We start from the raw sequence: 238,340 nt of genomic DNA, 5'->3' as shown, positions 1-238,340 counted from the left end.
GAGGGCCCCTCCAAGCCCCCCGGTGCCTGTGGCCTCCATGTGGCCTCAGCTGCCCGCACGGCTTACATCATTAAACGTTTTGGAAGGAGCCGTGTGGCTTGTTCTGGGGGCCTGGTGCTGGGAAGGGGCCATGAGACGGGCTGGGGATTTCGACCTCCATCTGGGAGGTGCTGTACCCCACTGCCCCTCATCCCCCGAGGATTCGCGTGGTCAGGCCCTCCCAGCACCACCCTGGACCCTCAGCTGCCCACTTGGTGGGTCCTGGGTTTCCTCCAGCTGTGGCGCCCCCTCCCACCCTGCAGATGGGGGAGGAGGCGTCTGTGGGGCTCCTGGCTCCTGGGGGTGGGGGGTGCTGTGATCTGAGGGCAGCAGGGGACACCTGGCCGGCCTGGCACATCACCATGCAGATGGCCTCCGTGCCCACATTGTCTCCAGTGCCCGCCTGGAAGGTTGCCCATGCTCCCTCTGCGGCCACGGCGGGAGGAGGTCGGATGCCCTGCTGCAGACCTGTGGCGGGAGGACACGGGGGCGGCGGGGGGAGGCACCCACTGATTTCCCCTCCATCACCACACGGCCTTGGACACGCCGCACCTGGGCCCCAGACTCGGTTTCCCTGTGGCTAAGAGGGGACATGCCCTCTCCACGTCTGCAAGGAACCTTGGGGAGCCTGTGCACAGCTGGTGTCCCCAGGACGGCTGCCTGCCCGGTGCGTGGCTCACAGCAAAGGGCGCGCTCTCGTCCAGGCTGAGGTCACGTACGTGTCTCGTGCAAGCACCATCTGACCCTAAATCATGGGCAGCCACGGCCAGAGAGAAGATGCCGGCCACGCCTGGCGTTTGTGGGCATCCTCTGTGTGCTGGCCGCGCTGCACCTGAGACTGCAGGTGGAGAAGGAGAAACCGTAGCCTGGTCCCACTCGGGCAGGGGGAACACGAGATGGGCAGCTGGCGTAGCAGACAGCCTGGGGGTCCTCAGACAGAATCGCCGTACCCCCCAGCACTTCCACTTCTGGGTACTCACCCCCAAAAAATGGAAGTCGGGGTTCAAAAAGGTATTTGCACCCCCGTGTGCACTGCAGCGGGATTTATAATCACCAAAAGGTGGAAGCAAACCCAGTGTCCGTGGATGAAGGATACACGGCGTGGTCCGTCCCCACGTGGGAACACGCTCCAGCCTCCGGAAGGAAGGGGCCTTGACGCCTGCCACGACGTGGAGAGCCCTGGGGACACCGGGCTCAGCGACAGGAGCCGGACCCAGAAGGACACATCCCGCAGGACCCCACTCCCAGGAGGTCCCCAGAGGAGTCCTGTCCACACACAGTGATGACCCAGGTCTTTCTTCACTGCCTCTGACAGTGGAGCGGACGGGATGCAGAAGAGGCGGGTGCTCAGCTGCCTCCCAGAACCAGCGCAGCGATGTCTGCCGCCTGAGTGTCCCCAAGCCAGACGGGTCCCCAATTCTGAGGAGTCCTGCTGTCAGAGGGACGTCACCGCAGGGTGGGATGAGACCCGGGTGGTCCCTGAGGACTCGGCCAGGACCAGGGCACGTGGCCGGGCTCCCTGGTGCAAGGGGCCGCTGGCAGGACGGTGGCCTCAGGTGGGGAGGGGCTGGCGATCGGGGACCCTCCCCGTCCTGGGACGCCTGGCCAGGTGGCTGGATGTTGTGGCCTCGGCAGCCAGAACCCAGCCATGACTCACCCCAAACAGTGATCCCTGCTGTTGTCTGGCAGTTGGCATTTTTATTCATCGGATGGAGTTTTGTCCCTGCCTCTCCAATGCTGGCTTCCAACAGGAGACAGTTGTGTGTGTGACAAACCCACCGAGTGGACGTTCACTCATTAGCCCTGGAACGTTCTGTGCCAGAGCGGCTGCCCTGGGCCTGGAGGCATCTTGGGACCGCCTTGGTTTTCTCCGCTGCACCCCTGTGGGGCGGACAGGAGGAGGGAAGTCCGTGCAGGGCACTGCTAGGCTTGCCTCAGCCAGTGGTCACCGAGGACCTGCTGCATACCAGGGCCACAGGAAGAAGCCCGGTCACCCAGGGCGAGACGGCACAGAGAACACAAGAGAAGGCTTTGGGAATGGTAGATGGCAGGAGCTGCAGAAGCTTCTGGAGCAGCGGACAGTGCCCTTGTCTGAGCTCCAGCAACGAGCAATTATAGAGTGCCTACTGTGTGCAAGCATTGGAGACAGCATTAACGAGCCAGACGCACTCTTGCCCTCCCACAGTTGAGTCGGGGAGGGTGGCCACCAAGTGAGAAAGCAGAAGAGCCAACAAAAATTTGATGGCATGTGATAATGTAGGCAGGGGGAGGGTGGGGAGGAAGTTCTGGGGGACAAGCAGGAAGTGTTTCTCAGAGCAGGGGCATTTGGTCCCGGGTCCTGGAGGGTGAGGAGGAGTTCTCCACTCCAAGTTACCTGCGAGCAATGGGAAGGCAGATCTACCCTACAGGTTCCCATCAGACACGATCCACCTGTTTCCCCAGGGTGCACCCGTTAGAGCACACTCAGATGGGTTGGTTTAGGTAGACCTGGAGGTGGGCGGTACTGCTGTGTGACCAAGGAGGCAAGCTGACGCCTCCTGGGCCTCAGTTTCCCTGACAGCAATGGGCCATGTTCTCAGGCTGGAGGGGGCATGGAGGGTGCTGGAGTGGAACAGGGATGAATGTGGGGACCGATTTTGACACAAAATCTCTTCCCGGTGCTAAGCCTCGGTTTTCTCGTCCGTAGAATGGGCAGATAACTCACCTGGCAGGGAGCTGGGAAGAGCAGTGGTCCGGTGCCGCACCCCAAACCCACGCCCGCGCGGTGTGGCCATATGAGCCTCAGTTTCCTGCCCTGGGGAGTGGGTCCCACTCCTCCCTAGTGGGTTGCTGACATCGGGGGGCCGGGAGGGTCGAGGTCGCCGCAGGTCGCCGGGGCGTGCCGGGAGGGAGGCGCCGCGGGGCGGGACAGCGAGCTGCTGGGCCGGGCGGAGATCCGCCTCCTGCGCGCTGGCACCCGCGGCTCCGCCCCGCCGCGCCGCCGGCAACTTTGGGATGGAGTTTGTGCGGGCGCCGTGGCTCTGCCTGGCGCTGGCGCTGGCGCTGGGGCCGGGCCCCGCCGGGGGCCACCCGCAGCCGTGCGGCGTCCTGGCTCGCCTGGGGGGCTCGGTGCGCCTGGGCGTTCTCCTGCCCCGCGCGCCCGCCGCCCGCGCCCGCGTTCGCGCCGCCCTGGCCCGGGCCGCCCTGGCGCCGCGGCTGCCGCACAACCTGAGCCTGGAGCTGGTGGCCGCCGCGCCCCCTGCCCGCGACCCCGCCTCGCTGGCCCGCGGCCTGTGCCAGGCACTGGAGGCCCCGGGCGTGGCGGCCGTGCTGGCCTTCCCGGAGGCGCGGCCCGAGCTGCTGCAGCTGCACTTCCTGGCGGCCGCCACCGAGACCCCCGTGCTCAGCGTGCTGCGGCGGGAGGCGCGCGCGCCCCTCGGGGCCCCGGTACGCGGGGATGCCCGGGGTCCGGGTGAGGGAGGCCCCGGGACGCCCCGGGGCGCGGGGGCTGGGGGTCCGACGCCAGAGTCGCGGGGGCGCACGGGACCCGGACTTCTGGATCGCGGATACAGGAGCCCCCCCACCCCTGCCCCCGCTCGGGGGTTGCCCAGGACTCCAGCCGAAAGGAGTCCCCGGGGCGGCTCGCGGGACCTGGACCCCTGGACCCCGGACGCCCCCAGAGCGAGGGAACCCAGGACCGGCGGCGGGACCCCGTGAGATGCTTCTGGGCCCGGGGTGGTGAAACCCACACGAGGCCCCCTCCCGGGCGCGCCACTCCCGCGCAGACCCCTTTCCTGGGCCTCGGTGATGGAATCTGGCCACCGTCTATTTAGGGCCGGGGGAGCCATCCCCATGTGGAGCAGGGCCCCTTCCCCGGTCCCAGGGCGTCTCCCAGTTCCCACCAAGCAGGGCCCCAGGCCGTCCCTGCTTCAGCTCTGGGGGGTGCAGTTCGGGGGTCTGCTGCTTGAGGATCTTCCCAGCCTCCTCCGGGCGGGCTGTCACTCAAACCCCTCCATCCCCCCCACGCTCCGCATCTTTGGAGTTTATTCTCTCCTTGATTCCACCCCCGGGGCCTGGATTTGGGCCCGAATAAGTAGAAAATGGCATAAGGAGGAGAAAAGGGTGACTGACAGGGCTCTGGGTGTCCCGTGGCGTCCCCGGGAAAGACCCCCTTCCCAGGCCTGCAGGGAGGGGCCCACTGTAGGGATATGGGTCTGGTAGGGGCCTCCCGCCCTCCGACTCCACCTCGAAGCCCCCTCCAGGGCTTCCTTCTCCTCAGGGAGGGGAGACGCGGACCCTAGAGGAGGCCTGGGGTCTCGCTAACCCCGTTGTCCCTGTGTCAAGGCCCGTGCCCCGCCCCTTGCCTCCACCTTGTGGGAAAAGATGCAGGACCCAAACCCAGGACTGTGGCGCCCTCTGCTGCCGCCTCCAGGAACTGAGCCCCTGCAGGTGTAACTGTCCGTCTTGTGGGAGGGATTAAGCAGCAGCCCCAGCCCTCTGCACCCTGTCCCTACCTGTGCAACACCTTAGAGGTCTGGCAGTCTGCCTCGTCCTTCACAGGCTAGAAGCAAATCCAGCAGAACTTTCCGGGTGCCACTGGGCACAGAGGGGCCCCTCAAAACCCTGGCTTGCCAGGGAAGTCTGAATAGAGGAGGGGCGATGGAGCTGGGTTTTGAAGGATGTATAGGAGTTGGCTGGCATAGAGAAAGGGATTCTAGCTGGGCATTGCAAAAAGCCTCAAAGCGGGGCACTACCAGGGTGGCTGGAGCCAGGAGAGGAGGCCCTGAATGTCAGGCCAAGGAGGCTGGGCTTTGTGCTGATCGCAGTGGGGAGACAAAGAGGGTTTAGAGCAGGGGTGGGCTGGAGGAGGCAGGCATGCCATCCAGTTTTGAAGGCGACGTCTATTTATTGACCACCTACTGATGGGGGTGGGAAGGGTATGGTGGGTCACAGGTCTCCAGCCCTAACTGTGACCCCACCACCCCGCCAGAACCCGTTCCACCTGCAGCTGGACTGGGCCAGCCCCCTGGAGACGCTGCTTGACGTGTTGGTCGCTGTGGTGCGGGCACACGCCAGGGAGGACGTCAGCCTGGTGCTCTGCCGCGTGCGGGACCCTGCTGGCCTGGTGGCCCTCTGGACAGCCCGGGCTGGCAGGGCCCCAAAGCTGGTGCTGGACCTGAGTCGGCCAGACGCGGACGACGCGGGGCTGCAGGCACGCCTGGCCCCCCTGGGGGCCCCCCCTGGGGGCTCGGCCCCAGCCCCAGCGGCTGTGCTCCTGGGCTGTGGCCCAGCCCGTGCGCGGCAGGTGCTGCAGGCCGTGCCCCCCGGGCCCCACTGGCTGCTGGGCACGCCCCTGTCCGCTGACATGCTGCCCACGGAGGGCCTGCCCCTGGGGCTCCTGGCCCTGGGCGAGGTGGGCCGACCCCCGCTGGAGGCCACCGTTCAGGACGCTGTGGAGCTGGTGGTGCGAGCCCTGGGTAGCGCTGCCCAGGCGGAGCCGGAGCGTGCCCTCCTGCTCACCACGGCCAGCTGCAACGACCCGCAACCAGCTGGGCCTGAGTCCTCGGGCCGCTTCTTGGCACGGTAAGTGAGGGTCCAGGTGTGTGCGGAGGGGGGTGCCCGGGCCCCACATCTGGTCGCCTCTGCCTGTGAGTCATGAAAGCACCATTATTGGACACTTGATGTATACCAGGCGTTGCCCCCTCACCAGGAAGCGGGTTCGTCTCCGGCGGAAGCAGAGCCAGAGGAGGGGGCTCGGGTGAGGGGCTCAGGGTGCTCTGAGGGAGACAGGAGGGCAGGGGAAGGAGACAGGGGAGGCGGGCAAGGGCAAGCTCCCACCGGACCCCACGGGAGCCCTGCAGGGCGAACGGCATCCCAGCGCCTGGCGGCTTCACCGGGCGTTTCAAGATGGAAGTTGTTGGCTTTGGGCCAGAGGCTTCGTCACTGCCTTCCTGGCGTGGGTGCCCGGCTGGCCAAGGATCTGGTGGGGGGGAACACCACGGCATCCACTGTGGTGCCCAGCCGTGTGCTAGAGGCGAGCCCAGTGGGGGCTGAGCTTGGCTGGCGGGCTCCTGCCCCCCACCCCCCACTCCTGGCTGCCTGGCACTGGCCCCCCGCTCCCCCTGCTCCCCGTCCACCCCCCAGGTTCCTGGCCAACACGTCCTTCCAGGGCCGCACCGGGCCCGTGTGGGTGACCGGCTCCTCCCAGGTGCACATCTCCCGGTACCTGCGAGTGTGGAGCTTGCGCCGGGACCCGCGGGGTGCCCCGGCCTGGGCCACCATGGGCAGCTGGCGGGCCGGACGGCTGGAATCAGAGCTGGGAGGTGCGGCCGCACAGCCCCCGCCCTCCCCGGGAGCCAAAACCCGGCCCCGGCTGCGCGTGGTGACGCTGGTGGAGCATCCGTTCGTGTTTGCCCGGGAGCCGGATGAGGACGGACAGTGCCCCGCGGGGCAGCTGTGCCTGGCCCCCGGCACCAATGACTCGGCCACCCTGGACGCGCTGTTCGCCGCACTGGCCAACGGCTCAGCGCCACGCGCCCTCCGCAAGTGCTGCTACGGCTACTGCATTGACCTGCTGGAGCGCCTGGCGGAGGACACGCCCTTCGACTTCGAGCTGTACATCGTGGGCGACGGCAAGTACGGCGCCCTGCGGGGCGGCCGCTGGACCGGCCTGGTGGGTGACCTGCTGGCCGGCAGGGCCCACATGGCCGTCACCAGCTTCAGCATCAACTCGGCACGCTCCCAGGTGGTGGACTTCAGCAGCCCCTTCTTCTCCACCAGCCTGGGCATCATGGTGCGGGCCCGGGACACGGCCTCGCCCATCGGCGCCTTCACGTGGCCGCTGCACTGGTCCATGTGGCTGGGCGTCTTTGCCGCCCTGCACCTCACCGCGCTCTTCCTCACGCTGTATGAGTGGCGCAGCCCCTACGGTCTCACGCCCCGTGGCCGGAACCGGGCCACCGTGTTCTCCTACTCTTCGGCCCTCAACCTCTGCTATGCCATCCTCTTCGGACGCACCGTCTCCAGCAAGACGCCCAAGTGCCCCACGGGGCGCCTCCTCATGAACCTGTGGGCCATCTTCTGCCTGCTAGTGCTGTCCAGCTACACCGCCAACCTGGCCGCCGTCATGGTCGGGGACAAGACTTTCCTGGAGCTGTCAGGAATCCATGACCCCAAGGTGGGCAGCTGTGGGGCCTGGAGGTCAAAGCTGGGAGGTCGCCCACTCACCCAGTTCCCCTCCCAAGATGCAGCGGCGTGCGGCCGCCTGCTCCTGAAAACATTTATTGAGTGCTTGGTGTGTGCCGGGCATCGGGGGCCCAGCTGGGACAAAACAGGCGAAGATCTCCATACTGCAGGGGGAGGTGTCAAGAATCAAGATAAGCGATCTGGACGGTGTGTGAGTTGGCCGTCAGGTGTCAGGGAGAAGATAGGGCGGAGTGGCGACACAGGGAGTGCTGGGGCGGACATCTTCTCAGAAGGGGGCAAGGAACTCCTCTGGGAGGGGGGTGACATTCAAGGGACTTTTATGTAGATGTCAAGGAGGAATGTTGGGAGAGCAGGCACAGCAGGTCCAAAGGCCCCGGGGCAGGAGCAGAGTGGGAGGAGGTGGCACGGGGCACATCCTGCAGGGTGTCAGAAGGCAGTTCCTTCTGAGACAGAACTCCCCTGGAGCTCCGGAGGGCTGTGAGCAGAGCAGAGGTGTGCCACTGGATCCCTTGTCATCTCACCATAAATACTCTGGAAGCTTTCGCACACATCAGGGTCCCTTTTTCCCAGTTGCCCCCCCCCCCGCCCCGCCCATGGTTTGTTTGAATCTGGGTCCTAAACACGCACACACTGCAGATAGATTTCCTCTTCACTTACTGTGTCCTGGAAATTTGACTGCTGGAGAAGTTTTTGTCCAGTAGCAGCTCCCACTGTTTGGATCTGGCTGGCTGTGTCCTGGGAGGGTGCTTAGCCTGTCCTGCCGCACCCTAGGCCCCGTATCGTTTGTAAATTGGTAATAAAACCTAGCGCCGGTGCGGTCTGATGCACTAGCCGCTCACCACATGTGGCTGCTTTCAACGTTACATTAAGTGTAAGTGCTCAACAGCCACTTGGGAACAGCACAAGCAGAGTGTCTCCTCATCAGAAGGTTCCAGACGGCACAGCTCTAGAAGCTCCAATCCAGGTCTGGCTTTTTGGGAGTGCTGTACCACACCAGCAGGCATGGGTCAGTGTAACCACTCCCTCATCCTGGGAGGCCAGGGCAGAGGGGCCTGGCCCAGGAGGGCTGAGCAGCGGGCGGGTTCCCGGAGACACCAGGAGAGAAGAGGAAGTACCGGGCCGACTCGACTGGGGCAGGAAGGCCCGGGAGGCCAGGTGTAGGGGCCCGCTTCGGAGGGACTCCCGCAATACCGCAGGGGAGCCGTGGAGGAGATCGGGGGTTCAGGGCCAGGTCTGCGTGGAGACGGACATGTGGGCCTTTAGAACAGCGGCTCTCACCAGGTAATCCCGCCCCGGGGACGGTGGGCCCTGTCGCGTGACGCCTCGACTGGGGAGCTCCTGGCGCCGAGTGGGTGGGGCAGCGGTGGGGCTGAACCCGCACAGCGCCCAGAAGGGCCGCCAGGCGATCCGGCCCCATTCGGGCCGGCTGCGGGAGAAGCTGGGTGAGAGCCGGGGGGCGGGGGCGGCGGGCAGCCCCGGGAGGCTGCGCCCCGCAGGGCGCGCGGGGGAGCTGCAGGGCCGAGCGCCCCGGGCTAACGAGCGGCGCCCCCGCAGCTGCACCACCCGGCCCAGGGCTTCCGCGTAGGCACCGTGTGGGAGAGCAGCGCCGAGGCCTACATCAAGAAGAGCTTCCCCGCTATGTACGCGCACATGCGGCGCCACAGCGCGCCCAGCACGCCGCACGGCGTGGCCATGCTCACGTGAGGCCCGGCCGGGGAGAGGGGCGGGGCCGGGGGGCCGGGCGCCCGGGGGCGGGCGCGGCCCCTCACCCCGCTGCCCGACCCCGCAGGAGCGACCCCCCCAAGCTCAACGCCTTCATCATGGATAAGTCGCTCCTAGACTACGAGGTCTCCATCGACGCCGACTGTAAACTGCTGACCGTGGGCAAGCCCTTCGCCATGGAGGGTGAGGGGCCTCTGGGGCCGGCGGCCCTGGGGGGCTCCTCTGGGGCGGCGTCCAGCCTGGCCCCAATCCCATCCCTGGCCCCCCCCCCCCCCAGGCTACGGCATCGGACTCCCTCAGAACTCGCCCCTCACCTCCAACCTGTCCGAGTTCATCAGCCGCTACAAGTCCTCCGGTTTCATCGACGTGCTGCACGACAGGTGGTACAGGATGGTGCCTTGTGGGAAGCGCGTCCTCGCCGTTACAGAGGTGGGGGAGGGCCCAGGTCCCGGGTGGGGGCTGGGCATGGGGGGCCCTGAGCCTACAGGGGCCTCAAGGGAGGTGGTCAGCCCCCTGCTCATTGCCCAGATGTGTGCACTCCTCCTCCTCCTGGGAAACCCCAGCTCACGTTCCCTGGGAAACCTGGCTCCCAACGTGGAAGGCCAGCCTCCCAATCCAGCTCCGCCGCCCCAGGCTCCTCTCTGGGCCAGTCTGGGTCGCACCCCCAGCCAGGGCTCCCCACGGGTCTGGCCCTGCCCGTGAAGGGTTTGTGCCCACGTGTCACCCCCAGACCCTGCAGGTGGGCGTCTCCCACTTCTCGGGACTCTTTGTGCTGCTCTGCCTGGGGCTCGGCAGCGCTCTGCTCAGCTCCCTGGGCGAGCACGTCTTCTACCACGTGGCGCTCCCGCGCATCCGCAGGGGCAGCAAGCTGCAGTACTGGCTGCACACGAGCCAGGTGAGGGGCCGGTGCCCAGCGGGTGGGCCCGGGCAGCCTCCCGTGACCCCGACAAAGCCTCTGTCTGGGCTTACAGAGAATCCACCGCGCCCTCAACACAGAGCCGCCGGAAGGACAGGAGGAGCCAGAGCCGAGGTAAAGGTGTTCCCCCCCACCCCGCCCCCCACTCCCACCCTGCGGCTCTGACACCAGACCTCCCGCGCAGGACAGGGCAGTTCCACACCGCCATGATCTGACCCCAGAGGCAGAGTGGCTGTGAGGACACTGACCCAGCCCCCTTCCACCTCACGTCCCCAGGGCTCTTGAGCCACAGCAGGACACAGGGGCGGCCTCTGCGGGCGCAGTGAGCGGGACACGGGTGCGCGGGGCCACGGCGAGGGAGCACCGCGTGCGCTTCCTACCGGAGCCCACAGAGGCGGCTGGAGCGCCTGACGCGGAGGTGGTGGGGCTGCCAGAGCGCCCAGTCTGGCTCTGTCCCAGGGGCCGCCTGCCCGCCGTGCCACCCTCCGGCCCTGCAGGTCCCGGCGAGCTGGAGCAGCTGGAGCAACGCATCCAGAGTGCGCGGGAGCAGCTGCGCCAGGCCCTGGTGCGGCGAGGAGAGCTCCTGGCCCGGCTGGGGGATTGCCCCTGCTCCGAAGCACCTGCCGCCGCCCGGTGACCCATCCCAGGGGATGCGGCGCCTGCCCCGCTCCAGGGGCCCCACCCTGCCCGCCTGCACTCAGCCCAGGGCGGCCCCCACCCCTGGGCCCCTGCCCCAGCCTGCACCGAAGCCCGGGAGGAGGTGGCACCGAGGCCCCTCCGTGCCTGCGCACACAGACGCTGACCCGCCGCTGTCAACAGTTTATTCTATATACAAACACAATTTTGTACACTGCAATTAAATAGAATGGAATGAGCGCTCTTCTGCGTTCCTCACCGAGTGATTTAGTTTGGCCACCAGCCCTGCCCCACTCCCACCCCAGCAGGGCTGGACCCCCACACCCGGCCACTGCCTTCCATGTTGGCGCCTGTATACCTCATCTCCGAGCCCGAGGCATGAACTCTGCCCTCCCGGGACCCCGGCCCTGGTACACACACCTGGGGTCAGAGGCCGTGGAAAAGGCACTGAGCATGATGGAGCACCAGCTGAGCAGGCCGGGACAGCGAGGGCGGCCCCCACCTGCATTCACCTTATTAGAGACCTGTCCAGCTCTGCTACTGAGGGACAGCTCACTCCACACAGTTCACCAGCCCTTTCCAGAACCTTCCATGGAGCCCCCACACACCCCCCCCTTTGGCCTGCCTCTATTCACTGGCTGGGGGGCCCACCACTAACGTAGCAGGGACAGGCCTCCGGCAGGCCCCACACAGGAAGAGAAGCCCCACTCTGGGCAAACCTGATGGACCATGACACCACCCAAGACAGGCTGGGCGGTCCCAAGAACCACCAGGACAGCCTACCCGACACCCGAGGGCTCCAGCCTGGTCATACCCAGTGGGCCTACATGGCCAGGGATGGGGCGGTCAGCTGCCCAAGGCTCAGGAACCGACCTCCGGGGGAGGGTCCACTGGGGCTGTGGGTGTGGGGCTGGGCCCACTCACCCCGGCAGCTGGGGGCGCTGTGTCACGCGCCAGGGAGTTGATGGAAGGGGCACTGTCCTGGGGAGCTCGGGGGAGCCCTCCACCAGGGCTCAGCGGACCAGCAGGCCGCCGTTCCAGGAGCGAGGCACTGAGGCCAGACAGGAAGGAGGCGTCTGTGATCATGGCGGCTGTCTCTGCCATCCAGCCCAGGTCACTGCTGGCCGCTGCGGCCACCGAGGCTGCTGCGGCCACCAGAGAGCTGGGTGCCTCAGCCACGGGCCCAGGGCCCCCACTAGTGCCCGGCAAACTGGGGCCCAGGGCGGGGGGCTGGCCAGCAGGGTCAGGGGTGGCGGCTGGGGCGCCCCCATTGTTGTTCAGGTCATCCGGAAGCGCCGTGGGGGCCCCGGGGCCCAGCGGTGGGGTCTGTAGCAGCATCTCCTGGATTCGGATCTGCTGCAGAATGGCGGGTAGCTCATAGTGGTGGAAGAAGTAGATCATGGAATGCTGGGGGGGGGGGCGGGGGAGGGCTGAGTCAGGCCAGCAGCCAGAGCCAGGACCCCGGCCTCCACGGAACCCTGCACAGGCTGGACGCCCCTCCGGGGAGCGAGGCGAGACCCTCACCTGGATGAAGAGCCAGGAGGTGACCAGGGCCAGGCTGCTGTACTGGCCGTTGAAGCGGTAGTGGTAGGCGTAGAAGGCGAAGTGGTACAGATAGAAGAACCTGCAGGGAGCACAGTGAGGCGCCACCCGCGGACCCCACCCCGCCCCCCGTGGACCCGGGGTGCTCACCGCAGCCAGTGCCTCTTGCTGGTGTTCGTGTGGCAGCAAATAGCATCGTACTGGTCGGCCAGCCAGACGATGAGGATGATGTAGAAGGCCGTGGTGGTGTCGTTGAAAAACTCAGACATGATGGCCTCCATCCCTGTGGGGAGGCCGGGCAGTTGGGCCGGGCGGGCAGGTGGGCAGGGAGGTAGGAGGGAGGGAGGGAGGGAGAAGTCCTCACCTACGAGGGCCAGGATGACAGTGAGCAGCGGCGCCGCAGGGAAGGCGATGGCCATGTTCATCTCCAGCATCTGCAGCAGGTCCACTGCGGGCAGAGAGTGGCAGGCGGGCAGACCAGGTGAGGTGCCCGGCGTCTGGGTGGGGTGGGCAGGGGGCAGTGGGGGTCTGGGGCGGAGCCCACCCCTCCCACCCGGCCGGCCAGCAGGCAGACTCACCAATGAAGACAAAAATCTGGTGGTGGGAGTATCTGAGCAGCATGGAAACGCTGAGGGTCTGCAAACGAGGGCCGGGGAGATGGCTCAGGGAGGGGCTGCCCCGGTGCCCACCCCGCCCCGCCCCGCCAGCCCACCCCCGCGGCACTCACGAAGATGACCATGATGACGAAGGCGGCCAGGTAGGACGTGCGGGCCATCCACATGCTCACGAAACGGTAGTGCTCTCCGGACACCACGTTGCGAAGGAAGCCTGCTCAGAGGTAGGGGGGGAGGCCATGAGCACCTGCCCAGCCACTGCTCCACACCCCGCCCCCACCTGGTGCCGGGGCCCGCCGAACCCTTGTTCTCCTCGTTCTCGGCCAGGCCCTTGACACTGGACATGAGAATGTCGTCGTAGCCCAGGAACTCGGCCAGCAGCAGGCGGCTGAAGCGGTCCCCAAAGCACTGGTCTCGTGAAGGGTCTGCGGGCAGGCAGACAACGGAGTGTCTGGCCAGGGCCCCCACCCGAGCAATGCTGTGACCCCGATGCCCCAGGATGCCGCGGAGGGAGGAAGCTTCTTGCGGCTGGAGAGTGGACACGGCCCCAGGACCTCGGACCCAAGTGCTTCCGGGCCGCCCCCAGGCACCCTCCCGGGAGCCCCTAGAGCCGGACAGCCCCACTGCCTGGCTCCTCGCTCTGGGGCCACTCACCCAGGGTGACCACCATGACGGGGATGCTGAGCCGCTGTCGTGTGGCCTGTGACAGCCGTAGAAAGCCATACTCCAGGGAGTACTCCACGACGTACTCGTCCTGCGGCCACACTGTGGGGACGAGCCCTGTGAGCCTCGGAGCCCCGCTCTAGGCCTCTTCCCTGAGAGGGCTGGGTGACCCCTCCTGGCAGGCACCACCCACGCCCCCAGGACCCCTGCCTGCCTCCTGCCGCTCACAGAGGAGGCTCCCAGAGAAGGGAGAAGGTTTTATTTTGTAAGAAATCTCTCTGCCCAAGGCGCCTGGTGGCTTAATCGGCTAAGTGTCTGGCTCCGACTTGGGTCACAATCTCGGGGTCCTGGGACTGAGCCCCACGCTCAGTGGGGAGTCTGCTTGTCTTTCTCCCTCTGCCTCTCCTACTTGTGCGCGTGTTCGTTCTCACTCGCTCTCTCAAATAAGTAAAGAAAGAAATAAAAACCTAGAAAGGAAAGAAAGGAGAGAGGAAGGAAAGAAATCTCCACACCCAACACAGGTCTCGGATTCACGACCCCGACATCAAGAGTCGCCCGCTCCCCTGACTGAGCCGGCCAGGGGCCCACGGTGTGTACCTTTCGTGGGTGTCTCTGGGAAGGGGAGCTCCTGGCTGTCATTCGGGGCCTCAGCAGCCCCCGGTGGCTTCAACACCTTGGGCTCAATGTCCAGCTCGAACTGCGGAGTGCCGAGAAGGAGGGCATCAGCAGCCTGGCCCAGAGGCCCAGCTCCTCTGCTGACTGCAAGGACATGCACCCCACCCCTGGCTGCTGTGACCACCCCCCCCAGCCTCCGCTGGGATGCCCTCCCCCTCCGGGGCTGGAAGGCCTCTGACCTGTAACCTCCCAAAGACCCCCACCCCAACACCACACTCCCCTAAGTGGCCATCTCTAGGCAAGGGTCTGCATCCTGAAGCCAGGACTGCCTGGCCAGGTCTGCACCAACCACAGGACCCCAGGCTCTCACTACTTCAGCAGGTCCTTCCCGTGCAGCTGTGGGCCCCCCACACCCACCTGACCTCTGCCAGTGCCGGCATCCACCCGCACGTCTCCGGTGACAGGGCATTCCCCACCCCACGGGCAGCGGTTCCATCTAGGACAGCTAGGACCAGCTTCAAGCTCTTGGCCCAATGCCACCAGAGGCCTCCTCCTCAGCGGTCTCTGCCCTTGGTGCCCCCAGACATGGGCCAATCCTTTTCCACTAGGGCTGGGAAATGGCCCGAGGCCCTGAGTCTTCCAGCACAGTCCCCGCCCCCCAGGGCCCCACCAGCAGGAGCAGGCCAGGGGGAGCCAGCGGCCCGCGACAGATGAAGCACCGGCTCACCAGGCACCCCCACGCACAGCACGCCTGGCCCGCTCACCCTGATGGACGCATTCCCGAACATGTCCACAGTCAGCTTCTCCTCCTCTTCCTCCTCCGGCTCTGGGCTGCCTGGCTCCATAGCCAGGCCAGGGAAGCTGCCGCGGCGGCCGCCATCACAGAACTGCAGGAAGACGGGCGCGCGGCTCGAGTTGTGCTGGACCTCCACGCGCAGGATGCCCTCCCGCGGCCACTTGTCCCGCACGTGCTCCAGGCAGTTGATGGGCGAGCGCGAGAAGGCGATGTGGATGTAGGCCAGGACGAAGAGCACGAAGAGCGCCTGCGGGCAGGAGACGGTCAGTGGAGAAGCCCGGGTCCACGGCAAGTCCCGGGACAGCCCTGAGGAAGAGGGGGATGCCCTCTCGGCCACGTGCAGGACCCTCACCGGGGCACGGGTCAGACTGGGCTCAGGCCTGCCCAGCAGCCTCACGCTCTGCCTTGTCCTCCGAGCACCCCTGACCTCACCGGCTACAAACAGCCTCCCGTGCCCGGCCTGGCGCCCTCTGCACCCCTCCTGGGCTGGCAGGGCCAGCGTGCTGCGCCTCTTGGAGGCATGTCCCCTCCATCTGTAAAATGAGCTCCTGCCCCCAGGGGGCACTGGGCGTGCTCCTGGCATGGATGGGTGGGGCTGGGGGGTGCTGCTCAGCCCCCACTGTGCCCGGGGCGCCCCCCCCCCAACAGAGTGACCTGGCCCCTGGTCACCATTGCAGGAAGGAAGGCTGGTGTCAGGTGAGACTTTGCCCTACAACACCCCACCAACAGCACCTTTTGACTGCCTTGAAGTAGGAGCATCAAAAGGGCCACCCCCTCCCCCGGAAGCCCACGTCTCTGTCTGATGGTTGCATTTTTGTTTGTTTGTTTGTTTTTTAAGACTTAATTCGTTTATTTGACAAAGAGACAGCTAGAGAGGGAACACAAGCAGGGGGAGTGGAAGCGGGAAAAGCAGGCTTCCCGCTGAGCAGAGAGCCCGATGCGGGGGCTTGACCCCAGGACCCTGGGATCATGACCTGAACCGAAGGCAGACGTTTAACAACTGAGCCACCCAGGCGCCCCAAGATGGTTGTGTTACTCATGGGGCCTTTGGCCAAGTGTCAGTCCCCCAGACTGGATGCTGCGTCTTGGGCAACACGCCCACCTATCACCCACGGCCCCAACCCTTGGGAAGAGGGCCCAGCTGGCCCGATGTGACGCCCATCACTGTTCTGGGAAAAGTGGGTGTTCAGGGGCTGCCTTTCCTCAGATGGGCCAGTGCAGCCTTCAACACGCCTGCAACCCATGGCCGCACGGCCAGTGGCAGGAACGCCAGGAGCCGCACACGGGCTGCCAGCACCAGCCGTGGACCGCCTGCCTTGCAGACTGGGCAGCAGAGTGTGCACTCCCATCCTGGCCCGGCCACAGGGCCTGGGACCAGAGGGGGACGCAGCAGCTCCATGTCTGAGCATGCTGCCGCAATCCGGGGCCCAGCCCCGCCTGAAGCCGGGAGCCCACCCCGCCCCTGCAGATGTGTTGCTCCAAAGCCTCCTCTCTTGGGCCAGCATCAACTGTACTTCCTTTGCCTGCAGCCATAAGCGCCCCTGCCGGACAGCGATGAGGGTGCCGCTCAGGTCAGTCACGGACGACAGACGCTGAAGCTGCAAGCAGAGCTGGAACCCCTGCCTGGGGTGGCAGTGTGGACGGCCGGCTGAGGCCCCGCGTGCCCGCAGAGCCTCCCACAGACCGGCCCACCCAGTGCCCCTCAGGACCCCAGCCCCTCTCCCCAAGACTGCCAAGCCGGAGATGGGAGGGCTGGGACCCAAAGCAGCCGCAGGATGAGACCAGACGGCTATGCCCTGTGCTAAGCTCCTGGCCACATCTGCCAGGCCCAGGCGCCAAGCCCACTGCCCGCCCTGGACCAAAAGGACTGGCTGCCTGATGTACCAAGATCTCACACAAAGGGCTGAACATGCAGCGTGGCCCGGCGCCAGGGGCTGTCCAGGCTCTTCTCCCGGGGACACACGTGTCTGCCACCACCCCAGTTTGCAGATGAGAAAACCTAACCAGAGGCCACAGGGCCCGGAGAGGTAGTGCTGGCAATTAAACCCAGAGGACACGCTGGACAGGGGAAGCTGGATCCCAAGGGAGGGAAGCCACCTGTCCTGCCAAGGAAGAGCACATGAAACGAGGGGGGCCGGTGGCACCAATATGTGTGACCCCAGAGTGGCCCAAGTCCCCAGGGTCACCCTGCTGCCCTCTCCGGGACTCCTCGAGGGGGTCCCCCACCAGCATCTTCCTCCTGCCCTAAGGCCTCAGGTCTGTCGCCCTTGACGAAGCGGGGAGCTCCCTATCCTACCTGACAAGGCCTGCCCTAATCTGGGCCTCAGCTTCCCCGTTAGGAACAAGGGGGCAGACACAGCTTTGGTGCCTCCAAAGACCTATCACGCCCACATCTGCCCAGGCAAGACAGTAGCTGGCCCTGCAGGAGGTCCCCCAGCCCCCCAGTCTCTGCCACTCCACGTGACCCCACACACCCAGCCCCACTGGCCTTGCTGACCGGCCAGTGCCTTTGCAGCCGCATTTCTGGCTGCCTCTGCTGAGGCCTGAGGCTGCCTGACCTCACACGGACCTTGCCTCACCTAGCCACTGTCTCACCCCATGCCCCACTCTCCCCCTCCCTCCTGTTCTGCCCTCTCAGTGCTGTGTCCAGAACCAGGCAGGAGGTGGCAAGGACAATGTGTTCAGGGACCCGTTCACAGCAAGGACCCTGGGGCACTCCACACACCTATCACACATCACAGTGACCCCGAGGGTCACCTCCATTCATGGGGGGGTGGCAAAGGCAATGAATATCAGAGCCCCCCCCGTCACCCTGCAGGCATTGCTCCGTGGCTGCCCAAGGTTCAGAGTCCAACTGGACAGGCTGGGGCACCTAGTGCCCGCTGCTCCAGGACTCGGGAGGTCCTGGTCTGGCTTCGATGCCAGGAAAACCAGCAGAGGCGGAAGCCCAGGGCTGCCGGAACATGGGCCCCAGCCACTCACTGCCTCTTGCCCCCCACAGGCCGGCCCAGTGGGGGGTCGGGGGGGGGCTGGGCTGCCTCACAGCCGTGAGCTTAGCAGAACAGGGACCACAGGAAGAGACAGCCGGGGCGCCTGGGTGGCTCAGTTGGTTAAGCGGCTGCCTTCGGCTCAGGTCATGATCCCAGAGTCCTGGGATCGAGCCCCGCGTTCAGGCTCCCTGCTCAGCGGGGAGCCTGCTTCTCCCTCTCCCTCTGCCTGCCTCTCTGCCTACCTGTGCTCTCTCTCTCTGTCAAATAAATAAATAAATAAAATCTTTAAAAAAAAAAAAAAAAAAAGAGAGAGAGAGAGACAGCCAGGAGCAAGTCCACAAAGGGACTCCATCTCTGCAGTGAGAGCACCGGAAGCTGGGCAGGCAGGAAGCAAAGACAAGCAGCCTTCTGGAACCTGCAGCAGCCTCACAGATCAGCCGGGCCCAGGCCTCACTGTGCAGATGAGCGAAACAAGACACCAGGGGTTGGGCAGATTCACGAGGTACACGAGGTCTCCAGGCGTCAGCCCACGGTCACTCAGCCCAGCACCCTGGTCCAGAGAGGAGAGCTCAGGAGTCTGAGAGCCTCCCAGGACACTTGACGACCTACGCCAGGCTCATCTGTGTGCCAGGCTGGCCCAAACACACCATCTGCTCCCAAGTCAGGAAGTGGCGGGTCAGAACTGAGGCGACCAGGACCTGCTCTCAGCAGAGGCTGACCCCCCTCTCACCATCTGAGGAAGGCAGTGCTTCCTCTACCCAGGAAATCATGCCCACACACGGACTTCTGTCCACACACCCAGGAGCCCAATAAAGGAAGCCCAATTCAGGAATCCCCCACAGGGAACCCGTGATGCTCTGGGGGGCTGTGGGGAGGGAGGAGCAGGAAGGCTCGCTCTGCGCAGCATCAGGCAGTCCTGCAGACAAGGGACCAGTGCGTTTCCCGTAGCCTGTGGCAGGCCAGAACCGACAACCAAGTCCGCACTCCTTCCACCAAACCCCAAAGTGCCTCCGGCTCCTGACCAACCTGCTCTGGCCAGCAGCCCCGGCGCCTCGAATGCCAGCATCAACCCCCTCTCTGCAGACGAGGCGCCCAAAGCTCACTTGGTGATCTTAGCATCTCCAGCCCTAGCGTGGGAGCACTCTGATGGGAAGCAAAAGGCCATCTGCCCGACCTGGACCACCACTCTGCTCAGGAACCCAGAACCTTCCCCAAGAGCTGCAGCGATCGTCGGAGACCCCTTCTTAGAAGAACCTAGGCCAGGGCCAGTCCTCCCTGAGCTGTGGTCTGGGCTGACACTTCTGTGCCACCCGTGGGTTCGCACAAGGCCCCTTGCCAGGGCAGCAGAGCAGGCTCTAACTTCGACACTAACCCTGGCGAGGTGTCCTCAGCCAGGTCACATTCCCCTGAGGGGCTAAGTGGAGGGGGCGGGTGGGAGATCCTAAGGGCGGGGAGAGCCCCAAGAAAAGAAAGGAGCAGGTAAAGACAGAAACGGGGAGTGGCTGCCAGCGCAGTAAAGTGGGCATGGGGTGTGTCCTGGGCAGGGGAGAGCGGAGAGGGGAGTCTGGAATTCCCGGGATTTGGGGGAGCCCAGGACTGGGGGTGGGTCTGGGCCAGGACTGAGGACCCCAGGCAGCACGGCCCGGGGTCGCGGGGCTGGGAGGAGACCCCTGGCAGGTCTGAGCCGGGCTCCCGGGCTCCAGCCTCCAGAGGTGAGGGACCCGGGAGAGGCGGAGGCCAGGGGCGCAGCCTGGGGACGGCTGCGAGTGAGCTTCTGGAGTCGGGACCAGGAGCCACCAACGGCAAGATTGAGGGACCTGGAGGAGGGGGGTTCGCCGCCCCGGCGGGGGCGGGGTCACAGGTCGCAGGCCTGGGAGGAGGGTCCGGCCGCTGGGGTCAAGGGTCAGGAGTCAGGGGTCGGGGCCTCGGTCACCTTGAGCAGCACGAAGAACTCGAAGAGACGGCGGAAGGCCGGTGGGAACAGCCGCGAATAGGTGACAGCCATCTTGAAGAAGAGCGCGTGGAAGAGCCGGTCGCGCACGTTAATGAGAGGGTTGGGATTGAGGTTGGGGGTGCGAGGCCCGCGCGCGGGGACCGGGCCGCCGCCGCCGCCGCCGTTGGGCCCGGGTCCGGGCCCGGGGGCCCCGGGCGCCGCGTGCTCCGACATGCCGCCCACCGTCGCGCCCTAGCGGCCCGCGGTTCCCCGGGGGCGCCTCCCGGCCGCCATCGGCCGTTCTCGCCGCGGCCGCGCTGCTCACCGACGCCCGGCCGCCGCCGCCGCCGCCGCCGCCGCCGCCATCTTCCGCCTCCGCGGCCTGCTGACGCCAGCGAGTCGCCGCGGCGGCAAGAGCGGCTCCCCTGCGCTCGCGGGGAACGCTGGGATGGCGGCGGCCAGCCCAAAGCGGCCCCGCCCTCTCCCCAGGCTAGGGGCGAGGCTGCGTCCCGTCCGGGGCTCTTTTGCATATCATCCCCCACAAGCCTTCGCGGTTGCGAAGCCGCACTTGCGATTAAATTAGTCAACATCTAGGGTCTTAGTGTGATTAGAGACACTCAAGGCAAGCGTGACGGTAGGAGATAGTCATTGACACGGAGCCTTAGGAAAAGCATGGAGAGTGCGGTTGCACCAGCGCGGCCTAACTGTAAAGTGATTTTAGTTTTGAACTTTAAATAGCCCTGTACGGAGCCTCCACGTCGTGCTCGCTTCGGCAGCACATATACTAAAATTGGAACGATACAGAGAAGATTAGCATGGCCCCTGCGCAAGGATGACACGCAAATTCGTGAAGCGTTCCATATTTTGCTTCAGAGCCCCGCTCAACGCGACGGTGGGTGGCCGCCAACGCCCAGAGAGCGCCTCCTGCCTGCGCGCGGGGAAAGGACGGTGTGAGGGCTGTGCCGCGCTCCGCGCTTCGCTCTCGCCCTCCCGGCAAGGGCGGGGTGTTCCCTCCGTGAACTGGGCCGCTCGGGAGGCTCACCTGCCGTCGCCCTCCTCCCGACCTGCGGACTCGGGGCTGGGCGCGGCTCCGGTGAGCGTCTGCCACCTGCCACCCGCGCAAGCCTCGTCCGCGAGGGGACGAGAGCGTGGACAATGCGGGACCCCGAACGGGGCGGACCTGGTCCCTGGACCGTCCCGGCGGCTCAGGCAGGCGTTCTTGGACCCGCAGGCCTGCGGTCCTCCTGACTGCGGCTGGGCTCAGACGTGGGCCTGCCCACTCCCCCGCCCTCCCGCCGGGCAGCGCGCGGCCCAGCACACTCCACGTGCTCCCTCCCTCTGTCATCCTCCAAAGGCGGCTCAACCGCCAAAGAAATAACGGGTGAACATTCACTGAGTGCCTGCCGTATGCCCGGTGCTTCCAGGCCACGCTCCCTGCGGCAACGGGAAGTGTGGAAGGACAGGCGGAGGGGGAGGCTGGAAGCACGGAATGAGGGCGCCTGAGCGGCTGCCCTGGCCAAAGACAGCGGACACCAGGCCTGCTGCAAGTGGGGAAGGCGGCTCCGGGTGCCCCGGGGCCTGAGCCCGCACAGAGCTCAAGGACCCGCAGGGAGACTGATGTGTGGTCTGGGTCCTGAGGGCGAGCATCCCACTTGTGAGGCGGGCCGACCGGGCCTCCGCGAAAGTCCAGGGTATGGGGGAGGTGGTCAGAGAGCGAGGAGACCTTTCAGCTGTGAGCAGGGAGCTGAGAGAACCTTCCACATCCACCCGCCAGGTTTTGTGATCCTGGGAGCCGCACACCCAGAAGATGGCCGCGCAGATGGTGTCCCACTCCACCGCGACCAGGAGGGAGGCTGAGATCATTCTCTTCCTGTTTCACAGAGTGCCCTGCACATAGAGCTGGGCCTGGCATGGAGCTCAATATATGCACACTCTTGAAATTATTGGATTACTCCCAAATCACTTGTTACCTGCAAAGGGAGGAAAAAATCGTCTTTCCCAACAGAGAGGCAGGCAGACGTCCCTCCGACCTGGAGGGTAAACCCAGCCTAAACCCAGCCTCGCTTCGGGTGGGGGGGGTGGCATTGCGAGGCGCTCATCTGTCCAGCGAGGTCCAAGGCCTCCAGCATGTGAAATGTAGCCATTTATTTTTATGTGTATAATTTACACTGAAATGGCCCCCTGTGGCTGCCGCGCTGTCTAGAGCTCCCTGCCGTGTGGCAGAAACTCAGGGCCGCCAAAGCAAGCGCACGACTGCTGACCTCCTTGGAAAGCCACCCTCACGAAGAAAGAAAAATGGCCAAGGAGAGTTGGAAGTCTCAGCCCAAAGCGATAGAGTAGGACCAAATGCCACACCACACCCACGCTTCTGGGGACCGTCGGGGAAGTGAGAAGCTGGGCTGGGTGTCCCAGGGTGCTGTAGGCACGGCTGCTAGGCGTCTGAGGTGTGCTGGTGGCCAGGGGGCGGGAAGCCGGTCTGGGGCGGGTTGAGAGTTAATTGGGGGGTTCAGGGAGGCTCACGAGAAGCTGGCCCTCCAAGCTTGGAGGCCCCCCTCCAACAGGGGGGAGGGCAGAGAAGGAGCCAGGCGGACGGAGCATCAGCAGAGGGCACAGCCAGGGCAAAGGCCCTGAGACGGGACTGGGGCTCGGTGAGAAGGCCAGTGTGGTGGGGAGTTCACCCAGCAGTGGGAGGGGTCCTGGAGGACATCTCAGGGGAGGGGCCTCGGAGAGCAGGGCCGATTTTGAGCAAGGGAGGCTCCTGACCTGATTTCACAGGTTCCCCACTCCCTCCTCTGAGATGCTGTTGTTACTGTTACTGTTTTGTTGTTGTCTGCATTGGGCTTGTTCTGCCTGCAGGTGTCCTGAGATGATTGTTTGCCACCAGGACCCCAGGCCCAGCCCCCAACCCAGTACCTGAGGCTGAGGCTCTGGGGGGCCCTGTAACCCCAGGTCCTCCAACTGTGGCCTCCTGCCCCACAGGCATCACCGAGGTCCCACCCCAGAGTACCTGGAGGACCGACGCCCCCTTCCCCCTGAGGCCGGCATCATTCCACATCCCCTGCAGTCTCCTCAGGGGTCAGTCCTGGGGGAATGAGTGAGTCCCTGGGGGTTATGGGCAGAGGGCGGCTGCAGGGGTCCCAGACTTCCTTGCCAGGTTCCCAACGAGGCCAGAATTCCTAAGATACTGACGTGTGTTGACTGGACAACCCTTATCTTAGATAACCCTGTGGTACTGCAAGTGCTTGACAAATTAACCCGTTTCATGCTGACAGCAAACCCAAGGGCTGCAAGGAGCTTTCCAGATGGGGAGAGGAGGCCTGGAGACGCCAAGTGTCTTTGCTGCATGAAATCACACAGCCCAGTGGGGAGTTGGGATTTGAAGCCAGGCTGCAAGTGGGGGCACCGAGGCCAAAGGATTATACAGAATTGTGTAATCCCATAAATCTGAGGTCCTCAGGCGAAGTTTCGAAAATTATAATGTCCTAAGCTTCCAGGCTCCAGGATTCTGAGTTTGGGGATGTCTGAGTCTGGATTTCTTGGGTTCTGGGAGGTTGAGTGTCTAGAACCCAGGTGGGCAAACTATTTTCTGTAAAAGGCCAAAAGCCCGTATTCTCAGCCTGGCAGCCCAGAGAGAGCTCCGCTCAGGACGGGGTTGCATGAAGGCAGCTGTAAATGAACGAGCACAGCGGGGTGGCAGTAAAACTGTGTCTCGAAGCTGACACTTTAATATTGTAGGATTTCCACATGCTGCAGAAGAGGATTCTTTTCAACCACTTAAAAATGTACCCCCCCAAAATTGTTAGCTCAAGAGCCATCCCCCCAAAAACCAAACCGAACCAAACCTGGAATCTGGACTTGGCCCAGGGTCCAGAACAGCGTCGGCCAAGAGAAACATGAGCCTGACCACACATGTGATTTTAAGTTTCAAGCCATGTTGAAAGAACTAAAAGAGAACAGTTTTAGTAATGTGTATGAAAAGTTAACAAGGTACCAATTTATACCTTCTTCTGCATGAGGTCTTCCAAATCGGGGGGGCGCGCTCCCCACGCCCCGCACACCTCAGTCCCCACGCTCGTGTCTCTGGAAATATTCATCCATAGCTAGATTGTGTAAAACTTACACTGAACAGGAAAACACACATCCCCAAGTTGTTCCAAATGTGCTCAGATGTTTTGCAAAATCTGAATTTAATTTTAAGCCAGGATTAATTAAAATCTATGAAGGGAAGCCTGGGCCTCCTCCGGCGCCCCAACCACACTTGGAGGGCTCGACTGGGCGGGGGTGGTGAGGCTGCAGAGCTGCCGGCTGGCCCCCCCTTGTCCCTGACGGACAGCACACTAGGAGGTTTGGGGGTCCCGCGCCTCAGAACACCGGCAGCCACTGCCCCTGCGAACATGCTTGCCTGAGTGGGCACGGGCAGGTGTCACGTCCAACTTCTCTATCCCAGGGCCTCCCAGTGCAGATGGTGTCCCTAGAGTCATTGGCGGCTCCTTGGCCAAGCGCCAGAGGCTGGGCATGGCAAGGAGAACCATGGGCATGTTGCTGGCAGCCACTGACCACCATAGGCTAGGGTGGGGGCCAGGGGACAGGCTTGAGCACCCTTCCCGATGCCATTCTCCACCGCGCCGTGGGTCCCACTGACTCCCATACCCCAGCAGGACCCACAAGGCGTCTACCTGACCCCCCTGCCCCTGCTCCAGGATCCTACCACCCTCACAGCTCCCCACCTAGATACCAACAAACTGCACTCTCCCCACCCTCAGAGCCGCACTGTCTCATTGTTGACTCCCCGCTGTGTGCCGGTTCCCCCTTTTTACAGACAAGGAAACTGAGACCCAAGGGACTCACCCAAGACCACCGGCTAGGACTTGAACCCTGGAGAAAGGATCTTCGGATAGGTGGAATGGGAGAATGAGAGGTGGAGAGGTAACAGATATCCAGGGGTTGGGGAACCAGGGAGGTGTGCTTTCCCATGGAAAGGGCAGGGGTGAGTCATCTCTGAGCCCTCACTGAGCCCAATGAGCTGCTTGTCAAATGTGTCAAACTCCTACTCATGCTTTAAAACCCCATCTCCCATGTCCCCTCTTACATGCAGCTTTCCTTGACACCTCTCCTGGAGCCCCCACTCCCCCTCCAGTTTCTGCCGCCCCTCTTTCAGACTCTTCTTTCTGTCCCATACTTGCTCACATGGGGCAGGGGTAGGAGTCTGTGCCCAGCTCTGTCTTTCCAGTAACGGGCAGGGACGGACCTAAGGTCTCCTGCGAGCCAGCATCTCCTAGCAAGGGAATAGCCCAGAAGCCATGTCAGGGAGCATTTGAGCAATGAGTAGTTGTGTCAGCGGATGAATGAATGAATTACTGAACAAGTAAATTCATTTATTCTGTCATTGATTGATTGGTTGATGTATCTGTACAAGCACACACCACGTGTTGAGCACCAAGTGTGTGCCTGGCCTGGAGAACTCAACAGCCTCAGCTCTACCCCCCAGGACATCTCCTGACCTCAAGTCTCTGTTCTACTCCCTCCGCATTGCCTATCATTACTCAGTGGGAAATTCAAAGCCCCTTCTCATTCCAACCCCCCTTCCCCAACCTATCTGATTGACCTCTACATGCTTTCAACCACTGACGGTCTCTTCAGGGTTTTGCACCTTTTGCTCTGCCGGGAACACCATCCCTTTTGGGCTGGCAAACTCCTACTCATCCATCAAAGCCCCAGCTCCAAAGGCCCCTCCTTTGAGGAGCCTGCCCTAGTTCCCTTGTCCACCACCCAGCTGTGGGAGTTCCCAGGAAGCGGGTAGAGCGGGAGGCGCCTCTGTGCGACAGAGAGCAGTCCTCATTCGTGCCCCAGGGGGATGAGAGTCCCGCCCCAAATAAGCGGGCCGAAGGGTGCGGAAAGGGTGACAGGGCCGCCGAGGGTCTCCCAGCAGGGAGAGGACAGGACGGCCTTGTGCGGGCGGTCTCCGCACCTCCGCGGCCCGGCCGTTCCGCGGGGCCGACGGTGGCTGCCCCGCCGGCGCGGGGCTCGGGGGCGGCGAGGGGGCTCCGGAAGTGAGGGCCGCAGGAATCCGGCGCGTCCCGGCCTTATAAGGACACGAGCGCCGGGGGCCAATCAGCGGCGGGGGCGTGGCGGCCAGGCCCGCGCGTCCCCCGCCGGCGCGCCCGTCGCGGCCCGTCGCGTCCCGGCCCGGCCCGTCTCGCCGCCCCGCCAGCCATGAGCTCCACGCAGTTCAACAAGGGGCCCTCGTACGGGCTGTCGGCCGAGGTCAAGAACCGGGTGAGTGAGGGGCGCGCCCCCCGAGCCCGCCGGCCGAGGCCGTCGCACGCCGCGCCGTGCGCAGGGCCGGGACCCCCGCGCGGCTCCCCCAGCGCGTGGCGGGCGGTGGGCCCTGAGACCCGGGAGGAGAATGGCCCTCCTGCCCCTAAGGTCCGCTGTGCCGCGGGCATCGTCGCCGAGGCTCCCTCAACCCCGGGGGGGCGGTGAGTTCTGTGGCCCCGCACCGCCCCCCAACACCTGGGGGCGGTTGGGCCTAACCCCTTCCTCCAGCCCTCCCCCATCGGAACCCCGCCCCCCCCCCCACTCTCAGCCCCACAGCCCGGGCCCCTCCAGCGCCGCGAGGACTTGAGAATGCCCAGAGGGTGTGCGGGGACCCCAGCCGCCCCTCCTCGCTCCCTGGCCACATAAGCTTCAGGAGGGGAAAGGAGTGGGGCCCTTCCTGCCCTGTTTTGAAAGGGTGTGGCCCCCCCCACAGGAATTTCCCCACCTCTAACACCTGGGCTGGGGAGCGTCACCAAGGGGGAAGTTAGCGCGGAGGGGGCTGCCCAGCTGCTCCCTGGTAACTTCTCTTTGTCCCCATCTGACAAAGTTAAAGCGATAGCAAAGGGGGTCTACAGGATGCCTGGGGCCCCCTGAATGTAATCCTAAAAGGTGTGAGGTTTGTAACTTAGAAACACGGGATGGGGCCTGGGGGAGACACTTTGAGAAAGCACTTGTTGATCTGGCTCAGAGAGGGGCAGATGCTTGTGGAGGGTCACACAGCAGGGTCCATCCTAGGGAAGGGGGAGCAGGGGGTGCTCCCAGACCCAGGGAGTTGTCTTAGGCCCGTCACTCAAGGCCGTTCCAGCCGGAGGGCAGTTTGTCATCCCTGCCCACCCTCTCTTGGGGCACCTGGGAATGTAGCCCCACAGCCAGCAGCCCCCGGGAGCCTGCCTGGGCATGTGGAAGGCAGAGCCCTGCCAGCCCCACACGGGCACCTGCCCCACAGGCACCCGGGGATCGCGGATCCGAGGGAGACTGCATGGCCTCTGTGAGCTCCCAGGAGCCTCCCTCCAGCTCCTTAGACAGAAGGAGGCTGAGGCTTGGGGAACTAAGGCTCCAGAACCTTCCTTAAACATGCTCTTTTCCACTCCAGCAATAAAGGCATGGGGGGAACGTTCACACGCTGACACCGATGTAGGTGCTCCCGGGCTGCCCTGCTCAACGCCAAAGACGTTGAAGAGCCCCGTGGGTTTGTACGTGGGGCCCAGAGAGGTCACACCAGCTGCCCAGAATCACACAGCTTGCGAGCGGCAGAGTCAGGACTCGAACCGAGACCCGCTGCCTCCAGCGCCTGGTGGCCACTGGCCCTGGTGGGCAGCCCCCTGCATCTCCCCTGGGGCGGCAGGAAGTGGGTGGCACCCTGGCCAGTGTGCAGGCAGCTTCCGCAGACGGACTGGGATGGGGCCTGCTGAGACCTGCTCTGTCTGGGATGAGGTCAGAAGGCTCCCTGTGACCAGCCCTCAGTCTGCAGGCCTGGAGAATGGGCAGGGCGGTGGCTAGCTTGTCACGGTCACTCGGGCCGCACCAGGATTGGAAACCGGCTTCCTGTGCCTTGAAACCCACGCCCTGCCCACTTGACCAGCTACTCAAGAGGACGTTAAGACCTCTGGAGACCGCTGCCTGGCCCCGTGTGCCTCAGTTTGCCGCAGGCTGGTTGGCATGAAGGCAGGCTGTTGTCCACCGTGTCCCTGAGCAGTCACTGGATTTCCGGCCGGCTGGGGGGTCTAGACCTCTGGGAACAGCTGGTCCCGATTTAGCAGGGATGCAGCAGCTGCATTCCTGGCAGTTTGCGGTGAGGAGGAATGTGCTGAAGGCCGGCTGGGCAGCAGGGGTGGGGGGTGCAGGCGGCTGCTGCAGGCGGGGCTGGCCAGGCGCCTCTGCCCAGGACCCCGGCCCCCAGGAGCCATCAGGGACCCGGCCCAGCTGGGCAGGTATGCCAGGTGTCTGGACGAGCCGGCCTGCCTCAAGCTCAGCTTGTCATTCTTCAGGGCAGGGCTGCAGGGCTGCGGGGCTGTGGGAACCAGGAGATGGAGACGGAGGCGGGGTGGGGGGTGGGGGGGGCTGGGGGGCAGGGGAGGATCAAGTTTGCAGGCCAGCCTCCCTGCCTTTGTCTCTACTGCACTCAGGTCAGCCCAGTCCTGATCCCGGGGCCGGGGGTGGGGGTGGGGGTGTTTATGTGTAGGAACCAAGAGGTGGGGCCTGCTTCAGGAGGCCCTTGTGCAAACAATTCCAGACATAGATAGGGAAACTGAGGCACAGGGAGAGAACTGTGTCCATGGTCATAGGGAGCTGGGAGCAGAGCTGAGAGTAGGAATTGGGTCTACAGAGGGTGGCTGTGGGGTCCCGGTCCCCTGGTGAGGGCAGAAGGACAGGAAGGGAAAGTGTCCAGGGCAAGGATCGATGTGGGTCTAGAGCAAAAAGCCCACTGAACTGGACAGTCTGCAGCTGAACGGGGACTGGACTCAGCTTCTTACCTCCCCTCCCCAGGAGCCGCCCTGGGGCTGACCGTGTCTGCTCACACCACACACTGGCCTGGGACTGCCTGACTTACTGGGGCTTCCCTGGGCCCCTGGCTTTCTTTGCCTTTGGTGCCCTGAGATGCTGCCATTGGGAACAGGGTGTGTGTACGTGTTTGTGGGTAATGGTGTGCCCTGATGGGGGACCATGAGCATTTTTATCCCACTATCCTGGGACTGTGGAGACAGCACTGAGCTGGGCGGCAAAGTTCGAGGGGTGGATCATAAGCAAGGAGGCATATTGTATAAAGATAAAAGCTAGAAGGAAAATAAGGCAGGGTGGGGGAGACAGGGGTATGAGGAGAGCTTCACAGCCGGGGTAGTCAGGAAAGCCCTCTCCAAGGACATGACCTTCAAGCTGGACTGGTGAGTGGATTGATGGGAGGGACCCAGCCATGTGAACATCTGAGTCAGAAGTGACAGCTTGTGCAAAGGCCCTGTGGCAGTAACTGGTATGGTCAGTTCAGGGAACAGAGAAAGGTTTGGTGGTTCCTCGGTATGTTAAACATGTAGTTACCACGTGACCCAGTGATTCCACTCCTAGATATGTACCCACAAGAAGTGAAAACTTGTACATGGGTAATCATAGCAGTATTATTCACAAGAGCCGAAAGGTAGAAACAACCCAAATGTCCATCCATGGATGAACAGATAAACACAATGTGTCCATCCACACACGGGAACGTCCCTCTGCCTCGAACAGGGGTGAGGTGTCGATGTGTGCGGCCCCGGGGACGGACCCCAAGCCCACGACGCTCAGGGAGGGAACCAGACACAGAAGGCCACGTGGGGTGTGAGTCCACGTGGGTGACACGTCCGGAACAGTCTCATCCACAGATGGGGAGGGGGTTAGAGGTGACAGGGCCTGGGGAGAGGGACGGGGAGTGACGGCTGATGGGAACAGGGTTTCTTTTGGGGTGATGGAATGTTCTGGAACTAGAATGAGGTGATAGTTGCACAACATTGTGAGTGTATTAAAAACCACTGAACTGTTCACTTTAAAATGGTAAAAATGATAAACGTCATGTGCATCTCACAACCATTTAAAAACAGCAGAGAAGGGCGCCTGGGTGGCTCAGATGGTTAAGCGTCTGCCTTCGGCTCGGGTCATGATCCCAGGGTCCTGGGATCGAGCCCTGCATCGGGCTCCCTGCTCCGCGGGAGCCTGCTTCTCCCTCTGCTTCTCTCTCTCTCTCTCTCTCCCTCTCTCTCTCTTTCTCTCTCTCCCTCTGTCTCTCGTGAATAAATAAATAAAAACAGCAGAGAAGAGGCAATTTCTCTGGTGCAGGGAGCGCACGGGGCTGGGCGGCCGCGGGGGCAGGTCCCTCGCGGGTTGGCGCCGCCGCAAGTCGCCCAGAGCCGGAGTGTGGCTGGCCGGGGGTGTCTGCGCCTGTGAATGCCCGTGCTGCTGATGGCGAAGGGGAGGGCTGTCCGTGGGGGTCTCCGCTTGCCTTGGAGCTGCCGCGGGCGGCCGCCCTGGGCTCACCCCCTCCCCGTGCCTCTGCCCCTCCAGCTCCTGTCCAAGTACGACCCCCAGAAGGAGGCAGAGCTCCGCAGCTGGATCGAGGGACTCACAGGCCTCTCCATCGGGCCCGACTTCCAGAAGGGTCTGAAAGACGGAGTTATCCTGTGCACGTGAGTGCGTGTGCTGGCCGCGGCTGGGTGCCCTGCCCGCCCCGCGGTCACGCTCCACCTACTGCAGGAAGCCTGTCCACTCTCCCCGCGACGGGTCTCGGGTCTTGTCTTTTGTTTCCTTGTGTTACTGAGAACGAACATCCTTACCTTCCGTCCTCCCTGCAGCGGGAGCGCCTCTGCGCTTCCCCGCGGACTGGGAGTTCCCGGATTCACCCCCACCAGCCGTGGCGCTGACACCGGCCCCCGTCACTCCTGGGCTTCTGCTTCCTTGCCGCTGAAGCATGCATCCCAGGAGGGGAAACTGAGGCCTAGGAGAGGCAGCGAGGCTGCTTGGGGAGGCATGGGTGTGGCCAGGACTGGAAGTGGTGTCTCGGGTCTCTGAGGTTCCCCTACAGTAACGCAGGTTCCCCGTGTGTCCCCCCCAGACTCATGAATAAGCTGCAGCCAGGCTCCGTCCCCAAGATCAACCGCTCCATGCAGAACTGGCACCAGGTGAGGGGCTGGGGGCAGCACGAGGAGGGGGCGCCGGGACCTCCTCCACCCGGCAGGTGGGCAGGCCAGGGTCGCCTCACGGTCCGTCCCCTGCCTCCCTCCGCCCAGCTGGAAAACCTGTCCACCTTCATCAAGGCCATGGTCAGCTACGGCATGAACCCTGTGGACCTGTTCGAGGCCAACGACCTGTTTGAGAGCGGGAACATGACGCAGGTGCAGGTGTCTCTTCTCGCCCTGGCCGGGAAGGTGAGGCCCAGAGAGAGGCAGCGACCTGCCCGGGGCCCCGCCCTGAGGTCCATGTGGACTAACAGATGCCCCGGATTCCCTCCTGCCCCTTGGGGTTCAGTGGCGACAGGCAGCCTCCCTGACACCAGCGCCCCGTGCCAGAGTGGGGCTGTTTGTCAGAATCCGCGAGCCTCAGCAGACACACCAACATCCCCCAGAGACCTGAGTAGACACTAGGGTTCGATCTTCAGTCCCTTCCTTATAGATGATAAGTAAGTTCTAAATTGTGAGAAGCAGCCTGAAGAAGGGGGAATCGGGCCATGTGTGGGGTCTAGTGACCGGGCAGGGTTGGAACGGCATTTCAAGAGGAGGGAACTGCGTGTGGAATGGCATTTCAGGAGCACCCTGGGGCCTCCACGTGGGGAATGGAGGCAGGGAGACCGGCGAGGGGCGAGGGGCAGGGGCAGGTGTCGGGCAAGCAGGTGGGTTGCTGGAGGGTTGGGGTGATGGAAGGAGGCAGAGGGTGGCTGGTGAGGACGCCTCCCAGAATTCCTGTCCTGAGCTGTGCCCTGGGGTGAGACGGCTGGGTGCCAGGTGGGTCGGGGGCGGCTGGAGCCCGATCCCCAGGGTGGCACGGGTCTGGGCCTGTTTCAGGGCCCCGGCTGCCCCTCTGTGATACTCCCAGCACCCCTCCCCTCCAGGCCAAGACAAAGGGGCTGCAGAGTGGCGTGGACATTGGCGTCAAATACTCAGAAAAGCAGGAACGCAACTTTGATGACGCCACCATGAAGGCGGGCCAGTGCGTCATTGGGCTCCAGGTGGGCGCCCACGGCCTCCAGCCCCGTGCCCGCCATGGTGGGGTGGGGGCTGCCGGTGGGACCCAGGCCCTGTCCAGCTCCGTGCCCCCTCAAGTTCGGGGCTGGATCTAGAGGCCTGGGCCCGGGGGGGGACAGCTGACCTCTCCTGCCCGCCGCCCTGCAGATGGGCACCAACAAATGTGCCAGTCAGTCGGGCATGACGGCGTATGGCACAAGAAGGCATCTGTACGACCCCAAGAACCATATCCTGCCCCCCATGGACCACTCCACCATCAGCCTCCAGATGGGCACCAACAAGTGTGCCAGCCAGGTGGGGCCCCCGCTCCGGCCGCCCAGTCCCCGCCCACCTCTCCACCCCGCCAAACCCCGTGGCCGCCTCCTTGTCCCCATGGCTGCCTCCCACGGAGAATCCCACCCGGGATTTCTCTCCGCTTCTCGGCCTGTGCCTTCTCTGCTCTGCTCAGCTTGCTGTGTGTCCCCAGGGAAGTTGCTGCTGGGCTCTGGGCCTCAGTCTCCCTCAGAGGATTGCCCAGGGGCCCGTTCAACCCCGGTGTCTTTAGATCCTGTGATTCTCACTTTTCCTGCACATTGCACGTGTCTGTAGGGTGGTCTTGGAACTCTCGGGTTCTTGCGGGGGGGTTCAGCCCCAACCTGGGGAGCTTCCTGGCTGGCAGGGAGAGCTGGACCCAGACGCCCCTGGTTCCCAGGGAGGGGGTCACTGGCCGTGGGGATCAACTCAGCAGAGAGGCAGAACAGAGAGGGCGTCCAAGCGGGGTGGAGAAGGACCCCATCGGAGCTGCTGCTGAGGGCAGAGACAGCTGGGGATGGTGGGGGAATTGGGGGCGGGGGCTCCTGGGGCCTCCCTCCCCGCATCTTCTTCCAGCCCTGAAGCGCTCTCCTCCCTGTCCAGGTGGGCATGACGGCTCCGGGGACCCGGCGGCACATCTACGACACCAAGCTGGGGACCGACAAGTGTGACAACTCTTCCATGTCCCTGCAGATGGGTTACACGCAGGGCGCCAACCAGAGCGGCCAGGTCTTTGGCTTAGGCCGGCAGATCTATGACCCCAAGTACTGCCCCCAAGGCCCCGTGGCCGATGGGGCTTCTGCGGCTGCAGGTGACTGCCCAGGCCCCGGGGAGGCCCCGGAGTACACCCCCTACCGCCACCAGGAGGAGGCCGACTACTGAGGTGCCCGTGCAGGGTGTCTCCCCACATCGCTCCTTGTGGTTTTGGGGTTCTTCTGTTTTCGGCTTGTTTTTCTCCTTGTCTGAGCGCTACCAGCTGAGGGCTTGTGGGGAAGGGGTGAAGCACATGCAGATCTGCACGGTGTGGGGGCTCACGCGGGCCACCGGTTTCCCAGCAGGCTTTGGGCTGAGCTGTAGTGGTTTGGGGGAAGAAACTGGGGCAGGGAGGGGACCAACCCTGAATGGTTTCCGGTTGCCTCTCCTTCTCTTCCCTTTTCTCTGCTGATCAGTTTGTGGTTTCTGTACCCACGGAAGTTTCAAGCAGTTTTAATGAAAGAAGACTTTTTTTTTTTTTTTTTGCAAGGCAGTGGGGGGATGGTGGAAGGGGGTGCTGGGAAGGAAGGAGGCCCCCTGGGAGAGGGCCAGGTCATAGTCCGAAATATTTGAGGTCTTGTGAGGAACTGGATTTCTCTGGCCCTCTTGGACTCACCTGTGGCTCGCCCCGGGGGCTAGTGGAGAAACTGAGGTAGGACAACAGAGTTCTGAGTGGTTGAGGCAGAGCCACCCCCCCACCTTCCTGTACTTGTCCCCATTCCTCTGCCAAGTACTGCACAGGGACCCCCACCCAGAGGTCCTCCCCCGGGACTGGCCCCCATCCAGGAGCCCTGGGACCAAGAGATAATGTGAAATGTTGACTGTGGACCAAAGGCAATAAAAACCTCTTTTTAAGGAAGAAACTGCTGGTGGAGTTGGGAGTCCGCTCGGGGGAAGGGTTTGGCTTGGGTCCCAGTGGGGGGCCCTGGGGCCCTGGGGTGGGGCGGCAGGCCATTCTCCAGCAGGTCCTCAGGGCTGCCTTGGAGGAGCTGAGGCCCAGGGCCGGCAGGTGAGTGCAGGGTAAATGCAGTGTGGGGTGAAGAAGGAACTTGAAGAAGGTCAGGACCTGAGCGGGGGAGAGGCTGTACCTCCCTGCTGGCTGGACAGGGTCTCGCAGCCCCACAGACCGCTCTGGTGTCCCGTCGCCCGGCCTCCGCTTGCGCCGTTCGCTCAGCCTGGGGTTCCCTGCCTGGCAAACGCGGCTCGTCCCCAAAGCCTCACCCCTCCCCGCTCGTCTCACCCTCCCGCTGCCTTCAGGGCTGCAGCTCCATACACTTGTATCCTCTGCACCAGGAGCTCGGGAAATCTATTCAACCTTCTGGAACGGGACCCCGAGGTATCCTCAAAATGGTGTGACGTTATGACCCAGGACTCTAATCTTAGAACGTTGGGGGCCCCCTCCCCCTCCTGCCATCGCCTGGCCCACTGTAGGACCAAAGGAATATTTGTGGGATGAACAAATGATGACCAATCGATCCCCCACTTTGCGGATGGACAAATGGGAGTCCCAGGGTCATGGATCGAGTCTGGCTAGGCTCCGGGTCCCCCAGGGAAGAGTGGGGAGAAAGGGACCTCCTTCGACACGGAGCTGCGGCACTGCAGGCGGGTGTGCAATGTGGGGAGACAGCCTGGTCGGCGTGTCCGGAGGTCGGCCCATGTGGGGTGTGCCGACCGCCCAGCGCCGCACGGTGACGCAGCAAGAGGAGAGCGGTCCCTTTAAGAAACCCGGCTCCGCACGGCCTCCTCCCACGGCGCGCGTGGCTAGCGCAGGCCCGGCCTGCGGGTGGCGGGGACCGCAGCCAATAGTAGTGGGCGGAGGCGGGGCCGGGCGCGGCCGCGGGCCTCCGAGGTGCAGGCGGTCAACTTCAGGGAGCTTAGGGCCAGCAGCGGGAGCTTCCTCTTAAAGGGGCCGTGACCCCGGGCCGCGGTCGGGCGGAGGGAAGGCGGCAAGAGGTGGGGGCTGGAAAGGTGAGAGGGTCCCGGAGAGAGAGAGGCCGGCCTCCGAGACTCGAGGATGCCGGGCTCCCAGACTCGAGGATGCCGGGGTTGCGGGGGCGGGTGGGAGAGAGGCAGGTTCCCCTGGAACGAGGGGGTGAGGGCGGAGTGCAGACCCTCGCTCACCTTCGCTCCCCGCCCCTAGTGTGAGGGCGGCAGGATGGACCACTAATTCTCGAGGAGGAGGCTGGGCAGTAGACTCCCCTGAGAGGGGATGGCCAACATGCACTTGCAGCGCCTCTGCCCGTTAGAGTTCCTACTAGCCCTGTGCCCCAGCTCCCACCTGAGGGAAAGCAGAGCCTGCCGTGGGGGGTCGGGGGTCCTGGGTCCTGGTTCCAGCCTCGTACGTGGCCTGTGGCACCTCCCTGCCCCAGTTCCTCTTCGGTACAATAATGAAGTAGGCCAGAGCTGGACAGTTTCTAGCCAAGGGACGGCATCAGAAATGGCTGGTTCCAGGAGCCCGCATCGCTGCCTCTTCTCCTTACTCGTCCTCGGGATCCTGTGGGTGTTCTCAGCGATAAACATGAGGGGCGGGTAGAGCGGGGGGGTCTTCTCAAAGATAAACATGAGGGGCGGGTAGAGCGGGCGCCTGCCTCCAGCCGGGTGACTCGGCTTGCCTTTCTGGGGGGCCGGGTAGGCCCTGCTTCCAGCCAGGCGTGCAAAATGCTCAGCACGGTAAACCCTTGGCCTTTACCCCTGGGGAAGAGCCAGGGGTGGGGCGTTCCTTCCCAGGGCCCGGGAGGAGGCTGGGGGCCGGGACCTGGAGACCCCCACGGGAGCTCAGGGTGGAGCCTGGTGACTAACAGAGTTGAGCCGAGGCTCCTCCCCCTGAAGAATTAGCGGATAGCCTTTTGGACCCCCGCCCTGCAGGGAGGGACAGCCCAGGCAACCAATCAGGTGCGAGGACGGCTTCGGGCCCGGCTCCCGTTGGCTCACTCCGCCCCCAGGCACAGAAGAGACCCTCTAACGAGTGCCTGCTCTTTGGCTCCAAGCAGAGCTTCCAGGAGCCCTGCACCATGGGATAGAAGAATGAGGTTCAGAAAGGGTCAGGATTCGCCCACAGCCACACAGCGCGTCCTCAGCCTGACGCTCGGTCGTGTGCTCTGTCCATCCCCACCATGGCCTTCTGGACGCAGCTGATGCTGCTGCTTTGGAAGAATTTCCTGTATCGCAGGAGACAGCCGGTAATGCCAGGACTGAGGGGCCCGGGGGTGGGGGGAGTGGCCCCGGTGCCCCCCACTGTCCCCCAGCCCCCGCCTCTTCTGCCCCGCCCTCAGATGCAGCTCTTGGTGGAGTTGCTGTGGCCTCTCTTTCTCTTCTTCATCCTGGTGGCCGTCCGCCACTCCCACCCCCCACTTGAGCACCATGAATGTAAGCCCCCCAGGGACGAGGCTTGTTTTGTGTGTGGGGGGTAGGCAATGGGCCACCCTATCCACAGGGGCCCCAGTGAGCATCAGAGAGCACAGACCGGGCACCCAATAAAAGTCTGAGAGAGCGTGCTGTCGGGGAGGGTGTGAACAGGGTGGGGATTCAGGCGAGGCTCCCCACACCCAGCGTCCCCACAGGCCACTTCCCCAACAAGCCGCTGCCCTCGGCCGGCACCGTTCCTTGGCTCCAGGGTCTCATCTGCAACCTGAACAACACCTGCTTCCCGCAGTCCACGCCCGGGGAGCAGCCCGGCGTCCTCAGCAACTTCAAGGACTCCCTGTGAGCCAGCAGCAGTGGGTGCGGGGGCCCCGGGCACGGGGGTGTCTGCCGAGCCCCCGCCTCCTGCTCTCTCTGTCCCCAGGGTCTCCCGGCTCCTGGCAGATGCCCGCGCTGTCCTGGGGGGCCCCAGTGCCCACAGAACGCTGGCCAGCCTGGGAAAGCTGATGCCAGTGCTGAGAGCCGCAGGCGGACCAGGTGAGGAGGCCAGGGCCCTTCGGCTGGCGGGGGTGCGCTCTGAGCCTCAATCTGCCAGGCTGTGTAATGGGTACAGGGTAGGGCTGTCTCAGGCTAGGCTTTGCCTAAGCTTGTGCTTCTGTGTGTTCTTCTCCCAGCCCGGCCTCAGCCAAGCGACCGACTGCAGGACCTACTACCCCTGACCATGGAGCTACTGGGGACACTGCTTGGAGAGGTGAGATGGGGTGGGGACCGGGCTGACTCTGGGAAGCTGCTCTCAGGAAGTCCCGGTACTTCCCCATCCTGGGGCAGGGGCCTCTGATGCCAGCTTCCAGGCCTTTGCCTGGGCTGTCCCTGGCGCCTGGAGTGACGTTCCTCGTCCTGTTAGTGCCCAGACAGGCCGTGTCTAGCATGTGTCCAGCCCATGAGACCTTGAATGAGTCCACGTGCCTTGCTGCCTCTACTTCCCCGTTTGTAAAACGGAGTCTATAATAGTATGGCCCTGCACGGAGTAGAGCCTGGCAAAGTGCTCGACCCCTAGTGAGAACTCCGTCAAGGTCATTTTCACCCCTGCGTCTTTCTTACCCCAGGGATCCCTGGGGTCTGTGCCAGACCACGTCCAGGAGTCCGTGAGCAGCTTTGTGGAGGCAGCAGAGGACCTGGCCCAGGAGGTAAGCGGCCCGCTCATCGTCCACCCCAGCCAGCCAACTGAAAGGGTAGGCTGCCTGGATGGCCGGTGACAGGGCAGCCCAGGCACTTCCGTTGGTAGGTTTTTGGGGGGCTTGGGCAGAAGGAGAGAGGGAGAAGGTGCTCCTGGCAGGGTGCCTAGCCCTGGTTAGGCTTGCTGCTGGCAGGGAGGGCTACCAGCATCCCCTGGTGACCTCTCTCCAGCTCCTGGCACTGCCCAGCCTGGTGGAGCTGCGGGCACTGCTGCGGAGACCCCAAGGAGCAGGTGGGCCCCTGGAGGCCGTCACAGAGGCCCTCTGCAGTGCCCAGGGGCCTAGCATCCCAGAGGGGCTCTCCCTCAACTGGTACGAGGCCAGCCACCTGAAGGAGTTGGCGGGGCAAGAGCCGGCAGCAGCCCTACCCGACGAGGGCCTGAGTGAGTGACTGACCTCTGTTCCCAGTCTGGGAAGTGGGGCACTGGGAGTGGGGGCAGGGCCTCACGGTGCCCCCACCCCAGGCCCTGCCTGTGCTGAGCTCGTGGGGTCACTGGAAACCCACCCGCTGTCCCGCCTGCTCTGGAGGCGTCTGAAGCCGCTGGTCCTGGGGAAACTGCTGTTTACACCCAACACTGCCTTCACCAGGCAGCTCATGGCCCAGGTAAGGGCAGGAGTGGTCCTGGGCCCCTCCCTCAGCCCAGCGAGCGTGGGCCAGGCCAGAGGGAGGGCCCTGCCCCGGGAGGGTGTGGGAGCAGGGTTTTGAAGAAGTCTGCCAGGTGGCAGGTAGAGGGACAGCGTGTGCCAGGGGTCAGAGGCACAGTGGGGCCAAGCGGGAGAAGGTGAGGTTGGGGAGGAGGGGGGCATCGTGAAAGGGCTGGCCTCGCATTTGTCTTGGTGCCCCCCTCCCACAGGTGAACCGGACCTTCCAGGAGCTGGCTCTGTTGAAGGATATCCAGGAGGTGTGGGGTGCCCTGGGACCCCAGCTCTTCAACTTCCTGAATGACAGTACGAACGTGGCGATGCTGCAGGTGGGGCCAGGACCGAGGCTGGCGGAGTCGCCCACGGTCTCCCTGCCGACGTGTGGGCAGAGCACAGGGCGGGGCCTCCTGGGCAAGGGTGTGGAGGCGGGTGGTGGAGTCCAGGGCGAGGACGGGCCCCAGGGATGAGGAGAGGAGTGATGCGGCCCGGAGTGCCCCATGCACGCCCCCTGCTCCCCCACCCCTCCCCAGAGGCTCCTGCAAGCTCAGGACGGAGGCAGGAGGCGGCCGGGATCCAGAGGCCACGCCCAGGCCAAGGCCCTGCTCGCCTTTCTGGATCCCCGCGGGGGCACCTACAGCTGGCAGGAGGCCCATGCTGACGTGGGCCACCTGGTGGGCATGCTGGGCAGTGTGATGGAGGTGAGGGCCATCCGCTTGGGAGCTCTGTCAGCCGGGTGGGCAGGGCCCGTGGTGATCGAAGGGCAGAGGGGAGCCCGGGGAGGGGGGCCGAACTGGGGCGGTGCCCCATCCTAGGGAAAGCCTGAGGACGGACGGGACACAGCCTGCGCCCTGCGGAAATCTGCTGGGGGAGCTGGGCTCCGCCCTGGGGCTCCGAGGGAGAAGCACTGCCCGGCCCGAGGTTCAGGGGAGGACCCGGGCACCTAGGACCCACGCCCAGGCCCTTCCCCAGTGTGTGAACCTGGACAAGCTGGAGGCGGCACCTTCAGAGGCCGCCCTGGTGGCACGGGCGCTGGAGTTGCTCGCAGAGCGCCGCTTCTGGGCCGGCATCGTCTTGCTGGGGCCCGAGGATCCTCTGGACCCTGCGCAGCTCGGAGGCCCGGGCCACGTGCGTGTCAAGATCCGCATGGACATCGATACTGTCACGAAAACCAATAAGATCAGGGACAGGTGGGGGCGCGGCCAAGTGTGGGGCGGGGCTGGGGGGGGCCATCCCGCCAATGGGAGACCGTGATACGCGGAGCCCGGGCCTCCTTAGACCAATCCGGGTCTACGGCGGATGGGGCCTAGGTGGTGTGAGGTGCGTGGCCCCGGGGTTCTCCCAGCAGCCGACCGCCCTGCCATCTGCAGGTTCTGGGACCCCGGCCCGGCCGCTGACCCCTTGACGGACCTGCGCTATGTGTGGGGTGGCTTCGTGTACCTGCAGGACCTGCTGGAGCGCGCGGCCGTGCGCGTGCTCAGCGGCACCGAGCCCCGGGCCCGCCTCTATCTGCAGCAGATGCCCTACCCCTGCTATGTGGATGATGCGTGAGCGCCAGCTCCCCACCCACTCCCCAAGGCGACAGATCTCAGGCTGGGAGCGGGACTCGGGCTCCCTTGGGAACATGCATGCCCTCCAGGCTGCGAGCCGCTGGTTTAGAAGGACCACTCCCTGTGACCCGGAGGGGGAGGGTCTGAGGTCCCTGGGCGCAGGGAGAACGGGGGGCCTGTGCTGACACCTGGGACCCTAAGGCTGGAACAGGGATCTGGAGGTGCCAGGTGTCCTGCCAGTTGGGGGCGGTGCAGGGTCTCTGGCCTCCACCTCAGCTGCCCCCCTGCCTCAGGTTCCTGCGCGTCCTGAGCCGGTCGCTGCCGCTCTTCCTGACGCTGGCCTGGATCTACTCGGTGGCGCTGACGGTGAAGGCGGTGGTGCGGGAAAAGGAAACGAGGCTGCGCTGCACAATGCAGGCCATGGGGCTCAGCAGCACGGTGCTATGGCTTGGTTGGTTCCTCAGCTGCCTTGGGCCCTTCCTTCTCAGCTCAGCGCTGCTGGTGCTGGTGCTCAAGGTGGGCACACCTCAGCCTTCCCGGCTAAAGAGTGGGAGCGCGTGCGCAGGCCGCAGGCCAGGGGTGTCTGGCGGAGGGGCGTGACCCTAGGCAAATCCAGGAACCTGACCGGAGCTGTATTTGCCCCATGCAGCTCGGGGACATCCTCCCTTATAGCCACCCGGCCGTGGTCTTCCTGTTCTTGGCGGCTTTCGCCATGGCCACCGTGGTCCAGAGCTTCCTCCTGAGCACCTTCTTCTCCCGAGCCAACCTGGCAGCCGCCTGTGGAGGCCTCGCCTACTTTGTGCTCTATCTGCCCTACGTGCTGTGTGTGGCCTGGCGGGACCAGCTGCCTGCCGGCGTTCTCGTGGCTGCGGTGAGACCCGGGCTGGGCCGAGGGCAGGGCACGCTCAGCTGCGCTCACTCACTCACGCACCTGCCCCCACCGCAGAGCCTCCTGTCTCCTGTGGCCTTTGGGTTCGGCTGCGAGAGCCTGGCGCTGCTGGAGGAGCAGGGCGAAGGCGCACAGTGGCACAACATAGGCACCGGGCCTGTGGCGGACGTCTTCAGCTTGGCCCAGGTCTCCGGCCTTCTGCTCCTTGATGCTGTGCTCTATGGCCTTGCCACCGGATACCTGGAGGCGGTCGGCCCAGGTGGGCCCTAAGGGGGGGGTAGGGACTTCTCGGCACACCTGCAGAAGGGAGGCTGGGCCGGGGCTCATGGTGGGGTGGGGTGGAGCTTCAGGGCCATTTGGTACCTGGAGACCGTCGCAGGTTGGGGGGAGGGCTTCCTGGCATCCAGGCACAGGTGGCTGCATCGGAGGGATGGCCTGAGGCAGGCCGATGGGGTCTCCTGCCTGGATGCCCTGATCCCAGGCGTATGGCCAGAAGCTGGCACGCTCCAGGGCAATGGGCTCAAGAGGTAACTGAGCACGGCTCCCCCCCCCAGGCCAGTACGGGATCCCCAAACCGTGGAACTTTCCCTTTCGGAGGAGCTATTGGTTTGGACCTCGTTCGCCCGAGGGTTCCTTCCCACCTCCCGCCCTGAAGGACCCGGAGGGTGAGGCACAAGGAGACCTGACAGCTGCTTCCCTGTCTGTGTCCCCCAAGTCCTCCCCAGACCCAAGTTCCTGCAGATCCCAATCCTCTGGGGATCTCCATCTCCCCAGGCTCCCCGGGGCGCCCCTAATCCCTAGAGGCCCCAGGCTAATAGGTCGCTGACTCCACAGACCAGCCTTCCTGGCCTCCCGGGTCCCCCAGAGTCCCCCAGGCCCCCTGCACCCCCGACCCCCGCGCCGAAGGGCTCCCACGGTTGAGCCTGCCCTCCTTCTGCAGCGCTGATGGAAGAGGTACCCCCGGGCCTGATTCCGGGGGTCTCCATACGGGGCCTGGAGAAGCGCTTTCCCGGCACCCCACAGCCGGCCCTGCGCGGGCTCAGCCTGGACTTCTACCAGGGCCAGATCACCGCCTTGCTGGGCCACAGCGGAGCTGGCAAAACGACCATGCTGTGAGCCGCTCCCACTCCCCTGCCCCCCGGGCCTCAGTTTGCACATCTGCTCAATGGGAGAGGCATCGGGGTCTCTACAGCGGGGGCGGGGCCCCTCGTTCATTCTGGGTACACAATAGGCAGATAACCATGTTCTCTGAGCCTCAGTTTCCCTCCTCTGTAAAGTAGGGACATAATACCCCTTTGGTCTGGGTGGATAGTAGGTGCCTTTTAAGTGCTTTTGCCCTTCTCTGTGTGTCTCCGCTTCCTCCTCTGAAGGGCAGCTGCCCTGAGACCCCCTCATCCCCAGGTCCATACTGAGTGGCCTCTTTCCACCCACCCGGGGCTCCGCCTGCATCCTGGGCCATGACGTGCAGTCCAGCATGGAAGCCATCCGGCCCCACCTGGGTGTCTGCCCACAGTACAATGTGCTGTTTGACATGTGGGTCTTGGAGGGCCTGGGGTGCGGTGGCGGGGAGGCTGGGTGCTCTTGGGGCTCTGCCTGCCACAGTGGCCACTGTGCTCGCCCGTGCCTGCAGGCTGAGCGTGGACGAGCACATCTGGTTCTACGGACGGCTGAAGGGTCTCAGTGCAGCTGCTGTGCGCCCTGAGCAGGCCCGTCTCCTGCAGGACGTGGGGCTCGTCCCCAAGCGGGGTGCGCAGACACGCCACCTCTCTGGTGAGCCTGGCCTCGGGAGGAGCCTCCGGGTCGGTAGAGATGAGGCTGGGAGGGGGGCTGAGACGTTATCCTGAGGGCGGAGTGAGGCCAGAGGAGACACCAGGTTTGGGGGACCCAGAGGGTGGGGAAAGGGGCCCGGAGGAGGCCAACAGCCCCTGCCCAAGAAGGCGGGGGTCATGCTGGGACGCCCACCCCTGTCTCTGCCCAGGTGGGATGCAGAGGAAGCTTTCAGTAGCCATCGCCTTTGTGGGTGGCTCCCGGGTCGTCATCCTAGACGAGCCCACAGCCAGTGTGGACCCTGCTTCCCGTCGCAGTATTTGGGAGCTGCTGCTAAAATACCAGGAAGGTAAGAGTTGGGGGAGGCACAAGGTTCCCCTAGATTCTGTTTTAGGGGCCAGAAGAAGTTTCTGATGAGGAAGTGCTTGGAATAGGGTTTTGAGGGATGGATAGGAGTTTTTTTTTTAAAAGATTTTTCTTTTTTTTTAAGATTTTATTTATTTATTTGAGAGAGAGAATGAGAAGAGAGAGAAAGCACGCGTGCGCATGAGAGGGGGGAGGGTCAGAGGGAGAAGCAGACTCCCCAGCGAGCAGGGAGCCCGATGTGGGACTCGATCCTGGGACTCCAGGATCATGACCTGAGCCAAAGGCAGTCGCTTAACCAACTGAGCCACCCAGGCGCCCCTAAAGATTCTTATTTATTTGTCAGAGAGAGAGAGAGAGAGAGAAAGAGAGCACAAGTAGGGGGAGGGGCAGAGGGAGAGAGAGAAGCAGGCTCCTCACCGAGCAGGGAGCCCGATGCGGGACTCAATCCCAGGACCCCGGGATCGTGGCCTGAGCTGCAGGCAGACGCCCAACAACTGAGCCACCCAGGCGCCCCGGGATGGATAGGAGTTTGATGCACAGGGCAGGCAACTCCTGGCAGAGGCCACAGCTTGCACGAAGACCTCGCATCCCTACAGTAAATGTGGCCTGGTTTCCCGTTGCCCAGGTCGCACACTGATCCTCTCCACCCACCACCTGGATGAGGCAGAGCTGCTGGGAGACCGCGTGGCTGTGGTGGCCGGAGGCCGCTTGTGCTGCTGCGGCTCGCCGCTCTTCCTGCGCCGCCACCTCGGCTCCGGCTACTACCTGACGCTGGCGGAGGCTGACCCGTCCCTGGCCGCCAGCAACAAGGTGAGGGCTGGAGCTGACCTCCGACCCCCGACCGCCACCATGACCCCGGCTGTGGCAGCTGGTGCCCCTCTGCCCGCAGGGGACCGCTGACTCGGAGGACTGCGTGGACGCCAGGCGGAGGGGGGAGCCAGGCAGCCAGGGCGGCACAACTGGTGAGACCTGGCGGGGCGCGCCCCAGGGAAGGGCCAGGGCAATGGGCTCCATGACGCCTAACGGGACCCTTGACCTCTGACCCTGAGTTGAACCCGAATCCCGGCCCCTGCCTTTAACCCAGCCTGGGCTGAGCTCACACACAGCCCTACCACTGACCCCTGACCGCACGTGGACCTCCGGCCTGACCTCAGGTCACACCTTGCCCTCCGGTGCCTCACCCTAACCTCCCCTGCCTGCAGAGACGGGCTCCTCGGGGGGCCGGCCACACCCCTTCCCCAAGGAGACCGGGCTGCCCACTGTGCCCGCGCCCTTGACATGCCCCACCCCCGTCCACCCAGGTGCTGCCGAGCTGCTGTCCCTCGTGCAGCGGCTGGTGCCTGGGGCGCGGCTGGTGGAGGGCCTGCCGCGCGAGCTGGTACTGGTGCTGCCCTACGGGGGCGCCGCGGACGGCAGCTTTGCCAGGCTTTTCCGTGAGCTGGACCAGCGGCTGGGGGAGCTGGGGCTGGCCAGCTATGGGATCTCCGACACCAGCCTTGAAGAGGTAGGGCTGCTGGGGGAGGGCTGCCTGGAGGAGGTGTCCTTGGAAGGATGAGGAAAGGCCTGCTTAGGGACGGCAGCACACCCCAGGGAGGCGGAGGGGCACCTGCAGGGGACCAGAGGCTGGGAGCTTCTTGGGGAGGCCTGGGGACCCACAGTGTCTTAGGGCTGGGTGGCTCTCTGCTGGGGTTCCCAGGCTGAGCCCCTGCTCTGTGTCCCCAGATCTTCCTGAAGGTGGTAGAGGATTGTGCTGTGGACACAGACCCAGAGGATGCGACCGCAGGTCCCTGTCTTTGACCTCTAACCCTGGTCCAGAGTGGGACTTGACTTTAGGCCAAGTGCCCATCCTTGGTGGAGTCTGGCAGCCTTGACCTCCACCCCTGATTTCTGAGCCCCTCTGTCTGTGACCCTTGACCTTGACTCAGACCCTAGGCTGATCGGTAGCCGTCGAAGCTGACCCCAACCCCTCTGGCCCCACAGATGGTAGCCACAAGCAGCACCCGGGCTCAGGCAGCGCTCGCCCAGATGTGACCACACGGCTCAAGATCCTGCCCGAGGAGTCTGTCCTGGAGAACGGGGAGCTTGGTGAGCTGTCCAGCCCTGAGCCCCTGGCCCTTCCCAGGCCGCCACCACAGGAGCACTGACCCTTCCATCCCCCACAGCTCTGTCCGCCCCAGAAACGCAGGCCCTGCAGGGCTCTGGGCCGGACGCTGCAGGCCGGGTGCAGGGCTGGGTGCTGACCTGCCAGCAGCTCCGGGCCCTGCTTCTCAAGCGCTTTCTGCTTGCCCGCCGTAGCCGCCGTGGCCTATTTGCACAGGTGAGGAGGGCTGGGCACCGGAGAGTGCGTGGGAGACCTTGGGTGCCTGTCCTCTGCTCTGGTCGCCCGCTCAGTGGCCTAATTTGACTGGTTAGCCCCAGAAGTCTCCCCCGACCTGAACACCTCTATCAGAGGACTGGGGAGCCATGGATGGTTCTAGAGCAGGAGGAAGGAAGGACACTGGCAAGCCTGGAAGGGAGAGCAGGGAGGGCAGCTGATGGGCCTGTCCTTCAGATCGTGCTGCCTGCCCTCTTCGTGGGCCTGGCGCTGGTGTTCAGTCTCATCGTGCCTCCTTTCGGATACTACCCGGCTCTGCAGCTCAGTCCCAGCATGTACGGTGCTCAGGTGTCCTTCTTTAGGTGGGTATGGACGAGAGGGGGCTGGAGGCCGACGGGCCTGGGGCGTAGACCTGACTCTGAGCTGCACCCCACACAGTGAGGACGCCCCAGGAAACTCAGAGCGTGCCCGCCTGCTGGAGATGCTGCTGGAGGAGGCAGGACTGGAGGCCTACCCGCAGAACAGCTCCACCAGGTGGGGGCCCACCGGCTGACCCTCGTGTCTCTCAGGCCTCAGGTGGTCTGTGTGGGCCCTGGCCGGTTGGCCTTGGGGAGGGTTTGGAGCATCCCTGTGCCCGCTTGGGAGCTGGAGCGTCCACGTCCCTGGGCCTGTGGAAAGCTCAGTGCCCACAGCCCTGCCCCTGGCCCTGCCCCTGCAGGACGCCTGAGTGCACGCTGCCCGCCGACTGCCGGTTTTGGGTGCCCGAGGTGCCTGTGGGCGTCACTGAGGTCTTGGCCAGCGGCAACTGGACCCCGGAGTCCCCGTCCCTGGCCTGCCGGTGCAGCCAGCCCGGTGCCCGGCGCCTGCTGCCGGACTGCCCCGCTGCGGCTGGCGGCCCCCCACCGCCCCAGGCACTGGCCGGCTCTGGGGAAGTGGTGCAGAACCTGACGGGCCGGAACCTGTCCGACTTCCTGGTGAAGACCTACCCGCGCCTGGTCCAGCAGGGGTGAGCCGCCGCCTGGACTCGGTTTGCCCGGCCGTTGCTTGGGCCCCTGGATGAGGAGGTCGGGGCTGGGGTCCTCCCCTCACTTCACCTGGCTCCCTGGCTCCCCAGCATCGCTCCCTGGCTCTGTCCTGCTCCCATCCCCTCACCCCCGTCTCTGCCTTTCTGTCTGTCTCTCCTGCAGCCTGAAGACCAAGAAGTGGGTGAACGAGGTCAGGTGAGGAGGGTCCCATTCCCGCGCCCTCTGCCTGCCCGCTCAGGGGCTTGCCCGCCCCACCCTCCCGGGCCTTCACCTGCTGCCCCCTGACCCCACCGCCTCACAGGTATGGGGGCTTCTCCTTGGGGGGCCGAGACCCAGGCCTGCCCTCAGGGCAGGAGGTGAGCCGCTCGGTGGAGGAGCTGCGGGTGCTGCTGAGCCCGCCAGCCGGCGGGGCCCTCGACCGCATCCTGAACAACCTCACAGCGTGGGCTCACAGCCTAGACACGGAGGACAGCCTCAAGGTGGGACCCGGGGGCAGCGGGCAGCTGGTGGGAGGGGCAGGTCCAACGCCAGCGCCCTGACCGCTCGGTCCTGACCCCTCCAGATCTGGTTCAACAACAAGGGCTGGCACGCCATGGTGGCCTTTGTCAACAGAGCCAACAACGCACTCCTCCGCGCCCGGCTGCCCCCGGGCCCTGCCCGCCGTGCCCACAGCATCACCACGCTCAACCACCCCCTGAACCTCACCAAGGAGCAGCTGTCTGAGGCCGCACTGTGAGTGCCGCGTCCTGCCTCTGCGTGCCCTCCCTGCCTCGGCTGCCCTGTCAGTTTGGGCAGAGGGAGCTAGAACGGCACTCTGCCACACTCCTGCTGTGCGTATAGGCCTGGGGAACGGGACACCATCAGGCCCAGCAGGGTCCAGGCTCCCCCAGCAGCCCATGCACCGCAGCCCTAACTGGCTCCGCTCATCTCCCTAACCAGCCGTGGACCTTTGTCCCGTCAGGAGTGGGCAGAGTTCTCTGAACAGCTCCTGCACCCTTGCCCACAGGATGGCCTCCTCGGTGGATGTGCTTGTCTCCATCTGTGTGGTCTTTGCCATGTCCTTCGTCCCAGCCAGCTTCACCCTTGTTCTCATTGAGGAGCGCGTCACCCGGACCAAACACCTGCAGTTTATGGGGGGCCTGCCTCCCACTCTTTACTGGCTCGGCCACTTTCTCTGGGACATGGTGCGGGCAATGCTTAGAGGGGTGGGGGTCCGGCCACCTCTCACCACTGCCCCTTTCTGGCCCCTTCTGGTCAGGCCCTCGTCCAGGATGACCTGGGGGAAGTCTTGGGGATTGTGGGAGATTCCGCGTCCTGCTACCTGAAACACAGGGAGGTTGGGAGGGGGCACAGGGATGAGGGTGGCAGTTCCCACCCTTGCAAACTGATGGCGGTAATTACCATCTCCAATGCAGTGTAACTACTTGGTGTCAGCGTGCATCGTGGTGCTCATCTTTCTGGCCTTCCAGCAGAGGGCGTACGTGGCGCCTGCCAACCTGCCTGCCCTCCTGCTGCTCCTACTACTCTATGGGTGAGGCCTCCCCAGCCCCTCCAGGGCTGTTCTTACTGACTGCCCTACCTCAACACCTAATACTGTTGAGGGACATGGGACTCTGAACCAACTCCCAAGGAGAGAACGTGGAGGTCTGAGCTGATCCCAGGGGTAATCTAATTTAATGATGTGCCGAGGTGGCCTTAAAAGCCCATCTTCTCTGGGGACGCCTGGCCAGCTCAGTCGGCAGAGTGTGCGATTCTTGATCTTGGGGTTGCGAGTTCGAGCCCCATGTTGGGGGTAGAGTTTACTTTAAAAAAAAAAAATGCTCCTCTTGTCTTGACTTACATTAAGAGGTCCATAGCAGGGATGATGGGAGGGGAGATCTGTATTCCTCTTAGGGCTATTCAGCCTGCTGTCAGGTGGTCACCCCTTGACTCCTGTTGCCCCTCAGCTGGTCGATCACGCCGCTTATGTACCCAGCCTCCTTCTTCTTCTCCGTGCCCAGCACGGCCTACGTGGTGCTCACCTGCATCAACCTCTTTATTGGCATCAATGGCAGCATGGCCACCTTCATGCTCGAGCTCTTCTCTGATCAGGTGGGGCCCTGCATGTCTGGGCCTCAGGCTGGGACTGGGTTGGGGCGTCAGCCTTAGCCCCTGATCCACCTACCTCTTCCCGTCCCTGAGCAGAAGCTGCAGGAAGTGAGCCGGATCCTGAAGCAGGTCTTCCTTATCTTCCCCCACTTCTGCCTGGGCCGGGGGCTCATCGACATGGTGCGGAACCAGGCCATGGCTGACGCCTTTGAGCGCTTGGGTGAGAACTAGGTGGGGAAGTGCCAGCCAAGTCCGTTACACAGGGTAGGGACAAACAGCAGCCCCCAGGAAGAGAACTAGAGATCTAAGGTGGCCCCAAGTTTGGGTCAAGTTAGAAGTACAGCAAAGCAGCCATAAAAGCTAATTCTGTCTTGGGTCATATCACAAAAGGTCTAAGGCCCTAAATAAGGGAGATGGGGATATCACTGTTTTCTATACCAATTAGAGCTCAGTTGAGTGGCCCATCCAGTTCTTGTTCCTTTTCCTTAAGAACTCAAGGTGACCTGGATGGGGAGGGGTCCACACCCCCCATGACCTAATTCCTCCTTCCTGTCACCACAGGAGATGGGCAGTTCCAGTCACCCCTGCGCTGGGAGGTGGTTGGCAAGAACCTCTTGGCCATGGTGGTACAGGGGCCGCTCTTCTTCCTCTTCACGCTGCTGCTGCAGCACGGCAACCGCCTCCTGCCGCAGTCAGTGGGGACTGGGTAAGTGGGGGGAAGGGCTGGCTCTGGCTTTGGGCTCACTGACCTCTCTGTCCTCAGACCCCAGCTGAGGTCGCTGCACCCCTTGGGGGAGGAGGATGAGGATGTGGCCCGGGAGCGGGAACGGGTGGTCCAAGGGGCCACCCAGGGGGACGTGTTGGTGCTGAGAGACCTGACCAAGGTGGGTGCAGAGTGCTGGGTTGGGGGGCTCCCCCTGGCCCACCCACCTTTCTCAGGGACCTGAACTCCCCCCAGGTGTACTATGGGCAGAAGACACCAGCTGTCGACCGCCTGTGCCTGGGGATCCCCCCGGGTGAGGTGAGAGCCCAAGGCAGAGTTCCCCATGCAGGGGCAGTGAGAGGCTGCCCCACTGTGTGCACACTGTCCTTTACTGAACACCTACTATGTGCATGATGCCCTTTATTGAACAGCTACCTTGTGCCCGCTGCCTTTTATTGAGCAACTACTGGCCGCCAACATTTGAGTTCCTGTTTTGTGCCAGCAAACTCTCAGGAAGCACCTACTGCATGCTTCTATTTATGGAGCCCTACTGTCTGCAGGAAGATATTAGTAAGCCCCTACCAAGACCAAGCAAATTATTATCGAACACCCAGGGGGCACCCACGCATGTGCCAATAACCTTAATCAGGCACCTACTATGTGTCAACATTTGAGAACCAGTTGTCGAGCCCCCTGTGTGTATATGCATTTACCAGAGGAGTACTGAACGTCACCTTAGTGATGATCGACTTTTTGTCAAGCATCAACAGCCCTTATTGAGCCCCTGTTGTATATGTACCTGTATCAAGCACTTGCTCACAGCCAATATCTATGAGGCATGTGCCCTGTACCAGTTCGCATTCAAGCAACTACTGTGTGCAGACGGATGTGCTGAGTGTCGCGTCTCGGCCACCTGCCAGGGCCAGCACACCTGCAGACAGTGGTTCTCAAGCACCTCCTGCGCGCTCGCCAACCTCTCCAACTTGGGCTGACTGCACCCAGCCTCAGCACTCCGTGGATGCCTCTGTTAGGCACCCACTGAGTGTCGTGAAACTGAGAAATCTCATGCCTCACTATTTATGGAGCACTTGTATATGAGCTTTACGAGATACCTACTGGGTGCTGGAATTGATTCAACACGTCCCACATGCCAACAACGATTCCCTGCTAAGTGGCAGGTTTATGCCTATCTGCACACCCCCTGCATCGGTCCTAGGGGTCCTCCTCGCTCACAGCCCTCCTGCAGACACTGGGAAACCCACCCCAAGAATTAGCGGCCCCGGGACAGGGATCTGAGACCTTGCTGAGTGCCGTCTATGGGGCACCCGCAGTGTTTCGGGCTGCTGGGAGTGAACGGAGCAGGGAAAACGTCCACATTTCGCATGCTGACGGGGGACGTGCTGCCCAGCGGTGGTGAGGCTGTGCTGGCAGGCCACAGGTGAGGGGGCTCGGGCGGGGGTGGGGCGGTCCCAAGCCCCCGTTCGTCCCCACCCCCTGCTCTCCTGTGCAGGGACTGTGCTTCACCAGCATGGTCCGGTCCGGCTGGCCCTGAGCCCCTGTGCCCCCACAAACCGCATGTCCACCAGGCCCTGAAACACCCCCTACCCCCTGTCTCTTACCATAGTGGTCCAGGGTGGGTGGGCCCTGAGGTCCCTGTTTGCCTCCCCCCAGCATGGCCAGGGCCTAGTCAATCCCCTGAGCCCCCTGTCCCCCACCCCCAGCGTGGCCCAGGAACCGTCCGCTGCGCCCCGCCACGTGGGCTACTGCCCACAGTCGGATGCTGTCTTCGAGCTGCTGACCGGCCGCGAGCATCTGGAGCTGTTCGCGCGACTGCGCGGTGTTCCCGAGGCTCAGGTTGCCCAGGTGACCCCCCAACCCCAGGATCGCAGCCCCGCCCTGCCTCTGCTTGGCCAGGCCCTGAGTCCAGGTCCCCCCCCTCGTCACCTGTACCGCGCCTGCCGTTCCCCAGCTCCTACACTCCGTGGATGCAGCGCAGGCTGTGCCCGCCCCTTTCCTACCCCACCTGCACTACCGCGGTGGCGACCCCGCCCACTCTGGCCTTGACCCCACCTCCCGCTGAGGGCTTCCGGCTACTCTGCCCGGGGTCGGGCCGGTCCCTCATTCATCCTGGCTCTGCCCTCTTTATTTACCTTCCCCCATCGTGGCCCCAGTGCCTCCCACGGTCACCCTGCCCCCTCAGTCTGCCCCCACCCTCACTGCCCCCCACGCTCACTGCCGCCCCAGCCTGCCCCCAACGCTCACTGCCTCCCTCAGTCTGCCCCCACCCTCACTGCCCCCCACGCTCACTGCCCCCTCCCGTTCACTGGTCCCCCAGTCTAGCCCCCCCCCACGCTCACTCTGCCCCCCTCCCGTTCACTGCCCCTTCCCCGAGACCACCCCCATCTGGCCCCGCCCCTCTCTCACTCCGTCCGCCCCACAGACAGCGAGCTTGGGCCTGGCGCGCCTGGGGCTCCCGCAGTACGCAGACCAACCTGCGGGTACCTACAGTGGAGGCAACAAGAGGAAGCTGGCGACAGCGGTGGCGCTGGTGGGGGACCCGGCTGTGGTCTTTTTGGTGCGTGGGGGCGGGGCCGGGGCGGGGTCCGGGGGGAGGGCTGGGGCTTGGCTTATGGCATCTCCCCCTTGCACCCCGCAAGGACGAGCCGACCACTGGCATGGACCCCAGCTCCCGGCGCTTTCTCTGGAACAGCCTCCTGGCCGTCGTGCGGGAGGGCCGCTCCGTGGTGCTTACGTCACACAGGTGGGTCCCGCTCCGGATGCTCAAGGATGAGGGTCAAGGTGGTGCAGGCTCTGGGGAGGGAGGCGGACCCGGCCCCAGCGAAAGGCTGTCAGAGCACAGGGACACAGGAGATGGAGTGGCCCTGACCTTGGGGGGGGGGCGGACACGCCGACGATGGTGACACCCGACCCTTGGACACCCCAGACCCCAGAATGGTCTGGGCTCCGTGGGAGTGTCCGGGCTTGGCGGGTGAGGGTCCCCGGCCTGGGGAGTGCAGGAGTTGATGGCGCTGGGCTCCTGACAGCATGGAGGAGTGTGAGGCTCTCTGCACGCGCCTGGCCATCATGGTGAACGGGCGGTTCCGCTGTCTGGGCAGCCCGCAGCACCTCAAGAGCAGGTGAGTGGGGCGCGAGCAGGCAGGTGAGGGCGGGGCTGTAGGCGGGGCCAGAAGAGCCACCAGACACAGGGCCACGCGAAGCCAACTTGGCTCTAACCTGAGGGGAGGCGAGGACCATGGACTGTGGAGGAGACATGAAGTAGGGAGTGGGGCAACCAGCAGGGGTACGTGGCTGATGGGTGACGGTGGCTCTCTGGGGCCGGAGATGGACCTGGGGGCGGGGCCTCGTGTGGGCGGGGCCTGGAGAGGCGGAGTTAGGGAAGGGGTGAGCCTATAAATGGGCGAGGCCGCGCGAGGCCGCGCAAGTCCGCGGGTCAGAAGGGGCCAGGTGTTGGAGGCAGGGCCCGAAACGAGCAGGAGGGTGGTGTGGACGGGTGGCAGGGCAGGGCGGGCCTCGAGCGTGTCCAGCAGCCCCGGACCCGCCCATCCCAGATTTGGAGCCGGCCACACGCTGACCCTGCGGGTGCCCGCCGCGCGGGCCGAGTTGGCGCTTGCCTTCGTGGGGGCGGCGTTCCCAGGGGCCGAGCTGCGCGAGGCGCACGGCAGCCGCCTGCGCTTCCAGTTGCCGCCGGGAGGGCGCTGCGCCCTGTCCCGCGTCTTCGGAGAGCTGGCGGCCCACGGGGCGGAGCACGGCGTGGAGGACTTCTCCGTGAGCCAGACCACGTTAGAGGAGGTGACCGCGGCGCCTGGGTGGAGCTGAGGATGACGTGGGGCTGAGGGCCAGGCGCTGGGGCTGACCTCCCCTCCGGCCACCCACCCCTAGGTATTCTTGTACTTCTCCAAGGACCAGGGGAAGGAGATGGACGAAGAGCAGGAGGCCGGAGTCGGGGCAGGCCCTGCGCCATGCCCACAGCACCCCAAAGTCATCACCGGGTTCCTGGAGGACCCCAGCATGGCCGAGACGGTCCTCTGAGCTGCCCTCATCGGAGGGGTCGGTGGGAAATGCTGGGAGGGCGGGGGGACCCAGGCTCTCCGAGGATCCATTGCCCTGGAGGAAATAATAAAGAGAACTCCTGGCGTGAAACCGTGTCCGTGCGTGCATGCCCAAACACGGCTCTCCTCCCCCGCCTCCCTGAGTGTGTGCACGTGAGAGTCTGGCCAGACCCCCAGCTCACTGAGGGCCTCTGTGCTGGGCTGGGCACTGGGGCGTCTCACATGCACTTGGGGACTTCCTAAGAGCCTGGACACCCACGTGGGTCTGGCGGCTCAGGGCGGTACCTATGAGTGCCTGGTCATGAAGTGGGCATGAGGTTAAGGCTTGGGAATGTTCTGGGCGGCTTGAAGGAGCCCAGGGCGGGTGGCACAGACCCCAGGCCTCCTGACCAGGCCAGAAGCCTGGCCCCAGAGCAATGAGTGGTGGGCAAAGGATCCTCAAGGGACTTCTCAGCTGGGTCTGTGGCTGGACCTGGGCCTGGAGAGCTGGCTGGCTTTGGCACCCAGGGCTGTGGTCTGCGGGCCCTGTGCCCTGGAGATCCGCCCCTCCCAGCAGAGGTCAGTGGGGGGCAGTGTTAGGGAGGGTAGAGGGGTCAGGGTTTGGGGACGGAGGGGGGACTCCAGAAGTAACGAGAAGCATCTGGGAGAGGGGGCTCTGACGAAGAGAGGAGGTGGTTGTGGGAGCAGGGGAGGAGGCAGGGGTCCCCATGCACCATGGAGGCCCCAGCTCTTGCTGGTGAGTGGTGGCCGAAGGCATGACTCCCACCGTGCCTCCCAGTCCTGCCGCCTGGCGTGCCTGGGGGTCCATGTGCATGTCCCTGGACCGTGGGCACAGGGCCGGGGGGGCGGTGGCCTGCCGTGCCCTGTGCCACCAGCTTGCCAGAGGACGGGGGACAGGGTGGGAGGCTGGATAGCAGGTGTCCATGCCCAGGGTCTGAGAAAGCAGCTCTGGCTTGTCCGTTTCATGGGTGAGCTTCCTGACGTCTGCACACCTGTCCGGGTCCCTGCATGTCATCCTGCCCTCGGCGGCATCCGGGTGCATCCGACTGAGGGTCTGCACCCCTGCCGTCTGCCGCCGTGTGCCCCCGCCATGTGCCGGGGAGGCAGGGCCCGCGCACGTGCAGAGCTCCTGAGAGCCGAGCTGGGGGTGGGACCTGGGACCCCACCTTCAAGCCCGCTGTGTGGAGGGGCAGGCTGAGGCCCGGGAGGGTGGGGGGCAGGTCTGTGTCACCAGTCACCGGCACTGCCTCCCTCCGGAGGCCTTTTCCTGTGGGGGGGGAGGGCCCGCCAATGAGGGCCGGGCCCGTCACGTGGGCCTGACAGCTGGGGAGGGGGTGGCCAGCGACAATGTGGGCCTGAGGCAGCCACTATTGAGCGCTGCAGGCTTGAGACCCCCAGCCTGACAGACCCCAGCCCGCCTATCTCAGGCCCCTGGCCCCAGGCCGCACCATGTTCTCCAGGAAGAAGCGGGAGCTCATGAAAACCCCTTCTATCTCGAAGAAGAACCGGGCGGGAAGCCCCAGCCCACAGCCCTTGGGGGTGAGTGAGCCTCTGTGGGGAGTGAGAGCGGGCGGGGACCTTGGAGAAACACCCAGGCGGCAGGGGCCCAAGGGTGTGCAGTGTGCTGGGGGCCCAGGACCCAGCGGCTCCATGCTGGGCCGGCGGCGGGGGGCTCACACGAGCTACAGCCCCTACCGGGCTGGACGGCATGGGCCACGCAGGACAGTCTGGGACCCTGGCGTTCGGCTCATGGTAGGAGCCCTTTGGGCTGACCACCGCATCCCTCCTCGTCGACCAGGGCTGGCTTGTGGGGCCGAGGGAGGGGTCGGGAGGGTGCCAGGGCGGGGGCGGCATTGGGTCTGGGACCACAGGGTGGTGGTCAGGGAGTCTGGGGGCAGCGGTGCCATGGGAGGTGAGAGCTATAGCTCGGCTAGGGAGCCCAAGGTTTATAGGGCAGCAGGGCACGAAACAAGACCCTTGGGTGTAGGGCTGGGGGCATCTCTGGGGTCTGGAGGGCTACAAGGTTTGGGGCCATCTATAAGGCCTGGGGGTGTCTGTGGAACTTGGGGGTCTACAGGACTCTTAGGGGCCCGGGAATCGACAGAAGTGTCTTCACCAGGGAGTAGAGGTGTCTGCAGCAGCCGGGAGGGGGCTACAAGGGCTGAGGACCCCCTCCGGCCCTCCCTACTCCACCAGGAAGTGGGGTGCCCCTCCCCCGCGCCCTCACAGGCCCCACCCCTGGCTGTGGTTTGGGCAGAGACCGTTGTTTGTGAAAGCGCTGGGGAAGAGGATGTTGGGTAACAGGTGTGGGCGGGGCAGGGCACCAAATCTCGGCCCTCTGACCTCTGGCCTTTGATCCCTGTGGGGTCAGGCCAAGGACCTTCCAGAGCCCCCACTTCGTTTCTGGGGAAACTGAGGCCATGCCTGGGCTGGAACACCATGATCAGCTTGCCCCCCACCCTCCCAGGAGCTGCCCAGGAAAGATGGGGCTGATGCTGTGTCCCTTGGACCCAGCCTGGAGCCACCAAGTGCAGCCTCAAATGCCAAGGCCACGGGCACCCTCAAACGGCCCACCAGCCTGAGCCGCCATGCCAGCGCTGCTGGCTTCCCGCTGTCCGGCGCCAGTTCCTGGACGCTGGGCCGGGGCCATCGCAGCCCGCTGACCACAGCCAGCCCTGCCGAGCTCCCCATCGAGGGGCCCTGCCCCGACACTGTGGAGGACATCTCCCAGCTGCTGACTGACGTGGGCCGCTTCGCCAAGGCGCTTGAGAAGCTCAAGGAGTGTGTCCTGAGCGACGGTGAGAAGCGGCAGGACCACTGAGGCCTGGGTGGCAGGCAGGGCCGGATGCAGAGATGTCAGAGCCTGCAGGCTCAAGGCAGGGTGGAGGGAGGGAAGCCGGCAGGCTCAGGAGGCGATGAATGGCAGCCAGGGTCCTGAGGGATGAGTAGGAGTTCGGAGGCCAGGAGCAGAGAAAGGCACTGAGGCGGAGGGAACATCACGTATACAGGCTCAGAAACATAAAATGGAGATGCATTTGGGGGAACAAGTTTTGGGGCACCACTGGTGCAGGAAGGCATTGAGAACAGCGGGCTGAGGGAGCCCAGCTGTTCTCCTGAGGGCCACGGGTAGCCATAGAGAATGCTAGAGCAGAGGCAGGGCACGCTGGAGCCACGGGGCCTGGCTGGAGAGGGATCCAGGAGGGACAAGGGGCAGGACCAGCATGTGAGCCGCCGGCGTGAGTGGCCTGTTTGGGATGGCAGTTCCGTTTTCTCCTCCATGTGGCGCTGACAGCCCAGCTTCCTGCCGAGTTATTTTCATCTGCTTCCTGTTTGTCCCTGGCACCTCGTGCGCAGCCTGCGGCCGCTGCCCACTCCCCAAAAACCACAGTGCCAGAACCATGCCTGGCGCTCTGACCTGCCCCCCCCCCCCAGGCGCCTGCACTACAGATCAGGAAACTGAGGCCCCTCGTGGGGCCCTGACCCCCGGCTCTCTTGGCCAAGGAGGGGCCTGAGCTGGGGTTTGACCTCAGCCTCCCAGCAGCCTCTCCAGAGGCCTGGCCCCTGCTGGGCGGGAGGTGGGAGCCCCCCAGGGTTATCTGGTCCGGGCGGGGGGCCAGAGCGGCTTCCTGGGGAAACTGTCTAATCTCAGTTCCTTTCCGATCCCTGCACTTCCTTGGAGGCCAGGCCTGGGCGGGGCTGAGCCCGAGGGCGTCCTGTGGGAGGCTGGGACAGGGCAGGGCACTCTTGTACCCACTTTGGGCCACCTGGAAGAGAGGATGTGGGTTGAGTCCGGCGCTTCCTCTGCTGGGCCTCCTCCCCTGAGCCTCAGGTGTCTCATATGTGAAATGGGGCCGTCATGGGGCCTGTGGGATAGCAGACTGTAGCTAGCGTTCTCAGCACTGTGACGGGCGCGAGAACAGCGAGCCCCAAGGTGGGGGACGGTGCAGGGCCCGGCTGGGAGCACCTGGGCTGCGCGGGGCGGGGGGCGCAGAAGGAAGGTCCCGGGGAGGGGCGTGGCCCAGCCTTCCCTGGATTGTGCCGGAGCCTGAGGTGCTGGGGCCGAGCTCTCACCGGTGGGGACCTTCAGCGGGGGTCCTCAGGCTGAGAAAGGACAGCGTCGTCTATCGGGCACGGGGTCCGAGGGCAGGCAGGTGTCAAGGCTGTCCTCCCAGCTGGCCGCCCCCTGCCCCCCGCCCCAGGTCCCTCTCTGCTGTCGACAGAACCTTGAGCAGCCCTGAGAGGTCGTGGCAGGAAAGGGGCCTGTGGGGCTGCATGGAGGGGGAGGGTGCCAGGGCTGTAACTTGAAGGGCAAGCGGGAGTTTGCTCTGGAAGGACATGAAGAGTGTCCTGAGCAGAAGGGACTGCCTAAACCACGGTCTGGCCTTCGTGGACCTGGCCAGCCGCCCGGAGAGGCCTGTGCCTCCCCTGGGGTCCCGCCTCTGCCTCAGTCTCCCCACTGGGGTCAGGAGCTCTGGGGGGGAGGCAAGCAGTCTTTCCCTGGGGCCGGGGGCTTCCTCCCTGCTCACACCGCTCTGCCCGGCAGACCTCCTCGAGGCCCGCCGGCCGCTGGCCCACGAGTACCTGGGGGAGGCCCTTCGTATGATGCGTCAGATCATCTCCAAGTACCCGCTGCTGAACACCGTGGAGTCACTCACTGCTGCTGGCACCCTCATTGCCAAGATCAGAGGTCAGCCGGCCCCGGGCACGGCAGTCAGGGCCCCGGGGGCCCCGGGAGGGCTTCCTGGAGGAAGGGACGTCTGAAGCATGTTTTCAAGGGTGCCTAGCAATTTGACAGGCCCAACTGCTCTCGAGCTGCTCCTGGGTTAAGGGCTCCCTTCAGTTAGTTGTGGGCAGGGGTGGTGGCGTCCCGGCGTGGGCCAAGCCCCCTGGTCCTTGTCTCTGCCCACCAGGCTTCCATTATGAGTGCAACAAAGAGTCTGACAAGCAGGAGTTTGAGAAGGCCCTGGAGACCATCGCTCTCTCCTTCAGTAACACGTGAGCGCCGCGGGGCCTGCAGAGTGGGGCTGGGGGTGCGGGGCCCGCGTGTCTCTTGATGCTGACCCTTCCCTGCCTTGCAGCGTGTCCGAGTTCCTCATGGGGGAGGTGGACAGCAGCACTCTCCTGTCAGTGCCCCCTGGGGACCCCAGCCAGGTGAGCAGGGGGCCCGGATGCTGCATGGGGCCAGGCTGGCAGGGGGGCACTCCTGTCTCCTCCACCCAGGATCGGGGTCAGGGTGGGGGGCCCTCCTGTCTCCTCTGTCCGGGGTCAGGGTGGGGGGCCCTCCTGTCTCCTCCGTCCAGGGTCGGGGTCGGGAGTGGCATTCCTGTCTCCTCCGTCCAGGATCAGGGTCAGGGTGGGGGGCCCTCCTGTCTCCTCCGTCCAGGGTCGGGGTCGGGAGTGGCATTCCTGTCTCCTCCGTCCAGGGTGGGGGGGAGGCGTGGCTGTCTCCTGCATGGGGGCATCGAACAGAGCCCAGCACAGGGGCAGACGCACCTGTGTCTCTCCTGAGCAGACCATGGAGAACCTGTACGGACCGGGCAGTGAGGGCGCCGCCCCCAGCGCGGACGACTGTGACGCGGGTGAGCATCCTCTGAGCGGCACATGGGCAGGCGCTCGCGTGGGGGGCCGAGGGTGGGAGGGAGGGCTGGGGGCGCCGGGCTGGGCTAAGCGGGTGCTCTGCAGGCGGCCTGCCCCCCGAGGAGGTGGACATGCTGCTGCAGCGCTGTGAGGGGGGCGTGGACGCCGCGCTGCAGTACGCCAAGAACATGGCCAAGTACATGAAGGACCTCATCGGCTACCTGGAGAAGCGGACTTCGCTGGGTAAGAGCGGCCGGGCAGGCTCTGGTGGGGGCCAGCCCCCACGGCCCTGCACTCACACCGCTCCCCGACCCCCGCAGAGATGGACTTTGCCAAAGGCGTGCAGAAGATCGTGCACAACTGCAGACAGAGCTTCATGCAGGAGGTGGGGTCCCTGGGCCTGGGGGTGCGTGTCAGCCCCGCCCGGCGGGGCCAGAGGGCCGGGCTCTCCCACCTGCACCGGGGATGCTGACAGCCGCGGAGGGAGCCGGGGAGGCTGTGTAGCCCCCACCCCCGTGACCGCCGCTCTCCCCCCACAGCCCCACATGCCCCTGCTGTCCATCTACTCCCTGGCCCTGGAGCAGGACCTGGAGTTTGGCCACGGCATGGTGCAGGGGGTGAGCACACTGCAGACCCAGACCCTCATGCAGGTACGCCGGCGGGCAGGCGGGCAGGCGGGCGGGCGGCGGTGGACTGTGGCTGTACCAGGGCCTCCGCCTGCTCACAGCCTGTCCCCCCCCAGCCCCTGAACCTGAGGCGGCTGGAGCATGAGAAGCGCAGGAAGGAGATTAAGGAGTCATGGCACCGCGCCCAGAGGAAGCTGGTACGCCGGTGGGGGCGGGGGGGCGCAGGAGGAACCGCATGGGGCTGGCTGCGGTGCCTCTGCCTCAGATGGACGCCAGGCCCGCCAGCCCCAGCTGTGCAGGCAGGAGTGGGGAGACGGGGCGTGGCCCGCGGTCCAGGGCGCGTGGGGTTGGCGGGAGACAGGCTCTCCCGGGTCTGGAGGGTGCGTTTCTCTTTGCCACATTCCGTTTGAGACTTTCCCAAAGCTACTAGATCTTTGCTGTCTAGCTCTGCTGACAGGGCCTGTGGCTTCCAGGCCCAGCGCAGCCGGCAAACGCACCTCCCCCTGTGCCCCCGCAAGGGTTCGCTCCTCCGCTCCCGGCCTTCTACACCCCCTTCCACGAGCCGCGTGCTCGTCCTGGTCTGTCGGCCGCTTGGCTCGTTGCACTAGACCCCACTGGTGGACATTCTGGTCATTGCTGGGCTGTTGGTGTTTGTGACTGCTTGGGCCCATCTGTCAGACGTGCGCCCCGAGCCGGCGGGCTGGGGGAGGGTGTGGGCCTGCGAGCTGATCCCGAGCTGTAGCTGCTTTCGTCCTCCGAACCCTCACTTCCTGTCCTTGGCTCACTTTGGATTGGACGAGGGCCTATTTCTTATTGATTTGCCAGAGCTCTTGACATATTAGAGAACTCAGCCCTGGCTGATGTGAGCTACAGACCCCCGCCGCCCCAGCACCTGGTTTATTGTTTTGACTTCTGATTTCACCTGCGGCCTGTTTTTCCGGGCAGAAGCCTGTGAGCGTCAGCTGTTGTCTTTTCTCACATGGTTCCTGGGTCCTGTGTCACGCGTTCGAGGCTGTGTTTAAATATTCTGCAGGGCTTCTCCTGGTATTTGTACGAGCTCATTTACGTGTAAGCCTCTGATGGTGTAGGCTGCGAGGTGTGGCCCCCACAATACCCGCTTGGTTTCTGACCTAGCGCTCTTCCTGCCAACCCTGAGGGTGCCTGGCTTCCTGCCGGGGCGGCCTCACTGTTCTCCTGCGCACGAGGGGAAGTGAGAGACGGAAGCGTGGCTGCCCCTCTGGCGGGGGCGGGTGGGGCCCTCGGCGGGTCACCGAGCTCGCGTCCCTGCCTCGGGGCTGTAAGGGTCCTCCCAGGGTCCCACTGTGGGAGTCTCTCCTGTTCTCCGGCCGTCAGCTCTGGGGCAGGGCCCCGGTCGCGCTGTGGGCTGTGGGCTGTGGGCACGTGTGGGCGGCGGAGGGGCCTGACTCAGCCTCTGGCTGGGGGCCGGGGGGGGACGCCAGGGGACCGGGCCCAGCTGGACGATGGCTCTGGACCGGCGTCCTCACCCCCATGCCTGCAGCAAGAGGCGGAGTCCAACCTGCGCAAGGCCAAGCAGGGCTACTCGCAGCGCTGTGAGGACCACAGCAAGGCTCGCTTCCTGGCGGCCAAGGCCGAGGAGGAGCAGGCGGTCACTGGGCCCGGGGCCGCCGCCTCCAAGACCCTGGACAAGCGGCGGCGCCTGGAGGAGGAGGCTAAGAACAAGGTGAGCGCGGCCGGGGAGGGGCCGTGGAGGGCAGATCCCGACACCCGGCAGAGGTGCGTCCTGCAGGTGGGCCTCCCTCCCCTCTCTGCGGCCCGGGCTCCCGCGGCGGGCCTGGCGGCGTCCGAGGCCTGTACCGGCTGAGGGTTCTGTGTGCCCCCCGGCCCCCGTCTAGGCAGAGGAAGCCATGGCCACCTACCGGACGTGTGTGGCCGACGCCAAGACGCAGAAGCAGGAACTGGAGGACACCAAGGTGACGGTGCTGCGGCAGATCCAGGAGGTCATCCGGCAGAGCGACCAGACCATCAAGTCGGTGCGTGCCCGGAGTCCCTGCGCTCCGGCGGGGCGGGGTCAGCTGCGCGTCTGGTGTGGCTCACGCGCGCACGCCCGCCCCGCCTGTAGGCCACCATCTCCTACTACCAGATGTTGCACATGCAGACGGCCTCGCTGCCTGTGCACTTCCAGATGCTTTGCGAAAGCAGCAAACTGTATGACCCGGGGCAGCAGTACGCGTCGTACGTAAGCCAGCTGCAGAGGGACGAGGAGCCCGACGTACGCTACGACTTTGAGCCCCATGTCTCCACCAACGCCTGGTACGGCCCCCTGCGCGTGCCCGGGGCGCGGGGCCTCCCCCGCCGTGGGGCTGGCCATGCCGATGCTTCCGTGACCCCCGCCCTGTCCCTCCAGGTCCCCGGTCATGCGCCCCCGGAAGGGAAGCCTCGTCAGTGACGCCACGGGGGTAGAGGCCACCGGCAGCCCTGAGGAGGAAGGTGGGCCCAGCGATGGCGCACTTGCCAAGGAGCGCAGGGGTGAGTGCGGGGCGGGGGTGCAGGGGTGCAGGGTGGGCGTGGCCTCCCCTGGCCCCTCCGCCCCCATGGGACATGCCTCCTTCTGCAGGTGGGCGTGGACACCAGGTGCACAAGTCGTGGCCAACAACCATGTCAGACTCGGACGGCAGCCTGGACCCCAGCCCTGGCTCAGGTGAAGGCACCTGTCAGCCCGGTGGCTGGCGGCTGGGGGGGGCACTCATCGTGCGGCCAGGGCCATGGAGGGTGTACCCGCTGTGAGCCAGCTCTGGGGAGGGTCCGGCTGACCCGTGGTCTGGGCCTGTGGGCTTGGTGTCTGACAGCCGCCTCCTGCTCAGGGGACTTTAAGAAGTTGGAGCGGATGTCGTCCAGCGGCACCATGTCGTCCAGCGAGGAGCTGGCGGACCAGGAGGGCAGCGCAGGGGCGTCAGCCTTCGAGCAGGGTGAGGGGCCCCTGAGCGGGACATCCAGGGGAGGGGTTCTGGACTCGGCCAGTGGGCCTGGCCCTGACCTGCCTTGCTGAGGCTGACCGCCTGCCCCACCCCCCAGCTGACCTCAATGGCATGGCCCCCGAGCTGCCAGTGCCCATGCCCAGTGGGCCCTTCCGCAACGTGGGGCTGTCCAAGGCTGCCCGCACACACCGGCTGAGGAAACTGCGCACACCGGCCAAGTGCAGGGAGTGTAACAGCTATGTCTACTTCCAGGGTGCCGAGTGTGAGGAGGTGAGTGGGGCTCCGACGGCCGGGCACGCGTGCTCAGCAAGCTCCCTTCAGCTGGGAGCCAGGGGGAGCATGTGGAGACCCCAAGGGCCCTGGAGGGAGAGACAGCGGGCAGAGGTCAGCACTGGTGCCAAGGCCTGGAGCGGGGGCCGGCCGGGCGGTCAGAGGACCCAGGCCCGGGTGGCAGGCAGGGGTGCGGCACCCATGGAGAGGGGAGGGTCAGGAGGGCTTCAGAGAGGAGGTGGCGGGGGCTGGGGGCTGGGGGCTGACTCGCTCGGCACCCGCCCGCCCACACAGTGCTGCCTGGCCTGCCACAAGAAGTGTCTGGAGACACTGGCCATCCAGTGCGGCCACAAGAAACTCCAGGGCCGCCTGCAGCTCTTCGGCCAGGACTTCTCCCAGGCGGCCCAGAGCACGACCGACGGCGTGCCCTTCATCATCAAGAAGTGCGTCTGCGAGATCGAGCAGCGGGCGCTGCACACCAAGGTGCCTGCCCCGGGGGCGGCAGTGGGGGCTCCGTCCTGGGGGTGGGCGTGGGCCCAGACTGACGGCGGCCCCCACAGGGCATCTACCGCGTCAACGGGGTGAAGACACGCGTGGAGAAGTTGTGCCAGGCGTTTGAGAATGGCAAGGAGCTGGTGGAACTGTCACAGGCCTCACCCCACGACATCAGCAACGTCCTCAAACTCTACCTGCGGCAGGTGGGGCGGGGGGCCGGGGCTGAAAGCACACCAGCCAGGGCAGGGGTGGGGATGCCGGGCCGGGGCCACGGACCCCACCGACCTGTCACCCCGCAGCTGCCCGAACCTATCCTCTCCTTCCGCCTCTACCACGAGCTCGTGGGTCTGGCCAAGGACAACCTGAAGGCGGAGGCAGAGGCCAAGGCGGCGTCGCGGGGTCGGGCAGATGTGGTCGAGAGCGAGGCCGCGGCCACCGCCATGGCGGGCCGGCTGCGGGAGCTCCTGCAGGCCCTGCCTCCCGAGAACCGGGCCACACTGCAGTACTTGCTACGGCACCTGCGCAGGTGAGGGCCCAGGTGGGCAGGGGCCCGGGTGAGGGCCAGCCGGGTAGGGGCCCAGGTGGGCAGGGGCCCGGGGGGCGTCTGCTCATGCCTGCTCCTGAGTCCACGTGACCCCCAGGATCGTGGAGGTCGAGCAGGACAACAAGATGACTCCGGGGAACCTGGGCATTGTGTTTGGACCCACGCTGCTGCGGCCAAAGCCCACCGAGGCCACCGTGTCCCTGTCCTCCCTGGTCGACTACCCCCACCAGGCCCGCGTCGTGGAGACCCTCATTGCCCACTACGGCCTGATCTTCAAGGAGGAGCCCGAGGAGGTGCCTGGGGGCCAGGTGAGGGTGGTGGCGGGGCCCAGGGCTGCCCACTCTGAGCAGGGGGGCCGGGACCAAGAGCCCTGGTTTCAGCAGGGTGGTCAGGAGGGGCCTCGGAGGCATTTTTAAGCAAAGAACCGATGCGGGGGGCTCAACTCTGGGAGAGATTCACTGCTGGTGCAAAGGCCCCGTGGCCGCACCTCCTCCACCTGCCTCTGGAGCCCAGCCCTGTCTGGCTCCATCTCTGCGCCGCCTCCAGCACGTCCTCAGGCTTGGGCTTGCGTGCTGCCCCGCCGGGTCCACCTGCCACTTACCTGGCTGCTGGGCCACCGGTTCTCACTTCCACAAGCTCTGCGTGCTTGGTTTCCCAGCACCTCACTCTCGTGCTCCGGTCCCCGTGGAGGGTCTGTCATCCCTCTCCAGGGGCCTGTGGGTGTGCAGGGGCGGCAGGACACGCTGGTGTCCACGCAGGACCTCAGCCTGCTGCCCCAGTGCGACAAGTGCAGCCCATGTGCGACACGGGATTCAGTGTCATCACATGTACAGTTGCACAGGGTGCTAACAAGTTTTAGGCTTTTTTAATTTTTAGTCAATTTACAACAGAACAGAGCTGGGATGGGCCGGAATCCCTGAGCCCTGTTCTGCCATCTGTAGGACAGCACGTATGTGCAGAGGGCTGAGGCCATGGTGCAGGTGCCGTACCCAGAGGCGAGTGCGGGGGCCGCCTTCCTCCTGCAGGAGGAGGCTGCAGACGGGGGCCCAGGTAAGCGGTGGGGACAGCCAGGCAGGCTGCTGGGCGATGTGCCTGGGCGCTGCGCGGCTGTGGGTTTGTCTCCCACGGAGAGAGCTTTTCTGACCTGTCGCAAATACCAGCCAAGAGATGCCTTTCTGAGGTGTTGTGTAGACACCGGAGGGGGTACCCTGTGCATGGCCCCGTGCGCCCTGTGCGCAGAGCCTGCCCCTTTGGCTGTGGGTGGGCGGTCCCGGGGTAGGGAGTCGGGCCTGGTGAGGGTGACAGCATGTCAGGCAGTGGGCCCCAGGGCCCTCCTGGTCACGACGTCTGTCTGTCCTGTCTCCCCTGCTCCTGCCCGCGCCCCCCGCCTTTCCTGACCTCCCAGAATCCCAGGTGGCCTCCAATGACTCTGACTCTGAGGTGGAGGAGGCCTCAGACCTGCTGTCCCCAGCGGACAGGGGTGCTGTGCACCGCCTCAGTTTCCTGGAGAAGCCGGGCAGCGAGGCCAGCGCCGAAGAGGGCCAGGGCAGCCGCAGCGGCAGCGAGGAGCAGCTGGGAGACGCGGCTGCGGCCGGGGAGGGCCTGGCCCAGCAGCTTTCCGAGTACAACGCCAACCAGTGCAACAACGTAGCCGAGGTCCAGCTGCCCGCCATGAGGCTCCGCGGTGGGCGGGTCGAAGCAGGCTCAGGCCAGGAGAGGCAGCCGGAGTTTGTCTAGCTGGGGCACTGCATGTCCAGTCCCTGTGGATGTCCAGGCCCTGCAAGGCCCGCTCCAAGCCCAATGCACCAAGGACATTGCTGCCCTTTCCAGAAGCTTCTGGGAGCAGGGCTGGGTGAGGCCTGCCCTGTGTTCGCCTGCGTGCTGGGGCTCGTGTGGACGGAGAGGCCACGTACGCCCCTGCTGAGTGGCCCTGCCCTTGGGGCCAGCCACCCCACGGGCCACTGGGCCACCACGGAGGCTACACTGGAAGCCAGATGGCAGGGGCCAGGAGGCAGCGTCGGGCCCCGGGGGTGCAGGCACGCGGTGAGGTCGGTCCTGCGTCACGACGTAGATTTTCAAATGCACATTTATTTTGCTTAAAATAAAGTTTTAGATCTGAGCCCATCTTGTCTGGCGGTGTGGGAGGGGGCCACAGTCGACTTAGCATCTCCTTGGTGCCTTGCTGGCGACGACTCGCAGGAAGAGAAATTCCAGTAAAATAGCCCAGTTAGGGACCTTCAAGGCTGGCCGTGCACACACAGCGTCAAATAAGCACTTCCTAGAAGCTTCTGGCCCAGCACTGCTTGGTGGAACCTTCCAGAAATGCTGTCCATTCAGGCTGTCGGGCTGGCCGCCACCGGCCCCATGTGGCTACTAAGCCCTGGAATGCGGCCGGGCCGAGCACCTGCAGTGCAAATCTCCTTTACACTGAGCAGCCTCAGAGCTGTGGCCACCTTGTGGGGAAGCACAGCGAACCCTCAGCCGGCAGCAGCCGAGGACCCTCCCCAATTCCTCTTACTGACCCCTCACCCCGGCTGTGCTGATCTTGGGAGGGTCAAGGTCAGCTCAGCAGCGGGAAGACCCAACCTTTCATTTGCTGCAAAAAACCAGATGGAATTCACACCCATCAGGACATAAACGGCTGGGGGGAGGGGCTGGCCCCCAGAAACCTGCAGCCCACCCCGCAGCTCAGGTGAGCAGCATCAGTGCCAGACAGAACGCTCTGCAGCAGCTAAGAAAGATCTGGAAAAGGAGGTCACCGAGCCAGCAAACAGTGGCCCAACGCTGGCTAACAGCACACGGCCATGCCCACACGTTTATGCCCTGCCTGTGGCTACTGCTGCCCAAAGTACAACAGGGACCATCTGGCCCAGAACTGGAAATACCGATTTCTGGCCCTTCAAAGAAAAAAATTGGCCGACCCAATATACATCTCAAAAAGGGTCACAAGAATTAACAGATAAAACTCTTTTAACTGTATCCAGTGTTCAGGCTGACAGCAGCTTTCCATTTACGGCGCTTAATCAAATAGCACACGTCACGGAAAGCACCCCCCGAAGCCTGGCCAGGCTTGTCACTAAGGGCTCTGGGGCCATGTGAATATGCCGAGAAGAGTCGAGTCACTGTGTCGTGCACTGGAGACTCCTTGCACGGCTCGACTTCCGTAGTCAGACACGTTCTCTCATGGCTTTGCACGTTTATTTAAAAAAACACAAAGAACAATTAAAACCCCACCGTGAGGCGTAAAGACCAATAACCAAGTTTTATTTTTTTTACTGTGGTTAGAATACACAGAATATTTGTCATTTCTAAGCACAAAGCTCCGCAGCGTGAAGCCCACTCACTCGGCCCTGCAGCCACCCCCACCCTCCGTCTCCAGAACGTTCCAGTCTCCCCACACGGAGACTCTGTCCCCACCCCCTGCCCCCGCCCCGGCTCCCACCCTCTCCTCTCTGTCTGTGTGGACGGGACTCCTCTGGGGACCTCCTGGGAGTGGGGTCCTGCGGGATGTGTCCTTCTGGGTCTGGCTTACTTTGGACAAGCTGACTTTGGAAAACAGTGCATGTGTATTTGGAGGGGGAGGGGACAAGCTCTACCCTTGAACAGGCGGATGGATCCACGGGAGAGGACCTGTACGCATGCACAGGAGGACCCGCTGGCCATTCTACAAAGTATCGAGACCCCAGGCTGTCCAAGGGGAAAGTGCATCCCTGTGTCACACTGGGCCCAGGAGTCAATCGCAGAATTTAAGGCCACGTGTAAACACACCAAACTTATGAACAGGTATCTGAGAAATCTAAATCACAGAACACACCTCCGCCAAGTGCGTATGTGCTAAGAGACCCACATGCAATACCCATGGCTGCGTGCCGGGAGCGACAGGGACACGCGCGGCCCAACTCCACGGCACGCGAGGGGCCGCGCAGACCTTCCTCCACAGATGACATGCACGTGACCTCTAAGCCAAGAGAACAGCTCACACGGTTAGTCATCAGGGAGAAGGAACCACATGCACAGCCACACCCCACCCCACAGGGCGGCCAGCAGCCAGCACCGACAAGGCCTTGCGGGTCTGACACGGGCCACCAAACAGCCTGGCGGTTTCTCCACCGGGTAACCCACTCCCGCGCGACCCAGCAATTCTACGGCTAGATGCGCACCCAGAAAAAATGAAACCACACGTCGAGACAAATGTGTACACGAACACCCACGGCAACATTATTCACAAATCACTGCCAAAAATGGATGAACCCAGTGTCCGTGGAGGGTAAATGGGTAAGTAGACTGTGTGTCCCTGCAGCTGGACAGGTAACACACAGCGTGTCCCCCACGTACGGGAGCGTCCCTCAGCCGTGAGCCGGAGCGAGGCGCCCACACGCGCGGCCCCGGGGGCGGACCCCGAGCCCACGATGCTCAGGGAGGGAACCAGACACAGAAGGCCACACGGGGTGTGAGTCCACGTGGATGACACGTCCGGAACGGGCTCATCCGCGGATGGGAAGGGGGCTCGTGGGGGTCCGGGGGCCGGGGAGGGGGTGACGGCTGATGGGGACGGGGTTTCTTTTGGGGTGATGACAAGGTCTAAAATTCATGGTACTTAACCGAGCGGTGTGCTGCAAATGCATACACTGTGGCATGTGAACTAGGTCTCGATAAAGCCGCTATTAAAACAAAAAGAAAAGCAAACCTTTTAACCCAAACCAGGAAGGCCTTCTGAAACTAGACACTATGGGGAAACTGGATAACCTGACCACAAACTTTGACGCAAGAAAAACACCAGGAATAGAGCCGAGAGCGAGCCCAGCAGCACTGCCGTGCCCCACACTGCCCACCCCCACCACAGACTCTGGACAGGGACGTGCCTGGACGTGGCCACCCTGGGGGGAGGGGAGCAGACCCAGCGTCCAGAGCCTCGAGCAAGGCCACTCGCTGCAGACCTGTCATTCTGCTTTGCTTCTCCAGATACGCCACTTTATTTACACAAATACTTTTAATTTTTAAGAACACCCAGCGTCAAATAGCAGCTTGCTCCCTGCTGCCCCGGGTGTGCTCGGGTGGCCCAGTGACAGCACAGTGGTGGGGGCTGGCCAGAGACTTGAGCCAGGGCTGCCGTGGGTCACCAGCTGCTGCAGGCCTCCCTGAGGCGTCCTGTCTCCTGTCCCCTCCGGAGGCACACACTCACGCAGGGCCCAGGGTGGGGCTCAGCATCCAGGTAAGGTCGCCCCGGGGTCCAGAGCAGCAGTGGTGAGGCTCCTGGGGGGCGGTGGCCACAGCCTCATCTGTCTCCAGGCCGCAGCGTGGGAGAGAGAAGGACGGACGACCACGTGTTACGACTGCCGTGTGAGGTGAGACCAGCCGAGCAGGAAGTGGGGCTGCCTCCGAGGACCTCCAGGAGGTGACACAGAGGGCTGGGGGCGGGGGGGAATGGGAAGACAGGGCTCACTCCTGGATGGGCCCTTCCCGCACCCCAAAAGGGAGAGGCCCCCCACCCAGTCCCGTCGGACCCCGTGGCCACGCCTCACCTGGGAGCCGGGCGCTACTGCACCAGCCGGTAGGTGATGTACCTCCCTGCGGTCTCGCTTGGCCGGATGATCTTTACCACCTGGGGACGCATGAAAGCAGGGGCTGGGGCTGGGCTTCCCCGAGGACCCTGGGCCTGGGTGAGGAGCCGGCATGCCCGAGGGCCCTGGCTCTAAAGGGGGCTGGGGTGGAACGTCTCACCTGCCCTCGCTTTATCCCGAAGTAGCGGGCCACCGGGTCTCCGGCCTGGATCCTGGGCAGCTGGTTCTCTCGGAGTTTACTGAGAAGCTCAGTCAGGGAAAAACCCAGGCTCCACTGGCTGGGGTGGGAGTAGGGGCGTGCGGGTGGGAGGGAAGGGGAGGGGAGGGGAGGGGCCCAGGGCAGAGGCCGAAAGGATACTACCGGGCCAGGAGCTCGGTCACCTCCTCCTTGGTCATCACGACGTGCTCTGGGACCAGCTGCCAAGAGAAGCTGAGTCTCCAGGGGTGCGAGGGACCCCACTGTGCCCCCACACAGAAAAGGGCAGCAGGGCGGGCCGCAGGCTGTTTCCTTGGCGTGAACCACCCTCCCAAGGCGCTCAGGGACGTCACAGAGGCCCTGGCTGCAATCCCACGCTGCTGCCGATTCCACACGTGGATGGGGGGCTAGAGCCTGCAGCTCACGCAGACGGGCCGTGGGGCACAATCTGGGGACCCCTGGGGCAGAAGATTCCCCCCCCCGTCCCCCAGCTTCCTGACTCGTGGCAGGTTCGCAGGTGATGCTGCTGCTTCCCACCCAGGGCCACACTTGAAGACCCCCGCTCTACTTCCTTTGGCAGATCTTCACCCCCAAACAGGGAGCGCTGCTGCCCGGACACATCCCCATCCGCCCCCCATGATCTGGCGGGGGCCACATCTCTGCCGTCCCCCCAGCAGCTCCCGTGCTCAGGCCCCTACCTCGTGCTCTGTGATGTTGATGAGCAGCTCCTGCTGCAGAAACTGCTCCAGGATGTACTTGGGGGCCATGTCTACCAGGGACTGGAAGAGAGGCCGACCCTCATGCACAGCCAAGGGCCAACACGACGCCACCCCATTTCTTCCCCAGAGGCTGATGGCGGGCTGGCAGCCAAAGGGGGCTTCCTTCCACGCGTCATAAATCAGGAAATCCCACCGCTGGTCAGCGAGACTCCTCGAGGAGGAAGAGCCCACCCCCCCCCCCGACATGTTTCCAAGGCCTCAGCCTGGTGTCACAAACAGTGACATCTGACAAAACGCTCCCACGGTTGTCCCTGTGCTGGTGGGACTGCGAGAACTCTGCACAGGGACGAGACCACTTGCTCGCCCACCATCCCAAACACCAGCCTCCCCTCGGACCTGTCCAGCCCACACTCAGGGACGCGGGCACCCACACGGGCCACCTCACCGCTCTGGCTTCTCCCAGCAGGCATCGGCTGCCACAGCACTGGGCCTGCTTTGGGAGGCCTATGTGGGAGAGCTGCTCCTTCTCGGATGCCAAGCTACCGAGGCCCCATCAGGACATGGGGCCGACACCCCCAGGGACCAGCAGGCAGCATGCCAACCCTGGGGGAAGACTGTACGCAGGGCCCGGGGAGGGGGAACGTGAGGCGCACGGGCTCCCACCTGGGGGAGGGGGGACCACATGCACGCCCACCTGCTTGGCGGAGGGGGTCATGCCCTGCTGCACCACGATGAGGGCCCGGGTGATGTTCTCCTCCTGCATCCGCTGGCAATACACCTTGATGGTCTTGATTCCCACTTTAGGCTCCTCTGGGGACAGAACACATGGTGGTCTACACTGCAAAGGCCGCTCTTCCCTGGGGGGCCCTGATCCTAGCTCTACCTCTCACCAAGGCGTCCCAGCGCCACTCGGGAACAGGCTCTTCTCTCTGGGGCCTCAGTTTCCCCACGAGCCCAATGGGAACCAGGGTGCTGGTTCTCCTCCACATCTCCTGGGGAGCTGAAAGGTACCCTGCCTCTCCCCACCTAATGGATCCTCTCTGGAACTAGGATCTGTGAACCTGTTTGGTCTGGTGCCTCAATGGTTCCAAGGTCTGCAAACCCCCAGATGAAGCAGTTCGCTTGGTCTAGGTGCCGCCGAGGTGGCTGCACGTTCGGAAGGGACGTGAAGTCAGCTGACCTGAGGGACCACGGTCCCATCCCTGCACGGCCAGACCCACTGGACCCTGAGCCTAGCAGAAGGTCAGCCACTGGCTGCCAGCTCCAGGATGTGTGCGGGGCTCCCAGCCAGGCCTTCATGTGCGTGCAGCACATCTCCTCAGACCCTCACTCGCCTGACGGGCAGTGTCAGGGACTGAGTTGTCCCCCAAAATCCTACTGTTAAGAGTCTTAACCCCCAGTACCTCGAATATGACTGTACTTGGGAACAAAGTCTTTAAAGAGACGGTTAAATCTGAACAAGGTCGTTAGAGTAGGCCTTACTCAGACAAGACTGGTGGCCTTCTAAGATGTGAGAACACAGACCCAGGGGGACGATCCCGTGAGGACACAGAGACGGCCGTCTACGTGCCAGGGACAGAGGCCTCAGGAGGACCCAGCCCTGCCGACACCTGGTCTCAGCGTCATGCCTCCAGCGCCGGGAGGGGACCAGTGTGACGTCAAAGCCGCCGGTCCGTGGGGCTCTGTTATAGCAGTCCAGGCGGACTAACACGGCAGCAACCTCAGTCCTGTCCTGGGGCCCATCTGAGAACACGACGTGCCCCTGTCCAACTCGAGGGAGGACCCTGCCACCAGGCAGATTCTGAGGAGGCCGAGACAGCTCCACGGGGAGGCACGTGATTAGGCACCAAGGCTTCCAATAAATACGCCTGACACAGGCTAGGTCCATCCTGCAGATGTTTTCTACCCCCTTGATTCTAGGCAGAGGGCTGGGCCCCCAGAGTGCTCACTACACACCCGGCCTCCGAGCCTTTATGGGCTTTACAATCAGGCCGCCTCAGTGCAGGAGGGGCCAAGACAGAGGAACACAGGGGTCCTGGGACAGCCTGTGGTGGGCTCTCTGCTTGACCTGGAGCTTAAAGGAGTTCCTTGAAGAGGAGGCACCTGAACTCGGGTCTCCGAGGATGACAGATGGACACTGAGCAGGCAGAGCACGGAGGAAAGGGTGTGGTGAGGGGGTGGACCGGGCCCAGAACAGGGTGAGAACCCTGCAGCAGCACAGGAAGGAGCTTCGGGGAATGAGAAGCACGGAGTGGAAGATGTGCTGACAGATGTGGGGTCAGAGAGGACACAGGTGAGTCTGACATCAGCAGGGGGCCGGGGGCCCACCGGGGAGGCCTGTGATAATCCTGCTGGACAGAGAAAACGGTCAAGGAAGAAACAGCGGAGACCTGGACAAGGTGCTCAGAGAAGTTCAGAGGTCAAGGGCATCATCCCCAGGGGGGAGGAGGAGCTCCCTTCCCGGAACGGGCAGAATAAGAGGGTCTGTGCAGACACTGGGTCACTCAGCAGGCAGCTGCTAGGAGCTGACCCCTGAGTAGACCCTTGGATGGCTCTACTAGAACTGTGACCCCTAGGAGACGCACAGCCACCCAGGACCAGCAAGGCCCTCACCTGGGAAGAAGACGAACATCTGGTCAGTGGGGTCGTCATTGTGGGCTACCAGCACCGTGAGGTCTGTGCGCCGTGGCCGCCCCTCACTCGGCTTGTCTCCAAACTGGGCCTTGAACTCTTCCAGTGTCTGGTCCAGCTCATCCTGCGTCACCAGGTAGCCACGGTCATGGCACAGCTGCAGAGAACACCAGCCAAGTGAGCTCGGGGCAGAGGAGGGGTGGCGGGAAGAGCCCGGGCCGGACGAGGCCCCTGCAGAGAATGCCACGGGCTTTGGGGGCCTGGTGCGACAGGTGCATGTAGAGCTCGGAGAGGAAGGGGAAGGTGGGGACAAAGACCACGACACACCCCGAGAGAGCGCCTGCACAGAGCCAGCTGCCACACAGCGGGTCATCCTATCCTGAGCCTCGGGGACAGGCTGTGACTGGGAAGCAGGGCAGAGCTATGGCCAGGCGCCTGGGGCACATGGAGGCAGAGGGTGGGAGGGGCGCTGCAGGGCAGACTGGTTGGGAAAGGGCACAGAGGCTGAGGGCCAGTCCTCAGAAGTCAGGGCTCTCTGAGCGCGCGGCCTGAAGAGGACCCAGACGGAGAAAGGGAGGCTCAGAGCCGCCGCTCAGCCCCGCGCCCACCGCCCCCTTCCCCCAGGAGACCCCTGGCCCGATTCTCGGCGCAGAGCCCCCGGGACCCCCGGCGCTGTCCGCCGCTCTTGGTGCCCCTTTTAGAGCAGCTCTGCCAAGGGGACGCTGCAGGCGGCTGCCTGGGTTTAGTCCCGGGGCGGCTGAGCCGCGGGCACGCACGGACGCTCGGCCAGCGTGCGGCGGCCATCAGTCGTCCTGATCAGCCCGAGAAACTCGAAGCCGGCGGCCGAGACCGAGGGGCAGCCGCCGGACGGAAACACCGCTGGACGGCAGGTCAGGCCGGCTGACCCGCAGGGCTCCTCCCACGCCCCCGGCTCTGGGGCTCCGCGCCAGGCCCCCCGGGAGCACGCCCGAGCGGAAGAACGCGGGTCGGCCGCAGCCCCGCGGGGTCCCCTCCCCGACCCTCCGCTCCCGCCGCCCTCCCGAGCCGCCGCGTGCCCGGCGCAGCGAGGCCGGCCCTCCCCGCGTTGGCCGCGCAGGCGCACCTGCATGATAGTCTTGCGGATCTTCCACAGCCGGTACGTCTCCTCCTCGTCGTCCATGGCCGCCGCCGCTCGCCCTCCACGCGCCTGAGCCCGCGGAAGAACCCGCGCTGACTGCGCCTGCGCCGAGCCGCGGCCAAGCCCCCGCACCGCGCCGTGCAGGGCTGTCGACAGCGAACGCCTGACTCCAGAGGCCTCTTCGGGAGCGGCAGCGCCGAGGGCAGCCCGGGCCTTCCGAGGGCGCCGGTGGGCGGTGCGAGAGCCGAGCAAACGGAACCGCCCACTCTCGCCTCGGCAGTTCTCGCGTGGCCTCGGCCGCGGGGCCTCTCGGGAGTTGTGGTTTCGGCTCAGCGCCCGTCTGGGTAGGGAGTTTGGAATCGGGAGAGGCCCAAGCGAGGTGCGGGCGGGGTCTGCGGTCGGCTCGCCTGCCCCCCCAGAGGCGGCCGGGCAACGTAGCAGGTCCTCCATAAATATGCATCCGTCTGCTGTGGGCCGCGTCCAACTTCATGCCCATGAGCTTCAGTTTTCCCTTCTGTGTAATGGAAATAAAGTGTCCCCGTTTCAGAGAGTTAGCTGAGAATCTAAAGGGACGGAGCTTGGCACAGCCCCTGGGCTTAGGAAGTGCTCCCCGCTCTGTCTGCGCCCTGTCCTTCCCCTGCGCCCCAGCGGGCCTCTGCCTGCATATCCACAGCCCCAGCCCCCGACTGCGCATCCGCCCTTCTCCCGGCTCAGTGCTCGCCCCATTGGAGGCCACCAGGAACTTCTCTTCCAGCGATACGTTCCCAGAGACGGCGAGCAAAACAGGCCAAGGCCCCCTTACATCCCAGGGAGACAAAATAGAAACCTCGACCACAACAAGAGCATTAGAAGGTGACAGTGCAATGGAATACGGGAGCTAAGGCAGATGGGAGATTTTCAGTTTCCAGCGGGGAGGTCAGGGAAGGCGCGGAGCAAGAGAGAGTCTGGCAAAAGGCCGAAGGAGAGGGAGGAAGCTGTGTGAATGTCTGAAGAAAGGTGTCTGGGTCAGAGGGTGCAGTGTGCAAAGGCTCTGAGGCTTCACTTGCCGGGTGTGTTGGCAGCAAGGAGGCCTGTGGGGGGAGGCGGAGGAGAGGTTAGAGGGTGTAGTGGGGCTGACCCTGGGAGGCCTTGCTGGTTGGGTTGAAGAGCTTGGGTTTTCTTTTTCAGCCACTGTCAGCATTTCAGCAGAGAGACCAGGGAGGGGACAGGGGAGGGCCACCTGGCCACAGATGGGGGCTCCAACTGGGGTAGGGGTGAGCCGTGGGCGGGCTCCTGGTGTTCTGAAGGTGGACCCCACAGGATCTGCCGATGGACAGGATTCGGAGAAGAGACAGAGAGGGAGGAGGAAGAGAGCCGGGACCAGGGCGGACAGACCAGGGAGAAACAGGTGTAGGCGGCAGATAAGAAGGGGGCTCCGAGGGCAGAGGGTGCGGCGGGGCGGGGCGGGGGTGGGGGGGTGGAGCCTGGTTGGTTAGGCTTCTGACTTGATTTCAGCTAGAGTCATGGTCTCAGGGTCATGGGATTGAGCTCCCGGCTCAGTGGAGAGTCGGCTTGGGATTCTCTCTCCCTCTCCCTCTGCGCCTCCCCCACTCGTTCATGTACTCTCTCTCTCCAATAAGTAATTGAAAAAAAATAAAAGAATGGGGCTCCAGGAACACCTGGCTGGCTCAGCTGATGGAGCATGAGTTCCAACCCCACATTGGCATAGATTAAAAACAAATTAAAATTAAAATTGAAAGACAGAGGGCGCCTGGGTGGCTCAGATGGTTAAGCGTCTGCCTTTTTGGCTCAGGTCATGATCCCAGGGGCCTGGGATGGAGCCCTGCATCCGGTTCCCTGCTCAGTGGGGAGCCTGCTTCTTCCTCTCCCGCTGCCATTCCCTCCACTTGTGCTCTCTGGCTCTAACTCTCTGTCAAATAAGTAAAAAAAAAAAAAAAAAAAAAAATTGAAAGAAAGAGAGAAAGAAGGAGGTTCCTGTTGACCCAAGGAGAAATGTCAAGCAGACAATGGGGTATGAGTCTGGAATCCAGGGCAAGGTCCAAGTGGAGACAGGCATGTGGGAGTCATTGGAGACTGGAGCCTGGATGAGGTCACCAAACAGATCCGACACACTGCCAGCATTCAGAGGCCAAGAGGAGGGGAGGGCACAGACCCTGAAGCAGCAGCCAATCCTGGCTCCGTGAACCGAGGCACATTACTCAACCCTTTTCTGCCTAAGTGCCTCCCTTCCCCCTGCCTTGTGGGACAGGAATGAGAACAACACCCACTTCACAGGGGACCTGGCTACTGGTTGCCAGCAGTGTTACATGAACCCTCTGAAGTGGAATAAAGAGGTTGCCAGGTGCCCTGCAACGCGGTGAAGAAGGTGTGTCTGGAGGAGGGAAAGCAATCCACAAGACCCCCCAACAGCGAGTCTGAGCACACCTGAAGATTAGGCGGGGGGTTAGCCAAGCAGACATTATTGGTGACCCTGACGGGGGCAGATGAGGCGGCGGCCCGGCCGGGGTGGGATTTGTGGGAGTAAAGGAGTTGGGAGATGTGGACGTAGGTGCCGAGGGGAGAGGGGGCCGAAGGCGGACAGGGAGAGGGCTAGGAGCGGACTTAAGATGGGAGAAATGGTGTCTGTCTAGGTTGCTGGAGTGACGGGCAAATCTGAGTCAAGGGATTGGGCAGGATTGTTGGAACCTGGGGCTGGGGGCGGCTGGGCCCAAGGAGGGCTGGCCTCGATGGTCCCCTGGGAGGGCCCGGGTATGGGTGGCAGGTGGAGACAGCAACAGGACTGTGGACGTTAGGGAGAGGGGGGAGAAAGGGCTCATGGGAGCAGGTGGGCCTCGGGGGACCGCAGAGACGCTGGCAAGGCCTGAGCATAGTTCCAATGAGTCAGACCAATGTGGCCATACCACCCTGTCGTTCCAAGGAGGCAGAAGTAGAGGGGGACTAGGTGCTTTTTGAGAAACGAGGCTGCCCAGCAGAGACAATGGGGGCTCCCCTCCAAGAGGTGCCGCTGACGACTGGGCCTCTGGTAGCCGGGCCGAAGGTAGGAAGCCCCAGACGGTTGTGCAAGACAAGGAATGGGGAGGCGGCCCCTGGAATGGATTTCCCCATTCCGCTGCCTTTACCACCAAACTTGGCCAGCACTTGGGCAGGCCTGGGTGGGAGGCCGACAAGGGGGGTCTCACTGGCTCCCCCAAGTGAACCAAGCCCAGAGAGTCCTGCCCCTGTAGCCTCTGCAGCCATGCTCCCCAGAGGGTCGGAGAGGGGGCAAGATGCTGACTGCAGCACAGGTCAAAGTCCAGTGACGGCTGGGCGCGGGGGCAGCCGGGCCCGCGGAGGAATTCCTTGACTCAGGTCCCAAGAGTGGGCGGGTCTGTTTTCTGTACCCTGGCCGAATGCCAGAACCTGGAGTGAAAAAAACAACTCATAAGCCCAGAGGTCAAGCACGGCGGCCCCGTGTGCAGGCGGCCGTGCACCGTGGGGCGCGCAGACGACTCTCTCCGGTGTGCGCCGCTCCTGTCCGGCACACACCCGCCAGGCACACACCAGCCCGGCACACACCTGCGCGTCCTCGTGGCCGCCGGGGCCCGCTAACGGTCACCTGGTTAGTGCCCCCCCGCTCACGTGCCCATTCTAACGGCGGGCGCTCGCCGCTGGGTGGCCTCGGGCCTTCTCTGGGCCCACGGGCCGGGTGAGACGCCCTCGCAGCGACACCGCAGTCGCGAGTGAGCCGGAGTCCGACCCCGTGTGACTTTATTACCTTTTAAAAGAAAACCTCCAGTGTTCAAAGAACTGGGGCGGTTTTCCTGCGAGTTCGAGCCCCCCACCACGGGTTTCCAGTAATATCTCAAGTTGTCAGGCATCCCGCGGTGCTGAGGTCAACCACCCGGATAACCGTCCTAAACCTATCAACGCGCGCCGCCTGCGTGGACCCGGCAGTCCACCCGCCGGCGAGCATGCGCCGTCGCCCACGGCAGCGAAGCCGCAGCCTGGCCCCGACCCCGACCCCGCCCGCCCCTCGCCCCGGCCTCCCATTGGCTGGCGTCACCATGGGTCCGCCCCGCCCGCGAGTCCGACCAATGAGGGCGCCGGTGGGCGTGGTCTAGGGCGCGGAGGAGAGGCCCGCCGGCGCGCGTCCATTGGTCGGCTCGGCGAGGGGAGGAGCCGCTGCCTCCGGCGCCCCCGCCGCCGCGATGAACCTCAGCCGCCTGTGCCGCTTGCTGAAGCCTGCGCTGCTGTGCGGGGCCTTGGCAGCGCCCGGTCTGGCCAGCACCATGGTGAGCGCGGCGCCGGCGGCGGGCCGACGGGCCGTTGGGCGGGCGCGCGGGGCCGCGGTGGGCTCGGCGGGGGCCGTTCGGGAGCAGGGCTTGGGCGGCTGGCACCCCCGTTGGGCGCCTGCGGGCCGCGCGAGGCCGGCGGCGTCGAGGCCGCGGGGGGCTGGGCGCCCTCGGTCGCTGGCGTCCCCGGCCGGGCCCGGCGAGCGGAGGGCGCCCGGTGGGCTGGAAACCTCGGGTCACGCACCGCGGGGCGTCCCCGCCCTGCGCGGCCCTGGGGCCCTGCTTGGTGGCGTCACAGACGGGCGGACGGGCGCCCTGGTTACCGGCCCTTTTTGTCCCCCGGGCGCGGCCCTCGGTGGGCACAGGCGCGGCCGGAGGCGGTCGGGCATGGGCCGCGCGGCCGCCGGCTCCCCGGGTCGCCGCGGGCAGCGGCGCCGGTTGCGGGGCAGGAGGCGGCGGCGCCGAGTCCCCCGGCGGCGGAAGGCGGGGACTTGCGGGCGCAAGAGGGCGCTCCCTCGGCGGGAGGAGCCCTGTCTCGAGAGGCCAGGGCAGGCGGAGCTCGCGACCCGGGATAGCGGCTGTAGCGCCGAGTGCCCAGACCCGGTGCGCGCGGGGCCCCAGCCCTCTCTGGGCGTCGGTGTCTTCTCTCAAATGTGCACTGTTGCGCAAAGGGGTGCGCCCTCGAGGAGGAGGAGTCCTCAGTTTTTCCTTGCCCCGGGGAGTTGGTTTTCTCGGCGCGGATCCGCCTGGGAGCCCTTCCTCCGGGGACCCCGGGCCGGGCGAGTGGGCCAGGTGGCAGTGGGCTCCGGGCTCGGCGCCCCGAAGTCCCCACGCCGCTCATGCGCCCTTGCCTTGCAGTGCGCGTCCCGAGACGACTGGCGCTGTGCTCAGTCTATGCACGAGTTCTCCGCCAAGGACATCGATGGACACATGGTTAACCTGGACAAGTACCGGTGGGTACCTAAGTGCCCGGTGGGAGAGGCAGGGGAAAGGCTGGTGGCGCTGACCTGGCCTGACTGGGCCATCTCACCTCCAGGGGCTTCGTGTGCATCGTCACCAACGTGGCCTCGCAGTGAGGCAAAACAGACGTAAACTATACTCAGCTTGTCGACCTGCACGCCCGATACGCTGAGGGCGGTTTACGGATCCTGGCCTTCCCTTGCAACCAGTTCGGGAGGCAGGTGCGTGGCTGGCTGTGTCCCCGGGTGTCCCGGTGTGGGGAGAGGGGACCAACGGGAGCGCAGGCCCCTCCTCACTCACCCCCACACCCCTGCTTGCCACAGGAGCCAGGGAGTAACGCGGAGATCAAAGAGTTCGCTGCTGGCTATAACGTCAAATTCGATATGTACAGCAAGATCTGCGTGAATGGGGACGACGCTCACCCGCTGTGGAAGTGGATGAAAGTCCAGCCCAAGGGGAGGGGCATCCTGGGAAAGTGAGTGGGAGGATGGGGGAGGGGAGGGGAGGGGAGAGGGAAGGGCAGTTTCCCCTGCTGGGGCTGGAGGTGGGGGCGTGTGTGGGAGGATCGCCTTTGCCACCGATTCCTCATGACTTCACGTTGCTTTTGTAGTGCCATCAAATGGAATTTCACCAAGGTAAGAGGAGACTGGCAGTTGCGGGGGGATGGGACTGTGTCCAGGGCTGGCTCCTGCCCCCGGGGCCCCTGTCTACTCAGCCATAGCTCAGTGCCCGGCTCCAAAGTGCTCCAGCCCTGGGCCCAAACGGGGCAGCAGGTGGGGGGCTGCTTGCTTGCCCCCAGCCCCCCTGGAACCTCCACCCCCCCCCCGACTGCTGGCTTCCCCCATTTTGACGTGGCCTCTCTCGGCAGTTCCTCATTGACAAGAACGGCTGTGTGGTGAAGCGGTATGGTCCCATGGAAGAGCCCCTGGTAGGTGTCTTTCCGCCGAGCCTTCTGGGGTGGGGGCCAAGGGGAGAGGCCACCCCTGACCCCCCCTTTTCCCCACAGGTAATAGAGAAGGACTTGCCCTGCTACCTCTAGCTCCACAAGTATGCGCCCCCGCCCCCACGGCCCCTGCCCCTCGGAGCCTTCTACCCGGCACCTATGACGGTCTGCCTGAAAACCAGCCCGCTGGTGGGGCAGACCCGAGAACTCGGCGTGCACCCCCCGCCGGAGGAAGGTTCCTCGGCCCGGCTCGAGGCTTGGCGCCCCCCCCCCCCATCCCTGGTTATCTTGTGGGAATAAAACATACAAATTGACCTGCTGTGTGCTCCTACCTCCCTGGGGTGGGGTTGGGGGGCAGGTGGGGGAGGCTTTTGTCCCGGGCCCCTTTTGGTTCAGGGGCAGGTCCTGGCAACTCCCCAGGCTTTCCCGAGTTCTGAGCGCTCTGGGCTCCTAGGGCTGTGTCTGTCCTGAGGCCTCACTGCTGACCTCAGCAGCCCCACCCACTGAGGGCAGGCAGAGCAGATCCTGGAGGAGGTAATAGGATTTACTGGCTTCTACTCCTGGCCCAGGGTGTTAACCTGCGAGGAGACAGCTGTTCAGGGCCTGGTTGGGGCTAGTCTTCCCCAGTGCCTCGAGGGGAAGGTCAGGGGGCCTGGGCCTTGTGGCTCTGCCTACTGGGGGAGCGGGGCACCTGGGGCTGAGCATCAGGCCAAGCTGGTCTGGGCACAGAGCCGTGCCGGGCACACTGGCCTCATTGTTGGACATTGAGTCAGGGCACTTAGGCCCGCCCACGGGGCCTCATCTGGCAGAAGCAGGGGAGTGTTGTCTACACCCCCTCGCCCCAGGAGGGGTGGGGAAATGGCCTGAGGCCAGGAGGGTCCTTCGGATGGGCCCCTGTCCCTGTTCTGGGGGGCCTGGGAGGCTGTGAGCCTCCTGGCGAGGGGGTGGGGAAATGGCATGGCTGGAGACCGACTGAGCCTGCCCTGCCTACGCACCCACCCCCCAATTTCCAGTACCTCCAGTAAAGGTCAGTAGCACAGGGGCGGGGCTGGAAAATTGGAATAACCAGGTTGAGAGCAACCCCAGCCACCCTAAGCTGCTTCCCCTAGGGTCTCCTGGCTCCTCACTTGTCCACGTTCTGGCGGGTGACAGACTCTTCTAACTTCAGGGCCAGACCCAAGTATGCTCCCTGCGGCTTCCAGGAAGGGTCCAGCTCCTGGGCCCCCCTGCACCTGGGCTACCCCACCTGCCTGAGGCAACCTTGGGAAAAAAACCAAAACGGGGACCGCAGCTGCGCACACCAGCGATGGGAGGAACTGGTCCCAGCGCACCACCGGGAGCGTCCCGGGGCGGGGTTTGTGTCTCTAGCAGGCAAGAGGCGACCAGCGTCCGGTCCAAGCCCCCGTAGCCTGGCATGGCTAGTCTGGAAGCAGCCAGCCTGCCACGCTGCTGACAGGATGACAGCAGACAGCGGCCCCTGGGGGACCTGCCTCCTCCAGCCTGGCCCTCGTCCTTAGCACAGGCCTTGGCCTCACATGGGTCTGGGAGAGGAGTGGGCTGGCCTCACCCACCCTGGCTGCCCTGAGGCCACAGGCGACAGCCACCTCATCCGCCCCCGACTGGGGTCACTGCGGGCATCGGCTATGCTCCTGGAGGAGGCATGCCGCGGCCCCCCTCCCCTCCCCGCTGTCTCTGCAGGCTGGAAAAGCAGACAATCTGGGAAGTAGTGAAAAGGCACATATATTTAAAAAAAGATCTCTTTACATATGTACACTTGAATTCATTATAAATACACATAGAAACCAGGGGGCCCGTCCACACCGCCAGCTCCACGGCAGATTCTGGGGCCTGGGAGAGGTGGCCGGGCAATAATTTAGGGAGCAAACAGAGTGGGAAAGAATTGCATATATTAATGGGGGGGGTGGGGTCTGTCCCATGGAGCCCCCCAGAGAAGGCAGGGCCCTGAGCACCTGGGGTTTCCTGAGTTTCCAGCTCTTGGGGCCACCCAGTTTTGTGGATTTCAGGGGTTCCGGTCAGACCAGGCCCTGTAAGGTGGGTGGGGTGAGGTGGGTTGGGGAGCCCCTGCCTAGGCCTGGGGGGGGCAGGAGAGGACAGAGGCACAGGGAGGGTGGGCCCCCCATCCCCATCCCCAGGCCCTGCCCACGCCTAGACCCCGAGTCATCCTGAGTGGGACCTGCACTGCCTCGGAGAGCCCGGAAGGGCGGGCAGCATCTTGAGGGGTCTGCCCAGCCGCCGGCAGGGAAGGCACTGCAGAGGAGGCCTCCGGAACTGGAGGAGGGGCACCGCAGCCCCCCTCTCTGGTAGTCAGCGGGGGAGCCTGGCCCCGCTACCACCCACGTGGGTAGGAGAGTCCCTGTGGACGTGGTGCGTATTGCAGATAACTAAGCTTCCTCTTGGACACCGGCTGCCGGTCGCTTGCCGGCCCTAGGAGTTTGGAAAGGGGGGGCCGAACTGGATGACGCTCTGCCGCTCAGGGCCCCCGCCCCCACTGGGCGCCCCTGCTGCCCCTGCGCCCGGCCCAGGGGGAACGGTGGGCGGCCCGGCGTTGAGGGAGCGCAGCATGTCCTCCAACACCTCCTTGAAGTTGATGTCGCGGCCCTGGTGCGCCAGGGCCGCGGGGTCCGCTGCAGTGTCCGGGGCGCCCAGCGGCAGGCCACTCGGGGCAGGCGCGGGGTCCGGGGGCGGGGGCGGGAAGGCAAAGGGCGAGGGCGGCGGGAAGGCCTGGGCCGGCGGGCTGTAAGTGAGGTCCAGGACCTCGCCGGGGCCGCAGGGCAGCGCGAGCGGGCGCAGGGTGGGCAGGGGCGCGGGGAAGCCCCGGCACCGCGCGTTCTTGCGCTTGACGTCCGCATCCATGAGCTGCAGCTCCTGCAGCACACGGCGCACGCAGCCCTCGGGGATCTTGATGCCTGGGGGCCGGGACGGACGGTCAGGGGCCCCGCGGCGGTGCCCACCGCCCCCACCCCCGTCGGCGTGCCCGCGCGCTCACCGACTTGCTTCTTCTTGTCCTTGGTCTTGAGGCGCACGATCTGCAGGTAGCTGCTGCTGGTGACGTCGGCCATGACGGCGGCGATGCGGCCCCACACGCGCAGCAGGGCCCCGCACAGCATGTAGTGGTGGCGCAGCCGTAGGCCCTGCGCGCAGTCCTTGCCCTCCTGCACCAGCCGGCAGTGGCGGTTCCTGCGCCGCGCGCGGGGAGGCCAGGCTCAGACCGGAAGCGCCGCCGCGCCCCGCCGCGCTCCTCGCGGGAGTCCCGGACACGCCCCCTCCTGCGCCCCCCCCCCCCCCCCCCCCGCGTACAGCTGCTCTGTGGGGAGGGCACCCCGCCCGGTCCCACCCTGGCCCTCACCACGCAGTGTGGCTGCAGTGCGTCAGCGACAAGGCGTAGCTGTTTTCCCAGTGCTCCCTGGCCTCCTCCGCCGTCACCTGGGGACACGCAGCCACGTGACCACCTGCCCCCGCCGGCCGCCACGCCCCCCAGTGCTCGGCGCCCCCGGCTGCCAGGGGACCCGCACACGCAGGGCCCGCCAGGGGCACCCGGAGCAAGAGGCGCCGGGCGCCACGGCCGCACCCAGACCCCTCAGCCCCACGCGTACCCGGCGGAACTTCCGGCACAGGCTGTCGAAAGTCTCCAGCTGGCTCTGCCGACCCACGTTAGGCTTGTACACGGTGAAGTGCTTGCCGCGGTTCTGCTCGGCCAGGAGGCAGCTCAGCTTGTTGCCCCGAACCTGGGAAGGCATTCGCATGAGGCGGGGAGGTGGGGGCTGCTGCCCTCCTTCCCCTGCCCCTCCCCTGCCCGCTCCCCTCCGCCGGGGTCTTGCCCCTGGGGACCCGGGCGGCCACGCAGCCGCCCACCTTTAAGGAGAGGTAGAAGCCATCGTTGGTGCCCGTCAGCTCCAGCGACCTGGCATAAGCCTCGTCCCACTTCAGGCCGCGGTCCACACTGATCTGCAAGAGCACGAGGGCTTAGAGCAGCCGAGGGGCCCGGCGGTGGGGCCCGGCGGTGGGGCCCGGCCTGCATGCGCTGGGCGGGTCTGTGTCTCCTCACCTTGTAGAAGACCACCTGCCCATCCTGTGGGTGCCCGGGGGCCAGGAAAACCTGCTGGCTCTCCTCATAGATCTCGTCGATGCCTGGAGCCAGGTCTGTGGAGGACATGGAAAGGACATGCGGGGGTGAGACCCTCCCGCCTGCGCCCCGCCCCGCCCCCGGGGTCCTGGCTCGGTGGGTCTCAGCATGCCCTGAGGCCCTGTGTGGCTCAGCAGGCTCCAGGCTCTGGGCTTTGGGGGCTGTCAATCCCAAGTTCTCGGGTACACCCAGAGATGCCCACCAGGGAGCACAGTGGAGGGTTCCCCCAGCAGAGAGGCCTGGACCCAACCCTACCCGGCATCCTGGATGGCAAGCGGCCCCTCCAGTGGTAGCCTGGGGTCCAACACCCCCTTCCCCCAGCACCTGCTGGATACTCACACTCGGTGTAACTACAGACAACATACAGTCTGCTCTGCATGGCTGTTGTGGGGTGGTTATGTAAGAGCCAGCAAACTCTACCCGCCACTGATTTTATGAATAAAGTTTTATTGGCACATGGCCCCAGCCATTCATTTTCCAATAGTGTGTGCTTTCACACAAGTTGAACACTCAAGAGACTGGGCCCCAAAGCTGAAAATACTGACTCTGGCCTCTCAGGAGAGTTTGAAGCCTCTGGGCCCCTGCTGTTCTTGGCGAGGACGTGGCTTGTGGGGCAATGAGAGCAAACGTGTCAGGCTTACCACCATCACACGAAGCATGCCAATACATGCCTCCCATCTAAATAAAACTCCCCAGTCCTTGGGGGACACCCAAGAAGGGGGCCCTGTGGTCCCCCAGCACAGGACAGCGCTCGGCTGCAGTAGCACTCCCTTTCCCTGGCATCTTCATGACACCTCAAGTCCTGTACCTCCAAGGCCCTCCGGGTGGCGTATGGAGCTGGGGACTGCCCTGCACGGCCTCAGTCTCTCCGTCTGAGAGGAGGGTGGCGCTGGGACAGGCGCAATACTGCCAGGGCCGCTCCCTGCTCTGCCTGGGGCGGGGGGTGGGGTGGGGTGGATGCCGCCCCCACTGCGGCCCTCACCCAGGATGCCCATGTCATATTTGCCCTCCTTCTTGTCCATCTCGATGAGGTGGTCGAAGGTGTCCGAGAAGTACTGGAACAGCGCGTTCTGCTTGTGCACCTCTAGCCCCAGAATGCGGTTCAGGAACTTGGTGATGGAGCAGTCTGGTGGGCAGGTGGGGAGGGGGCTCAGGCCGTGTCAGGAGGTGTGGGGGCCTTCCCGCTGGGGGGCTGCGTGCAGGACTCACCCTTCTCCACATCCAGACAGCCGGACCTGGACTCGCGCCCACCAATGCCAACGGACAGCAGGCCCTGCTTCATGTCTGTGGGAGGGAGGGCCCCAAATGCGTGCTACTCACCCACCTCCCTCCCCAGCCAGCCCGGGGTCCTCCTTGCCGCGGGTGCCCCCTCGGTAAATGTGTGCGGGAGGAGTCCTTGGACACAAATCCAGTCTGCCAATTCCAGTGCTCCAAAGAGCTCAGGGCCAAGCTGCCCCACACCCCAGAGACCCTCACTTGCCCCCAGCTCACCCCGGAAAAAGGCGGCATCTCCTCCGGGGTAGCCCTGGGGCAGTGGCACCTTGTTCTCAGTCTGGCTCAGGATGGTGGTGAGGACACAGCTGAGGGCCCGGGCGCCGTACTGAGTGGAGGGGTGAGGGGGGGTCAGGAGGGCCCGAGTCAGAGGCTGGCCTGGGCATGGGACATGTCCCCTGCTGCCCCCGGCCCTCCCCAGGTACCTTGTTCTCAAAGTTGTACTTGCTCAGGTCACGGGACTCAGTAGCGCGGCGGTCCCCATGGGTCAGAGCCCCCTGCTCGGGGTGGGGGTGGGGAAGGCTGTCACGAGCTGCCCCTGCCCCTCCCGCTGTCCCGCCGCAGCCCTCCCTCTGGGAGTCGCCCACCCACTCACCAGGCTCTCCAGCCGTTTCGCAACAATGGAGGCAAACCTGCGCTCCCCAGCCAGCTCGGAGATGAGGAAGACGTATTCAGGGGCAGAGACCTGGTTGGACCTGTGGGTCCGGCCTAAAGGCAGAGAGGGCTCTCAGGGACCAGCGGCACAGGGCGGGGAGGCCCGGGGCAGGGCGGCCTGGGCTGGGGCTCACCAAACTGCTGGATGGCACGGTCAGCGCTCCAGGGCAGCTCGAGCGTCATATGGACCCGGCGCCGCTGGTTCTGGACGCGGCGGTCAGCTTGGAGGGAGATGCCGGAGCTGGAGGCCTCGGAGATGATCGCCACGAGCTGGGGGGATGCGGACGGGACAGTCTGTGCCCTGCAGACCTCGCCTGGACCACCGGGGCTCGTTCAGGGCAACCCACACAGAGGCTGACGTGTGTGCCCATGGGGGAGCCCATGTGGGCTGAGAATGGAGTCTGGGCCACTCCCGGCCGCCCCTGGACGGAGCAGAGCAGCCTGCCCTGCCCACCGCAGCTTTCCCAGGAGTTTCAAGTGGGGGTCTCAGAGAAGCCACCGGGCAGTGACGGCACAGGTGACAGTGCCTGAAGGCTGGGACGGCCAGGGCGACCTGTGGGGGCCCCGGTCAGGCGCACACGCACATGCACACCCACACATACCCACAGTCACAACCACACACGCACGTGCACGATATACATGGACCCAGCAGGGGCTGCAGTACTCTGGTCCTGGGGCCAGCCCCTCAGGAACCCCGCACCTCCCGGGCCCCCCAGGGTCCTCACAGGCTCCCCCCGACACCGGGGGGACACCTGTTGACAGAGCCCATTCCCCGGGCCCCCCAGGCCCTCCAGGCCCCACCTCCATGGCCCCCACCTTCTCCCCACTCATGAAGCGCTCCTTCTCCCTGAGGTTCACATGGTCGATGGAGAGGCCTTGCTCTGCCCGAGACTCGAAGGCCACTGTCCCGTCGGGCCTGGACACCACGCGGCCCTTCCTGCCAGTCATCTGGGGTTGGGGGAGAGGGAATGGAAGCCAGCTGGTGAGGCCATGCAGGGACTGGTCCCTGCAGGCCTGTTTCCCTGCCTCCCCACCTGTGCCCCCGCGGCTCCTGAGTGTGTGTGTTAGGGGGGCTTCGGACCCTGGGCCAGGACACAGCCTCCGCCCCGGGCCCCGGGCCCCGGCTGCCCATGGGGCAGACAGCAGGATTTTCACTCCACCCTAAGTCTTCTATTGTAAAACGGCTGCCTGGGGCAAAAACAAACCTGGGTTGTCACCACCGGACATCCCAGGAAAGGGTCCAGTCGTGCAGCTGGAGAGGACAGGGAGGGGACACAGGGGGACAGGCCTGGGACCCAGGAGCGCCCCCAGAGGCCCAGGGGCACATGAGGGTGTGTGGGGAAGGTGGGTGCAGAGCTGGGCTGGGGAGCAGGGGGTTGGGTGTCCATGGCTGAGGGAGGACAGTCGTCCGGCTACGCAGGCTGGACGATGGATGCTGGACCCTGGGTCCTCCCCACCCCAAGCCCACTGCACTGTGCAGGGTGGGGACTTGGGGTGGCCACCAGGGAGGCTCAGAGCCTGCATCTGGGTGGGGGCCCCCAAGGAGCTCACCTCGGCCACTCGCTCCGGACCCCCAAGCTGGTCGATGAGCTCATCCAGAGTGTTAACGGGCAGCTCCCGGGCCAGCACTCGCACCTTGGCCAGCAGGTCCTGCTTTAGCCGCTCAACACGCTCCAGGATGCCGGGGCCGTGTGGGTCCCGCTGCAGGGGGCACAGGGGCCCTGCAGGGCCGGAGGGTCAGGGGGCACCAGCCGGCCCACCTGCCCACAGCCCTGCTCGTAGCAGTGGACAAGGGGGTCCCTGGGGGGGTGGGGCACAGCTGGTGCACGGGAGGGGTAGGGGTCCGGAATGTTCTCCCTCACCCCAGACCGCTGGCGTGAACCCGCTCTGCCTCTGACCAGCAGCATGGCCCTGATGGCTCTCTGAGCCCGTCTCCCCCATGTGACCCTTACCGCGGTCATCGGCCGGCAGCCCGACAGCATCCAAGATGACCACGTCGTCGTCTAGCACGGACTCGGGGGAGGAGTGGAAGTCACTATCCAGGCCAGCGTCTGACTCCGTGCTGCTGTCGTCACTGATGCGGATCACGCCTGCCGCCTCGCATGCCAGCCTGGGCGCCTTGACCCCGCGGCCCCGTGGCCGCCCTGCGCACAGACAACCAGGCTCACTGAGGCCCGGCCCGCTCCTCCCTCCCAAGGGGCCCAGCTCATGGTGACTCCCCACGTGGGGAAGGGGGCCATCCGGGGCCAGGCACCATGTGCTGGGACGCTAGCAGCCTGAGCCTCTGGTCTGTCCAGCTTTGGGCTGCCCTCCTGGGCCCTGCTGTGCACCAGGGCATGGTGGAAAAGGGCAGTTTTTAACATCCGCCTCCGATTTCCTAACACGTCAGTTTATTCTTGGCTGGTGCCTGGGAAGGCCACATGCCTGCCCTTGTTCACAAGGCTAGCCTGGGCGGGCTGGCCAGAGGATGCGTCCAGGTCCCAAGAGGATGGTGGTCCAAGTACCTTACGCGCCCTGCCACAGTCTAGGATGCCCCAGAGGCTGGTCCTGGGAGGCGAGAGGGGGACTGTATCCCCCAGGTCTGGCTGTGTGACCTCAGGTGAGTTGCTTGCCCTCTCTAAGCCTCACTTCCCATGATGAGCTGATGCTCAGCCTCTGCCGGAAGGAGGATAACCTCCCCATCCTGCGACGCTCTTCACGAGCCCCATCGTGTCCCACGCAGCCGGCATGGTTTAGCCGCAGGGCTGGCTTCCACCAAGGAAGCACGAGGCTGTGTACTGGAATCTTAAGCTCCCCTGACCCTGTCCCCATCTGGGGGTGATGCTGGAGGCCACGGGGTGTTGCTGCCTGAGGACGAGCTAAGCACACCAGCTTGCAGCACTGGCTTCTTGCCTCTTGCTAACTTGGCCCTGCAGGGATCTGTGTCTCCTACACACGCAGTGCAGCCTAGAGGCTGCTGCCCGCCCGGGTCTCTCTCTCGGGAAGCTGCGCTGAGCTGCCTCTGTGCCTGTCCTCCCCTGGACAGATGGGGTGGGTGTCACGAGTCAGGCCTGCAGGGAGACAGAAGCCCCCAGCCCGGCAGGCTGCGCAGCAAGCAGCAGAGAGGGGTGGCTGCTCAGACAGGAGCCAGGCCGGAGGGAAACCTGGCAGGGCCATAAGCCAGGCTATGCATGGGTCAGGGGTCAGAGGCCGGCAGGGGGGGGGCGGGGGGGCTTACGTTTTCTCTTACTGCCTGCTCCTCTCTCGCGCTTTCTTTTGGTTGAAGGAAAGTGCTTCTGAATTAGTGACAGAAAGACACCCCTGAAAGCAAAAAGCAGAATTTATTCCCACCGCAAGGAGGGTCATGCTATCCAGCGGGAGACGCGGAGTAGCGTCGGCCCATGTTGGGGCTAGCTCTGCGGGGGGGCACCCAGTGCCCGGGGTCCAGAGAAGGCAGGCAGGGGCAGGGAGGCAGCTGTGCAGACTGTGGAGGAGGGGGATATGGGGGCGAAGGGTCCGAGGCTGCAGGGGCACAGTTTTACTGGGAAGGCCTGAGTGTGGGGCGGGGGCCGGGGTGAGGCTCCCTCCTTCCAGCCATCAAGGGGCTCTGCCTGCAGAGGCTCACCACCTCTGAGGGATGCTGGGCCCAGGAGGCCTTCCCAGACCCAGGAAGGGAGGCCTGCTGCTTCGGGGACCCCAACATCTGTGCAGTCCCTGAAACAGCGCCACACCCACTGTGGGGGGTGGGCACCTGGAAGCCTCGTGCTGAAATCCCGGGTCCCTCTGCCAGCACCCTGAGCCCTGGGGTCCACCCGTGGCTAATCTTTCTGGTTTTAAAACTGCAGCGTGGCCCATAGTCTCTGGGGGCTGGGGCTGGTGTCTGAGCAGATGCACACCTAGGCTCCCACGGCTGGGGTCACAAGACACGGGCTGTCACGTGGGGGGAGTGGGGGGGGGCTGACCCAGGAGTGGCTGCACCACCCACCCTGGGGGGCTGTGAGCATCACTCACTCAGCAGCGGAGACAAAGCAGTCGAGCTGCCCATCCTTCTCGTCCAGCACCTCCCGGGTCCGAGCCTCGCCTGTGGACTGCAGCCCGATGACCACACACTTGGGGGGGGATGGGGGAGCACAGGTGAGCTGCGCTCTGGGACCCCCGCCAGCCATCTCTGGAGCATGGCCCCAGAGGGGCCTATAGGGAAACCCCAGGCTCCCAAGCCCAGCCCCTGGTAGTCAGAAACCCAGAGTTGGCCTCAGTTTCTCTCTTTCCACCCCTTCTGTCCTGCAGGCCACCAGGCCCCCAGCACACCCAGATCCACCCTAGAACTCCATACAGCAGCGGACAGCCGCCCTCAGCCCTCCTGGACCCTCTCCCTTATTCTCTGCCCTGGCTCCTGCCCAGTTCTTTCTGGGGACTCGCCAGGCCGGTCTGGACATGAAGAACCGGGGGCAAGGCCATGCCTGTCACCTGCTTCAGGGGAGCTGGGTCAGGCAGGACCAGAACCTTCTGGGCCTCGGCATCACCGGTGCCACACCCTGTCCTCATAGGCTCAGGCAGACACACGAGGGTGCAGGGGTCCTGGCGTAACCGCAAAGCTCTCGAACGGACCGGGGCAGAGCGTCCAGGCAGCCCTGCAGGTCCAGCCACTGCGTCTCCCAGCTCACCTTGTCCTGGGCCAGCTCCTCTCGGGCCAGCTCCACCAGCCGGTGCACTTTGGCAGCAACGCAGAGATACTTGAAGAAACGCTGGTGAGCTGACCAGAACTGACCCCACAGGGACTTGCGAGACTCGAGACCAATCCAGTCGGCTGCCTGCTGGAACACGCCCAGGGCCTCGGCCCACTGCAACGACATGCCCGGCTGAGCCTGCTGCTGCCCACGGCCACCCAACTCCCACCCCGGACCGCCAGCCCCCACCGGCTGAAATCCATGGCCAGGGGTGCAGGGATCGGAAGCTGAGCAACACAGAGGCACTGCTGATACCTGACAGTAAGTGTTAACAAGCCGAAATGTGTGATGCTGGCAGGGCCACGGTGAAGGTGGCATGCTCACGCAGCACAGGGGAGTGGACGCTGCTTTCAGAAAGGGGTGCGGACATCCGCAGTGACCGCCATCTGCCAGCAGCCCCTGGGCCCTTGATACTGCAGACCACGGCGGCTCACCTGGGGTACCCCTGCCCCAGGGGCCCAGGGCCACGTCGGGGGACAACTGTAGCATTCACAACGGGGGTGCTCCCGGCATCAAGGGGGTAGGACCAGCACAGAGAACAACCCCGCGGCGTGCGGAGATGGCCCTCCTTCGGTTTGAACTAAGAAAACCATCTACAGCACTGTCAGGGCTGACGCTCAGGGCCTGTCCCAGGTAGGGGACCTGACGGCGAGAACAAGGGAGCCCATCCACACGCAGGAATAGCAAAGGTGAGGCCAAGCCACAGGCACAGAGACGTGGACGCCGAAACCTGCCCCAAGCTCTGGGAACAATGAGCTCCTAACATGGTGGGAAGGCTTGCTGGGTGCCTGGTCACACGCCAACGTTAGTCCAGCCACAGAGGAGCTCCCCACACGATCACGACGCTGGTCTCCAACCAGAGACCAGACGGGCGGGCCAGCTGCTTCCTCCTTTCTGTGACCCAACAAATGCCCGTGGCGCCGAGAACAGATGCTGAAGGTGAGGAGAGCCTCATTCCGATGGGAAACGCACGCGTGCGTCCACGCAGTCACGGCCCACCGGCCGCCCAGCTTACCAGCAGGGCCGCACGGTTGTAGACACGCTCGAAGGCTGGGGCCAGTGAGATCTCCTCGATGCGGAAGGTGACGCCGGAGAAGCTGAGCTGGCGAGCGATGTACATGCCGCTGACCTTCATGTCCATAGCCACAATCTCCATGGCGCCCACACCCCTGTGGACAAGGACAGGGCCGCCCGGTCACGTGCTGTGTCCCACTCAGCAACAGAGTGACTTGAGGAGGGGCCGAAAGCAGGAGCTGAGGGTGAGGAAGGGCCAAGTGCAGAGGGAGTGGAGGGAGCATGTGCAAAGGCCCCATGCTCTGATCGCCTGAGGAGGGGGGCGGGGCGCAGGAAAAGCGGGGAGGGGCTCCTTCCCCTAGAGTGATGGGAAGCACTAGGCAAAGAACGATGAGATCCCTCTGGTTGCTAGACGAACGTGGGCCAGGTTGTGGAGCCGGGCCCCAGTGTGTGAGGAGCAGCGCCCTCTGTGGGTCCCTTGCCAGCGCGTCTTGGGCAGGGAAGGGCACCCACCTCTTCTCAATGGCGTGCAGAAACTCCTCGAAGGTTCGGAAGGGTGTACCATCGCCCCAGATGCCCAGGCGGCTCATGTAGATCATGTTCCGGGGCTCAGAGGCACCTGGGGTGGGGAGCTGCTGTCAGCGCCTCTAACCCAGCAAGGCCAGGGCCTGGGACGCAGCCCCAGAAGTGACTCAACGGCCACATGCAGAGCCCGCCCCCACGTTCCCACCTGTGGCACTGGCATAGACCACCCTGGCCAGGGGCAGCTTGTTCTGCAGATCCAGGACGGCCTTGCCCATCTTCGTGGAGCTGGCGTTCTTTGCTTTGTGGCACTCATCAAACACGATCTCGTGCAGGCAGGGGTTAAGGACTGTCCCGGAAGGCAGGCAGCCCCACAGGCCCTGGCCCGATACCCCAGGGGGAACTCAGCTTGGTGCCCGGTGGCCATCAGAGCAAGTGGGAAACAGCCTGTGTCCCCCGCCCCCCACTGTTGACGGACACCTGATGGGCAACGGCTTGGGGAAGGCATTAAGAACTGCACACCAGTGAGCACAGAGAAATGGGTGAGAGGTGCTGGGTTCTCTGTGTCACCTCCCGCACATACTGAGGATCCTGAGCAAACAGACTACCGCATGGACAGAGAAGTGGGGGGAAGCGGGGTGCAGGCAAGTGTATGGATCATGAACCTTTTTGAACAGCCAGGGGCGTGACTACACACACGTGTGCTCACGTGCAGACGGTACGGGTAGGTTCACGGGGGGATCTGTGAGCACAAGACTGAGAAGCAGGAATGTAGAGGCAAGCACACAGCCCTCCCGCAGAGCGCTGCCGTGGGGGTGTTCTGCAAGCTGTCATTTGCCCCAGGCCATGCCAGTGGCCTCTGGTCCCTTCTCTGGCATGTGGGAGCTGCTCTGGAGGACAGCAGGATCTGGCCACAGGACACCTGGGAACTTGCCCATATGAACTGAAAGGACACAGAGGGCCAATGTCCCTCTTCTGATCTGTGACTGGACCAGGAGCGAGAGGGACTTTCGGAGAGTGCCGGGTGGCCTGGGGGCCAGTCACCCCAGTTCTGGGAACGGGCCCAAGGAAAGTGAGAAGGGGTGATGGGGCATACAGGCCGGGCCGCATCACTCAGGGCTGTTTAGAGCAGGGAGGCTGGAAACCACCGGCATGTCCCTGAGATGGGGCAGGCTGGCATGACATGCGGTGATGAGCAAACATTCCCGGCCTCTGGCAGGGTGGAGAAAAGTGACGTGCCAAGGTACACAGGGGACAACCTCTGGGGACAGTGCACAGGAAGATGCCCCCAGAACCCTTCAGTGAGGGCCAGGCCCTGCCCCAGAGCACCAGCAGCAGTGCAGAGACAGCCATGCACACCAAGGGGTAGGGTCCCCTGCTGTCTGAAGCCGGGAGGACCCTCGATGAACACCAGTGCAGAAAACCCCAGGAAACGCTGTGGACCCCCACCTGATGTCTCACTGGGGGAGACTGATGGAGTCTGCTTGCAGGGTGCTGCTGAGCCTGACATGTGTGATAAACACGCAGTTAACACACGACCCACATTGGACTGTCCTGCTTGTGCTGGGACCTTCTCTAAGCTGCCAGGGAAACTAGAAACCCCTCCAATCCTGGGACTTTCTGTCGGGAAGGGCCTGGAGCCCATACAGATTCCAATACGGACCAACCGGTCAGTAGAGCCCCCCCCAGCCCCAGCAGCGCCAGCAGCCCGGCCTTTGGCCCAGCTGTCCCCTAGCTGCCCCAGCCTGGCCTGCCCACCCCCAATGAGCCCCGACAAGTGGAGGGGGAGCAGGGGAGGGAGAGGAAGGGTTGGAGGCGCTCTTTGCCCCAATCCTACAGCCACAGGCACCTTCCCACCCTTGGGGCCCCTCCCCACGCTGTCACAACAAATACCGCCCCCACGCCTGTGGCCAGGGGTCCAGCTTGCTGGAGCCGGGAAGCCGAGCCCGACCGCAAGAGGACAACAGCGGTCAGGGAGGGCGAGCCTCCTGCCGGGAATTCCTCCAGCTTCCGGGCTGAGGTCCCGGGATATTCCAGGACTGGGCCCCTCCTTTCGACCCCACTCCCCCTTCCAGACCCCACCTTCTCGCTTTCCCGCCCTCCTGTCGGCCCCGCCCCCCTCCTTTAGAACGCCCCTCCAGCCCCCACCCCTCCTCCCTCTCCTCGCTCCCTTCGCCCCCGCCCCGGGCCCCTCCTCCGGCCCCGCCCCCTCCAGACCCCCGCCCCTCCGGCCCCGCCCCCTCCAGACCCCCCGCCCCGGGCCCCTCCTCCGGCCCCGCCCCTCCGGCCCCGCCCCCTCCGGCCCCCCAGCGGAGCCAGGATACGACTCCGTCGAAGGCCTCCCCGCACCACTCCAAGATCTGGCGGATGCGCGTGCGGTGCTGCCCGCCGGCCTGGCTCTCCCCGATCAGGGCGGAGTAGGTTGCGAAGAGGACGCCCTCTGAGGTAGTGTTGTCACCGTACTTGATCTGGAGGAGAGGGTCGGGTGTGGGGGCGCGGCCCGGCCGGTGCTCCGGGACCCCACCCGAGGAGGGGGCGACCCCACCCACCTTGCTCAGCGCGTGCACCGCGATGCCCGGGGCGTCGATGTCCCGCAAGTCGCGCTCTGCGTCATACTTGAGATCGTTGGAGACGCTGAACCTGGGGGTGCGGGCTGGTGGGTGCCACGGCGCCCCCTCCCCTCCTTGCCCGCCGGCGTGGGGTGGGGAGAGCACACTCACCACAGGGACTTCTTCCGGCCCCGCAGGTAATTCTCCAGGATGATGCCGGCCACCGTGCGCCCCTTGCCCACGCCGGCGCCATCGCCAATGAGGAAGCCGGCCCGCTGCCCACTGGGGAGCAGGACCTCGTGTTGCTGTGGCCAAGGGAGGGCGGTCAGGACCTGGCAGGCTGCCCCTCCCCGGGGCCTTGGGGGCACCCCACGCAGGATGTGGGCTGGATGGGGGACCCCAGGTCACCTGGCAGGCATAGGTGATGGCCTCTAGCTGCAGGGCGGACAGGGCCCCACTGTCGGAAGCAGGCAGGGCAAGGGTGTAGGTGATGTCTGGCGGTGGGACACTGGACAGCGTGCTGGTCTCCACCACGCGGTCCGGATGCTGCTTCCCGATCTTAGCTGGAGAGGCATGGCCAGGGGCACGTCAGGGGTGTGGCCAGGGTCTCAGGGTGGGCTGCGAGGGTCTAGGATGGGCTGGGAAAAGCTCCCAGAAGGCAGAGGGGCAGAGCAGGGTCCAGGGTAGGGGCCCCTCAGTGCTTTGCACAAAGGAATGAGGGGCAGATCCATAAAATCCTGCTCAGGGAAGAAGGTGGGCTTACTTTTCATGGTACTCCCTGGCTCTGTGGCAAGTGGGGATTACAGAACTGCCCCCAAGGCCAGCCCACAGCTCCCAAGCCAGCTTTGCCGCTCCAGAATCTGGGACCCAGCCTGCAACCCCCACCCCTGCCCCTGCTACGGCTGGAGCCCGCTGGGGTTATGCAGGCCTGGCAGCGGCTTGTTAGGGGCTCGGGCAGTGCACTCACATTTGGACGGCACGTAGTCGGCGTAGGTCTCTGTGTGGCCCAGCTCCTCCCCCTCATCCTCCTCTGCCTCATCTTCCTCCTCAGGCTGACTCTGAGACTGAAGGTCAGTGCCGGAGGTGTAGTCAGGGCTGGATGGCCCTGTCCTGCCCCACACGGCCAGCCTTCCCCCAAGGGGCAGCCAGCCCGGTGAACAGGAGTGGGGAGTGGCCCACCTGACCCCCAATGCGGTGCCTCCCCAGGGCCTGCTTCCCCATCTGTAAAACGGGCAGACCCTGCTTCTCTAAACAGGTGCCTCTGAGTGTCCCAGTCCCTACAAGAGGCAGGCAGGACTGAGGAGGGGGCCCAGCTTACCTGGTAGCTGACAAGAAGTGGGGTGCTGGAAAGGGAGGACACGGGGTCCTCAAGGCCTGTCCATGGCCCACTGGGCAGGAGCAGCTAGAGAGGAGAGTGGACATGAGCCTGCAGGCAAGATGTGGGGAGGAAGCGCCCCTGTGGGCCTCCCTAGCCTGGCCTCCAATGGGGTTCTCACACTATCCTCATGCCCCCCAGCCCACGGCCAGCTGCCTGCCTCCTTCCTGCTGCCTGGTGGCTGGCTCTTTTGAGCAACAAGCTACAACCCCCATCACGCAGATAAATGTAGTAAGGACATGTCCCAGATCACAGTCATGCCCTGGGGAGATCAATCACCTGCGTCTGGTCCCAGGGGACCAAGAACCTGGGGGACAAAGCCGATGCCTGGGGGGTGTCCATTGGCCATGGGGGCATGAGGCCCACCTGGCGTCAGAACTCATGTGGCATCCAGAGTCCACAGATGGTCCAGGACAGGAGACCCAAACCCTCGAGGACCATGTCACACCTGGCCCTCCACCTACCCTCCCTCAGGGGGTGATCACACTGAGACCGGGTGGGGTGACTGCTCTGCCCCTGGACACACAGGAAGGACACACAGGGTCCCGACCAGATCTGTACAATTCCAATTAAAACAAAATAAAAATCTTAAAATAAAAATCACAAAAGTAGCGTGGTCATCCTAAAAACCACGAATGTGAAAAACAAAATAGAAATGAAGAAATCCCTTCTAGACCCCGTCTCCTCTCGGACCCCACCATCCCAAGGCCTGTGACTGTGAGCGCCAGGTGCCCATTCCTGAGCACACACGGAGCTCGGGTGTCCTCTACTGTCATGGGGGATAACAAGGGTCCCCAAGGCACCCACTTGATTTTTACGACTCCCGCTGTTTTCAAAGGTTAAGAACATGCCAAAGTTTTTTTTTGAAAAGGAAAATGAGATGAAAGTGAGATACCAGAAGCCAGAAACCCATACTCAATTCCCTGTCTTCTTTTCTTCTAATTAACAAAAACAAACAGCCTCGGGCCTGGGTTCCTGGAAGGCTGAGTCAGGGCTCCTGGTGGGCTGGCGAGCAGCAGGCTGTGGGCGTTGGGTTTCGGCCGCCCTCCTGCTGTCCACTTCATGCGGCCTCTGCCTCACATTCTCCACCAAGGAGCCGGGGGCTGGTCAGAGGCCCTTCAGCCCAGACACAGGAAGGGGGCCTGCGCTGCCCACCATGGCTATAAAAGACAGGGACCGCACCAGGCTGCCCTGGGCACTTCCTGTCCTTCTGCCAGCCCCACGCCGGGCCCCAGGCCTTCCAGACCCGTCTATTCTACCCCGCCTCAGAGGGGCCAAAAGGTGCCGAGGAACCTCAAGGTAGCTGGGCAGGCATCGTGTCCACTAGCGTGTGCCACCAAGCAGGACTCCGTGGGTCCACCCAGCTCTGGATGGAAGAGGCTGCTTTCCCTTAGACGCATATCTCCAATGCCGCCTTTCAGATCCTTGAACCAGGATTCTGGCTCTCAAAAGCTAGGGGCTTCTCTTCTGGCAGAGAGCCCTGGATGGGGCCTGGGTGGGGCAGGGGCTCCCCAAGCCTGGCACTGGGCCCCCTCTCCCTCACCAATGTGCCTGCTGCCCGGTCCTGGGAATGAGCTAGAGTCTGGGCCTGGCACACCTGGGGACCCCTCCCATCTGGCCTCATGTCACCCACACTCTCCCGTCAGGGTCCTGCACAAGGAGCTTCACAGATGCCAGTGCAGCACTCTGGGCTCCCGGGCTCCCGGGCTCCCACCTACTCAAAGCCAGGAGCACCCCACCCCCTCCCCCCGGCAATGCCTTCAGACATTGCCCAGGATCACCAGAGTGAGAACCAGTGCTGGAAGCTGCTTTTTGCTCGTCTCCTGGTGAAGCCCGTATGCCCAGCAGAGCAGGGCACGGAGACTGAGCCACCAAGCCTGTGAGGGCAGTGCCTGGTTGTGACAGGGCCTTTGGCAGGAGTGGTGAGGAGCTCAGTACCGGAGCTTTCCTCCCCCACCCCCGCCCTGCATGTTCTGGGCCGAGCAGAGAACAGGAGGACCCCTGACCGACGAGCTCACTGGTGTCTCTGAACAGCCTGGGGCTGGGGCCCTGGGACAGCTGCCCAAGCAGAAGCCTCAGGGTGAGCTGACCTTGTCGTGGGCGGAGGGGCCGGTGCTCACATCCCAGATGGTGGGCACCTGGCTGAGGCTGTCGGCCGGCAGGAAGTCAGGTGTGTCCGCGATGTCTGAGAGGGAGTCCACAGACGAGGAGAAGATGGAGGTGTTGGAGAGGTCGTCGAGGTACACAGAATCCTGGAAGACAGGCAGGATGAGAGGCAGCCGGTGCATCTGGGGGGCCTAGGCACACGATGGACCCTCCTGCCACCAGCAGGAGAGGTGCCCATACCCACACGCGCGGCCCCGGGGACTGACCCCGAGCCCACGACGCTCAGGGAGGGAGCCAGACACGGAAGGCCACACGGGGTGTGAGCCCACGTGGGTGACACGTCCAGAACGGGCTCATCCGCGGACGGGAAGGGGGCTCGGGGGTCCGGGAGGGCTGGGGAGTGACGGCTGATGGGGACGGGGCTGCCTTTGGGGAGACAGAATGTTCGGGAATTACGTGACACTGGGACATGTGACCCCAGTGCACAGATGTCAGGACATGAAGAGCCCCACACCTGCAAGGGGGGAGTGTGCTGTGTAGGTTACACACAGTTTAGAAACGTAAATTTAAAAAATTTAAATGCCAGGGATGGTCCCATGCTGCCCTCCCCCACCCCTGGGTCACAGACACTGAGCACCTGTGTGTACCCGGCTTGCACCGGACACCGGGGACACTCGTAGACCAGCCCTGAGGGCTCCTGGACCAGCAGGGAGTGTGCCCCCAGCCCAAGACCCCCACATACTGCCAGGCTGGGTGGTGGTGTCCACGCCACCGACCACCAGGAGAGGGCAGTAGGTGTCCACTTTACAGACAGGGACCCTGAGTGCCTGAAGCTGGAGAGGGGGCAGCCCCTTCCAATTCCCTGAGCCCCTGCAGGCCCAGATCAGGGGGTGAGGGGCACAGCCCTCAGCCGACTCCTCATGGGGAGGGAGCCCCCACAGACCCTCCCAGATGAGGCCCTTCCAGGCCAGCCTCCACAGCAGAGGGCCTGGAGCCTGCCCTGATGCACCTGGCTCAGGCCCCAAGACCACAGGTAAGCTGGCTTCTGGGGGTGAGGGTGGCATCCCTGCAGCCCCCAGCCCACTAAGAACAGGCCCCCGGCCTTGGCCAGTGCTGGGGCTGCCCCACTCCACCTGTGAGGGCTCCCCTCCCATTAATCGTGTTGGAATCAGATCCCTATTCCTTGGTGGTGGTGATAGTGGTGGGGGTCCCCGGGTGATACCACCCAGCTTCCTGAGGGTCTGCTAGGACACCAGAGCACACACAGTCCCAGGATGAGGCAGGTTCGGGCCTGTTGTGCAGTGCCCCTCGGAAGGTGTGGGCAGGGATGGGGCCAGGCTTCCCTGAGGGTGACTGGATGCAGGAGTCTCTCTACTGGATGGGGTTGGTCCCACAGCCAGGCTAGGACTCAGGGTCTGTGCAGGAAAGACCACCCTTGGCCCAATCAGCTGGTGTGAGGCTGGGTGCCTGGACTGGATGCTTCCTGCCACCCAGAGGTACCCCGGTGGCTGATGGCATACGGGAAGCCAGAGGGGCACCACTCACTCCTGGCCCCAGGCCGCGCCCAGCCTGGACCCATGGGAGCAGACCCTGGCAGGATCTGACAGCCTGGGCAAGTCCGGGCGAGGAGGCAGATTCTGGCTGGCAGGACCAGCTCAGGCAGGCAGTGGCCTGGGGAGGTTTATAAAAGTCCACAGCACGGGGACAGAGGCAGGAGGGAAACACCAACCCCAGGGTGGGGAAAGGTGCACCTCGACACTCCTTGGGATGCCCAGCACCCTCGTGTAAGAGCCCAGCAGTTCCACAGGTCAGAGCAGCGATCTACGGGATGGGGGAGGCGCTCAGGGGGCAGAGGGGGCCCGTGATGGGACGAACGCAGCCTCTGGCCCTGCTGACCATGAGGCCCGCTCACCATTCCGGGGCAGCTGGGGTCAGAGGTGGGAAGGCTGGGTCATGGAAGCTGGCCACTCGGTCCCCGTGAGGCAACATGGAGCATGGACCCCTGCGGGCTGCCTGGGGTGGGGTCTGGGTACGGGTGGCCGGCTGACTTTGCTAAAATCCCTCTGGAACCACATCTGAGCGTGGCCTTCCCAGAGGGCACCACGCAAGCCTGGTCAGAATGACAAGAGCCGGGCGCCTGGGTGGCTCAGTCGGTTGAGCGACTGCCTTCGGCTCAGGTCATGATCCTGGAGTCCCGGGATCGAGTCCCGCATCGGGCTCCCTGCTCAGCGGAGAGTCTGCTTCTCCCTCTGACCTTCCTCCCTCTCATGCTCTCTCTCTACCATTCTCTCTCTCTCAATAAATAAATAAAAATCTTTAAAAAAAAAAAAAAAAGAATGACAAGAGCCCCTGAGCCCATCAAGCTGGCAGCCCCAAGACGCCCTGAGGGGTGGGTCTGCTTCCTGAAGGTGAAGCAGTCACAAGCAGCAGGGTAGGCAGGTGGGGAGGAGCCCTGACCAGGGCCAAAGAAGAGGAATGGCACCTGGCAAAAGGTGGGTGCTCGGGGGCCCCACCCCCCCGCGTGGGCTGCACACAGCGACCCCTTCCCCCGAGGACGGACGGCGTGGCCCCGGCCAGGACACAGGGCCAGCGTCCGCAGGGAGGAGCCGCGTGGGCAGTGGGGGGCCCTGATGGGACGAACGCAGCCTGGGGACATCCTGCGGGACCCCAGCCAGCCCTCCTCCGACAATAACGGGGGGCCCGGGGACCAGCCTGGAGGGGCCGAAGCAGAGTGACAACCGAAATCCCGCGGTGTCAGGATGGGGTCCTGGCACAGAGCGAGGATCTCTGGTGAATAACGAGGTATCAGTGTCTGCTCGTCAGCTCTGACGAAAGCACCACGCTGATGTGACGGGTGAACAGAGGGCCTGGGCGTGGGGCCCGTGGGAACTCCGTGCTGCGCGGTAACTCGGCACACAGACCTACTCCAAAATCAAGGGTATTTAAAAAGTGGGAGGGTTCTACCCACGCTGGGGATGCTGCCTCCACCAGATTCTTGGGTCAAAGGGAGGCAGAGCCTCACGCGAGCACCAGGGGTCCCTCCCAGCCCCACTCCCGATACGGCATGGGTGTCAGGATGGGGCGAGAGCTGACCCCTCCCACGTGGGCTGCTCACCATCCAACGGGTCAGGACCTGATGCCCAGCAGCCACCAGCAGATCTCCAAGGTGACCCAAAATCAAAATCACCCTCCATGGACACCCCTCCTCAGACCCCAGGCCCCAACCCTACTCCGTCAGCTGCAGCCCCTCAGTGGGGAGAGAATGGGGTGGTCACCCTGACAGTTGTGGGAGACCAGGGAAGTCACAGGGTCGCCTGCTGTGGATACTGTCTCTCAGCATTTTGGGGTTCCCTGGGCCAGGTGAAGACCTGGCGGGATCAGGCAGAGCTGCCAAACAGTGCCCTCGACTCCAGCCACAGACCAGGGAGATGGGACAGCATGGCCCCCACCCCAGACCGCACTCTGGGCCTCCCTTGGGGGAGCTGCAGCTGCTCAGCACCGCTCGAACCCCAGAAACACCCTCCAGAGACAGGTTCTGTCCCACTAGCCCTGGCTAGGGGCGGGACGCCTTCCTGGATCCCTGGGGAGCCCGAGGAAGGACGGAGGGATGGGGGCCGTTCCTACCTGGCCATCCGCACTCCAGCTCTACCCCGGCCGCCCCGGAGACTGTCAGGGTCCAACCGCTGAGCCGCGGGGGGCCGGCCGTTCTCGGGGCAGCTGGGCACAGAGGGGAAGGCGCTGCCGCCGTGAGAGGCGCTCCGGGGCCGTGCTGCGCGCCCCGGTCCCCGCGGCCCTGGCTGGCTGGGAGCTCCCGCAGCGGGGGCTGGCCGCCAGGCGGGCGGGAGCGAGCAGCGCGGAGGGTTACCTTGTTGAGGGCTGCAAAGTGCAGCCAGAACTGCAGCTGGGACATGGCGCGGCCGCGGCGGGTCCCCTGGACGGCGGCAGCGGCGGCGGGCGGCTCCCTCATGACCGCGGCCGTGCGGGCCGCTCTCAGCCCGGCTGCATTTGCATGTTGGTTTAGTCACCGCCAGCGCCTACTTCCCCTAAGGCGGCTGACTTTCAGGAAATGATGGCTGCCTGGGAAGTCAGGGCGATTACTGGCAGAGCGAGAATTCCTGTACTGGGCGTCATCTAGCCACAGACCTCTCCACGGCGCTGGGCCCCCACCCGCCGGCGTGCACTGGCCCTCGCCTCGGTTTCCCCAGACCGGAGTTCTGGCCAGCTGGGCCTGGCGGGGACCTGCCAGTGCTGCTCCTGGGGAGCCCAGAGAATGAGGGCCACAAGCCCCAGTGCCGCTGGGGGAGAGGAAGGCCCGGCCCGCCCCTCAGGCCCCTCCACGCAGCCCCCTGGCATGCACTGGGGGCCTTCACCCGCTGCCCCCAACCACCCTAGAGCCTGTCTCCGGGGCCTTTCTGAGATCCCCCAGGGCCTCTGTCATGCTGCGGCCCCAGCTGGGGTGCCGCCCTGTGGGAACCCGAGCCCCCACCCTGCTCCTCCTGGAACCTTGCCAAGGGGTGTGTCTGTCCCTGAAACCCCCCTTCTTTCCTCTCCCTGCACCTCAGCCCCGCACAGAAAGCAGCAGGGCTGGTGAACAGGGGAGTGCAAAGCCCTCCAGCACCCTGTGGGGTCAGAGACCTTGCATGAGTATCCCATGGTGCCCTGTCCCATGGGAAACAACAGCTGCATGGCTAGGCCAGGCTCCCTGTATGTGCTTGGGGTCAGGGACACCTGCGGGGCTCTGGCTGGGTAGGGACCCCGGGGCTGTGTGCCTCGTCAGGGACAGTGAGGGATCACGGGGTCCAATGCAACAAGGCCACTGTGGCGTTCCCGTCCCATCTGCACCTCAGAGCCTGCAGGCAGCACAGCCCCCCTGCCTGGCCCCAGCACTGCATGGAAAAGGGAAAGCACCAGCAGCAGTGAGCCGGAGAAGGACGCTCAGCACCGTCGGGCAGCAGGGAAATGCAAACCAGAGCCTGGAGACACCACCTCACGGCGGCCAGGACGGCCCGACTCCAACACACAATGACAAGTGCCGGCGAGGACATGGAGACCTCAGAACCATCCGCCACGCCGGCGGGGACAGTCACGCGGTTCCTCGAAAAGTTGCACACGGAGTCACCGGACGACCCTGCAATTCCACGGCTGGGTACACGGCCGAGACACGAAAACGCACGTCACACCAAACCCACAAATGCACGTCCACAGCGGCCCCACTCACGGCAGCCAAAAGGTGGCAACAGCCCCAGTGTCCGCGGGCAGGTGGATATGGCCCACCCACGCAGGGGAGCGTCCCGCGACCGCGAGCAGGAGCCAGGCGCCCTCACGCACGGTGCCGGGGACAGACCCCGAGCCCACGACGCTCAGGGAGGGAACCAGACACAGAAGGCCACAAGGGGTGTGAGTCCACGTGGGTGACACGTCCAGAACAGGCTCATCCACGGACGGGAAGGGGGCTTGTGGGGGTGGAGGTTGGGGAGGGGGAGATGGGGAGCGACAGCTGATAGGATGCGGTTTCCTTTCGGGGCAAAGGAATGTTCTGGAACTGGACAGAGGTGGTGGTTGCACAGCCTGTGAATTTACCTTAAAAAGGTGGATTTTATTTTATTTTTTATAACAGTTTTTATTCACTCATTTTGTTTTGTAAATAGTCTCTACACCCAACATGGGGCTCGAACTCAAAACCCGGATATCAATAGTCACATGCTCTCCTGACTGAGCCAGCCAGGTGCCCCCAAAGCATGGATTTCAAGACATGTGGATTTTGACTCAGTTTAAAACAATCACTAGGAACCAAACTAGAAAGATGCACAAAGTACACACCCGAGTTCTCATGATTAGATTAAACTGCCATAAAGTCTGTCAGGTTTGCAGCACAGTTCCTGACCTTTGACAATCTGCCCCCCAAATCTCAGCGCCAGACAGCTGGCTGATGGGCAAGGGCGGGCTTGAGGATACAGGGAAGCCAGCACCCAGTGGGCACCTGGGCACCTGGGCACCCTGCCCCCCCCTGCTGGCCACAGGCGGTGGGTCGGCTGCGTGCCTGGATGGAGGCGGACGGGCTGAGTGGGACCTGGGCAGAGGTCCGGTGGAAGTCAAACTTAGGGACCCAGGCACGAGCGTGAGCAGGGCTGCCACCAAGGACACGACTGGCCCCAGCCCCATTGGGCTGCCTTGTGGCTGTAGGGCTGTGTGGCCCAGGGCTGACCCTCTGTCCTGTGGCCAGGCAGGGTGCAGAGGGGTGGGCATGGCCCAGCTGTCCTGTGTTTCCCAAGAACCCCCAGTCTGTTATGGGGCTCTCCCCTCCTTGCCTCCCCCCCTCGCGGGCCCTCACAGCAAGCCTGTGCACAGGTGGTCTTTGGGTCACCCACTTCTGGTGAGGTGGGGGTAGACACAGGGCAGAGGGTGGCTGGGCACTGCAGGTTCCCCTCAGGCACACCCCACTGCTGGGATGTTCCTGTTGGGTGAATTATGTCCCCCAAAGAGACACGCTCAAGTCCTGCCCCCCGGGACCTGTGAATGGGACCTTATTTGGATACAGGACCTTCGCAAGTACAGTCAGTTCAGGTGAGGCCGTACAGGAGGGGGGAGGCCGTGCTGCAGCGATTGGTGTCCTCGGAAGAGGGAAATCTGGACGCAGACGCACGGGGACGCAGCCACGTGCCACCGAGGCAGGCACTGGGGCGATGTGACCGCACATCGAGGGACGCCTGGGGCCTCGGGAGCTGGGAGAGGCAGGAGGGACCGTGCCCTGGAGCCTGCGGAGGGTGCGCGGCCCCGCCACACTTGGATCTGGGACGCCTGGCCCCGGCACCGTGAGGGCATGTTCTCTGTGGCTCTATGTCACCCTGTTTGTGGTGCCTTGTGGGCTCCCCAGCTCACACGGCCCCCTAAGAAACGGCTGTTAGCCTCCTGCTGTGGGGACAACTGGTCCTGAGCGCCTGTGGTGTTGCAGTTGGGAGGGGCTGGACCCCGACCCAGGGCTTTCTGCAGGGGCCACTCTCCAAGCACCTGGCTTCCCAGCTCTCCCCACCGACTTCCTCATCCCCTGGCTCCTGGGTGTCTCAGCTTCTGTGCAGCGACCCTCTGGAGACACCCATGCTCCTTCTCCCACTGGTCTGTGGCCCTCAGAACAGACCACAGAGCGGGGGTTGCTTGGGCGTGGTGCTCAGCATAGACCACGGAGCTGGCGGTGGGTTCTCGGCTGCAGCTCAGTGTGAACCAGGGGGCTTCCTTAGAGAAGAAACGTCTCGCTCGCTCTTCCTGCCAGTGCCAGTAACTACTGGGGGCCTGGTGGGGGTGCGCCAGGACCTCTGATCCTGCTGAAATCCATTTGCAGAGCAGTTGATGCTGCCCGCCCCTCAGTGGAGAGCTGCTGAGAGTTTGCAAAGCACTTTTCTGAGCTGTGACCTCATCCTGGCTTCCCAGAAGCCCCAGGCCGGCAGACACAAAGTGTCCTCACTGGGTGGATGCAGGACCCACCCGAGATGCCTGGAGAGACTCTCAGGGCGGATGCCTGCCCCACTGACTGCATGAGGTGGCCCTCTCCCAGAGTCTGGCCAGGATGTTCGGGATCCAGGTGGATTTGGGGGGAGGGGTCAGGGCAGCTCCCAGGGAACATACATGCCAGGCAGCAGCGAGGGAGGGCAGAGTGGCCACGCCCACAACCAGGACCCCAGAGATGCCAGGGTGGTGAGAATGCAGGGGAGGGCCTGGAGGCACGAGGCATTGGGAGGGGTAGTCTGCAGTGCTGAGTCCTTCACCCCCAGCCTTGACCTCAACATGTCCCCAAATACCCGCCCCAATCAGATTCAGCCAACCCAGAACACAGGTCCACACAAAAGCCTGTTGATGGATGTTCACAGCAGCACGATTCACAATCACCAAAATCCCATTGTGGGAACCACCCAGATGCCCATCAGCTGAAGAGAAGATACACACAGTGTGTCCCCCACACACGGGAGCGTCCTTCAGCCGCGAGCAGGAGCCAGGCGCCCACATGTGCTGCCCCAGGGACGCTCAGGGAGGGAACCAGACACAGAAGGCCACACGGGGTGTGAGTCTACGTGGGTGACACGTCCACAACAGGCTCATCCACGGATGGGAAGGGGGCTCACGGGGGCCGGGGGGTGACAGCTGATGGGGATGGGGTTTCCTTTTGGGGTTGATGGAATGTCCTGGGGTTACACAGAGGTGATAGTTGCACAGCCCTCTAAATTTGCTAAAAGTCACTGAATTGTGTGATATGCAAATCACATCTTAAATCAAAAGCAAGGAATGAAAGAAAAGCCATGCCCTCACACCCAGGGGTGGGAGACCCCATGGGGGGCCCCTCAAGTGTTGAGGGCACCAAGGAGAGCCATAGGACTTGAGTGGCTCCATGCCAAGCACAGTCAGAAGAGGCTTCCTTGGGGAAGCAGGTGGGGTGAAGGCTGAGGCGGGGTCTTCATGGACTGAGCCTGGGCCATCCCTGATGGTCATGAGGGGGATATGGAGAGACAGGCACTCCCAGCGGCCTACGCAGAAGTAGTGATTAGCGCAGCACCTGACTGTGACCCATTGTGTCACAGACAAATGACCGAGTAAGGGGAGGGCCGGCTCTCCCTGTGGAAGACCTCCAGTTGATTAACAGAGGGGCCGGGCAGGACAGCAATGCCTGCTAAACAGACACCGTGGTGATGGTCACTGCAGGCCACATCCCCCAGTGCATGAGGAAATCCATTCCCGTCCCCACTACAAGGGACCAGGGTCCTGGACAGCCTCGACGCACCCCTCCCCCGGGGAGAGGGGAATGTAGCAGCAACCTGACCGTGGACGGGGGAGGGACCCGGCACTGCCACCCTGACCAGGGCTCAAGGTCAGCACCGTCCACAGGAAGACACATTGACGGGGGGGGGGGAGGTGCAGGCATGCAGGGGACGCCCGATGAGGACGCAGCGTCCCACCTGTGGGACTCCTGCCAAGAACACAGAACCCCTTGGAAGCGCAACGGCCCCAGGCCAGTCTGCACCAGGGGCCAGCTCCCTACAGGGGCCTCCGTGCTCCAGCCCAGGCACTCTGGTCTGCTCATGAGTGCTATGCCAGGCTACCGGCTGCATCATGATGATGGACCACAGTTCTATCAGACAATAACGTGCCAGGAAACCAGGTCAATGAGTGACAGCGTTTGAGGAGAGCAACCTCCCTATAGACCTGAAGCACCGTAAAATTCATTTTGTCACAAACTCACACACACAGAAAAGAGTATCAGACCTGAAGTTTTAGATAACCCCTTAGTGCCTGTGCCCTTTCATCCTGGAACTGGGTCCCTGGGTTCTGGGCCACTGTAGTGGGTCCGGGTGTGACCACCAGGACCACCCGGGGGGGGGGGGCAGAGTGGCCTCAGAGTGAGGATTAACCTTGACCTTCTGCATTCCTGAGAGCAGGGTCCCGCAGGATGTAGGCCCCACCCAGGTAGCTATAAAACAGGAACCCCAGGGCGCCTGGCTGGCTCATCGGTAGAGCATGTGACTTGATCTCAGGGTCATGAGTTCAAGCCCCACTTTGGGCGTAGAGTTTACTTAAAAATAAAATTAAAATTAAAACATAAACAAATAACAAAAAAACCTGGGGACCCCATACAGAGGCATGGTCAACCTGCCACCAGTGGTCCTGGGTCTGGGTTGGCTCCTGTGGGGGAACCAAGGGAGGAACCCAGTCCCCCTAGTGTTCAGTGACTCAGCCCTAGTCACAACCTGAGGAACAAAGGCCCTCAGACAGCAAAGCTGGAGCCAAGACCAGGCACAGGCCTGGGAACCAAGTCCAGATGTCCTCCCAGGAGAGATGGGGGAGGGATGCTGACCCCAAGGAACTGCTCCGTGCCCCAAAGGAAACTGGAGAGAAGCCTTCTTTTACAGGCAAAAAGAGTCACACCACTCATCTTTCTCTTTTTGCTTTGGCTGCCAGGAAACTCAGAGCACAGGTTTAGTCAGCAAGAGGTATATTAAGGCCTGTAGGTTTATGTCCACTCCTGGCTATGGCCCAGCCCCAGTGCCTTCTGATTTATAGCACAGTGGGGAACATTTCTAGAATGTGCCACGGGCCACATGGGGGCTTCACATGGTATATCAGTCTCCTCTTGCCACCATAATAAGCTACCACAAACCTCACAGCTTAAAAGAGCACACATTTATTACCTTATGGTCCTGGAAAGCAGAAGTCCAAAACGGAGAGCTATGTTCCTCCAGGGCCCCCGGGAGACCCGGCTCCGGCCTTTCCCTGGCCCGCGGCACCCCCTCCATCATCACCGCCAGCCGCGCGGGGTCTGCCCGTCTCTGGGACTCCCACCCTCTGCCTCCCCCTCGGGAGGACCTCGTGAGGATGCCGGCCCCCCCCCCGGGAACCCAGGGTCACCCCCTCCTCGGAGGCCCTGACAAGGTCACCTCTGCCGCGTGAGGGGACACGTCCCAGGTCCCGGGACCAGGATGGGGATGTATTCGAGGCTGTCACTGTGCTGGTCATTGTGGTGATGTCATTTGGTCAATCAGGAGCAGAGGGGTGTGTGTGTGGCGGGTCCACTGGCTGAGGCCCAGCTTGGGTCTGGCCCCCTTCCTGGCGAGGGCCGCAGGCCCAGGGGTCACGAGGGAGGTGGAGGAGGCTAACGGGGCCTCAGGACCCTTCACCCGGAACTGAACTCTGGTCTCACATCTGTCTAACCCCACACTTAGCACCCGGGTGAGATTTTGTTTGAAAAAGGTTCCGCTGCTTTAGAAGAAAGATCTGGGTCCAAGTTGCCCCCCAGCAGGGTAGGCCACTGCCGTGTTCAGCAGGAGCTCAGTAAACGTCTGTGGGCCGGACACGGCCGAGCTCGACCATGGATCGATGACCGGCAGTCCCCCCCCACGCGGTGAGACACGGACGCCGTGGCCCCAAGAGTGGGTTGAAGGAACCATGCTGGTTCTGGGCGGAGCCGAGAGAAACAGCACAAGCCGAACGCAGGCAAGAGAGCCAGGGGAGTGGGGACGGCTGGGCGGCCCCCGGGGGCTGGGGCTTCTGCGCCCACGAGCCTCAGCTGCCTCGCCTGGAGAGCAGGTGACACCCCAGCGGGGGAGACGGCATCACGAGATGCCAAGTCTGGACATGGAGCTGTGTCTAGGACCCGTGTGGAGGAACTCGATCAGAGCGCAGAGCAGGCACGGCAGGCTCAGGGAGGCTCTCGGGCCGTGGACCATCGGCCGCACACCCTGTCGTGGAGGCCAGGTGCTCCCCAGGCCGGGCAACAGCAGGTGCCAAACCAGAGCGAGCAGCGTGTCCTTGTGGGTCGGTGGCCGATGGGGGAACCCCAGCACGCCCGGAAAGGCCGGAGGGACCTCCTATCCCTCTCCAACTGACACCTCCCCCTGGGAGAAGTGGGGGCCAGCTGAGCCCGCTGAGCTCCCATGTCCTCCAGGCCCAGCCAAGCCGCTTCCTGGGGGGCCACCACAGGGTCCAAGATGGAGAGGGAGGGCTTGAACCACAGACACGCACGCTCCCGTGGTCCTGCAGGGCAGACGTGCCAGGTGAAGGCATCCCGGGCCGCGCTCCCCAGCAGGCTGCAGAGGAAGGCCCTTCCTGCCCCTCGCGGCTCCCGATATCCCTCTCTGCCGCCGCTGTCCTGGGCTTTCCCCTCTGTGTCCTCCATCTCTTACAAGGACCCACTGGGTTTAGGGCCAGCCTGCTCCACAATCACTTCATCCTCAGCTTTAATTAAGTGACATCTGCAAAGACCCTGTTTCCAAAGAAGGTCCTGTTCTCGGTGGACTTGGTTCCAGGCCCCTGCCTGGCGCTGCATGGACACTGGCCAGGCTCCCTGAGGAGGGAGCCAATCTGAACTGACCTTGCCTGGGTCCAGTGGATTCTGGCTGTTGGGTCTGAGCCTCTTCCTCCCGGACTGCCACCCGGCAGGCCCCACAAGCCCCCACTACACGGGGGGAAACTGAGGTTCCGGGGAGCCGAGGCCCTGGGGCTGTCCAAGCTGGATAGTTCCCAAACTGTGTGCTGGGGTAGCCCCAGCCGCGGCGGAACCACTGGCACCAAGGACTGCACCTTTCTGAGAGAAACTCAACACTGCTAGGCTGCTGCCAGCCCCCGCCTCAGACCCCACCCGGGCTCCTTCCCACAAATCATGTCTTTGCGGCGCCTGGTTTTCGGGGCCTGCTGTGAGGAGATGTGTGCCATCAGACACTTGCCAGAGAGGGTCCACTCGATTCCTCCCCAAAAGGAAACACACGTATTTCTTTCTTTGGTTTGGGTGGGTTACACTCTTCAAACGGCCGCTGTTTGGGGACATAAACGCCAATGACGGGGTTTGCACCCGACAGAACATGGCTCTGGCCAGGGGCACAGGGAACACGGCAGACCCTGGCTGAGACGCTAAGGTGCCCAGATGGAGCAAGCACAGGGGCCTGTGCCCAGGAGAGGAAGGCGCTACAGTTTGGGTAAAGTGGACCTGGTGCTCCAAGATGCTGCCCCGCAACCCGGGCCGGGGGCGAGAGCGGCAAGTTGACGGGGGTGCGGCCTCCCGCCCAGCTTGCGCACTGTGGGGGAAGCCACCGTGACAGACCCGCACAGGCACGGCTGTGATCTGGGAGCTCTCAGGCCGGGTGGGGGCCGAGGGGGCATCAGCTCTTCCCAGGTACAGGCCATGGCTCCCCAGGAGTCTGGCCAAGGCTGCCAGTGCAAGGCAGGGGCCCCCTGGCTCATGTGGGGATGGAAGGGTGACTGTGGCTTGAGGTCCTCACCTGAGGAAAGTCGCCCGTCTTTGGCAGGAAGCTAGGGGTGGTGGTGGAGGGTCCGTAGCTGGTGTCTGCGCAGGGCTGGCTGGCAATGAAGGAGGTGGAGCTCATGAACTGGCTGCAGGGAGACCGGGGAGAGGGCAGCCGTCAGGACAGGAGTGCGAGCCACCCGCCCGAGGATGAGCTCTGGCATCCAGGAAGCCCAGCTCGGTGGAGAGGCCCGCGTGCCCGCCTCCCATGACAGTGCCCTGCAGACACCACGCGCTGCCGTGCCCCCTCTGCAGGCCGTTCCTTGGCCTGGCTCTTGGCCTGCTCCCCCTCCCCACCCCCTCAGCAGGCTCCTACTTACTCTTTAAAACCTTGCTTGCTGTTGCCCTCTGCAGGAAAGTGCCCTCAGAGTTCTCACCCCCCACCCGGAGGGCACCCACGGAGCCCTTTGCTCTTTTCCCTGGCAAGCTCTCTCTCAGATGGGCCACAGCTGGTCAGTCTCAGCTGCCTCCATGTGGCCAGGGCCCGCCCACAACCCCCTGAGCAGGATGCTGAAGCCCTCTGTGGGCCACAAGCTCTACTTTTGTTCCAGCAATGGCCGCAGAACCTTGAAAGCCCTGGAGGGCACCATGGCCACCGGGCAGGGCGTGGCAGGGCGAGCTCAGACCCCGGAGGCCAGAGGGACTTACTGGCTTTCACTGGAGAAGACTGGGTACGGCGTGGGCGAGAAGGTGCTCCACCACGGGTAGTGCAGCATGGCATTCTGCAACAGAGCGAGGGCGTCAGGGAGCACACACCGGGGTGGGGCTCGGGCAGCAAGGAGTGAGGCCTCTGCTGCCCCTGCCGGGGTAGGAACTGCGCCCTGCGGCCCCCCAGCTGGGTGGTCTGGGAGCAATGTCACAGCTCCGTGCCTCAGGCTGCCCATCGGCGCGGGAGCGCCCACCGAGGGGACCGCAGCGAAGGTGGAAGAACCCATCCATACATATGAAGGGCTCGGGCCAGGGCCAGGCTTGCCGGGAGGCTCAGGAACCACCATACACCCACCTGCGGGCAGGCGGGATGGGGCGGGGGCATGACCCACCTGCAGACCGGGCGCACCCCCAGCATCCATGGAGGGCCTGGGGAGCCCAGACTGCTGGCCCACCCAAGGGTCTGACCTGGGAACCCGCATTCCGCACAGGACCCAGGTGTGCTGCAGGGCCGGGGACCCTGCCTGGAGCTCCCCCCTGACCCACCCCCCCCCCGCTTCCAGAAAGTAGATGGTGGGACTGGGGCACCTCCTGGTCCAGGCCCAAAGGAGGTCCATGTTGCCAAGAGGACTTCTCAGAGGGGCTCCCACCAGCACCATGGGCCAGCCCCTCCCAGGGGGATGACAGCCTGGCCTGCTCAGAACTCCCTCAGGCCAAGCCAGCTTGGCCCAAGAATACAGCACAGGCAGGGGTTCTGGGGAGCCCACTTTGAGAAACATCAACGGGGGCTGGAGGGGTGAGCCTGAGGCCAGCGGGGGCTCGGGGGGCCCTGACTGGGCTTTGACAGCACCAGCTTGGGGATGTGGGATGGTGGACACTCGCACCCCCTGCATGGCAGGCTTGTCCCACCCTGATGCACAGGCCTGCCGAGTGGGGTCCCTTCCCCTAACCCACGCCGTGGCCTGTGTGGGAGCACGTCGGGGAGGCCACTGCTGGGGAAGGGCCTGATGGCCACAGTCACCGCCCCCACCCGTCCTAGCTGGCTCTGGCAGGGGGAGGAGCAGCCCTCCCACTGGTCCACCAAAGTCCCGCTCCTCCGTAAGGCCTCCAGAAACACGGCCCCAGCCACAGCCCCCTCCCTCCCCGCAGGACTCACCAACGGAGGGCTGGAACCAGCCCAGGTGGCGGGGGGAGACCAGGTGCCCTTCTCTGGCCCTGTGTCTGGGGTCTCTGGCCCTGACTTCCCATCACCGCACGCCCCCCGCCCTGACCCTGCAGGGCTGTCAGGCCCCAGAGCACCAGGACAGAGAGAGGAGAGGGAGAGACGCGCAGCGAAGGGGTCCTACCTGCTCTCCCAGTGTCGGCACAGGCTGCAAAATAACGATGTGAGAACAGTGGGGAGAGCGACACGGGGCCCTCCCAGCATGAAGGCTGGTGGCATGTCACTTATGGGCAGTAACTGTGGAAGCCTCCAGAAGGCCCCTGCTCCAGGGCAGCAGGGTGAGGCCAGCCCAGGGCCCTGGTCTGGTGTCAATTCTCCGCTCCAGCCCCATGCAAGAAGAGCAACCCAGGGGCGCCCGGCCGGCCCAGCCCGTGGAGCATGAGACTCTTGGTCTCAGGGTGTAGCTTCAAGCCCCACGTCGGGTATGCAGATGACTTAAAAATAAAATCTTTAAAAAAGAAAGGAGAGGGCGCCTGGGTGGCTCAGTTGGCTAAGCGACTGCCTTCGGCTCAGGTCATGATCCTGGAGTCCCGGGATCGAGTCCCGCATCGGGCTCCCTGCTCAGCGGGGAGTCTGCTTCTCCCTCTGACCCTCTTCCCTCTCGTGCTCTCTGTCTCTCATTCTCTCCCTCTCAAATAAATAAATAAAATCTTTAAAAAAATAAAAAAGAGAAAGGAGAGAACTCCAACTCAAGAGAGGAACGTAAGCTTCCCAGGGCCACAGGCACTCCCAGGATATCTCATGAACTAGTATAAACCAGGCACCGTGGGCCACTCTGGGCACACAGCAGGCAGAACCAGCCTTGAGGGGGCTTCCAGGCTGGGGAGGCCATTGTGCGGGGGTCTCATTCACCCCACCTTTCCTGCTCTGCCCAGAGCCGCAGGTCTGCCAGGACCGCAGACTTCACCCGGGAAGCCAGACGGCGGGAGGTCACTGTGCTCTGTCTACCCAGCGTCCGCACCCCCACCTCCTCCCCCAGCGCGCGGCCCTGCCAGGCTGCCAATCAAGGCCGCCCCAGCCCTACTCTAAGGGGTGCCACCACCCAGCCAATCAGAGCCTTCCTCGGGATTTTCCACATACAGTCAGAGGCGCGTCTCTCTGCCTTTTGAGGGCAGGCCCCTGGGACATGATTGATCTAGAATGGGCGCCTGACCCCTACCAGCCAATGCAAGCCTGTCTGGGGACTTCCCAGGTGGAGACAGAGAAGCTGGCTTCTCCTGGGGAGACACACGCCCTGGGACCTATAAGCCGACGTAGAAAAATAACACTTTTGCTAGGGCAGCAGATAGAACAGGGCATACAGATAAAATACAGGGTTTCTAATGAAACTGGAATTTCTGATAAACAGCAAACAATTTTTAGGGGCACCTGGCTGGCTCAGTGGGTTAAGCAGCCGACTTGATTTTGGCTCAGGTCATGATTTCGGGGTCCTGGGATCGAGCCCTGTGTCAGGCTCCATGCTCAGCGGGGCGTCTGCTGGAGATTCTGTCTCTCCCTCTCCCTCTGCCCCTCACACTCTCTCTCTCAATAAATAAATGAGATCTTAAAAGAAAATACAGCAAACAATTTTTAGTGTATGTATCACATGGGACATACACACTAAAATATCATTTGTGGGGTTTTTAAATTTTTTTTATTTTCTTAAAAAGATTTCATTTATTTATTTCCGAGAGAGACACAGCAGAGGGAGCACAAGCAGGGGGAGTGGCAGAGGGAGAAGCAGGCTTCCTGCGGAGCAGGGAGCCCAACGCAGGGCTCAATCCCAGGACCCTGGGATCACAACCTGAGCGGAAGGCAGACGCTTAACCGACGGAACCAGCCAGGCGCCCCTAAAATATCATCTGTGTTTATGTGAAACTTAAGTTTCATTAAATGCCTGCATTTTTATTTGCTAAATCAGGCCACCCTTAGTGACAGTGGGAGTCCTGAGGGCAGGTCTCCTCCTCCGGAGCCTGATTCAGCCCAGCCAGGACGGAGGGGAGGGGAGCAGGATGGGGCGTCCCGGCCACACAGGCCGTGCACACTCCAGCGTCAGCATGGGCAGGACCCAGCTGGCCTGGCGGGGGGTGCCCGCGCGGCTGGAGGCCTGCGGGACGGGCTCAGCACACACCCGGAGGGGTGGCCCAGCCTCAGGGAGCACCATGGAGAGCGCTCTGCCGCGTTCTGACGGCCCGAGGAGGCTCTGGGCCAAGGTCCTCCAGGCTCCGAGAGGCACCTCCCTCGCCTCAGGTTCACATCGCGGCCCCAGCGGGCCCCTCCACACCCGCTTCCGAGCATGTCTGGTCCCACGGGCCCTCCAGGGAGCGCTGGCACCCCAGTCATCGACACGGGCCACCATGAAGGGGGCGTGGCAGGAGCACGTCCCCTGTGGGACAGCCCTGTCCTGGGCGGCCCTACCCTGGACTCCTTCAGACCCAGGAACTCTGATTCAGAAGGACACCCCCAGCCTAATCCGAGAAGGGGGGAAACACAGTGATGCTATTTATAGCGGCAGAAAACTGGAATCACCCCAAAAGCCTGACAGTAGGGAAACAATTAAGCGAATTATGGGATGCTGACAAGAAGGAATCCTGCAGCATTACTGGGAATGACAGGCACATGCTCTGAGACTACAGAACAGGGTGAAATCGAGCCCTTGGAACACACACCTAGCGCCACGGGCCAGACGGCAGGAGGGGAGCGGCAAGGCATTGGCCATGATGGCGCGGACGGAAGTTCAGAGGGAGGCGGGGGACACGGAGCGTCAGAGCACATGTGGACACAGCTCCAACAGGAAGGGGAGAGAGGGCAGGCGCACAGTGGCGTCTGGGGCCCTGGCCAGAGGCGCTGGACACCAGCCAAGGCTTGGACATGGACTCTTCAGGGGTAACTCACGTAACTTTGTATTCCGTGCCTGTTACATTGGGTTACCAGGGGGCACACCTGGACAAAGACTGAATTCTGGGTCCACACACACCCAACTGCTTTCCAACACTCCAGTTATGGACCTGCGACGCCTCCCGATGGTTCCGGGCATTGGACCCAGAGCGGCGCCTGACCCCAGTGGCCCACTTCCCGGCCCCTCTGAAACCAAAGCTTGATTCTCGGCTCTCTCCTGCTGCCTGGCCTCCTCCCAGCCCCAAGCCAGCGGGACCGAGGGGAAGGAAAAAGCTGACGCTTCCCTGAAGGAGGGCCCCATGGCAGCCCCAGCCACGTGTACCCCCACGACTGTGCCCTGACACCCCTCCTTCCCCCTCCTGGCAGTTCAAGTCTCCCTACTGATAAACAGTTTGCTCTTCTCCAGCAGGAAGAACCCTGGCTCTGCCCCAGGAAAGGCAGGCTCCAGGCCTGACTTGCTGCAAAATTCTGGACCCTCCGTACACTCTGCCATATGAGCAGGCTGGACTGGAACCTATGTGGCTTTCTTACTTATGATACTTTATCACAGCTGTCAAAACTCAGCAGCAACTGGGATGCCCTTCGTAGGCGAGTGGATAAATGCACCGGGCTCCACCCAGACAAGGGAATATTATCCAGCCCTGAAAAGAAATGAGCCATCGAGCCAGGCAGAGACATGGAGGCACCTCAGCGGCACGTCCCTGGGTGAGAGCAGCCGGGCTGAGAAGGCCGCACACCGTGTGGTTCCGGGTCTAGGACGTTCTGGAAACCGAAGAACCGCAGAGGCAGAATGAGGATCAGCAGTGACCGGGGTTGGGGAGGGTGACTGGGCGGAGCACGGAGAGTCAGCAGGGCCAGGAACTGCTCTGTGCCACGCTACGATGGTGGATCACTGTCCGTGACATTCATCCAAACCCACAGGGTGTGTGGCACCGACAGTGAGCCCTGGCGTTACCTGCAGCCTGTGGTTCATAATGTCCTAATATTGACCCATCAGCTGTAACAACTTAGCATGATCATTAATGCAAAATGTTGGGGTGCCTGGGTGGCTCAGCCGTTAAGCGTCTGCCTTCGGCTCAGGTCATGATCCCAGGGTCCTGGGATCGAGCCCCACATCGGGCTCCCTGCTCCACGGGAAGCCTGCTTCTCCCTCTCCCGCTCCCCCTGCTTGTGTTCCCTTTCTCACTCTCTCTGTCAAATAAATAAATAAAATCTTTGAAAAAATAAAAATTAAAAAAAAACGCAAAATGTTAACAATGGGGAAAGGGGGGTATGTGGAAACTTTGCGTTCCATTTTCCTATAAATCTAAAACTGCGTAAGACATAAACTTTGGGGGGCACCTGGATAGCTCAGTCATCAGGCGTCTGCCTTCGGCTCAGGTCATGGTCCCGGGGTCCTGGGATCGAGCCCCACGTCGGGCTCCCTGCTCCGCAGGAAGCCTGCTTCTCCCTCTCCCGCTCCCCCTGCTTGTGTTCCCTCTCTTGCTGTGTCTCTCACTATCAAATAAATAAAATCTTAAAAAGCAAAACAAAACATAAACTTTGGGGGATGCCTGGGTGGCTTGGTCGGTTAAGCGTCCAACTCTTGATTTTGGCTCAGGTCGTGACCTCAGGGTCATGGGATTGAGCCCCACGCTCAGCAGGGAGTCTGCCTGAGATTCTCTTTTCCTCTCCCTCTGCCCCTGCCCCCCCAAATAAATAGATCTTTTAAAAGATGTAAAGTCCGTTAAATTTAAAAAAAAAAACCTTGAAATAAAATAAATGTCATGGAAATCCCAGCCCTTGTCCTACAGGTGAAGACAGCAGCGAGGCCTGAGCGTCTCCCTGAGGGCCAGTCATGACCTAGGCAAAACCAACCTGGTGGCTCACGTTTGCGAAACTTGGTGGCAGCTGGGCACCCCCTGAGGGCCTGCAAAGCTGGGGGCTGGGACATCCGCTCGAGGCCCTGGAAGGGGGGGCTGCAGCCGCAGCCACAAGGGCTGCACCCCATCCCAAGGCCAACCCTGGGGCGGCCAGCACTCACCTGGACACTGGACCCGCACAGCGGGGTCTGCAGGGGAGGTGGGCTGTATAGGATGCTGCCCGCTGGTGGGGGCTCATGCTGAGGAAACTCCCCGTCCATGGTGGGCCCCACTGCCAGCATCGGGTGGCTCCACGACCCAGGCCACGGGGGCGTCTATCTGGGCTTCTTGCTCCTCGGTGGTGGCATCATGACCTAGGGAGAGACGTGGCACATCCCGAGGTCACCCTGTGAGCCCCAACAGAAGAGGGCACACCCCCAGGGACAAGGGACAAGGGCGAGTGGGCTGAGGCCAGACCTGCACAGAGGGGGTAGGGTCAGGGCAGCGGGCTGCACAATCAGGAGGGAGGGTGGGAGCTGAGACTCCCCTAACATTGCAGTATTACAGGGCGCCCCTCTCAGTCCCCAGCCTCTTCCCAGGGGCTGTGCTAGGGTGGAAGGGGGCCTCTGTCTCAAGTGCGGCCTGAGCATGCTTGAGCAGCCTCTCGGCCTGGGCTCAGCCCACATGCGCCAAGCACTGGGAGGCCCCAACCCTTGCCTGACAGCCCCTCCTGGGGACTGGACTTCTGACCACAGGTCCCCCCCAGGCAGCAAGGGCCACACAGTGGGGCTCCTGGCCACAAGGAGCAGTACCCGGGGCAGAACGAAGATGAGCTTTGGGGACAGACCTCCAGGATGGCGGCAGCCCTTCCAGTGCGACTGAGCCGCTCCACCACATTCCCCCCTGCCGTCCACATGACCATCTCAGGCTGCCTGGCCCACCAAATAACAAATAACTCAGGCCCTGGGGGGCTGCTCCTGCCACACACGAAGAGAGCCATGGGTCCTGGTGCGAGCAGCAGAGGCTCAGCCGATCCCAAGGCCTGGCTTTGTGAGGCTGGGAGGCCAAGTCCAACCCAGCAGGCACCTCCAAGCTGAGGGCCGACCCTGTCCCTCTGTAGCCAAACTAGGCTCGCAGGAGGGTCTCTGGGCGAGTCGGGGCCAAGCTGAGCCAGGAAGGGGTAAAGACACACAGCATACCCGCCGAGAATGTCCCTGTTCTCAAAGGCAGGCAGAGCAGGCCCGGAAAATGCCAGAGGGGCTGAGAACAGATGCACAGGATTTCCCACACGATTTCCATCTGCCCCGTGGCCTGTGCCCTAGGCTCCCCTGGGCCCCGCCCACAGCCGCCAGGAGCCCAGACTCAGGCTGGCCCGCAGGCTCCTCAGGCAGGCTGTGGCTGAGGACGTTAATCACCAAGGGAGGCAGGAAGGGGAGGCAGCTGCCGCTCCCGGCCAAGCCCTGGATGAAGAAATCCTCGGGACTTCCAGTAACCACTGTCCGCACGCCGGCAGCTTATGCAATCCCTCAGGGGGTGGGGAGGGGCTGCCTTTACCCAGAGCTCCTGGCCAGAAAAGGGGCCACAGGCCTGAGGTCCAGCAAAGGGATGTGTCTGGGCCCTGAAGCCTTGCTGCTGCCCTGCTCGGCTGTGCGGGCTCACGGGCTCACACCTGCTGCTGGGACAGCACCTCCCCTGGCCTCGGTGGCCTCGGTGGCCCCGGCCTGCCCCTGCCCATGCCCTCCAGGCTCCTGCAGGCCGGGGCCAGTGGCACACAGCCTTAGAAGCCAAGAGTGGAAAATCCTGAGGTCTTCCTCGATAAACACACGGCTAATGGGTGATTCAGGGTCTCGGCCATTCCTTTGAAAGATTCTGGGGTCATGCAGATGGGGTCAAAACCCAGCTCAGCCTAACAACTGATCATTGTGCAACAACTCAGGGGCACCTTAGCTTCTCTGAGCCCCAGTTTTGCTCATCAGGAGAAATGGGATATTTGGAGGTCCATGGGCAAGGCTGGTCAGGCACTCAGCAGAGCTAAAGGCCTCTAAAATCCAGCGACCACTTAAGTGACCACTGCCTTCACGGAGGCCCCAGAAATTTCCTGGATTTGGGGGCTCCCTGCAAGGGGGCTCCGTTCCCAGCACCTGGAGAGATGAAAACACATGTCCACACAAAACCTGTCCACACATGTCCACACCGGCAGGAGTCGTAATAGCCAGAGAGCAGCCCGCGTCCACGCGTGGGTGAAAGGATGACCACAACGTGGTCTGTCTACACACGGGCACGTGATCGGCCGCGAGCAGGAGCCAGGCGCCCCACGCGCCGCCCCGGGGACGGACCCCGAGCCCACGACGCGCAGGGAGGGAGCCAGACACCGGAGGCCACGCGGGGTGAGTCCACGTGGGTGACACGTCCGGAACGGGCTCATCCGCGGACGGGAAGGGGGCCCGCGGGGGCCAACAGCCAGGTGACGGCCGATGGGGATAGGACTGCTTTTGGGCTGACGGAATGTTCTGGAATTACGTTGTGGTGATGTTTGTATAACACTAGGAATACAGTGAAAGACACTGAACTGTACACTTCAAAAGAGCAAAGTCTGCGTTGCATTAATCTCACTCCATGCCCACCACCACCCCATGCCCCCAGAGGCCACCCTACAGAGCCCCCCCCCCCAACAGCCAGGTCCAATGTCACCTCGTCGTCCCCCCGGCCAGAGCCTCCACAGGCTCAGGCTTCCTGTTCCCCATTCCCCCAAGGCACTGGGGCAGCCCCCCTTCTGTGTACCCTCAGGACGCCACCTGCCCGGCCCCTCGCTTTGCGGCCTCTGCTGACCTCCCCCACTCCACAGTGCTGCCCGTTGAGCCCTGCCTGAGCCCCCGAGCCCCCAAGCCTGAATGTGTCGTCCCTGGGAGCTTCCAGCTGCCTCAGGACCAACCCCAGTGGGTACCAGACGGGGTCTCAGGACACGGAGGGACGTAACTCAGACCGTGCCTTGCTGGGACAGAGCTCAGTGCCCGTGCAGAGGGACCAGGGTGTATTTTTAGAACATCCCACGACAGGTGAAGCGTGGGTGCTCACACAGGCCTGCGCTTCACAATCGTGGTTTACGTTCACACAATTTCCTTTTGAGATCAGGCTTTGAATGAGTCATTGTAAAAGAAAAAGAGCAAGGAATTAGTGGTCCAGATAAGACAACTGGGCAGTGCAGCATGGGAGAGGCCAAGGCCTGGGAGAGCCTGAGCCTGGACATACCCCTGGCCGGCAGGCACCTGCAGGAACCTGGCCTCTCTGCTGACCCCCACAGCCGTCAGCCCAGCTCTGCTGGCCCAGCCCCCCAAACATGGAGCAGGCTGTCCTGACCCCGCTGACCGCCCGGCCCGCCACTGCTCGGTCCCTCATCTGTACCCCGCCAGGCCAGGATGGGGCCGCCCCCGGAACTGCATCTCTGGGCAGCAGGGACTTGCTGGCCTCCCACTGGGCAGAGGATGGCAGCCTCTCTGGCCACCCTTCCACCTGGCTCTGAGGGAGGGTCCTGGGATCCAGGATGGGGCGGGGGGTGGGGGAGGCACACACAGAGGAGATGGCCGTGTGACCGCGGAGGCAGGCACGGGAGTGACGCGGCCGCACACCGAGGGATGCCTGGAGCCCCCAGGAGCTGGGAGAGCCAGGAAGGACCGTCCCCCGGAGCCCCCAGAGGGAGCGTGGCCCTGCCCCACCTCGACCTCCGACTTCTGGGCTCTGGGACGGGGAGAATGAAATCCTGTGGTTTAAGCAGCCCAGTGTGTGGACAGTTGTTAAGGCCACCCCAGGCCTTGGACTAGGACTGGAGAGGAGGCAAACCCCAGCTGGAGCCACCCCAACCCTCAGCCCAAATCCCTGTGACCCCTGGGGGCCGGGAGCACTGCTGACCAGGAGCTGCGGGCGAGGCTGGCACCAAGCACATGACCTCGGATTTCCACAGAGTTCCCAGGAGGCATGTGGAACGCAGCAGCTCTGGGATGCCAAAGACAGGCAGGGGCCCTAGCCCCCTGTGCACAGGTCAGGCAGGGCGGGAAGGGGGAGCCCCTCCATCTCGGACAAGAACAAGGTGGGCGCACCCAGAATCCCCATTTGAGAGCACAGCCGCCCAAGGGTTGGATTTCCAGCTCTGTTCTCAATGTAGTGAAAAGTGGCCTGCAGGACCCCAGAGGGCCCCCACAGACCCGCCCCCAGGAGCGGTGTCTCAACTGATGGGGCTCTTGCAAAACCCCCCATCCAGCTGGGACATAAAGGAAGTACCATTCTGGGGACAGGCATGGGGGCAGGGGGACACTGTAGGCCACGGCACAGGTGGTCGCCACGCTGGGCTGGGCAGGGAGACCCCATGTTTCTTCCACACCAGAGACCTCAGCTGTGGCCTGGCCCAGTCAACACATGGCTGAATGCAAGACCAGTAAGCTGACGGTGAGCAGAGGTGGCCCTGGTAGGAGGACCACCACACGGCCCATTACCCCAGCCCGACCCCCGAGAGCTTCTAGAAGTGGCAGAACTGGACCACGTGGGGGACACCCAGAGGGCCCTGCACACCACCCCAGGAGCCGAGTGCAGGGACAGGCACGTGCCTAAGACAGACCCAGACCCCGCAAACACAACAGGTGCTAGTGCTCTCATACACGGCGGAACAGGGAAGCAGAACCAATCCCAGATGGATTCGACCGAGGGAGTGGTAGCAACCCCCGGGAAAACACGGGGAGCCTGCAGCTGGGCTCTGGAGACAGATCTGGGGTCGCCTGTGGCTCGCTGTCTGCCTCTGGCAGCCGTGGGCCCACAGACCCATCCGCTTGTCCAGGAGAGACCAGCCGCCGTGACGGCCCCATGACGGGCAGGGCAGAATGACACTCCAGCAGCCCTATGGTGAGGCGGGTGCTTGAGCAGGCCACCCTGGAGTTGAGGGCATGCCAGAGGCGTGCAGCCCCAGGGGGCCAGTCACTGCATCCTGCCACCAGCCCCAAGGGCACAGCTTCGGGGGCACGTGGCCCAGAGGAGATGGGGACCAGAACATGGAGCTTCCTCAGTCGCAGCTGGGGGCACTCGAGCCTGGGTCTCGGGGGTCCACGGGCCCTCCCACGTCCAGATTTAGTTCAGCCTTAGCAGGGAGAGCCGAGTGGTTTCCCAAGGGGGCGGTGCCGACCCGCCTGCCCACTGGCAGGGACAGGGTCCCAGCTGCTGCACCTGCTAACCCACCCTCAGTGGTGGCAGACCTTAAACTTCTGCCCACACCAACACTTCCTACAGGCGCTGAGCACCTTCCACGTGGCTTCTTCTGGGAAGTGTCTACTCGGGTCTTGTGTTTACTCACGGTTTTTAAAAGGCATTATATACACTGAGCTTGTGGTCTCCGCTGACACCCACGTCTTCTTCCCCTGAGCAGGTTTGGGCCAAATCCTACTGGCCCCAGACATCCTGGTCCTTTGACACCAATGTGCCCTACTCTGTCTGTCTATGCAGAGGGTGGTCTGTCCCTGCGGGGGCTTGCTGCCATTCCCTGCTTGCTGTTGGGCTTGCTTCAGGCTGGCTGGCATGCCACGTCTCTCTGCCTAGCCCCTCAGAGAGCCCTGAGCAGGAGAGGGGCTACCGCCACCCATGGCTGGGCACACCAGTCCTAGGTGAGCAGCCTGACCAATCAGCATCCCTCTCAGCCTCCTTTAGTCCAGCCTGGTAGCAAGAACATCACAAGGGACCTTTGCCCAAACCCAAAGAGCAGCTGGTATCCTGCAGGAGGAGGAAGACTCCTCCCGGCTCCGGGCTGGCCTTGGGCACAGCAACTGTGCTAGACAGTCTCACATGCTCCATCCCTAGAGAACACCAGCACTGGGCTGGACCCTGTGCCCACTGCTGGGAAGAAGCCAGAGGCCCCCACGTTGCAGTAGTGGGTACCCCAAGACCTGCTAACAGAGCCTGGATCCGTTTCTGTTTCTCCCGTGGCAGATGACCACAACTCAGCAGCTCACAGCGGCACCCCTGAACTGTCTCACATCCCACAGAACAGGGGTCCAGGCTGGCTTGCCACCCCTGCTCTGGGCCTCACAAGGCCTGGGCTTCATGCCGGGTGCTCTGCGGAGAGTCTACCTCCAGCTCATGCAGCTGTCAGCAGGACAGAAGGTCCGTGTCCTTGTCACCGGCCACAGACACAGAGGCCCACTCAGGCTTTAAGTCTCTCACTCCCCTTCGGTCTCCAGTGGAGAAAGTTCTCTGCTTTTGAGGACCTTGTGAGGATGCTGGGCCCCTGGGGAGTCCGGGGTCACCCCCATCTCAGGGGTCTTGAAGGACCTGGTCTCGGGGACCATCACTGAGCCGCCCGCAGAACTCAGGTAGTGCGTAGTGCATAAGCGGACCAGCAGGCAGCAAGCCTGGCCCTGCCTCCCCCACACTAACAGGTTCTGGGAAACAGAAGCCCCCAGCAAGCCCTTCTCAGGGGAGCTTCCCCAAGGCCTCAGAGGAGTCAGGTGGGGGTGGGCCCAGCTGGGGCAGCACGGCCTCCACTATGCAGGAATGTGGCCCAGGGCGTCCAGATGGGCTGGTTCTTCAAGAGAAGTGGCAGATCTAGATTTGGGGGTGGCAGCCCCTGATTTCTCCAAGTTGGCAATCCAGCCATCACGTCCACACCCTCCCTGCATGCGGCGCCTTCCTCCAGGTTCCCACGATGCTGGCAGTGGGGCCACCTCGCCCCCCACCCCCACCTCGTGACAACCTAGAACCCTTTCCAAGGCTGTTCCTGAAAGCCTCTCGACAGCGACCTGGGGGCCCATTCCGTCTGAGCCCCAACCTCAGAACAGTGAGCCGAGCTCCTGGAGGGCCAGAATCTGATGAAAACCCCCTGAAAATGCCCCTGGCCAGCTCGTGTTTGCCTGAACGACACCAGGAGAGGCGCCAATGGCAAGCGCCAAGCTCAGAACCACGCTGGGACCAGGCGGGGGAAGGAGGGGGTCCTATACGCCCACTTTACAGCTTCCAGGGCAGGTGGCCAAGGAGGACAATCCAGACACCCTGAAGCCGTCCCAATAAGCACCTGGTGCCTGTGCAGACCCTGCACAAACCTGGCCACAGACAGATCCGGATGCCTGTGGTGCCCCAGCAGGGGAGACAGGGGTTTGAACAGGCCAAAGACCCCACCTTCCCAGCTCCACACCCGACTCTGGCAAGTGCATCGGGGGTGGGGGGGGGGAGCTTTTCCTCAGTCTACCTCACGTACGGAGGAAGACACCTTCTCGCTCTGGCTAGACTCTGGGCTGCAGGTTGGGGGTGGGACACCGGCCACTCCTAGCACCCCTGGGCCACCCCGGGGGCAGGGATGTTTGCCCCACCTGGTGAGTCAGTGCCATAAAAGTTTACCGCCCGTTGCAGCCCTGCAGCCGGACCCGCCCCTTCCTCCTGCCACCCCAGTACCCTGTGTCAGTGGCCTCTGACCCTCTGGGCGGTGACTACAAGGAAACAGGGGTGACCTGCTTCCCAGAACGTGGCATACATGGATCTTGAAACACAGCAGGACTTGGAATGAGGGCAAGGAAGGCCTCTTTCAGTTTCACTCGGGGATTTGTTCCTAAGGTGACAGAGGCTGATCCTGACGGGGAATCTGGGCGTCGACTCTCAGCGCCACCCAACAAGGAAGGACACAGCATCCGCAGCAGTTAGCAGCCCAGGGGGCATGTTCTGGAAGGCATGGGAACCTTGGGAACTGTGCGCCCAGAGTGCCAGCGGGTCAGGAGACCCTTCCTATAAATGGTGGTGGCGCCCCTGCTGTGGGGCTCCAGGGGCGGGAAACTTGGGAGGGGTCTGCAGGCACCCAGCTCTGAGGGGGTACCTGAGATGCACAGACAGACCACAAGCCCCCAGGGAGGTAATGAGGCCAAACACTTCCCCCATCACACAGCAGGGGCCAAATAAATGCCCTTCCCCGACAAGCGCCTTGTTGGCTTCCCTAGGCCATCGCCCTGTCCAGCACGCTGTGGACAGCATGGGAGGGGGCCACCGCTGCAGCTGACCGAGGAGGTGGGACCATCTGGCATGAAGTCACTGGGGTCACCTGGCCTCATGGGGGGGGTCCCCAGGCAATCAGGGCCCACCCAAGGCACCCCAACCCCAGAATTCCAAACGCCCCCAGGACTACTTCTTACAGAACATCCTCCACATCCACCCATGGCAGTGGTTTGGGGCAGAGCTGGAGCTTGGTGAGGGGCTCCCAGCCCCCACACAATGGGAGGATGGCACTTCCTCTGTCCTTCTCCCGGGGCCAGAAGATGCCTGACAACCGAGCAGTGCCTGGATGAGCCGGCAGCAGAGGGCCATGCTCGGGACCCACTCCCAGACATCCGCTCACCCCCAAGCCACAGCACATGGGCATCAGAGCGGCAAGGACAGGCCCTGCCTTTTTTTAAACGCTTTCTTATTTTGTGAAGGCACAATCCACAAACCATACACTTCACATATTTAGAGTACACAACTCAGTGGTTTTCAGTACATTCAGAGTTGTGCAACCATCATCTCTACCTAGCGCCAGAACATTCCATCAGCTCAAAAGAAACCCCGTCCCCATCAGCTGTCACTCCCCAGCCCCGGCCCCCATGAGCACCCTTCCCGTCCGCGGATGAGCCTGTTCTGGACGTGTCACACGTGGACTCACACCTTGTGTGGCCTTCTGTGTCTGGTTCCCTCCCTGAGCGTCGAGTTTGGAGGTCCATCCATGTGGTAGTACATAAGCAAATGACAAGTCTTATCTCTGCCTCCTCTGGGGGACTGACAAGCCAGAACAGCAGGCAATGGGGCCTGAGCATCAGAAATCACAGTCTTCGCCCTCACCCAAGTCACCCGCCTGGCAGCAAGGGAAGCAGGGGACCTGCGGGCTAGCTGTCCCCAAGGGCAGGAAGATGAAGGAAGTTTGCACGGCAGGAGCGGGGGAGAGCTGTTCCAAGGGACGGGGAGTGGGGTCCACTCAGGGGAGAGGCACGCCACAGACACCAGGACTCGAGGTTGCACTCAGGTCCGGGCAGAACAGGAGGCAGGCCAGGCCTGGAACGGTCTGGGTGACCACGCTCTCTGGCTCCCTGGGGCTCTGCTGTGTACCCAGCCGCCCCCGCCCCCCGCCCCGCCGATTGACCACATGGCCCCTGGCTGCGGAAATATGGCTGAGACAGTCCAAACCTGTGTGTGACAAATCCCGCACACGTGATGCACATGTACACACAAAGGCACATGCAGCACAGGAGAGCTCACTCACACGTACGTGCATATGAACACAGCGCATGGAGGCAAGAGCAGACAGACACGCACATGCATGTTCACGTGACACACACATTCACGTGGACACCCTCCCATGTGGGTGCACACACTGCATATGTGTATGCACAAAACAGGTGCTTTTGCACACACACGTCCACATGTGGACACCCTGAGACCGCCTCCCCACTCTGCATGTCAGCCCCGCAGTGTGTTTACACTTTTAGATGACGGTACCCCCCACCACCGCATTCAGCACTGGAGAACAAGCAGATCCCCACCCCCGCCCTGCAGCCCTAAAGGCCTCTTATCCAGAGGAGGCCATCCTGGGAGGGAGGCGGCCTCTGGGGACTAGACACAGTTGCCTCTTTATTCCCGGCCGAGCTCGCTCGGTCAGCGTTTCCGGCCTGGCCCTTGCTGGAGGGGCCTCTGACACTTTGCTAGAACTAAGCTGGGCCAGCCTGAGCTGGTCTTGCCCCAGCAGGGGCCAGGCCGCAGAGTATGGGGAGCCAGCCTCGGTGTCCCTCCAGGTCTGGGCAGTGACTGAACCAAGGTCACACAGCCGGAGGGCTCTGGCTCTGGGCTGCCTTGCTCTTTGGGCTTGCTCCACCCCACCCTGGACTTCAAAGGAACTACCTCCTCTGCACTCCGACAGGCTCTCCTGGAAATCCGGTCCCCTACCCCTCTGCCAAAACACAGATGTCCCCACACAACACACACACCACACACACACACACACACCACAGCACGCACACACACACACAGCACACACACACAGCACACACACACCACACACACACAGCGCACACACACACACACCACACACACACAGCACACACACAACACACACACACCACACACAGCACACACACAACACACACACACAGCACACACACACACAGCACACACACACAGCACACACACACACACAGCACACACACACCACACACACACAGCGCACACACACACACAGCACACACACACAGCACACACACACCACACACAGCACACACACAAACACACACACACCGCACACCACACACACACCGCACACACACCCCCACACACACCACACACACACACACACAATACACACACACAACACACACACAACACACACACACACACCACACACACAACACACACACACAGCACACACACACCACGCACACACACAATACACACACACAACACACACACACACAACACACACACACACCACACACACACAGCACACACACACAGCACACACACACACCACGCACACACACACACACCACACACACACAGCACACACACACAGCACACACACCACGCACACATACAGCACACACACACACAATACACACACACAACACACACACACACACAACACACACACACACCACACACACCCACACCACACACCGCACACACACAGACACCACACACACCACACCCACACCACACACACCCACACACACACAGCACACACACAGCACACACACACACCACGCACACACACACCACACACACACAACACACACACAGCACACACACAGCACACACCACACACACACAGCACACACACACCACATACACAGAGCACACACACAACACACACACAGCACACACACACACACACAGCACACACACACAGCACACACACACCACACACAGCACACACAGCACACACACACAGCGCACACACAAACACACACACCACACACACACCGCACACCACACACACACACACACCCACACACACCCCCACACACACCACACACACACACACACATACCCCCACACACACCCTGCACACACACAGACACCACAGACACCACACACACACACCACACACCCACACACACACACCACACACCGCACACACACACAGACACCACACACACCGCACACACCACACACCCACACACACACAGCACACACACAGCACACACACACCACGCACACACACACCACACACACACACCCACACACACACAACACACACACACCCACACACACACACCACACACACACAGCACACACACACCACGCACACACACACACAGCACACACACCACGCACACATACAGCACACACACACACAATACACACACACAACACACACACACCACACACACACACAGCACACACACACCACGCACACACACACACACAATACACACACACAACACACACACACAACACACACACACACACACCACACACACACACCGGGCAGGTGCTGGCTCAGGCAGGTATGAACAGATGTCTGCTCCAATCCTCAGAATTAAACAAAAGCGCCCTCCCGCCCTCTGAAATCCCAGCATGCCTCCCCCTACTCCCCACGGTGGCCTGTCCCAGGTCGGCACCCTGCACTTCCGGGGCTCCTCGGGGGTCTGTCGGGTGCCTGGCTGCGTCTTCCCCACCATGTGGGGCCCTGGGGCCACTCACGGACCCTGCCTTCCCTGGCCCACCCACCCGGTGCCCAGAGTTCATAGTCTTGAGTTCTCTCTGAGGACTCCGGAGATGGATGTCCTAGAGGGACTGTGGTCCAGAGCAGAAAGCTCTGAGCAGCCATCACCCACCTCTGGGGTCTCCCCCGGGAAAATCCAGGGGGCTTGGGAAGAAAGAACACAGACAATGGGCCCCAGGTCTCGGCCTCCAAGACAGGGACGCTCAGACACCCTGCTCACAAGCGCCCCCCACAGCCAGGCAAGCAGGGAAAAGTGAAGCGCAGGGTCAGGTCCAGCCCTCTCCACCGGCCCGCCTGGGGGAAGGGCCAGGCCTCCCATCCCAACCAAGGCTGGCCTCAGAACGTCTCTGGGGTATCGTGCCTTTGACAGGTGGCCGTCTTTCTTCCCTCCAGGGTCTGCAGCCCCCAGGGCCCCAGCCCCATCTTCCTTGAGTCTCTCCAAAGCATCTGCAGGGAAGATCCAGCATGCCCGGCAGCAGCTAGAGTCCTTCAATACCAGCCCCGAGCCATGCCGTGGAACACTCACCCCCCCCAAACTGCCAGCAATCTTCACCTTGGCCAGCTTCGGGGCCAACACCCTCCGTATGGGGCGCAAATACACGGCACAACCTAGCCCGGCTGGGCGGTGGACGGGCAGGAAGGACATTCAGAGCAGCTGGGACTAACGTCCATTCTGGGAAGCAGAAGCTGGGATGCCCCCGACACACTTCTTACAGACTCTGATGCTCTTCCTTTTCATTCCACTCATAACGTTATGCAGACAGACACCCCACCGCCTCCCAGGAGCTCCTCCCTGGCTGTCCACAGCCCTGCTCCCTGACTCCAGACCCACCAGCCACCCGCTCCACGGGCCTGGGGGCGGGCATCGCCGCCCCCGCCCCCACCCCCACCCCCACGGGCGGCCCTCTGCATCTCTGCGGCCGAGGCCACGTCTGCCCTGCTCCTCTCCTCGCGCCCCCGCCCCGACACCAGGTTCCCACGCAGGCACAAGGCAGCACTCGCACCCAACGTGCTCGGCGGACTCCGTCCACACCGGGACGGCTCCCATCCCAAAGCTGCGGGGATCAGGAGTGTCTGCCCCTCCCGGAGCGCTGCTGGCCGCAGCCCGGGCACAGAAGCCAGGAGAGGAGGAAAGGGCAGGAATCGCCAAGGAGCCTGGGGTCAGGAGCCGCCGGAAAGGAAGGGGCCGGGGCCCCGGAGGTGGAGGGTCACCAGAAGGGAGGGGTCGGGGAACCACGGAGCAGCGGTGACGGGGGCGTCACACACGGCGCCGGACGGCCACCGAGAAGTGCGGGGGCAAGGGTCACCAAAGAAGTAACGCTCGGGGGTCACCAGGCGCGCAGGCTCGGGGTCACCGGGCGGGAGGGGTCAGGGAGTCACTCCCGAGATCCCCCCCATTAGCGGGGGGGTTACGGAAGGCGGAGGGAAGGAAAGGGTGGGAGGGCGCAGCGGCGGGTGGGGTCAGGGTTCACGTGGAGGAGGGTCGGCGGGGGTCGCCGAGGAGGGCGAGCTCGGGGCTCCCGGCGGAGGGCGGAGGGCGGGGTCGGGGGGGGGGTCGCACAGGAGGGCGGGGTCAAGGCTCGCGGCGCGGGGCGGGGTCGGGGGTCGCCGGGGAAGGCGGGGATACGCCGCCGCGCTCCCTCCGCCCGCGTCCCCGGAACCCCGGCACCCCCCGGCCCGGGGCGCGGGCGGCCGCGGCGGGCCAGGGCCCGAACCGGCCGGGGCGCGCGGCTCGGGCCGGGCGGGGGCGGCGGAGTCGCAGCGAGCGTCGGGCCGGACGCGCCTCACCTCCGACCTGGGTCCGGCCGGGCGCGGAGCCCGCGGCGCCTCCGTCTCTCCGAGCTTCGCCTCAGCCGCGCTCACTTCCGGGTTTCGGGCGCCATCTTGGGGGCCCCGCTCACTTCCGGTCATGCCGCGGGGCGGGGTCTCTGGTGGGCGGGGGCGGGGCGGAGGCCTGACGCCCTCCCGAGGGACGGGGGCTCAGTGGGCCACGGGTTCGCATCCCAACCCTGCCAGTTTCTTTTGAGACCCTGGCACGTAGCTTACTTGCGAGCCTCAGTTTCCTCCTCTGCCAACGTGAAGGTCGAGTTGAGTCTGGCCCACCTCCAGGCCCACCCCACCCGTGCACTCTCACGCCTGACCTTTAGGCCGCTGGGGTTCTCGCATAACCCAGATCTTAGCTCTGAAGCCCGCCTCCTCAGATCCTCCCTCGAAACCCTCTGAAACGGCGCCGCCCCGTCGTTCTCTCCCTTAACTGCCTCTCCACCAATAGGTGTCTGCTTGTTAATCTGTCTCCACCCCAGTAGGAGTTCTGGGACCTAGGGGACCCCCTGACCATGGAACCCAGCGCATGGGAGGGGGCGTCTGGTGAGGCCCAAGAGCCAACCCAAGAGAGAGGGGCTTCCTCTCAGGCCGGGCCGGGGGGGGGGGGGGGGGATCCGGGTTGCTCCCCAGCTGGCTCCCTCCCCATTAGGGCTTCCCAGGGCCTGATGCAAATGAGGCTGGGATTTGCCGCACTGCCAGGAAGAGGGTAGGACTGGTGTTTGGCACAGACAGTAGATTTCCTGTGACTTGAACCCATTGGATCCACCGTGGGGTGGGCCAGGCCTGTTCAGGCAGATCCAGTCTGGGAGGCACCACCCCTTCCCTCTGGGTTTTCAGTAGTGAAAGCACTGTGACCATGTCCCCGCCTCACCACCAGCCCCCTGAAACGAGAGGTTACCTCTCCATGTGCTTGTTTGCTTATTCAGTGAACTCTGAGCCTGGCCTTGGGCTGGACACAGCTGGGGACCCAAAGGACTCAGTTCTCAGGCCTGCCCTCAGGAAGCTCCCAGTCTAGGGGAGACAGAGCCAGGACCAGATAGTCCCATCTGCCAGATCAGGCCTGGGGCTCAGGGAGGGGTGAAGTCTCTGCCTAATGAATTATGGAGGAGGTGGGTATTGAAGCTGGGGCTTTGAAGTTCAAGTAGGAGTTTGCCAGATAGACACGTGTAGGAAGAACAGTCCAGGCAAATAAAAGCAGTTCACAGACCTGTAAGGGTATGTAAAGGAGATGAATATGTTTAAAGCCTGTTTGCCCCACAAAAGCCAAGCCAGGGACTCCCTGTAGCCAAACCTGCAAGCACAAGGGAGCAGATGGGGAAACTGAGGCCCAGAGAGGAGAAATGATTTATTCAGAATGAGCTTTGCTTCGGTATCTGTAGTTTTTGGCAATTTGGGCTCTAGCCTTGACTTTGAAACTATTTTTCATAGCTAATGAAGATAAGCCATATTGAGCAATACAGTTAGGATTCAAAAGCACGAATAAGCTGACATGGGGGATAGATGGCTTCCGGTGGCATTTTCCCATTTCCTGTCACAGAGGACAAGCCACATAACTTGTGGCGCCCAGGGAGAAATGAAAACGGAGAGCCCCTCATTCAAAAAGTATTCAGAATGTCAATATGGCGACAGCAGAGCCCCTGGGTGCGGGGCCTGGGCGAGGCCCTGAGTCACACACCCACGAAGCCAGCCCTGTTCCACCGTGACCTTCCTAGGTGGGGACCGCTATTACCTGTGTTTGGCTGGTGGGCGAACGGCACTGCAGAGTCGTTGAGTAGCTGGCACAGGGTCACGGAGCTGCAGGGAGGCATGGACTCGACCTCTGCCACGTCCACCTAGAGAAACCACAAGGTCTCTATGGGTAATTTTGCCTGAGATGGGGGCAGTTTGCCCAGGCCGGGGTGGGTCCAGCCATCTCAACAGGGAGCAATCTGCCAAGTCTGGGGATGTCTAGGGAATTAGTCAGATTCGGGGATTTCCAGGGAATTGCAAGAGGCGGCCTGGGAGAGCAGAAGGGACACAGCTCCAGAGCTGGAGGCCCAGACTAGGGAGCAGCTTGGCTGATGCGCTGTGTGACCCCCAGAGAGTTACATAACCTCTTTGTGCCTCCCTTTCCCCACCTGTAAAATGGGAGTGGGTATGGTAATAGTAGCTACCTTCTAGGTTACTGAGAAAGCAAAATGAACAAGCGCCTCGTATCTGGCTGTTATGAGTATTTCCAGATGAACTTCTGGATCTTTCCTCAGAAAAGTCCACAGAGTCACCTGAGTGAGTGTTGAATGAGATGATAATCATGAAGAAGGCTGAGGCTGGAGAGGAGGGATTTTTTATAAGGAGATGAAAGGCAGGGATGGGGGCCCTGGGCAGCCCCAGCTCTCTGGCTCAGGCTGCAGAAGGACTCCCTTTGAGGGTGGGGACGTGCCCTGCTGGTCAGATGTGCCCCACATCCCCTCCTCTGCTGGGGACCAGGCTCACGGAAGGCCGGAGGTCTGTCTGGAGGAGGGTCAGAGAGCCTCCCCCAAGCCCTCCCTCTGTCCCGGTACCACGCGGGGACCCCCTAAACCTCCCCCAGGCATTTTGACCAGACTTGAGAAAGTAGGGCCACCAGGTAAAGTGCAGGGCACCCAGTTATATTCGAATTCCAGGTAGACGAAGAACAATATTTTAGTGTTTAAGTATGTCCCAGGTGAGATCTGGGATCTACTTACACTAAAGAAGTAGCGTCTGTGTATTTAAAATCCACATCTAACTGGAAGTCCCGTGTTTTTCTTGGCGAGATCGGGCAACCCAATGTGGGGAGACCACAGGCAGAAATGGGGTCCCAGAGCCAGGCCAGGACCCCTCTCTGCACCTCAGTGCTCTCACTTGCCAAAAGGGCACGGCCATGGGACCGAGCACGGGGAGCCGCAGAGGTGCGCTCACCGTGCGCGCATCAACTCTTGCTGTAATCGTTTTGAACAGCAGAAAACTTCAGGCAGACCCGAAAGTCAGGCCCCCTGGGGGCTTCCCTGTGGGTCGAGGGGGAGATTCTTGGGCTACCCCTCAGTTTCCCCATCTGGGGAAAGACTGAGGAGACCCCTGACCTCAGTTTCCCTCCTGGGAAGCACTCCAGGGCTATGCCCCTCCTACAGCCTGGGAGACTGAGGCAGGCGGAGGGCTCAGCCAGGGAGGAGGAGTGGGGGCCGCCTGCCGGTTCCAGCAGAGACCCTCCAACCTGGGCAGGTGAGGTGGGGCAGGTGGGCCCGGCCTGGTGCTGCCCTGCAAGTGGGGGCGGGGATGGAGCTGCTTCCTGTTTCTCCACATTCTGGAAAGCCCCGGCTTTCCCCAGCAGTGGGAGCACCTCCCTGCCTGCCTCCCAGCTCTGGGTCCCTCACCACTTCTCCTTTCTGTACCCACTTCCCCTGGCTGCCCCCCAGCCCCCGTGGCTCTGCTCCCGCCTCCCCTCTTCAATCCCTTCTCCCGAGCCCTCGTTTCTCTCCCCCTCCAGCCCTTCCCAGGGTGTAGAAAGGGGAACGGAGTCAGGGACAGGAACATGCCTGTACCTCCGGCTCCATCACTTTCTGTCTCTGCCCCCAGGTCTCTCCCTCTGTCTCACCCTCTATCTCTGCCTCCCGCTTGCCCAGCTGTCTTCCCCAGCGGACCCCACCCTGTCCAGCCCCCTCCCTGAAGCCAGGCCCACCCACCACTGCCCCACGTGTCCTCAGGCAGCTCTGGCCGGCTGGCTCCAGGGCCCCACGGCTCCCTTGTCCCCATCCTGAACCTGCCTGTGCCCAGAAGAGGATCTGGCCCAGCCCAACCAGGGCGGCCTCTGAGCCACGACACTGCAGGGAACAGCAAACCTGTCCAGTGGGTTTGAGGTCCGCCCCAGACAGGATTTCCCACCTCTGCGCTGGGGCTGGGACACCCCGGCTGCAGGGGTTAAATGTAATCCCTGAGCAAGCTCTTCCCACCTCCCCCAGGTTACCAGGTTGTGGAACAGGCAGGAAAGAGAAGGAAGATCAGCAGTCCACCCCATGGGGGAAGGACCATCAGGGAGAGGGCACAGCATGCGCAGGGGGCCAGGGCAGCAAGGGCAGTGAGACTGGGAAGGGGGGACTGGGCCGAGGCGGGGCCTGCAAAGCTAGGGCACGGCCCTTATCCTGGGGGCAGAGGGAAGCCGCTGAAGGCTGTGGAGCAATGGAGTGGTGCGGTCTGGGGCAGGGGAGTGGGGGCTGGAGTTTGCTCCATCAGCCTGCATGTGCTGGATGGGGTGGGACGGAGGGGCCCCATCTCAAGCTCATCTGGTGGCAAGACAGAGGTCTGAGGGGGCTCAGCTGCTGCCCGGAAGCCAAACAAAGGAGCCGGACTTTGAATTTCTTTCTGTCAAGGGGCTGCAGTGAGCCAGGCTTGAGCTGGAGAAGAGTTGGGGGTCCTCACCCGGTACCCACCCCCAACCCCAAGTCAGAGGGGGACTTGGCTTGGCGTTATCCCCAGAGTAATGGGGAGCCGTGGAGGATGTGGAGCCCCCCAGAGATGCCGCTGGGGCAGGGCGGGCCTAGAAGGGGCTGCAGGTGAGTGCAGGAGGGAAGCGGGAACGTGGGGGGTGGGCAGGGAGGAAGGTGGTGATGCATTTGTCAGGCACCTGGGGGGGGGGGGGAGCAGAGAGCAGGGCATGCCCGGTGATACTCCCAGCCACAGTATGGACACTAGGACACCCTGCCCAGTGAGGGTCTGAGCAGCTAGATGAAACCCCCGCCCCCACCCCACCCTGCCCGTCCTTCCTGCTTAGTGCCAGCCCTGGGCTCTGATGTCACCTGTGCTGGGACTTCCGGAACCTTCACCTTGGATCTGCCCTGCCCTGAAGGGAAACTCCGGGGCAGCTGGGGCCTGGCTGACTCACATCCAGGTCCCACATACACCACAGGGGCTAGGCTCCCGAGGGATGAGGGCTGTCAGGGGCATTTGGAGAACTTCATGGGACCCCACCACCCTCCACCCCCACTGGGGCTTGGGACGAAGCCAGAATCCCCAGCCCTAAGGCAGACGTCCCCATCAGAATCTGCAGGGCAATCTGGGTTCTAACAGGTGAGAATCTGGGGGGGAGTTATTGGAGCTGGTCTAGGTTCATCCACCTCTGCTGGTCATCTCCTGCCCCACGGGCAGAGGGGAGCTTTAGCTGTAGAGCACCGGAGATAAGACTTCCCGGGTTCAGATCTTGGCTCTGCCGCCCAGTGGCTATTTAATCGCTCCGTGCCTCAGTTTCCCCATCTATAAAATGGGGATAACCGTAGTACCTCCCTTGGAGGGTTTTTGTGAGAATTTGGCAAGAGCCACTTGAGCAGGGCGTGGGGTATGGTGAGGACTTTATAGTAAAAAATGTTTAAAGAAAACAAAACACTTCTTTTTTCTTTTATTTATTCATTCATTTATTTATTTATTTTTATTTTTAAATGTTTTATTTATTTATTCATGAGAGTCAGAGAGAGGCAGAGGCAGAGGAAGAAGCAGACTTCCCACTGAGCAGGGAGCCCGATGTGGGACTCAATCCCAGGACCCTGGGATCATGACCTGAGCCGAAGGCAGACACTTAACCATCTGAGCCACCCAGGCGCCCCGAAAACAAAACACTTCTTGGTGGCATGGTTCATAATGGCCAAGAAGTGCAAACAGATGATACACACACGGTCCCCCACACATGGGAGCATCCCTTGGCCACGGACAGGAGCCAGGCGCCCACATGCACTGCCCCAGGGATGGACCCTGAGCCCACGACGCTCAGGGAGGGAACCAGACACAGAAGGCCACACGGGGTGTGAGTCCACGTGGGTGACACGTCCAGAACAGGCTCATCTGCGGACGGGAAGGGGGCCCATGGGAGCGGGGGCTGGGGCGAGGGTTGGGGAGTGACGGCTGATGGGGACTTGATGTTTCAGGGACGATGGAATGTTCTGGAACCGGGGAGCTGGTGGCTGCACAGCTCTGTGCTTGCACTCAAAGCGATTGAACTGTATCATTGAAAATGCCTGATTTTATGTGAATTTCACCAGAAGAACAAGAAGACAATCGGGGGGGTGCCTGGCCAGCTCAGTCCACGGAGCATGCGACTCTTGATCTTGGGCTCATGAGTTTGAGACCCTCATTGGGCGTAGAGTTTACTTAAAATAAAAAAAAAAAAAAAACCTTGAAAACAAAAAGGCAATCGCCGCCGACAGTCAGAGGGGTGATAGATTTCACAGCAGGCTCAGCCTTGCTCCCTCGAGCCACAAACACGCTGGTGGGTCTGTCGCGGCTCAGTGCGCAAACAGTTCTGTGGCCATTGACCCAGCAGCTGTGTGGACAACAGGGGTCCCTGAGAGGACCGGATGAGAAGGGCATCTGGCCTCTGTGGTCTTCCTCCAAACCCGCCCCACCCCCCCGGTCTAACCCAGAGAACCACATTGCACAAACTCCATTCAGGAGATATTTTAAAAAACACCTAATGTCAACACTGGCCAGTCTTCAAAATCAGGGCAAGTCCGGTAAACTATCACATCCCAGAGGGGCCTAAGGAGATGTGACAACTGAGTGTCGTGTGGGATCCCAGTGGGGTCCTGGGGCAGAAAAGGGACATCAGGGAGAACTACAGAAATCTTAAACAAACAGAGGAGATTAGTTACTAGCATATGGATGACAAATGTCCCACACTAAGATGAGAGGTTCTCAGCGAGGGGAAGGGTGCCAGGCACACAAGGGTCCTCCACGCAACCTTTGCAGCTTGCCTACGGTTCTAAAATTAAGCCGATAACAAATTAAAGCATGGGCCCTGACCCCTGTCCTTCCCCCATGCTATTGCTCCTGCATGGAGGAGCCCACCCAGGGCCAGCTGTCTGCACATCCATGTCCAAAACCCCCTGCATGAATGTCTTCTCTCCCAGATTGGTTAGAATCTTTTGGTTGCAAGTGACAGAAACTGCAACTGAAACTAGCTTTTTTTTTTTTTTATTTTGTAAATGGGAATTTTTTTGCTCATGGAACTGAAAGATCCAGGGATAGATCTAACTCGGGGTTCTCCCCATCAGCACTGCTGACATTTGGAGACAAATGTTTCTTTGCATCAAGCAACCATCCTGGGCACTGGGGGGCTGGGGGGGAGACTGAGCAGCATCCCTGGCCCACACCACCTCCATGCCAGGAGCTCCCCCAGGGTGACAAGCACAGGTATCCCCAAACATCGCCTGGTATCCCCTGGGGGGGCAGTGTCACCCATCCCCCGGATGAGACCCATTGATCTGACTGCTTTCAGGCTTGGCTAGATCCAAGACCTTCAAAGAGTGTCACCAACCTCTGTCTAGCACCTCTTGGCTCCTTCACATGGGCCTCTGGAGAGCAGCTGAAAGCTTGGACAAGATGGTGTAGCTGCTTGGAGAGGTCTGCAGGCCAAGTCCAGCCTGTCACCCTTCTTTATATACGCAGCATGGCACTGAAACAGACTTTTATGTGGTTCTTTTTTAAGGTTTTATTTATTTGACAGAGAGAGAGAGAGAGCACGCACAAGTAGGGGGAGGGGCAGAGGGAGAGGGAGAAGCAGGCTCCCAGCTGAGCAGGGAACCCGATGAGGGGCTCAATCCTAGGACCCCGGGATCATGACCTGAGCTGAAGGCAGATGCTTAACAACTGAGCCACCCAGGTGCTCTTGTTTGGTTTTGTTTCTTAAAATAAGCTCTGGGGCGCCTGGGTGGCTCAGTCGGTGAAGCGTCCGACTCTTGATTTGGCTCAATTCATGATCTCAGGGTCATGAGATGGATCCGCACGTTGAGCCCCATGTCGGGGGTCCCTGCTCAGCGGGGAGTCTGCTTCTCCCTCTGCTCCTTCCCCCACTCATGTTCTCACTCTGTTTCTCTCTCAAATAAATAAATAAATCTTAAAAAAAAATAAAGTAAGTTCTACACTCATTGTGAGCCTTGAACTCAAGACCCTGAGAGATCAAGAGTCACATCTCTACCAACTGAGCCAGCCAGGTGCCCCAAGACTTTTATGTTTCTAAGTGGTTGAAAAAATCAGAAGAAGAATTATTTTGGGACACATGAAATGATATGAAATCTCAGTGTCTGTCTGTTAATAAAGTTTTATTGGCACAACCACATGTGTTCATTTACACGTCGGCCTTGGCTACTTTCATAACACAGCTGGCAGAGTTGAACAGCTGTGACTGAGTCTGTTTGGCCTGTAAAGCTGAAAATATTGGACCTCTGGCCCTTTGGAGAATAGGTTAGCTGACCCCAACTCCAACTCTACGCGGCCCTATGTCCCTTGACAATGACACAGGCATCTCTCCAAGCCCGGGAGTCTCCTCTGTTGACTGAGGATGGTGAGAAGGAGGAAGGACCTTGCCTCCGGGCCAGCCAGCAGTGAACTTTGGGTCAGCATTTGTCAACCATGATTATCATTGCCACCCTTCAGGTGGCCTGGAGAGAGGGCCTCCTCTAGCTTGCCCAGGAGGCAGGTAGGAGAAGGCAGTCCTTGTGGGTGAGAACCATGGCGCAACCTTGTACAATCGTCTTCGGTAGGGTACATCGGCAGCATCCTGCACCCTGAGTTCATGGGGTGATGTGTGGGTGTTGGGGTGGGGAGTGCTTAGCCAGGAGGGTCGGAGGGGGTGCTTCTGAGGAGGTGACAATTCAGCGGCAACCTGGACCCTTGGGGGAAGCATGTTCCAAACCGTGGGAACAGCAAGTGCCAAGGCCCTGGGGCAGAAAGCACATATCTCCGCTTACAGAAGATGATGACAGGACTATGAGGCTGTCGTATAACGGCCCCCAGCCTAGGGCCACATGCTCTGGACCACCACATACAATTAGGTGATAGTGGCCTGGCTACACCGAGATGGTGTGACCCTCATCCCTGACCCGGCCACCCAGCAATCTGGCCTTCCCTGAGTTCCCCAACTATAGAATGGGGACTTACACCCAATGATGTTCTGGAATCTCAGTTCTGCACTGGCCTGGACGTGTGTCCGGCTGGCCATCACGTGTCTCTGAGTCCCAGGCCCCATCTGAGTAACGGACCTCTGGTCCCAGGGGAGGCGGGCCTGCTCCCTTCCGAGCACCAGCTTCTGGTAAGGTTGCCCTGAAGCCCCCACCCCTGCAATTCAAGTCAAGAGGCATCCATATGAGTCTGGGAGTCTCTGGGAGAGGAGAGCCCTAGGCAGGGTGGGGACAGCTCCCCAGGGACCCCCTTCGGCCAGGACCCCTGGAAGTGCCCTCTAGGCTCCCATGAGGGCTGGCCATATTATGAACATTTCCAAATGCAAAGAAGACTTGAAAGGATTTTGTAGCAAAAGATTAATACCTCGTTCCTTTTTTTTAAAAATGATTTTATTTATTTATTTGACAGAGAGTGCATAAGCAGGGGGAGTGGCAGGCAGAGGGAGAGGGAGAAGCAGGCTCCCTGCCGGGCGGGGCTCGACCCCAGGACCCTGGGATCATGACCTGAGCTGAAGGCAGACGCTTCACCGACTGAGCCACCCAGGCGCCCCTCAATACCTCGTTCTTATGACTAACATTTTACTGTATTTCCCATATGTGCAAACATCCCTCCTTTCTTGTATTCAGGCACAATTCAGTGTGTGTGTGTGTGTGTTGAACGGTACAACAAAAGCCCCCAAACGGACAAGACCAAGTGTTGGTGAGGCTGCAGGACAGCTGGAACCCTCAAACGTCACAGGCGGAGGCTGCGGATACCCAAGATGTTCGACCCAGAACTGCCCAGTGACCCCGCCACCCTATTCCTGGATATTACCCAAGAGGAAAGGAAATTTCCATCCACACAAAAACCTGCACACACCTGTTCACGGCAGCACAACTCACAGTCGCCAAAAACAGAAAACACCCCAAATGTCCCTTGACCGGCAGAGGGACCAGAAAACCGTGGAACGTCCACACAGGGGAATGCCAGGGGGCGTAACAAGGAGCGAATCTCTAACACTCACAAGAACATGGCTGACTCTCCCAGGAACTCTGCTGAGCGAAGACGCTGACCCCGTACTGCGTGATTCCAGGTGTGCGACCCCCAGAAAAGACCAAGGGGTAAGGGACAAATTGGATCCTTTCCTGGGAGGGGCTGGGGGCAGAGGGAACAGGTGTCAGGGGGCTTTGGCCGTGAAGAAAAGATATTATTTCTTTTTTATTTTTAGGATTTTTTAAAAAGATTTTATTTATTTATTCATGAGAGAGAGAGAGAGAGGCAGAGGGAGAAGCAGGCTCCCGCGGAGCAGGGAGCCCGATGCGGGACTCGATCCCAGGACCCTGGGATCATGACCTGAGCCGAAGGCAGACGCCCAACCCTCTGAGCCACCCAGGCGCCCTATTTTTAGGATTTAAAAAAAAATGTATTTGAGCGAGAGAGGGAGGGAGGGAGAGCACAAGCAGGGCGAGGCGCAGGGAGAGAAACAAGCTGACTCCACACTGAACGTGGAGGCCAACGTGGGGCTCAATCCTCCAACCCTGAGATCATGACCTGAGCCGAAACCAAGAGTCGGACACTTAACCGACGAAGCCACCCAGGCGCCCCAAGATTTTATTTCTTGATTATGGTGGTGATTAAAAAGCTACATGCTTTTGTCAACATTCACAGAACTGTCTACTTAAAAGGTTGAATTTCTCTGCAATGAGTAATTCTCAATAAGCGTCTGTGTTCTTATCCTAGGACGACTGTAACCAATGGTCACAAACTGGGTGGCTTGAAACAATAGAAATCCATCGTCTCCCAGCTCTGGGGCCAGAAGCCCGAGATCCAGGTGTGGCTTGCTATGCTCCCTCCGGAGGTCCTTCCTACCTTGACCAGCCTCTGGGGGCTCCAGGCACCCCTGGGCTTGAGGCCACAAGACCCTCCATCTCTACCTCCATCCATACCTGGTCTTCTCTGTCAGATTTCCCGTGTGTGTGTGTGTGTGTGTGTGTGTCTTATAAGGACGATTGTCATTAGATTTAGAGCCAACCTAAGCCACCTAGGATGATCTCATCTCAAGATCCTTAACTTGATTAACAAGAGCAAAAGACCTATTTCCAAACATTCACAGGCTCAACCCAATAAACCCTACTTAAAAAATAAAAACATGAGGGGCCGTATCAGGACACTTTCTCCCAAATCCTTCAGCTGGTACATTCTGCCTAGGAATATTTTGAAGCAAAATCCTAGCCTTTCATCCATAGACGCTTCGGTGTGTGTCTCTAAAGCAGATTCCCACCTGGGGACAGTTCTGCCCCCAGGGGACACCAGCTTATGTCTGGGGAAGCTGGTGGTTGTCAGGGCTGGGGGCACTCTTGGCATCACATGAGTGGGGGTGGGGACACTGCTCAGCGCCCGTAGGGTGCAAGACCCCCAAAGAGGATGACCCCCACCCTCTGCCCCCACAGTGCCCTCAGTGCCAGGAAAGCGGGAGGGACCTGGCTTACAGGGAAGCATGTGTGACTTTGGGCATCCCTGTCTGTGTCCATGTGTGTGACAAGGTCCAACAAGGGGGGACAACCGCGATGATCCAGGGTGTCCCCGTCCTGAGGGATCAGGAGTGGTCCTGAGCGCTTCATTCACACACAGAGACACGCACTGTCTCCCCCTACCTCCCCCCACACCACACACACACACACACACACACACACACACACACACACACACACACACACACACTGCCACCGTCAGGGGGCCTCAGCTGCAATCCCTGCCTGCCCCCTGGCGGCCACAGAGGCCGACACACGCACACGCACACACACACACACACACACACCCTCTGCCCCTCCCAGCCACAGAGGCCGACACACACACACACACACACATGCACACACGCACACACACACACACACACACACACCCTCTGCCCCTCCCAGCCACATCCTCACCTGGAACCATGGCTGTATCCCCAGTGGGGGCTAACCTCACTTTGCAAGGACGCCTTCGGCCTCCCGGGGCCCCTGCTCTGTGGGCATGGGGCTGAGCTGGGTCCATGCAGAGGCGTGGGCCTGGGGTCAGGAACCCCATGTGGAAGAGAACCATTGAGCAGAAGGAAATCGGGGATGGAGCAACCAGCCAGGAGACTGGTCAAAAGGACCATTGGCTTCCTCTGTCCTTGGTTTGGGGGAGGGGGCAAGGGGAGTCTTGGCATCAGAGCTGGGAGACGTGAGAAGGTCAGCGGGGGGAGGGGGACAAGGGGGTCAGCTGGGCACAAGTGTCTGGGGGGGTCATGGGGCAGGCAGGAGAAAAGAGAGGCGTGAGGGATAGAGTGTGGGGAAGAGATGAGGGCCGAGGCGAGGCCCAAGCCCTGGAGGGGCTGGTGGGCCCCTGCCTGTTCCCTGGATCCCCGTTATCATCTGGGGCTACCATTTATAACCTGGAGCCCTCATATGTAAGCTGGGGCTGCTGTCTGTAAATCGGAGTACTCCATTTATAATCTGAGGCTGCTACCTATAACAGGGGTCCCCCACCGGTAAGTTAGGGCTTGAGCCTATAATCTGGGGCTCCCACCTATAACTGGAGGTCTGCCACCCGTGACCTGGGGCCCTTTATTTGTAACATAGGAGCTGTAACCTGGGACCCTCTATAACCTGGGCCCCCACCTACAACCTAGAGCTTCCATGTATAACCTGGGGTCTCCCGCTATAACCTGCCTCCCCATCGCCCATAACCTGGAGTCCCGGCTCCACCATGGACCTGGATAGGTGGTTTCCTCTCTGCAAACCTCAGTCAGTTCATCTGTGATAGAACATTCCATCACCCCAAAAGCAACCACGTCTCCATCAGCAGTCAGTCCACACCCTCTCCCCGGCCTCCATGAGCCCCCTTCCCGTCCGTGGATGAGCCTGTTCCGGACGTGTCACCCACGTGGACTCACACCCCGTGTGGCCTATGTGTCTGGTTCCCTCCCTGAGCGTCGTGGGCTCGGGGTCCGTCCCCCGGGGCCGCGCGGTGTGGGCGCCTTGCCCCTGTTTGAGGCCGAGGGACATACTCGTGCGTGGTGGACACGACGTGTGTATCCATTCACCTGTGGGTGGACATTCTTTTTTTTTTTCCCCCACTTCTGTCTGTCGTGAATTGTGCCGCCGTGAACGCACAGTATACGAGTTTCTTTGTGGACATGTGGGCCCAGGCCCAGGATAGGAGTAGCCGGGCCACATGGAAACACTGTATTTAACTTTTTGGCTTTTTTCCAAAGTACCAGATTTCCAGTTTCTCCACATACTTGTCAACACTTATTATTGTCCATTGTTTTCGTCACAGCCATGCCCGTGGGTGTGAAGCGGTTCATTTTCATAACATGTTTCTTTTCATCTAACATATCCAAGATTGTCATTTCATTGTGCAATCAATGTAAATTATTAACAAGGTATTGTATACGTTTATACCTTTTCATGCAAAGCCTTGGAAATTGTGTGTAGTCACACAGAACATCTCAGTTTGGACAACCACATTATAAGAGCTTAACGGACACACGTGGCCAGTGGTACTGTCATGGATGACACAGCTCTCATTGCCGAGGACACAGCAGTGACCAAGGCAGATCCACCCCTGTTCCCAGAGAGCTCCCAGTCTAGTGCCAGAGATGGAGGAAAAATGGGTAAAGCAGTACATGAGACGATTTCTCACGGTGACAGGTTTTGAAAAGGAAGTCAAACTGATCGGGGCTGTGTTCCATTGAGTGACCCCGAGGGCTTCTGAGCTGACATGGTGCCTTCAAGGACTCTTTCTACAATGGTCACCTAACATGTCCTGAGTCCCTTCCATGGGGCCTGTCCATCACGAGATGGGGGTGGGCTCTGAAGGAATGTGAAGCCTACAGACACCCCGATTTCAAGCATTTGGGGTGTAAGCCAGCAACCACAGCGATGGAAGACACCAGAAGGATTTGAGTCAGGCAGCAGGCCCTCCTGTTCTGTTTTCCGGGAGAGATCGTCTAGAACCAATGATACCTCTTCCTGAAATGTTTGGTGGGAATTCACCACTGACAGGTCGAGGTCTTAATCGTCTTTCTTGAAACATCTTTGTCACTACAGGTCTTTCTCTGACTATGCTGATTATCTATTTCTTCTTAAGCGAGCTTTCATTTTGGTGTCTTTCAAGGCGGTGTTCCACTTATGGGCATAGAGTCGTTTCTCGTATGTAATCCTTTTTAATCGCTCTGGGGTCTGTAGTGACGGCTGTTCTTTCGTTCCTGACGTCGGTCATCTAGAAAGATGGTCTTGGTCAATCTGCTTAGACTTTTGTCATTTTTTTCAAAATCTCTTCAAAGAACGATCTTTGGGTTTCACTGATTTTCCCTGTTCTTTTCCTCTTCTACTCCCTTGGCTTCTGTTCTGACCTTTAGGATCTCCTTCTCAACAGAGGAGTGTGGGGGTTGCAGTCTAGCTGATGTGGCTTGTGCCTCCCTCCCCCCCAAAGCTTGCACCAATCGCCCCTCGGGTCGTTCGAGACTGTGATGAAGCTCATGGTCGCCAACAACACGCACACGGGCATAGGCGATGCCGCACGTACTTTGAGGGAGTTCGCAGGTGTTGGGCTCAGAACCCCCCAGCCTGGAGCCCACATCCGATGCCGTCAGCTCTCAAAGTTCCCTCTTTTTGCCTGTGGCGAATCAGGAGCCTCACGCAAGACTAGCAGTTCGTTCGGCCAGGATCATGATGGAGTGCTCAGGAGCAGAGAGGCAGCGTGCGGGACTGGCGCAGGGGAGCGCAGTTTTGTCATCCCTTCTGACCCATGGCCTGGCATCGGCCGCTCTGGGCTCCTTGGTGATTCATTTGTCTTTGAGGTCGTCTCCACGCCCAGCGCGGGGGTCGAGCTCACGACCCCGCGGTGCAGACTCGCAGGCGCCCTGGCCTGAGGGGCCCCGAGCCGAGTGCCCCGGCCCACGAGGGCTCCGCCCGCCCCACAGCCGTTTTCAGGTGGCCGTTGTCGCTCACGACTCCGACCCCAGCCCCGAGCCCCTCCGAGGTCAACACCGCGGGTGCATCTCCCCGCGCCCGCTTCCCGCCAAACCCCCTCTCCCCGTGAAGGGCGTCTCCGCGGGCCAATGAGCCCAGCTGTAGCCACCCCCGGGGCGGGGCCGAGAGCGAACCAATCCCCGCTTGGGCGCCTGCCTGGGTCCAAACGACCCAATCGGCAGCGGCGGCGGGTCGGGTCGCGGGGCGGGGCCTACTGGCTCAGCCAACGGGCGGGCACGTCGGCGGCGGGAGGGGCGGGCTCCGCGGCGGGCGTGCGGCGGCGCCGCGGCGCAGGGCGGGGGCGGGAGGTAAACAAGATGGCGGCGGCGTGTCGGGCGCGGAAGGGGGAGGCGGCTCGGGGTGTCCGCCACTGAGGCGGGGCGCGGGAGGCAGCGGCGGCGGGCGCCGGCCGGCTCCGCGCCGCCTTGCATGGGCTGCGCCCCCGCGCCGCACCGCCTGCTCCACACGTGCGGCGGCTGCGGCGGGGGCACGCGCCGTCCGAGCCCCGGCGGCCTCGGGAACCCCCTGCCCGGGCCTTCGGCCTGCGCCGTCTCAGGCGCCCGGAGCCCTGCGGGTCCCCGCGCCCCGCGGCCCGCGGCCGACGGCGTTCGCGGCCGAGAGCGAGCGCGGGCTGCCGTTTGGGGCGGGGGGCGGCCGCTCCGGGGTCCCAGGCCGGTGTGGGGGAGCCCCGGCGGCGGCCGGCTCCGACGGAAGTTGCTCCCCGCGGCGGGAGGGCTCCGGGCAGCCCCCCGGCCCCCCGACACGCGCCCGGGGCTGGCGGGGGCGGACGTCGGTGCCCCCCGCGCGGTCCGGATAGGCACCTGCCGCTGCCGCTGCCTCGGGCCCCCAGGACGGCGGGCCCCGCCGGGAGCCGCCCCCAGCAGCGCGCCCGGCCCCCAGCGAAGCTCGGCTGCGCAGCCTGGGGCCCTGGGGCCGGCCGGCCGCCGCGGGGCCCTCTTTGGGCGCGCGCCACGGCCCGCTGGTAATGCCCATCCTGGAGAAGACTTGGTTTGGCCGCACCGGTGTTTGTCCGAGGGTCTAAAGTCCCTGGAGGATGACCTAGCACTTGGAAGCCCCACCGGCCTACTGAGGGCCCCCGTGGATGCGCCGGCCCGACCCGAAGCTGCGAGGCGGGCAGGCACCCAGACTTGCGACCCTCCGCACCCTCGGGTGCCAGGGTTCTGGGCCAGGCGCGCCTCTTGAACTCACGACTAGTACAATCGTTTCTTTTCGAAGAAGGGTTTCCTCTTTTTTTTTCCCCCCCTTTCTTTTTCTTTTCTTTTTTTTTTTTCTTTGCGTTTTTGTTGACTTTTGGTTTTGGGTTGTTTTTTTTTTTTTTTTTTGAGAAGGGAATTTTAGGGGGACAAAAGGAAGAACCGTGCGTACCAGGGGCAATAGATAAGGGACCGCCGGCGAGAGTCGGAGGCGTTGGGTCCAGGATGGATGTGGCCGACCCGCAGCAGCTGGGCATGTTTACGGAGGGGGAGCTGATGTCCGTGGGGATGGACACGTTCATCCACCGCATTGACTCCACGGAAGTCATCTATCAGCCCCGGCGCAAGCGGGCCAAGCTCATCGGCAAGTACTTGATGGGAGACCTGCTGGGGGAGGGGTCCTACGGCAAGGTGAAGGAGGTGCTGGACTCAGAGACGCTGTGCAGGAGAGCTGTCAAGATCCTCAAAAAGAAGAAGTTGCGAAGGATCCCCAACGGGGAGGCGAACGTCAAGAAGTAAGTGTGGGCTTTCTGGGTCAGTGTGCGGCCAGCCGGCAAGGTTGGTCACCTTCATTCCTGCCTGCCCGCCTTCCCTCCCTCCTTCTCCCTTTCCTTAAAATTTGGAGGTGACCAGCCAGTTCCCATGTGGTGTTTGCCAGGGAAAGTGTTGTTGGAAACTGCTGAAGGGCTCTGACGAAGTCATGCTGGCTTGTTGCAGCTGGGTGTCCCCTTTCTTCAGATGATGTTGTCAAAGCCTTTTTTGGGGGGGGGTTGTGCCCATCCCCTTTCACCCTCCCAGCTGTCCGAAGAATTTAGGTGCCCAGTAGAACCAGCCAATGTTTATTTGGCCCTGAGAATTTGTGTTCCTGAACGGCCCTGGCCGCCACCAGCAGGTTTTCTGTGCAGAGTGCAGCTGTTACTAGGGCCCAGCGAAATGCGGTTTGTTTACCCTGTTGGAGGGGAGCCCTGCGGTTGCCAAAAATAATTGTTTGCGCTGGCTTATCGGTCAGCAGGGGGTAACTTAGCCCTTTCTTGCTCACTTGGGCTGTGACACTAGACACATCCATGACTGCAGGCCCAGGTGACTCCCTGGGAGAGGAATCAGCTTGTGTCCTGGCTAACTTTTTACCCAAACTTCTTCGGGCATGTGTCAGCGCCTGGGCATCCCAGAGGTGTTGGAGTCCGCCTGCAGGAGCCTCCCCGACCCCCGAGGATGGTGGGAGCCCTGTCTCCACCCCTCTTGCTGGGTTCGGGAGGGGGCGCCCCTCCTTATGGGCTGCCACTCACTGGGACCCCGCCCTACCTGGGCCCATGCTCCTCCCAGCCTCCAGTTTCCAAGAAGGGATTTATCTAATGGGCCAGGCAGGCCAGGCGGCAGAACTGACTGACGACCTTGGACGTTCCAGCACGTCCCAACATTGACCCTGCCTCCAGGCCCATCCTGGAAAGTGCTGCTCCCCTATCGGCTTTCAGCTCCCCCCTTCCTGGCGTAGCCTGCACTCACACATAAGCTGAGCTGTTTTCACTTGCTCTGTTCACTTGCTCTGGGCTGGCTTGGGTCTGGGTGTGGTGAAATTGTGGATGGAACGGAGAACCGAAACTGGGCTGGCTCTGGTGTTGGTGCCCCAGCTGGTCATAGCAGTTGGCTTCCAGTGTGGTCCAAAGGCAAGGTGGGAGGTGTTTTGAGGCCTCTTTAGTCTTCGTGCCCCAGCCTGTGGACATGGAGCAGGGATGGCCGGGTGCTGTAGGGGCCGTCTCTTACCTGTGAGGTGGGACTGGGCAGGGGCCCCTGTGTGCTGGGGGAGACTGAGGCAGGGGGCAAGCCGGCACCCTCCTGAGGTCCACACGACCCCTCACCCCAGTCAGAAACCCCCACTCAACTGCTGGCTTCTAAGTCTTGTTTTCTCATTAAGCAAGAAGCAGCTGGGGGTTATGTGGCCTCAGGCTGCTGGTCTGCCACCGCTGGAGGTTGAGGGGCAGTGAGCTCCTTCTTCCTGGCTTCCTGGATCCTGCCCCTGGAAACAGAGCCCTCTCCCGATCTCCGGGGTCCATCTTTGTCCTGCTGGTTCCTCTCAGGTCTCATCCCCTGATACGTCTGGACAGCAGGGTACTGGTTTCTTCCTACGTGGTTGAACCTTGCTCATTGGAGGCAGCGTGGGTCCATGGAGGTGTTCTGGCTGGCCATGTTGCTCCGTGCTGCTCTGGTACCCCAGGCCCCAGCCTCTTGGGAGCAGCACCCCGAGGTTCCCAGAGTCCCCAAGTCCGTTCAAGGGCCTGCACTGGGTTCCAGCACCAATTGATGTGTGGCTAAAGGCACTCAAGCCCACTCTGCTGGCTCTCCTGGGGCAACTGGTGGGAGCAGAGTGGAGCAGGTCCCAGAAGTCTGCAGACCCCTGCTGCGAAGGTCGGGTGCTGTTGAGGTGGGCAGGTGCCTGTCTCTGCCGAGGCACGGGGTACGTGTTGCGGAGGTGCTCATTCACGGGACGCATCACAGAGGTGTTGGAGTCTGCCTGCAGGAGTCTCCCTGACCCCCAAGGATGGTGGGAGCCCTGTCTCCACCCCTCTTGCTGGGTTCAGGAGGGGGCGCCCCTCCTTATGGCTGCCACTCACTGGGAGTGAGAGGTCAAGTTAAAGGAAGGTTTGCCACCTCCAGGAGTTCCCTTGTGCCCCATGGGAGGCACAGGTGACCAGAAGGTGACCGGAGGGTTGAGGAGCACTGGCGCCCCAGTCTCCACTTTCCTGAATGGTCAGCCCGGGCCCCAAGAGCTTGTGGAGACATCTGGGTGTGCAGTGTTGGGGCTGCAAGGAGCTCGGTCCTGCAGCGTCCATCAGAAGAACCTGAGGGGAAATTGAGGCCCGGGAGACCGAGTGTTGGGTGTCCCCAGCTGGCAGTTAGCATTAGGTGTCACAGCTGCAGGGCTCTGTGCCCGTTTCATCAGCTCAGGGCCCGGCTCTCATAGGAAGGAAAGGGGTGTCCTTGCAAGCGGAGGTCCGGGCTCCCCGGCCAGCCTTGCCAGCCGGCTGCAAGAAAGAAAGGCTCCTTTGTCTTGGAGAGGCTTAATAAACTCCACTAGCTTTTCTCCAAGTGAAGTGTCCGGAACCTTCCAGACAGGCGTCAGGAGTCCCGACTTGGATCAGAAGCTTTTTTCTTAAAGAATGATGTCTGTGACCAAGGTTGGGAGGGGGCTCAGGACGTCCCCCCTTCATGTGGTTTCCTCCCAGGAACTGCCATGGGCCTGCGCTTGCCCCCTCTCTCCTTCACTATCCTTTAAATTAGCAGGTTCTTGTTGTAGAGCAAGGAAGTTTCAGAGAGCTTCAAGTAAAGAATCATTCATGATCTCAGAACTGACCCATCTTGCCACATACCCTTCAAGTCTTTTTTGGTTTTTTTTTAATCTGTGCAAACACTTTTTATTTGTCCCTATCATTTTTATTGTATTTTTATCCCCCATCGTTTTTAGAAAATCAGTGTACTTGTCTTTCTGACAGGCAGTAGAATCACACGGACTGACCCCGTAAAAGTTGGGAAGACGGTGTGTGTGGAGTCTCCCTCGGGGGGGTGCAGAGAGGGTCCTGCCGCAGGGTTTTGTGCGGGGAGAGCAGACCTGCAGGTACTCCCCGGGCGGCTCAGTTCAGAGGGCAGCTAGGGAATCGGCTCAGCCATACGGGCCGAGCACACCGAGCATCCGTGCGGGAGCGGTGGAAAGACGGCCGCCGGCAGCAGGTGTGCCCTCCACAACGTTCGATGGCGCAACTCTCTTTTCAGAGTCTAATGCATCACAAGACGTTGTTCCCTGTGGGGTTTTCTTCCATCGATCACTCATTGCTCACCGCCCTATGATCGCTGTTACCGTCACTGTTGCCCCTCAGGCCGTGCTTCTTGGACCCCTGTCCTTCTGCCTGAGTCACTGCTTTTCTAACGTCCTGTTTCCAGGTCGGGGGTCCACGGTGGTCTTGTTGGGGGTGGCAGGGCTCCATGGCTGGGTCTAACCTACCTTGTGCTCGTGGCTCTGTTTGCTGTGGTGGTGAATTACTTTGTGTCACGGTCCCATGATAAGTGCAAGGGTATTTGAAGGGCATGTCCCACAAGTGGAGTTTTGGGTCAGAGGGAGCATGTGTACATTTGATAAGCTACGTCCAGACTGCCGGTCCCCCAGCCTCCCCAGCCAGTCTCGTCCAGCCAGCTTCTACGTCCTGAGGGACCACCAGGAGCACTGGGTCCTCTGCAGACGGGCGGCAGCTCTGTGAGCAGGTGCCGGTTTCCAGGCTGGGGCCTCAGTGAGGCCGGGGCCGCCTTGGTGATTGGCGCACAGTTGGATCTGGGTAATGAGTGTTTGGGATTTGAGTGTGTCCCGAATCAGAGCTCTGGACTCTGTTGACTCTTGCTCTTGTCCCACGTGGCCTCTACGGCGTCTGTCCCTCCGCCACCCTCATATTGGGAAGGGTTCCACTGTGTGCCCCGGCTGGCTGGCCTCCAGAGGTGGCAGCAGGAGGGTGAGGCAGCTCACCCTCAGTGAAGGTCCCGGCGGCCGCCCTGATGTCTGGTCCTTCCCTCTCGGGTTGGGGTGGGGCTGAAGTGTGGAGCTTGGGGCCACACTGGGCTCTGGGGGCCGTCGGGACGTATATGCCAGTCCTGGGAGTGTATGGAACGCTGCAGAAGCTGCCCTTTACCCTGGATCCACCATGTGGCCGAACTGTAGCTTATTCTTGCAACAGCTTTACGGGTACATAGCTCACTCACCGGACTTCATAGCGTGAAGGTGTAATTCAGTGGCATTAACCGGGTTGTGAAACTCAACACTGCCTAACTGCAGAACATTTCAGCTCCCCAAAAAGAAACACCACCCCATCAGCCGTCACTCCCCATCCCCCCCGGCCCCCACAAGCCCCCTTCCCGTCCGTGGATGAGTCTGTTCTGGACGTGTCACCCACGTGGACTCACACCCTGTGTGGCCTTCTGTGTCTGGTTTCCTCCCTGAGCGTCGTGGGCTCGGGGTCCGTCCCCGGGACCGCGCGGCCACAGGACGCTCCCGTGTGTGGGTGGACACGTTCTGTTTGTCTGTTTACCCAGTGATGGGTTTTTGGGTTGTATCCACTTTTATGAGTCATGCTGCTGGGGACATGTGGACAAGTATCTGTGTTGAGTTGCACTTTTAGCAATTTCTCTTGTTTTAGTCTCCTTCCTGGACCTCTGAGGGCCTCTGGTCATATGTTTAGAAGCATCAGCAGAGGGGCTGAGGTGAGGGGGGTCTTGTTCAGTGTCCCTCCTTCAGGACTGCCATTGCCCCCGGCCCGCCCCTTGGGCACCCAGCGCACCCTTCTTTGTCTGGAGTGGACTGACCTGTGGGGAGTTCCGTGGGCGGCTCAGTCTCACTCTGGCATGCATGGAGCTGATGCCTCTCAGGGCAGTGGCCACGGGCCTGTCCCTGTGTGTTTTGTTTTGGGCTGACCTGACCGTGGAGGTAGCTTTGTATTTCTCTGTAAGCTTGAATGGCTTTATGACCCTCATTCAGTTTTTCTTCTGGTTAATCAACAAGTGAACTAATAAGCAGTCCACTTTGGTTAGGCAGCAACCCTGGGCAGGTCCCAGGCAGCGGGGTGGAGGGTGGTGGGGGGTGGTGTTAGTGACCACAGCTCGGAGCCCCTGTGGGGGAGGCGGGCCGGAAGGCACCATTTCCTCTGCCTTCACTTCCTGCATCCTGGCTGAGCTCCTCGCTTTTCCTTTTTCTTTAAACATTGTTTTTTTTTTTTTGTTTTTGGACCCGAGATATAACTTGTAGGAGACGTTGAAAATACAGAGGTGATAGAAACCCTTCAGTACACCCCGGAGGTCACTGGGCTAATGGCCGGGTGCACCCTCCTCCCGCGTTTTCTCTAGTGAAGTTCTGTGTGCGTGGCTCCCATCGCCCCTTCTGTTAGAGTCTGGCGTTGTGTCCATTCTTTCCTGGTGTGGAGAAGGTGGCTTACGCGCTTACACACGATGCTTTTTTTTTTTTTAAAGATTTTATTTATTTATTTGACACACAGAGAGAGCGAGAGAGAGAGAGAGGGAGAGAGAGCACGAGCAGGGGGAGCGGCAGGCAGAGGGAGAAGCAGGCTTCCCGCCGAGTAGGGAGCCCGATGTGGGGCTCGATCCCAGGACCCTGGGATCATGGCCTGAGCTGAAGGCAGCGGTTCAACCAACTGAGCCACCCAGGCGCCCCACACACGATGCTTTGATCACAGTTACCCGAGCAAACAGATGAGCAGTTCAGCACACCCATGGTGGGTCAGCCTGGTTCTGTTAGAGTGGGGCCTTTTTTTTTGTTGTTTGTTTGTTTGTTTGTTTTTAAGATTTTATTCATTTGCGAGAGAGACAGAGAGAGCACAAGCAGGGGGAGAGGCAGAGGGAGAGGGAGAAGCAGACTCCCTGCTGAGCAAGGAGCCTGATGCGGGACTGGATCCCAGCACCCTGGGATCGTGACCTGAGCCGAAGGCAGACGCTTAACCATCTGAGCCACCCAGGCGCCCAGGGGTTTTTTTTTTGAAGAACATACTTTTCGGGCAATGGAATAGGAGTCTTGAGCTGTTCCGTTGCAGAGGAAGGGGTGCTGCCCTCTGCCTTGGTTTGGAGTTCATGACATGAACTTCTCACAGAGGATGAACGTTTATTTGGTGGTGGTTTCATCCTGATGGCAGTGGGCAAAGGGGGAGACACGGCCTGGGTCGTCTTGAGACAGGAGAAGAGAATGCAGAGCCGTAGGCTCGCCCTCTTACCAGTAAGGACCTAGGGTGCGTTTTCCAGGGGCCGTTGACTTGCAGTGGGGGTCCCTGCTCCCAGAGCTGCTGTGCAGTTTTGTTGGCTGGCTGTTGGGAGTTTAGAAGTGTGGTCACAGGCACGGGTCACCAGAGGCTCATGGAGCTCAGCTGTAAACTCTCCAGTCCTGCTTCCTTGGCACCTGCCCCCCCCACAGGTGGCTGCCATTCAGCTGGATAGAGGAAAGGCCTCCTTGTCCCAACATGTGTGTTTTGTTTTTACTTTTGTAATTTTTATTTTATTTTATTTAGTTTTTTAAGTAGGCTCCACGCCCAGTGGGGGCCTGAACTCACCACCCTGAGATCAAGAGCCCCGTGCTCTACCGACTGAGCTGGCTGGGCGCCTCATCAACACATGGTTTTAGTTGTGTTGCACCTCAAGTGATCTCTTTCAATGAAGAAAAGTGCTCTGAGGTCGGGAGGTTGGTGTGGACGGCTCAAGGAAGTTGCTGGCTCCCCAGGCTGCCGTCAGCTGACCTGAGCTGTCCCAGCGTGTTGGGGAGCCTCATTCCAACGCTGGGTGGACAGTTCCCAGTCCTGTGTGCCGTCCCAGGAAGCTAGAGCCAGAGGAGTTGTGTTCTGTCTCTGAGGCTCACCCTGCAGGGCTTGCTAGTCTAGCTCAAGGCCTGTGTGGATGGCCTTCTCCTCTGGGGCTTTCTCACTGCTGCGCCTTTGCTGAATCCGCCCTGTGACAGGTGCCCACGCAGCTGCCTCCCCGGCCTGGCTGCTGACCAGGTGGCTCAGTGGGTGTTGGCCTGACTGGTGGACAGCAGGTGCTGGACAGTGGTCTCCGAGAGGAGCTGCTCTGTACTCCCACCAGGCAGCACATGGTGGTGACGCCCACGGCCGCTGGCTGGGGGCTGACTGGGGGCCAGGCCATGGAGATGGGTGTTGCTGCCACCATCTGTCAGGTGGAAATGGGGTGTAACGGGCCAGTGCGTGGAGAGTCTCTGGGTCATAGGTGGGCTCTGGGCCCTGGGCGCAGGGCGGGAGAGTCAGGGCAATGGGATGGTTTGGGTGGGGGAGGGGTGGAGGAAGGAGCGAGGGAGGAAGGTGGGGCCTGGGTTCCAGGGACGACTTGCCCTGGTCCAGAGGCTCCGGGATCTGCTCCAACCCATCAGGGACCTTCCTGATCCTTTATCGCAGAACTCTCACCTGACACTGTCCCGCCCCCAGAGGACAGTGGGCTATGTCTGGAGATGGCTGTGGTCGTCAGGACTGGGGTTACTCCTGCCACCAAGGGGGTGAGGGCCAGGGATGCTGCTGCCCCCCCACCACAGAGCCCAGGAGGCCCCCACAGAGAGTGACCTGCCCAGAATGTCAGCAGGGCCAAGGGGGACAGACCCTGCATTAATTATTTGGAAAATATAATGGTCTGACCCCTGCTCACGCTGGAAACCAGAGTAAACCCCCAGGGGTCAGAGGGGACAAACCAGGGCGACCCCAGGGTCTGTGAGTCACCCCCACTCAGTGTGTGTAGTGAAGTGTGTGCAGCATCCCGGGAGCTCAGGAGTCTGCTGGTCAGGGTGCCGTCTGAGCGAAAACCAGAGTAGGATTCTTGTTGCTCCCGGAACCCTCTGGTGGGGTGGGGTGGGTTTCTGTTGGTGAGTTTCTGGGAAAGTGGCCGCAAGGCTGTCTTTGTTCTGCAAGTTGATGGCTGTGGGTCTGGGGTCTGCAATCTGGGGTGGGGGCTGTGCACAGATGCCATTTCTGGGGCCCTGGCAGGTGTATGGCCATAGCTGCTGGGGGGTGCAGGCTTCACGGCCCTACAGAGGGCCTGCACCCAGGAGGGTGAGTGGTGTCGGGCCCAGGATTCATGCACTGGGAGGGGGTGGCTGTCAGGAAGGGCCTCCTGGAAGAGGCAGCCTTCTTCCAGAGCCTGGACAGCGGGACGGATGTGACTTCAGTCTCTCAGGAGGACGGGGCCTCCCCTGCCCAGCTGTTCTTAGGTCCCATGCTTGGGCTTCCTGGTGAGGACTTCTTAAAAAACTTTATTGACACATTATTCACAATCATACAATTTGGTGGCATTTAGTGTATTCCTAGGGAACCCCTTTATCTTATTCCAGAACATTCCATCTCCCCAAAAGCAACCCCGCCTCCATTAGCTGTCTCCTCCCCCATCCTCCCCAGCCCCGGCCCCCGCGAGCCCCCTTCCCGTCCGCGGATGAGCCTGTTCTGGACGTGTCACCCACGTGGACTCACACCCCATGTGGCCTTCTGTGTCTGGCTCCCTCCCTGAGCATCGTGGGCTCCGGGTCCGTCCCCGGGGCCGTGCGTGTGGGTGCCTCGCTCCTGGTCGCAGCTGAGGTCACGTGTCCGTGTGGGGGGGACATGCTGTGTTTGTCCATCCGCCTGCTGATGGACACTGGGGCTGTTCCCACCTCTGGGCTTCTGTGGATCATGCTGCCGTGAACATGCTCATGCGGCTTTCTGTGTGGACGTGCTCCGGTTGTCACGGGTACGTACCTGCCGTGGAGTTGCTGGTTCAGCTGGTAACTTGACCAAACCCTCCCCCAACACCTGCTGCGTGGCCCTCTCTGCTGCTCAGACCCTGGACAGGTGAAGCATCAGATGGCCATCTGCGGAGCAGGCGGCACTGGGTGTGGGCCTGTGGGCAAGGTTGGTGCCAGGTGGGCAGCTGTGCCGTGGCAGCCATTCTGGTGGGGCTGGTGGGGCTGCTTTCTGCCCATGCCTGGGCTGCAGCAACTGAGGTCTCCAGGGCCCTTGTGGGAAGGGCTCCCCATCCTTCCTGCAGGGAGAGAAGGGAGTCCTCATGGAGACATGGGTCCAGCTGTGGTGCAGTGCCTGGGCTTTGTCCCTACGGAGAGGCACAGCAGGGATGCTGGGCAGACTGGGGTAGCCTGGCCTTCCTGGGTAACTGAACCCCAGCTCCTGCACATAGTAGGTGCTCACTCCACCCTTCACCTGCTGTCCGTATGCCCACATCGCTGTGGTCTTTTATAAGGAAAAGCTGTTCCGTTAAAATGTTTAAAAAGCATCCTGATTGCATTGTCCTGTTGAAGTCCCCCAGACTCAGGGGGAGACCTTGTTGCTGTCACTGGATGGAGCTGCTTGCTTGGAAGGGGCAGCAGAGAAGCCTCTCCTGGGTCTCCCCGTGCCCGCCCGCCTCAGAGCCCGGTGTGTCCTCTGCACGGCACCCAGAGGGCGAGCTCTCCCTTCTTAACAAGCAGAGCAAGCTGGGTCTCTGAACAAATATGGCACCAGCCATTCTCACTGGCAGGTCGGCTGATGCCTCTGTTTTCTGTCTTTAGGGAAATCCAACTTCTGAGGAGATTACGGCACAAAAACGTCATCCAGCTGGTGGATGTGTTATACAATGAAGAGAAGCAGAAAATATATCCTTATGGCAGCTGATCTGCCAGAGCACCAGGTCAGGGCCACACTGGAGGAGGAGCAGGGGGTAGGGCTCAGAGTGCTGTCTCCTGACCCTACACCTGCCCCTTTGTGACTCTGGCTGGTAGACTAGCCAACCCAGGAGCTCCTAAGGCAGCACCAGCCCCGGTCAGTGGTTGGCCTTGTCCAGCTAGTGCCATCAGGTCACCTGCCAGGTCCCCATAGTGTCTCAGACTTCCTTTACTTTTGTGGATGCTGGGGTCCTCCCTTTACCCTATGCCCCAGAGTGGGAGTGCTGGGTCTAGGTGACCCTGGCTGGGTCTGGGGGGCCTCGTGGCGAGGGCTCTCCTTGCCTCTGGCATTCAGGCTCCCGTCTTGCCCTTCAGGGCTGCTCTGTTTGGGGTAGGACATGGGGTGGGGAGTGTGTGATTCTGCAAGAATGCTTCCCTGGGAGTGTCCTCGGCTTTTGCCCTTTACTTCCTGGGGATGGGCTCCATCTCCTCAAGGTGGTGTGGCTCTGGCCAGCTCCAGGTCTAGGGAGCAGACGTATGGGGCCCCTAGGTCTAGCCAGGGGGCTGCCGCCTTCCCACAGCAGTGCTGGGCATGGGGTGATGGGCTTTTCAGCACGTGGCTCCCCTCCAGCTTGCTCTCGTGGCCACCTCTGCCGGAGACACAGTGGGGGCTTTACCCTTCTCCCCTGCTGGCCTGAGACACTCAGCCACTTCCAGTGTGGCCTGGCCGCCCCCAGGCCTTCGTCCCCTGGCTCTGAGGCCCACATCCTCTTCCGGCTCGGAGCCCCTCGTCCCACCTGCCCCTCCCTCCTGTCCTGCAAGCCTTGTCTCCTCATCTCCTCTGCGGCTGGGGGTGGGGCTGGAGCTCCTCAGGGTGTTGGATGCCTGGGGAGGGCTTCTTGTGGGTCCGGAGCACTGAGCCCAGAGGAGGCGGCCACAGATCTCTCTGAGTTGACTCTGGGAGGGTCAGTGGAGGGGCAGAGATGCCCTGCAGGCCTTGTAATCCCTCTGGTCTTTCTTGTTGTCTTTGGGCACTGCTGCCTGTCTTTGTTAATACAGCCGTCAGATGCAGTCGGGGTCTTCTCCCCCAGGCCCTCCCCACGAGCATCTGCCATCTGTTCCCTGGGGATAGGCCCTGCCTGGGGCGGGGGTCTCTGCCAGTCCATGGCTTCCTTAGCACCACACGTATATGGTGATGGAGTACTGCGTGTGTGGCATGCAGGAGATGCTGGACAGTGTGCCGGAGAAGCGCTTCCCTGTGTGCCAGGCCCATGGGTAAGTGCCTGCTGCTGGGGCCCTATGGCCACCCCTCCCTCCTGCAGGGTCGCCCACCGGCCCATGGTCTTCAAGGATCCAGTCCCATGTTCAAACGAGGTTCTTTTTCTTTTTCCTTTTTTTTTTCCCCAAGAGTGAGAGTGGGGTGGGGGGGACAGAGAGGGGGAGAGAGAGAGAGAGAGCAAGTCGGGGGGGGGCAGGAGAGAGAATCTCAAGCAGACTCCCTGCTGAGTGCGGCACCCAGCGTGAGGCTTAATTTCACCACCCTGAGATCATGACTTGAGCCAAAACCGAGAGTCGGACAGTTAACCGACTGCGCCACCCAGGTGCCCCTCCAGCAGGTTTTCTGATCACCAGTGAGATGAAAACTCCAGTGTGTGTTTTTTTTTTTTTTTTAAGATTTTGTTTATTTGACGGAGAGACACAGCGAGAGAGGGAACACAAGCAGGGGGAGCGGGAGAGGGAGAAGCAGGCTTCCCGCGGAGCAGGGAGCCCGATGCGGGGCTCGATCCCAGGACCCCGGGATCATGACCTGAGCCGAAGGCAGACGCTTAACGACTGAGCCACCCAGGCGCCCCAAAAAACTCCAGTGTGTTTTATTTATTTATTTTAAAAAGATTTTATTTATTTGAGAGAGAGAATGAGAGAGAGAGAGCACGAGAGGGAAGAGGGTCAGAGGGAGAAGCAGACTCCCTGCTGAGCAGGGAGCCCGATGTGGGACTCGATCCCGGGACTCCAGGATCATGACCTGAGCCGAAGGCAGTCGCTTAACCAACTGAGCCACCCAGGCGCCCTCCAGTGTGTTTTAAGCTTCAGCTTTAGGGGCTCAGTCTGTAGCATGCTCAGCCCAGCTGCTGGGAGAGCAGCCCCTTTGCATACGTCCCTGCCCTGCGTGCCCCCTGCCTCAGGCTGTGAGACGTCTTGGTCCCTGAGAAGTTCCTGAGCTGTCACAGGCCAGCTGGCCCTCCTGGGGGGGTGGGGGGTGGGGGTGGGTCAAGCGTCCCCAGCCCTGGGGGGCACTACCAGGGAGGAGACATGGTTACGTCGAGCCAGACCGATTGGAGGACCCAGCATGGCCATTGGGCTCGTGGGGAGCGTGACAAAGGGCTGCCTGGGTGGGGGGAGCTGCTGGGGGCCGGGGAGCCCTCCTCTGCCTTCCCCAGGAGGCTCAGGTTGGAGTGGTCCATAGGCCTTGGGCAGGAATCGCTTGGCTGGGCCACCCGTCCCGTCATTCCTGTTTGCCTGGTTGTGAGGACTCCCGTCTTTGGTCCTGCTGGGTTGATCCCAGGTGGCTGCTGTGCCAAGGGGGCCCCGATGGACAAGGTGGAACCTCTTGGTGGGGCAGGTTACGGAGGTCCCGCCCCCGCAGGTACTTCTGCCAGCTGGTGGACGGCCTGGAGTACCTGCACAGCCAGGGCATCGTGCACAAGGACATCAAGCCGGGCAACCTGCTGCTCACCACTAGTGGCACACTCAAGATCTCCGACCTGGGTGTGGCTGAGGTAGGTGCCCATCCTTCAGCACGCGGGGGTGGGGGCAGCCCCCCCAGGGCTGCTCCCTGAGGGCCACCTGCTGCTGCTGCAGGCCCTGCACCCCTTTGCCGAGGACGACACGTGCCGGACGAGCCAGGGCTCCCCAGCATTCCAGCCCCCTGAGATTGCCAATGGCTTGGACACCTTCTCTGGCTTTAAGGTGGACATCTGGTCAGCTGGGGTCACTCTGTAAGTGCCCAGGGGCCTTGGTCTCCCTGCTCTGCCCCCCTCCCCCAGGGGCCCCTCCTTTGCCCACCAAGGACTCAGGCACCCTCTTTGGGCTCCAGCCTTCTAGAACCTGCACCTCTTAATGGGTCCCCCAGACACCATTCTGGGGTGTGCTGGGTGGCCAGAGTGTCAGACAGACTGTGGAGCCAAGATTCAGAGCCCCCTATGGGTAGGAGCAGATGGAACTGCTTCCCACCTTGTGGGGTCCTCAGGGTCAGAGACCTGGTGTAGGGGGGTGCGCACACAGACTGGCCGTCCTCCTTGGGCCCCCCCTGGCCTTCCGCCTTGGTTGCTGAGGGCTCGTCCTGGTCTTCCCACTGGATTACATGGGAGGTTGGAGTGTTGCTCAGCTAGCCGCTAGGTGCCCCCCGCCCAGATTCTGCTTTCCCATCCAGCAGGGCACAGCCCTGAGCACTCATGCGTGAGCCGTGCTGAGTGGGCTGCAGTGTTCTGTGGGACCCGAGTTGGGGCCTAGCCCAAGCACTGACCAGTGCAGTCCAGAACCTTCCATCCTGGCCCCGCTTGTGGGGCAGCTGCTGACTGGCGTGGGTGGTCCATTTTACTTTATTTTTATTTGGTGGATTGGTTGGTTGTAGGCTCCACACTGGGCATTGTGGAGCCCGGCACAGGGCTTGAACTCAGCGACCCTGAGATCAAGACCTGAGGATGAGATCAGTTGTCGGACGCTTAACCGACTGAGCCATCCAGGTGCCCCCATTTTATTTTATTGAGAGAGAATTCACATACCACAAGATGCACCTTTTTAAGACATACAATGCAGTGGGTTTGGGTATTTTCAGAGTGGTGCAGCCCCCACCACCATCTATTCCAGAACATTCCTGTCACCTGGTATGAGGCCCCACAGGTGAGGGTGGTTTAAGGCTCCTGTGCCGGCGGGTTCCAGGCCGGGGCTGCAGGAGAAGCCCCAACTGACAGGGCCTCTCTCCTTCCCGTCGGGGGCGAAGCTATAACATCACGACAGGCCTGTACCCGTTTGAGGGGGACAACATCTACAAGTTGTTTGAGAACATCGGGAAGGGAGACTACACGATCCCGGGTGACTGCGGCCCCCCGCTCTCGGACTTGCTGAGAGGTGAGGCCCTCAGGACGGCGCCTGGGGCTGGACGTGTCGGGCACGGGCTGCCAGGGGGCGATGGGAGTCCTAGGGGTGTCGTACCAACCACGGGCTTCTGGAGAGCTGGGCCTCCTCTCTGCAGCCAACCCCCCCCCCACCGCCCCGCCCAGGAATGGGCCCGGTTAGTGGAGAGCGGCTGAGGCTGGGCCCGGTGCACACGGCCCTACTGTCTGCTTTGGGCCTTTGCTCCGCCCTCTTCCGACCCCCACCCCCCAGAGGGAAACAGCAGTTGTGCCCCAGCCTCGGCGCCCCAGCGCCCCAGCCCCCCAGCCCGGGCCGGGTCCTGGCTCCGGGCTCCTGAGTCCTCGGGTCTCTTCCTGCTGCACAGCCTGCGGTACGCGCCGTGCAGCCGCAGCCGCGGGCCTGTCCAGGGTTGGGCCCAGTGGATGTGGGCTGGTGGGGGGACAGCCGCAGCGGACATCCTGACGCTTGGCTGGAGCCTGTTTTGATGGCAGCAGGTGCAGAGCATCGCCCCCACGTGCCCCCGGTACCTGGGAGTCCTCACAGAGATGCTGCCTCGGCTTCCGCTCTGGGGTAGAACTGACTGCACTCAGTCCCTTCCTAGACTGCACGTAGCTTACCGTGGAAACAGTAGATTCCCGTGACCCCAAAAGTGCTTATTTTCTAATAACAGGGTCGGGCTGGTTTTTAAGTTTTGGTGGGAGTGAAGTAGAGCTCAAGATGGCCTGCTGGTCTGCAGCAGCTGGACTCCACTCCCAGGCACAGGCCTGCATTGGCAGCACCCCCATCCCCTCCCCGGGACCCTCAAAGATGGCTGGGTCGGTGCAGCCCTGCCTCGCTCGCGCTGCGTGCTGTGGCCCAGCCCTCCCACTGCTCCGACCTGGCCTTCAAGTTCTTGGAAGTTCTCAGGCACTCTCTGTGGGAGGGTTGTGGTGTGAGCTGGCCCTGTCCTCAAGTGTGCCCAGAGGGCCCCCCCCCGAGGGCCGTTCCACTGGGGTCCACTGCAGAGACGGCTACAAGAGGCTCGCTCTCCTGACAGGCGCTGGCTGGCTAGTGTGTTCTCTAGATGAGGCTTTGTTCGCTCAGTCCATTACTACCCTTACTCTTCTCAGTGCTCGAAACAGCCCCGGTCAGGCTGATGACCTAGATGGCAGAGGGCGTCAGGGTCCCTGTCCCCAGATCCAGGCAGGGCAGCCCTGTCCCTCACCTCCTCCACGGATGGCATTTGCCCTAAGGCCGAGGTAGCCAGGCAGGGCTCGTGGTCTGTACATCCCCCTGCACCCAAGCCTGGCCCAGGGCCTTTGCGCTGGGGGTGCATGGGCCGGAGGCTCTTCCCACAGCCAGGACTGGTGGGGTGGCCCCCTGCGTCTCCTAGAACACCGTCCTGGCCCCGAGGCCCGGTGGCCGTCCTCCCTGCCTGCGGCCTGAGTCCTGAGGCCATGGCCCATGGTCTTACCACCTTTTTGGCCCCACTCAGACCTGCAGCTTTTTGAGCCCCCAGCTCTCCAAATCACCACAGGTTTCCTGGGAACACTGGGTGTTCCCTCCGAGTGGGTGCCGTGCAGAACTCTCAGAGCTGCGCACCCCCGCCCCTCCCCCGCTTGACACTTGTGGAGCTCCACCCTCCTGTGGGGAAGCCGGAAGCAGAAGCTGTGGGCTCTGGGGCAGGACCTGCCCCTGGGGCCGGGCCCTCGCATGAACAAGGCAGAGCGCAGGCCCGCCTGCTTCGTCGTCCTCCAGCATGTGGACAGGCTGTGCGTCACTGGGATGGGACTGTCCTTCCCAGCAGCTCTGGGGTCTGCGTGAAAAGCAGTTGCTGTCCTTTGGCTCTCTGCCCAACCATGCCCACTGCCTGTGGCTTTGCTCCTTCCTGCCACGCAGCCCCCTGGGGCTGCAGGGCCTCGTCTCCTCACAGTTAGGGCTCTGCGTCTTTGCCGCATGCCCAGGTCCGCCCTGTTGGTGGAGGCCGGGCTCATGGGGGACCACATTGTGGGGGGTGGAATGCCTGGAGCACTCTGAGCTGAGGCTCCACTCCTCCATGCCAGTGCCGCCTCCTCCTGGGGGTGTCCTCTGTGCACAGGCTGACACGGGGCAGGGCTGGGCCGTGTGCCCAGCGATGACTCCCCACAGCCTGCTGGTCTTCCGTCAGGGATGCTGGAATACGAGCCAGCCAGGAGGTTCTCCATACAGCAGATCAGACAACACAGGTGAGTGTCTGTGTGGGGCCCAGTTGCGGGGGGTCAGGGTCCTCGTGGTGGGAGTAAATGGGGAGGTTCTGGGGGTGCAGGGGTGTGCATGATGGGATTGGGTGGGGGTGGGATGTGGGGGTCTGGGGTGCCAGGGGCCTTCCTGGCCCTCACTCTCCTGCCCGCCCTCCCCCTCCCCATATAGATTTTAGGGGTGGGCCCTGAGGTCGAGACCTGCGTAGGGAACTGGGCGAGCCTCCGGGCTGTCCTGACTTCTGACTTCCACAGCTGGTTCCGGAAGAAGCACCCGCCAGCTGAGGAGCTGGTGCCCATCCCGCCGAGCACGGACTGCAAAGACCGCTGGCGTGGCATGACGGTGGTGCCCTACCTGGAGGACCTGCACGGCTGTGCTGATGACAACGGGGACGAGGACCTGTTCGACATCGAGGATGACATCATCTACACTCAGGACTTCACGGTGCCCGGTGAGCACAGCTTCACAGCCTGGCCTCCATGTCCACCTGCCTACGTGGCAGAGCTCACATCCCCGATGTCCCCGACCTGACCTCGGAGGGCCTGCCGAGGGCACAGACAGCCGTGGGGGTGTGGCCGGCCCTCCCGTCTCCCACGGAAGCAGGTGGGGATCCTGGAGGGCAGAGGCCACCCAGGGCACCCGCCTGTGTTCTGGGGAGTGCACGTGACGTCCTGCTGGCGGTGAGAGATAGGGGAAGCCCCTCTGATGGCCCTGAGAGGGTCCAGTGGCCCTCCTGGTGCCTGGCTGCCCGCCCTGACACGTGTCGCCTTGCTTCCCCAGGTGGCGAAGAGACGTCTGAGGCAGGGCTTAGAGAGGAGAGAGGCGCCCAGAAGAGTCAGTGCTCAGACCTTTCTGGAGAGGAAGCTGAGGCCGGGGGTGCACAGGAGCTCAAGGCCATAGTGTAGCGCTGCTCCCGCCCCTCCCCCCGTGCCACCCCGTGCCAGAGAGGCCAGGCCTCAGCACCCCCCACCGGCCCTCCCTGACCCTGCCCAGGTATCTGAGGGTGGCCAGGGCAGCTGCCCCCCCCCCCCCCCCCCCCAGTGTTCACTGTTCTGTTCTGGGGCCAGTTTCGCAGGTTCCCATCATAAAGATTTGCCCCAAGGTGCATGTGTGGGTGATGCTTGTCTCCCTTTTCCCTGGCTCATTTGCCAAATGTTAGATTTCTGTTGTAGAACAAACTGGTGTTTGGGGGTGGCCTGTGTGGTGGGTGGGGCCCCTGGGGACACCCCACTAGGCAGTAACACTATGGGCCCAGCACTGTTTTCCTGGCAGAGCTGGGGCGGGGTTCATGCATCCCATTCACGCAGGGGGCATGCTTGGGGGTCAGTGATGCCCATTTTGGAGGTGTCACCTGCTGGACCCCAAGCAGCTGTGGCTTTGGCTTAGCTGTTTCCCTGTAGAGTCCCGGGAGGTGATGTGGCCTTGCAGAGGCCTGTCCCCTATGTAGAACAGGAAAGAGGTGTTTTGCCTCTCAGAGGTACTGGGCTGTTGTGTCGGGTCCTTGGGAATGACGCTCGCTGGCAGGCCGTCTGCTATCCCAGCAAGGTGGAGTGAGGACTCTGCCAGATCCCCAGAACCTTGCCAGACCACTGAATACGTGTGTGAGAGGCCAGGAGCTGCCTTTCATGGTTGGGGAGGGCTCATGCAGATGCCTGGCCTGAGAGGATCCGTCCACAGTGGAAGTAGCAGAACTCTGCTCCATCCGGCCAGCAGGGAGGTGTGCTGCAGCCAAGTCCCTCTTCACTGCAGTCCAGTGCTGGGGTCGCCCTCAGAGGCTCTCAGCTGCTTGGCCTTGGTCTCCTGGGACTGTCCCCCCTGTGGGGGTCTGCCTCCCACCGAGAGCTGGGTGCTGGGCCTTGGACCGGAGGTGGGTGGTTGTGGATGATGCTCCAGTCCTTTGAGGATAAGGAGGCCAGACCCTGTACCCTGCCCCCTGTCCCCAGCCACAGTCGCTGTTCCAGTAGCTGGGCTCCAGGTGGTCTGTGCAGAGCTGTAGTACTTGGTGCCTGCGAGGCCCCTCCTCCATCAGGGCAGGGCACCTGACCCCTCTCAAGACCTCTCCCCCGCAGGAACCGGTCAGCAGTGAGGAGCTCTGACCTAGGGTGCTTCCTGTGTGCATAGGGGTGGCTCACAGCAAGTTCTAGAAGCTGCTGAGTCAGATACTGGGGACCGTTGGGCTAGAGGGGGCTCTGTGCTGGTGAAGAGGTGGACTAGAGGCAGCTGAGGGCAGCTTCCCACCAGTGTCCCAGAAGGGTGGGCCATGGGCAGGAGGCCGATTTTCCATGTGCACTGAATGAGCTACATGGGCCCTAGCAGATGGGCGACCCCTGCATGCCCTCCTCCTCCCCACTGCACCTCAGAGCACAGGAGTGCAGGCAGCCGTGCCGCCCCAGGCCTGTGGCCCCGGGAGGCCTGCAAGGGCTGGTGCTGCCTGGTAGTGAGTAGGGGCATGGCAGGCCCCTGGCTCTGATCTCTTCATCCAGTGCCCAGTATGGGGAGCTGAGGCTGGCCTCAAGGGGAAAGATGAGTGTTGCACACCTGGCCTGAGCCCAGCCCATCCCAAGCCCCACAGGGCCCAGTGAGGTCTGGCCTCCGCACAGGTGAGCGAGCCCAGGATCGGGCCCTGTGCCTTCACCGTGTGCTGGGGTGAGGGTGAGCAGGGCAGCCCAACCACCTGCGTGAGAAACCAGGCTCACACATGAGCAGGCAGGTGAGCACGGGCTGGGCCCCCACCTTGGCTGGCCGACTCTGAGGCCCTTGCCCCTTCTAGCCGGATGAAGGGCCCCGCAGGCAGGACCTAGACGGGACAGGTGGGGCAGGTGGGGCAGGTGGTGGAGGACCCTGTGCCTGGGTGGAGAGGCCTGGGGAATGGGGTGGGGTGGGGGGGGCAGGGGTGTTGGTCTTGGGCCCCCATCAGCCCACACTCGCCCTCTCCCTCCTAGGACAGGTCCCAGAGGAGGAGGCTGGTCAGAACGGGCAGAGCCGGGGCCCACCCAAAGTGGTGTGCATGAATGGCACAGAGTCAGCCCAGCTGAGCACCAAATCAAAGGTGGAGCGCCGGGCCAGCGCTGCCTCCAACCCCACTCGCAAGGCCTGCTCGGCCAGCAGCAAGATCCGCCGGCTGTCAGCCTGCAAGCAGCAGTGAGAGCGGCCACCCACAGGTAGGCTGCTGTGGGGGCCTGTGGGAGTGGGTGGGGGCCGTACCGCGGGCACTGGCAGCACCCAGCCCAACTCACAGCTGCAGCCACTGCTGACCAGGGCCAGTTCTGTCAGTCTGCGCCCACTGCCCCCAGGACACTTGCCAGTCGGGTGGGGGTTGGGCAGCAGTTCCCACGTGCAGGAGGGGGGCCCCCTCACACTGGTGGCCTGTCCTGCCAGCCCTGGGTGATGCTGGACTCAGCCCATGAGACGTGTGGGTGGGTGGAAGGTTGGGATGTCTTCAGCTTGGCCCAGGCTGTCATCCTGGTGGCCGCTCGGCCCCCCTCTGCTTCCTCTTCCCACCGCTGCCTGCCACAGTCTGAGGGGTGTGTGGTGGGAAATCAGGCCCCAGGGGTGCTGGAGATCCCATCATCTGCTCAGGATGCAGGCGGGGTGCCCTCTCCTGGGGTGCTGCCCCCTGCCCCCATGGCCCTGTGGTGCTTATCTGCCAGCATCAGAACCAGCCAGGAGCGCTGGGAGCCCGGCTTCCTCCGTGGAGGCGGGTGCTTAACTCCACTGGGCAGAGTGAACTACAGGGTAACCCCAGGAAGCAGCGCAACCTTCCCTGGCCTCTCTGGACATCTCACAGCTCCATATGAGCAGGCCTCAGTTTTCCCCACCCTCTCAGCAGACCAGAGGGTGGGTGGGGCCTGCCTCCTGGGATGCAGAGCCTATTTGCTGGCTGAGGAGTGACCTTTCTATTCCTGTCTGCAGCCCGTCTCATGGAGCCCCAGCCAGGTGCCACGGCCCAGGTCCTGAGTCTTCCCGCCGACTGCTGGCCCATGGCTGCTGCCCAGGAAGGCCACCACCACACCCTCCTTGCCGACTGCCCCTCGGGAAGCCAGGGGTCTTGGAGGGCCGTGGCTGGGGGACAGCAGGGCCTGGGGCCTGGCCTTCCCCTCATGGCCAGTGGACACGCCCTCTTGTTGACTTTGCAGCCCTGTGCCGAGCCCCTTCCCCTGGCCAGGGGAGGAGGGAGCACACCGGCTCACGGGCCCTGTGGGAAGCCCTTGCCACGCACTTTATGTTGAGACTACTGGTTCTCTCCCCAGCCCTGACTTCTTTTTACTCTGCTCCACGTTAGCGCCTCCCACACCTAGTGATGTGTTCAGACAAACCACAGCCACAGCAGGAGCCGGGATGAAGAACAGGCCTGTCAACCAAGATGCATGCCCAGAGCCCAAGGGAGCCAGGCGGCTGCCTTGTTTTTGTTTGGTTGGTTCCTTTTTCTTTCTTTTTTTTTTTTTTAAAGAAAAAATAAAGCAGGTGGATTTGAGCTGTGGTTGTGAAGGGTGTTTGGGAATTGTTGGGTTGGCACCGTGTCCTGCAGGTAGGGGATCTGAGTCCAAGCACCCTTTGTGGACCTACGGCCCAGGAGGCAGGCTGGGGTCTGCAGGTCTGGCGGGCGGGTGGTGGGACCTGGGGCTTCCGTGGGGGTCAGCCTTTGGCCATGCTGGACAGCAGTCCTCTCGGTGGTGACCGGTCTCCCCAAAGGTCAGCAGGGCCCTCTGCGCAGCCCCAGGGCCCACCAGTCCACAGTGCAGCAGCCGGGGAGCTACCTGATCACAGGACCCTGACCCTCTTTCCAAGGTCTCTGTGCTCCTGGGTCCCCAGAGAAAACCCGGACTAAGCAAGAGTGTGCAGTAAATGTTTATAATCAACCAGAAAACAAACACAAGAAACTCCATCACTGGATGGTACACAGACGGCACGAAGCTCCGAGGGGCGGGGCGGGGTGGGGCGACTCGGCCGCAGGCGAGGGCTGCCCCATCTTTTGGCAATAAATAAAGCTTGGGAAACTTGAAACCTTGGCCGTTTGGGTTTTGTGTGTCTCCAAACATTAATGAGTTCTGGCAGCTCTTTGGACGGTGCAACTGCGGGGCGGGCAGGTGGCCCACTCACATGCTTGGGGCGGGCGCGGGGACTTGGACACGGTGGGCGGGAGGGGGCGGCGGCGGGCTGTGGTTTTATTGCTCGGAGGGGGCGCGGGGGGGGGCAGACTGCCGCGAGCACATGCCGCGGTGAGGTAAAACAGCTTCAGGGGTTTGGCGGCTGCGGCCTCCACCCAACCTGCCAGCCCAGAGCGAGCGCGCCCGTCGCCCGTCTCCCATGCCCCCGCAGTCCGGGTCCCCGCGGGCTCGGCGCAGGAGCCCCGCTGCAGACTCCGGCGCGCGCAGCCTGGACCCCCTCAAGGCTCCACTGGCCCCGCTAGGGGCGCCCTGCGCATGCGCCTCACTCTGCTCCTCCACGCGGACCCTCCAAGGTGCGGGTCCTGGGCGTGCGCCTCCTGGTGCTCTGTGCCCAAGACGCCCCCACCCAGAGGCTGCTGTCTGGGGCCAAAGGCAGATGAACGTAGTCCCCAGGGGCTCGAAGATGAGAACCTGTCCCGCTCCCTCCAGTCCAGCCCTGCACTTTGAGGAGCCACAGACGGATGCAGCTCGGTGACCAGCGGGGACTGTGCGCGTGCGCACCAGAGGCGGCCCGAGGGTGTCCCGAGGACATGAGCATGCGCACCTGGGGGGCGGCTAGAGGACGAGCGCGTGCGCGGCCCCACGGGCCCGGCGTTTGCCCGCCGGAGCGTCGCGCCCCAGGCGTGTCCGGCGGCGGAGGTCCCGAGCGGCACCGGAGAAGCTGACGAGGTGGGTGCGGGACGCAGGGCTTAGGCCGGGCTACGGTCGGGAGACGTCGGCGCGGCGGCGGCAGCGGCCAGCGCAGGAGCCGCAGCGATGGGCTGGGCGAGGCGCGGCGGGAAGAGTCTGTCGTCGATGCCAGCCGCCAGCTTGTCCAGCAGTGTCCCCGGGGACCCGACGCACAGGCCCGAGCCGGGGCAGCTGCCGCTGCCGCCGCCGGGCTCCTCCTCAATGACAGGGATAGCGGGCGCAGCCGGGTCATCGCCCGCGCGGCCCTCGGGCGGGCAGTCGACACTGTCGCCTCGGCGCAGAGGCGCGCGTGTGGGGCGGGCGTCGGGGCCGAATGTGAGCGCAGGCGGGGCGGGGGTGGCGGCGCGCGCGCCGGGGTCGCTGTGCTGCCGGCCGCGCTGCTGCCACTGCTTGCGCGTGTGGGGGTGCGGATGCGCGCGCGCGCGGTGGCGGGTGGCGCAGGGCAGCGCATTGTCGAAGTGCGGGTCATGGCGCAGGAACTCGTGGAAGAGCGCGTCTGTCTTCTCGTCAATGCTGTAGTCGCGGCGCGGGGCGCGGCGGGGCCAGGCGCGGGGGCTGCGGGGCCGGGCGGGCGCCTCGGTGGGCGCCAGCGCCCCCTCGAAGCTGCTGCCCACAGTGGCCGTGCGGCCGGCGCTGGTGAAGGAAGAGCGCTTCTCGGACGCGCTGGGGAGCCCGTCCTCGCCCGCGCCGCGGCCCTCGATGCTGGCGTAGCCGCTGTCCATCTGAAGCAGTTTTCGCTGACCTCCCGCCTCACTATCCGCGGAGCGAGGTGTGGGCGGCGGCGAGGGCGGTGGGAAGGTGGGCACAGTGGTCCCGGAGCCTGAGCCCGAGCTGTCTCCGCTGCGCACCGAGTCGCGGTCGTTGCCACTGCTGCTGTGGTCCGAGGCGGCTGCGGCATGCAGCTCTAGAGAGGCACGCAGGCTCCAGATATCCCGGTAGATGGTCTGGGCCTGCTCTGGCCCCGAGTCCCGCTCACCATCAGATTCCTGCTGCCGCTGCTCAGGCCCCACACCGCCGCTGCGCTCTGGGGGAGACTCGGGGCTCGCTCCTCCCGTGGCGCCCACCTCCTCGGCTGCCTCTAGCCTGCAAGCCAGGCCGCAGCAGTCAAGAAGGCTGTGCGCGCCCCTGCATTTGCTCCCCAGCCCCCCGACTCTGGGTCCGGAAGGGTGGGCATGGGCAGGGACCCCCTAGGTTTGGCCAGAGTGCGGAAAAGGAATTTTTTAAAAAAATGCTGCCAGTCCCTGTTGCAGGGTATGTTTTCTGGGTAAATCTGAGCCTTCCTAGCACCTGCTTTTCAACCAGGTCACTTTTCACAGTGTCTGTGGCTGGCTCTTCACCTAGAGAGAGTGAACATTCTGCTGGGAAGCTACTTTCTTCCTAATGTCTTAGTGTAGAAGGGACTGGCATGGGAGGGACTGGACCAGGTGCAGTCCCACTCAGCCTCTACGTCTGGACTTCACCACCCCACCATCCCCATCCACTGGGGGGGTAGTGGGGTGCTGCGGGCAGAAGGGGTCAGTTTCTGAGAAGGGGCCATGCAGCCCTCAGGAATATGAGCAGGTGGAAAGGAGCACCAGGCCCCAGCAGAGCCCATCAGGCCGTGGTCTCCACCAGGAAGCGATAACATCCAAGCAGGCACGTACCCCTGGCAGCCCTAACTGAGCAGACATCCCGTCTTGGGTACCCTGGGGCCATCGTCCAGGGCCCCACCTGCCCCTCTGCCCTTACCCTGTCTCCCCCGGTTTCCCTCTTGTGATGCATGCTGGAGAGGGGGCCCCAGTGAGGCAGCCTCTGGGAGGGGTGGCAGGACTGGAGGACTGTGACCGCACGTCTGCAGGGTGGGGAGAGCCCTCCCCAGGACGGTGGGGCGAGGACTGGGCAGGGCTGGGGCCCACGGGTCCACCCCGGCACTTCTATCTACTGAAAAATACCTGCCGAGAGTGGGGGATGGGCTGGTGGGGCTGGCCGGAAAGGGGTGGGGGGGCGGGAAGGCCACAGCGTCGCCTGCGCTGGCGATGTACTGGATGAAGTCCCTGTGGGGGGCGTCCCCCTCCTCCTGCTCTGTGCTCTCGCTGGCGGCTCGCTGCCGCTGGAAGTGGTGCCGCTTGGGGGAGCCTGTACAGAGGAAGGCGCGTCAGCCCGCCGGAGTTCCGCTCAGCCTGGGGCCCCACTCCCACCCTAGAGGCGAGCAAGGACCAGCCTGGTCCAGGTGAGTGGGCACCCCGCTCTGCAAGGGGGAAACCGAGGCCCCGAGAACAGAAGAGCTAGGGCAGGTGTGAGTGCAGTGTGGAGGTGGTGCCAGCACCCAGAGCAGCTCTGGCCAGAGAGGTGTGGCCAGGGCCAAGATGTGCCCTGAACACCTGGCAGCAGGCACAGCTGGACTAAAGTGTGGAAGCTGGAACGTGGGGGAGAAGGGACAGGCTGGTGGGCGCCAGGGCGACGCTTGGGTGGGAAAGCCCCAGGGGTGGGGAGGCTAGTCAGCCAGCAAACAGGTTCTGGGCACTTCTGCGCCTCCGTTCGGCTCTAACCACCCTCAGGAATCATGGGCTCCATGTCTGCTCCTGAAGGCAGTGGAGTGGGCCCCTCCGCTCCCTGCACGAGCTGGAGCCAGGCCCCAACAAGGGGGTTTGTGCCGTCAAGGCCATGCACCTGCTTATGCTCTCTCTCCTTACCTGTCCCGGCACTGGACCCACCACCTCCACAGGGCAGCAGGCACCCCCTCAGCCTGTCCCGTCCTGGCTGACTTCCCCCAGTATACCTGGGGTGTACTGAGTATACCCTGAGTACCCCTGCTTTGGGCTGAGGATAAGGAAGCCCTATATCCAGGGCTCTCCATGACGGGCGGTCTGCGGGATTGAAGGGCTGCTGTCATTAGCTCGGGGGTGGGGATGCTCTGGCCCAGAGGCCAAATGGGCCTGCAACCTACTGTTTGTAAATAAAGTTTTATTGGCCCAACACTCATTTATACCCAGTCTACAGCTGTTTCCACGCTGCCAGACCAGACTGACCACAGATCCAAAAGCATTACTGTCTAGCGCCTTACCGAAGAAGTTCACCAATCGTGGCTACGGTCTGCCCACGCCCCTGCTTTACTGGGGCACAGTAAGTGACCCAACCAGCTCTGAGCCCTTGGGCAAGATGCCCACTGGCAAATGGGTGCTGCTGGCCAGCAGAGGGCAGGAGCCTGGGGGCCCCTCAAGAGCACGGACTCCCTTCCTGGTGCGGAACCTCCTGCTCTAAGGCCGTGTGGGGCAGCAGCTGGAGCTCTACCCCCTGGGCTCTGGTTTCTGTCGAGGCCACAGCTCACCTCTAGTGTCCAGACTGGATGCCCGTTGGCTGGGGTCCAGCTTCCATTTCTTGACCTTAAAGTAGGGGCTGGCCCCATCCAGGCTGGCATGGCGCCGCAGGCGGGTAAAGAACTGCAGGACAGGCCCGGCCCCGGAGCCTGGGCCTGCCTCTCGGGGCCCTGTCGTGGCCCCTGGCCCGACAGGCTTAGTGCTCCTGGTACCTGCCTCCAGCTGGAAGGAAAGAGGAATGCTCTCAGGCACGAGGACCCTCTCCTTGCTGCCCCACATGCTGGCTCCAGCTTGGGCCCCAGCTCTGCACTCTAGGGGGCGGCCTCCACCCTGGCAGACGGTGCCGACACGCCCCGCCCAGAACGCAGAGGAGCAGTGAACAGCGCTTGGTGGCTGGGTGGAAGCTATCCTAAGCTCCGGGGTTCAGCCTGGCTCTGCCCAGCTCTGTTCTCCCAGCCCGGGACAGAGGAGTTTCTGAAGGTGAGTGTCCAAGAGCACTCATGCCCTGGCTTAGGCTGTGCCCTGACCCTACCCTCTCCAGCTGTGGGAATGCTCTGTGCATGTGGGGGATGGCTGTGTAGTCTATGTGCTGCCTACCCCTCTTCCTCCCATGCAGGGGGATCAGGCAGGAGCAAGGGGAGTTAGGGTCAGGGGAGGCCACAGGCTGACCTCTGTCCTGGAGTGGGGCAGGGAGGGGAGGGGCCGCTCGGGGGCCCTCACCCAGGTGCCTTCCCCGGAGTCGCTGGATGCCAAGGGGCTGATCTCGAAGTCAGCAGGGCCCACGGCTGAGTTGTAGGGGTCACCTGGCAGGGTGGAGCTGGGGCCCACGGAGCGGCCGGTGAGGGCCTTCCCCGGGGGCTAGGGGAGGAAGCAGTAACAGGTCAAAGAGCACGGGTGGGTGAGGGGAACTACTGGACCCACAGCCCACTGTGCGCCCCAGCCAGGCCCCCCTCCCTGTCCTAAGACGAGGGGCCCAGCCCAGAGAGTGGGGAAGGGGCCACCTACAGGGTGGGTGTCTTGTCCACCGAGCCCCAGGCCGGCTGCCACCGGTATACTCACCTGGAATATGGCGAGGTTGGCCTTGGGGGGGGTGGTGGTGCTGGCTTCACCCAGATCGCACTCATGGATTGTGATGATCTTGAGAGGTGGTAGGTGCAGGTGAGTGAGGCGGGCATTCTTCAGGTGGTGGAAGTCCCCCTCCGTCAGGGTGTACCTGTGCCCGGCATGGCTGCCTGTCACCATGCCAGCCTGTCTCCATGCTCAGCCCAACCCCCCAAGCCCACACCTGCTGCTGTCCCTGGCTCCACCATGGGGGAGAGCAAGGCCAGCACCCGCCCCGCAGTGAGCCCAATCACAGGGCATCAGGCTCTGTGACCTCCCTTGGGGACAGGGTCCCCTCCTGCTGCGCCGCCCCTTACCGGCGGCCCTTGTCCTGTGACTTGCGGCTCTGCTCAAACAGGGCCGCCTCGTTGAAGGACACCCGGCGGCCGGTGTAGCTGGTGGACAGGAAGCGCTCCGTCTCTGCATCCTGGCCGTCAGGGTCCTCCCCCCTGAAGTCGGGGTCTGCGAGGAGAGCGGAGAGGGTGGGCCCCGGGCGCGCCGCGCCTGGCGCTGGGCAGGCGCTGGGCGGGCGGCCGGCTGGGGTGGGTCGGGGAGGGGGCGAAGGGTGGGGCCCGACTGAGGGCTGGGACCGGGCAGGGGGCAGGGTGGGCACTCACACATCCGCTCACACACTCACTCGCTCAGCACGCGCCTGTGAGCACCTACGCGCGGGCTCTAAGGAAACAGAGATGAGTCGGAATCGAGCTGCGCCCAGTCTGGTGGGGGAGACAGACAGACACAGCCGGTCAGGCGGCCCGAGGGGGCGGGCGGGAGGGCGGGCAGACGGGCTGGGGGCGGGCCTGGCGGGGCGCCGCACCTTGGGCCGGGTGAGCACCATTGTCCAGGTAGGTGGTGGTGGTCTTCTCTGCTTCCTCCGTCGCTCTGGGGAGGGACCGCAGGGCAGCAAGGTGGGACGGAGGGCCCACCTGCCGGGACCCGAGCTCATCGGGCTAGGCCCCAGTAGCACACCGTGCTCCCCAGGCACTTAGAAGCAGGCCCCCAACACCATACAGGCTGACATACACGCCTGCTAACAGCGCGCACGCGCGTGCACGGTCACCCGGCTCCAGGCGCGCACGGGCCCGGGGGAGGCCGCTGGGACGGGCGGGCTGCGCACCTGTTGAAGCGCCGGTGGGCCTCCCAGCAGCGCCTGCACAGCAGCAGCACGCCGGACAGAACCACTAGCGCACCACCGACGAAGAGCGACATGACCACCACCAGCAGCGCGTAGTTGTCCAGGATGGGGTCAGGCTCCGCCTGTGGGCCAGCAGGGGTCAGGACCGCGGGGCGTGGCCTCTGGAGGCCCGCCCGGCCCAGCCACCCACTCCATCCCCCTCACTCACGGTGGGGCTGCCGGTGGCGTTGTCCCACCTCGAGGTCAGGGCAACCGTGGCCGTGGTGCTGGCGGCAGGGGCCATGGTGGGCGTGGGCTGCATTGTGAGGCTAGGAGGAGGGGCCTGGGGGGGCAGGGCCTGCTCAGACCAGCTCCTCTGTCCCCTCCCCCTCCTAGCTCCCAGGGAGAGGGAGGAGTCCACATGGGGCAGTGACTCACGGAGAGGTGGAGGAGAGCCCCGAGGCAGCCCCACCCCGCTTAGATCCACGCCTGGACCTCCGTTTCCCCGTGTTTAAAACGGGGGAGGTGTATGCTATCCACCACCTCCCCAGCCGGTGGGGCCGGCCCAGCAAGGTCGCAACTGGCCGGGAACCCTGCCCAGAAAAGGGCAAGCACTCCTAGGGGGAAGAGGGACACTGAAGATGTCAGCGCACTACCGTGAGCCCTCAGGGGCCCTGCCAGGGGACAGGAGGGGGCTGCCGTAGCCCCGGGAGACTGGTTCTACGGCGAGTGGTATCAGGATGGTGGAAGGGGGCGGAGGCACTGAGCTCAGTGACTACCAAGTCACGACTCCGGAGGTAGCTGCTCCCCTCCACCCAGCGCTAGTGGGAGCGAAAAGGCCAAAGAAGGCGCATCTGTTCCCAGCCCTGAAGAATCTGGTTCCCATGGCGACTGTGCGAGCAGGCCGAGCGGGGGGGGGGGGGGTGTTGCCAGGGCGCACTGGGGAGAGGAGGGGGCGCGGGGGAGGGAGGCCTCCTGCAGGGCGGCTTGAGCCGGTCCTGGGCGGCAAGATGGCTGCTGCAGCCGCCTCCCCGCCAGTGCCCAGCACGGGGCCCTGCGCCTCCGCGAGCAGCTTCTCTGGCTGAGCAGGCCAACCTCCACGTTTGCTTCACGCTAGGGGTAAACTGAGGCCGGGGGAGGGGAGCTCAGCCCTCGGGAAAAGGACTGCTGGACATTGCACCTGACTGCCCCCCCCAACGCCCCCTCCTCCCGGTGGGAAGGACCGGGGACTGCACGCTGGAATCTCAGGGCGCAGAGGCTGGGCCGGGATGACCCGCAGCCCTGAGTAGGCAGGGCGCGCGTTCGGTCCTTCCCCAGAGGAAAGGGTGAGCCAGTGCACAGGCCCCAGCGTCCCCAACCCTTTCGGGTTTTAACCCCACTCGACAGCAGGGGAGACAGGGCCCAGAGGATGGGGGTGGGGGAGACCTGGCGAAAGCCAGGTGTTCTCAAGAGTTCCGGTCCGAGAATGACCGTGGCTGCCCGGGATCCTCAAGGGGGATGGGGCGCGCATATGTAGGTCGGGAAATGAGTTCCGGCTGGAGGGGGAGGGGACAGAAGCGCAGGGACCGCGACAGGAGATCAGAAAAGATGGCAGGCAGCCGAGGGGGAAGAGAGGTGGACTCCTAGGGGTAGGCGGGGACCAGACCCGAGGGCGGACGTTCCCCACGGGCCCGCCCCTGAGGTCCAGCCCGTCCTCCCCGAGCTCGCTCGCCACCGCGCCCATCCCCGCGCCCCCAACCGGCCCCGGGGCGGGATGGAGAGCCCTCAAGGAGAGGCAGAGAGCCCGGACTCCAGGCACATCTCCGTTTCGGGCTAACCCAGGAGACGGAGACGCCATCGCCCTCGCTGCATCTCACAGGGGAAACTGAGGCCGGGGAAGGGCGTGGGGGGGGTCCTTCACCAGGCCACTAACGGGGGATGCAGAACCCCGCAGAGTGGCACCCACGCCCGCCCCGGCTCCCCCCACTCCTTCCCTCCGGCCTCGCCGCCTCGCGGAAAGGGCCGGTGGTCCGGCGCCGGCGGCGATCCCATGGGCCGCGCGGCCCCGGCCTGCCCCCGCCCGCCTTGGCGTATCCCCAGGCCCGCCGCGCCTACCTCAGCGCCGGGGCGCGCGGCCCATGGGGGGCGGGCGGGCGGGCGGCTGCGCGGCGTTCCCGGCGGGCTCCGGTGCCCGGTGGCCGCGGAGCAGGCGGAGAATTTATGAATGGAGAGCGCGGCGCGCGGGGGAGGCAGGCGCAAGAGGAGGGACCGCGCACGTGACCGCGTTGGCGGCGAGCCCGCTCCGACCCGGCGGGTGCCACCCGGTCCCGGGCCGACCGCCCCCGCCGCGCTCGCCGCCGCGTCTGGCTCGCTGCGCGCCGGCCACCGCCTCCCCTTCCCTTCCGGCGGGAGTGGGGGGCGGAGCCTCGCTCCGGACGCCCCCTCCTCACGCGGAGCGGCTGTCTCCCGCGGCGGCTGAGTCTCCACCCCTCCCCTGCGACACAGCTCCTGACCCTTCCCAGGGTCCGGAGGAACGGGGAACGAAGGGAAGGAGTCGGGTCCATCGGTTTCCCTTCCTTCGCGTCCCCCAACTTGGGGGACACCAGGATGCACAGTTTGGGGGGTTGGACACATGCCCCCCCCTTTTCTTCCCTAATATGTGGCATTGTCGGGTTCACCAGGCGCGCTGCCTTGCTGGGACAATGAGTGAAGATAATAGAATATTATCTGTGTTGAATGCCACCATGGCCTGCCCAGCCCGGGTGACATCAGGACTACTCTGGCAGAAACTCCATGACCGGTGAACCCCAAAGCTGCTCCCCATTCTCCATCTCAGAAAATCGTGCCTTGTGCTTCTAGATGCTTATTAACCTACACCAGCGTGGTCTGGGTTCTTGCCCAGCCCACCTGACCCTATGTTCACCGCAATGTCATGCCTTTCCCCTCCAGTGAAAATTGACACTACCACTTCAACCTCAGGGCCTTTGCACTTGTAGGTTTTGAGCCTCGCGGACTCTTTCCCCCGCTCAGCTTCAAGATTCACTCCCTGGGGCGCCTGGGTGGCTCAGTCGTTAGGCGTCTGCCTCCGGCTCAGGTCATGATCCTGGAGTCCCCGGATCGAGTCCCACATCGGGCTCCCTGCTCAGCAGGGAGTCTGCTTCTCCCTCTGACCCTTGTCCCTCTCGTGCTCTCTATCTCTCATTCTCTCTCTCTCAAATAAATCTTTCAAAAAAAAAAAAAAAAAAGATTCACTCCCTGGCTTCCTTCAACTCTTTCCTAAATGGTCAAGTGTCAGTGCATCTCCTCTTGGCTACCTTTGGTAACAGCAATTCCCACCCCACACTTCAGTCCCCTGCCCCTTTCCGGGGACTTCATGTCGCCTGTTCTTTGCTCCAATGTGTTGTGTCCCTCTTCACTCCTTCCCTCGCTACAGGGTGAGTTCCATCCAAGGCAGGAGTTGGGTTCCCAGGCATGGCACAGGGCTGGCACACTGAAGACAAAAAGTGCTTGTTAAGTGCGTAAATACCCAGGAAAGGCGGGCTCAAGCGAGTTGGAGCTGAATGTGCAAAGGACCTGAGGTACGAAAGTATGTTTGTAGTTCAATGTGTTGTGTTGGAACAAGGAAAGCCGTCTTGTGGTTCCCATCAGGAGAATGACATGATGCCTCTGGCTCTGTGTGAACCCAGCTGTTTGGAGGACAGGGGAGGAGGCTGGGCCATGCAAACCGGTAATAGTGGCCATAGTGGCTCCACTGAGTGGACAAGCCATGCCGACGGGGGTCCACTGGCCATCTCCAGGTTAACTCTAGGTTTGGGGCCTTTACCCATTGGCCACCCTGGAGTAGGAATTGGGAGAGAAATTGTCCAGTGGATGGGTTCGAGAAGCCGACTGATTCGTAGATTGGGCTTGCCTCCATGTGGGGTCCGGAGCTCTGGGAACGGTTGGGACTGCGCACAGGACGCACCCCTAGAAATGCGAATGGGGCTTCTCTCTGCACACGCGCACCCTGGGCCAGGATGCCCCGACTCTGTCCCACAGCGCCGGCCCAGAGGGGGGGGGGGGGTCTGGGCACTAAGCCTGGGTCCTTCCTCTGTGTTGGCCGCAGGCGGCCCAGATATTGGAAGGCAGGGAGCCAGGGCGCAGGCAGCCCCCGGGGTTGGGGAGTCACCGAGGCAACACCGCGTCGCAACGCGCCTACCCAGACCAGGGCCCGAGTGCCGCTACCTCCCCTGTGGCCTGCACCTCTCTGCCCTCAGCCAAGGCCCTACCCGGTGTCGGCCCCAGCCCGGCCCAACCCACACTCCGCGTTTTGCCGGAGACCAAGATGTGGGCCTGGGGGTCTGGCCCGAGGCGCCACCTGCGTGAGCGCGGGGGCGGAGTGGTGACGTCAACGGCGCAAGCGAGGCTGCGCGAGCCGAGATGACGTCAGCGGAGCCGCGGGCCGCCCGCGCACGCGTCCGTGCGTCAACGGCGCGCGGGGGTAGGGGCTGGGCGGGGCCGCGGCGAATGCATCTCCGGTCGCGGAGTGCCCTCTGCCGGCGCTCGGGGATTGCAGCCGAGCCGCGCCGCGCTCGCAGCGCGCCGGGCGCTTATCCGCGATAGACCCTCCGCCTAGGATGTCCTTCCCGGCACGTCTGCATCTCTAACAGTCGCAGCCTACCCCATCCTGGCTCCCAAGTCTGCTTTTCTTTTCTTTTTTAAATACTTTTTAACTTCTAATATGCCATATGATTTGCGTATTCGTTACATTGAATGTTTGATAAACGTCCCCACTGCTCCAAACCAGAGCCGGAATCTTGGTATTCCCCTTGATGGATCTTGTGCTTGGCATCCGATGAGCGCCTCCAAAACCTTGAATTCAAATGACCCGTGCTCCGCGGAGGCTTCTGGTCCTCCGCATTGACCCACATCCCATCTTGCCATCCGGCTGGCAGGTAGGACTGGAAGGAAACTACAACCCCCAGCATGCCGCGCGCGGGGCGCAATGCGTCTTTGCAATGTCTTGCGCGGCTCGTTGGGAGTCGTAGTTCGCGCGTGCGCCTTTGCCTGGACTCTTTCCCAGAAGTCCCCGGGCGTCGTCCTCCTCGTCCTCCAAGCTGCCTGCGTTCGGCCGGAGTCCGCTCGCAGCCGTCGCCATGCTACCCGTCGCAGTCCTCCGCCGCCCCGGCCTGCGTTCCCTCGTACGCCGGGCCCGCGCCTACGCCGAGGCCGCCGCTGCTCCGGCCCCGGCTGCGGGCCCGGGACAGATGTCCTTCACCTTCGCCTCGCCCACGCAGGTTCGGATGCCGGTCTGTCTCGGGACCCCGCCTTGGTCGACATTTCCAGCCCGGACCCGTAGTGGTCCGCAGTCGGAGACCCCAGCCTTTGGGTTGTCGATCCCCACTTGTTCCGCGCTCTGTGCTCCTCCCCGGTGTCGTCCGGAATCCGGGCTCCCCAGCCTCCGGGGCCCCGAGGCCCACAACCGCATCTGGGACCGCTGACCCATGCCCCCTCCGTCTCGTTTGGTCCGGGTTCCGAGCCCCCCAACCCCAGAGTGGCTGCCCCACACTCTTGATCTGCGCCCTACGCTCTTTCTTGGCGTCTGGAATCCGAGCCCTATAAAGTCTTCCGAGTTCAATAACCTTTCTCTGGAATCCCAACGCCCAAGGACTGGACCGCCCCGTCCCGCAGGTCCCAGAGCCTCGGGCACTTGTCCTGGGTCGCTGCGCCTTTTGTGCTCTTACAGCATTTCTGTGTGGACGGGCTCTGCGCTAGATGCCGGTACTGAGATGCTGCGGGGGACCGAAACTGAAGTCCCCGCCCCAGCGTGACCGCCTCTGTGTTCCGCATCCGTGTTCCCTCCCGCCTTTGACCGTTGTCCTGCGGGGGAGCCAGTCCCGAGCGCTGGAACACTGGGCTGCAGTGACGCATTCCCTGTGTGTTTTTTGCAGGTGTTTTTCAACGGTGCCAACGTCCGGCAAGTGGATGTGCCCACGCAGACAGGAGCCTTTGGCATCCTTGCGGCCCACGTGCCCACCCTGCAGGTCCTGCGGCCAGGGCTGGTTGTTGTCCATGCTGAGGACGGCACCACCTCCAAATACTTCGGTGAGTCCAGTGGGATGGAGCTGGGTAGGGGCCCCATACTTCATCAGGCTGGTCCCGGTCTCAGGTCACAGAGGGGATAACAGAACAGTACATAGGGCAAACTTGGGGTTAAGGAGCTTGTAGGGAGGCAGGGTCGGGGTGGGGGACAGGTGTCTGAGAGACAAGTCAAATCCTCTGCGGGAGGGGCCGATTAAGAGGAGGTGTAGGATCCTGGATCCCAAGAAGTGCTTCCCCAGCACAACTCGGAGGGACAGCCAGGATTCAGATTCAGCTCCCCGATCGTCCCTGATCTGAGCTTAGCTGATGGACTGGTGGGTGAAGAAACAAGGTTCTATTCTGTGTGTCCGGCCCCCAGTGGGTGCTCCTGGGCCCCCTGTGCGTATTCCATTCTGTCCGGCTGTCTGTTTCCCATGTTAGGTTCTAGGGTCACCTGTGGAGCCACTTCTCTGGTTTGGGGGCGATCGTGTCAGCTACGACTGGGTGGGGAGGTCTTACGTCTTTCTCTTTCTGTAGTGAGCAGTGGTTCTGTCACCGTGAATGCTGATTCCTCAGTCCAGTTGCTGGCCGAAGAGGCTGTGACGTTGGACATGCTGGATGTGGGGGTGAGTGTCCCAGGAGAGACTGGTGTACCTAGGAGGTTGGGGTTGTCCTAGAGTTCATGGGCTTCAGGGAAGGGAACTGGAGTTTGGTGGAGGGGCAGGCACCAGGCTGGGTCGCTGCTTGGCTCTCACCCATTGCCCACTTCCTGCAGGCAGCCAAGGTGAACTTGGAGAAGGCGCAGTCGGAGCTGTCAGGGGCAGCAGATGAGGCCTCCAGGGCTGAGATCCAAATCCGCATCGAGGCCAACGAGGCCCTGGTGAAAGCTCTCGAGTAGGCAGTGCGTGGTCCTTGCCAGCAGGGAAACCGAGGCCCAGAACTGGGCAGAGGATGTCCCGGGCAGGCTGAACCAGTTCGCGCGGGTCCAGTCTGACCGTGGGGGGGTGGGGAGGAAGGTCAGCAAGCCGCCTAAAGGGATTTTCGTGTGGAGGGATTGGTCTTGCCAGAGAAGGCCGCCAGGGGGCAGCACGGTTCTAGTTTTCTGCCAAGAGCACGCCCCATCAAACCCAGGGAACAGGCTTCTTGCCAGGGCTGGCAGGCCTGGTGGCTGGGGGTGAGCCCAGAGACCTGCTCTGCTTTTTGAGGGGGGCTGTGTGTACCCCCCCACCATGGGCTCTCTTCCCACGTTCCAGCTCCCTCCCTCCCAACCTGATGTGCCACCCGCCATCCCTCTGACTCTGTAGACCCTGCCGTGGAGACTTCAGCTCCCAGTTACCTCTGTGGGACAGCTTGCCCCCAGCTTGAGCCCCCCATTAAAAACCAGGGATCTGACTCGTGTATGCTGGTTTTGTGTCTTGTCTGGGACTGTGTCTTCAAGACCTTGCCTGGTCTTTGTCCCAGCTCTGCATTTCCCTGCGGTGGGATAAGGCATTAAATAACAGCCTCAGCCTCCACGGTTTGGAAGCTGGGGCCCAAGGGGTCCTCAGGGGTCTAGTAAACTGGGGAGTGGGGGTGTGCAGGGGGCATAGCCCGTGAAACCAGGGTAGGTGGGGGGCAGGTTGTTTGCCATCATCCCAAGAGGGTGGGGATTGGCACAAGTTGCTGGCCCGGCAGGGGCGTGGCTCCAGCTCCTGGGCCAGGCCTGGGCTGCTGGACAGCCTCCTGGGGCTCTGCCAGGTTTCAGGCTGTGCCGTCTGCCCTGTGGGCACCCCGGCCCGTCCCAGCCACGCTGGGAAGAGGCGGGTCCTGCCTGCTCCCACAGAGGCCCAGCCCTCTGCTCACCCGACCTGTGGGTGGCCCTGGCTGGCCGTGCGCCTCATCCCCGGTGGTGGTGGCACCTCTGTGCTGTCCAGGCCCCTGGGCTGGCCCCAGATGGGGTGGGGCAGCTGGGTGGGGGCAGCCCTGACACTGGGCAGCTTCTGTGCTGCTCCATTTCTTCCCTTTTGCAAGCACAGGGGTGGCCCAGAAGCTTGCTGCAGGTGGCCAGCAGGAGACTTTGAGGGAAGGGGTCTCCTCATCTCCCTTCCTTAGCCCTGGGCCTGAGCAGGGTGGCAGGGGATTCCAGGGGGGTGAGTGTGCAGGAGAGTCTGGGCCTTCCCATGTGTCACTGGCAGCCTGGAGGTGACAGGGAGGCCCTTCCTGGGCATGTCAGCACAGATGGGCTGTGTACTCGTGTGTCACGGTCCCATGCGAGTGACTGTCCCGTGGCTTCACGGGCGCTCAGTGTGGCGGGAACTGTGCTTGCAGGGTCTCCAGACCAGCTCACAGCTATGCGGGCTTTCTCTCTGGGTTCCCCTACTCAGGCTGCTAGGCCCAAGGAGCTGGCCGCCACTTTCCCAGGAACCCCCAGGCCAGAGAATGCTGACAGCCATGGGCTCACAGGTGCAGGCCCATTCCTCCCTGTTTGGTGTTTTGGAGCCTAGGTCCTAGAGTTCCTGGTCAGGCCTTGGACCGAGGACAGGGTAGGGGGTTCAAGTGGTGGTTGAGGGAACACAACCACGACAGTAACACTTTCAACCAAGCTACGGGACCGGCACCACCCACACCAGCAGTCCCTCTAGGTGTACCCCTGTTCCCAGAGAGACGTCAGCCTCTGGCTGGGGGTACAGCTCCGGACGTAGGTAAGGTTTCTCAGCACAAAGAGGCCTCCTGGGGGAAGTGTGAGCCGTGGAGCCTTAGGGATGCCCACACCTGATACAGGCCTGCAGCAACAGCCTGTGTTGGCCGAGGCCTTGTCCTGGGGTGGAAGCATCCGGGGTGGAGTGGGTCATACGACCAGGAACCGGAGGTTGCAACCCTTTCTTTGAAGGCAGGCTCGCATAAAGGTTTGATTCTGAGGAAGGGGGTCCCCTCGGACTGCATGTGTTCTCACACCCAGGGACTGACTAGAGCATGGGATAAGCAAGGAAAAAAGTAGGAAGTGGATTGACTTAGTGTGTTTCTTCAGTTGGACCTGCAGAGCCAGGCTGGGGCTACGGTCCTTTCCTGAGAGCACTGTCCTATCCCTAAATGTGCATGGACGCTCGGGGCCCCTGTTCTGGGAGGACCAGCTGCTCCGCTGGTAACCTGAAGGGCAAGGTCTCAGACCCACCTGAGATCACGCAGCCCTGGCTACCCTGGCTACAAATCCCTGACCCAGCACCACCTGCTCCATCTGGAGCTCCTCCAGCATGGAGATGCTCCGGCTTCAGAGCGCACAGCTCCCTCTGCCACCCCCACGTCCCTCTGGCAGCAGGGCCCTCCAAGGCCCTGAGCGGTGGCCCCACAACCTACTCTCCAGGCTCCCCCTGGTGGGGGGGTACACACAGCACCCCCTCAAGCCTGAGCTTTGCACTGGCTGGCTCACTCTGGATCACTGTCCTCTGTCCGGCCGAATCCATCCCTCAATCCCAGCCCCCAGCGACCCCCTCCCAAAGGTTTCCTGATCCTGTGGGGCTGGGAGCTTCTGGGTGTGGGTGATGGTGAGCGTGGGAGGGGGCGGGTCAGAGGCTGCAGGAGCAGGATGGGGGCAGGATGGGGGCCTGGAAAGGAACACAGCCCTGGGAGGGGTGCCCACTACTAGGGTGGAGGTGGAGGTGGTCAGACCAGATAAAGTGAGACACCAGATAAATGGACAAGGGGCAGGCGAATAGGTCCTGGGGTCCCCTCCTTTGGGCAGACGGAGCAGGAGGACTGAGAAGGCCCCACACCAATCGGTCATCCTCAAAAAGTTCCCGACCCAGAGCAACACGCTGGGAGAAACGGGACCTGCCGCATTTTCACCTGCTGCTGTGGGGTGTCAGTTACCTGGTCTGTGAAATGGGTAGGGTGATCTGCCCACCCTCGAGGCCCCAGAGTGAGCCACTGCCGCCATGGACCGCCGCAGAAACAGGCTCCGAAAGGTCACAGCGCGGCGGGTGGTGGCTGGCTGCACCAGGCTGGCCTGGCGCAGGTTAATCGCTCCATAAATGCCTTCTGAGGTCACCGTTAAGAGATGCAGGAGGCCAGGCTGCCGGGGCAGCTGGCTGGGGCACCCCCACAACAGGCAGGTGACTCCAGCCTGTTTTCCTGGACCGTGGCCGCTGACTCAGGCACCCCCCTCCCTTGCACACCCCCACGCGGGCGCCCCCAGGCGGAAGCACCGGGCCCTAGAGCGGCAGGGAGGGGGGTGGGGCGGGAGCCAACCTGTGCACCCGAAACCCCGTCCTGGGGATCCGGCCCATCAGTGAAGCCGTTTGTGACCCTGGGTTCAGCAGCGACCCCCAATATACGAGGCGAGGCTTAAGGGGTGGGTGGCCCAGATCCCAAGGCGCCCCAGGGCCCTGGCCTGCAGGCAGGGGCGGGGGCCCGCCTGCGTCACCGGCCGCCCGGCCCTCCGCCCCCTGCCCGCCCAAACTCCACCCCGAGGGAAGGCGGTGCGGATAAAGGCTTGGGGGCCGCCCGCTCGGCCCCAGACCTGCCCCGCCACTGCGCGCTGTCCCCGGACCTGGGTACACTCAGGACTGTTGAGACCTCGAACTGGCCGCGTCCGGTGAGTGCGGGTGGGATCTCGCGGGATGAGTAGGAGGGTCCCCACTCTAGGCTCTTACGGGTGCCCCACTTTTCTTTGTTTTGGGGGCAGGCAGGGTTCGAGGTGTCTCCAGCCCTGGTAAGCCCCTCGGGTCGTGGGATGGGAGGGGCTCGGCGCAAGCAGCACCGCCCCGTCAAGACCTCAGCCCCCGCCCCGCCTCCCGGGCACTCTTCCTACCCCGCGAGTGACCTTGAGCAAGTTGCTGTTCAGCCTCAGTTTCTTCAGTTGTGCGGCCCCAGCCTCCCGCCTTGGAGGCTTCAGACCCCTAGCAGAGGTTCCCACCTCGCCAGCGGTCCCGTAGGCCTCTCCCCGGCCCCGGGGCAGCTTCTTCGTTCGCCCCCTCCCCAGGACTTCAGGCAGCGCTCCCGGGCAGGGCCGGCAGGGGGCGCGCCGGCGCTGCTGACTCACCGCAGCCCCAAGCGGCGCGCGCGGGCGCAGCCGGGGACGCCGCGTCACGTCACGGCTCGGGCGGGCGAGACTCGGGAAGCGGGCCCGGCCCGCGGGACAGGGATGGGACGCAAGGTGGTACCGGCGCGGGAGGGGCCCTCCCGGCACCGGCCCACGTCACCGGGGTGCAGGCCCCGCCCGCAGCCCCACTCCTCGCCGGACCTCACGCCCCACGGGTCGGGGACGCCCGCCGGCCGAACCTCCTGAGAGCCGCCCGACCACGAAGCGCGAGGATCGCCTCCCGCTTCCGCTCGCGGCGGCTTCCCGGACAGACGCTGGGGGAGGTCCCCCGGCTTCCTGCCCCTCCTGGCGCTGGGACAGTGCCCGCCCCCACGCCGCGCCCCCCGGGACCGGGACCCCGCGCCGCCCCCTCCCCACCCAGATCCCTCTCGGGCCGCCTGCCCTTTGTTGCGGGCCGTATGAATGGCCCCCGGCGCGGGCGGGTGGAGCGCGGGGGCGGGCCAGAGCGGCGCCAGCCCCGCCCCCGCCGAGCTCCCCTTGGCCGCCGGGCCGGGGGCGGGGCGAGGGGCGGGCCCGCGCGGCCACGTGGGGCAACGCCGCGGCGCTTCCCATTGGCCCGCCCGCGCGGCCGACTGAGCGTTCGGCGCGCGGCGATTGGCCGACGCTGGGCCGGCGGAGTAAGTAGTGAATGGGAGGGGGCGGCAGCCCCGCCCCTTGGAACGTTGATACATTATAACTTTTTTTTCTTGTTACTTTCACCCCCAGATCTTTCAAGCGGCGGCGGCGGCGGCGGCGGCGGCGGCGGCGGGGACGGCTGTTGCTAAGGGAGGGGACGCGCGGGGAAGCGCGGCCCGAGCGGCGGACGGTACCGAGCGCGACCGCCTAAGCGGCGCCCCCTCCTCCGGACCCTCCCCCACGCCCAGCGTCCTTGAAAGGAGCCGCGAGTGCAGTCCCCACCCCCGGAAGGCGCCCCGACGAGCCAACGCGACCCCGGAGCGCCGCTCGGATTTTTGATTCTTGATTCACCTTCGGCTCCTGGGACTTTCTCGAAGGGGACGTGCGCTTCCCCTAGGAACCCCGAAGACCCCCGGCTCGGGGAGCCCCCCCCGCACTGCCCGGAGGCGCGGCGAGGATTGGCGGCGCCCCGCGGACCCCAGCCCTCCAGCGCCGGCCGGGGATGGAGTCGCAGCCCGGCGGCGCCCGGAGCTGCCGGCGCGGGGCCCCCGGCGGCGCCTGCGACCTAGGCCCGGCGGCCGAGGCGGCGCCCATGAGTCTGGCCATCCACAGCACGACGGGCACCCGCTATGAGCTGTCGGTGCCCCCGGACGAAACGGTGGAGGGGCTGCGCAAGCGGCTGTCCCAGCGGCTCAAAGTGCCCAAGGAGCGCCTGGCGCTGCTCCACAAAGACACGTAGGTACCGCGCGCCGCCCCCGGACCCGCCGCCCCCTCGGGCCCAGGCCCCCGGGCGGGAACAAAGAGCGCGCCGCACGGGGAAGGAAGGGGGCGGCCAGACGGGGGGCGGGGGCGCGCCGCGCGCTCTCGGGCGCCCTCTGCTCGGCCTTGCCTGCCTCGGCCCCCTCCCCCGCCCGGGGTCGCCGCACAAAGGCTGCTGCGAGGGCCGCCCCCTCCCCTCTTGGGAAGGCAGGAGTCCGGGTCAGTTGTGGGGGTCCCGGCAGCGGGGGTGGGGGGCGCGGCCGCCTCCTTCTCTGCCTTATTTCCCGCTGGCTTCCGCATCTGCTCGGTGCCCCCCCTCTACGTCTGGCTGTTTTCTTCCCCTACTTGCGTTTTTCTACCCCCCTTTGTTCTAACCACCGAACACTCCCGCAGTCTCCCCCTCCTCCCTAGTATTTAAATCGCCTCCAGGCCCGGGAGCACTCCCCCCGCGGGCCTCCAGGGACACGCAGTGTCCATCCCCAGCGGAGGGGCCCCCGTGGGGGAGGGGCGGTTGGGGGAGGGTCTCCTTTGTCTGAGCCGCGGCGGCCTGCGCCAGAGAGGGAGGGGGGAGGGAGGAGGGGGAGCCTGGCCCCGCAAAAGACCCTAAAGGCTAAGCCCTGTGGCTCCCACAAAGAGGAGCGCCGGGCCGGAGTTGGTGAATTACAGGCAGAGGCCGGCCCTGGGGTGAGGGAAGGGTGGCAGAGCACGGCAAGGGTTCAGTGGCGCCCGGGTGATGAAAAAGTGCTTTGTTGAGGTGCAGAGGTGGTGCCCCGGTGCAGAGTTGGGGCTTCTGGGAAGGAGGTTTGAGCCACTTGCATGGGGGCCCTCTGGGCCAGATGTTTGACACTCCCCGCTCCCCTCCCCCCCCCCACACCACCTTTCTGCTCTGAAGGCCAGGCAGGGAGAGGGGTGGGTAGGGCTCCCGCGTCTCCCCCAGGAATACAGCTCTACCCTGGGTCGCTGCCTTGTCTCCTTGGCCTCACCCTCTTCCTTCCTCCTCCTAGCCGGCTCAGTTCGGGGAAGCTGCAGGAGTTCGGCGTGGGGGACGGCAGCAAGCTGACGCTGGTGCCCACCGTGGAGGCGGGCCTCATGGTAAATGGCTGGGGCAGAGTGCCCCAGAGGCTCTGGCACAGGCGGGCAGCCCCTTCCCCTGAGAACGTGGTTCCCAGCACACACCCTGCCAGGGCAGTCCCGGTCGGCAAGCAGCTCCCCTGCCCTGGCGCCTGGGCCCTCGGACCAGAGCGCACGCTCAGAGCGGCTTCTCTGTTTCAGTCCCAGGCCTCAAGGCCAGAACAGTCTGTGATGCAGGCCCTGGAAAGCCTGACCGAGACGCAGGTAAGACCCGCGCCGGTCCCTCCCAGACCAGGGGGAGGGCCTGGGGGGTGGTGTTTGTGCTCCCAGGAGACCCTCGGGGAGGGAGGGTACGCGCCACCCAGCCTTCCTGCCAGTTTGGCCTGGTCACCCAGCTTCCTCTTCCTCCTCCCCCCTCACACTCACCACCTGACCTTGAGGGCCTTCTCTCCCACGGTGGCTGCCTTGGGGGAGGGGGCTGGGCTTCCACAAGCCTGCCTGAGGGGGTGACCTTGGCCCACGCTCCCACACCGCTCCCACACCAGGGCCTGGGTGCCCAGCCCCATATTGAGGAGCACCCCCCCTACAGCCACTGCGGTTTCCCCAGGGCGACCTTTTTTTTTTTTTTTTCCCCAAATTTCTGTGGGTGGGTTGGGGGGGGCTGGAGGGGCCAGCCTAGGTGACACTCCTTCCGCCTTCTTTGACCCCATTGTAAGGGGTGGGGAGTCACCCCTCCCCCTTCTCCCTTTGGCCTTTGTTCTCTGACCCAAAAGGGGGAGGGGGGCACCCAGCCCCAGGGCCATAGCCTAGACAGGATGTTAGGAAAATATTTAGCAACTGGCCAGGAGCTGAGGAGGGAGGCAGGGACTGGCCCACAGCCGGGTTCCCGGTTTTGTTGCAGCCTTTTTTTTTTTTTTTTTTTTTACCTCCTCCTTTCCTCATTTTTCTGGCGGCGGGGCCCTCCTCCCAGGAGGGTGACACAGGCCTCAGCTATCCGCCCGCTGCCAGGGTGGGGGAAGCAGGCTGCTGCCCGCCCCGGTTAGGGGGTGGGCTGGGCTGGGCTGGCCGCAGGAAACCTGCTCAGCGGCTTCCCTTCCTCCTGCCCTGAGGCCCTCGCCCCCTCCCCGACATGTAGCATCCTGTCCTCGCCAGCTAGCTAGCAAGGAGGAAGAGGGGCACTGGCGCTGGGTGGTCTGCCATCAGGAGGGCCGGTGGGCTGAAGGCAGAGCTGGGGTCCTGGGAGCTAGGTGGGGGGCCGCACTGGATTTCCTGGTGAAGATGTGAACTGAGCTCTCTGCTCATGGGGGGCCTGCGGTTGGCAGGGGGACCAGGGGTGTCTTCGGTTCACATCCGCCCCAGGGTGCCTGCGTCAGGAGGGAGGGGGGGCACTGGGCGGAGTGACTGGGCTCCCAGGGCTGTTTCCCCGCCTGGCACCGAGTCATGCCCCCCTATTCGCCCTCTCCAGGGAGGAAGTTGCAGGGTGGAGGGGTTGGGGGGACTCCCCAGTTGCTCTTGGGAAGCCAGCCCAGGCCCTTCCTGCAAGGGGAGTCTCTGGGGCTGGGGGGGGTGCCATGCAGACCAGGCTTCAGGGTGGGGGCTGCACACTGCCCGCCTCCCTCGCCTCCTCCCCACGGCCCCCAAGCAGAGAAGGTTACGCCAGCCGCTGCCAGCGGAGGGCTGGGAGGCGGTGGTTCTGAGTCATCCCGGCCTATGTCACTTCTCAGAAACCTCCCCCCCCCACCACCACCACCATCCTGGCCCCTGGGGAAAGCTCAGCACTGGCTAGGCTCCAGAGGAGGAGCCCAGTGCAGACTGAGCTCAGATGCACCCCCCCCCCCGCCACCACCACCACCCACCAGACTTGGGGGTTTGCGTTCGGGCTACGTGGAGGTCTCACAGGACCCAGGCCTCAGAGAACCATCAGGGCCCCCTCCTGCAGCAGCGAAGCCTCCCCCTCAGTCTCAGCCCCACCCAGGACAGATAAATATTTATCTTGAGAAAGCAAAGGTTAGGAAGAAGAATTTGTCCAGGAATTCCCGCCCACTTGCTGCCTGGGTGGCTTAACTGGGAGGGGGTCTGAGATTGGCTCTCCTCCCATATTCACAGGCAGAGAATTGGGGGCTGGGAGGGTGGGGTTATTCGAGGGCAGTGACTGCTGACTGGGCCTTGCCCCCTCTGGCCTCAGTTTCCCCTTGAAAGAACCAAGCTGGCCAGGGAGGGCCAGGCCCCCCCATCTGACCCGCCTCTGTCCCCCACAGCCCCCAGTGGCGCCCGGGCCGGGCCGGGCTGGCGGAGGCGTCTTCCGGAAATACCGATTCATTTTATTTAAGCATCCGTGGCACCGACAGGGACCCCAGAGCCCAGAGAGGGGCGGCGAGAGGCCCCAGGTCACACAGCGCGGGGGGGCCGGGGCTGGGCCGGGCTGGGGGCGCGCAGCAGGCTGGGGCCCTGGCGCTGACGGGGCCCCTCTCTACAGGTCAGTGACTTCTTGTCCGGCCGCTCGCCGCTGACCCTGGCGCTGCGCGTGGGTGACCACATGATGTTCGTCCAGCTGCAGCTTGCTGCCCAGCACGCCCCACTACAACACCGCCACGTGCTGGCTGCCGCCGCTGCCGCAGCCGCCGCAGCCCGGGGCGACCCCAGCATGACCACCCCCGTGTCCTCTCCCTGCCGGCCTGTGTCCAGTGCTGCCCGAGTCCCCCCGATGTCCAGCAGCCCTGCCTCTGCGTCCCCCTCACCTGTCACCGCCGGCTCTTTCCGATCCCACTCAGCTTCTGCCGCCTGCTCTGAGGTGAGTCTAGGGAAGGCTTGTTCTTGGGGCTGGGAAGGCGGGCTGTCCCAGACTTGGGGAGGGGAGGGGCTCAGAGTCCCAGATGTGTGCTTTGTACGAAAGGCCACCGCCAGACTCTGGACTCCAGGGACTCTCCTTGCACCCCACAGCTTACATGCCTTCCTTTCTCCGACCAGCAGATGGACTGTTCGACCCCTGCCAGTGCTGGTACCAGCCCCACTCCCACCCCCGCGGGGAGCCCTACCTCCCGCTCCCGCAAACCCGGTGCCGTCATTGAGAGCTTCGTGAACCATGCCCCGGGGGTCTTCTCAGGGACCTTCTCTGGTAGGTGTCACAGGACCCTTGTGCCACCCCCCGCTCCCCCCAGAGATCACCGGCTGGGGGTGGGGTACGTTCTCACTCATACCCCCACCCCAGGGTCTCCTGGTACGTGTATGACCACGCAGGAGGCTGTGGGCTCGCGTGTGGGGGTGCAAGACCCTGTGTGTCTCACTCTCGCCCCGGGGTCCCACCTATCTACGAGTGTGCCCCGGAGGCCACGTGTCGGTCACGCGAGCACTCAGCAGCGACTCCCCTGCCTCCTGCAGGCACACTGCACCCCAACTGCCAGGACAGCAGCGGGCGGCCGCGGCGTGACATCGGCACCATCCTACAGATCCTCAATGACCTTCTGAGTGCCACGCGGCACTACCAGGGCATGCCCCCGTCCCTGACCCAGCTGCGCTGCCATGCCCAGTGCACACCCACGTCTCCCGCCCCGGACCTCACCCCCAAAACTACCTCCTGTGAGAAGCTGGCGGCCGCAGCCCCGGCCTCCCTGAGCCAGGCCCGCATGTGCAAGCCGCTGGGTGAGTGTCCAGCCGCCCCACCCGTCCCTGGGCTGTTCAAGGCCCCTCTGTGCGCTGCTCAGAGCAGCTGACCCCCGGGGGGCTGGGGGGGCCAGCAGCTGCTTCTCGCCCTGCTCTGCACGGGAGCCGAGAGAAGGGAGCATGTGTGCTGGGGGCACAAAGTGTCCTTGTCCTCTCCTGAGGGGGGTACTTCCTTCTTGCCGCCCCCCCCCCCCGCCCCCCAGCACCTTGTCCAGATGGCAGGTGGAGCCTCTGTGAATGGCCGAGTCTGATGAAGGAGGGGGCCAGAGCTGCTCCGGGTAGCTTGCGTCCCCCAGAGACCAGGTTTCCCCCAGTAAATCCCAAGTCTGCCAAATAGTGCCCCTGTTGCATCTGGCTGGTCTGCAGCCCAGGTTACGAAGGGGAAACCAAGGCACCGGCCCGAGGGCCCATGTAGCACCTGAGAGGCGTGTTGGCGGTGTGCTCAGCGCCTGTCCTGGACCCGGCCTAGTCGGCACAGGGACAGGTCAGGGACACCTCGAGTCCCAGGAACTTCACTGCGCCCCGGGCTCCACCACAGACCCAGTGGACTCTAGAGCGAGGCTCCCTCTCTGGTGCACTGCGCCCAGGAAGGCTGGGTTGTGCCTTACACCCAGGCCGGGGGGGGGGGGGTCTGGCCTCTGCCCCGAGGGGCTCAGGGGTCACAATCACTGCCTCCCTGCAGGGGACCGGCTGCGGCAGACGGAAAACCGGGCCACGCGCTGCAAGGTGGAGCGTCTGCAGCTGCTTCTCCAGCAGAAGCGGCTCCGCAGGAAGGCCCGGCGCGACGCCCGCGGCCCCTACCACTGGCCGCCAAGCCGCAAGGCCGGCCGCAGCGACACCACCAGCGGCGGGGGAGGTGGCGGTCCCAGCGAGGCCTCCGGCTTGGGCCTCGACTTCGAGGACTCCGTTTGGAAGCCGGAAGTCAATCCTGACATTAAGTCAGAGTTTGTGGTGGCCTAGGAACCGCGTCCCTCACCTGACCACCCTGGGCCGGGAGTCCCCCAGCATGGCCTGCGCGCGGGAGAGCAGGCGGTCAGGGCAGCGGGGGGCCCCTCCCTCCCCGCCAGCTTCCTTCTGGTTTTTTTTTTTTTTTTTCGTTTTGTTGGTTTTTTGTTTTTTGTTTTTTTAATTTCCATTCTTACCATGGTTTTCCGAACTCTCCATGGACTCGGTTCCTGCCTCCTTGGTTCAGCTCACACCTCCCCGCCTCTTCCTCCCGTCGCCGGCTCCCATCCTCGGCCTGAGCTGGGTCCTTCCCCGCCCACTTCCCAAGCTCCAGATATGTAGCAGTCACTCCAGATGGTTGAGAGTGGGACGAGACGAGGAAGCCGCCCCCACCCCTTCAGGTTTAAGTCAAAAACGTAGATGCCTCATGATGCACTTTACAGACGGGCAGGGCCTAGGAGGGAAGCCCCGCTGCAGCTGCACCCCGGCCTCCAGGGCGGCCGGCTGGCCCCACAGCGACCGGAGACCGCCTGCGCCACCCGCACGGCCAGGTCTCCTCCACATCTGTGCTTTTTTCTCTTGGTCTCTTTTTCCAGGAAAAAAAAGGGGGGGGGGCGCTTCAGTAGGCTGACCCCAGCCTGCCTCGGGGTTCAGGTGGGGGTGTGGGGCCCTCTCCTGAGTAGGAAAGAGAGGGAGGGGGACAGACAGCCGCCAGCCTTCGTGTCCACGCACTGTGCCATTTCCTCCTGCCCCACCCCCTTTTTGTTCTGAGCTTGGGGTATTTATAGACTATTAATTTTCTGAGCCAATAGTGGTTGGGAGTCTCTTGAAAACTCGGGAGAGAAATGGTTGGGGGGACAGGGGAAATAACCCCCAGCCCTCCTTCCTGGCCCGACCGGAGGGATCTGGGCCTGTGGGCTGTGTCTGGAGGCCCTCTGGCGGCCAGGAGGGGAGGGGGTGCTGAGCTGTGAAGCCCCCGGTAGGGGTGACGCTGTGTAGCATTAACCCCCTTGGGGGGGGTTCGCTGCTGGTCTAAATTGGACCCTCCCCACTAGTGCCCTTATTCCCCAGATTGCCCTGGGGCAGAGGGACAAGCCCTCTACTGGGGCCATTTCAATGGGGGTGGAGTTTTTTTCATTCACTTATTTTTTACTGATAATGGAGATGATCGGGCCCTGCCCCCTGCCCCCCAGTCTTGTCCTTGCCCCACCTTTCTGTCCTCCAGACACCCCCACCCCCTGCCTGTTCCTCCCTTCATCCTGTCGTAGGTGAACACCGCCCCCCCTTATGTGTTTAAAGTTAATGGTTTTCAGATGTGAACATCATGTGTTAATTGTAGCTCTGTAAACTTTTTTGTGGGGGGGTGGGTAGGGAGGGGTCAGAGGGTAGGGGTCAAGGATTTGTTTTTTTGTTTTCATTTTCCAAAAAAAAAAAAAAGAAAAAAGGAGTGGGTTTGTTTTTGAAGAACTGTCTTGGATACCTATTTAAATGTGTTCTGTTTTGGTTTTTTTTTAAACGATTTTTAAATAACACCTGTGCCTCCGCGGGTCTGAGGGTGGAGGCCCCAGGCAGGAACCAGCCCGCCCCCCTCTGCCCTCACCAGGGCTCCCCCAAGAAAGCATTACCCACCCTCAGGGTTCGGGCTGTGGGGTCCCAGCACCTTGCGTTGAGTTTCCTGTATGAAAACAAAATTGGGAAAGATAAGCCTATACAAACACCGTGATTTCAAGTAATAAACAGAAAATGAAACGAGTGAATGTGCTGCCCACTTGTGGGAGCTGGGGGGGGGTCTTGGCCATCACAGGGGACTCCCAGGTACGATGGGTGGTCTTACATGCCTGGAAGTGGCACGGTGGGTGGGTCTTTCCTCTGAGGAGGGGGCTTGGGGTGATCAGGTGGCCCTGTGAGGTGCTGGCTTCTCCCACCATCTCAGGTAGTGGGAGCTGGAAAGTGGGTGGGGGTTGCATCCCAGAACAGTTCCCACGTTCCCTCCCCGGCTTGAGGTGAGGGTGGGCAGGAAGTTGCCCCAGCAGAGGAGGGAGGGGCCAGCCACTTCCCCGGTACCCGAGGCCGGAAGTCCTGCAGGGTGTGGGCACAGGGCGGCCTGCTTACAGTGCGCCCTGGGTGGGGCCTCAGTTCCTGGCTCTGGGAAGTGGGCTGGGGACTGACCCCTGGAACTGTCACCAGGGATACCTGACCACACACTCTGGGCCTCAGTTTCCCCAGCCGCTGGCAGGGAGGCTGCTCCAACTGCTGGGCCAGGCAGGAGGTACTTACTGCCTGGGTGGGCCCCTGACCTGAGCCCTCCCAGAGGCTACCAGAGCCCCCTCCTGGGGGCCTGGCCTCCAGAAGCTCTCTGGCGGAAATCAGTGATTCCCCAGGGCCTGAGGCTTGTGTTCAAGGCCTCTGGCCTGGCCGTCCCAGCCTTAGGTGAACTCTCACCCCTCTCTGGCCTCACCCTGGCCTTGCATTCCAGTGCTCCCCAGCCCTGACGGTCATGCATCAAGCCTCCAGGCCTTTGTCCGGGCCGTGCCCTACCAGGAACACCCCTCTCCTGTCTGCCCTTGCACTGCCTAGGGACTAACTCAACTGGCATCTCGCTGAGGGCCGGGCCAGGGGCCAGTCCTCTGGGGTTCCACTGTCATCCACTCTGGGGCTGGGCAGAGGCAGGACAGTAACAGCGTCTCACCTGTCTTTCCTCGGTCAACTAGCACTGCCCCCAGGAGTTACAACTAACTATGGTGCCATCTAGTATGTGAGAAAACTCCATGCCCAGAGAGAAACATCAGGTGCCCTAGAGGATCGGGGTGTCCACCCACTCCTGGGCAGATTTCCGATGGCCCAAGCCCTTGCCCTCCCAGCCCCAGCTCCAGGGACCCCATGGGTAAAGGACACAGGTCCCGTCCCAGGAGTGTCTTGGGAGCATCTCCGGAAGGACCTTCTGCCCCTCTGCCTGCCCAGTCACCCCCAAATCATCGCAAGCCCACGGCAGGAAGGTAGGATGCCACACGTCAGGCTGATCTCTCCAGACCTCAGAGTCAACGGCCACAGGTTGGAGGCGTGGGTGGGACAGCTCAGGTAGAAGATTCCGCCCACGCAGCTGCCTCTGGGGGTCAGGGCCGAGGGCTGTACCCAGGTGATTCCACAGGGCTGGGTGGGGGATGTGGAAGGAGGTGTCAACTGAGGCACCCGCTGAATCACAGGCTGAATCGAAGGCTGTGTGTGCACGCTGAGGGCGGGGGGCACTTGCCCTGCTGCCCGGGAACCCACCCCTCAGGGCGCTGCCTGGCGCCCAGCCCGGGAGTCCAAGGGTCACGGCCCTGCCCTGGGGTCCTAGGAGGACAACACCCCGGTGGGGGCTGCGGGCCATTGGCCTCCTCCCCCCGTAGGCAGGGCGCACAGCGCACGCACCTAGCCAAGGGGCGGTGCCTGACCGAGGGGAGGTGCGGCCAGAGGGGATGCAGGCTAGGCCACGTGAGAGAAAGGTAAACTGAGGCCCGGCGAGGACTGGGTCTTCGGAGATCGCAGGGGGCGGTGTCTGCCCTGCGCCGCCCCCTCCTCCCATTGAGGAAAAAGCTGAATGGGAGGGGGTGGCCCCCGGAAACCCGCAGGAATGGAATCGCGGTTTCCACGGCAACGCGCCGCGAATCGGGTCTGACGTCACCGCGGGGAGGGCGCCCCGCTCGCCCCCGTCAGCGCGTCGGGGGGCTCAGGCCCCGCCCACCCCGGGGGGACGCCTCACTGGTGGCCCCGCCGTTCGCTCCTCCGCACGCACCAATGACAGCGTGGCGTTAGCGCCGGAGGGTGGGACCGCGGCCGGGCCGGCTGAGTGCGCAAGCGCGGCGCGGAGGCGGGCGGCCCCCTCCCTGTGGTCGCGCGTCTGCAAACTTGGGGGCGGGAGGCGCGCCGAGGGTCTGACGGCTCGGCAGCGCCCGGACGGAAGAGGGGGCGTAGCGGGGGGCGCTGCACGTGGACCCCCGCACCGGCGCGTTCGCTCGCACCCCTCCTTCCACGTCCAGGCATTGTCTGCTGCCCCCTCCTCCTCGACTCGGTGACGCGACCTCCGGATTGGGGGAGCATGCAGCCCCCGGGCGGGGGGAGCGCAGGAAGGCGAGCGGGAGGAGAGCACTTGGCCTGAGGTTTTGCCAAAGGAATAGGAGTTTGCCAAGCGTTGGAAGAGGGAAGGGGTGCCCCTAGGTGGGAGACAGCGTGCGCAACGACCTGGAGACGTGCAAGCAGGTGTATTTTTGTGTGGGGGGGGGCAGCTGCCAAGTTAGTTGGGGGAGAGAAAACCAAAGGTGGGAGGAAGACGCCGAGGCGAGGACCCGAAAGGGGCGATCCCCCAAGTCTGTGGCTGGGGATTGAGTGGCCCCCAGGGAGCAGAACATTCAGGTGGCTCAATGGCTAGGCCTTCAGCCTGGGCCTAGAGGAGAGGCCTGAGGAGGAACAGATGGGGCACTGTGTGAAGGCGGCCTCGGGTTCATAGCGGGGTGGTTGGCAAGGGGGCTGCGAGGAGCTAGGGGCTTGGAGGAGGGGAGCAAGGTTGGTTGTGACCAGGAGTCCGTTCAGAGAAGGCAGCGGTCGGTGTGACCAGGAGCAGGCTCTGCCAGGTGGGGAGCATGCAGGCCAAAACTTCTGGTCCAAGGTTAGCCCCAGGCTGGGCAGGCGCAAGACCCAGTGGAGGGTCGGGTGGGCTGTGTGGACAGGTGTGGCTGCCAAGGCATGCAGTCTGGACTGGAGGCTTGGGTCCAGGTGGGCAGTGCTCCTGGATGATGAGACAGCCGTGGGCAAGCAGGAGAAGGTCGCTGGGGTCACTGCTTTCTGCTTGAGGCCAGAGTCCCCTGGGGGCGGCCAAATGGGTAATTGGGGCTGGCTCCACGGTTTTGAAATGCCAAAGGCCAGGATCAGGGCCTGCCTTGGGGAGGAGCCGGGCCTCTGGCAAGGAGCCATCTGGGGAGATGGGAACGAGCGGTGCCCCGTCGGAGCCTGCTTCTGCACCCCCAGCACCAGGCGGGTGCCCAGGGCACAGCTGCCCCCACCGGGCCCAGTGGGACCTGCTTGACTCTCCAGGTGCCTTGGGAATGGGAGTTACCAAGCCACAGCCAAGGGTGCTGGGGCCCAACCCAGGAGTCTTGACTCCAGCCCCACCCACGGCTGCCCCGCCCTGGGAGGGCAGGGGACAGGCAGCCTCTGGTGTGACCCGGGACAGGTGAGCAGCCCAGCCCCGGTGTGGGGGCGGGGCTGCTGTCACCTGTGGCCCTGCCCCTGTGCCGGTCCTCCCTCTGGGTCCCTGTCCCTGGCTTGCTGCCTCGACTTCTCCCTAACTTCTCTGCCTCTGCCATTCCTGCCTCTGGCCGGTTCTCTCTTCCTCTTTCTTTTTGCCTTCCTCAGTATCTCGGTCTGTCTCTGTTCCCCTCTGGGTCTCTCTGCTCCACCGACTCCTCCCCTCTTCCGCCCCCTCTCCGGAGGGGGGAGGGGGAGAGGGGCCCTCCCTCACCCCCGGCACACATTCCAGCCTCCACCCCCGCCCGGCTGCCCCTCCCTGGAACCAGCTGCTGCTGTACTGGGTGCCCAGGATGGAGGGAGTGGGCTCAGGCCGGGTCAGAGGTTGGGGTGTGGGCAGGGGCTGTAGGGGGCACCCCCAACTCCTGTGGAATGTGGGCGGGGCCACCCGCGAGGAGAGGCAGTCACCCGCAGGCAGGGGGAGCTGGGCCTCTAGACAGCTGCCTACAACCGGACTGCACGCGCCCCACCCCCCAGACACTGCCCACGGGCCTCCGAGAGAGTCCACGCAACCCCCGACTCCCACGCAGACCGACCAGCCACCAGACCGACCAGCACGCCTTCCTGCCCACGCTCAGGAGAAGTGCACCCCTCAACAGTTAAGGGGTAGATAACGATCCCCACCTGAATGCCAGGCTCCTGGCTCTGCAATACACCCCCCCCCACACACACACACACACACTGGCCCCAGCCCACACTTTGGTGCCACCACAACCTCAATCAACACTATGATTCTCAAAACAATGGCACCCCCATTCTCACCCTGGACCAAGACCTCCCTTAAGAAAACCACAAAACTGAAAGTCACACCCAGCAGGGGCAGGCACTCAGATCCTCAGAGACTTGTCACCCACGGCAGCATCCTCCCCCAAACACAACCCATCGCTCCAGCCACACACTGCCCACACACCCTCCATGGCTTTAGGCCCACCAGAGGAGCAGAGACCTGCTGATCTGGGTTGGGGACAGGCGGGGGGTGCGTGCACTCACTCACTCCATCCCTGTTGGGACCTGGAAGAAGGGGGCATGAGCATCAGACCATTTTCTTTGTGTCCTGCAACAGAAGAAAAAGCAGAGAACCCCAAGTGCCCCGTGGTGGGCTCTTGTCCGTGGCTGGCAGCCCTTCGTTCACCCACACTGACCCCAGGAATCCCTGCTGCTGCACCCACTTCTCAGATGGGCAGCTGAGGCCCAGAGGGGGGCCTGGCAACAGCAGCCTGCAGAGCTGGGCACCCGGCCATCCCCGACTTTCAAGGAAGGGCCAGTTGTGGGACACCAACACTTGTGACATCGACACATGGGGCTGGGATGTGCACTCGTGCTGGCTGCCCAGGGCCACAGCAGCTTAGCTGTCTTCTCTGAGCCCCTGGCAACTGCCACAGGGTGGGGGCACTCTCCGTTCTGGCCACTCCAGTGTTGCCATGGAGATACCACAAGCCCCTCCTTATGCCCACAGGGAGCCTGTGTGTGGATGACATCTTGAGTGTGGGGCCAAGGTCAGGTGAGCAGATAGGACACTTGTGGGGGACAGCTCCTCCTACCCCCGGGGGTGGGGAGGTGTGAACCTCAGCCCTTCCCCAGTCTCAAAATCCAGTGGGTTGTGTCCCCCGCCCCCACCAAGGCAAGCCTTGGGGCTTTTGTGAGCACACAGGGGTCTTTGTGTATGCCCGAGCTCTGGCGTTCCACAGACATCTGGTGTACGTTTGCTCTACTTGATGTGTGCTTGTCCATCTGTGCCCTTGCTGCCACACACGTGCCTCTGTTTCCCTCCGTAGAAAGGGAAGGGGTCACTGTCTGGGTCTGTGGAGCCTCGTGAGTACAGAAAGAGCGAACATGCAGGCATGTGACGCCCACAGGTCTCGCCCTTTCACAGGTGGGTTGCAAGTACACAACAGGTGTATCTCTGTGTGTCCCTGGGTCCCGCCCCATAGTCTGTGCTCACCAACACCAACCACGCTGTGCCTGGCCTTTGCAATCCTGGGATGGGAGCCTGGGCAGGAACAGAAGAGTGGCAGCCTCCACATTCTTGGGCCTTGACTCACAGGGGGCTCCACTAGGTGCCCCCAGCCCCTGTCCTGCACATTCTCCACTACGGAGACCCCTTCCTAGGAACAGGAGGGAAACTGAGGCCAGGGGCAACCTCTCCCAGGGTGGCAAACAGCTGAGTTTCCTGTGTTCACAGTTGGTAGCCACCTGGGGCCTCCTAGAGACCTCGGAGGACCCCCACCTCCTCATGCAGGTAGGAACTGGGGGAGGGCAGTTTAACTCTTTCTCCGCAGGGCTTCTGGCCTCCTGTCGCTGTCCTCTGCCCTAGGAGACCCTGGCCACCGCGGACACATAGCACTTCTGCCCAGCCCGGGAGCATGAGTCACGCCACGAACCACGGGCACATATGCTCTGTGAGTCTTGTCCCCTGAGGCACACACACGCAGACCTGTCCGTGACTGATCCCACATCCATATCCCTTATGCACACGTTCTGGAGCCCGTGTACAACCCCCTTGTGTTCTTGCGCACGGAGCACCACGCACACACTTCCGTATCCGCGCAAACACACACAGCCCCCACTTTCCCGTCCACACAGGCAGAGTCCCCAGCCATCCTTGTGTCTGTTTACCCACGACTCCCCAGCTCACCGGCACACATGTGCACCACACCTGGCAACACGCACACTCATCCAGTCTCCGCTTCCCCCACCCTGGCTCTGAGCCCTGCGGGTTTGGGCCAGGCGGGCCGGCGAGTCTCTGCCAGGACGGTCCCAGTGTGCGCCCCCGCCGGGAGGCCGCCAGGTGCACTGTCCTGGCCCCCGCCTGGCCGACCGGGAGGGGGCGATAATTACGCGGCCTGAGGGTCCCCCCCCACACACGCGCCTTTCATCCCGGCCAACGCCCGTCCGGGACCCAGACGCTCATTACCGCCTCCCGCCCGGTCATTAGCCAGGGTCGGGGGAGGACCCGGCGTCCAGAGGCCCGGCCCGGCGGGAAGGCGGAGGGGGTGCCGCGGGAGCGAGGCGGCCCCGCCCTCGTCTCCACGGCGACGCCCGCGGGTGGGGCGCCCAGACGCGGAGGGGTTGGACCGCGGTGGGAGAAGTGGTCCCGGAGGCGGGCGCCCCCTCCGCGGCGGCCGCTCGCGGAGGGGCGATTTGGTAGATACGTCGACGGGGACCTCCCGGCCTAATCCCCGTCCCGCCGGGCAGGCGGCGAGCACCGCGCGGCCAGGCCACGAATAGCAGCCTCTCCCGTGCCCGCGGCTATTTTGAGCCCCATCCTTCCACCCCCCCCCCCGCCACCCACCCCTCCCAGCGCACTGGCAGAGGCGCGGGGCCAGGCCTGTGGGCGGGACGAGGACCCCATCCCACGCTGGAGCTTGCGGCGGGACCCGGAGCCCCCGGCTGGGGTGACAGCGAGGCTGCAGCGCCCCCTCGTGTCCATGGGGGAGAGGGTGGCGCAGCGGTCGCGACAGCGATGAAGGTGGTCCCAGACCCCTGAGCGCCCCCAACACGGACACGCAGATGCGGGAAACCACAGGGACAGAGACAGGCAGCACACCTGAGACGCACACAGTTTCCGCACAATGCCCAGAGCAGGCGCACCTGGCAACAGGTGTCCCCAGGTATGGGTCCTTTCTGTAATGGGAACCTAGGACAGTCGTGGGTATACATGGAAACCAGTACCCAGCAACGGGCTCGTAGTAAACGTTTAATAACTGTGTGCTGGCGGAATGAATGAATGAATGAACAGAGCACTTCACAAAACCAGGAGAAGGCCGACTCAGAACTACAGAACAGTGGGGGCGGGGTCCTAGGGGCAGAGAATGATTCGGGGCCATCGCGGCTGCAGGGACACCCGGCCTGGGCTGGAGCCAGGAGCCGTTGACCTAACTTTGCTAGGGGAGCACATCAGAAAGGGTGGCGGCGGGGAATTGCTCCTGGGCTGGACATACCTGGGCCCCGCCCCCATGCTGGCTGGGAGGCAGAGGGAGCTGAGAGCTGATGTCTCTTTTTGCTCCTTTTAATAACCACCCTGCGTGAGAGGCTGACGCAGCAGCAGGCTGCCTCTGACGGGGAGTCAGTCGTCAGGGAGGGCTGCGGCATGGGGCAGCGGGGCAGGGAGGTGCAGAGGGGGTGGCAAAGAGATCATGAGCTGCTCTGCGGGAAGGGGCTCCTGAACGGAGGAGGGTCCCCGTGATCTTGTCACAGGAGACCATGTCCTTGCCTGAGGGTGGGAGCAAGTCTGAGGCCTGGAGTGGGGCTGGGACTTTTCTGCTGCGGGCAACAAAGTGGGGGGCTCTGTTCCCAAATACCCCCAACTCTTCTGCAGAGGGTCTACTGTCTGAAGACTTTCTAGAGCAGGGTTCTGCGCTCGTTTTTTCCACCCCATGGAGGGGTCCAGGGTCACCAGAGACAACATAAGCCAAAGCCTGCACAGCGGGCAAATGGTGGCCACAAAGGGGCTCCCGTAAAGTGGTCTTGGGACTCCCCAGGAGCAATCTTGCGGGTGACGGTTCCTGCAAAGCTGGTTCTCCGGATAGCAGAGCTCTTGGAACCCCCAGACAGGAAAAAGCACAGAGGGAGGAGCAGAGCGTTGCTCACCCCACCATGGGTAATGAGTCTGTTCTTGGTGTGCAGAACTACGTGCTGGCAGGAGGCCAGGCCAGAGCACGTGCTGGAGGGGAGGCCAAGGGTTGAGACCAATGTTGGGGTGCAGTGCTGGCCCCAGTGGTGGGGTTGGGTGTCCAGGTTGGGATCAGCCTGCAGTCTAGCGCTGGAATGCACGGAAGGGTCTGTCTAGGTGAGTATGGGGGCGTGGGCACCACACCAAGCAGATCAAAGCAGGTGGTGTGACGTTGGGGTGCCCCAAAGTTGAGACGTAGGAGGAAATGGGATCTCGGAGAATACTGGGATCCATACACGTGGGGCTTCCTCAGTCTTGGGGTTTGGGCGGGCCTTGGCGCGGACTGCATGAAGTGGTGTGTTTAGGAGCGTGGGGTCCTGGGAGTCCTAGGGGTCGGTTATGCTGGCAAGTATAGGCGAACGATGTCAGGGTTCAGGTGAACCGACAGCTGGGGCTGCGGTGCGGATGGGGACTTGGCTAAGGTTGCACTGGCGGCGACTGCTGGAGCAGAGCACAAGTCTTGAGTTCGAGCCACACCAGGAGATCCCCTGGAAGTTTGGGCCCTCGGCCTCCAGAGGCCCCTTTGTTAACCGCCACAGGCCGGGAGGAGGGGTGGGGGCGGGCATGCGGAAGTGGGTCAGCCCCGCCCCGCCGCGCGCTGGCCCCGCCTCCAGGCCGCGGGCGGGGGACTGCGGACGAGGAGCGTCCTCGCCAATTATCGCGCCCGGAGACCGCGCGCACGGGAGGGGGCGGGGCCGGGGCCGGCCCAGCCCCCGCCTCATGAATATGAGGTGCGGCTGCGGCTCCCGAGCCCTCGGATTGGCTGGCGCGGGGCGAGGGGCGGGAACCCGCGGCGGCGTACTTAAGGCCGGGCGCTCGGCGTCCCCCCCCTCACTCGCGCGTTAGGAGGCTTGGCTCGTTGTGCTGCGCCTTGTTCCCGCCTGCGTCAGGGACCTTCCCGACTCAGTGGTGAGGGCCCTGGCGGCGCCGGCTCCACGGGCCCGGGGCGGCGAGCGGCCTGCGGCCGGCCGGAGGAGGCGGGACGGCGGCGGCACGCCCCTGGGCGGGGGCGGCGCCGGGGCGGGCCCGGGGTGGAGTCCGCCCCGCCGGCGGCGATGGGCAGCGGGACACCGGGCCAAGCTGTGGCCGGAGGGCGTCTTTCCCTCGGGCCTGGCCCTCCGCGAGCGGGACGCCACCGCAAAATGGCGGCCGCGAGCGCGAGGCTGCGCCCAGCGAAATGGCGGGAGTGCCGGGTGCCCGGATGGAGTGGCGCAGGGCGTGCGCGGGGCGCATGCGCGCGGCGGTGGGCGGGGCCACGCTGCGTGGCCAGGGCCGCCGCTCCGGGTCTCCCGCAGGAGTCGCGCGAGGGCAGCGCAGTTCCGGCGCCCTCCCAGTTCCGCAAGTTAGGGTCCGAGAAGCGCGGTCCGCCGCGCGTTCTGGCTTGTGTGTCCGGAGCTACCTGGCGGGGTTTCTCCCAGCCCGTAAAGAGTCGGCTCAAGCTGGCACCAGCCCCACATGTCAGGCTGCACGTGGAGGCCCCGCCCCGCCTCCCCGCGCCCAGTGCCCAGCCCCCCAGCCCTCACGGGCGCCCCACAGTGGACCAAGCACTTTGCCACTCCCCGCCCCGATGGCCAGGCTGGGAGTTGGGTTCCTGCTCACAAGGGGGAGCCCCGAGGTGCGCTCAGCCGGGCACGATGGAGGCCGACGCCTTCTTCGGGTGTCCCGCCTGGTTGCAGCTGTGGGGTCCCACGGCCGGGGCGGCCCTGAGGAGCGCTGCGGAGCCGGGGTGCGGCCCCGGCCGTCCCAGTCTGGGGGGGCGGGCTCTGCACAGAGTAGGGCAAGGGCTCCGGGGCGGGCAAGCGGGAGGGTCTCCTTGAACTTCGCAGCCCCAGGGGTGGATGGGAGGTGGGCGGACAGGGCGTTCCGGCGTTCACCCCCCAAGCCGGTGTCGTTTGTATAAGGGGGGGGGTGCGGTGGAGTCCCTGGAGGATCTCAGTGAGGATTTCAACAGCGTTTGCCACAGGCCGCCATGTCATCAGACGAAGGCAAGCTTTTCGTCGGAGGGCTGAGTTTTGATACCAATGAGCAGTCGCTGGAGCAGGTCTTCTCAAAATACGGACAGATCTCTGAAGGTGAGGCTGGAGCTGGGCTGGTGGCCGAGCAGGGCTGCCTGTGGGGAGGGCTGAGTGCAGACTCTAGATCTCTCCTGTACAGTGGTTGTCGTGAAAGACAGGGAGACCCAGCGATCACGAGGCTTTGGGTTTGTCACCTTTGAGAACATTGACGATGCCAAGGACGCCATGATGGCCATGAATGGGAAGGTGAGCGGCTGCTGCTCTGGGGGTGCAGGAGGTCTGGGTTTGCAGAGAGGGTGGGGAAGCACAGAGGCTAACCCGTGCACGTTTCTGGTTTCCAGTCTGTGGACGGGCGACAGATCCGAGTAGACCAGGCTGGCAAGTCATCTGACAACCGATCCCGTGGGTATCGAGGTGGCTCCGCTGGGGGCCGGGGCTTCTTCCGAGGAGGCCGAGGCCGGGGCCGTGGGTTCTCCAGAGGTAAGTGCTACGCTCAAGGCCTGAGGCCGTCGGGAACACAGCGGGGACACTGCTGGTAGGCGATGGTGCTCAGCTTTTCTTGTCTCTGTCTGCAGGAGGAGGGGATCGAGGCTATGGGGGGAGCCGGTTTGAGTCCAGGAGTGGGGGTTATGGAGGCTCCAGAGACTACTACAGCAGGTGACGGCTGAGGTCTTGCCCAGGGTGTGTGGGAGGCTTCTTTCCGGATGCTGGTGCAGGGCAGCGCTGCTGCAGGTGGCGTGAGTAGCCTGAAGTGTCTTTCTTGCAGCCGGAGTCAAGGTGGCGGCTATGGTGACCGGAGCTCGGGTGGGTCCTACAGAGACAGCTACGACAGTTACGGTAAGTCCCGCTCCGAGGGCACCATGCTGCCGGGGCCTGCGGCGGGAGCTCAGTAAGGCTTGGCGCCCTCTGCGAGCGACACTCAGACTTTGTCACCGTGCTTGCCCGTAAGGGACAAGACTGCGCTCTCGGTCTCTGTGCCAGCAGCCATTTCTACTCCAAAACGTAAAGGCAAAAGCAGACTGACTAAGAAGGAAAGGGAGAGTGAGGGCCCCCCGAGCAGGCAGCATCCGTGCATGTGCGGCCGCCTGGCCCTGCAGCCCTGCCCTCAGCTGTGGGGGGGGTTGGTGACTCCCGAGGCTGCAGGGCCGAGCCCTCCAGGTCTGGACCCGGGAGTGGAATGCTGCGTCTTGTTGCGTGCTTCAGTGCCTTTACACTGTCCCTGCTTCTTGTTCTCAGCTACACACAACGAGTAAAAATCCTTCCTGCTCAAGATCGTCCTTCCAATGGCTGTATATTTAAAGATTTTGGGAGCTTCGCTGAATCGTTAATGTGTAGTGAACACACCTCCTTGTACCCCACTTTTGTAGTCTTATCCGTTCTGATCTTGTCAAACACAGCCTGACTGCTTCTGACCCCCAGATGGCCTCATTACTAGAGTTTTCTTTTTAAGGAAGCGCTGTCCGTTTTTAAGGGTTTTAAAAACGTTTTGAAAAGCACTTCAGAATTTTTTTTTTTTTTCTTTTTACCATGAGCCATAAGTTTTTTAGGAAATCATTGGGGGTTGTGTGGGTTTCGGTTTTGGTTGTGTTGCCTTTTTTGTTTCTCTTTTTAGTGGGGTCAGGCCCGTGAAGTTGGGTGCCCCGATTAACTTCTCTTAAGATTGAACGGACTCTGAATCCGCTTTTTGTCGGAAGCTGAGCAAGCTGTGGCTTTTTTCCAACTCTGTGTAATGTTTCTGAGTGTAGCTGGTAGGACCCATCCTGGGGCAGTAGCAGAGGTGCTCTGGCTGCCCTGGGCCTGGCCTGTACGGCCCTTCTGTGCTATGTATGACCCACAGTAGACTTGCAGACGTCCCCTCGAGAGGTTCTTGAAAATGTTTATTTATATTGTCCTTTTTTACTGGAAGACGTATGCATATCCCATTGATGTTGTATTTGAAGTGGTTAAGGAATTCTTGTACGCAGTTTTCTTTGGCTTTACGAAGCCGATTAAAAGACCGTCTGAAATGAACCTTGCTCTGACAATTTCCCTTCATTGCACAACACACTCCCTGCTGCCGGTTCAAGGCAGTTGGAACTGAGCAGAGCAGTTTGAGAAGGAGGTCTGCCAGCCCTGCCTGAGGCCCTTGGAGAGCTAGACAGGGAAGGCTTGCAGGGCCCCTTGTGACAGCTGACTGCCATGGGTCCCGGTTTAGGTGAGAAGGTGGGTGATGGGGTGGGCAGCTTAGCAGGTACGGTGGACACTTGGGCACATGACGCCAACCCGGACCGCCTTAGTGTAGCGGTAGGCCAGAGAGTGGACAGCAGGTAGCGTCCCTGGGCGACCACAGACTGACCGGCTTGTTAGCTAGCTCTGCTGTTGCTTTACAAGTTCTGAGCTTTCACCGCTAGCCTATGGAAGCTGCAGCCCCTCGGAGGACAGAAGTGTTGTGCGCCCAACAGAACCCTCTGAGACGCAAGCTGCTCCCTTGGCTAGCTCATATGTGGAAGTAGCCCTGTAATTCGAGGTAACTCCTTTTGCTCGTGTCCGCATCCCTCCTCTTGTCAAGAGCTCATTTGAAAGTAAAAGTTATGTACCTGGGGAATGTTCCTTTGACTGTTTTTCCTTTTCCATTTTTCTTTTCTTTTTTTTTTTTTTTTTTTAAATTAGCACTAAAGTCAGACCTCGGCCGTTGGCCCTTCCCCGCCTGCAGCCAGGCGAGTGGCCCGGGCAGTCATACCTCCAGAGTAGGTTTGATCCATAAGCAGGATTGGAGACCACCGAATTTTTGTTCATCAATTGACAGTCTTTTCCAGACCTCCTTACCTCAGGCTCCTAACTAGCTTTCTCTGATGTCTGTTGCCGCCATGAGTTTTTCCCAGAGCCCCACACTGTTCTCTAAGCAGCTCCATCCCAATTGGGTAGCTGGCTCTGCTTAAGGGTGGAACGTGGCCTGGCCCATCTGAAAGGCGCAGGCCCACCCAGGGCACACCAGCCTGTGACGGGGCCTCAGCCAGGATGGCCCCGATGACTAGCTTGAGACCCTCCTAGGAGCTGTGGAGGGTTTCGGTGGGCGGGGGGTGGGGGGCAGATGCCAGCTGTGGCCAGGACGCTGGGCATAACGCTTCTTTGCTTTGGCAGGTTGAAGGGAAGCCAGTGTGACTTGGAAGGGTGGCCAGAGAGCAGCGATGACCTGGGGTCACTGTCCCAGGAGGGCATTCACCTGGAAGCAAGAGCCAGAGGCACGGCTACCTGGCCTCACACCATGTTACCTGTAAGTGCTATTTTACGTTGGGGAAGAGGGCAGCCCTTTGGCCCTGGCTGTGCCCGGCCCATCCCCATCCAGTGGGTTCTCCTTTCCTGGTCTCCTGCCCCACTGACCCCAGCGGGGGGGGGGGGCAGTGTTCTGTGGGCTTCCTGCTGGACCCCTCTCTATCTCTCCTGCTGCTTGTTTTCCAGCAGGTGCATCACTGGGGAGGCTGAGGTGCCGGGGGTCACGTTGCTCCGGGAGGACCAGGTGTGTGGCAGCTTGCACCACAGCTAGGACTCGCTGTCAGCAGTAGCGGGACATGGACGTCGGATTTGAATAAAGGACTGGTGTGTCCACACAGAAATCTGAGTTTGGCTTGGGGTTCCGCCGTGGGGCCTGAGTGGGGAGGGATTGTGCTAGAGAAACCCTCTTCTGGCCTTTGCTCAGGGCCCAAGCCGGAAACACCACCTGGTCCCTTGGTTGTGTCCTTGCGCAGTTCTCGTGGGTTCTGAGGGCAGTCAGGCTGCCCAGTGCTGGTACGCCCTGGGCCCCCTCATCTGAGGCAGGCACCTCTCTCCCAGGGTCTTGGTAGAGTGACCCCTGGAGCCTCCCAGCTCGTGTGGCCTGCAGGGCCGAGCTCGCCTCCTGGGCTCGTTGCCTCCTGCCCCGGTCTCGGCGTGCAGAGCACTGGGGCTGACGCCTGGTCGGGCTGCCTTAGGCCCCGGGCTGCTCACCTCAACTCCCAGGAGGCTGGGGAGGATGGTGGCAGGGAGCCCAGAGCCCCGTGAGCGCAGTTTGCGGCCCTCCCGCCGGTGGGGGGCGGCCCCCTGCCCAGAGCCAGATGCCTGCCCTCCCGCTCCGGCCCCCCCCCCCCCACCCCCCGGGAGAACGGCTGCGGTTCCCGGGGCCCTGGCTGGTACGGGGCGTCTGGGGAGCACTGCGCCCGGCGGTCTTGGCCCCCACCGTGCGATCCGGGAGTCACTTTCCCAGGGAGGAGGCGTTTGCGTGTGGGAGTCGGGCTCGGGCTCGGGCTCGGGCGGGGCGGGAAGCCCCAGGGGCGCCAGGGGACCCGCGAGGGGGCGGGGCGTCTGCCGGCCCCGCCCCCGCAGGCCATTGGCCGAGGCCGCCCCCGCGCCCGTGAGTGACAACTGCTCGCGGAGGCGGGGCGCAGCCACCGCTTCCGCCGGGCCATGGGGCCGCGCGTGCCGCCGCCGCCGCCGCTCCTGCTGCTGCTGTTGCGGGCGCTGCTGCTGTGGGCGCTGCTGTGCGGAGCCCAGGACGCCGTGCCCCCGTCGTCGCGCCCCGTGCAGGCCACGCTGTCGCCAACGCCGGCCGTGACGAACGGGAGCCAGCCGGGCCCGCCGCACAACAGCACGTACTCGCGGCCGCCGGGCTCGCCGGGCTTGCAGCTGCTGCGTTCCTTCTACGTGCTCACGGGCCTCAGCGGCCTGGCCGCGCTCTACTTCCTCATCCGGGCGTTCAGGTGCGTCTGGCGCGCGCCGCCCCCGCCGTCCGGGAGCGGCCAGTCGTCGTGCGCCTGGCGCCTCACGTGTCGGTGCGAAGCCCCGCCCCCGGCGCGGCGCGGGCGTCACGGGGGCGGGGCGCGTCTCCGGGGCGCGGCTGCCTGCGCGGCGGCGTCAGGAGCGATCGCGGCCCGCCGCCGCCCGGTCCGCTTCCCTGGTCGCGTGCGGCTGGCCGCGCAGGCCTCTCTGCGTCACCCCAGCGCCGGGCGCGCTCGGCTGCTCGGGCCTGCCGGTGGGCCCTCCGCAGGCGCTTTCCCGCCGGGCCGTCCTCCCGGGGGCCTTTGCGCGCGGCACCGAGCGTGCCCGGACACTCCAGACGGCCCCTCCCGGTGCTCCGGTGACCGCGCCCCCAGCACTCGCTGCTCCCGACGCCTCAGCGGGGCCGTCTCCCTTCCCTGCCCCTGGCCGGGGGTCGGGAGCGGGGCTTCTGTCTGAGCCGCCCCTGGCAGAGGGTCGGGAGCGGGGCTTCTGTCTGAGCTGCCTCGGCAGAGGGTCGGGAGCGGGGCTTCTGTCTGAGCCGCCCCTGGCCGGGGGTCGGGAGCGGGGCTTCTGTCTGAGCTGCCCCTGGCCGGGGGTCGGGAGCGGGGCTTCTGTCTGAGCCGCCCCTGGCAGAGGGTCGGGAGCGGGGCTTCTGTCTGAGCTGCCTCGGCAGAGGGTCGGGAGCGGGGCTTCTGTCTGAGCCGCCCCTGGCCGGGGGTCGGGAGCGGGGCTTCTCCCTGAGCCGCCCCTGGCCGGGGGTCGGGAGCGGGGCTTCTGTCTGAGCCGCCCCTGGCCGGGGGTCGGGAGCGGGGCTTCTCCCTGAGCTGCCTCGGCAGAGGGTCGGGAGCGGGGCTTCTGTCTGAGCCATGAGGACCATCAGAACCATGAAGAGTCACTGTTTGGTAGGACACAAAGGAAACACACAGACTAGGAAGCTTGGTAGCAAGGCTTTGAGGAGGGTCTGGCCGAGGAGGCTGGTCACAGGGAAGGCGGGAAGCAGGGCAGGGGGTCAGGCACCCCTCCTCCTGGACGCACTGCCGCGCGGCTGCTGAGCTTGCCTGGCCTGCTTGTAGGTTGAAGAAGCCACAGCGGAGGAGGTACGGCCTTCTGGCCAACACCGATGACGCTACGGAGATGGCGTCGTTGGACAGTGACGAGGAGATCGTCTTTGAGACCCGGACTCTGAGATGGTAGGGCAGCCCCCCCCAAATTCCAGGGGCTCTTGTCTCGACCCTGGGGGTGGGCCAGGTCGGAGAGTCGGGGGCTGCCAGCGGGTGAGGCCATCGCCGTGATCCTGGTGCTGGCCTTGCAGTTGGCATCTCTGTGGCCCGGGAGCAGGACTCACCCGCTCCTGGCTTCCATCAGGCATTTCTCCAAGGCTGGCCCAGGCTGCGGCGCTTGAACCAGTGGGTGCTTGCTGTCCTCGGACCCTGAAGGCCGAGATCAGTGTCCGAGGTGGAGAATCAGTGGTGGGGGGTGCCGAGAGCCTGGGTCAGGGGTGGCCTTGTGGCCCCAGGCCCTGGAGGAGTATCCGGGGCCACTGGGCACAGAGCCCACAACAGGGCTGGAGCAGGAGTGAAGGCCTGCCCACCCCCCTGAGTGTCTTGGGGGCGGGGGGTGTGGCCAAGGGGCCAGGGGACAGTTGTGATTTTCCAGGCCCCTAGGAGAGGCATTGGTGGGATCTGGGATCCCCTCTGGCTGGGGGACCTCTCCTCCTCAGGTGGGCCGTCTGGTAGGGCCCAGCAGCTGGGGGAGGTGGAGCTTGGTGGAGCACCGTGGAGGGGCTGGACGGGTAAGGCCTCTGCTTGTCACTTACAGGGTGGGCCCCAGGCACAGTGTGGGCTCACCCCCTGCCCTTCCCCTCCAGATGCTCGGGTCAGGCAGGCGGCGTTTCCAGAAGCCCTGGGAAGAGGGCAGGAGACAGAACCTGCTCCCAGTGTCTGGTGCACTCACTGGTCCTCCTTCCGGCCTGGACTTTGAGAGCTCCTGTGGGTCCTGCCTCGCCTGCTTCTCAGCCCGACGCCACCTCGGCCCTTGACCCAGACAGGACCGTGCAGGATGCTGGGTGGAAGCCAGCGGCCCCGGAAGCCTCCCGCAGGCCTTGGAAAATGGCGGGACTGGGACCGGTGCCACTCAGCCGGCTCTGGGGGCGAGGCGGCTGAGCTAAAGCCCGGTGGGCGGGCGCGGGGGTGAGGGCCCTGTCTGGGAGCATCTTCCCGCTGGGCTGGGGACAATAAAGGCAGCTGTGGATGTGTACCTGGCGCTCTCCTCCTCATGAGGCCCAACCCTGTAGCCAGTGCACGGGTGTCGGGGGGTGCAGTTTCGACCAGGGCTCCATTGGGCCTCGGTTCTCCCATCTGTGACCAAGCTGGGCTTCTTCGGGCTTGCGCCTAGCTGTCCAAGCTGGGCTTCTTCGGGCTTGCACCTAGCTGTCCAAGCTGGGCTTCTTCGGGCTTGCACCTAGCTGTCTCGGGGGTCTGCTGATGAGTCACCCAGGGGAGGGGACCTGGGGGAGACCTGCCCTCACCTGCCTGGGTAAAGGTCTTGCTAGTCATTGGGCAAGGGCCTGGAGAGAACTCTGTTTGTAGGTCAGACCCTCATTCAAGGGCTCCCTCCTCTGTGCTGTTAAACCTGGAGCCTCTCCAGGGCCATGCCCTCTGGTACCCCGCCTGACCTTGCTCGCACCTCAGGCACCTCTGGGAGTGTTTCCCAAGGAGCCCCGGGGCAGAGGTGTAGGGGGGCTGGAGCTCCCTGCGGCCTTGGGACCCCCGTGCCCACCGTGCCCTTTCCCCATCAGGCACCTGCGCAGGCATCCTCAGTGAGGAGTTTGGTGGCTTCTCTGTGGGCCTGGTTTCCCTTGTGAGCTGCGGCTTCTGGGCAGGTTCCAGTTCTGGCCTGACACCCCCAACCCTCTGTCAGTTTGATCCTAGAGAGTCAGAGGGGATGGGCTGGCCAGTGGCCGCCCAGCCTGAGGTCTCCCGAGGCTGGCTGCTGGGCGGGTGCATCACAGCCATGTCATTGGGCAGCGCTGCCACCAGGTGGCAGCCTTGTGCCACCCAGCCTCTTCCCTTGCCTGCCTGCGGGGGGCCTGGAGGGAGGTGTGGCCTGTCCTGTGCCCCAGAGCCAAACTCAGGGAAGTAGGCCCAGCTGGGGCCTCCGTTTCTCGTGCCTCATCCTGAGCCCCACCTTGTCCCCATGTCCGTGGTGGCATGGACCGATCGGGATCCGGCAGCCCCGTGGGCCTGTCCACCTCCCAGGCCGGCTGAGCTTCCTACCGTGTCCACTCTGCTGCTGGGGGGCAGAGAGGTGGTCTCCAGCATGGGGAGCTGGTCCCGCCCCTCTCCAGCTGGGGTCTTCTGCGCTGGTTCCTAGTCTGCTTCCCTGGGCATCTCAGTTGGCCTCCTCCCCACCCCAAGTCTGCTCACATTTCCCCTTTCTCCCCTGATGGCCAGGTGTTGCCTCCAGGAAGTCCTCCCCGACTGCTCCTCACACCCTGTTCTTTGGGAGGGTCTTGCACTGAGGGTCCAGCGGGAAGGTCAGAGAAGCGCAGCCAGCGTCCCTGGGAGGCCCGGAGATGTCACAGACCCTGCTCCGTCCGTTCCCACCGTGGGTCTCTGTTTTAGTGCTCGTGGGTCTTTCTCTGACCCTGACCCTCCGCCTGCCTGCTTGTCTGCATCTCTCCATTCGCACGGCCTCTCTCAGTTCTTCCTTTCCGTCTGTCCTTCTGTGTCTCCGTCTCTGTATCAGACCCACTGGGACACGCTTTTAACAGGCATGCAGACACCGTCCCCAGCTCCCCCGCCCTGTGATCGGAGCCCCTTTCCCACAGCTCTGAGCGATTTTCCGAGCTTCAAAAGGCACATTAATGACTCTAATGAGGTCAGGAGAGACCCTGCGTTCTCCTATCCGGAGCTGGGAACACACTGCATGTCCCCCCTGCCAAGCCCAGCCACCGCGTGCCCACCCCAGTAGGGGAGGGTGGGGTGCCCCGCCAGCTTCCCGGCCCTTGGCCTGTCAGCAGCAGTCACCACGCACCCACACCCCCCCCACGAGCGCTGAGTAATTGGCAGCCCCTGCCAAGGTTAATGCACGATTAGCAGGAAGTTCTCCGCGGCTAAAAGCCAGAAGAGGGGCCTGTCAGCTGGAGATGAAAGGCCCCGCCAGGGGCCTGCCGGCTCCGGGGCCGTGTGTGCACGAGGACGGTGCGGGAGGGGCTTCGGGCGTCCCCACCTCCCTCGCCGTCCCGCACCCCCGCCCAGGCGCAGTGCACGACACGGGACACACGTGCGCATGGGTATGAACACACGCCGGTGGCCCCTGCCCCGCCAGGTGGGCGTGCGCAGGCCCACGGCCAGAGCCCTCCAGGCCCCTCCTGGCACCTCGAGTCCCCGCCATCACCAGCAGCACACACGCTGGGCTCCGCCGGGGGCCGGGTGTCTGGCTCCTGGCTGACCTGCTCTGCAGCTTAAGACAGGACCCAACCCCGGCCTCAGTTCCCCATCCGGGAAACGGGCAAGTGGAAGCTGGCACCTCAGGCTGACCCGGGCTGCTGGCACCTCGCCGTGGTCAAAGTGAGGCGTCTTCCCAGGAACCGAGGGGGGCTCTTCTGGCTCTGACGTGGGTCCCCCTCTTTGCCCCGACCGCTAGAACCAGAGCAGGGGCAGACTGGGTCTGATTTATTCTTTGAGAAACTTCTCCCGCTTTGCTTCAGCTTCTTCCCTGGCGCTGCAGCCTTTGAAGGCGAAAGGGTGCTAGACACTGATCCCAAAACACGGGGACTCACCCTGTGGGCAGCAGGTGGTGGGGGTCAGGGGTGCTAGACACAGGCTAGGAGCCGAGTCTGGGCCTGGCCTGGACAAGACCCTCCCCAAGTCTGGGGCAGACCCCCAAGACCAGGGTGGACAGGGACAGACCCCATCAGAGACCCTATTCTGGATCTGGGCCTGGGGCTGACAGCCAACCCTGAATGACCTCTGACCTTGCCTGAGCCTTGAACCCAAGACTGACCCCTGTCCCCAGAGGGAACCTGATCTCTGACTCTTGACTCCAGAGGAAGCTTACTCCAGAATGACCCCTGGCCCCAGCTGACCCGTGCGCTGGCTGTGTCTGGAGGCTGGGGTGGCCGCCAGCCCCGGGAGGGGACAGGGCCTCTGAGGTGCCCACAGTGGCCCCCAGCAGGGCAGGAGTCCCCGGGAGCAGCTGCCGTTCTTCCTGTGCCCCCACCCCTGCCTTGCCTGGCCAGGCCTGGGAGCTGCCCTGCCCCCCCTCCCCAGGGCCCCTCCTCCAGGAGCGGGCCAGCGGGGCGCAGAGAGGTTGAATGGGGGACGCATGCCTTTGTTCCTGTCCCTGCTCTGGTTCTGACCTTGAGAGAGAGACAAGAACAGAAGGAAAACAGAGCTTCAGCTCAAATCCGCTCAGGCAGCCGTGGTGGTGGTGGTGGTGGCGGCAGCGGCTCTTGCCTTGGTGGCCCCTGCATGCAAATGAGCAGGCCCGTTGCCTGGCCTTCGCCGAAGCAGTCCCCTCGGCCTGCGGTGCCCTGCCTGGCTCCCCTCACCCCTGCAGGTCCAAGTCCTGCTGGGTCTGACGTCTGACAGAAGAGACCCCAGGCCCAGCTGTGAGTTCGCATCAAGTCGGAGGACGGAGCGAGCTTCCTGAAGGCCCCTCTTTGTCGGGCAGGACACGGCACTGGGCGTGCTGGCCGCCCTGGGCTTGTGGCCCTGTTTCCATACTGTGCTCGGGAAGAGATCCCCACTGGGAACGACCACCCTGGTGCTCTCCGAAGAGCCAGACCCGGCAGCCTGGGCGGAGCCGGCCTGTGTTGCTGGAACCCCAGGCCCTCACTCCAGGGGTACCCGGAGGGTCTATCTGAAGGCCCTGACAGGTGACCCGGGGCCAGTTCTGGGCCTCTCTGGGCCTCCTGGGCCTGCCCCGGCCATGGGCTGTGGACAGGTTCCCACCCTTCTCTGCAGAGCCTGGGGCCAACCCTGGCCCTTGGGCACCTGTAGTCAGGTGAGACGACGAGGCCCAGAAGCCAGAACAGACAGGCTGAGTTGCCCAGAGGGCAGAGGACTGAGAACCTCGTGGTGCTGCTGGGGGCACAGGGAAGGACAGGCCTTGGTGGATGAGCAGGATTTTATTTTATTTTATTTTATTTTTAAAGATTTTATTTATTTGACAGAGAGAGACCCAGCGAGAGAGGGAACACAAGCAGGGGGAGTGGGAGAGGGAGAAGCAGGCTTCCCGCCGAGCAGGGAGCCCGATGCGGGGCTCGATCCCAGGACCCTGGGACCATGACCTGAGCCGAAGGCAGACGCTTAACGACTGCGCCACCCAGGCGCCCCGAGCTGAATTTTAATGGCAAGAAAAAGGGAAGGACTCTGAGAGAGGGTACCGCCTGAGCGCAGGTTGGGAAGTGGGGAGGGGGAGAAGCAGCTCGGGACACGTGGGGTACACCAACACCACACCGGAGGTATGTGGCTGGGGTGGGTCCGTCCACCTTGCTGGGGTGAAGCTTCATCTGCCAATCTCTGGTCTCTGATGGTTCCTGCAAGGACTTGCAATAATTCCTCACCTGGGAACCTTCTAGTTCAAGTGGTCTTGGCTCCTGGACCTTGCACTTCACCAGGCCTGGGCCTGTGAAACAAACCCAGAGAGGCGGGACCTGGCTGGGCGCCCCTGGCACTTCCCAGCCAGCACTTGGTGACAGAGTACCTCGACGCCCGAGAGGCTGTGGTGCGGAAGGACAGGCCTTGCCCAGTTCCTTGCCTGCAGTCAGCCCCCCAGGAGCGATGACTCTGAGTTCCCTGAACAGGTCGGATTCTCTGGGCCTTTGCTTAAGCTGTGCCCTCTGCCCAAATGCCCTTCCCCGCCTTCCTCCCCCGTCAGACTTCCCCTGTGTGTTGACCTAATGTGCTGTTGGCCTGGATCCTACATCAGGCGGCTTGGCCCCCACCTGAGCAGTGCAGGTAGACTACATGTATCCAGGCCCTGTTATTTGCCCGGCACCCTTAGGAGCTGAAGTAGGGACTCTGGTTCCATTTTGCTGAAGGGGAAACAGAGGCCAAGAGAGAAGTGATTGCCCTGGAGTCCCCCAGGGAGGTGCTAGTGGCCCGGAGCTTTGGACTTTGGCAGGGCAGGGAGGCAGGGAGTTAGCTCAGTCTGGTATAGGATTTGGGGTCTGGGTCTGAATGACGGAGGGGAGATGGGGTGAGTCATCTCTGTGCCTCCTGGTCCCCGCGTGGCCCTGCAGACGGCCTTGGTGGCCCGACGGTCAGGAACTCAGGGACCCTGCCCAGGCCCTAGTGAGCGTGATAACGGGAGTGGGGGGGCGCGAGGCCCCGCCGAGTCCGGCGTCTCCGGGGCAGGACCCGGGGGATGCCCGCAGCAGGCGGGCCTCCTGCCTCCACCGCGCGGTTTGGCCTGGGTGGCGGGCGCCGTGGAGGCAGGAGCCCCTCGCCCAGCCCCCCGCGTGGCCGGGGCGCGGCAGGAGGGGGCGCCCGCGGCCCTCCCGGCGCTCGGGCGGGACAAAGGCCGGAGCCCCGGCCCCTCCCCGGCGGCTGCGGCGGCGGCCGCGGCCCGCGCTGCGAGAGTCCGCGCGGCCGGGCCGGCGCCCCGCCCGCCGCCGCCTGCCTTCTCGGCGCCCGAGGTCGCGCGCGCCCCGGCGGGGGCGGCGGGGATCTCCAAGCGCCGGCGCGCCCTCCTCCCGCCCGCCCGCTCGGCGGCGGCGGCGGCGGAGGAGGCGGAGACGGCTGGCAGGCGGCGGCCAGGCGAGCGCGGGGCGGCCGGACCGGGGCCATGGCGCCCTCGCAGCGCCCGCTGCTGCCGCTGCTGCTCCTGCTGCTGCCGCTGCCGCCGCCGCCGCCCTTCGCGCGCGCCCAGGACGCCGCCCGCGCCAACTCGGACCGCTACGCCGTCTACTGGAACCGCAGCAACCCCAGGTGAGCGCGGCCGCGCGCGGGGACGCGGCGCCGGCCCCCCCCCCGCCACCGCGCCCCGAGCTCGGGGACGGCCCCTGCGCGCTCCGCCTCGGGAGCGGGGGCGCCGGGTCCCGCGGGAGCCCCCAGGGACTTCCGGCGTCCCGGAGTTCGGGGGACTCCCGCTCCGCGTGCACCCTCCACCAGCCGCCGCCTCCCAGGGCGCCCCACTGGACGCCCTGTGTGCCCCGAGCGCCGCTGGCCCCCGGAGTTGGGGGACCCCCTCCGGCACCCTCAGGAGCTGCGCGGCCCTGAGTGCCTTCCCTGCACTTGGGGGTCCCCCATCCTGGGGCCTCTCCGGGGACCCTTGCCAGCATCGGAGTTCGTGGAGATCCCCGGGGAACCTTGTCGCTGAACCGTGCCAGGTGGGGGACCGTGGCCCCTAGGGCAAGGGCACGCTGGGTGCGTCCTGCTGGTGGGTCCCCACGTGAACTTGGGGAAGTTAATATATTCCTCCCAAGCAGCCCATAACTACCTTCACTCCAGGGGGTCCCCGGTCCTAGCTCTGCAGAGATGGGGAGACTGAGGCACAGAGGGGGCTGGGGCGGCAGTCCTGGGAGTCTTGACCCGGTAGCCTCCTCTCCCATCCTCCTGGCGCTGATGGGGAAACTGAGGCGCAGGACGGCTGAGTGGCTGGCTCAAGGTCACGGTGAGGGGTGCAGAGCTGGGGTGGGGACCCAGGTGGCCTCGTGCCCAGCCTGCTGCGGCTGGCTGAGCTGTCCTGCCTGCCCGCACATCCTCCTCGGCATCTAGTGCTAAGTGCAATTTGGGGGGCAGCAGAAGTCCCTGTTATTCGGTGTGGGAAAAGTTTGCTGGTGACTGACCATGTCCTGGACATGGGCAGAAGCCTCTGGGCCATCTCTGGCTCTCGAAGGCTGGAGTGGGCTGGAGGTCCCATGGGAGCTGGGGCTCGGAGCGCCTATGGCTTTGGGGTCAGTCCCAGCACTCTGGGTTACACCGTGTTCCCAGGGCTGGCTGGGCTGAGCATCGGAGCCAGGGAGGCCAGTTTCCCCGCTTCCTGTTCCTCTGCCACTGGTCACTTTCCCTCTGTGTCAAGTGCCGGCCAAGACGCCCTCCAGAGCCCACTGTCCCCTGCCATCCCGATACTGTCCCCTGGCGTCCTGCATCCTTGGGCAGAAAGTTGCATAAAGGGCTGTCTTTGAGGCAGACTCTGGGACAAGGGTAGCCAGTGTCCTACCGTGGGGGGCAGGGAGCACACCCAGACACCCCCTCAGTTGCCCAGCTGTGGGGTTGGGCCCTGGGGTGGAGGGCAGAGACCCCGGGCTGCAGAGGGACAGCAAGGCCACTGCGGAAGCGGGTTCCCTGAGCCGCCTGGCCCACCGGTCACATGTGGGTTTGATTAAGGGCTCTTCCCTGCGGCTGAGCGGGGGAGCCCAGCGGGCATGGGGGGGCCCCCACCAGGCGGGGGGTGCCCAGTGGGCGGGGGGTGCCCAGCATGCAGGGGGCCCAGTGAGCAGGGGGTGCTGCGGGCGGGGGCAGCCAGTGAGTTGGGGGGCAGCGGGCAGGGCTTTCCTGGCCCAAGTTTTTGGTTTCAGCTTTGGAATCTCTGTCCCAGGCATAGCCTGTCCTTTGTTCTAGCAAACACCAAACACATGGGGAGCCTCAGATGGGGACGGAAGGGGGTGGCTGGGGCTGCCTGCGGCCCCACCTGCCCCCGGGACTGTGGGCAGGACCCCGGCCGGGGGAGGGAGGAAGTCCCGGGTGCCTGGCTCTGGCCGGCCGCTTGGACACCTCCTGTTGCCAAGCTGACAGCCCTGTTCTGGCCAGCTGACCGAAGGCCTCGGTGGCCTAGGAACCTCCCAGGAGGTTTGCCATCCCGGGGTGGCTGGCCTGGAACCCGGGCTGGGGGACAGGGTGTGTGCTGGACACGGGAGGAGGGGTGGTGTTGGGCCTCAGGTCCAAGGGCAGCCAGGAACGGAGATTTCCCGAAAGTGCCGGTCCCAGGGACAGCGGCCCAGGGTGGAGGTGCAGGGTCAGCGAGCAGGCTCGAAGCGGGAGGCCGTCCCACGGGCAGGGACGTGAGACACAGGTCTGGTTGGGTTAGTAACAGATCAGCGGTGGTGGGAGGTGGAGATGGGGAAGCGCAAGGGCAGGGGGGCTGTGCCCAGGAGAGAGGGGCACACACAAAAGGCTGGCAAGGAAGGGGGTCAGAGCGAGGGCTGGGCACACTGGAGTGGGCGACGGGCAGTCAGCGGGGCAGCTGAGGGACGGATGTGCTCCAAGGGGGAGCGGACAGGCACAGGCCGCACTGTGGTGAGGCCGGCCACCCACGCCCGGCTGGGCCTCGCACCTGCACCGAGGTACTGAGTATGTGGCTCTGTGTCCCAGCGACACCCTCCTGCTGCGCGGGGCATTCCCTGCACTCTTGCGGCAGGTGGACGCTGCCGAGGGAGCCCAGCACCCACTGTCGCTGCCGTGGTAGGGCGGGGCCCTGCGGTCCGGTCCAGCCACCAGGCCCCGGCTCCCCCACAGGCTGGCTCTCCGGCCATCTGTCCGGCTGGCCCCCACCTGGTCACCCCGGGGCTGGCTGCTGGGTGTCCAGGCCGGGGTTCCTGGGCCAGCCGCTCTCCGGAGGGGCTGGTGTGCCGCCGAGCAGAGAAGCTTCGGGTGCGCCCCTCCATCTCAGGCCGCGTGTCTCTGTGTAGCTGCGGGTTTTTGTCCGGGACATGCAGGGGTGCTGGGGGCCCCAGGAGGTGCAGGTCTGTGTGTGCGGTGCACACTCAGACCCGTGTGGCGGGGTGACACATGTGCTCCGTGTGCACGGGGGCCCTGGCTCTGGCGTGTTTGCACATGTGTCTGTGTGTGGAATGTATGTGGTGTCTGGGGGTGCACGTGCATCTCTGAGTGTGCATATTTGTGCAGAGGGAGCACGGGGCCGTCTGGGGGGCGCACACATGTGTCTTTAGCATATCTGGGAGTGGAGTGCACATGTGTGTCTGCGTGTGCGGCCCGGCCCTGGCTGCCCCAGAGCCTCCACGGAGGGGGCGGACCATCCACACAGACAGCGGCACGGCTTGCTGTCCCCGTGGGCCCTGCGGCTCCTCCTCTGTCCCCTCCTGGAGCTGGCCGGGTCCTCTCCAGGGGGACGTGCGTTGGTCCCGGGGGCCCCGTGCCGCCCTTGGTGCAGAGGGGCCATCAAGGTCCAGAGCTGGCCCCACGCAGGGCGCCCGCCGCCCCCGGGAGTCCCCCACCCGATTGGAGACCTGCCGCCCGAGTGGCTGCAGAGGTGCTGATGCGGGCTGGGGCTCAGGGCTCGGAGCCCACCCTACCCAGGCAGGCCGGGCTTCAGCCGCCTGCCTCACGTGGGGCTGCGTGTGCCCTTGAACGGGGTTTCGTGTGCTTCTGCGTTGGGGGTGGTGGTGCGGATAGGAACATGGCAACTCCAGAAGCATCTTCCCCACAGCGGAGGTGCCGGGCATCCCTGGGCCCCAGGGCCCTGCAGCCTCGCCTGGGCCTCCGGGGAGAAACGGCTTTGACCGGGTGATGCCGTATTTCGCTGTATGAGGGTTTTTTGTTTTGTTCGAGAGAGGGTAGCGTGCCTGGCTTTCAGGCCTTGGAGAGCGAGGCCCCGTGGGTCTGGGGGCTCGGGGCCGGAGGGCGGGGCCCGGGGGTGCTGTAGGGAGCCCAAGAAACCTGGGCACGACCTCCATGGAGTGGGGCCGGCAGGTGTGCCACGGCAGCCCATGGAGCAAGGCCCATGTGGCTGGGCAAGCGGCGGCCGTGACCCCTGGAGCTCAGAGGGAAACCCAGGCAGCTCCTGCCGGCTAAAAAGGGGGGCCTCTGGGGCTGGGCCCCACGTTCGCACTGACAAGGACCATGCCGTCCCCAAGAGCAGGGTGAGGGGCAGCAGTGCACGATGGGGTGCAGGATGGGGGTACAGCGCTGAGGCACCCCACCTGCCGGGGACCAGGCAACGTCTGTCCAGGCCTGAAGCTGGGGTGTGTAGGCTCCCTGGGGTTCTGACGGGCGGGGGGAGTCCTTCCTGTCCCTAGCCTCTGTCCCTCCCCACCGTGGACCGCCCTGGGCAGCGTCCGCGTGCAGATGAAGACCGAGGCTCGGTGGCTGAGGCCCCGGGGTGCACTGTACATGCAGCGGCTCTTGGTCTCTGCTTGCCTGGGGTGCAGACCCCGGGCCCCCCAGCAGACATCTCCGTGAGGACTGCAGGGTCCTCAGGACCACGGGTGGAGGTTGCTCTTGGGACGGCAGGTGCATTGATGGCGGTCTGGGAGGCAATGTTTCCGAGAGCCCGTCCCGCAACCCCTAAGCCAGGCCCGTGTTTTCCCCATGACACCCCCCATGCCGCGTCCCCCCTCCTCAGGAAGCGGGGACACGGCCAGCCTTGCCCTGTGCTGTGGCTCTGGGGGGATTTTTCTCTTTTGGAGGTGGGCCCAGAGGGAGGGCTTGGCCGTGTCCCCGCCGCCGGCTGCCGTGCCAGGGGAAGGGTACAGCCACCTTTGTGCCTCCACACGGCGGAAAGCCAGGTGCGCCCAGCACAGACGCCGGCCAGGTCTCAACCTTGGCCAGACTTTGAACTCTGGCGGGCCGGCCCTGGCCGGGGTCTCGCCCCCATGCAGACTCTCTTGCCCCACGGGTCAGAGGGCTCAGCCACCATGCCTCAGTCTCCCTACCGGACCTGGGGACCCTGGCTTCGAGGGGCTCCGTCCACCACGTGAGCCTGGTCGTTCCCGCAAGTGTCGCCCGCCGCAGCCCTGCACCCTGTGTGACCTGCCCACCCCGTTATGCGTCTGCCTCCGGGCACTGGGCGGGGGTGGGGGGCGGGGGGAAGTGACTCATCCATGACCGTGGGGAATTCAGGCCCCATCGGATGTCCCCCCCTCTCCTAGAGGCAGCCTGTCTGCAGCTGGCTAAGGAGCACCTTGGGGGGCGGGGGGTGTCCGAGACCCGCATGCACCCGGGCCACAGCCTACCTGAGACCGAGGCCCAGAGGTGGGGCTGAACCTGTGGCCCCCCGCCCCCCTTTTTGGGCCTCACTGTTTTTACCTCTTGCTTCAGGTTGGTTGTCTCCTGCACGCAGGAGGTCATGCCCATCCTGATGCAGGCTGACCCTGCACCCCCTTGGGGCCCACTTTTGGAGGCCCCGCCCAGCACCCCAGCTCTAGGAGAAAGGTGGCCAGGTGTCAGATGGGGGAGATGTCTTCCTGACCCTTCAGAAAGCTAGGGGTGCATGCTGAGGTCTTGGGGGCCCCCCCTGGGAGGGGGGAGGGCTGGCCCTGCCCCCAGCCTGGGCCTCGGGCCCCTGCTGCCCACTTAGGGCGGGCCTGGGCGTGTTCTCTGCTGGGATCTTGACACAGGCCTCTGTTGGTCCCTTTGCCGTGAGCCGGGATTGGGTTCAGACCAGGAAGACGGTCCCGAGTGCCACAGGGGCGCACAGGGCCTTGGTGTGCTGCCCGCCTCACCCCTGCCTCAGTTTCTGGTCTGGGGAGGCAGCACAGCCCTCCCCGCCCCCACCCCCATTTTGGGTGAGCCTCCTAATTAGTTGCTTTGCTATTAGCGTCTAATGACTTGACAATGGCCCGATTGAAACTAATTAGCTGCAGGCCCGCGGCTGGCAGGGTGGGGGAGGGTGGCGGGCAGGGTTGGGTCCATCAGGGGCTGGGAGGGCTGCCTGGAGGAGTGCACACTGGCAGGCGGCCTGGCAGGGTGAACAGGAGCAGGGGCAAAGGTGTGGCAGGGGAGGGGGATGGGTGTACGTCTGAAGGCCTCAGGAGCCCTCTGTCTGGGAACCCATCCCAAGTCAGTCATTAACCCCTTAGTGAGAATTGCTGTCTCTATCTGCGGCTCCCATGGAGCGTTTGCACATCATGCTTCCGCACTAATGGAGAAAATGCAAGCTTTGTCTCGCTTGCACTGGCTTGGTTTTGGGGTTGGGCCCCTCCCCCGCACAGGCGCCACCCTGAGCAGGGGCCAGGCGCCCGCCCCTGGTTTGCCCGCCAACTTGGAACTGGGAATGCCAACACAGCAAGCCCATCGCTATTTTAGAGCCGGGGAGGGGAAAAAATGGTCCACTTAGGCCGCCAGAGCTTGGGTGGGGGTGCCTCTAGGACCCACCTGCCTGGGGTCCTCGCCCCACTGTGGGCCTCTGTTTGCTTCCTAGGACTCCAGCCCCTCAAAGACCTTGAGTCTTTGGGCCTGTGCTGGCAGCGAGGGAAGGGGTGAGGAGGAGGCGGATCCCCATGGTCCAGGAGGGCAGACAGCAGGCTATGTAAAGGGAAAAGTATGATGATGTTGAACGAGATATGGGATGAGGTGCAAGTGGCCGGTGAAAGCATTCCAGGCAGTGGGGACAGCATGTGCAAGGGCCCTGGGGTCGGAACAGGAGCAGCCGGAAGGCAGGTGTGGCTAGAAGGGAGTGAGCTGGGAGCAATCACAGGGCAACCAGGGTGCGGACAGTGGGGCCTTTGGGCCTCATGACCTGGGAGGACTGTGGGTTTTATTCAGAGCAATGGGGAGCTTTGAGCCAGTGGATCACAAGGTCTGATTTACATTCAGGAAAGTGAGCCCTGGATTTTGGGAGGCCAGGCTCCTGGCCTGCCTGGAGGGGCCCACGCACCCAGCCTCTGAACAAGCAAAGCAGCCTCGGTTTCGGACGTTTTTCGGAAGATGAAATGGGAGGGGAGAATGATGTTGGTCCGATGCAGGGGAGGAAGGCAGACATCCTGGGAGAAGCATGGGCAGGGGCGGTGTGGGGAGAGCTGGTGATGCTTCGGCAGCCCCACTCTCCAGAGTCCATTTGTCTTGAGAAAGGCCCTGCAGAGAGCGAAGCTCTCCTCTTTCAAGCTGAGTGTGTATCCCCTGCATCATGCCAGGGATGAGAGAGGAAACTGAGGACTAGAGGGGCCGGGGCCAGGACGTCAGCACCTGCAGCTCCGCCCTACACTCCCTGTCCCGCGCCCCGCTCCTCCCCCTCCCCGCCAACCCCGTGGTTTCCCTATCTCCACCTCCCCTGCAGGGCCGGGCATGGGTAGTCCTGGCAAGCGCTTGGCCACGGCTGTCATCGATTGGCTGATCAATGGGGCTTTCAATGGGCTGGGAAGGAGCAAAAATGACTTTTGAAAAAGCCTGGAGTGGCTTTTGCATCGATCTCGCCCAAGCGGCTGGAGAACACAGCCAGTCGGTGAGACACCCCTGCTTGGCCAGCTGAGGGGCAGCCCAAGGGATGGGCAGGGTCGCTGCCTGACCCTGTCCCAGCCTGACCCTGTCCCGGGGCTGCCCTGCCTCTGTGCAGGGCCTACTGTGTATATGCCTGGAGTTCCCCCATCACAGCCTCTGTACAGCCTCACTGTACAGAGTTGGAAACTGAGGCTTTGAAAATGAACCACGAAAAAAAAAATGAACCACGAGACCTAGCTGGGTGCAAACTTGTGCCTGAACACGGAACTCTCTGCCGCCCCCACCTGACCCCACTTCCGGACTCCCTTTGCTCTACACAGTGAATCTGTAAACACCATCCCACCTCTGCGGGGGTGGGCTGAGCTCCCCATTCCTGGACAAGCCCAAGGGCAGGGAAGGGGTTGCTGGTGAATCTGCTCCTTCCGATGCTCTGACCAGGAATTCTTGGAGCTCCATCTCAGCCACAGGCCTGAAATCACCGTGAAATCTCTCGTGTCAGACTGGGAAACTAAGGCACAAGCAAGCAAGGTCTCCTGCTTGCCTCACTAGCACCTCTGGAGCCCCAGGAGCCCTCTCCCTGACCTGGTGCAGATTCTCAGGGGCCGCAGGGGGGCCCACCGACACCATCTGATAATCCAGCCACCCCTTCAGGTGCCCGCTGTGCCAGTTAGTATGCCCGGCATGGGGGCCACACCGCCGCTCCCCCAGACTGGGGCGGCTGACGTGGTGGGCACAGAGGCGTGGCATGGCCAAGCTGGGATCCAAGGAGCCGGGGCCCTCCCTGCCGTGGACCCTCACTGGGGCTCAGCTTCCAAGCCTAATACAGAGAGGGAGAAGGCGCAGCCTGGGGAGCCTGCTCCCCAACCCTCCCCTGCTCAGGCCTTTTATCTGCTAATAAGCTCCTCTCCGGAGGCCCCCTTGTCCCCCCTCACATGACAGGGACCCAGGGGAGCACGCCTGGGAGATCTAAGGCCTCCTGGCCCTCTAGCCTGAGGCAGTGATGGTGGGGGGAGCTGTCTGTCCCTCTCCCAGCTGACCTCCCTCCTCGGCAGATGAGGCTGGGTCTGGGGGAGGCGGTGGCTCCCCAAGGAAGGGGTGCAGGCTGCATGACAGGTGCAACCTCCAGGGCAAAGGCTGGGAAGCAGGGCTGAGGGGCAGAGGTGTCGGGGGTGGGAGAACCTGGTGGGGTGACCCAAGACGTTGGAGGGGGCAGCTGCCAAATTCTAGAGGCTCTGGAGGGAGGGATCCTGGACTTGCTAGGGTCACAGGGGACTGAAGGAGTTGAGGCTGGGGGCCAGCCCAGAGCAACTCTGAGCTGGGCTGGGGTGGCCTTCACGCCAAGCCCTGTCCTCCACAGGGACACTGAGGCTAGGGGAGGGGTCAGAGCTAGCCCCGGGGGGCCCAAAACACCCAGCCTGTATCCCCACACCACCCTGTACCTTCTTGGCAGGCAGATCGACAGAAGGAAAGCTAAGGAGGCTGCGTGTGGGGGGCAGCATGGGGTGCTGCCTGGAGGAGGGGACATGCAGTCAAGCAATAGCATTTTTCCGGAGAGGGCCTTGATGATGGGGGAACAGCTTGTGCCGGCCCTGCTTGCCACGGAAGGGCCCAGATGTCCGGCGTGGGGAAGGGAGAGGGGGTCCCAGTCGCGCGACACCTGCTTGGTGGCCTGCGGTTACCCAGAATGCCTGGCGACCGCCCCTCCTTCCCCAACGGCCACCTGCTTGTGGGCGGGAGGCGCAGGGCGCCCGTGGTGGCCTGGAGCGGGGGTGGGGGGGGTGGGGGTGGGGGTGCGGTGCGGGGTGCGAGGCGGGGCACGTGGGCTCGCGCCCTGGAACTTGTCCCCGTTCTCCCGGCCCCCCAGCCCCCACCCCCTGCACTGACCCAGCCCCCCTCCTGCCTCCCTCCCCTCCCCCGACTGCCCCCCCCCCCACGCGCGGACCGCCGGGCCACAGGTTCCACGCGGGCGCGGCGGACGACGGCGGGGGCTACACGGTAGAGGTGAGCATCAACGACTACCTGGACATCTACTGCCCGCACTACGGGGCGCCGCTGCCGCCGGCCGAGCGCATGGAGCACTACGTGCTCTACATGGTCAACGGCGAGGGCCACGCCTCCTGCGACCACCGGCAGCGCGGCTTCAAGCGCTGGGAGTGCAACCGGCCCGCAGCGCCCGGGGGGCCGCTCAAGTTCTCCGAGAAGTTCCAGCTCTTCACGCCCTTCTCCCTGGGCTTCGAGTTCCGCCCCGGCCACGAATACTACTACATCTGTGAGTGCGCGGGGGGCCGGGGGCGCGGGGGGCCGGGGGGCGGAGGAGAGCGGGGGGGGCGGAGGAGAGCGGGGGGGCGGGGACGCGGGGGGCCGGGGGCGGGAGAGAGCGGGGGGGGGGGCGGGAACGCGGGAAGGAGGGGGAGAGCGGGAAGGGTGGGAGAGCGGGGGGGGGGGGGGGGCACGGGGAGTGGGGAAGGAGGTCGCGGGAAGGGAGGTGGGGACACGGGGGGGGAGGGGGCCAGCGGAGGGGGCTGAGGGGGTGGCGGGGGGGGGGTGCTGTGGGCGCCGGGGGCGCCGGGAGGGGGTGGGGGAGAGCTGGGGCATGTGTGCTGTTGCTGGAGGAGGAAGCTGGGTATGGGGAGATGGGGTCTGGGCTGGACTGTACTCCTGGGCCGTCCCTCATCCTGCCCTGGCCTTTGTCTCCCTGGGGTCAAGCTCTTGAATGGTCTCATCCTTCCAGCAAGCTCCAGAGGCCTCACTGTCAAGAGTCCCCATTTTACAGATGGGGAGACTGAGGCTCAGAGCAGAGTTGAGAGTCCAAACCCACAGCTTCCCTTCTGTGACCTCAGTCTATGGATCAGGCCACTGGGCCTCTGTCTGGGGGAGCGGATGGTCCCACCGTCAGCTTGTCCCATACTTAGACCAGGGGTGCCGCCGCATTGCAGTGAGGGGGGAAACGGGCATAGGGAGTCTGGTGGGGGAGGGGAGCATGGTCAAAGCCAGCGGGGAGGGCAGAGCCTGTGTTCTGCCCATCACACCCTGGCTTGGGCAGCGGTCTCCCAGGCCCTCCCCCCGCATCCTGCCCTCCCCAGTCTCCCCCCATCAGGCCCACCTGGCCCAAGACTCCCCAGGGACCGTGGAAGCTGCTTTTCAAGGCTTGGGGACACTCAGGCCTGCAAAACCCCATGCTGGGCCAGGCTGAGGGTAGGCTGCCCCCCCGCTCTGCTGTGCATCCGGGGGGGGGTCCCAGAGGGCCTCTGTGTTCCTCCCCATAAAGTACCAATGGCAGGGTCTGGGGAGGCAAGAGCACAGCAGAGCTGGGCCTGGGTTCGAGACCGGATCGTGCTGTGGTCTGGGCAGTTCTTTACTCTCCATGAACCTTAGCAGGAACCTGGGGGTCTGGGCATTGCCCCCCACCAAGATGGGGGCCTCTGGGAGCCCATCTTGTCCTTGGGCGGATGCCTCTGCAGAGGTGTGGAAGCACTGAGGGATCATGGGGGTCTCCATTCCTCAGCATCTGGGGGGCCTCTAGGGAGCCAGGTGGGGAGCGGGGCTCTGCCCCCCGGGGCTGTGGGAGAGGCAGCCCCTCGCCACCCTCGTTCCCGCTGCGTCAGATTAAACTGAGAAGGCCCCGTTCTTCCTTTCTGCTCTATTTGGATTTTTTCCTTTTAATTCAAGGAAGAAGTGGGTGGAGGAAGGGGGAAGAAGGTGTTTAAATTAAGTCCTGGTAATATAAGAAAAATTACATTTTTTCTTTCCTGGACGGGAGTTTTGTAAAGATAATTATTGTGCTTACTTGTTCTCTCTATGACGAATGTTATTTTTATTTTGTGCTTTTTTATCCTCATCTCCCGGTGTGAGGGGCTTTTGGGGGGCGGGCAGGGGGGCAGCCAGCGTGAGGTCAGGCGGGCCGGGCTATTTCCATGTGCGCGAACGGGCTCCACGTGTGTGAAACCGCACTGGCCCCCGCCGGCCCCCAGGCCTCCTGCCCCCTCCCAGTCCTGCACCCCAAGTCCCCGTCCCTCATGACTCGTTGCTGGTGCCGCCGTGCCACCCCTGTCCCCTCCAGGGTGCTTGCCGTGTGGGCCAAGAAGCAGGGAGCAGTAAGGGGAGGGTTTTAGGCATGAGGACCGAACGTGCTTCTGCCTCCCTGTGGCCTCCAGCGGGGTGGGTCCCTTTCCGGGGGAGGCGGGGAAGCAGCCTCTCTCCCAGGGGTTACTGGCTTCTGTTGGCTCCCAGACGGAGTACATCATTTCCAAAGCACTTACTGGGCGACAGATGAGGCCCCGATAGAGGGTGACTTGCCCACAGGCACCAGAGAGCAGGTATTTGATCCCAGATCAATCATTTGGTTATACTGATTTTTTTTGCTGTTCAATCCATTCATAACAAACGTATTTTTGTTTATCACCTTACCTTTGAACCTTGCCCTGTGTTGCCCTGGGGTGAGATGGAACCAGGCGGACACCCCCATTCTCTGGGGTCAGGGTTCAGCAAAGGGAGGGGCAGGGGGAGTGTGCAGGAGGACTTCCTCCTGGGAAACAGAGGACATTGTGTCTGGGGCTTTGATGTATGATTAGGAGTTTTATGGGTGGAACCTCCCATAGCCTTAGTTCAGGGTTGAGTTACCAGTGTGGGGAAGGGGATATAGCCCCAGGAGGTCTCTGGCACTGAGAGCCCCCTACTCCGCCAATCCCCAACCCCCTCTCTTCCAGCTGCCACACCACCCAATGCTGTGGACCGACCCTGCCTGAGGCTGAAGGTCTATGTTCGGCCGACTAGTAAGTGCTCAGGGCGCCGTCCTTGTGTCCTGAACCCACAGAACCCACTCAGTGATCAGCAGAGCAGAGTGCTCAGAGCACAGCCCTGGGAGTCCCATGACCTCAGCAATGGCTGGGGCAGCCCCTGCCCCGAGCCTCAATTTCCCCATCTGTAAATGAGGACAACATTTCAGACATTTAAGAGTGAAGGTGAAGGGCAGGACCTGGCCCTGTGCTGAGGCCATAGCCCTTTTCACCCAAGAGTGAGCATCAGGAAAGTTCCTGAGCTAGACCTAAGGGCCCATGTCCCGAGCTCTTGAAACATCATAGCCACATCCAAAGAAGAGGGGGTCTCCGCAGCCCCTTGTGACTTCACCCAGGTGCCGGGCACACATGATGTGGCACCTGCTGTGTGCCATGCTCTGCACAGGAGGTCCAGCCCCAGTGAAGATGGTCAGAAATGTCCCGCTGAGGTGCGGCTGAGGTTGATAAGCTCCAGGAAGCCGAATGTGGGTGTGGGGGTGCAGATGGTTAGGGAGGGGGGTGAGGGGGGTTGGGCCACCTGATGACCATTGTCTCTGTGTCCCCCCAGACGAGACCCTGTACGAGGCCCCTGAGCCCATCTTCACCAGCAATAACTCGTGCAGCGGCTTGGGCAGCTGTCGGCTCGTCCTCGGCACCGTCCCTGTGCTGTGGACCCTCCTGGGCTCCTAGTCCCGGCCCACCTGGACGCCCCGCCTAGAGGCCAGATAGAGACTCCAATTCTCCCATGACTGGGGCTGCCCCTGCCAGGCGGGGGGGCCGTCCACCGCCCCAGGGCCAGCCCTGGGGGTGTGTGGCTGAGGACCCCGAGGCCCGAGAGGCCGGGTAGCTGGCCAGCTCTTCTAGAGTTCTGGAGAACCCAAGAACCTCTTGGCAGTGTTGTTCTTTTATGGCAGAATCAGAAAGACTTGAGTTTTTAATTTAATTTATTCCTTGCTGTTGCCGGTGACTTTGGGAAGGAAACAGAATAGACAGGGCGGGGCGGGGGGTGGGGGGGAACATGGCCCCCTGGGGCACGGGCCTCAGGAGACGCCTGGTCTGCTCACTCCATTTGTTGGGTCCAGGCTGGAGCCCACCCTGGACCTCCTACGCACCCTTGGGACAGGCCACTCTGAGACGGAAGGGGTGAGTGGTGAGTGCCCCCCAGGCCCCGGTCCAGGAATCGGAGCCCGCCTCAGACCCCTGTGCCCTGCCCCACCCTCCTTGCTCCTGATGATCCTTTCCCAGAGTGGAAATCTGGGATGTTTCACCGGGGGGCCCCTTCAGAGTCACAGCCCCCCCCGAGTCTTAGAACTGCTTGCCGTGCCCCCCAGCCTCACCTGATCACCCCTGAGGCCAAGAAGACATGACATTTCTGTAAATAGAGCAAGTATATACTGTGATTTATTTTTACTGTATTCCTAAGGACGGCCTGGAAAGTTCCTTTTTTCTCACCCCTTCTTGGGAGAGGGGCACTTTTTTTTCTTTTTTTGGCGGGGGTGGGGGGGCGGGGGGACTTTTTAGAGTAGAAGCCACACTTCGCAATAAGCTGGATTGTCTGTCGGAGCCCCTCCCCCTACTCTAGGACCTAATGATGTTTATAAGAGAAAACAGGACAAAGCAGAATGTGGGGGCCACCCCCGCAAAAGGACACCCCCCCCGACACTTTAAAGAAGCAAACAGCATTTATATGGATTTCATATTTCTACCCGCCTTTCCTGATCTGTGTTTTCTATATATTATATATACGTATATGTCGTGCGGCCACCATGAGGCTCAGGCACGCCGGGTGGGCTTTCGTAGGGCAGCGCGGGCTCCCCGCTCCGTTACGATCAACTTTGGATTCTGTATTTTTTTATAATAAAACAAGCATAAACCTCAAGGTTGTGCGTGCATGTTTGGGGCCACTGACCCCGACTGGAGGGGCACATGGACCACAACTTTGGAGTTGTGGCTGGACTCCCCTGGGGAGGGGTGTCTTCGAGGAGCATCTGGGGTCAATCATGATGGATTCTTGGGCGGTTTGGAGGCCAGGCCCTGGGATGAGTGTTTTATGGGGCGCTGTCCTTCATTGCCCTCCTTGGCCCTCAGTTTCCCCCCCTGAGAAATGGGAATAAGCCCCCTCTCCCCCCTGGGGCAGCTGGGAGGAGGGGGGGAAGAGACCGTGAGCTCAGCAGGAGCAAATTGAAAGCCGGGACCCCAGGGCTGATCAAGGCCCCCCTGCTCCCTCCTCCACGCTGGGGTTGGGGGGAGTGGGGGGCGCTGGCGTATCCTCAGATTCTGTCATGGCTCCTTCAGGATCCAACCACATTCTCTGACCTCTAGGTCTCCGAGCTCTGCTGCTGTGTGACCCAGTTTCCCTAACTGCCCAGGCCAGGGTAGGGGTCTGTCTGTTGCCTCTTAATCCCTTTCTGGCTTTGGAAACGGCATGTATCGGGGGCTGTGGGGTCCCAGGGCCCTTCACCCCAGCCTCACCCCAAATAGGGATACAGGGAGGTTGGGGGCCACCCAGAAGGGCCAATGGACGGGGGTCCTCTCAGCTGCTCGTCCCCTTGGTGCCACCTGCCAGGACCACATCCTCTTGGGCACAATTAGCAGGGAGGGAAGGCTCTCGGCTAATTAATTCAGCCGAGCGGGGCCCAGCGACAGCGACTGCCTCTTAATGAACCCAGTGAGCAGCACAAAGATCCCTGTGTGCACCCCGCCCGCCCTGCCCAGTGTTGCAGGATGGACGATGGACACCTGTGCTGAGCACCATGGAGGCCCTAAGGATCCCCCATTCCACGGTGAGGACCCCGAAGCTCAGACAGGGAGGAGGCCTCCCTGAGGCTGCTTTCCCAAGACCCCTTGCCACAGGGGACGGACGACTGCACAGGGACCGTGGGGCGGAATCCTAGCAACTGACTGCAGTTTTCTTATTAAAAAAAAGTTATTGAGATGTAACTCGCATACCACACCATCCATTTAAAATGTTAGTACATTCACAGGGTTGCACAACCAGCTCCACTATCTGGGTCCAGAACTCTCACCGTCCCCAAAGGCAACCCTGTCCCCATGATGTCATCCCCACCTTTGCCCCCCCGGCCCCCGGCCCGGCCCCCGGCCCCCGCGGGCCCCCTTCCCGTCCGCGGACGAGCCCGCTCCGGACGTGCCGCCCACGTGGACGCACACCCCGCGTGGCCTCCGGTGTCTGGCTCCCTCCCTGCGCGTCGTGGGCTCGGGGTCCGGCCCCGGGGCCGCGCGTGGGGGCGCCTGGCTCCTGCTCTCCGCTGCGGGACGCTCCAACATGTGGATATATCACATTTGGGTTATCCTTTCACCAATTCATGGACATTTAAGGTGTTTCCAGCTAGCTATTATAAGGATTTTTTTTAAAGATTTACTTATTATTTATTTTGAGAGAGTGAGAATGAGAGAGAGAGAGAGAGAGAGAGCGAGCACATGAGAGGGGGGAGGGTCAGAGGGAGAAGCAGACTCCCCGCGGAGCAGGGAGCCCGATGCGGGGCTCGATCCGGGGACTCCAGGATCATGACCTGAGCCGAAGGGCCGTCGCTCAACCAACTGAGCCACCCAGGCGCCCGAGTGGAATCTGGTTCTCATCTGCTCTCCCCCGCAGGCTGGGAGCTCCCAGGGGCAGGGCCAGTCCTGTTTGGTCAGCACCGGGACCCAGTGCCCACAGCTGGGGGCTCTCCTTGAACTTGTCGCTGGCTGCATGCACAGTCGCGCTCACCCACGCACACCCCCATGTTGCCTGGTGCTTGCAGGCAGGACCTGGGTCTCTCAGGGACCAGCCCTGTGCGTCGCCAGCCACGGATCCCTGCCTCAGGGACCATGGTCACTGTGCAGGATGGCTGCTCACTCCCAAGGCTGCCCTGGGCACAGTGAGGCCCCTGTGACCAGCACCCCAGCCTCAGCCGGAAGACGGGCACCACCCTGCAGGCCCCCCGGCCAGCCATCCGTTTGCGGGGCCCAGCGGAGGGAAGGGATTTCCCTCCAAGGCTGTTCCTGCTGCCTTGGTGCCCCGCCATGGGGAGGGGGTCCTGAAGTTCCCCCAGCCCTGACGTCTGCTCTGGGATGGAGCTGGGCCCCTGGTCAGATTTGGGGCCGTCTTGGTTTGGGGGGTCAGGCCTCCATCACATGACAGTGTCCGGTGGCCCCTCTCCATCTCCACTGGAGAAGAAGCCCCAAGGCCCCAGTACCCCTCACCATCAGGACTGACCGGGGCCACCCTGCCTCTAGGGGTCCTCTGGAGCCCCTTGATCGCAGTCCCACAGCCAGAAGCCCCCGCCCCCCTGCTTTCCACAATGAAGGCCACGGTGCCTTCTGCAGGGTTCTCACCCCTGTGCCTCCCGCCGGCACCTGCTCCCTCGGGACCCTCTGCCCCCCTGGGCGCACCCACACCCACCTCTGGGCCTGGGCCCTCTGCCCAGTGCGCCCTTCCCCAGATGTCTCCCCCCCCACCCCCGGCCCACAGCCGCCTCCCCAGATCTCGTCTGTCACCTCCTCTAGGTCATCAGCTCCCGGAGGGCGGGGATCCCTGTCTCCACAGGTCACTGCCCCGTCCTCAGGGCCTAGAACACGCCTGGTACACAGTAGGCGCTCCATGAATTCTTGCTGATGGAGCGACCGAGTGTGGAAGCTGCATAACTAGAAAGAGAGAGAATGTAACAGACGAGTTGCTTCCCAAGCCAGGGTCAGCGCCCCCAGCATTTCGGGCTCCTCTACCGTGTGCGGTCAGCGCCCGGCCCTTCCCTGGTCTGCGGGCCCTCATGGTCTCCGGGCCCAATACTGGGGGCACCTATGGGCCATGGGAGGAGGCCACACTGTTGGGGCCCCTGATCCAGGTTGCAGGTGGCCGGGAGGCCACGAATGGACAAATACAAAGCAAATCCACAGCCCAGAAGCCCCAGAGGAACCATAAATCAAAGCAAGATGACATACAAGCCGGAAATTAAGCGGCTGCAGCGGGGCCGGTGTGGCCAGGGGGGCACACTGCCGTGGGAGGGGCTCCTGTCCCCTCCTGGGGCTGCATGTGGCCGGGGGACGAGGGGCCCGAGTGCTCAGCACAGGGCAGGTGGCACAGCCACCAGACTGATGGGCAAGCCAGGCATTTCGTGGCCCAGTCTTTACGGAGGCTGCGGGGGGAAGCACGAGGGTGTAAAGGAGCTGGTCCCAGGAGCCATGGGAGGCTTTGGGGCAGGGCTGGAAGCCAAGGAGGGGTGGGCTGGGGGATGCTGAGCACTAGGACCTAGACTGTCTCCAGGGAGGCTTCCAGGAGGCCGCTGCACACTTCGATGCCTCCCTCCCTGCATAGTCACCTGGGGGAGCAGAGCCCCTGCCCGTGGCCACCGTGGATCCTCTGCACACTTACTTACAGGAACCTCGGGGTTGCCTGCTCAGTGTTGGAGACCAGGATGTTTGGGGTGAGCCCCCTCCCTCTGAGGCCAGAGATTGAGAGAAACTCTCTGCATGGGGGGGTTTGCTGCTTACCTGGCAGCCGCTGACCCCCACCCCTGATCCAGAAACAGAGGCCCAGAGGTCTAGAGGCAATGGATCCAGGAGCCCTCATGGACAGTGCAGTCTGGGGGGACACTGAGTGGCGGGGGGGGGACTCCTCTCCTGTGCAGATGGAGACAGAAGCCCCACCAGGCCCTATTGGTCCTTGGAGTGAGTCCAGGGTGAGCCCCAGGCCTCTGTGGGATCAGGATTTGGATCTGAATGGGGCCTAGGGCAGCCCAGGGAATGAGACCAGGGTCCCCCCACCAGCAGCCAGGAAACATTTGTTTGGTTCCTACTGGGCAGTGTTGGGGAACCCTGGGGCTGCCCTCTCCCTGAAACTCTGATGTACCTGCTTGGGTTTGGGAGCACTGGAGCTGTGCTGTGGGTTCAAGTCCAGACACCTCCACAGGCGGTGTGGCCTTTCCCTCTGGGCCTGGGGCGCTGCCCCGACTCCCGGGGTGGGGGTGGGAGAAGCTTCCAGGAGAGATGTGAGAGTCATTTCCCAGGATCCTCCGCCCCCGGCCCTCTCTAGCTCCAGCTCCCGAGGGGGCACACTGATGGAGCGCAGGGGGGTGAGGGGGTGTTACTGACGGCGCTTCCCCGAGCCCCCACCCCCACCCCCGCCAAGACTCCTCCCCTGGGGCTCCCGCCATCGTCGGGATGATCGATTACTGACACCTCCGAGGGGCTGCCCCTGTCAGACGAGCGGGAAACTGAGGCACGGGTCAGGCGCATTGCCCCAGCCAAGAGAGGGGTCCTGGGGGAGGAAGAGGAGGCGAGAGGCGGCGGTTCCGGCCCCAGCCGCCCCCCTCACACCAGTTTGCGGGCTCTAAGTGCTTAAAAGCCTATTGCGGTCGCTGGGAGCAGCGGCGCGGGCGCGGGCGGGCACCGAGGCGGGGGCGTCCCCCCGGAAACGGCCCTGGACCTGAGACAGGCAAGAAGCCCAGGAAAGGCCGGCGCCCCCCACCCCCTCCCCAGCTCTAGCCCCGGGAGTAGGCCCCACCCCTCCCTTGAGGCCCCGCCCCTCCCCTGCCCCCTCCCCATCGCCCTCCCCGGCTCCCGCCCGGGACCAGGCCCCACCCCCCGCGAGGCCCCGCCCCCTCTAACCCAGGCCCCTCCCCACCCCTCACCGGGTGCCTTCCGCCGGGGCTCCCGCAGGCCAGCCCTTCCCTCCTCCGTGCCTTTGCCCGAGCCGGTCCCCCACCGGGCGCTCTGTTCCCTGCGCTCTCTCCCTTGTGAAAGAGCATCGTCTCCCCCTTCAGGCCCCAGCTCCTCGCTCGGGGCCTCAGTTTGCCCATTTACACACGGAGGGCGTGAGCTCCGGTCTCTGAGAGGAGACTGGAGGGGAGGCCTGGTTTTCTTCTTCCTCCCGTTTTGACCAGCTTTGTCTGAGTCACCTTACCCCGCAGGACTCGGTTTCCCCACTTGTGTGATGTGATGCATCTGCCACACAGATGAGACCCATCTGAGACCCATTTTACAGATGGGAAAGCTGAGGCCAGAAGGGGGTCGCATCCAGCCGCAGGCCCCACAGCTGGCACCCTGCTGTCCGCGCCTGAGGGGCCCGTTAGCAGGGATGGGGGGTGGGATGGGGGAGGGCCTGATTGTCCTCACTCCAGCCAGGGGGCGGGGCGGGGCCTCCCACCCCAGCAGCCCCGGTAAGCTGCACAGGGGAGTCTGGGATCATTTTCCTTGTAAAGTGATTCAGTGTGGGCTCTGAGGAGCCGGCAGGCCTGTCGGGGGGTGGCGGGGGAAGGGCACCTGGGTAGGCCGTGGGCGAGGTGGGGGCTGGACTCTAAGCAGCCAAAATTAGAGCCTGTTACTTTCCTGCCCTGGGGGCACCCCCAGAGGGGCTCTCCACAGCACCTGCTTGGGAATGACCCCTGGCCCCTCTGCGGCTTTGCCTGGCCCCACCCCTGCCAGGCGCCAGAATTACGGTTTTTCCGTATCTCTGCTCCCCTCTGCGGCCTGAGTGTTAATGAGGCAGTGCCTCCGAGTCCCGCACACTGGGGGGCATTGTTAGTGTCACTCCTCACGCCTACCCGCAGGCTGCAGTTCTAGATGGCACTGTGGCCGGGAGGGGAAACTGAGGCACAGAGCGGTTAGTCGCCGGCCCTGGCTGAAGGCACAGCTCCAGACGTCAGACAAATCCGGGTTCTGGTGCAGCCCCCGGTTTGCTCACATGAAAAATGGTGCTATGGTGGCACAGAACGGGGGCTCAGAGCCTGGGATTCTCGGTGAGCTGAAGAGTTGTCCCCACAAGGCCAGGAACTTTGGTTCCTCCCTCCCTGCATAGCCCCAGTGTCTCGCACAAAGTCAGTATCCCTTGCCGAACGTGTGTGGAATGGCCGAGTAAGTGTGTTTTGTGCATGGACTCCAAATCAAGTGCTCTTTGTCACCAGCTGGGTGAGGCTGGAGGTGCTGGCCTCATTCTCCATTGTTCACGCCCTAGGGAGTGCCTGGTATGGGGGGTGGTTGGTGGGGAGAGGCCTCTCTTGGGTGAGGGGGGGCAGCAGGGGCAAGGCAGGAATCAGCTATGCTGGCTGGCAGATCTTGAAATTAAAACACATATATACACCAGATAAATAAACCTGGCCCACATCCTGGTGACAAGTGGAATTGAATCACCCGGTTGGGGACCTGGCAGCGACGGCTGGGGGGGTGGGGGGTGAGGACACATCACTGGCTCTCTGTTGTCCTTCCCTGACCCCCGCAGCCTGCTGGGGACCTGGGGAGACACTCGGGGTCAGGAAGTGAGAAGAGTCCAACACCCACATTCTTGAGCCCAGGGGTCCCACAGGCCCGGGGTGGGGTGAGGCCAGCTCCTCAGGTGGGGGGGGTCCCTGCACAAGTCATGTGCCCTCATCTGAACCGAAGACACCGTGGTAGCCCTGGGTGTTGGGCGTGGGACAGGCAGGTCTGAGCCCGGCCCGGCCCCTCACGGGTCGGCAGCTCCTCCTTGTGAGGTCCTGGCAGCTGCCATCATGCTGGAGGCCAGGGAGACCCCACTCGAGCACGCGGGGAGGCCCCCTGGAGGCCCGCACAGCTGTGGGGTCCTCCCTGGCCCCTTCTCTCCTTCTGAGCCTGGCCCACAGAGGTGGAGGGGCGGGTGGGAAGGGAGTTTTCAATTAAGGAGCAGCTAATCACCAGGTGGCAAGGCCCAGTAAATCTATTATGAAAAGCCTCTAAATGTATGTAAAACCAGCCTCTGACAATCCAGGGATTAGGCCACC

The 238,340-nt window shown here is 63.3% G+C and overlaps 15 protein-coding genes, 1 long non-coding RNA gene and 1 other non-coding gene across 51 annotated transcripts; 13 read left to right on the top strand and 4 right to left on the bottom strand.

The window, feature by feature from the left end:
* Positions 1–3,033: 3,033 nt before the first annotated feature.
* GRIN3B (glutamate ionotropic receptor NMDA type subunit 3B) lies at positions 3,034–10,499 on the top strand. Its single transcript, XM_088023559.1, has 9 exons — positions 3,034–3,465; positions 5,009–5,601; positions 6,163–7,195; positions 8,779–8,924; positions 9,014–9,129; positions 9,224–9,375; positions 9,677–9,841; positions 9,918–9,976; positions 10,139–10,499. The coding sequence occupies exons 1-9, from the start codon at positions 3,034–3,036 to the stop codon at positions 10,497–10,499; spliced, it is 3,057 nt and encodes a 1,018-aa protein (XP_087879685.1).
* Positions 10,500–10,666: 167 nt separating this feature from the next.
* On the bottom strand, positions 10,667–20,022 carry TMEM259 (transmembrane protein 259). The gene is made up of 11 exons (XM_028126318.2): positions 19,652–20,022; positions 14,697–14,975; positions 13,915–14,014; positions 13,309–13,419; positions 12,957–13,079; positions 12,768–12,868; positions 12,619–12,676; positions 12,405–12,488; positions 12,191–12,323; positions 12,023–12,122; positions 10,667–11,905 (listed from the first exon to the last, which is right to left on the bottom strand). Exons 1-11 carry the CDS (start codon positions 19,883–19,885, stop codon positions 11,360–11,362), a joined length of 1,869 nt encoding a protein of 622 aa, XP_027982119.1. The 5' UTR covers positions 19,886–20,022; the 3' UTR covers positions 10,667–11,359.
* A 389-nt stretch (positions 20,023–20,411) lies between these two features.
* On the top strand, positions 20,412–20,518 carry LOC114226359 (U6 spliceosomal RNA). Its single transcript, XR_003612740.1, has one exon. It is a non-coding gene; the product is annotated as a U6 spliceosomal RNA (small nuclear RNA).
* Positions 20,519–25,795: 5,277 nt separating this feature from the next.
* Positions 25,796–33,578, top strand: CNN2 (calponin 2). The gene is made up of 7 exons (XM_028126241.2): positions 25,796–25,927; positions 29,999–30,120; positions 30,546–30,612; positions 30,721–30,858; positions 31,539–31,655; positions 31,819–31,965; positions 32,566–33,578. The coding sequence occupies exons 1-7, from the start codon at positions 25,865–25,867 to the stop codon at positions 32,842–32,844; spliced, it is 933 nt and encodes a 310-aa protein (XP_027982042.1). The 5' UTR covers positions 25,796–25,864; the 3' UTR covers positions 32,845–33,578.
* Positions 33,579–34,521: 943 nt separating this feature from the next.
* ABCA7 (ATP binding cassette subfamily A member 7) lies at positions 34,522–52,812 on the top strand. 14 transcript variants are annotated; one of them, XM_028126222.2, is made up of 47 exons: positions 34,526–34,668; positions 35,706–35,894; positions 35,988–36,081; positions 36,276–36,417; positions 36,500–36,612; positions 36,750–36,826; positions 37,182–37,262; positions 37,483–37,693; positions 37,775–37,914; positions 38,165–38,281; positions 38,483–38,650; positions 38,922–39,139; positions 39,320–39,496; positions 39,793–40,015; positions 40,149–40,370; positions 40,446–40,647; positions 40,943–41,053; positions 41,329–41,500; positions 41,790–41,921; positions 42,019–42,158; positions 42,367–42,504; positions 43,147–43,331; positions 43,411–43,483; positions 43,823–44,025; positions 44,244–44,304; positions 44,502–44,606; positions 44,684–44,838; positions 45,073–45,197; positions 45,274–45,369; positions 45,554–45,841; positions 46,023–46,055; positions 46,162–46,339; positions 46,423–46,592; positions 46,867–47,044; positions 47,276–47,391; positions 47,807–47,951; positions 48,045–48,168; positions 48,510–48,639; positions 48,712–48,832; positions 48,907–48,969; positions 49,983–50,089; positions 50,373–50,514; positions 51,092–51,226; positions 51,309–51,412; positions 51,696–51,788; positions 52,221–52,461; positions 52,552–52,812. In XM_028126222.2, exons 2-47 carry the CDS (start codon positions 35,829–35,831, stop codon positions 52,699–52,701), a joined length of 6,465 nt encoding a protein of 2,154 aa, XP_027982023.2. In that variant the 5' UTR covers positions 34,526–34,668; positions 35,706–35,828; the 3' UTR covers positions 52,702–52,812. The 14 variants fall into 14 exon arrangements, with proteins under 14 accessions (XP_087874486.1, XP_027982026.2, XP_087874487.1 ...); XM_028126220.2 differs by having other exon boundaries at positions 34,526–34,683; XM_028126221.2 differs by lacking the exon at positions 34,526–34,668 and adding an exon at positions 35,317–35,607.
* A 1,225-nt stretch (positions 52,813–54,037) lies between these two features.
* On the top strand, positions 54,038–65,309 carry ARHGAP45 (Rho GTPase activating protein 45). Of its 6 annotated transcripts, none has more exons than XM_088018453.1 (23): positions 54,038–54,260; positions 55,189–55,519; positions 57,265–57,408; positions 57,632–57,716; positions 57,800–57,872; positions 58,234–58,300; positions 58,404–58,541; positions 58,619–58,683; positions 58,838–58,948; positions 59,041–59,121; positions 60,444–60,626; positions 60,799–60,936; positions 61,026–61,216; positions 61,311–61,432; positions 61,521–61,604; positions 61,768–61,872; positions 61,979–62,151; positions 62,446–62,634; positions 62,712–62,849; positions 62,946–63,172; positions 63,288–63,498; positions 64,132–64,240; positions 64,596–65,309. In XM_088018453.1, exons 1-23 carry the CDS (start codon positions 54,171–54,173, stop codon positions 64,925–64,927), a joined length of 3,387 nt encoding a protein of 1,128 aa, XP_087874579.1. In that variant the 5' UTR covers positions 54,038–54,170; the 3' UTR covers positions 64,928–65,309. The 6 variants fall into 6 exon arrangements, with proteins under 6 accessions (XP_087874579.1, XP_087874572.1, XP_087874582.1 ...); XM_088018446.1 differs by having other exon boundaries at positions 61,753–61,872; XM_088018456.1 differs by lacking the exon at positions 54,038–54,260 and adding an exon at positions 54,290–54,473 and having other exon boundaries at positions 61,089–61,216; positions 61,753–61,872.
* Positions 65,310–67,384: 2,075 nt separating this feature from the next.
* On the bottom strand, positions 67,385–74,752 carry POLR2E (RNA polymerase II, I and III subunit E). Of its 3 annotated transcripts, none has more exons than XM_088018645.1 (8): positions 73,400–74,752; positions 72,280–72,454; positions 70,361–70,476; positions 69,646–69,726; positions 69,110–69,210; positions 68,912–68,990; positions 68,713–68,792; positions 67,385–68,469 (listed from the first exon to the last, which is right to left on the bottom strand). In XM_088018645.1, the coding sequence occupies exons 1-7, from the start codon at positions 73,862–73,864 to the stop codon at positions 68,727–68,729; spliced, it is 1,083 nt and encodes a 360-aa protein (XP_087874771.1). In that variant the 5' UTR covers positions 73,865–74,752; the 3' UTR covers positions 67,385–68,469; positions 68,713–68,726. The 3 variants fall into 3 exon arrangements, with proteins under 3 accessions (XP_087874771.1, XP_027982097.1, XP_027982098.2); XM_028126296.2 differs by having other exon boundaries at positions 67,385–68,598; positions 73,400–74,744; XM_028126297.2 differs by having other exon boundaries at positions 67,385–68,598; positions 69,110–69,168; positions 73,400–73,549.
* Positions 74,753–77,563: 2,811 nt separating this feature from the next.
* On the top strand, positions 77,564–79,902 carry GPX4 (glutathione peroxidase 4). Its single transcript, XM_028126409.2, has 7 exons — positions 77,564–77,685; positions 78,544–78,638; positions 78,722–78,866; positions 78,969–79,120; positions 79,256–79,280; positions 79,514–79,573; positions 79,652–79,902. The coding sequence occupies exons 1-7, from the start codon at positions 77,602–77,604 to the stop codon at positions 79,682–79,684; spliced, it is 594 nt and encodes a 197-aa protein (XP_027982210.1). The 5' UTR covers positions 77,564–77,601; the 3' UTR covers positions 79,685–79,902.
* A 1,410-nt stretch (positions 79,903–81,312) lies between these two features.
* On the bottom strand, positions 81,313–130,902 carry SBNO2 (strawberry notch homolog 2). 2 transcript variants are annotated; one of them, XM_028126265.2, is made up of 32 exons: positions 130,792–130,902; positions 117,479–117,670; positions 111,357–111,430; positions 110,686–110,797; positions 97,915–98,076; positions 95,768–95,851; positions 95,417–95,513; positions 94,858–95,012; positions 94,621–94,754; positions 94,450–94,540; positions 94,225–94,368; positions 92,109–92,226; positions 91,892–91,997; positions 91,380–91,533; positions 90,302–90,478; positions 89,649–89,746; positions 88,876–88,958; positions 87,611–87,802; positions 87,210–87,379; positions 86,475–86,606; positions 85,793–85,928; positions 85,600–85,712; positions 85,430–85,501; positions 85,224–85,332; positions 84,942–85,016; positions 84,715–84,858; positions 83,655–83,749; positions 83,462–83,554; positions 83,203–83,334; positions 82,956–83,032; positions 82,596–82,786; positions 81,313–82,515 (listed from the first exon to the last, which is right to left on the bottom strand). In XM_028126265.2, exons 2-32 carry the CDS (start codon positions 117,596–117,598, stop codon positions 82,034–82,036), a joined length of 4,122 nt encoding a protein of 1,373 aa, XP_027982066.1. In that variant the 5' UTR covers positions 117,599–117,670; positions 130,792–130,902; the 3' UTR covers positions 81,313–82,033. The 2 variants fall into 2 exon arrangements, with proteins under 2 accessions (XP_027982066.1, XP_027982067.1); XM_028126266.2 differs by lacking the exons at positions 110,686–110,797; positions 111,357–111,430; positions 117,479–117,670; positions 130,792–130,902 and adding an exon at positions 101,796–101,949.
* LOC114226127 (uncharacterized) lies at positions 129,932–137,238 on the top strand. 2 transcript variants are annotated; one of them, XR_015766847.1, is made up of 3 exons: positions 129,932–130,163; positions 135,192–135,374; positions 136,737–137,238. It is a non-coding gene; the product is annotated as an uncharacterized LOC114226127 (long non-coding RNA). The 2 variants fall into 2 exon arrangements; XR_015766846.1 differs by lacking the exon at positions 129,932–130,163 and adding an exon at positions 131,485–132,675.
* A 9,449-nt stretch (positions 137,239–146,687) lies between these two features.
* Positions 146,688–168,479, top strand: STK11 (serine/threonine kinase 11). 5 transcript variants are annotated; one of them, XR_015766718.1, is made up of 11 exons: positions 146,691–147,477; positions 157,032–157,115; positions 158,310–158,399; positions 159,769–159,901; positions 159,984–160,120; positions 161,125–161,252; positions 163,405–163,462; positions 163,730–163,926; positions 166,423–166,636; positions 167,388–167,888; positions 168,264–168,479. XR_015766718.1 is itself a non-coding variant. In XM_028126115.2 (10 exons), exons 1-10 carry the CDS (start codon positions 147,188–147,190, stop codon positions 167,755–167,757), a joined length of 1,701 nt encoding a protein of 566 aa, XP_027981916.1. In that variant the 5' UTR covers positions 146,691–147,187; the 3' UTR covers positions 167,758–167,949. The 5 variants fall into 5 exon arrangements, 4 of the variants coding, with proteins under 4 accessions (XP_027981919.1, XP_027981916.1, XP_027981918.1 ...); XM_028126115.2 differs by lacking the exon at positions 168,264–168,479 and having other exon boundaries at positions 167,388–167,949; XM_028126117.2 differs by lacking the exon at positions 168,264–168,479 and having other exon boundaries at positions 146,694–147,477; positions 166,418–166,636; positions 167,388–167,474.
* Positions 168,480–168,678: 199 nt separating this feature from the next.
* Positions 168,679–175,312, bottom strand: CBARP (CACN subunit beta associated regulatory protein). The gene is made up of 9 exons (XM_028126180.2): positions 175,074–175,312; positions 174,848–174,987; positions 174,548–174,612; positions 174,048–174,192; positions 173,689–173,842; positions 173,350–173,487; positions 172,641–172,851; positions 171,265–171,448; positions 168,679–170,416 (listed from the first exon to the last, which is right to left on the bottom strand). The coding sequence occupies exons 1-9, from the start codon at positions 175,164–175,166 to the stop codon at positions 169,333–169,335; spliced, it is 2,214 nt and encodes a 737-aa protein (XP_027981981.2). The 5' UTR covers positions 175,167–175,312; the 3' UTR covers positions 168,679–169,332.
* A 4,561-nt stretch (positions 175,313–179,873) lies between these two features.
* On the top strand, positions 179,874–182,275 carry ATP5F1D (ATP synthase F1 subunit delta). The gene is made up of 4 exons (XM_028126161.2): positions 179,874–180,099; positions 180,754–180,907; positions 181,421–181,509; positions 181,659–182,275. The coding sequence occupies exons 1-4, from the start codon at positions 179,959–179,961 to the stop codon at positions 181,779–181,781; spliced, it is 507 nt and encodes a 168-aa protein (XP_027981962.2). The 5' UTR covers positions 179,874–179,958; the 3' UTR covers positions 181,782–182,275.
* A 3,088-nt stretch (positions 182,276–185,363) lies between these two features.
* MIDN (midnolin) lies at positions 185,364–194,763 on the top strand. 6 transcript variants are annotated; one of them, XM_028126122.2, is made up of 9 exons: positions 185,364–185,453; positions 186,666–187,310; positions 188,339–188,426; positions 188,607–188,669; positions 190,664–190,792; positions 190,882–191,196; positions 191,376–191,520; positions 191,784–192,044; positions 192,748–194,763. In XM_028126122.2, exons 2-9 carry the CDS (start codon positions 187,078–187,080, stop codon positions 193,023–193,025), a joined length of 1,512 nt encoding a protein of 503 aa, XP_027981923.1. In that variant the 5' UTR covers positions 185,364–185,453; positions 186,666–187,077; the 3' UTR covers positions 193,026–194,763. The 6 variants fall into 6 exon arrangements, with proteins under 6 accessions (XP_027981923.1, XP_027981922.1, XP_027981921.1 ...); XM_028126121.2 differs by having other exon boundaries at positions 191,373–191,520; XM_028126120.2 differs by having other exon boundaries at positions 191,346–191,520.
* Positions 194,764–203,780: 9,017 nt separating this feature from the next.
* On the top strand, positions 203,781–208,556 carry CIRBP (cold inducible RNA binding protein). 4 transcript variants are annotated; one of them, XM_028126168.2, is made up of 8 exons: positions 203,781–203,874; positions 204,929–205,037; positions 205,120–205,226; positions 205,322–205,460; positions 205,556–205,637; positions 205,747–205,817; positions 208,101–208,233; positions 208,419–208,556. In XM_028126168.2, the coding sequence occupies exons 2-7, from the start codon at positions 204,935–204,937 to the stop codon at positions 208,103–208,105; spliced, it is 507 nt and encodes a 168-aa protein (XP_027981969.2). In that variant the 5' UTR covers positions 203,781–203,874; positions 204,929–204,934; the 3' UTR covers positions 208,106–208,233; positions 208,419–208,556. The 4 variants fall into 4 exon arrangements, with proteins under 4 accessions (XP_027981969.2, XP_027981968.2, XP_027981967.2 ...); XM_028126167.2 differs by lacking the exons at positions 208,101–208,233; positions 208,419–208,556 and adding an exon at positions 206,217–206,990; XM_028126166.2 differs by lacking the exons at positions 208,101–208,233; positions 208,419–208,556 and having other exon boundaries at positions 205,747–206,990.
* Positions 208,557–209,373: 817 nt separating this feature from the next.
* FAM174C (family with sequence similarity 174 member C) lies at positions 209,374–211,967 on the top strand. The gene is made up of 3 exons (XM_028126172.2): positions 209,374–209,692; positions 210,785–210,901; positions 211,579–211,967. Coding segments are annotated over exons 1-3 (411 nt in total). The 5' UTR covers positions 209,374–209,399; the 3' UTR covers positions 211,580–211,967.
* Positions 211,968–217,490: 5,523 nt separating this feature from the next.
* Positions 217,491–231,490, top strand: EFNA2 (ephrin A2). The gene is made up of 4 exons (XM_088018272.1): positions 217,491–217,648; positions 226,792–227,105; positions 229,543–229,608; positions 230,180–231,490. Exons 1-4 carry the CDS (start codon positions 217,506–217,508, stop codon positions 230,299–230,301), a joined length of 645 nt encoding a protein of 214 aa, XP_087874398.1. The 5' UTR covers positions 217,491–217,505; the 3' UTR covers positions 230,302–231,490.
* Positions 231,491–238,340: the final 6,850 nt, after the last annotated feature.

This window comes from Eumetopias jubatus, unplaced genomic scaffold (assembly GCF_037043125.1).
Source record: "Eumetopias jubatus isolate StellerSeaLion01/CBP00866 unplaced genomic scaffold, mEumJub1_p1.0 scaffold_1, whole genome shotgun sequence".
NCBI lineage: Eukaryota > Metazoa > Chordata > Mammalia > Carnivora > Otariidae > Eumetopias > Eumetopias jubatus.
This window is presented reverse-complemented; position numbering and strand designations above follow the sequence as displayed.

Coding starts and splice junctions, on each gene's coding strand:
- CIRBP (XM_028126166.2), top strand. CDS start 204,935: ATGTCATCAGACGAAGGCAAGCTTTTCGTCGGAGGGCTGAGTTTTGAT. Junction 205,038..205,119: donor ATACGGACAGATCTCTGAAG/GTGAGGCTGGAG, acceptor TCTCCTGTACAG/TGGTTGTCGTGAAAGACAGG. Junction 205,227..205,321: donor TGATGGCCATGAATGGGAAG/GTGAGCGGCTGC, acceptor TCTGGTTTCCAG/TCTGTGGACGGGCGACAGAT.
- FAM174C (XM_028126172.2), top strand. CDS start 209,400: ATGGGGCCGCGCGTGCCGCCGCCGCCGCCGCTCCTGCTGCTGCTGTTG. Junction 209,693..210,784: donor TTCCTCATCCGGGCGTTCAG/GTGCGTCTGGCG, acceptor GCCTGCTTGTAG/GTTGAAGAAGCCACAGCGGA.
- SBNO2 (XM_028126265.2), bottom strand. CDS start 117,598: ATGCTGGCAGTGGGGCCCACCATGGACGGGGAGTTTCCTCAGCATGAG. Junction 98,077..110,685: donor AGACGGGCGACTTTCCTCAG/GTGAGGACCTCA, acceptor CCTGTCTTCCAG/GATTCTGTGTACCTCGACGA. Junction 90,479..91,379: donor ACAACCGTGCGGCCCTGCTG/GTAAGCTGGGCG, acceptor ATGTCGTTGCAG/TGGGCCGAGGCCCTGGGCGT.
- POLR2E (XM_088018645.1), bottom strand. CDS start 73,864: ATGGAGGACCTGCTACGTTGCCCGGCCGCCTCTGGGGGGGCAGGCGAG. Junction 72,455..73,399: donor TCCGCAAGACTATCATGCAG/GTGCGCCTGCGC, acceptor TGTTCTCTGCAG/CTGTGCCATGACCGTGGCTA. Junction 70,477..72,279: donor GATGTTCGTCTTCTTCCCAG/GTGAGGGCCTTG, acceptor TTCTGTCCCCAG/AGGAGCCTAAAGTGGGAATC.
- STK11 (XM_028126115.2), top strand. CDS start 147,188: ATGGATGTGGCCGACCCGCAGCAGCTGGGCATGTTTACGGAGGGGGAG. Junction 158,400..159,768: donor CCTGTGTGCCAGGCCCATGG/GTAAGTGCCTGC, acceptor CCGCCCCCGCAG/GTACTTCTGCCAGCTGGTGG. Junction 159,902..159,983: donor CCGACCTGGGTGTGGCTGAG/GTAGGTGCCCAT, acceptor CTGCTGCTGCAG/GCCCTGCACCCCTTTGCCGA.
- ATP5F1D (XM_028126161.2), top strand. CDS start 179,959: ATGCTACCCGTCGCAGTCCTCCGCCGCCCCGGCCTGCGTTCCCTCGTA. Junction 180,100..180,753: donor CCTTCGCCTCGCCCACGCAG/GTTCGGATGCCG, acceptor TGTTTTTTGCAG/GTGTTTTTCAACGGTGCCAA. Junction 180,908..181,420: donor CACCACCTCCAAATACTTCG/GTGAGTCCAGTG, acceptor CTCTTTCTGTAG/TGAGCAGTGGTTCTGTCACC.
- EFNA2 (XM_088018272.1), top strand. CDS start 217,506: ATGGCGCCCTCGCAGCGCCCGCTGCTGCCGCTGCTGCTCCTGCTGCTG. Junction 217,649..226,791: donor TGGAACCGCAGCAACCCCAG/GTGAGCGCGGCC, acceptor GCCGGGCCACAG/GTTCCACGCGGGCGCGGCGG. Junction 227,106..229,542: donor CCACGAATACTACTACATCT/GTGAGTGCGCGG, acceptor CCTCTCTTCCAG/CTGCCACACCACCCAATGCT.
- CBARP (XM_028126180.2), bottom strand. CDS start 175,166: ATGCAGCCCACGCCCACCATGGCCCCTGCCGCCAGCACCACGGCCACG. Junction 174,988..175,073: donor ACGCCACCGGCAGCCCCACC/GTGAGTGAGGGG, acceptor GCTGGCCCACAG/GCGGAGCCTGACCCCATCCT. Junction 173,843..174,047: donor TCACAGGACAAGGGCCGCCG/GTAAGGGGCGGC, acceptor TGCCGGGCACAG/GTACACCCTGACGGAGGGGG.
- MIDN (XM_028126120.2), top strand. CDS start 187,078: ATGGAGTCGCAGCCCGGCGGCGCCCGGAGCTGCCGGCGCGGGGCCCCC. Junction 188,427..188,606: donor CCGTGGAGGCGGGCCTCATG/GTAAATGGCTGG, acceptor TCTCTGTTTCAG/TCCCAGGCCTCAAGGCCAGA. Junction 191,197..191,345: donor CTTCTGCCGCCTGCTCTGAG/GTGAGTCTAGGG, acceptor TGCACCCCACAG/CTTACATGCCTTCCTTTCTC.
- GRIN3B (XM_088023559.1), top strand. CDS start 3,034: ATGGAGTTTGTGCGGGCGCCGTGGCTCTGCCTGGCGCTGGCGCTGGCG. Junction 5,602..6,162: donor TCGGGCCGCTTCTTGGCACG/GTAAGTGAGGGT, acceptor TCCACCCCCCAG/GTTCCTGGCCAACACGTCCT. Junction 9,977..10,138: donor CAGGAGGAGCCAGAGCCGAG/GTAAAGGTGTTC, acceptor TCACGTCCCCAG/GGCTCTTGAGCCACAGCAGG.
- CNN2 (XM_028126241.2), top strand. CDS start 25,865: ATGAGCTCCACGCAGTTCAACAAGGGGCCCTCGTACGGGCTGTCGGCC. Junction 25,928..29,998: donor CGGCCGAGGTCAAGAACCGG/GTGAGTGAGGGG, acceptor CTGCCCCTCCAG/CTCCTGTCCAAGTACGACCC. Junction 30,859..31,538: donor TTCTCGCCCTGGCCGGGAAG/GTGAGGCCCAGA, acceptor CCTCCCCTCCAG/GCCAAGACAAAGGGGCTGCA.
- ABCA7 (XM_028126222.2), top strand. CDS start 35,829: ATGGCCTTCTGGACGCAGCTGATGCTGCTGCTTTGGAAGAATTTCCTG. Junction 41,922..42,018: donor TACAATGTGCTGTTTGACAT/GTGGGTCTTGGA, acceptor CCGTGCCTGCAG/GCTGAGCGTGGACGAGCACA. Junction 47,952..48,044: donor TCGAGCTCTTCTCTGATCAG/GTGGGGCCCTGC, acceptor GTCCCTGAGCAG/AAGCTGCAGGAAGTGAGCCG.
- ARHGAP45 (XM_088018443.1), top strand. CDS start 54,372: ATGCTGGGCCGGCGGCGGGGGGCTCACACGAGCTACAGCCCCTACCGG. Junction 54,474..55,188: donor ACCCTGGCGTTCGGCTCATG/GTAGGAGCCCTT, acceptor CCACCCTCCCAG/GAGCTGCCCAGGAAAGATGG. Junction 60,627..60,798: donor AGGAGGAGGCTAAGAACAAG/GTGAGCGCGGCC, acceptor GCCCCCGTCTAG/GCAGAGGAAGCCATGGCCAC.
- TMEM259 (XM_028126318.2), bottom strand. CDS start 19,885: ATGTCGGAGCACGCGGCGCCCGGGGCCCCCGGGCCCGGACCCGGGCCC. Junction 12,677..12,767: donor TCGTCATCATGGTCATCTTC/GTGAGTGCCGCG, acceptor CCTCGTTTGCAG/ACCCTCAGCGTTTCCATGCT. Junction 12,489..12,618: donor CCAGATTTTTGTCTTCATTG/GTGAGTCTGCCT, acceptor CTCTGCCCGCAG/TGGACCTGCTGCAGATGCTG.